General features: G+C 41.0%; 1 protein-coding gene across 1 annotated transcript; it reads left to right on the forward strand.

Annotated features, from left to right (window-relative positions):
- Nucleotides 1-3,687: 3,687 nt before the first annotated feature.
- On the forward strand, nucleotides 3,688-240,165 carry CNTNAP4 (contactin associated protein family member 4). Its single transcript, XM_024555910.4, has 24 exons — nucleotides 3,688-3,850; nucleotides 43,755-43,865; nucleotides 74,510-74,703; nucleotides 128,217-128,364; nucleotides 143,688-143,891; nucleotides 144,442-144,626; nucleotides 145,420-145,563; nucleotides 147,957-148,218; nucleotides 156,742-156,891; nucleotides 162,314-162,485; nucleotides 169,686-169,792; nucleotides 172,504-172,623; nucleotides 180,827-181,024; nucleotides 185,085-185,241; nucleotides 189,518-189,645; nucleotides 205,373-205,543; nucleotides 206,257-206,475; nucleotides 218,582-218,821; nucleotides 220,671-220,895; nucleotides 222,300-222,433; nucleotides 223,206-223,293; nucleotides 232,892-233,110; nucleotides 233,455-233,526; nucleotides 237,775-240,165. The coding sequence occupies exons 1-24, from the start codon at nucleotides 3,766-3,768 to the stop codon at nucleotides 237,966-237,968; spliced, it is 3,927 nt and encodes a 1,308-aa protein (XP_024411678.2). The 5' UTR covers nucleotides 3,688-3,765; the 3' UTR covers nucleotides 237,969-240,165.
- Nucleotides 240,166-288,358: the final 48,193 nt, after the last annotated feature.

Here is a 288,358-nt window from a genome sequence, read left to right on the forward strand (position 1 = left end):
CACCTCATTAACATAACAAAAGAAACCTGATCTCACTACAGAAAATTCCAAGGGTTTTAGTGAGCCAGGAACCATGGAGGAAGACCAAATATATACGAGAAATATACATTTGGTTATCTGAATGACCAAATGTATATTTCTTACAAATGACAGTGTCACACCTCAAATACATTTTAGTTTTAAAAGGCATCAATTTTGAGTAGTGACCATTAGCAACAGACTGGAATAGGAAGCCCACGTACCCTCCTTTTCGGGAGGCTTAACAAAATTACATTGACTGATTGCCTTTGTAAGAAATCCAGAGACCAGATCAGAGGTTCAGGCGTCAGATAAAACAATTGTTGCGTGAATGAATGAGTTACAATTTAATCTCTTTCTAGTCTTTTGATGTGACTTCCTTCCACTGTGGCCTGATGCGCCTTTTCCAATCTAAGCTACAGGCCAGGAGCCCCTGTGCCACTGTGGTGGGACGCGCAGCTCCTTGGCAAGCTGTACCCACAGAACGTTGAAAGCCTTATTTTACAAAATCTAACATTTTGATTTGATTTATAATGATTTCTGAGACAAGGTCTGGCCCATAATATGCATATGCCAAGCCCTAAGCGCTAGCAGTTGTTTTATCTTAGTTGGTGGAAAATATAATCACAAATGCATACATAGGGAGAAGTGATTCGTGGTGTCTGAATCAGCAGTACAGTAATGCACAAAATTAGATCTCTACACTTTTCTCTTTTTACCCATTCATACTGGTGTTTGTTTGTTTTCCAGACATTAGGCACCACTCTGGTGGGAAGGGAGAAGAGAAGCACAAGTCAGTAGGTCTTAATGCTCAGCCCTTTTTGCCACCACTGGGTCCTGTAGTTCCGGCAAGTTGTAATTCTTCTGCTCGTCAGATTTCTCATCTGTGCAAAGTGAGCTGTAAGTAATATAATGATTACAATAGCAACAGCCAGTGTGTAACTCTAGGGGCTTTCAGTTTACAGGCATTGACTCAGCCGTGAAGTTGATACTCTACTTATCCTTGGTGCAGATGAGGAAACTCAGAATCAGGGATGATAAGCAGCTTGCCCAAGAGCATGCAGCTGATTGGCGGTGGAACTGGAGCAGGTGTTGGGCCTGGGCTGCCTAATTCCAGCACTGCCTGCTCAAACCCCACTCTCAATAGGCAGAATGCAGAGATCTAAAGCAAGTAAGCAATTGAGGACCCGCTAAGTGCTAGGCCCTCATGAGGGGGTTGTCACACATTGTATCACAGTGGTTTTTTAGTTATTATTATCTTATTTTCTTAAGAAAAGGAAACCAAAGACCAGAGTAACCAAGTCTCTTAATCAGAACCACAGTGAAAGCTGAATTTATATCTAGACTTCTGTTTACAATGTCCAGGCTCTTCCCACTGCTTCCCGCTGTCCATCAGCTCTCTGCCCTCTGTGGTCATTGGGCAGGGACAGATGTTGCGATGGCCCAAAATGCTCAGGTCTTCTTCAGTACCAGCCTCCAACACATTGTATTATGATAGCCCACTGATATGGAAAAATCCATTATGAATGGCTGCTGTGATAATTTACACTTTATTCTAAAGAAGTTATTATTGGCATGAAAGGTTCAATTATTTTTCATTTTTGGTATGTGTACTGATTCTTTAGTTTTTTTCCCTCTAATTTGTTTTATGGGAACAATTAAGTATGACAGTTTACTAGGAGGACAGCTTTTTTTTCTTTCAGAGAGCCTGAGACCCTGTTCTCAGTGTGGAGTCAATTTAAGTGATGGTCTTAGAGCTTTGCAGAACAGAATGCCAAGCCCCACTCTCTCTCCTACTCACTGTGGCACTTCAGACATCCTGCTGGACTTCACCGAGGTCTAGTTTCTTTGTTAAATAGGCACAATGGCATTTCCCTCAAGGATTATCGTAATTTAAATAGATAGCAAGTGGCATATAGTATGTGTTCAATAAAATGTAATCCCCTTCAATAATTAGTAGAAATCATCAATTTATGTCTATTTTTGATTAACATATTATGTTTGTAAATAACCAAATCAGGGAGGTGGGCCTAGGGATACACAGTAACCACTCAAGAAGGACCCCTCTTTCCTACTGCTGGTTCTTTCCCAGGGCCTCGGGTTCCCGGTGCCGTGGATGGGGGTCCGGGAGTGCTGTGACCTGGGGAGCAGGTCTCAGTGCGGGAGCTGTAAAATCAGAGTCAGCACTACTGACTCTGTGACTTCCTCCAGTCATTAAATGCTCTTTCCCTGTTTATTCATCTGTAAAGTCAGAAACGCAAAAATATCTCTTCTGCTTTGTTTGTTGGGAAGAGCTAAATACATTAGTTTAGCGCTCATGGTTATACAGGAGGACGCTTTTGTCATTTTCCTCCTTATTTCATTCATTCCATAGCAAGGCTGCTGCTGCTGCTGCTTAAAGGCTTATGTTTCTTCTCATTTGTAATCACCAAGAGGTGTTGGGGAACTCTAGTGTTTTTACCCTTATAAAATCTGGCACATTTTCAGTTAAACATCTTGACATTTATTTTAAAGAGATCAGTTATCCCCCACGACGCCATGTGATACACTTACCGTAATGTGATATTAACTCCTGTATTTAAATATTTTAATATTCTATTCAAGAAATAGCAGTAACTCTGGGGGAGCCATTGGAAGAGTAGTTTTTTGTGGTCCTTGGTCTTCTGAACCCAGCTTTTCCCCATTAGACCATTGGAGTCGCAACCGCGTGCTGTTTAGTTAGGGCGTGAGTGTGGCTTTGTGTGTGCGGCCTCCTGTCTTCAGTATCCCGTCATTTTTCATTTGGGGCCTTTTGGGGATTGTTATTAAATAACTTGATTGTAGAATGCAACTGTGAATTCAGAACATAAGGCATTAATCAGAATAAATGTATCCACAGCATTTAATTTGTGGATTTGTACTCCTGATGCACTGAAACAGGAAATGTTAATTTCTTGTAGACTATTACCAGATGATTTAAAATATCTGCCAAACAGGAATGTCTGTTTGCATGTGAGGAATTTTCATAATAAAATCTTGGCACCATCGCTAAAGAGGTTAGTTTTATACAAACAGAAACAAAAGCAAGTATTTTCCCTGAGGACAGTTTTAGCTACAATGTACTGATGCTGCTTAGTTATTTCTGCCTTTTTTGTGTTTTTGTTTTGAAACACAATGCAATTTTATCTGGATGCCCTCCTGGATATTCAGCAATTAGCTCAATAAGTTGACTGGCTCTGCCAAAGGCAAGACCTCCAGAAAATTGGGAGGCTCTGCCACCTCACCCCTTCCCCCACCCCACATCTCTAGAGGGGAGAAAGGGGTTAAGGCTTATTGGAGAATAGAGGAGAGGGGAGGGAGCCCCGAGGAGGCCCAGGAGCAGCAGGCCGACTTCCAGGTCCAGCTTTCATCAGCAGCTCAGGGTGTAGCTCGGAGCACTGCTGTGAATTTGGAGGAGGGATGCTGCTGTCAATTTGTGGGACCGCTGCTTCGAGGAGTGGGCGTGGCCTCGGCGGTGTGGATGCTTGTTAGGAAAGATGCTGTATGCTTTTTAGAGAGAAGTCAGGGCTGTGGTATGTGTGTGTTCGCGCGCGCGTGAGAGAGGGCGGGGGGAGGAGAAGGACTGGAGAAAAGGGGGAAGGAGGGAGTGAGGCTGAGAGACCCAGAGGTGCTGCAGACAGAGCTGGGAGAGGGGCTGAGAACAAGACTAGAGCAGTCGGAGAGCGAGAGCGACTCAAGACATTTTGGGGAAGCCCAATAAATGTGAACATGGGGTCTGTCACCGGAGCTGTCCTCAAGATGCTACTTCTGTTATCTGCTCAAAACTGGAGCAGGGTCGTAGCTGGGAATTCCTGTAAGTATACAGCGGATGATTTACACTTGCAGGGGGGCTGTCTGCAAAACTTTAATTCTGTTGTTTTGGTGATTATTATTTGCAACTGAAATTGCTGCAAACATATGGTTCTAAATGAAGCATCATTTAAACCTTTTGCAAATATGACTAGGTTTACACCTGTCTTTCCTCTTGGTCTGGTCGAAACAAGCAAAGTGTCATTTCTCTTTTTGTCTGTGAGCAGGATCTTATCCTCCCGTCTTTGAATATTCATTGGCAAACCTCAAGTTGTAGTAAAACATTAAATTAGCATCTTAACCAGGGAGTAGCCTGCAAATGTCTTCATTTCTTCCTTTCTTAGAATTATTGAATTTTTAAAAAATTATGTCTAATAAGAAAACAACTGGCAGACTTTCCATTATGCTGCATTAGCTTAGATTTCTGAAGTTGGCAATTTGGCAGACTGATAGCTGGCTACATCTTTAAAATGAAGCCAGGCTCATAACTGAAACGTACTGCAGAATTCAGGAGCAGAATCGGTGGAGGTGGACCTCAGCGTTAAGAACTGTGTGCCCTCACTGCTAGAAGAACGAGATCTGAGCACTCTGGGAAGAGGGGACTTAATTCCTACATTTTGCTAAAGGAAAAACATTTTGGTGATTTTTCAAAGATATTATTCTTTAGTGATTGAATTTTTAACTTCATAAATTTGTGATTGGGCATTCTGAGTCTGAGTGAATTGATTCAGGGGAGATTTATTAAGATTTTAAATATTCAAAATAATGTGGCAGAACTCCCTATATCCTCTTTTTATTGGAGATGGAAAAAGTTTTAAAAGTTATATTTGGCTTAAAATGTCTAGATGGAAGAATTTTCTCCTCTTTGATGAACGATAAACAAGCTCTGAAAATACAACTTTCTATCTCTTTCACAGATTTTAAAGGAAAAGCTCCTTTGCTTTGCAGGAAAGGGGTGTGAGGCCTATTTGGGAATTTATGTTGCTGCCCTGTAACCAGGTTTACGTTGGGGGGTGGTAGTTACAAATAAGCCAGAAATAAGGTGTTTGCTGGGGCGCGTCCCTTGAGGACACTGAAGTGCTCTGATGTGGGAAGAACATTCATTATAAACGACCTTACTGGTCCGAGCCAAATGTCCATGTACACTGCACGGCTACTGTGACTTTGTGTTTGCGTTCGGTACTGGCTCATTTAATGACACGGTGTGTCTGTCATCCTGAAAGGAGAGAACTTCACTCGGATGCTGCACTGTTGCAGGTTCAGTTTTAATTTGGGCGAATGGGAATCCTGTGAGCCAGTAAAACATGCGTGTTTTCACCCAGTGAAGACCGTGGAGCGCTGTCATGGCAGCACACGACAAACTGCCCAGGCAGGCAGTCACAACACACGCACACACGCGAAGTTTTGTAGAAAAGGCGTAAATAATTCATCCTCCAACTACCGAAGTTCAACAAAGAAGGAAGGCACTAGAGGTCACTCTCACAATGCACTGCTCATCCCCGAAGCACCCTTCCCTCAAGACAGCAGAGCTCACGTGTGGCCTAGACCCTGTCCTGTCGTTCCGATACCCCGCCTGCATTTGGGTTTAACACATATTGATGTGATTGGCTGGACTACTCGTTGTTTACATTTGTTTATTTTCTTGAAGTCTAATAAAAGGCAGATCAACATTAAGTAGCTTTCTTTTGAAGTGTATCTTCTTAGTACAGGAAAGATGAGTTGCTGAAATCTGAGGAGAGCAGATATTCATGGGTGCTTAACTCTGGTTGAGTCTGCCTCTGGCACTTAAAATTTCAGTCCTGGCTCTGTGTTCTATCAATCTTGGTTTGTTCAGGAAGTACTTTAAGGCCTTTCCAAGCATTTGATAAACTTAAGGAATCTGCACAAGTTCAAATTACTAGGAGTGTTTCGATGAGAAAGTTGGAGTTCTTGGTTACCGTATGTTGAGTGGACGGTTCTCAGAGTGTCAAAAGTGCAGTTAAGTGACTTCAGATCATTAAAGTTGCAGCTAGTAATCTCTGTTCATATTACTTCCGTAGTAATGATTTGCAGCAATGTATATAAAAGAAACAATATTTCCCAATTATTATTTCAGTTTCTGTACTTAGTAAGTTTTAGTTTTTGGAAGGGAAGTAGCAAAGTCTACTCATTACCAAGGTACTTCACGCGTTCTGTCCTTTCTGGAAGAACGAGTTCTGATGTTTGCCAGCAGACGGGGCGCCGTGCATGGACCGCGGCCGTCAGCCGCAGGAGCACTTCACAGTGACTCCAACAGTCACTCTGGGCGAGACTTCACAGTAAGACGTGGATCGATCTTGGGTGCCAGTGTTAAAGCAGGGAGAACTGAATATAAATAAGGAAAATTACAGGTCAGTTTTTTGGGTGAGGGAGATCTCCCCTTCTGTACGTTGGATTCACCAGGAGCAAATCTGTCATCCCCTGAGTCAGCCCCGGGGCTGCAGTGGGAAAGCTTTCGTGGGGTGGGGCTCCGTGCAGCAGACACAGCTCGGGGACTAGGGGCACTGCGAGTTGAAGGTTAGTTGATCTAATTAATCAACAGTGAAACTCTACATTAGAAGGATTCTGTGCACCCGTACACGTTCATGTGTGTATACAGTGGTGGGTAAAAGTAGGTTTACAGTTGTGGGGACACAAAACAATGTATGCCTGTATTATTATTTATTAATTGTGCTATTTTCCATACAGACAACTGTAAACCTACTTTTGCCCCACCCTGTACATATTCGTGTGTGTGTGTGTGTGTGTGTGTGTGTGTATGTATGCAAATATGTAGAAATCACCATACCCATGTGCTCGCACACTTTTGGTGTCTCTGCTTACTCCTAATCTGTCTAAAGACAAAATATGTTGAATGTGCCACATTCTTTGCCTACGAGCGCCCTGTTGACATTACAAAAGCAGCGAACCAGCCCAGGTCTTTCCTCTTTGTTTCGGTCAAGATGAGTTTGTTATTACAGTAAGGTGTCCCTTTCACGCGAGCTTAGAGACAGACTCCTGTAAAAGGGCTTGGTCTTTGAGACTTTGCACCGTGTTGGTGTCTCACTTGCTACTAAGAGGCATGCCCTGAGAAGGGAGTCATCTCTTTGTTTGATAATCACTCTAATGAACCCACATTTTCTTTCTGACCATTAAAATGTTGTTGGGGGTGTGGTTGACTCATCCCCCCAAAAGGAACAGGTATAAGTGGTAAGGCAATTAAGAGTTTTGCTTTCCTTTTTACTCTTGCAAATTATGTGATGGAGGTTCTTTGGCCTCAGGTATACTGAGCCTTGCTCTGAGAATATTAACTGTTCACCAAGTAGCTTATGAATGACTTAGGTAGAAGGTAACTGCCTCCTGCTTTTTTTCTTTTCTAAATGAAACAAATGTACCTGATACCTACCCTGAAAGAAGCCCGAAAGAGTAAGTTAAAGCCAGCAGTAGATGAAGGTGACTGCTTGAGCACAGAGATTCCTCCTGGGGACTCTGTGATGGAACCTGAGTACAACTGGGCAGATTCTCAAATTGTTAAAACTCAACCTTGTAATCCTTCCTGGAAGTGGCTTCTTTCCTCCTTCTTCCCCAAATTCCCATCCATAGCAAGAAATAGCTAGAATGTAGTAGTGAAGTACTGATAAAACAGAACCAGATGATGCAATGCATCAGTAGATGGCCATTAGATATAAAGAGGGGCATGCGTGTCGGCTCACTTTTCTAACAGCAGTGCTGATTTTCTTCAACTCGGTGCATTCTCCCTCCTTCCGATCGCGGACATCCTAAGTCACTTTTTATAGGAACAGCCTGCAGCTATGGGAATAACACAGCTTCCAGCTAACATGGGGTCACATATACAGCTTTCACATGATATCTAGTGCTTACTCTAAATAATGAACATTTAACATCTTCTAAGTTAATTTTGGAATTTGTATCACATACACAATTCCTTAATGGGAGCCAATCTGTAGATCAAGATTGAATTAATTTACCTCTTGAGTGAAAATGAATTAATAGAACATCAGTTGTAAGATAATGTAGTATTTAGCTCCAAGGCTGGTGACATGCGGCCCCTGGATGGACCTGGCCCACTGCCTCTGTTGTATAGCCTGTGAGCAAAGAATGGTTTCTATATTTTTACATGTTTGGAAGAAAACTAGAAGGAGAATTCTTTATGGCATAAAACAGTTATGTAAAATTCAAATTTCACTCATCCATTCTTCTCATTAGTAGACCTATATGGCAAAAAGTCATACTCAGTTATTATTATACTTTGAAATTTATTAATAAAATTTTCCTAAAATTGATTTTTCTCTTGTTATATTAGGACCTACATAATGTTCTTTTTAAAAAGATTTTATTTAATTTTACTTTTAGAGAGAGCAAGAGGGAGGGAGGAAGAGGGACAGAAGCATTGATGTATGAGAGGTGCATCTATTGGTTGCCTCTCACATGTCCACACCTGGGGACCTGGCCCTCAACCCAGGCATGTGCCCTGACTGGGAATAGAACCGGTGACCCTTCAGTTCACAGGCTGGCACTTAATCCACGCAGCCACTCCGGCCAGGGCATATTCTTTACTAATGTCCTTTGTAGAAAAAGTGTTGACACTTGATTTAAATAGTATACAAATATAATATAATGACGAGGCATGGACGGTGTACCAATTATACTGCTATGATAAAATTACTTGTGATTATTAGCACACAAACGCATACTTACAGAGTTCTAGAACAGAAGGTAATCACTACTCTTGCCAGGAACTGTAACAGAAGAAACCTCCCAGTTAGTATCTTCTCCATAAATTTCCCCTCATAGACTTTATTGTTCAGAAATCTTATTTCAGTGAGTATGAATTATTTATAACTATTTGTAAAGTTTCAGCAGTTTTGGTTGCTAAAAGGGCACTTTCAATTTCAAGTAATCCCATTAGTATAAGAAGTTCAATAAACTGTATAAGTAATTGCATCTTAGACATTTTGACTAAGAATTCTGTTGATGTTTTGTATTTTCACGAGTATCAAATATTCCACCACGTACTCGTCAGAAACTTGGGTCTGGAATCTCCAGTTGTTGGAGGGAAATGACCTTCCTGGGGGAGTGTGCTCTTCTCTGGGACTTTTTCATAGTAGTTTCCTGAGAATTCTGAAGTTGGCATGCTTTCTAGAGTGACTTGAAACTAGCTTTTCATTTAAGCACTGCCCACTGAGAATTCATAGTAATTAAGCAGGTGCCTTTCTCCTACTCATGCCAAAATAATTAATTTTTTATGTAAATGCCTTGTCTGTTTGGAGTTGTATTTATTTTTCATCCGTAAGAACTGAAGATTGGCCTCATTTTATTTACATTACACTCTCTACTACAGTGTTTTTAAAAAGTTTAAGTTAAAAACTATAATGGGATATAATATTTACACAATTCCTTCCTTAAAATTCCATTATAGCATGTCTTTTCCCCAAATGGTCATATGTTAAAGTAATTTATTTTTAATAATATTGTTTATAACATTTCATCTCTAGTACAGACTTATATCTTAAAAAAAGACCGATTTCCAAATCAAAGACAACCTAGGACAGTCTCGCGGAGTTTACTGAAATGCAGCTTACTCTGAGTGTTGGCAAGAATTGTGGCGGGTTCAAGACTGTTCATTCTGAATAGATGATAAGAGATAGTAACGTTCACATTACATGGTTCTAATTTTATGTTTTACAATAGAATATCTGTCTTGCTTTACAAATACCTATTTTCCACAGTTTGATGCCGTGTTTAGGATTTGAAACCTTTTTATCTCGGGTAGATCAATACTGGAGTCTTGATACTGTCAGTTAATGACTTTTCGGTTGCCAGTTAGGTTGTCTAAGAAGCCCTTCAGTATCCTTCCTAAAAATCTTTTTTTTCCTCCTTAATGATTAGGAGTTTTCAGAGTGGCTTAGCCCTGAAAACAGTAGGAAGAATAATAAGGATTTATCCAACTTGTTACATAAATCCCAAGTATGCATATTCGGATTGGCAGGGGAATATTTCTGGTGAAATCTCAAATAATGCAAAATCTCAATAAAAAATCTTTGACCAGGTTTTTCCAGGGGCCTGGTGTTTCAACGATTGCCTAAATTTTTTTCCCCTTCATTTTTATCGATTCAGAAATTGTAGTGTCAATAATTTGCTTAGTCTTTATCTATAATCATCATAATTGCTCAAGTTAACTAGTATGGTAGGGAAGGATGAGTCCATCGCAGTAGGACACGTGCTTCCAGTAAGAGATGCTCCATGAATTAACAGTGTCCATGATGTGAAACGGCCTGTGTTGTTGTTGGTGGTGGTGCAGGTGGTGTTGGTGTTGGTGGAGGTGGGGGTGTTGTTGGTGTTGTTGGTGGTGCAGGTGGTATTGGTGTTGGTGTTCGTGGTGGGGGTGTTGTTGTTGTTGGTGTTGGTTGTGGTGGTGGGGATGGGGTGGTGGTGGAGGTGGGGGTGTTGTTGTTGGTGTTGGTGGTGCAGGTGGTGTTGGTGTTGGTGTTGGTGTTGGTGGTGCAGGGGTGGTGGTGTTGGTGGTGGTGTTGGTGGGGGTGCAGGTGGGGGTGTTGTTGTTGGTGGTGGAGGTGGTGGAGGTGGGGGTGTTGGTGGTGGGGGGTGGTGGTGGGGAGGTGAGTTCTCATGGAATATATGGATGGTTGCTGTAATTAGTATTTCAGTTGGAAACTTTTAAACATACTCTTCAACCAACACATCTTTAAAAACAGGTCTTGAATTGTAGCATCAAATGTTAATGTCAGTTTGATTTTGGTCATTTAAAAAAATCTCAAAAAAAGAAATAAAGGCTCCAAACTAAAAAAAATGTGGAGCTTTAAGAAACCTTGTGACTATCACTGAAAAGTCCTTCTTAAAGGAAAAATAAACTCATCAAAAAGCCTCAATTAACTGAGTATGCTTAAAGAAATAATTTACCCTGAGGATTAATACTGTAATTTGAAGGCTTTGAGATTTTTTAAAAAAGTTTTAAAGGTTTAAATTTTCTTAAGAAATGATACAGTTTACTCATAACTCTGTTACCATAAATTGCATTTCTGAATAACAAAGATGTCATTGACCGAAGGATTATCTTCTTGCTTTTGTGGGGGAAACTTTGATGTCTGAGATTTCCACATTGAAATTTTTCGGTGAGTGCTATGGCTGTCATTGTCTGGCAGTGTGCTTCCGTGAGGTATATACATGTTTATTTGACATCTAGAATTATCATTCCTTGTTTACAGTCTAGGCTTTTAGGCCCTTCTCAGCGCTCCTTGCCCCAGGGTCCTGGCGACTGTGTTGGTACGGACCAGATCTGACGCATCGCTGCCCAAGTGAGGGTGTTTGTGTTTCCCAGTTGGCTTTTGGAGGATAAAGCTTTTTCCAAAATGTCTTTTGCTAAGGTATTCACATGCATGGTACCTGAAACCAGGGTATTATGTAATGGGAAAGAATGCACATAGAAAATCCATGACAAATTACGATTATTGCTTCAGTTCTCCTGAGGAAAATCGGGGTTTGGAAGAGGAAGAGCATGTGCAATTTTTTCTCCCAATGAATTTTCATCACGGTTCATGGCAAAGTGGTGCTCTGGTAATAAAACTGGAGAAATAGCATAACAGGAGGTAAAAATGAGCCTGTTTATGTTACAGTTAATGAGTCATTCCAATGTAATAATTGGAAAAGTGAGTGAAGCCTGGAAACATTTGACATCTTAAGTAGTTTAAAATTAGTAACTATAAAAATTTTAATGCCATAAGTATTTAATAGAGAAGTGATGAAATTTACCTCTAAGGTTTTTAGATCACAAAGGAAAAAAATGGTATGATATGTATCAGTTGGCCTAAAGCTCTAATTACTTTTTTTTTTTTAAATTAAGTACCTCTTCATTACTTAGCACTGCTCTAGAATAAGATATTATGTACTTCTAAATTGTGAAAGAGGTATTTGTTTCTGTAACCACTTTTTTCCCAGTGGCAATTAGGATAATTACAAGTGAGGTCATGGGTTGATATTAGTTTAGAAAGAGCATGTAAATATATAAATTTACCTGCCTTCCTAAATTACATTTATTGTATCACTTTAAGACAAACTATAACCTGTACTTTTATTACTTGGCTTACTCTGCAGTTATAACCTATACAGAAGTATTTTTAAATGTCCCTTGAGTAAGGGGTATTGGTCCCAAGCTTTGGAGTTTGTAGACGCCCGGATGACATCGACCAGACGCTTGAACCTGTGGCCCATGGCTGAAAGCCCCATGTTCTCCTGCCAGCATAAACCAATTGCCTTTGCTGTACCAGACCCAATGGAGAGATTTCTTGAACAATCTGAGGAAATTAAAATTCCCTTTTGGCTAATAGCGTTGCTCTAAAAATTGAATATGTATTTAGATCTTCAAGACTTGTCTTTAGTTTTTAAAGTTATTAATATGTTTGTCCTTTAAAATATCTTGGTCAGCAGATAACTAGGAGGAAGGAGCTAAATTGAAAGTGGTCTGTAAGGGCAGTGAGTCGCTGAGATGAAATCAGCATTGTGAGTGTGCGTGCTCCGCAGGGCTCGCTTGCGTTGGAAGATCCCGTGGGTGGGAATTGGGGAGCGGTCCGCACTGGTACAGACGGGGAAGACATTGCTTCTAGGGGGCACACCATGAATTGAGTAGTGGCAGGATGTGGGATACAGTTGTTACTTACTTGCCACCACGCCAGAATGGTCTTCTGTATGGTTTTGAAACAGTATGTGGGATTGAAAAAGAGCAAGAGGCCTTTTGGGATCCAGTTTAAACTCATCCTCAACAGAGGGACAGTGTTGCCCTTTTTGGTCCCAAAGTGCTTTATTTTCTAGGGTATGACAAAGACCTCAGGGTCCCTTATACTTAACTCAGTTTCTCTTAATTTCCAGGGAGCTAGTCTCCCTGAACCTGGCAATGGAAGCAGAAAACGACAGGAGAGATCTCGGCTGTAAGACCCCGAGATAAATTGGAGTCTAATGTCACTCCCGGAGACAGTGCAGCCGAGTGACACTGGTGCGAGGAGAAGGGCGTTACAAACCAAGTTTAATGTTTTCCACAAGTCGCTCACTTCTATCTCTGAATTTTGGCTGACTTTAAACAAAAAGAATCTACCTCCAAGGCAAAAAGTTGCATGGATGCTTAGCGATCCCCATAATTAAGGATTTATAATACATATTTGCATTTGCCATGTTTCAGATGTTTGGGACTTAATTAAAAGAACATTGCTAAAATAAAAGCAATTCCATCTAAAGTGGTAGTGAGGGAATTCTGTGCAAGGTTATAAAGCTGCTCAATTAGGCTCTTTTGTTCTGTTGCACGTATGATTTCTGTGCTTATTTGAACTGTTGTACTGTACCAGAGAGGCTGTATTATAATCCTGTGAAGAAGACTTCACGTGCCTGCAAAATGTTACAACACCACCTCAAGTACCGTAACACTTGTAACCTTTCCTAAAACAGACAAAAGAGAGAGATAATTTGTAAAAGAACTGGAATCCATTTAAGAAAGCAAAGAACAAACACTGAAGATAACATTTCAGTTTTTTAAAATCATAGCATCCTATGGGACCCAATCACAAAGTGGAATATGATAAAATATTTCATAGGCAAACACATCTAGTAGAGAAATAAAAGATGTAGGCTAATAAAACTATGGTGTAGAATTGTGGGTACTAAGAATAAAATTGTGATTACAATAATATGTCACGCTTAGCATATAAACCTGAGCTAATCACTGACTGGTATGGCCTTGTAAGTGACCACATTCATTTCTTGAAAGCCTTGCTTTGTGCTTGCCTATGGAATGGTTTCTTTCTCAGTCTCTCTATATAATTGCAACATGAAATAGATTAGCATGAAAAGAATGTATGTAGTATCATTAATCACCGAACCATTCTCTAGAGAAGATGCTGGCAGTTCTCTGTTGTTCTGAGTTAGCAAAACTGAGCCATCCGTGGTCATTTGCCTCCTTCATTTTCCTGGATGTGAGGATGATCTGGCTGTGGCATCTGTCATCTTAGTGATTGCCAGGACTGACTTGGCTGATAACGACTGGAGAGGCAGCTGTCCCCTTCCTCCCTCACCCCTTCCTGGGATTCCTATGCCTTTGACTCCATTTCATACACTATTTTAAATACTACACATAGTATTGTACTTTTAGGTACGTTTTCTGTAACGTATTGATATAATCCATTTGAAGGTTTTTATCAAAAGAGAACACAAGTCTTGCTGTGCAGACATTTCATGGTTAGGTGTTGTCAACATTAAGTGCAGACATTAGCACAGCGGACGAAACACCTTCCTACTCTGTGTGTGTTGGTCTTCCCATGTGTGTCTGTCTTTACTGCTTTGTCTCCCTCTCAGTCCTGCCCCAAGTCCATGTCCTCTAGCCTCTATCATCTGGCCTTTGTATGTGCCATTTCCTTTGCCTGAACTGCCCTCAATCACTTATTTCTAAATCCTCTTGGAATACTTCTACACAAAGCACACCTAATCCTAACCTCCTTCCTCTACAGAGTCTCACTTGGTCAGACCACCCCAACTCTCCCCACTCTCTTAGCAGAAATTCCACAGCACCTCGAATGTTTGTTCCTGCCCTGAGCTAGAGTGAAAATCTGATTGAAGAAAAACTGCCTCCTTTACAAGGCCGTACAAATCTTTGAAAGGCAATGGTATTGTCTTAATCATTTCTGTACCCTCAACACTTAGCATAGTGCCTGGAGTAGCACGGTTATTCAGTAGATGTGGAAAGAACACACTGATAGATGGCTTTTTTTTTTTTTCAGTTGAAACACACACACACAAAAAGAGGCTAGATAAGTTGGATAAATTGGAGTATTGTGAATTATTTTAATAATGAACAAGTCATTTTTATTTAGAAGACCAGTTATTTTTTTGCTGTTTTTAAAACTTTATTTGGTTTTGTGCTTATCTTATTACATTTCACTTACTTAGGTCGAGTACTTCATTCCAGTCTGTCATAATCCATTAGGATGTGTATCATCACAGCCAACTTACTATTATTGTTCCTTGCTATCTCTGTCTTCCCTTCTCTAACCTCTTCACTTATAGATAACGCACTTTGATAGGCCACTGTGTGAGACCCTTTGGACAGAGGACCCTCAGTGGCCAGAGGAGCAGTGCTTGAAGAGCGGAAAGGAGGAAGGGCCCCCTCCCCCTCTCCCCCTGTGCCTCTCCCTCTCCGTCGCATCTCCCAGTCATCCCCTTCGATTTGGAAAGTTGTACTGCGTAGTCCTCTCCACCTTCCGGGAAGAAACTTTCAACTCATTTATCTCTGTTCAACTCATTTCCTTCATGTTGGCCTTTATTTTACATTTTCCTGTTTGAAGACCTTTCTCCTCTACAGAAGGTAGAAGAACATTAAAATTAGTTTTCCATTTTTTTCCCTTCATCATTGGCTTTAGAAAGAGTGTACCTGCAGCTTCCTTGCTCTTCTTTGCCTACAAATGTCTTTAGCAGTTTTTTACAAGCACTAATGAGTTCTGTACTTTTCTTTTCCTCCTTTAATTGCACTCATGTTCATTTTTTATTATTTTCCTGCAACACGTGATCACCTTGTTTAGATTGCTCTCACATCTTTCCCTCCTCACTGTACACACTCGTGATTACGTAGTTCGTAGTCCCACACGTGTTGACATGCATTGTGGTTCACAGTGACCAGTGCTCCTTTTGCATTGGGCTTGGTGGACTCTGAGTGGCGAGTGTACCTCACAGGCCTGTGAGGCAGACGGTGCTATCGCTGTTTTACAAGCGAGGAAATTGAAAATTTAGGAGGTACTTCCAAAGCCACAGAATAGGGAAGAATAGAGCTGAGACTTGGGTCGAGCTTCAATGAGGCCAAATCCATTGCACTTTGAAATGTAACTCACCTTCTTCAGCAGGCTTTCAAAGCCCCCCTCCTGAGTATTAGAAGCCACACGTGCCTGTCCTCAGAGTTCCCTCTTCGGGATGAAAAATTCTAAGGTAATATGCTTGCTTTATTCTAAGGATCCTGTCATCTGTATTTCATCAGGAAGCTGGGGCCTACTACTCTCGTGAACTGTTCAGCATCGCTCAGTGTGTGTAACTGTAGTGTTCCCTCTCTGAATGTACTCTGACCCCTCTCCTTGCTTCTTGGTACCCAAAGACCTATCCACGCGATCCAATCTTTTTGTCAGAGTCAACAATTTCAATAACAGAGCCTCAGGGACAGAAATAGCTCACGTCACAAAGCAAAGCCAATTCCTTTCTGTGAGATTGCAATACCGTGTGACCACGGCCCTCTGACAGTTCTGTTTCCTCCCCGCATAAGACCCCTGTCCTTCTCCACGTTCAGGGCTTCCCTCCCTTTGGGTGTTGTGTTTGCCTGCTGGAGCTGCCATAACAAAATACCACAGACTGGGTGGTTAAACAGCAGAGACGTATTTTCTGAAAGCTCTGGAGACTGAAGTCAAAGATCCGGGTGCCAGCAGGGTGGGTTTCTGGTGCAGGCTCCCTTCCTGCGTGGCTCGCACTTGGCCACCTCTCGCTGTGGCCTCACGTGGCCTTTCCTCTGTGTGCGTGATCAGTTAGAGGGAGATCTGTGGTGTCTCTTCCTCCTCTTGTGAGGACACCTGTCCTGTCCCAATTAGGGCCCCACCCTGATGATGTCATTTAGCCTTAGTTATCTCCTTAAAGGCCCTGTCTCCAGATACAGTAACATCAGAGGTTAAGGCTTCAATGTATGAGTTTGGTGGGGGGACACAATTCAGTCCATCACACGTATTCTCCCTGTTGGCAATTGCCTGAATAAAGTGACTTTTCTCTTGGTGTTTGGGAGAATTTTTGAAAGTTTAACAGCAGATATATTGCTTTTACTGATTGAAACTTACCAAGTAAGTGAAGCTGCCTTTGAGTTCCTCTTCAATGGCATTGCTGGGATCCCAGGTGGTGATCCATTCATTAGCTCCCACCACCTGGTTCCCACAGGGTGTGTCCACTACCCTGTCCCTTCTCTTTGTTTCCTTTTATCTTCACCTGGTGCTGTCTAGCGGCCTCGACCTGGGAGTTGCCGGGTCCCTTCAAGGTGTGCATCTTAATGATATAAAACAAACATGCCTTCCCGTGATTTCCCAACAGTTTTATATCTTTGAAGCAAACCATTTCCTTTGAGTGCTTTAGTCTATGCTGTATTCTCCTTCCAATGAGTCTTAGAGATACACAGGATGATAATTTACTGCCTTTTATTAAAATAACCTTTTTATTTATCACCTGCACTCCCACAGCAGTTATCACACGTATTATTTTATCCCCTTCCAATTACCTTCTCCTTCACGTCCCCCAGCTCCGGCTGTGTGGTGGTTTGCTCTGTGTGTTTCTCACGTCCCCTTCCCTAAAGTTGACTTTGCAGCTTGTTTTCTTTGGCACTTTTCCACTTCTAATCTCCAGATCTCAGCGCACACAGATTCCCTCTCTAATTTCTGTGATACCTTCTATGAGTAGCCCCAGACAAACAAACAAAACATAAATAAAACAAGCAATCATTATTCTAATGACGTCTTTAAGTTCAATTTAAAATTTGTCTAATTTTAAATTTGTAGAATGCCCTCCTCATCTCGGGAATCGGGACAGATGTTTGCCATACATTATTTCACTCTATCTTAACACAGCATCTGTTCACACCCAGTCGTTTCCTTATGCACGTTTTCTCATCCTCCACTGCATTTCTCTTGTGGCTAAATAGTCCTTGTATTTGTCTTTTTTCATGGTTCGTAGCAACCTATGAAGTGGATGTGCTCCTTTTTAAACATTCCTCTATTTTGAACCAATTGGTTGTTTATTGAGTTATTTTTAAACTCTTAGCCTACCAATATCCGCTTCCAGTTGTGTGTGGCTGTCTTACAAGTCTAAGATAAGTCTCTAAGGTAAGAGTATTTTTAACCATTTACAAGTGTCAGGCATGGAGTGTTCAATGTCTTTGTTCCACTTTGGCAAAAACACAAATTTCTTTTGGAAGGAAAAATTTAAAGCCATAGCTGTCTTACACCTTTCCCTTTTTTGCTCAAGAATTTATCACACTTAAAGATGGTTTCCGTGTCTCTCCCAGCAGTGTCACATGTTGAAACATGAATCAGAGGTGGTAGGTAGAGATTGCCATGTTTGACAGGTCTCAGAAGGGCATCTGTCACCCTCCAGGAAACCTGCTCCCTCATCAATTGGTCTTGTCGGTTATACACACAGCCGTCTCGTCTCTACGGCCTGCAGCAGAAGCATCGATCGTCGCTACATGTGTCCCTCTCAGGAGCTCAGGTCCTGTGGCTTCTGATGGGCAAATGCAGGCCTGGGTTGTAGCCGTGAGCTCAGTGTCTTCTGCAGAAGGCGAGAATCACTGTTTATGGGGAGAACCTCTTAGCTGCTCTGTCGCGCCTCCCTTAGGTTTTGATTTCCTTCTGGCACGTTAGGGTTTTGTCTTCCTTTAAAAAGAATTTATAATTTCTCCCTTTTTCTGAGAAAAATTTCAACATCTCAAGGAAACAGACTAGTATTTCTGAATACTTTTATTTCCTCTGTTACCAGGAACAGCAACCTATATTTTATGAAGATCACAATGAAAAAGAAAACACTTCCGATTTACAATTTTGAATGAGAACTCTGTTTTCACTGGGAAATCGGTACCAATAATACTTGAGTCAGGCTCCCAGGGTGTAGATACGATTTTGGAAATATCTGATAGGACTTCAATGTCAGATATTAATCCCAATCTCTTATTTAAAAAAGACAAAATATCAGAGACATTCAGGGCCTTACTCTTTTGCTGACTGTTGACCCCCTGTTCATCAGGCTCATCTCTCTCTAGTCATGTCCGAGGCTCTTAACATTTCCTTCTTTTTACAGACAAGCAATACGCTACACCTTTAAATATCTGCTCTGTCAAACAAAGCAATGAGATTATAATTTTAATAATATTTTCTTTGATATTACTATATTGATGAGCTGCTTTCTAGTCACCTTCCTATCTTCCTGATTATAGAAGTAAAAAATATGGCAGGAAAGTGATTTTGTAGGGCATTGATAAATTGGTTCTAAAATGAATTTCTTCTTCATTTGAATAATACATTTTTTAGGTGGACTTCTGTAATTCTTCACTTAAGGCAATCTTTCATAAAGTATACCTTCACAGTTTTATAGCTATTTGCTTGGAACTAATTGGATATTGGTAAAAGTAAATGTATTTAATCACACATTTCATATGCTAGGCAGAATACCAGGTGAAATACTACAAGTAAATGGCTAATCCTAGAATTGAAATTTATTGCATCTTTTAGAATGAAATTTTTTTTATTAAAAGGTGCGATTGATACCCCAAACTGAATGTAGCATTTTCAGCCCAGTGGTTTGAAGTGAGAGCTGTGATCAGCTTTTGTTCTTTATGTTTGATAGGCATTTCTTAAGCCTTACATTCTTCCAAAAGCAAGAGATGCAAACAGAGGAAGTGCCTAGTTAACATGTTAGGGTTCTGCTTATTTCCTAAGTGAGCTTCCGGCCATTCAATCTCTAAAACAGCTACGTGTGGATTATTTGTTCCAGTCAGGGTGGTAGGGTAAAATCGTAAATCCCTGCCATTCTGGGATCCAAAACCAAAGGGGGAAGACAAAAAGATATGCCTTAAAGTAACACTGGTAAAAAGCAGACTATGATACACATACTTCAATCTAGATTTCTGATGTAATGCCACTCTAATTTATTTGGTGACCTATGTCACCAAATGGGAAGTTATCTTTCATTTCCTTTAAAAAATCAAATGACCAGGCATATTACTAGAGTAGGTAGGAGTTTTTATATTTTGCACTGACTGTGAGTTGATAGTTGAGACATTTGTCCCTCTGCATTACGGTAGGTGAATATGTTCCATGTGAAATGAACCCTGGAATTGTACACTTTGGGGCCTTGCTTATTTTTCGATTGGCATTGATGATTCAGAGGAAGAAAGAAATACTGGCTAAGTATGTTATAAGCATGTTTAGTGAGATAATGTTTACATTCCCTGGATGTATTTGATTTCATGCAATTATTCTTCACTGGGTTGGGGGATTGCTTATCCAGCCCATTAAAGTGGCCCTTACCCTTGTAATTTCTGAGGCTTCTTGGGGTTTTACCTTACTCTGCTCATTTTATTCATTTAATCACTCAACGAGTATTTAGTAAGCCTCTACAGTGTGCTACATACCATTACACATTTTCAGTATCAGCAGTTTTGAAATGTTATAATGGTCGGAATCAGTAACTTCCTGTTAACAACTGAGAATGGAGGTTTTGACTTCCAAATACATAATGCCTTTGTGATCATACTTTATACCTAATGTTGTGCTTTTCTTTAAAACAAAAGTACAGTACTGTTCAGGGTGCTTTCAAGGTTGGCACTGTTAGTACAGGCACTGTTCTCAATTGGTGCTTTGGTGAGCTCTCCACCAGCCCAGTCTGGCCTGAAGCTCAACTTTCTAGTTCTTTAGCAAAGCACAGCACAGTGTGATAGGTGTGCTGAGAGAGTGACATACAAGGCATTTGGGGTGGTTATAGGCAGAGCATCAGAGAGTGCTATTTCTGGAAGGATAAATGGGAGAGCCAGGAAGGGAAAGAAGGGGCACCACATTCCTGTTAGAAGGACCCCTGCAAAGGCCTGGAGGTTTTGCGTGCACCACAAGTAGTCCTGAAGGACGGGCCGGAGGGGAGATGTGGCAGCAGCTAAAGCAAAAGAAATAGTCCTGAAGTGGCTAGGTCATGAGGGGTCCAGTATATAATGCTAAGGACTAATTTTTTTACCCAGAATCCTGAAAGGGTCATCCTACTATTGTGTAATGGGCACACAAGTGTGTGACACTAATTAGATTTTCATTTTGTGAACTTAAAACTCTTGGCAAAATAAGGGTGGAAAAGACGAGGGAGAGGAGTGGAATCTAACCGGGAAACATAGGGATCAGATATTTGGCTATTGAGTTAATTCACGTGAGAAGTGGTAAGGGCTACAGTATAACCCAGAGAGCGGCAGTGGTGAGAAAGAGCAGGCACCAGGCTTCCTCCGTGCGAACGCGCGGGACTGACAGAGAGCCAGGACTGACTGAAAGCACAGGTGCACGGGAGCAAGGAGACATCAGTTCCTGTTGGTGGCTTTTACTTTTGTTTATCTCCTGTTCATCTTTTCCTTTTCTACAAAGGATCATATCGACAGGTTTTTGAGGTTGTATGGGGTATGTACAATGCAATATTTTGCAAAGATTCATGCCACGCGGATACATTGAGTAAAATCTTTCGGAAATAAGGCTGATAACAAAACACGTTTGGCACGGCATGTTGTTGCATTTTAATGACGCCTCTTGCTTTTGGCAGGACCAAGAATGTATCCTGAATTAAAGGTTTCATGAGTGCTCTTCTTCCCCATAACTGATAACTCTTATGTTTTTCCTGTCTCTCACTCAGATATCTGCCTTCATTCCACCCATTTGGCTCAAGTAGCAGAGATTCAATACTTGCGCCTATGACCGAAGGCCAAATTCCTGTAGTTGGTTGTTTAGATGCTTTGGGATAAATACAGTCTGGACTGAAGTATTTGTCACTTCATGTGTTAAAAGAGGACCTAGATGAAATGGAAAAGCAAACATTAATTAAAATTTACGATGCGCTCTTCAAGTTGCGTTTAATTAAACATTTACCAAATGACTGCCATGTTGAGCATATATTAGAAAACAGTTATATAAAGAGAATGCATAGACTCTGCTCTCAAAATGAAAAGGAGGGAGGGAGGGAGGGAGAGTGAGAGAGGGAGATAAAGGAGAAGAGAATGGGGAATGATACAGTTCATTGTGATGGTACTAAATGCACCATTTTGGGAAGTGCCAACGTCATTTTGAATCCTTTTCTTTTGCTGTATGTAAGGATTCAGAAGCCATAGGTGAATGCTATTGAATTATCGACCATATTCAATACCGCTAAGCATTGAGAAGAGCTGAGGTAATTGCCCCTCCAGAGAGCTTTAATTCTCCAGTGTGTTCTGCAGTGTTACACAGTCTTGTGAGATTTACAGTCTGTGGCAGGAAACATTTGAGGCTTTCGGTTGCTCTCCAATGAAAACTGTTAAATTTTTAAAATATGCCTATGGACATATCCAGCTATGAGGAAAACTCTGGAAGGTTTATACTCAAAATTGTTAAGAACTAAGCATGATAATGGGGCTCACCCCTGCCACTTTAGCACACGCATCCACACACGCCCCTGGGAGAGGACCTCAGCACGGAGAGAGCAGAATCTTTGTGAAAACGGTTTAGTCCCAAAGACCCTCCGAGTTAAAGTTTAAGCTGTGTTATTTAGACTTGGGTTCAGAGCGTGTCCCTTTCTCTGAACAGTTACCGCCCAGATGGAGTCACAAACGACATGGGATGTGTCCTCTGGGAGAGGACAAGCCTTAATGAACAATCCTATTTAGAAAAAGAAACAGAGATACAACTTTACTAATTTATAGATGAACTCAGAGGATTTATGAAAAATAAGAAGGAAAGCTCTTTTTTTTTTAAGTGCTTTAGTATGTTGAACATCAGAATTTCAAGTACAAGAAAACCAGTAACTGGCCTTTGGGCAGCTTTTTAAATTGATGATACTACATAGGTAACTTTTCCTGGCCGTTTGTATTTCAGCAATACAGCACAGTGGTTAGACAGCCACATACTTTACAAAGTGTTTCCCCTGACCCTTCCAGTGCCCGCCTGGCACCGTACTTAGTTATTACAGTATTGTTGACTGTATTCCCTGTTGTGAACTCTACATCCCTGTGACTGTGTGACTCCCAGTTTTACTTCTTAATCCCTTCACTTTTTTCACATAGCTTCCCAACCTCCCCACCCTCCGGCAGACTTCAGTGTGTTCTCTGTGTCTATGAGTCTGTTTCTGTTTTGTTTATTTATTTTGCTCTTTAGATTCCACATATAAGTGAAATCATATGGTATTTGTCTTTTTCTGTCTGACTTACTTCACTTAGCAAAATACCCTCTAGATTCATCCATGCTGTCACAAATGGTAAGATTTCATGAACTGTTATGACTGAGCAATATTCCATGGTGTGTATGTACCACAGTTTTTTAATCCACTCATTTATTGATGGGCATTTGTGTTGCTTCTGTGTCTTGGTTATTGTAAATATGTACTGAACTATTATTTCATTGAAGTATTGCTTAAAACCAGCAAACATATATTTAAAATTCTATTATAGATAGAAATGCACCCTGCCAATGAAATTCTCTACATTGGCCTTAAATACCTGAAGGTATTGAATCAACTATAATAAACTTAAAAAACTTAAGGTATTGAATCAACTATAATAAAAGATTACTTATTTTTATTGAAGTACAATAATATATTTATTATATTGTAGCTCTGAAAAATAAAACAGGACCTATTCTTCCATATGTGCATATTATGAGTCCGTTGGCAGTGGAAATTACATTTTTAGGACTGAGGAATGAGATAATTTTACAGGAAAATCTTGCCTACAGTCTATCATTCAGACTCCCCCCAAGTTAACTGAAACACAGTCATCCCTCAGTATCTATGAGGACTGGTTCCAGGACCCCCAGGGAGACAGTGGTCTGAGAATGCTCAAGTCCCTCGTATAAATGATGCAACTTCTGCAAGTGGGCTGCGGCAGGGTGTGCCTGCCCACCACTTCTTCACGTGGACGCGGCATAGTGCTTGCGCGTGTGGCAAGCGCAAGTTTTGCTTTCTGGAATTTTCAGCGATTAAAAATTTTTTTTGATCCACTCTTGGTTGAATCTGCAAAAATATGTGGGTAGATTGGGAAGGGGTATCGGTAGGGCAGAAATGATGTTCAAGCGGAGTTTGTACTGTCCCGATGCCTTTTTCCTGATTGTGACTCAAAGTTCTCTGGAACCTGGTGGAGGTTCTTAGTGTTAGTTATTACAGTGTCTTATCTTCAAAAAGTTAAATAAGCCAAGTTTTGCCTTGGTTGGCCACCTTTTAAGGCTGATGCACATTTAAAGATGTATCACTACAGAGAGCATACAAGGGTAGGCAGAAGTAAGTTTACAGTTGTGAGTATGAAAAACAGTTTATTTTTGTATCAATTATTATATTCTCTATTGGTATTACAACTGCAAACGTACTTTTGCCCACCCCTGCGTTCTGTTGTTGTCTGCCGTAGAGAGAACCTTGCTTCACCCACATCAGGTACACTGGAGACTATGTACTCAATGTACTCACCCAAATAATGCTTTAAAAGTTCCGGCAGTGAAGAGAGTTGTGCTGGTAACATAGTACAGTCATTAAAAGTAACGATGTTGAGTGGGAAAAAAAAATAAGCCCAAACATTTGCAAGCCCAAAAATAAGCAAGAAATTTAAATTCTCTGGCCTTCAATCTCTCTCTTTTTTTAAAAAAAGATTTTATTTATTTATTTTTAGAGAGAGGGGAAGGGAGGGAGAAAGAGAGGGAGAGCAACATCGACATGTGGTTGCCTCTCTTGAGCCCCCTACTAGGGAACCTGGCCTGCAACCCAGGCATGTGCCCTAGACTGGGAATCAAACCAGCGGCCTTTTGGTTCACTGGCCAGAGCTCAATCCACTGAGCCAAACCAGCCAGGGCTGACCTTCAATCTATCTGGAAAATGGAGGCAATATCTTCTTTTACAGGGTTGTTGTAAGAATTTAACCTGGCTGGGACATAGCAGGCAATACAGGTACTATAATTGTTATTATAATTTTCTCTCAAGGGCTGTAGTTAAAATATCTTTGGTACATTGGCCTGGATCAGGTCACCCTGTTAGTGTCTTATTTCAGTGATTTTCAACCTTTTTTTTTTTTAATCTCATGGTACACATAAACTAATTACTAAAATTCTGCGGAACACCAAAAACAAAACAAAATAAAACAAAACCCCAACATGCTTTTTGCCTATCTGACAAACAAAATAGGTATAATTGTGGGTCATCTATACTGCACAGCTATTGTGTGTTGGTTGTTGTTATTTTTTTATTTGACAGTACAGTTTAAGAGAAAATACATCAGTGCCTCTGACTAAATGGTCAGGTATTGCATATTTTCACGATCCTTGTGGCATACCAGATGTCACTTGCTGCACACCTGTTGAAAATCGCTGCCTCAGTTGATAAATGTGAAGTCAATTTGTAGTAGATTTGATGCCATGACATGGGTCAGGGAAGTACCTTACTGATGGCTGAAGGAGAGGGCATCTTGTACATTGAAACTGCTAAGGGTGTATTTAGTATTTGTTTAAATACTTGGTCAACTCAGCAGCATTATGTAGGAACCAACAGGAAAAGGATAATTTGTAGACATAAAAACAAAGTTAAAGCTATCCAACATTCTTTTAAAAAATTATATTTTATTGACTATGCTATTAGTGTTGTCCCAGTTTTTCCACCTTTGCCCCCCTCCACCCAGCACCCCCCAGTTCCTCAGGCAAAGCCCTTGCTGTTGTTCATGTCTGTGGGTCATGAGTATTAGTTCTTTGGCTACTCCATTTCCTATACTGTACTTTACAGCCCCATGGCCATTCTGTAACTACCTATTTGTACTTCTTAATCCCCTCATCTCTTCCCCCATTCCACCATGCCCTCTCCCATCTGACAACCATCAAATTGCTCTCCATATCCATGATTCTGTTTCTGTTCTTCTTGTTTGCTTAGTTTGTTTTTTAGATTCGATTGTTGATAGATATGTACTTATTTCCACTTGTTCATAGTTTTGATTTTCTTTTTCTTGAATAAGTACCTTTAACATTTTATATAATAAGTTTGGTGATGATGAGCTCCTTTAGTTTTTCCTTGTCTGGGAAGCTCTTTATCTGCCCTTTGATTCTAAATGACAGCTTTGCTGGGTAGAGCAATCTTGGCTGTAGGTCCCTGCCTTCATGACTGAATTTTTCTTGCCAGTCCCTTCTAGCCTGCAAGGTTTCTTTTGAGAGATCAGCTGACAGTCTTGTGGGAACTCCCATATAGATATTGACTGCTTTTCTCTTGCTGCTTTTAAAATTATCTCTTTATCTTTAACGTTCAGGTTTTATTTTTTATCTTTATTTTTTAATACACTTTATTGATTATGCTATTACAGTTGTCCCATTTCCCCCCCTTCACTCCACTCCATCCTGCACACCCCCTCCCTCACACATTTCCCCCTTTTAGTTCATGTCCATGGGTCATACATATAAATTCTTTGGCTTCTACATTTCCTACACTATTCTTACCCTCCCCCTGTCTATTTTCTACCTACCATTTATGCTACTTATTCTCTGTACCTTCCCCCCCCTCCCCCTCCCACTCCCCTGTTGGTAACCCTCCATGTGATCTCCATTTCTGTGGTTCTGTTCCTGTTCTAGTTCTTTGCTTAGTTTGCTTTTGTTTTTGTTTTAGGTGTGGTTGTTAATAACTGGGAGTTTGCTGTCATTTTTACTGTTCATATTTTTTATCTTCTTTTTCTTAGATACACCTCTTTAACATTTCATATACTAAGGGCTTGGTGATGATGAACTTTAACTTGATCTTATCTGAGAAGCACTTTATCTGCCCTTCCATTCTAAATGAAAGCTTTGCTGGATAGAGCACTTGTGGGTGTAGGTCCTTGCCTTTCATGACTTGGAATACTTCTTGCCAGCCCCTTCTTGCCTGTAAGGTCTCTTTGGAGAAATCAGCTGACAGTCTTATGGGAATTCCTTTCCCATAAGGACATAGGTAACTATGTCCTTTTCTCTTGCTGCTTCTAAGGTTCTCTCCTTCTGTTTCATCTTGGGGAATGTAATTATGATGTACCTTGGTGTGTTCCTCCTTGGGTCCAGCTTCTTTGGACTCTCTGAGCTTCCTGGACTTCCTGGAAGTCTATTTCCTTTGCCAGATTAGGGAAGTTCTCCTTCATTATTTGTTCAAATAAGTTTTCAATTTTTTGTTCTTCCTCTTCTCCTTCTGGCACCCCTATAATTCAGATGTTGGAACGTTTCAAGATGTCCTGGAGGTTCCTAAGCCTCTCCTCATTTTTTCGAATTCTTGTGTCTTCATTCTTTTCTGGTTGGGTGTTTCTTTCTTCCTTCTGGTCCACACCGTTGATTTGAGTTCCAGTTTCCTTCCCATCACTATCAGTTCCCTGTACATTTTCCTTTGTTTCTCTTAGCATAGGCTTCATTTTTTTCATCTAATTTGTGACCAAATTCAACCAATTCTGTGAGCTTCCTGATTATCAGTGTTTTGAACTGTGCCATCTGACAGTTGGCTATCTCTTTGTTGCTTAGTTGTATTTTTTCTGGAGCTTTGATCTGTTCTTTCATTTGGGCCATTGTTTTGTCTTGGCGTGCCTGTTACGTAAAGGGGTGGAGCCTTGGTGTTCACCAAGGCAGGGTAATGCTGGTCGCTGGGCTGTGATGCTGTATGTAGGGGAGGGGTCCGAGAGGGAGCAATGGCACTTGCTCCACTCTCTGCTGGTTTTCAGTCACTCCCTCTGCCACCCACAGTCAAATTGGGCCCCCCTGGTGCTGATTCCTGAGTGGGTGGGTTTGTGTACATTCTAGGACCCTGTGGGTCTCTCCAAGGAACTCTCCTGTGAGGCTGGGAGTTTCTCTTGCTGCCACCTCAACCCCCACAGGTGTTTTCAATCAGAGGCTTTATTTATCCACTCAAAGTCTGTCACCTGGTCCACCAGCTGCTGCCTCACCGGCCAGCTGCAGCTTTGCCCACCCGGCTCCACAATCCGCCACCTTGCTGGGTCCTCCAGGCACTGCCTTGCCGTGAGTCTTCACCACTGGCTGCCTGTCTCTGCCCTTCCTACTGGTCTGGATGAATGTGTCTTCTTTATCTTCTTGGTTGTTGGACTTCCATACAGTTCGATTTTCTGTCAGTTCTGGTTGTTTTTGGTTTTTAAATTATTGTTGTCCTTCTTTTGGTTGTGCAAGGAGGCATAGTGTGTCTACCTACGCCTCCATCTTGGCCAGATGTCTAACGTTCAGGTTTTAATTAAGATGTGTCTTGGAGTGAGCCTCTTTGCATCCATCTTGTTTGGGACTCTCTCTGCTTCCTGGACTTGCATGTCTATTTGCTTCACCAAATTAGGGAAGTTTCATTATTTTTTTTTGAAAGCCTTGCAATTTCTTGCTCTTTCTCCTTCTGGCACCCCTGTGATGTGTATGTTGGACCATTTGATGTTGTTCCAAAGGCTTTTTATGTTTCAAATAATTTATTTGATTCTCGGCTTCATCCACTCTACTATTGTTTCCCTGTGATTTGTTCTTTATTTCAATTAGTGCACCTTTTGTTTCTGATTGGTTTTTTTTTTATGCTGTTGAGGTCCTCACTAAGTTCCTTGAGCATCCTTATAATCAGTGTTTTGAACTCTGCATCTGATAAGTTGCTTATTTCCATTGTGTTTAGTTCTTTTTCTGGAGTTTTGATCTGTTCTTTCATTTGGGCCATGTTTCTTTGTTTCCTCATTTTGGCAGTCTCCCTGTGTTTGTTTCTATGTATTAGGTAGAGCTGCTATGACTCTGTGTCTTGGTAGTGTGGCCCAATGTAGTAGGTGTCCTGTAGGTCCAGTGGCACAGCCTCCCCTGTCACCCAAGCTGGGTACTCAAAGTGTGCTCTTCTTATGGGCTGAGTAAACCCTCCTCTGGTAGTTGAGCCTTGATCACTGTTGGCAGGTCAATGGGAGGGATTTACCCAGGTCAGTCAGTCATCTGCAAGTGTTGGCTGTGATCACTGACCACCAATCTCTGCCCTCCATGGAGGATCAGCTGTGCAGGGAGAGGGTAATAATTCTCTGATGTGCTCTGTAGCTGTCCACTGGATGTGAAGCCTCTGGTGTTTCCTGGGTGGTACAGGTTAAGGTCAGCCCCCACCTGTGTGTTGCCCGGGGCCACCCTGCCTGAACTATAGAGCAATCTGAGATGGCTGCTACTTGTGCTGGGCTTGGAGATTCCCAGGTGAAGCCAAGCTGTAAATCTAGGCTGGCTGCTGCTAGTGCCGTGCCTGGGGCCACTTAGCAAGAGGTACATGGGCTAAGGGCTCACTGAGGCTGGCTGTTGCTTATTTGATAGGCTTTAGGAAGCTGTGTAGCATGAGCTGAGTAAATTGGGTGGGACAGAGCCTCAGGGGGTCAGGGCAGGGCAAACAGTGTTAGGTTGATGGAATCTCAGATATGGCACCTGGCCTACCAGCTCTGTGGCTTTGTGGGGGTAGGGTTCAGAAAAGGGACAGTGGCCTCTGCTCGCCTTGATGTCAGACACTTCCGATTCTCCCCGTAGGCCTCTGCTGCCTTTCAAGCTACCCTGGTGCTGGAGCTCAGAGGAAGTGAGTCTGAGTAGGTGAGTCCCTGTGTGGGTTCTTTAAGAGGAACTGCTTGGGACTCCAGAAGTTTCTTCCACCTACTCAATCTCCATTGGTTTTCGCAGCCAGAACTTACGGGGAACCTGGCAGTGGCACTGGAACCCTGGGCTGGGGGTCCTGGTGTGGGGCTGGGACATTTCGCTCCTGAGATACCCTCCTGGATTTTTATCCACCTCATGTGGATGTGGGACGAGCCCATTCTGCATCTGCACCCCTCCCACCAGTCTGGATGGATGTGGTTTCTTTAATTCTGTAGTTGTCAGGTTTCCCATGCAACTCGATTTATGATGGTTCTGAGTGATGGTTGTTCTATAGTTTAGTTGTAATTTTGATGTGGTTGTGTGAGGAGGTGAGCTGTGTTTACTTGTGCTGCCATCTTCACCCAACATTCTTTCTAATTCTAGTTAAATGTGAATAGAATTATACAAAAAATTACCATTAAAAAGCATACATTTTTTGAATAGACTGTTGAGTTTTGTCTTTTTATGGGACTTATCAGTTTTTAACCATTGTAGTCCTGAAAAGCAAAATGCCATATGCCCACTTGTAATATTATTATTATATTAAAAGTTCTGCCTTGGCTGGTGTGGCTCAGTGGATTGAGTGGCAGCCTGCAAACTAAAAGGTAGCCGGTTTGATTCCCAGTCAGGGCACATGCCTGGGTTGCAGACCAGGTTCCCAGTTGGGGGCATGTGAGAGGCAACTGATTGTTGTCTCTCACACATATTGGTGTTTCTCTTCCTCTCTTTCTCCCTCCCTTTCCCCTATCTAAAAATAAATAAATATGGGGAGAAAATGCAGACAACTGTCATTGAACAACAATAAAATAATTAAAAAATAAAAATAAATAAAATCTAAAAAAAGAATGAGTATCTTTTTTCAAGTTCTAAGGATTATTTTAAGCTAATTATTTTTAAGTTCTAAAGTAAAAAAAATATTCGAAGGCTTTGAAAATTGTTTTGAGAGTAAAAGTGGATTATGATGTAATATGCAAAGCAATTGAGACATGTGTCTTCTATTTTAAAATAATTTATGATCTAATTCAAGACGTGGTACATACAACTAAGATAGCATTAACAACTAATATAGTGGTATTTGCAAATTTTGTGAACTCATATATACTGAAAGACCTAGAAGTAAATGAGTTTCCAGTATTTGGTTTAGTTACTAAAGAATATTACTAGGACGTTGGGAGTGTTACAATAGTTTTAAAAAGGGTTGAAGGACCTAGAAACATTAATTTGCATCCTACTGTCTCATCTAAGTCTTGGAGAGAACTCACATGTTTGTGAGCAGAGTTTAGTTCCTTGCAGCTGAGGCCTTCGATTTCTTGCCGGCTGGAAATCTATGGCTGTTCTCGGCTCCTAGAGGCCACCCACCACCTCTTGCCATATGGTCCTCTTTGTAACATGGCAGTTTGCTCCTTGAGGCCAGTGGGAGCAATTTCACTCGTGCTTCATGTCTTCTGTGACTTCTTTGTGTCTTTGACCTTTAAGACTTTTTGAAGGGCTCCTCTGATTAGGTCACATGCACCCAGGATAATCTCCCTTTTGAGTAACTAAAAGTCAACTAAATCAAGGATCTTAATTAATTAACTACTTCTGCAAAATCCATTTGGCTATGCAATGTAACAGTCATAGGAGTGAGCTTCTATCGCAGTCACAGGTTTTGCCTGCACTCAAGGGGCAGGGGTTCTGCAAGGTGTCTGCAAGGGCATGGGCTCTTGGGGGCATCAGAATTCTGCCTACTGAGGGGCTCACACACTTGGCCACGGGGCCTGTGCCATGGTGGTACCTGTATTTAAGGAGGTCAGGGCCTGGAAACCGCCAGGTGTCCTTGAGGCAGTGGTGGTTCTCTGGTGCAGGTGTGGAAAGAAGGAGGTTCCAGAGATCAGAAGAGGCACCAGCCTGTTTTCCCATTGAATTAACTCACCCTTGCTCAGCAGGCTTTTAACTAAATTGCGAAAACCAAGGTGGAAATACACCCCTCTGCACCCTCCAGGTCAGCAGAGCTTGTCTCTTGCTTAATTACAAAATCAAACACAACAATCTTAGCCAATGAAATGGAAATATCCTTCATCTGATTTCATGTTTTACTCAAGAGAATCTCTTTATTTCTAGTTGGCTTCATTCCCCACCCCTGGTTAGAGATAGCTGTTCATTAAAATAGCTTTATGGACTTAATCTACTAAAATGCACTTATCTGAAGAAAAATGCCCTATCCTTATGAAAAATTTCGGCCTTCATCTTTAAGGGTGATATTTTGAGATACAAATGACAACTCTTAAAATAATTTAGTAATAAAATGGGGTATTTGTTCACAAATGTCGAAATATCATCTGATATTCCTAGAATAGGCATTGAATTGAGGCTTACCCAATTTTCCCTCCAGGAATCAAAGTCTAAAACATGGCAATTTCAGGTTGAAAATACCTGTTAATGGCAATAGCTCACACGTAGGCGGTCATTGTTGCTGTGACCTCATGCACATGTGACTTAGCTGGGCATGGCCCGAACGCTCTAAGTGCACCCTCACGGTGTCCAGATGAAGGAAAACCTCCGTGTGTTCTTAATTCCTTTCCACTCTCCTTGCGAGTTGTGGCCGCTCACTTTCTGTCTTAAATTCTGTTTTTCTGGAGTAAATGAAACAACTCGAAAGCCCAAGAGATATAAAGAAAAACATGGGCTTGTGGAACATTGACAATTATTCCTTAATAGGAAAAGAATGCATCACAAGGACATTTTGCTGCCTTTTTTAGGTTAATAATTCTGTGCCAGTTTTTTTTAGAGGGATGGATAACAGTGTGTTTATGCATGTTAAATGCTACCCTCTCTTTTTGTCCTTCTCAAGGGATACTTCTTATAATAAGATTTCGTAAGAGATATCCAGTTAAATTTTATTCAGTTTCAACGTCTTGATTTCTTTGAACTTCTAATAGTAAACACTTAAGGTTGCAATTGTAGACACTTACACAGTATTTACTATACTCCAGGTACCAGTATTCTTTGTGTGCTAATTCATTAAATTTTCAGAAAGCCCTGCTCATCTTAGTATAATCACTATTCCCATTTAGAGGTGGGGAAAGCAGTTTAGATAAAGTTCTGAAGATCAGTTAGCAGTTGATAGGGGCAGAACTGGAGCCCATGGAGGATGGCTCTGAAGTTACGCTCATCATCACCGTGCCAGGCTGTGTTCTGTCTTCTGTGAGAGGTGACAGGTAACACATGAGGCTGGCCCTCCAGACACTTTTCATCCCAATGGGTAGAGACTCAGATCACCTGAGAAGTACTGTAATAGAAGCCTGTTCAGCTCACAGTGGGACCTTCCAGGCAGATGGGAGGTGTGGTGACTCTTCGGAGGGGAATCATAGAGAGTGGGGAGCTATGCCCGAGTCTTGGAGAAGAAGCAGGTGGTCAAATGGAGAGAAGAACATGTCTTTATTCGTTGAGGAGAGGATTACAATAATCTTTTTTAAAATTAATTTTTCTTTGTTTATATGAAATGTATTGGGGAGGTGTTGGTTAATCAGATTATTTAGGTTTCAAGTGTACAGTTCCATGATACTCGATCTTCACATTGCAGTGTGTGCCTACTCCCCAAAGCCAGATCATCTTCAGTCACCATGTGTTTGACCCCCCTTTACCTTTACTAACCAGTCCCCCCACTTTCCCTCTGTAACCACCGTGCTGTTGTCTCTCTGAGTTTTTGTTTGTATTTCTTTTGTTTTTTTGTTTACTTGTTGCTTTCAGGGGATTAGAATGTGGACATTAATGGGAGGCCATTACTCTGCCTCCCACAGTTACCAACCTGTAGGTTTGGAATCGAGAAATGAAGTTTTTTTCAGATTCTTTGGCTCAAAATATTGCCCACTATTTTGAGTAAGTCACTGAGTTAAAAATAGAATCCACATGCATGATTATAATTTGAGATATAATTACCCCATCTTTGGAATAATCTTCCAAGTGACGAAGGGAATGATACAGTCTTGTCTCAAGTTATAATTAATGTGGATTCCATTTTTAACTCAATGGTTTAATCAAAACACTGGGCAATATTTTGAGCCACAGAATCTGAAAAAAAAATTTATTTCTTGATTCCACACCTACGGGTTGGTAACTGGGTAAGCAGAGTAATGGCTTCCCATGGAGGTCCACATTCGAATCCCTGGAATCTTGAATATGTCACCTTGTGTAGCAAAAGGGATGGTTGAGGTGTGATTAGATTAAGGTTTTTGAGATTAGGAGATTATCCTGGATTATCCAGGTGGGCCCAATGAAATCACAAAAATCTTTATAAGGTAAGGAGGGTTGCAGGGAGAGTGGGGGAAGGAGATGGAATGAAGGAAGCAGAGATCAGAGGCCATGTGGCATACAGTCAGCCTCAGGAAGTTGGAGAAAGGAAGGGAACAGATTGTCCCCTGGGGCTTTCAGAACCTGCTGACACCTTGATTTTAGCCCAGTGAAAGTAATGTTGAACTATAAGAAAATAATACATTTGTGTTGCTTTGAGACGCTAAGTTGGTAGTAATTTGTTACAGCAGCAGTAACAAATGAATACAGCAGCCATTTACTCCTCTGCCTCTGTTCCTGGGCTGTGAAAAACAAGCAGTTGTCTACAGTAATCACTCAAGAGTTTTTGCACAAACCTATTAAAAATGAAGAAAAAAGAGAAGAAACGTTATTTATGCTATATATTTAAATCTATTTTATTTTAAAGACATGTATCCATTTCCATTTGACTTTAGTACCTCTGTTAGAGACTAAAAGTCAATTTATGTTGTTTGCAATAAATGGAGGAGGAATCCCATAAACGCTTATGCATGAGCTGAAACTGCAGCACAGACACTCCAGAATCTTTGTATGAGCAAATGTGGGCAGAACTCATTGCGTTCATTTGTATGTACTGTAGTCTATGTCTTTCATCCTCTTTCTTGCTTAACTGTGTGTTGTGATGTGTTTAGATTATCCATGGCATAGACCCCATGTTTGGTGGACATTATTTTAATTTGTATTTATTATCATTTTTTTGGTGACTGTCAGTTTTTAACCTTACAAGAGCATTTTCTTTAGACTGGGCTTCAAAGCACACTCTATCTTACCCAATTTACATACCGATTAATGTTCTAAACCTCTCCTCACTTGCATTCCACAAAAATCCTAATTTTGTGAGAGTACACTTCATACCACTGTATTAACCATCTAACATTCTGCAATCCATTATTTAAATTATTGAGTTTTATAATTAAAGTTTCTCTCTTGAAGTTCTTTTTAATCAAAAGTCTGTTCTGCAATATAGAATCGGTCATAAAAGGAACCGATTCAAGATACATGTAGGAGTCTTAAATCTACTCATCATCATGTCACCTGTGGTCGCGGTGTCTGTTAGTAGTGGTCTGTGATGTGTGCAGGTTCCTGCAGCTGTGAGACTGTCTTTACTTTTTCAGGATTTCTTCCACCCCTTCATCTTTGGTTGATTTTGTTTGGTGAATTTGCAGGTCTTCTTGTCCTAATAGCTGGACCTTAAATAGTCGCTATTAAGCCTCCGAAATCAGTCTGCCTCTGGTGGTGCTGTCATTAACAGTGAACTGCTTTCCCATCAATCTGTTAGTTGTGAAGGTTAACTGGTAAAGCTGTTCAGACTTGGGATACATAAGCTAGTGTTTGCTTCCAAGTGCAAGCTCATCCCATTAATAGCACAGAGTATTCACAATTATATATGTAATTCACCCATATCTTATGTAGGAGAAACTGAATAGAAACTTACAGGCTGCTGCCAAAATGGATTACTTGACAACTAGAAGATCATCATTGCCTTTTAGCTCAACTCTAGAAAAACATCCTGATAAATATTTACTTGTTTGAAGTTGCAGCAGTATGTTATTTTTAGATTTAAGCCACTGATTGACAGTTAGAAGCTCATATTTGTCTTATTTAATACATCTAAAGCTAGGATTTTCAAGTGAGTGTTAATTTTTACATGAAGCTCAAATTCACACTCCAAGAAGGTAAAGAATTCAGCAGTAGTCTGTACTCAGTGGTGTTTTAATTGAACTGAAATGTCATTTTATGAAATGATGAGAGAGAGAAAATCAGGAAAGGCCCATATTTTGTCACCTGCTCTTAGGAAAAATTATACTTTAGTCAAGCCCAGTTGTATTATCACGAGTTCTTAAGATGTATCCTTTTTTCCTCACTGGAATGTCACTGAGCAGTAGCTGCCTCCACACCCCGTCGGTAGACACAGCTTCAGGAGATGGGGTAGGGTGTGGCACCTTAACTTTCTGTAATCCTTCAAAAGCCTCAGGAAGCAGTGTGACAAGCATAAAGACATCTGTGAAGGGAGCGCTGGCTAGAAATTAATCTGCAGGTCTATTTTAGTGATTTCTAAACTAGCTTAATCCTAGCTTTTACACCACAGACTGACAAGTCTGAATGACCTGGAAGGGAGGCTAGTTTTAAATCCCCCGGAAGTGATTCTCCTAGGTAGCTAGGATGACTTACTGGAAGTGCACATTCCACAGAAGTGACAACCTGGAGAGGGTCCATAGATTTTTTTTAAATAGGGAAGACGCTGCTGCTTTTCAAACATGGTTGGGTCTTCAGTAGGTACTTACCAGTAGGATGGAATTTCTTTGATGTGCTGAGTCAATTGTGAGGGTATGAGCCTATGGAGTTGCAAAGAGCTCATTAGCATAAAAATAAAGACTATCCAAACAAGCACAAGCAAAAGCTATTTAGAGTTCACTATAGCAAGGGATTCAGCCACCATCAATTGTATTTGGCAGAGATTCAAAGGTAGGCAGAGGGGAAGGAAAACTTTATAGTGGGGAAAAAGGGAAGGCTTCGAGTATGCCCTGATTGGAGGCTATAGACAGGCTAGCTAGAAACAGGGCATCCTAGTGATTAATTAGGTGTGCAAATTTGGCTTCCTCTGATCTCAAAATCTCTACTGAATATATACATAGTTGAAAGCAAGGGTACAAATTAGGGAAACTCTTAAATTATTAACCATGTCCTGGCTATTTAGAGCCTATTGCTGCAGGGGTTGTTGTCTGGCTCCCTGGCTGGCTACCAGACAGTAGGTTGGCTTCCTGGGCTGGTAGTTGCCAGTTATGAGCCAGAGTTCTATTTTTGTGCATAGTCTGTGACAGACCTAGGTAGGCCTAGCAGGAATGGAAAATCACCAGGCCGGAAAACTGTACCTTGGGAAACTGTAGCCTGGGAAAATGCCTGCCTGGGAAACTGCCTGCTGACCCTACCCAGGACAAACAGATGCCCGGCTCAGATTGGGGTCTGGGGTCAGCCTATCCAGCATAACAGGATGCAGCTTTAACTTGAGCCTGACAAGATGTATCAAGAACAATGGTCAGCAGAAATGGCACCCAGCAACCAGCTCTAGCCAATCAGACTCTGACACCCCAACCAGTTACCCTTCCTGGGTTTTTGTGCTTAAAAACCCTGCCCTAAGAACAACCAGACAAGTCCTAACCTCCTGGCTGGCTCCCTAAACTCCCTAGGTTGGCCCCACTTTCCTTCTTATTCCCTGCTAATAAACCCTGCTCCTTAGCTCCCTGTGTCCGTCCGTCTGGTTTCTTGAGCAACTCCGACCTGACAGTATGGCTGTTGTCAATTTGTATATTCAACCTCTCACTGGGCAGCAGGCAGAGGTGCATGAGCGACAGGATCTGTGTCGTGCCTGGGCAGGGAGATGGGACTCCTACGGTCCTGAAACTAGACCTGCATGGTTTATAGAAATAACCCCGACTGGGCTTATGGTTAGAGAATGATATTGTTGTCTAACTTTTGGATAGAGTGTTACCTTGTACACAATATTTTTGATATTTGTTGGCATAATCCCACACTTTCTTAGTTGATGATTTCCAATTTCAACTGGATGACGATTTTAATAATATAGATTGGATTAAACCACTTCATTTAAAGAAATATATATTTTCAAGGGAATGCCATTCCTTAATCTTAAATCTGTCAATGGAATATTTGGATTAGGTCTAAATAAACTTTATTTTCTGAATAGACTGAAATCCTAACGTTTCCTAAGCTCCCTGTCAATGGACCCACCCCCGCCTGTAATGCATGGAATTTTTGAAAATTTTAATCATGTTTCTTACGTATCCTCTCCTATCCTGTCCTCTCCTCCAATGAATATTTCTGTGAGAAACATGATTCATTAGCAGGCATGCAGCTGATTTTGGCAGGTCTTCCAAAAGACAAAGGTTGTTTTTACTCATTGGCTACTAAGCTGAATGCTACTGAAAATCAGCCCTGTTTTTATTTTTGTCAAGTTTATAAGTTTATTTTAGATGCCTAGTACTTGTTTCAACAATGTGCTAGCTCAGAATAGGAGCTCTGTGTCCTGGAGTAAATTATTTAACCATTGTGTCTCCTTTTCTCTGATTGTCCGGTGGAGTTAATGGTATCAAATAGCGTAGGGTATTTGTCAGGATCAAATGAGTTAATACATGTACAGCGTTGGGAACATAAGCAGCCAATAACATGTGCCCATTATTTTAGTTCAGGTAGCATTACACAGAGATTAAGAAAATTGAATTACTTTTATTAAAAACCGAACGGCTTTTACTTACTTGAGAATCATGCATTAAAGCCCTTTGTAAAATAAAATTAAATTACTTTTGATTGAGCTATATTAAAATGCTTTCAATATAGCTTGCATCTTTATTTATAAAAGGCTATTGAAATTTTTCACATGCACAATTTATCATCGTCTTTTTAATGGCAATGGTTTTTCTCTTACACGAAGAGTAAATGGTGAGTTTTCTCAGATATTGACCTGAAAGCTGTAAGGTGTGTATGTGTGTGACAATGTCTCAGCAAAAATTGTTTTTCCCCCTAAGAATAGAATATTATAATATTCTAACAGAATTCAATGAAACTTTCCTTATGTAGTCAGTGTATAGAATTTTTTTTTTTTTTTTTACAAAAAAGACTAAAACTATAGTTTCACATTTCCAGCTGTGTATCAAGGTTAATGTGGAAATTCTAATGTCACTATGAAAACACTGAATAAAAAGTAATATGATTTCAGAAAAGCATAGCGTGGCAAGAGTGATGTGCATTTCTTCCCCTAGTAGAAAAAATCATCAATCAAACATTCTCTGCTACCGTTTTGACTTGCACAAGACCTTCCCCCTTGATGGCTGTATGATGGAGTGTTCATGCTCTCCTAGGCTCTTTTCGCTTCGAATGTGCCTTTTTCCTGCCGGTCCAAGTTCCTTTTTCTATTAAGGGTTATCCAACTCCACCTGGTCCCTCTCTGAGATGGGGCAGCAGCGTGGGGGGCCGAGGGTGGGCAGCGAGTGCCGCCGAGCCTCCACCTGCACTGTGGCGTCAGGAACCCTGCGGGAAGGGCGGCCCGCGCCCCTCCAGCCCCTCTTCTGGAAGCGGGGTGCGGGCCAGAGGTCTCTGGCTGGGGGTTGGCAGCCCTGCCTTTCCCATGTGGAGGTGGTGGGGGTACAGTAAGCAACACTGGTAGAGAGAAGTCCCTAGTCTCCCAGAGGCCCATCCTAGAAGTTGGAGAGGGCAGAAAAGAATTTCCATGTTGCTCCTGCAATTTAGAAACCTTCCTTCTAGTGTCAAAAGATAGCGGAGGGGACCTGGGACCTGGGACATAGGGCCTCTACTGGACGGCGGGAAGCACATGCTGGTGATGCCTGCAGACGCGGGAGAGAGGGGAGCAGCTGCAGCACCTGCAGAGCATTGGGGCTGAGTAAAGTCCACAGCCTGGCTGCTCATCCGCTCAGGACCGGGCTGCAGACAGAGAGGGTCCAGGACCAATCGCTCCACTCCGTATTTGGCCCAGGTTCCCCCTGCTTGGCAGCTGCTGTGGTGGACAGTCCTTTGGAGACTTGTAGGGGTGGGCACAAAGGTGGCAGTACTTGTATATATATATATATATATATATATATATATATATATATATATATATATATTTACATTATGTAAATCACATATATGGAATATTTTATGTTGTATATATAACAATAGTATAATATGCAGCATTGCACTGTATATTATATGTATGTAATATGTAGTAATAGTATATAATGTAACATAATCACTATATTACATACACAGTATAAAACAATCACACATGTAAATACACGTGTATCAATGTGTATATAATGTAAATATACCAATATTTATTTACACATAAATACATGTACTTAAACAATATTACGTGTACAGTTATATGTATGTGAAATGCATTCATATTATATGTATACATATAATCACGCTTTATTAGTAATACATTTATATGTGTATAACATGTATACATATATAAATATGTTCATACATATTTTAAAAGGGATACCATACAATAAATGTATGCCATCACTTACTTACGATTTGATGGCCAACTTAGCATTTATACAGGGCCAGCTTATATACACATAACACACACACGCATAACAGTATACACACGTCTATTTTAACATGCATGTATATTACAGCACACACCACACATAGTATACATATTGTACATATGATCACACATGTGTATTATACACAGGATTTAATACAGATATTATACATATGATTTTAATATAGATACAAATATTGTACATACACAAATATTATATATGATGTAATATATGTATCCTATTTTCTACATACTATATGTGTGTATATATGTCCCTGGTGAAGTGACAATGATCTGATATAGTACTTAATTAAAAAACAATACAATTATATTTTAAACTGAAATAATTTGTTATTTCAGATTTGATAAGGTCCTCGCTTAAACGCGTATATACTTATGCACTCTGAGTCATGATTAGATGCACTCTGAAAAGCAGTAAATTAGAGCTAATAATTACTGAAACTTGAGAGGAAGCTGAGAGTTCTGGCTGAGAGATTAATTCAGAACAGTAGATCACTGGCTTGTTTTGACCAGTGTGTAGTACAGGGGTTCTCAGCTGCTGCCCTGTCGACCTCTGGGGCTGGGTGATTCTTTGTCGTGGAGTGCTGCCCTGTGCACTGGAAGATGTTTAGCAACACCCCTGGCCTCCATCCCCTAGATCCCGGTAGTACCTCCAAGTTGTGATGACAGAAGTGTATCCAGAAATTGCTCAATTCCCCTGGGGGGCAAAATCACCCCCAGTTGTGGTCCTCAGCTTTGTATGACCAGAACCTGCATTTGACTGCATTTACTGGTGCAGCCAGAGCAAACTAGTTTTCTGAAACAAAATTCACAGGAGACTGACACTGCAGAATTTCATTTCATTAAAGTCTAGAGGGAAATATTCTTTTTACATACACCAGAATCATTATTGCTGTCTGAGGCCCCCCCTTGCTGGTATCAATACTGTTGAAGATCAAATAGGTAGTAAATAAATAGCTTGGCAGACCTGGCTCGGGAGCATACAACTTCTTGAGAGATCCTTTATTCATGTTGCGGTGGGCGATGAAATCCCTGCACTCCGAACCTGAAGGCATAATCACTGTGGTCATGCTGTTCTTATACACTGGGTTCTAGGCCCCAGTGCAGTTTGTGAATATCAGGGTCCCATGACAATGAGACAAGCGAATTAACCAAACTCTGTGTCTCAGTTACCTCATCTGGAACAGAAGGAGTATTAATGCCACAAAGAGGAGTCCTAGAGATACTATGTGTGAAATGGTGGTTCTTAGCGCCAAGCACCCACTGACCGTGTGCTAGTTATTGTTTTATATAAGAATCATTTAAAAATATTTTGTTGCTACATAAACACACAACACATTGGGGGATATGTATGCTCATGGTGAAGAATCATAACATCACGTGACATCACTCAGGCCAGCAACAAAGGCTTTACCAAACATCAAGGCCCCTGGCCAGCCCCCCTGTGTCCCGTGTGACGTATTCCTCTCTCCACAAATGGAATTGGCACCTCTTCTCTTATTTTCATTCCATTTTTAGCTAAAAATAGAACAGTATTGTATCTCAGTTTATAGTGTCAAAACAAATGAGCAATAAGTATATGCCTTCAGAGCGACTGATTGCACTAGAGGCATTTTATATCCCAAACATTTATTTCTGCGTAATTGACTGTGAATTTCTGTTACATACCCCCGTTTTTTTGGGCTCACTCTCACCTGAATACTGGTAATAATTCAAGAATGACTGTATTTCCAGTCAGCACATACACGTGTCCCCCTTCCCCCCAATAATGCACGCACTCGTGCATGCAGACACACAGGTCATGGTTGCCACATAAAGCATGCTGGCTGTTGCTTGTGGTTGGGCACAATGAGAACCCCCTCAGTACTCCGTGGATTGTATGTCTTTTAATGTCTACACTACTTAATGCTGGCGTTATGAAAACAAGGTTGACAGTGTCAGTATTTCAGCCGATCAGTAGGCATCCAAGCACTGTGGGCCAGTTACCAAGTCCGTGTTGAGTTAGCTAAAAAATTTAAGGTGTGAAAGAAGAACAAGTGAAGTTTAAATGACAATGAGAGCATCTTAAAAAGTAAAATGCTACCTTAGGCAAATTCTTGTGAAAGGCATTAACATGTTAAGTTGGTAAATTTTTACCTACCAGTTATACTTTAGACTTTTAGCTTTATAGAAAAACACATTTCAAATAGCAGGACTGAAGAAAAATATTGTAGTTTTAATATTTTAAGTAGTAAAACTGCTAGAAATTGTTAAAAACTATGTTTAAGCAGAATAAACTTCATAAAAATTTGAGAATGATCTAGAGAATTTGTAGATTAATTTAATTTACATTCAATTGCTTATTATTAATTAAAATTGGGACAGTAACCCTGTATGATGTTAAATTACCAATATGTGTTACATAGTAAATATGAGAGAAATATTTTTCTGGTTAGAGCAACAATGGCAACAACTTAATAACTGTATAAAACAAAAGGCAAATACCTTTGATGGAATGAAGAATTAGTGGAAATCAAATAACCTGTGTGGATATCATGGTCAGCATGAGACTATTACACCTTTTCTCTCTCTTTGTACCTTATTTTTAAATTTTATATGCGATACACATAAAAAGATAATGGATATCGTATATACTTTTCTATATACTTATATATATTTGATATATACATCTTATTGCCTTCTTTCAGAATTAATCACTATGTTAAATTTTATCCTTGTCATTTCCTTATTTTTAAAATTTTAATATTTTTATTGAATTTACTGGGGTGACATTGGTTAATAAAATGATACAGGTTTCAAGTGTACAGTCCTGACACATCTTCTGTATATTGTATTGTTTGTTCACCACCCCAAGTCCAGTCTCCTTAATAGTTTTCTTTAAATCACATATACCCACAAACAACGTATTACTTAGATTTGCTTGTTTTTAAGATTCTCATAACTATGAAACATGTTATATGGCCTACTATAACCTGATTTTTTTCACTAAAAATTTTCTTTCTAAGATCCAACCTTTTGTGTGTGTGTTTCTATTTACTCTTGTATGTTATTGCATTACGAAAAGAACTATGATTTATTGATCTGTTCTTTGGCATTTGGGTGTTTGGATTGTTAACAGTTTTTTGCTATGATGAGCATTGTTGCTAGAAATTGCACCTGTCTCCTGGTGGACATGTGCCAGAGTTGCACTAGGTCAGTGCTTCCCAACTTATTTTCATGGGCTACGGCGCACACTAGTATTTGTGTTGCATCTTCGAGTACGAAGTGAAGTGTCCTGAGAGCAGTGGCTCCTCTCGGGGATGGCCTGTCCAGGAGGACGTGTCAGTGGAGCTGGTGGAACGTGGATTGTGGAGGGTTCAAATGGGCAAATTGTTTTTTAAAAGTGGTTGCTCCAACTTGCAATCCCACTGGTAGTGCATGGGAGCTTTTCGTGACCCGCACTGTCTGGACGATCTGGTGGTGTGAGTCTGCTCATCTGCCACCTGTAAATGGTCCCGAAGTGTAGTCTCGGTTTGCACTTCTTTCTGCCGATGGGTTTGAACATCAATGCATATTGGTTTTGTTTGGTAAACTCTCTGGTCTTGGCTCGTGCTAGTTTTTCTTTTTTTTTTTTTTTTTTTTGCCATTTTTTACAATGTGTTTTCTAACTGATTTAAAGGTAGTTTTTGTGTTTCTTTATTCTATCTTGTTTTCCTTAATTTGGAATACAAATCATATACTATTGTGCAAGTATTTTCAATGTGTTGATGTATTTCTCTTCACTTTACATAAGTTCTTAATTTTCATGTAGTTAAATTTATAAATTATTCCTTATATAAGTTTATTTATAAACTTTATACTAATTAGATATTTTTATTAAAGTAAAACTTTTCCAGTTGAAGATGTATTATTTTGTCACTTCTATGAAGTTTGCCTTCTCCTTTATCGTATTCTCTTGTCTTTAAATTGTTTTTCTTTTATTGTTGAACTTAACAGACCTAAAGGAGAAGACTGCATATAAGCAGTGGGCATCTTGTGAGACATTCAGGTTTTTTTGTTTTGTTGGTGTGTTTCTTTCATCTCTGCAAGCCAGGAAAGCTGTCAGCACTGTACTAATCCGAATGGGTTTTCCCTCTTGGCAGATGACTGTGATGAGCCTCTGGCGTCCGCTCTGCCTCAGGCATCATTCAGCAGTTCCTCCGAGCTCTCTAGCAGCCATGGTCCTGGATTTGCAAGGCTAAATCGAAGAGATGGTAAGTCTACTTTTTTCCCTCTGATTGGTTCATGATGAATTTCATTAATTTTCCATTCTCTTTTGATAAAATCATTATAGGTGATATACTGTAAGCGGAAGTAAGTTTCTAAATAAGCAAATGGCAGAATCTCATGGGATGTACGTGACATGTAGGATTGGTTCTGGAATGGCAGAGGGTCACATCCCATTTAAAACTCCTGCCTGATCATTTCAGCACCTAAAGAACTGAATTCCTTCAATCTGGCAAACTTTTTAATGTATCCTATAAAATAAACTTTTTTACAACAGTACAGATGGTCCCTGATGTATAATGGTTTGACTTAGGATTTTTTGACTTTACGATGTGTGAAAGCAATACGCGTTGATCATTTCCTAGGCTATGATATATGGTGCCACACTCTCCCTGGATGTGGGCAGCAGCAGGATGAGGTGTAGCTCCTCGTCAGGCACACGACCGCAAGTTTAACAACCAATGCTCTACAGTGTACTGTGATTCCAGCGTCTTTGGATGTTGTGTATTGAGCATGTTGAAGGCAGGCTAGGCTAAGTCATGGTGTTCAGTAGGTTAAGTGTATTAAATGCGTTTTTGACTTACGTTCAACTTACTCTGGGTTTAGTGGGAGGTAACTCTATTGTAGGTCAAGGAACATCTGTATACAATTATTATGTATACAGTAGCCATGAAAATGTCATTGGCCCTGTGTTTCAAGATAAGCAAGGAGGTTTGCCAGATGAAATAATTTTAAAAGTTCCTAGTTATTTAAAATAATAAGCTCTCAGTGTGTTGTGCTCTCAGTGTGGACAACGTGGTTTGCTCTCCTGTTGAGGAACGGGAACTTAATCAGTTTTCACACTCCTTTAGGGGTACTCAATTCATATTGTTGATTCTGTGGTTGTGTTTGATTGCTTGGATATATTTAAAGGAAAGTTCAGATAATTAAATGGCAACTTGCTGTGGAAATAACAGAGAATCTCAAAACTGCGCACCGAGGGACAGAACGTTCTTGTGGTCCCTGTTCATAATCTGCTACGGCGCGAACCACCTGTGCGGGGTCTCTGTGGCAGTGCTAACCCAGAAAACATTTTTAACAGCCACGAAGCAATAGGCACTGACATCATGTGTTGTTAAAGCTGTGATTTTCTCATTTATTATGCCCTTCTGGCATTCCATGTGCCAGCCACTTCTGATGTCGCTCCTTGATGTTATCCTTGGTTTTGTTGTTTCTTGTGTGAGGAAGGACATTGAACGCGGGACACAATGAATACACCACATGTGTGTGCGTGTGTATGTGTGTGGCTGTCTGTGTTTTGCCATCTGGTACATATTATAAATGTCTAACAATTCAGCATGATTTTAAATTTAAGCTTATTTTAAAATTTTATCTCATGTTTTTGGAGACAATTACCTTATGTGCGTTTCTTCTTTGTTGTGTAGAATTGACATAATGTGTTTCTGAGTGTGAGAGGACCAGTGGAGAGCCATCACGGAGATCCTCGGACCAGATGGGGGATGGGGGGCCTTGAATGTGTCGGTGTCGGTAATGCTTGTCTGCCGCTTGTGCTTGCCCTGTGGTGAGAGTCATTGGCCCCACTGCACTGTCTCCCCTATTTGCAGTTCTGGACCCCTTATTGGCCACAGGCAAGTGGGCTCTCCTGAGCTCTCTCTGAGGGCCAGTCCTGACCCTCCAGCCGTGGCCCCCCAGTTGGAGAGCTGCCATCACAGCCCTGCTCAGAGGAGGAGGTCCATCTTGTACTCGCTTTTGAAGTAAAGCAGAGTTTAACAGTTGCCATCGCTCCATTTGCGTGATAAAAGCTTTCATAGGATTTGGCCCTTGGAAGGAGATACAAAATTTAATTTAACTCTTTACCTTTATTTCAGTTCTTGAGGTTCAATAAATCACAAAAAAGTATATATGGTATGAATTGTATAAAATTATATTTTTCATTAATTCATATACTCATCAGAAACCTCCATCAGTGGGACTCATTTTCATTCTTAATCTGTTTCTATGGCTCTTGGTGAAACACAATTCAAACTTCATGAATCTCATTTGCATGTTAATGAAACAGAAACAAAACAGGATCATTTTAATTATCTTTTGCTGGTTGTCAACCTACTTGATTACATTTTTCTTTTTCATTTAGTTTTTCTTTTTTTCCCTCTTAATTACATGAAGCATTCACAAAGGAATGTCAGATTTTGAGTGATTTATTGAAGGCTATATATTACTTCTAGTATGGCAACATTGCTTGTAGTATTTAGATCAGGCTATTACCAGGTGATGTATAAATAAACTAAATCAATAAAAAGATCCCAGTGTCCTGGAAAGACAGGTAGGACAACCACTTTCCTGTGGAATCTGGAAAACTTAGAGCCACAGATTAACAGGCAAGAAGTGAGAAATCAAGTTCCACGGCCGCTGCTTTTCATCTGTGAGACAAGAACCGTGAGAATGACTTGGCCTTTAATGGGGGAAGGGGACCAGGAAGAGGCTAACCTGTCCGTTCCTGCCAGCAGGGAAGAAGAAAAATTCATCTTTTTTTGAAGTATATTATTTAAAAATTTCCACTTGAGTGCCATTGCAGGTTGAATCGTGCCCTCCAAAGGATGCATTCAAATCCCAACCTTGATTCCAACGAATGTGATCTTACTTGGACACAGGGTCTTTGCAGATGTAAGCTGAGGTTGTATCGGATTAGAGCGGGCTCCAAGTAAGGCCTCATCAGGAGAATGAGGTTTGGAGACATGCAGAGACAGAAAAGACAGACTGAAGGCTGGGTGAAGACAGAAGCAGAAACTGGAATGATGTAGCTACAAACCAAGAGAGGTCATGCATTGCCAGTAGCTACCCAAAGCAAGGAAGAGGCAAGGAAGGGTTCCTCTCTAAAGCCGACTGAGAGAGATGAAGCTGCTGACATCTTGATTGTGGACTCCTAGCCTCCAAAACTGTAAGAGAAATAATTCTGTTCTTTCAAGCTGCCCAGTTAGCGATACTTGGTTAGCGCAGCCCTGGGAAACTAGGACAAGGGCCATTGAGTAAACGACTCCTTTTCATACTCCCTCTGCACCGGGAAGGTGCAGCTCAGTTTGAACCTGGCAGATTTCATAGCTCAGAGACCTATAATCCAAACTTAACTGTAAACACAAAAAACAATCACGACGAATCCTGGCTCTATAATGAAATTAAATTTCCCTCTGCCTTTCTATAATATTTCCACTGTTGCAGTTTCAGTATTGTTTGAATTATAGTGGGCAGCTCAGATTTTTGCTATTGTTGATGTAGACTTCAGGTTCTAGTGCACCATTTGATGGTCCAAATGTGTTCATAGGACAGAATTTAAAGAAGCCAAATATGCAGAATGGTTCCCGAGGTTGTATTGGAATCCCAGTGAAAGTTTGTATTTCCATGTCCTTGGAAACCTGGGAAATGGGTTATTGCAAACTGTTGTACTTGTGCATGCAAGTAAAACAATAAAGTAGTAAGTGAGATTATTGTACACGGCAAAAATAAAGTTTTTATGTATGTGAGTGTAAACATACACAAGTGTATGGACATGTATGTAAGTACATGACAGATCGCTTCCATAATGACAGATCCAGGCACACTTCACTGTATTGCTCTTCGCGGATGTTACGTTTTGCACACACTGAAGGCAAGACCCTCCACCAGCCGAAAGATGATGACTTGCTTTACTGAGATACTCTGTTGTGGTGGTCTGGGACTGAGCCCATAACAGTCCTGAGCTATACGTATTTTCTCTCATCTATTGTGAAAGGTCAAGATATTTCCTGTGTGGCTAAAAAGTTGAATGTTTGCCTGTATTTTCCCATTATCTGGTTTTTTAAATCACAGCTAAGCCCTTCTACTCTAAATGCTGATGAAACAGTGCTTTGCCAGGCATACAGGATCTGCTGTTAAAATCAAGCATCTGCAGCGAAATTAGCGACAGAGAGAACTCTCATTCTTGGATGGACTTCTACTGAGAATCACTATAACCTTCTATGAAGAATTATTTGGTGATTCTTACTGCCCTGAATCATTGTGCCTGTTCTCATTCAACTATTATTTTTAAATTAAAATCCCAAAGATAAATTCCCAAGGTATGGGTGATGCATCTCAGTGCTTAAGAGGACAGATGAGGTAAATGTTTCCTGCTGTTAAACATACTACATGGGATCTTTCATAATGATTACATTTAAAAGATGATAACATTAATATATTTGGTAACCGATACTATCTTTATGGGGAAGAGAATAAGAGATGAATTTTGCACAGGACTGAAAAGAACACAGTCTACGTAACATGGAGTCTCATTGGCACAGTGGCTGTGGGTCTGGGATGTACCTGAAAGGTCCCCGGGGCCAGAGAGGGGGCGGGCCAGCCTCTCTGCCCGAGCAGGGTACTGCGTTAACTGCGTCGGGGAAGGCCTGTACTTGCAGCATTTGTTAGAGAAGCAAGCAGTTTATTTGCTTCTATATCAAATGCATCCCCACCCCACCCAGGGACTGATGTGCCGAGTAAGCCCTTGGCACCTCAATAATTACTTGAATTGCAAGGGTCCCACCCCTCCATGCTGATTCAGGCTGTGGCACATGACTTCTTATTAGCTCAGCGTAATTTTTCTTCCAAGTGGCCTAAGTGATCTCTGGGATTAGGAGGTGTACAGTTGTTACCATCGAGACCAGAGTTCTTAAATCCAACCAAATCGCTGAGCATCACCCCTGTAGTCACAGAACGCACATTTCCCCGGCACACTTGAACCTCAGCTACCCTGCTCTGCTCTGTCTTTCGTGCCCTCTCCCGAGGATTGTAAAATTTGAGGTGAAGAGCAGACACTTTTGGTATTAGGCATATCTGGAGTCAATTCAGCATTCCTGGGTTTATATCCCTGCTACTTCTTACTCATTTAAGGACAGGAACGACATTTAACCTCTCTGCTCTAATTCTCTAGTTTTCTACTGGCAGCATAAGGAAAGTACTGAAATGCTATTGGCCTTGTTGAAAATGATCGCAGTGCTGTGGTGTGGTCACAAGAATTGCAAAAGCACAGTCCCAAGAGAGTGTTGAACAGTTTCAAAGAGTGACCTGCCAATTAACCCCATTTTAGCGAACCTCAAAGGACTAAATATATACACTAATTTATACAAAGGTAATCTCAGGGAATTCAGGCTTCTACATAAATCTGGTAGGAAGATTCGATTTATTCCTGGTTAATTATAAAGCAAAGCAGGGTCAAAGACTTACAGTTATATTTTATATGTTCATTATTAGCTTGAAGGAAAGAAGAAATGTTCTCATATGTCCTTAGTCAAAGTCTGTGAATTAGGGTGAGCTGACGGTTTTACTGAAAATATTTTTACTTTTTTAGTAATTGGACATTGGTTTGTGAAGTTAAAAAAAACCTTGCGTGTTGGTAAAGGTGTGGAGAATGAAGGTGCAGATCAATTTTACTGTCAGTGGTGTGTCACTTGTGCTTCTCGATTATATTCCGTGTACTGGCCTTGAGAAGGTGAAATGACAATGACTGCAGATTTACATCTTATTTCTCCATAAGCTCGTATCCTGTATCATTAAAGCAGAGGCGAGTTTGCTGTCGCTTGTGGGATTAATACAGAATCACTTCTGTCAGTTCGTTTGATTGAACACAGCGATGATCGTCCACCTGACCTTTCGGTTCTCCCCTTCCTTTGGATGCTGCACTCCCTTCCGGCCCCCTGCTGGGCCCCCTTCCTTAAGGAGATGTCCCACCCTCTTCTAGTTTTGGTGGACCCTCCTTCTTACCCTTCATCACTCTTGTCTGCCCTGCAGCACACCTTCTTGACCTCCAAATCTGCCTGATGATATAACATGAGTGAATGTGCCAAGTAGCCACTTCTAAGTAGTTTATAATGGTAACAAAATGCTGGTTTCGGAATCATGAAAACTGGATTATAATACTCAATTGTGGGTGGCCTTTGAGAAATGACATTTCTTCTCTTTGTTTTCCTTTCCTATACAAGTATGGGATTGATTTTGAGGATTTCTAAATTCTATGACAACGCACCTTTTATTTGTAATATTCTATGACAACGTCTTTTCTTTCTAGCTCTAGTAATGGACATTGCAAAGCATGTAAGTGAGTGAAGTTGATTCAGTAGGAGGGTAAGGGGAGTACCTCGAGGCAGATTGTCCTAAGGCATCTCAAACTAGAAGACACAGAATGCTGCTGGCTTAGGAAATGTCTTTAACTATTATAAAATCTAGGAATTCAAATTATAAATATGACCTTACTGAAATCACTACAGTGACTCAAATTTGGTCAATTAAAATATATTCACAAAGTTAAAAATTATCAATAATACATGACATATTTCTTGGTGTATCTCTGATATTTTCCACATTGTTGAGCAGGAAAATTTCACATGTAGGCACAGTGAAAATAAAGTGAGTTAAGTACTCAGGTGGTGTCTTAGGTCGGGTCCTCCAAGAAGCACACCGGGGCTGGCGACTGAGGTGCCGGCAGCCAATTAGGGGACAGCCTCCAGGAGAAAGTGGGGAGGGAGTGGAGGAAGCAGGGAGAAGAAGCAGAAGCAGCCACCATTTCAGCTGAAGTCCCACACACAGCCTGATCCCCCAGGAAACTCTGGATGACACAGTTTTGCTTAAGACTTTGTCCTACCTCCTGGTCAAGGAACTGGGTTTAGCAGGGTGGTTGGCTGTATGATTAATTTAGAAAAGTTAGTATCTTAGTCAGCATACGCTGCTGTAACAAAATGCCATCGACTAGGTGGCTTAAACAACAGATACTTGTTTCTCCCAGTGCTGGAGGTGGGGAAGTCAAGGTCAGAGTGTCAGCAGATTTGCTCCTGGGCGAGAGAGCTCACTTTCTGGCTTGTACACAACTGCCCCTCACTGTGGGCGCCTGTGGCCTGCCCCTGGCGCAGGCATGTGGCAAGGGAGCTTGCTGTCTTCCTCTCTTCCTAGGGACACTGACCCCAGCACGAGGGCTTCACAACGTGTGGATTTGGGAGAGGCACAAACGGTCAGCTCATAACAGCTGCATTTCTATAAACTGGTGAGGTAGCTAGAGAGGGTGAATGGCTTAAGGTTATCTGAGAGAAACCAAGGTAGCCAGCCAGGCCTTCAGGAGCAAAGGTTCTGGAGGGAAAGGAAATATCATATAGTGAGCCTGACATTTTCTGCCCCAAGTAACAGAGCTTCAAAACATATAAAGAAAATGGACAGAAATAGTAGGAGAGATGGACAATATAATTGAAACCCAAAACACTGTGAAGGTTTTTAAATATTGCTCTCTTTGTAGCTTCAAGAATTAGGCAAAAAAAGCCCAGTAGAAATACAGAGGATTTTAACAGCAAAGTTGATTAATTTGACAAAGTATGTAAATATGTAATTTATATTATAATGTGTTGCAATATAAAACTCTGCTTCCAACAACTCCAGAATTCACATTCTTATCCAGTGTACCTAGAATATTTACTTAAATTTATTCTGGGTCATAAACAGTAGTTCAATAAATCTCAAATTTATTTATTTCAATAAATCTGTACAGTTAGTGCCTGGGTACAATTAAGCTAGAAATCAATAATTAAAAGTATTAAAAAACCCAGAAAGGTGTGGAATTTAATTAATATACTTCTCAAAAAGAAATCTCAGTGGAAATCAGAGAACATTTTAACTCAATGATAATAAAATACTCTAGGTCACAATTGTAAGCTACAGCTTAGACCAAATTAATAGCCTTAATTGCATATATTACAAAAGAAAGAAAACTAAATATTAACAATCCATCCATTGCCTATTTCTCAATGTCTCAAGAAATTAGAAGAGCAATAAATGTAACTGAAAGTAAGGAATAGGACAGGAAGAAAAGTGCATTAGTTAACAAAATAATGTGCAATACAGATAATCAATAAGACAAAAAATATGATATTTTAACAAACTTCCTGCTAATAATTGTGAAAAGTTAGATGAATTAAAAAATTATTTGAAAAACATGATCTGCAAAAGTGGATCTAAGAAATGAAACGGAAAATGTAAATATTTCTATGTCTGTTAAAGAGAGTAAATCCATAATTCACATGTTCCAACAGAGAAAACTCCAGGCTACAATGCCTTCATATGTGAATTCTTTCAAACACTTAAAGGAAGACAAAACTCTATTCTTACGTATTTTCTTCCAGAGGCCAGTAAAAGAGTCAAAATACTCCCCAACTTCTATGAGGCCAGCGTAACCTTGATGCCAAACCTTGTCAAGGACAAACAAGAAAGGAAAATTAAAAGCGATTCTCTCTCATGAATATAAATGCAAAATACTCTAAACAAAACATTAGCATACATGCGTAGACTCGGAATGAGAATGCACACTCTCGGCTGCTATGCCCACGTGCTCTGACATCGTGGTGGGTTGGTTGCTAAGCACAGAAACAGTGAAAGCAGGGGCTCAGCGCTTTCTTCACCAATACTGCACTGAAGTACCCTGAGCGTCTTCCCCAGGAGAGGATGGAGCAGAAGTATGAGGAGAGCTAGCAGTAGAAAGCCGTCCTTTTTGCATTCACTGGTATGAGAGAGTACTATAATTAAAGATGTGTTGTAATCTATCAGACACTTCTTGGATGACACACCCTCTCAGCCCCACGTGTTTCTCCACCCAGGGTGGTAAGGACCAAGTCCAGCTTCCCACAGGTCTAACAAGGGCCTCATCTTGGGCTGTACCACTTGCTCGTGGCTTCCTGCCCTGTGGCTCCCCTGATGCTGAGGGATGATCTGCCGCAGAGAATCCATGGGCATCATAAATTCCATGGTGGGTTATGGGATATATTGCCTGCCTGGGAGGCTAACCTTGACACATAGAGTGTGAAAACTGATCGATAAAATCTTCCCCCTTTTGTCTTACGGGTGGAAAGTTCTGAGATGTATCTCATAAGGCTTCTCAGAAGCGTTACACGGCTCATTATATTCATATATTTTTTCCCTGATTTTGTTTGCCTGTGTTCTCTTGTATCTCGTTGAGCTTCTTTAAAGATGATTATTTTGAATTCTTTGTTAGGCAGTTTGTACACCTTCATGTCTTCATGGTTGGTGACTGGAAGTCTATTAGTGTCCTTTGGTGGTGTCATGTGTGCCTGATTCTTTTGTGGTCTGTGTATCCTTGCATTGTTGTCCCTGCATTTGAAGGGGCATCACTGGGCAGGTGCCTGGGAAGGCAGGATTGGTCCCAAACTGTGTCTGGGAGGGGCTGGGACCCCTCACAGGGTTGCTTCAGGGTCCATAGCTGGGACCAAGATCTGCAGATCCGTGACTGGGGTCATGGGTCAGTGTGCCTCCTGCCAGGTCCTTGGCGGGGGGCTGACTCTCCCCAGACTGAGGCAGAGCAGCGCTGGACAGGGGTCACCAGGCTGCTTCAAGATGTGTAGTCAAACCAAGGTCAGCAGGCCTGGTTTCAGGGGCCTGGAGGAACGTGACTCATGCCAGGTCCCTGCATGGACAGGACAGCTCTTGGACTGTGGCTGAGAGGAGATGGAGCCAGGTCACAAGGCCACTTCAGGGTCTCCACTTGGACCAAAGTAGGCACAGATGGGAGCGTCTCCCTCCATGTCCCCGAGTGCGGAGGGCTGCTTCTGGATTGTAGCTGCAAGGGGTGCTAGAGCTGGGTTACTGGACCAGTTCTGTACCCACAGTCAGAGCAAGGCCAGAGGGCCTAACTCTGGGGTAGGACTTGGCTTGTCTCCTGGCAGGACTGCTCCCTGATGGCAGCCGTGGGGGGCGGGGGTGGGGTCTGGACCACTGCACCATCTGCAGGTGGACTGAAGTCGGCTTGTCTGCCACAGGGACACAGATGGGTGTGACTCCTGCCTGCTCTCTGGGTGGGCAGAACAACTGCTTTTGGACCACGGCTTGGACCAAAATGGGTGGGCCTGCCTCCAGGGGCATAGTCTTGAGTGTCTCCTTGTGGGTCGCTGGGAGGGCAGGGCAGCTCCTGACCTGCAGTTGGACCCCATGGCTCCCACTGGGAACACCTGTCTGTGGATGGCAGGCGGATCGCTGTGTGGAGGGGCTGTGAGCTGGAGACCTCCTGTCCTGCCTTCTTGCTCAGGTCACTTCATACACATGTTATCCAGCTCAGTTCTGTAACTTAAAATCCTTTTCCATGAATTCTCTTATTTGATTTTTAACTTTAATCCTTCTGAAGGCTGCTCTGTAGATGGGATTTCATGGGAAAAAGATGTAGAAAAACTGCACGATTTTATAAGGACTTCTCTGTGTTTCTCCTCAAAGAGGACTTTATACCAGATTTTCTCCCCCAGTGGGAAGTGTCAGGGCCTCTGAGTTCTAGTAATTGAAGTAGAGAGCTAGCCTAAAGTCACATTTAAGTGTTTGGAGGATTATTTATTATTTTTCTCTTATCTTTTTTTATCTTTTAAAAAATTAACATATAATAAATATGAACAATAGAAAATAAAATGGACACATATAAAATATAACTGACTTAATGGACTCTATAAAAATATCTGACTGTATAAAAGTGAAAAACAAGGTCAGAGACTCTGTGCCAAAATGAGAATGTTTATATGGGTTCTTTGGAAGCCTCAGCCTTGACCTTGGCATTGTGCATGCCCTCCCTGAATGAGCCGGTCCACCGCCAGGGCCTCAAGAGCAGGCCTGTGCAGACACCTCCTACGTATGCACGTGCTGGAGGAGGGACGTGTCTGACAATCTCCTTTCTTCATATCAACTGTCTGCCGGGGTTTCCCAGCCGCCTGCGAGATGTCCTCACTAAGAAGCTCAATATATCTTAGGTTAAATATATCACCTCCAAACCCGCTTCTACTTGTAATCAGTATTCTTTCCAGGTTCCTTGTGGTTATCTTAATCACCGTGGCTTAAAATTAAAAGAATCGCCTTTTATTTATCCCCTGTTTCTTCTTCCCGAAGGTATAAATCCTGTGCACTCATGGCTTGCAGTCTCTCTTACACTCCATTTGTTTTCATTGCTACCACCCCAGTGCGATTGTTTGATTTCTATACAATGTTATTTTCATATACCCATACCTGGTCATACACTTTCGAGGCTTTCCTCAAGAAAAGTAAATTTTAGTTGTACATCTGAAACTAGTGTTGTTATGTCAACTGTACTTTAATTTTAAAAAATGTAAAGCACAGTTGTGACCTTGTGTTTTGCTTGCTTAGGACTTTCAGTCCCACCTCCACGGCATGTATGGGTGCTTCCGAATGCGCTTCCTGAGTCCAGCTAATATTCTGCAGGGGTTGAGCAGATGATTTGTTAACTTCAGGGAAGAGGGAATTAAAAAACATGAACTTTCAGAAATTAAACTATTCAATAATCTGTGAATTGTCTACCACTCACTGAGTTTCCCTCAACGGCCCGGTCTTTGCCATCACTGATATGTATCAGACTTGTTCTCCTCCTGTTAGTACTACATACATGTTATCAATTCTGTGGTTAGTGAAAATACATAAAGGTTGATGCATCATTGATGCATGAGAGCACAAAAGAAATAAGCATATAAGAAATAGAACTTTAGAACATGTCATAAACATAAGGAGTGACTGTGATTTCAGTATGAAGACTAAAATATATGAACTGGGATATGCGACTATTTGAATGTGCTGATTTCATATGAGCAACTAAATAAGAAAAGTGCTGGCTAGACAAAGCGAAGACATTGGACCTACTGGACAAAGATTTTAAATCAATTCTGTAAAATATGCTCAAAGAACTAAAGGAAACCAGGAGACTCATGTCTCAACAGAGGATATCAATAGTTACAAATGATAAAAAGGAGCTAAACCACTGATTTCTAATGTGTTATAAGAGTAGCACTACATACGCATCGGGGTTGCCCTCCTAATATCAAAACCGCATCTCATTACTAATAATAAGCAAAGAAGAACAAGCTGTTTGCAAAGTCCCTCTCTTAGAAAAGACATTAGCATAAACTGATTTTCAGTGGCTCTGAATGTGCAGGAGTAAATACTGTGAGAGTGCTGGTAGGCTCCTGTTTTCTTCAATGGAAGAACTACTTTCGATTTCTGCATTTTCATCCTGCTGTTGCTTATATGAGAGCAAAATACTCACCAAACTTTCAATGTGGCTTGCTTTTGTGAACCGGACTGTAGGAGAAAGCGCTTTTCCTTTTATTTTGGGTCACTTTGTGCCATTTTGCAGGCAGGAAACGTTGCGTACCTGGACTGAGGCAGCGCTGGGTAGACGGCAGAAGGGGAGAGTCGCAGCCAGCAACGCGTCTGAACGTGTCTGACCTCTTACCAAACTGGGGTCCTTGGGAAGTGTACAAAAAAGTGGGCAGTAGATTCTGCTTTTCTGCACTAAAATATGCTGATTGATGTTGGACAAGGTTAGCCCATAAACCCCTAATCATGGTGAAATAGAGGCATTTTTAAGGATAACAATTCCTTGAGAGGCTATTTCTATAAGTGGGATGTGAGGATTAGAAATGGGCGCGACCTTCCCTCTTGCCCGTCGTCTCCCTTCCTAGCTCAGCCAGGCACACCATCCAGAGCTTAAGGGAAAGGGGGTCACCTCACAGCTTGGGAACAAAGAAGGTACCTTTTAGGTCTGAAATATAAATGTGATTTGCAAGAAAACTGACTAGCCTGAAGGAAAGCTTGGAAAGGAAGGAAGAAGGTCAGATGTGAGCTCATTTTCCCTCAAGTCCTGTCCTCAGACTAAGTCCATAGCAGGAAGCATCTCAGAACCCTTCATTCTCATTCAATGGTCTGAATGGGAAAGAGGTGCTTCCAGCAGGTGTCTGGAGAAGAGTCTGTCCCCACCCCGAGAGAAGCCACTGAACCATCCCGTGGCTGCAATGCAGAAACAGTGGTGTGGGGAAACCCGGCGTCAGCGCCAGATGGCATGTGAGGAGGACCAGGAGCTCCTGTGGGCACCAGGAGAGCGTGCAGAAGTTCGGGAGTGGAGCGTGGGCGTGGGAAAAGGGTCCTACCTGGACGGGAGGAAGAACATCAGCAGGTTGTGATGAGGCGCGTCCTGACTGACCTGCAGCAGATGACCAAGAGCAGAGCGGAGGCTGCTTGAATGTCGGGGTCGTTCACTGTCCATGTAGATGACCAAGAAGGGGTCCTCCTGCACTGCCCAGGACTTAAGTCCAGGGTCAGCGGGAATGGAGGGAGGACCCTGCAAACATTTTGAAGCTGACAGACATATAATCCTGAATTGCCTGAGCAATCCATGAACTGGACTGAGTTCCTATGAAATGATTAGATTGATTTTCTCCATCAGACAGGAGCTCAAGAGAGAAAATTAGATTGAGTAGGGGAAAAAATGCATTTTTCATACCTGAGGGTGTAGCTGAGAAATTCATCACCTCAGTATGATTCCAACTGCTTTGCTAAAGTAGCTTATCTGAGATACAGTTAATAACCTGCTGGCTTGCCAGAGCCCTCTGTGAGCGCAGAACTGTCAGGTTGGGTGCTTGAAATCTGCCATGGAGGGAGCATTTACACCACAGGAATTGACAAATGCTATCAAAGCGGACTTTCCCCCCCAGAGAACAACTTATTAAAAACTTACCAGCATACCACTTACCTGGGCTTATCTCTTATGAGCCAAAATATAATGATGTTGGGAAAAAAGATATTGCAATTTCTTTTAAAAATTGGACTGTCATGCAAAATATTTAATATCTCAATTTCTGCCTTTTTTCCTATTTTGAAAAATGTGAGGAGAGTTTGTTAATAGTGTTTAGATTGTTCAAAAACATAAAATCTAACTACCTGAACAAAAAGACTTTCTCATGTTCCCAGGGCTTGATTGTTTGATGCTTTAAAAAAATTTATAAATATGTTGTTTTGTATATTCACCACACACATCTTCTGTTTCTGTCAGTGACATGTAACGTGAGTTAAGATTTTTTATTTAGTTAATATGAAAAGTGAGAAGTTAAACCAACTGGCTGTGGAAGCTGCCCATATATATTAAACTGTCCATCAGCAAGCTGGGTAAGAAAATGCAAATACTATCTTCTTGTAAATTAATATCAATAATCACACTATTAGTGATCTAAAAACATTGCTTATTGTGAACAGTTCCAACTGTGGATGGCCTCTTTTTAAAATCAGTTTACCTAGAATTTGTGATCCACTTGTGTGCCAAACACAAAACACACACTTTGTGGCCCTCAGGTGCTAAAAGTTGGACAGTTGTTTTCTTGAAGGAGACACTTTCTGCACTCTGGCTCCACTCTCCTCTCTTGCCTTAATGACCACTGCCCTCTTCTTGCCCTCTCGCTCCCTTCAGTGCAATTACTGCCATCCTGAAAAACGTGCCTTGCATTTGTCTGCTCTCATGCCAGGTCTCTCCTTGGAAGGCTCTAACCCTTTATTTTGACCTTTCACAATCCTACCTAGAATCTACACGAACTATTCCCATTTCCCTAATCACGCAGCCAGCGGTGCTCTCCACATCCTAACCTGCTTTAGTGTGTGTTCTGTTTCAGCTCCTCACACAGTATGTCTCACCTGCTCATGTGTCATCTTACTCTCTCATGAAGATGAACTCCAGTGAAGGTGAAGCCGCAACCTATGTGAAGAATGGTCTCTGGAGTCAGATTGTGTTTAGGGTTTTGCCTGATTTTATTACAGCTCTGTGACCTTTCGCAAGTGACTTTACTTCCTGTTGCCCCAATCTATTTGTGTCCAAAAAGGGCAAAATAATATAGTTTCCATCCCATAGGCTTATTGTGAGAATCCAGTGAGTTAGGACAGTGGTGCACTTAGTACATTGCAGAACACAAAGGTGATTTCTTTTTATAGCCGGCAGATCCGGGCTCATTCTTACCGTTTCTTTTGATTATGTGCTGATGGGTGTACTGATGACATTTTGGTTCATGTGTTTAGAACGTAAATTGTGGGTATTAATGATGGTGATCAGAATGAGGTTGGTGCTTCCTTATGTCCTGCAGTTTTCTCTGTTTGAAAGTTTGTGTGTGACTTAGTACTGGGAACAATAACCAGTCGATGTGACTAGGGAGACAAGTTTTCTAATCTTTCATGAGGGGCGGCATTTAGGGATTTTAAAGAAGGTAATGTAACCTGGTTTCTTGTGCTCCCATGATTTTTGTGAAGAATTAGAAATGTCCTAAAATGTCCTAGTTTGTCTTTGATTCAGTTTTTAACATCTCTGCTTAACAAAAAAAATGCTTAACAAAAGCATTTCTGCTTTTTTCCTACTTTGAAAGATGTGAGGAGAGTTTGTTCAAAAATATAAAATTGAACTACTTTGTAATCTATACACAAACCAGAATAATTTAAATTTTAAGATATTTAATTAGGTAAGACACTTTATTAAATCAATATTCAGCCAATACTCACTTGTTCATTGGAATTCAAGACACATTTTAGATACTAAAAAAAAAAAAGATTGATGGGAATTAATCAGAATGTTTCTAATAAAAGAAATGGTGAAAAGAGAGTTTAAGATCCTTTGAAGTTTTGCTTTTGCTCATTAAAAATCCGTTGCTTTACCCTGTTACTAGAAGGCTAAATAAACTCGTACAGCCCCTTGACCTTCTGAAGCCGACTCAGAATCCGTCCGATTTACAGTATTGCAGTTGCTCTGAGTGCGGCTGTGTCAGGGCAGCAAGAGTTCACCTGGCGGCAAGTCTCACTTTTATGTCTGACCAGCTCACGCGCAGTTTTACAAGGTTGGATTCAAATGCGACAATGGTATTCTAATTTGGAATTTGATTCTTAGTTATCCATTTAATGAACATAAATAAACTCAGTTCGCTTATATCACAAAGCTCTTCTTACATGTAACAAGTTGGATTGTACGAGAGGTGGTATTTGAGCCGCAGCTGAGAGGTGGAGGGAAGTCCTGGGTGAGTGAGACACATAGGAGGAATACATGTAATTTCGATGAAATTGCGGAGAGTGACGGTAGACTTCATGGCAAAAACCGTCCCTTCACAGTTTTCTGAAGCTCCAGTGCCAGGTTAAAGTTGTATTAAATGCTGTGCCAAAAAAGGTGCCTTATGTTACCAGGAGGAAAATTATTCAACCTGCTAGTACCAAAACCACTCTGGGAACGATGGCAAAAGGAGATCGGTTGTTTAAGAGGCACAGACTGAAGATTTCTAGGGAGGGTAGGCCAGCAGGCAGGAGCACGACACCCCATCCTCCTCTCCAAACCCCATAAACTAACTCAGATCCCACTGGCTTTGCCCATTTTCGTCACCCAGGAAGAGCCGCCCCTCTGTCCTAGAGTGGAACTCCACAGCATCTTCTGTACTTCCTCAGGATTCTGATTTCTTCAGTTTTACGTCTTTCAAATTCCCCTCCCACTAATCACTCCTTATTCTCAGCACCACATCCGAAAGTGTTCCAAGTTTTCATCCTTGACTTTGCCCTCTGCCTCTTCCTCGCCCTCCCACCATCTAATATCTGAAGGGTTAGCCTCAGGTCAGCAGGTCCTGCCAGTTCCACCTCACTGGGCTGCCTCGGGTGCTTTCACATCTCTTCATCCTTTCATTTAGTTCGTGCAAAATGATATTCCCAGCAACTTGCAAGTAAACACAGAGAATAATTCTTTAACTGAGTGGTTGAAATGACAAGGGCTTAAACTGAGGTCCAGATAATGAAAAGGCTAAAGTGACCACGAAAATCACTTTGGAGGCAACATGGACCAGATTTAGCAGTTTCTATACAGAAATACCTATTTTTATTACTGAAAGGGAATAATTAGAAATGACCCCAAGATTTTAGTCTGAGTGACTTGAAGATGTGAAGTGATGTGGCCATCTGGTTTTGGCAGGAGGTAGGGCATTCATTTTTGGAATATTGAGTTTGATGTATTTATAGGGCATCCACGAATAGATATATAGGAAGCGTTCAGGATTTGGGATACAAATTTCAAAGGAAAGTCAGAGCTAAAAATAAAGATTCAGGCTTCATCATCCAAAAACAAAAAATCATTGCCGCCCCAGGCATGAGAGACACAGTGTACTGCGAATGTAAAGTGGAAGAGGACAGCCGTGTTAGCTTTTAAACAGAAGTGGAGAAGGGGCATTTTCTGAAAGATGTGGAAAAGGGCTGGCCACAGCCGCCGAGAAAAACAAACAAATGAGAATTTGCAGTGTCCCATGGAGCTAAGGGAGAAGCTTTAAGGGACAGATTTTTGATCATGACTTCTGATCTAGAAATATTTCCTGACGTTTTTTTTCTCCGTTCATTTATTGAGCTAGATGAATATTCTGAAGACACAGGATGCCAGCATGGCGGAGAAAAACGCTTTTATTTTTAAAAGCTTCTTTTTTTGAAAGCATCATCTCTCAAGAATCATGAAAATCATGACTTCGCTATGAAAGCTCTACTTATAGATCTTCTAGGAGTTCCACATAATGTCCACTCCGTGCTATTATTCCCTCTTGCTTTTATATGAAGGGGCATAAATTGCTGGGACGTTTGTATCCAGGCTCGCATATAATTTTGCCAAGATGATAGACTTTAGAAATTTTATGAAGGGCGTATAATGCAACACAATGTTCTACTCAGTTACGCATCTGTTGAAGGAAAAATTGGTGCCTTTAAATAAGAATATAAATTTCTTGACATTTATGTTTGTTGAGCTCAGCTGACTCTGGAAATACTACCTTCCTATTTCCTAAAATTACAAATTGCTAATTTAAAAAAATCACCCCATTGAAGTGTGATTGTGTCAGGGCCCAGGGAAGGCGTCCCCCAAGTATCCCACAATGGCATATTGATTATTTTGAATTAAAGTTATTTAAGAGACAGCCAGTGCAAGAAGAACACTCTGGCCTCTCTGACCTTCTGTGCTCCTGAAAGCAGGCGATAAATTTCCCGTGGGAAAGGTGCCCTTCCTGCACCTGGGGGCTAATGAGAGCGACTTCCTCATCACCAGCAAGGGAATTCAAGGCTGAGAGACGCGCCGAAACAAGCGTTACTCTTTTTTACTAATTTACCACCCAAGCCCAAACTTTGCTTTGATTCCTCACTAATGAGCACCCAAATCTGAGTTTCTTTGTCCTGTCAATTCTTCACACCTTTACTGATTCTTTGTCACAAAGTATAAAAGGCTGACTGCTTATTTCATTTCTCGGAGCATCATTTACGATCTCCCATGTGCACGTATTAAATTGGATTTTCTCCTATTAATCTGGTCAATTTTATTTTTAGTTCACCCATAAGAGCTCATATGTGCTAGGGGGAAAATTTCTCTCCCCTGGTAACTGGTATACAGGAACCTGTGCATATTTAGTGTGTATAGCTTGATGAGTGATGAACCCATTGCTGTAGTTAGGGTCATACACTTATCCATCACCTCCAAAATTCTCTTTCCGCCCCCTTATTTATTTATTTTTATTAAATGAAATTTTAATATTTTGTGCTAACTTTCAAAATTAAAATGCAAAATTCTGAACTCTGAAGATATATGCCAAACAGCAACAATAAATTGACCTTAATTTTCTGTTTATTTCCAGAAAAAGAATATAGTAAGGCAATAACAATTGCAACACGATAATCCATGCTGGTAATTGACTTTTCATTTTGCATAGCAAAAGAATTTGCCCCTTGCAATGACCGCAGCAGTCGTTGCGAACGTGCATCGAGCTGCGTGTGCTCCGACGCTGTTTTTCAGTTGCCCCGTTCCTCTCTGCAGTAACAGAGGGTGTGGGAAAGCGCAGGGGTGCGGATGGGATTCTCAGTGTTGCCAGAAGCAATTTGAAATTGGCTGGGCAGAAGCAGACCTATTTTTTTGGTCCGTCTCTTCTGATCCAGAAAATGTTTGCATTAACTCTCATTCCCAGCTGGAAGCACGACTTTATTATGACTCAGTGGATCAATATATACTGAGAACCATGAACTATGATAGGTGGGCTGACAATTGTATGAAAGGCCTCATTGGTCTGAGTGGAAATGAGGTTGCTTTGTGAGACTTTCTTTTTATCAGAAAGGACAATTCAGGGCTTCCCATTATACATTACAAATAGAAACAGGATGGAGAGAAACAGAGCAAAATGATGTTTCTTTTCTTTTTTTCTTTCCTGCTTGTACTTCCTTCCTTTCACATCCCGACAGGCTCAGTCATGCTCCCTCAAAATAAAATGATTTTTTTCTTGGTGGAGGCAGGGAAAGAGTTGCCTACTCTTTCTAATACAAAATAATTAGTGCTGCGTAATTTTAGAAGGTATTTATAACACTGTTTAGGAGATGCAATGACAACATTGTAAGTCTGTAACCATAGGTAAAACAGATTAATATAAGTGTCTTGATCAGAAAAACCACCCAGCAGTGGTTTATTATGTTTGCATAAGTGTGTACTCTTCACTATTTTAGCATAATATAATATCCCGAGGTCAAATATATTGAAACTTGATTTTTTTTACATGCCAAGGTAAAGAAATCACTTAAAGCACACATAATAACTGATAATTTAAAAAATTTAAATGGCTATCAATCACTGGTAAAATTCATGGTAATGTATTATAATTTTGATATAAATCACCTAAGAGCATATTTTCCTCTGTATTTTTAACAAAAGCATAACCCTGTGTGTTCCTCTATATCTGGACAAGGCCAGTAGCCAGCGCCATCTGGCTGGGGTGCGCGGATGTTAGAGGAGGCAGTTCATTCATGTAGCGAAAGGGTCTGCAATCAAAGCATTTCCAGAACTGAGTGTGTGCACAGGAGACTATCGGACCTGCTGGTTTCAGACACTCAATTCTATTTGTATCCTCCTCCATTATACTGTTGTAGAACGTTATATCTATTAAAGCCAGTAGATTATGTGTGTATGTCTGTTTTTTCAGGTTGTACCAAATATCACTCTGAATATTGAGTGATTCATCTGTAGAGGTGCGAACACGGCTGTATCAATACTCCATATGTGGCAGAATGTTTTTTGAATTAGATAGGTGTGTCAATTCTGATTGGCTACCTATGCATATATATACATGCAAATAACCTTGTTCTTGACAATCTTCATATAGTTTTATAAAATCATAACTTACATAAAGTGCATTATCAGCAGTGTTTGGGATGTTAGGTAGGCAAAGAATTAATCACTTTCTCAGGCCCATTTCAGATCTCTGAGTCTGCAGGTTATGTTCGTAGTTGATGAATAACAGTGTAGTCAAAACGTTAGCAGCTGTGAGTGTTGTTCCAGGGTGAGAGGAGAGCCTATTTGCTCTTCATTCCGAGACTGTTCCCTGTAGGTGCCCGCATATCAGATCACTTCCAGCCCCCTCACCTGTGCTGCCAAAGTAGCCTCCTTTGGCTGTGTCAGTCTCTTCAAGGTAAATCCTCGCACTTTCTGGCTTATAAATCTTTATTCTACTCCTTTCCAAAATGGCAGTTGACACAGGAGGAACTCAGATGACGCCGTGGTGTGGTTGGGTGGAGGGCTCCCCTAGTTAATGTTGGTCGTTGTGCTGTTGTCCACCACAGGACCATTGGTTGGGTCTGCAACCCCGGGCCGTGAAATCTGCTGAGTGTGGTTGGGTAGGACCTAACCGTGGATGTTCGTTGACATGCATTGCCAAATTTAGTGGCCAGTCCATCCCAGTGATTGCTCTCTTGGTCGGGCCATTGCCCTTTGCCGGCTGGGCCCCATGATGCTTCTCGTCGCTACTCAGATTCCCTGAAGCCGGCCGGCTGGCTGTGGTGTTCTTTTGGTTCACTGGTGGAGCAGAGGTGCGGTCCCCTTTGTACTTTCACTGCATGAAGAATCCCTCTGATTGGCTTCTAGTCGGACCCCCATTCACTTCCAGGCATTGTCCTTTGTCTTCTTCTGTGAGTGTGGAATGGATTCTGGGGAACATGATTCATTAGGTAGAGAATGAAAAACAGATTATCATAATAAAATTATCTACTGACAAAGAAAAATTTTACTGAATTGAGTTAGACATACAGGAAAGACTTAATTAGCAGAGCGGGTCAAGACTACAGCAGCAGGAGAGATTGAACTCAATTCTCTTGAAAGAAAAGGGGGGTGGTGCTTAAGGCCTGAGCTGAACCAGAGGAAAAGTACTGGAGAACATCAGGGGGGAGGCTGGTCAATGTGATTAGGCCGTTTATCTCTGCTCATTGGTGCTTATTGAAGTTAGGCTCCTACCCTCCCACAGAGACTGGGAGATTGGGGCTCTATGTTCTGGATGATTCCATTTTGAAGGGATGACTCTCAGGTCCTTGGGAAAGATATTCTTGAATTGCAAAACTGGAAATTGATTAATGAAGATTTACATCTCAAGGGGCAGGGAAATAATTTACAGCTGGAAGATTTCTAGATTAAACTCCCTGAATAGAGCGAGGCCAGAGGCCTGCAGTTGGGACAAAACTGCCCAAAGTTCAGTCAGGCGGAGGGGAACAGTAAGGTTGTCTTGGTCACCAGCGCCACTAATAATTCTTCCCACTGCCTACAAAGTAAACATTTTCACAGTGAAATAACACTTAAAAAGGAATAAACCTTGGAGTTCCTTAAAGTATGTGGATTCAAGACTGAATTTGACAAATATCTAAGCCTAGAGGTAAGCATATCTCATTAATTGGGAACACGATGCTATGTGAAAATGTTTTAGTGCTTTTACAAATTGGGAAAATATTAAGTAATTTAATCAATCACATGCTTGGGATCGGTCTGGCACTCTTTTACCGTTACAGTCTATGCCCTAATAATGCTGGCTTTTCCAGCCATTACGTGTAAATGACGTCTGTGGAGTACAAGAGAGTGACTTTGGTTTGTTGGCCCAAAGGAAGTGGTGTGAGGACATCTGACTCATGACAGCTTATCATCTCTGTCTGCTGGGGAAGATTAAAAAAACGGCGGTAGGGAAGCAAAAAGAGATTCTTCACCCTCTGGGATATGGTCAGCTGCTCGTTCTGATACATGATGTCATTTGCTGAAATGACCTGCCTTACTGTAATAGATCTAAATTGAAACTTTCAGAAAAGTATTCTAATGGGCTTAGAGAAAGCACAGCATCAGCAGGTCCTGATTATCATCTGAATTTCTAGACATCATGTATTAAAAGTTGTTTTTTTTAAACTATATGTTTGAATGAAATAAAATTTACTCTGGTGAAAAAAATAATGAAGGCACAGAATTTGCTATTTTTGTAATTTTGTTGTAGCTTTCCAAAGGAAATTTGGCTGGCACAAAAATTGCAAATCAAATATACAAATTAGAATGCCTGAAAAAGAAAAGGATGTAAATATTTACTTTTCAATCCACTGAATTATTAAATATTTCAGCAATGTTTGATCTGGCAATATAAGGAGTAGGGCTGAGAGTCAGTCTGCCAGTTTGCCACAAGGGAAAACTGATCAACAGCAAAGAACTAAAACCTATGAGAAATGAGTGAGGTATTATTAATTTAGAACCTTTCTGGGGAAATAAAGTGAAAAGCATCTCTCTTTTCTTTCATTGCATCAAAAAATCCAAAACAAAGCAATAAATACATCTAAGAAGTGCAGTTTACAAGTTATTAAACTGTGTAACTTTGAAGTGTGTGTGTGCACACCCGTGAGTGTGTGTTCGTGCGCATGCTTGTGTGCATTACTCAAGCGCTTAAGCTTCCTGTTTGGGAACCTTGTTGAAAATACTGTGCCTCAAAGAAAAGTGTCCTGTGCTTGTATTTAGTTTGGCTCAGTTCCAGCTCTGCCACTATTTTGGTGTATGATTTTACACAGTCGGATACCCATATGGCTACACGTTTATTTCATTCTTTATGAAGTAAATATTAATCACCTATGATGTGTCAGACCATGTGATGAACACTCGGGAGCCATCAGTGAACAGAATAGGCAGAGAATCCTGACCTCATGGAGCATATGTTCTAATATGATAAAGGATAAACTGGAAATGTAATCAGTAAGAAAATGATTTGCTATATATAAAGATAGCAATTTATGCCCCCAAATGAAAAAGTGGTTTGTGGTAGGATGAATAGGAGTAGGATTGCTGGGTGGGAGGAATTTAGATGGTGGACGTCAGGAGACACAAACCCCTATGGCAGGTGTCAGATTTGGTCAAGGGCTTGAAGGTGGCCAACATAATGCCCAGTGTATCTCAGAGAAGAGCATTCCAGGCAGAAAGGGTAGCTTAACAAAGCATGAGGTGGGAGATGGGAGAATGGCTGGAGTTTGCTCAAGGAACCCTAAGGAGGCTATCGTTGGTGGAGTGGGACAAGCCGGGATGAGGAGCACAGGAGTCAGGCATGGGGCAGGAGTGGTGTGAGGGGCAGACCACACAGGACTCTGTGGGCTGTGTGGTAATGACACTGTCTTTCACTGGGTGTCACATTGAGAGCAATGGCAGGGTCATGAGCACAGGGATGGTATTTTACCCGTGGTGTAGAGAATGGAGGGTCCCTGAGCGACTGTAGAAGCAGGAAGACTTGGTAGGTGGCTATTGAAAGAGTCCAGGCTAGAATATCGTGGCTTGCCAGTGAAGGAGTACCTGTGAGGGGGAGGAATACTCTGGTTCCAGAGCGGTGAGTCATAGCAAGAACACTTTTAGTTGGTTGGGTAGTAGTGTGTGAGAGAGGGAGGGGAGTCAAGCATAACTCCATTTTTTTTCTTTTGTCTTGAGAAACTGGAAGAATGGAATTGTTTGGGTTGGGCAAGGGTATGACTGGAGTAGGATCTGGGAGAAGAATGGGAGTTCAGTTTGGAACATGTTAAAGAATTAAGTAGGGAGTTGAATGTGTAAGTCTGGAGTTCAGGGAAGAGGTGTGGATGGGGACATCAGTTAGGGGATTACTGGCATATGGATTATATTTATTTTTGTTTTTAAAATTAATTATTTTATCTATTATTTTAATAGCTTATTTTTATTGTATTTTTCAATTACCAGTTATCCCCCTTCTCCCCTCTTCCAATTCCACCCCGCCCACAATCACCACACTGTTGTCCATGTCCATGAGTCCTTTTTCTTTTTTGCTCAATCCCTCCATCCTCCAACCCCCAACCCAGAGCTGCCAGTCTGTTCTCTATCTATGAGTCTGTCTCTATTTTGTTTGTGAGTTTGGTTTGTTTATTAGATTCCACATATGAGTGAAATCTTACAGTATTTGTTCTTCTATGGCTGGCTTATTTCATTTAGCATAAGGTTTTCCAGGTCCATCCATACTATTGAAAAGGGTAAATTTTTTCAATTCATAAAGCTAAGAGATGTCACCAAGGGGTGGATCAAGATAGAGAAGAAGCAGGGAGAGCCGTGGGGCATTTCAACCTTAAGAGATGATAAGAGATAAAAGGAAGAACCAGCAATAGAATCTGAGAAAAGCAACCAATAAGGTAGACAGAAAATTAAGAGACCGAGATTGTGCGTGTGTGTAACTAGATGCACTAAGTATATCCAAGCATTGGCAGTAGGCAAGCGGTGCTGACTGGAAGCCTGAAATCTGACCATTTGATTTAGGACATGGTGTTCCTTGACGAGAACAGGTGAGAGCTGTGAAGGGGGGTCTAACTGGAGTTGGCCTAAGAGAGAAGGATATGGGAAAAATTGTGAAGAGTGAGGATGGACATCTCATTTAAGAATAGTAATATAAAAAGCAGAAAAAAAATAGAGTGGGCTCAAGAGAGGCTTTTATTTTCTTTTAAAATGGGAAAAATAATAGCATGCTTGTACATTGATGGGAATGATTCATTAAAGAGAAAAAATAATGAAGCAGGAGAGAGAGGAGAATCGGTGAAGCAGTGACTCTGTGTAGGTTCAGCCCAAGTGCAAGGGACTCATGCAACGAGAAAGCTCGGGGGGCTGACGGTGCCATCTGAACTTGGTCTCACTTCATCTCTCAGCTCTGCTTCCCTCTGTCTCCGCTTCACTCGGGCAGGCCTTGCACTGCAAGAGCTCCTACAGCTTTCATGCCTAAATCCCATGTTTTCAGCATTCACAGCAGCATAGAGGGTTTCTTCTCCAATTGTCCTGACAAATCCTTGGAATCACCCCCCGGCTTGGCTCAGGTCACCTTCCCCTTTCATGTAACAAGACTCAGGAACGTAGCTAAGAACAAACCAGCGATGCACCTTGCATCAACAGAGTCGTGTTTTCTTCCGGCAAAAGGAGCCGTGCAGGCAAAAATACAAAGCAGTTAAAGGGTTCTAAGGGTGGCTCAGGGACCCAGCAGACCATTTAAGGGAGCCAAACAAATATTGGCACAGTGTTCTTTGTTTCCTGACATTATTGTAATTTAATGTCAAGATCAGAATGATGCGGGCAACCTTAGACCCCCGGGGAAATCTAGATGAAATCACACGTGCAAAAGTATCTTAGAGGAAAACTTTTCTATGACAATTTTAATTAAGCCAATGACTCTAAAAATCTAGATGCCCTAATGGTGGCTAGGATTGTCATTCAGCCATGTTCACGTGTGTTCTGTGTCCTTGAACATCTGTGTCCTTTTAGGCTTTAAATCCTAAGGAAGGAATAGAACTCCCCGCTTCTGTGTAGTTCCTACCCTCGCAGAGCTGACAAACTATAACTCATCCCCTTCACTGATGACCCATAGGAAAGGAAGTAATGCCATTTTTAAGATTAGTAGGTGAAAGAAGTGATTCTTTTCTATATTTCAAGGCTTTAACCAAGAGTAGTTTTTCTTCGATTTTTCTTTTTACTTCCCTGAAATTGTGAGATGTGTCTCCATGACCAGAACTGAATACTGGCAATATCTGGCTGATGAGATATATGGATCTCAGACAAAATTCCTCCGGCCAGTTATTTATAGTCGGACAACCCTGCATGAATTATTTGGATATATTCTTGGGATAAAATAGACCACTACGGGGTAATGATAGTTGTACAATTATTTCAAGGGTAGAGAATTGCAAAGGATCTGATTTTTAAAATGAGATCCTTACACAGATTTAAGTTGTTTTAAAAATAATTTCTTATTTATATTAAAATGATTTGTATAATATTGAGAACATTTAATTTGCATAATATTGGGAAAATTTGCTTAGCTTCTGTAAATCTTTTTAAAAAGTTTTATTTGAAAAGAAGATATGTTAAAACGTATTTCATCTCACTATATAATTTAAGTAATTAAGTCTAATATGGTACATAAAATTTCTAGTAGAGTACTTAGCACAGAATAGGCACTGGATACTTTTCAGTTTATTCTCTTCCTGACAGTTCACAGCAACATATATTAAAGAAGCAAATTCCCTATGGATCTGGTGTTTAAAAGTGGTAGGCACCAGACAGAAGAGATGCCTTATTTTGTGGTCATTCAGTAACTAAGTGTTTTCAAAGCTCAACTTTACTGTGATCGTAACTTTTTGTTTGGAGTCAGGAGCCATAAAGATGGTTTTACAAGTCAAAAAGTAAAAATTACCATATACTCACATGCTTGCTGTGTGTGAGATGAATCAATAGACTCCTAATATGTTTTTTAAAATTTGGTTCTCATAGCTTCACTACAATACTTATTTAAGAGTCTCATCAATAGGGAGGGTTTTTATACTTAAATGTGAGTTTTCAGGCTTTTGTATGAAGATTCAAGAAATGTTACTGTTTGAAAAGATTGATGACACTTTATTATGGCAAATCCCAGTAGAGAGGCCAACGTAGGAGAAGGAGGACGGTGGACTAGGGGAAGGGCGTCTGCGATGTAGGGGAGAAATGACCGGAGGGACAAGACTGTGCTTTGGGAGACCAGTGTCTGTAACCAAGGAATAGATGGGGTTATGCAAATATGGTCTTTGGTCTCATGGATATTAGTCTACTGTGGTGTTGAATATATCGGTGTGTTAAAAGCATCATTAGAGATGAATAATGCTTGACCAGCAGCTGAAAGGTTTGGTTGATGAATAAATAGAGAATAGTAATTCAGAGTTCACAATTTGTTGGAGTTAGCTGTCATTTTCTCTGTTAAAAAAAGTGACTATGATAATAGTATGAAGGGGACCCCCCCAAAACAGAATTTATTGATTAAAAATTGTATATTTATTCTTACGTGTTTAAATTTTGGTCACCTTTAAAATACTCTCCATTTGATGCAATACACCTAATGAGACTTTTTTTTCCGCTGCTCAGAACAGTTTTTGAATTTGTTGATTTTGATGCCTTTTAGTGCTTCTGCTATTTTTTGTTTCACCTTTTGCCCATAGGCAAAACATTTCCCTTTGAGGATTTTTTTCATCCAGGGACACAAAAAAAGTCTCTGGGGGTGAGATCAGGTGAATAGGGAGGGTGGGGCATGGAATTCTGTTTTAGTCAAAAACTGCTGAACTCAGTGTGATGTGGGCAGGTGCGCTTATAAATCACTGATCATGAAATGGGCAAATGAATTGAAAAAGTCTTCAAAAAAAATTAACTGAAGCCAAACATAGCCTCTCACAACAACGCCAGCTGGTACACTGATACAGATGGGTTCCTAGAACACTAATCTAGCAGGGGAAGCCTAGACTACAGGGGCCCTCCCTCCAGAAGACAATTCCACTTGTGTGTGTGTGTGTGTGTGTGTGTGTCCCCTCGTATGTCTTCAGAAGGCCAGGTGGAGTGGCAGTGGCCATACAGCTGGGCAGTTTAATGTCAGCTACAGTCAGAATTTTCATCTCAGGTCACTCATGTCGCTACCTGATGATAGGCAGGCACTACCAATTGTGCGAAGTTCTCTGTCTCTATTTCTCTGTCTGTGCATTTTTTGTATTACTGTTTGACATTTGTTTTAAAATTAGAATGAGCATAATGCTCCATCACACACTTACACCATATGCATCTGCAGAGCTACACAGCTTAAATCTGAGAGGGATCTCCGGGTTCCCCGTGGCCCACTTATCACTCGTAAAGCCTGGGAGCATCTGAATTTCCATTACTTTATTGGTGCACCTCCTTCATGGTATAGCTTAATTTGCATATCGGTATTACCTTTTCACTACAGGTGAGAAATTGAAATGTTCAAGGTCAATTAATCGCTAATGTTTCGATTTGGCTAGTGCAGCTGTAACAGTGAATGATGCTGGGAAGAGGGAGCAGTCGGTGAGAGGTTCCTCTTTCTCCTGATGAGGAATGATGATCCAATTTCAACTCACTAGATTCGCTCGATCCTTTTTCCTCATTGTGCTTCTTTTATGTGTGCACTTGGAAAATACCAGCCTGTAAAGGAGTGTCAAGATGCCAGAGAAATATTATGAACTTAAAAACATTCTCATTATTAACCTTAGACCATTAAAATTAACTAGAAAGAACAAGAAGCAAAATAATCAGCATTTTCTCTGAGGTATAAGTTGATACAGATAATATTCCAATATAACCTGTAGAAATGTCAGGTTAAGATGATGATGGGCTGGGGTCACCTGCTTCATTCTCTTCCAACTTTTCCATGTGAAAAAAATGATAAAATCACAGAGATAGTCAGTTGCTATGGTAGGAGGACAAAGGATGCTTGGATAACATCAGGCCCCAGAAGACTTTCCGCTTCCAAACTCTCACTAGGCCCTGTGGCAGAAGAGTCAGATTAGACAGAATGGTGGAGGAAAATACTTACGCATCCACCCACTTGCACCGTGCACCCCAACTCTGATCACCCTGGAGTTGGCTACTAGACGCCTAGGGCAACCCTACGCTCTGGAGCCCCTTCAAATTAGCAGATCCGCAGGAGTCCACAAACCTCCCCACCCCTGCCCACCCTACCTGTCATACGCCAGCCTTCTCCAGCAGCTCCCACTTGTCAGCCCTTCCCACGGTCCGGCTGCCTGCACGGCCCTGACTGGCAGCTTCCTCTTCTTGGAGCCGAAACAAAAAGTTCTGCCTTTCGTCGGTTGGAGTGTCATTGTGTTGTGTCTGCCATCAGAAGAATTTTTATGCCTGACTTGTGTGGCTTGGTCACTGGTTCACTTCCTGATCAGGGCACATGTCTGGGTTGCAGGTTTGGGACCCGGTTGGGGTGCCTGAGAAAGGCAACCAGTCATGGTTCTTCTCCCTTTCTCTCTCCCTCCCTCTCCCTCTTTTTAAAAATAAATAAATGAAATCTTAAAAAGTATTTTTTTAAATCTTAAAAAACAGTTAACACACATGTGTCCCTTCAGATCTCATGGCGGCGTGTGCTGCACCATGTTAGCAAGCAAGCACTGACCAGCTTTTCTTTGCACTGGAGCCTGCGCTCCAGGTTACATAAAGCGGCACAGATGTCCAGAATAATGCTTCAATAACAGCTGTATTTAAATTAATGGTAATCTCTATCTAAAATGTCAGACCTTATCAGAGTCTCAAGGTGGACGGGGAAAGAATGGGGGAAGTCAACATTTATTAATATTCTTATTGGGGTGTTATGTAATAGATGCTACTTTTTAATAATGTTGAATATTAAATAATTATAGATTCAAAAATGTGACAGACCCTCTCTCATGACATTGACAATGATTATATATTACTTACACAGTCAGCAATGTCAGTATTACTCAGGATAAGTAAATTCCTCGAATAAAGTAGTATTACTTAAATTGGAAGAATGAAACATCTTAAGACACCCACTAGTCACATTTATAATTTTCTAGTGTGCATTGGATAAAATGAAACAATAAATTCTGCTCTACCCATTCTTCCTTGAATATACAACAAACTTACACTTCTCATTTCTGAGTGCTCAAGCACAACTTCGTGATCTTTTCTAGGATTCCCTCCTCCCCAACCCTCCCACCACCATCCTGTCTTCCCAGGTGGGACAGAACCAGTGGTGCCTTGGTAAACTGGCTGGGACGGGGGCGGGTGCTAATTGAAATTGCCAGTTTTGTGGTTTAAATACTCCCACCATAGCCAGTTGCAAAGATTGCTGTGTTTAACAATTGGCTTGCAAAATTTCTGGAAATTTGATGGTCTCTCATACACTGTTGCAGGCCAGATTCCAAAGGGAAGAACTCTGCAATTTATTGTGCTGCTACTGTTCCCTGCACGTGCCCTGCCAGTAACGTTTTTCATGTTGTGTTTCAGACATGCTTTTCTTTTTTTTCTTTTTAAATTTATTTTTTATTGTTATTCAATTACAGTTGTATGCCTTTTCTCCCCTTCCCTCCCCCCCACCCCAGCTGAACCCACCTCCCTCCCCCACCCCCACCATCCCATGCTTTTCAATGTCATTTCTTCCTTCAGGACTACAAACACAGTGAGGGGAGGGGAGGGGAGGGGCAATTCCTTCACCATCTTTGTATTCTAAGGCTTAATGGCGTGTACTTCTTACTCTAAGCAGTCTACATGAGCAGACGTAGTTCTCTGATTCCACCATGGAGTGAAGGTATTCCATTAAATTCGGGTCTGAGCAAAGAGGTTGAAAGTCAAATCATTATCCAATAGTGCATGTGAGCAGTAAACATGCTATTTCCAAGTGTCGACACAAATGGCCGCCTGTTGAATTAAGCACTTGAAACATTCAATGAGACCCTTAGTTCTTCCCAGTGTCGGGAGGTTCTAACACCTGGAAATGAATATAATTAACATAGACTCCAATGATTTATACTAAATTCTTGTTTTTCCCCCCTACAATTACAAGAAGTTTTACATTTTGGAAATATGGTTTCTTAAGTTCCATAGAGGAGTAAAGTCCTACTGGCATTTTTTTTCTGCTACCACAGATTTTTAACTAATTTTTTAACCAGTATTTTCCTGTTTCTATTTTCACAAAAGGAGCTGGTGGCTGGTCCCCACTTGTGTCGAACAAATACCAGTGGCTGCAGATTGACCTTGGAGAGAGAATGGAGATCACCGCCGTGGCCACCCAGGGGGGATATGGGAGCTCCAACTGGGTGACCAGCTACCTCCTGATGTTCAGTGACAGTGGCCGGAACTGGAGACAGTACCGACAAGAGGACAGCATCTGGGTACGTTTCTTTACCAGAACGCGCCGTCTGTCAGGGAAGGAGGCACGGGCACCCCAGCGTGTTGCTGACAACCTCTTAGCCTACGTGGGGAAACAGAATCTTTAGAATTGCTTAGAAAAGCTTTTTCAAGAGAAGATATGTTAGTATTTATGTTCTGATATATTTTATGATCTAATTTATGAAGCTACTAAAGGTAAATTTATTTCACAGAGTCCTCAGAAATTGAAAAAAATCCTATTAGTCTAATAAGTATTGTGGAAGTCTAAGAAGTAGACATAACAGGTATAAAATTTTTTAAGTTTTGTTCAATAGTGTAGGAATTTTACATTTTTAAAAAAGGGATAAAGAATTTATTCCTTTTGTTTCCTCTGATGACTCTGAGATTTCTGAATTAAATCACCCCCCTCCAATGTAGTATGGGGAGGTTTTTATGCATACTGTTTGGAGTATTTATATATTGTATATGCCTATGTAGGATTTATATAGAGACCATTCTCTAGTGTTTTAAAGTGTGTGAGTAAAAAGCTGTGTTTTATGGATGGGGGCACAGTTCTCATAAGAACGAGATGGGCAGGGGGCAGTGTGTAGTAAGGTGGGAGGTATTTGTAGTTGACTGTGAACACCTGGTAGGAAGAGGAAGCTAAAGGAAATTTGCTTGGTGGTGAAGAAGGGACTTCCTTGTTAGCATAGAAGAGTATTGATTTGGATCCTACATGGGCCAGAAACAACATACAGCAATCAAAGAACTATTTTCCCCCCTCTGGCTGAGCTGCCAGAACCAGAGAAAATGAGTAAGTTAATGAAGCATCATTCTTAGCACACAGATAATTTGGAAGCCTTTTTGGGCACATAATGATAATTTTCTTTGATCAGTCAACTGCCTCTCTTTGGAAACTTCATAGAACTTCTTTATACATTATAAACTCACTGAACAAACAGACTATGATTTACTCACCTTTGTATCTCTGAAGCACTGGGTGGCCATCATTGCATTTTATTGCTGTAAGGTGAATTGAGAAGTAGCCCTGTTCTTTCTCTAGAGAGAACATCAGTTGGGCTGGAAGAAGTTGCCTATTAGCATTTTTAAGAAAAGCTGCCTTAAAACCCCAAATCAGGTTGAAGTTGTGTATAAGAGCAGGAATAACTGGATATTATGGTTGAATGAATTCCATGAAAACCATTCAAACTAGGAATAAAATAAACAGTAATTATGCACCAATAACAATGAAAGCTTAATGAGGTATTTATTTTAACTAGGAGTTTGGATTGTCTTTTACTTTTTCTCTCAATTGAGCATTGGATTTTAAACTAGATAAAGAGTGGCTAATTCCTGCTAATATTGAGCTGTGTTAAGTAAAATGTATGTTTTGACATTTTAAAAAATGATAGATCAGCCGGGAAAATTGTTTTCCCATTTCTCAAGCTTAGGGACAGCCAAACCTAGACAGTGCCGTTTGCCGTTTTTGATTACTCCTCTTAAAGGTGAGGGGCCCAGGGTGAAGTAGAGGCATGAATAATACCCTTCACTAATCCAACCCAATCAGAGCAAAGACAGACGGCATCTGTCACAATTACCTGTCAAGGTAATACTGTGCTATAATTTATTGGTGTATTTACTGTCTTTACCTCTCGTGTGTAAGCTGTACCTGGCATGTTGCAGGCAAGTACTAACTGTTTGTTGAATGAATGAATAAAAGAATGAATGAGTGAATGAATGAATAAATGGATCCCAGAAACTAAAATTGACTTTTTTTTTTAGCACATCTATGTTGTCCAGTTAAATATATTAAGAGTTAAGATGGTACATTTCTCTCTTCCCTATAAATTATGAGCTTTTTTTTATGAGAGAGGGTTTATCTTTCTCACCTTTGCATTCCAGTCTTCAACACCCAGTGGTGGCACATGAGTGAATTAGTGAAAAAAAATGAATGAGTGAGTATGTTTGAACATTGATTTCCTAAAGTGTGCTTAACTTTGAGCAAAGTTCTGGGAGGTATGAGAAGAGCTCATGTTAACGTCAGAAAAGATAAAGCATGTCAGAACAGACCCAAGCATGATTCAGAGAAGCATGCAAACAGAGGTATAGGCTCCTGGAGATCGGGAAGTTGACAGAATATGGAAATCACTGTAGAATGAACTTGTCAGAAGAGCAGGGATTACGTCAGTATTGAAAGAAGCATTATGACTTCGATTATGGAAGGATTAAGGAAGGTATTCCATGAAGCTAGAAATGTGTGAACAAAGCGTGGGCGTTGGAGATGCCCACTTTCCTGTGCATTGAACAGTGAGACTGTTCACTATGGACTGTCAAGTGTGAGGTCTGGACAGCACTTTGGGATATGGTAAAGAAAGCGTATGGGCGAGATCAGGCACATTCAGGGTGGGGTGGCGCAGGGTGAAGGTGGATAAAGGGGAGAAATAAAATGAGATGGCTGTAATAGCATAATCAATAAAAGAAGTTAGAGACAAAAAAGAAAGCTTATGGGTAACTTTGAATGTCAAGATCAAAATTAAGACTTGGTGCATGAGGTACAATGACCACACATAAAATAGGGAAGGTTATGGTGCAGCTAAAACAACCCCAAACACGCAGACCTTGGTGTTTGATATACACACACATGTAGTCATGCTATGAGCCCAGGCAGGCAGCAGAGCCCTGTTCCACTCCACAGTCACTCAGGCCCCACTCTGAGGGAGGCTCGCTCTTGTGTGAATCTGCAGTTTGCCAAAGCAGGAAAACGGAAACTCGGTGACACTTTTTCCTGCCATAACACAGATCACTTCAGTTTGGACTTTTTTCGTGCCAAAGGACACTTTTTAATTGATGTACGTAGTAAGGAACATAGCCTTTGGTTCCATTTTCCAAATATGTATTTCCTAACTTATTTTTCTTTTTCTGGCACTTTTTGCCCATTTTTCTACATATTATGGGATCTATACAAATTAAACAAAACATGACATTTTCTTTAAGAGCTTCACAGTCTGCTCCAGATGATACAAATAAATCTATGAAAGGGAGTTAGGAAACACATAAGGCATTATGCAAGTATGTGCTGGAAAGAGGAGAAAAGACAATTGTTATAAATTTAGAAACAAATAAAATAAAAGCCATGAACATGGATTGAAGTGCTTCAGTGAGCATGCCTCATTCTCCCCTCATCTGATCCCATTTCAAGCACTAGAGAAAACAAAGACTTCTGTGTGCCTGAGAGAATTAATAAAACCCTGCTGCTTCTTACAAGTAATCTTTAAAAATTAGGGCAAAATTTACCCTATTATCATACAGGCCACGTACATATTTCGTAGACTTGTTAACTTCACAGATAATGATATTTTAAAATAACACATGAAAACATTTCTTTAGAATCAAATTTATAGTTTAGTGCTCATCAATGTGATGTATACCACGTACTCTACTAGGCGGCATATAAATACTTCCCCCGAATTAGAAAACACAAGCCACTCCAGTGTTGCTGTCCATGATGCTACGTGAAAAAAGTCGGGTGGTGAAAGACAAATACCATATGATCTCACTTATAAGTGGAACCTAGTCAACAAAACAAACAAATGAGCAAAACAGAACCAGAGACTTGGAAATAAAGAACAAACCGACAGTGACCAGAGGGGACGAGGGAGGAGGATAGAGGGAGGGCCAGCCAAGGAGCACGAAGAGAGGGTTCATGGGCACGGACAATGAGGGGGATTGACCGTGGGGGTAGGGGAGAGTATGGGGAAGAAGGAGGGACAACTGTAACTGAACAACAATAAAAGAATAAAATTAAATTAGAAAAAGAAAGAAAATAAGAATGTATCAATAAAAAAATAAATCTTGCTCTCAAATTGAAGACAAAATAAATTCCCTCAACATCTATGATCCAAAGGCTTTTTAGAGTCAGTTTATTGTAAATGATTGAAAAAGTTAATGTAAGGTATAATTTTTACTCATGTAAGAACAATTGCTGAAATTTCATGAAATTAACATCTTAGCCGTTATTCTAAGTAGATCCACATGCACAGAAACTTTACGCTTTGCAGCTCATTATGCACGTTCTCTCTGATAGGGGCCCAAGAGTCTTTGACACTGCAGACTGTAAGGAATGGCACAGCGCCAACTTTACAAGTTACTTAAGGAAATACGATTGTTATGCACAAGGATAGTTTCCTTTTTTATACTGAATTCAATTGTACCTGATTTTTCAAACAAAAAACCCTTTAGCATATTTCTAAAATTAGTACATTTTTTTTTTAAATTAGAAGTGTCTAATGTCATGGTTCAGGGTTTGGCTGATGAAGGACACGAAGCCCTGTGACATCGTCACGTTGGATAGAATGTGATTGGCTCGAAGCATCACCTGTCATACAGTATTTATGCTGTTCGTATCACCGTGAATGATCGAGTTGCCGACTCCGTAAGCCAGCCAGGGCAGAATCACTACCTGCAAAGATTTTAACATATATTTTTCTCCGGTCAAGTAAGTAGGCGACTGGGGGATTTTCCTAGGAAACCAGAGGAGGCAGAAACACAAGTGAGGGGTGCCGTGAGCTCCACGGACTGCCACCGACTGGGTTGCATCTTTCCTGCCCCCTTTCCTTTGTTGAGCCCTCTTCTGAGTGACCTGAGACTACAAAAATAATTTGTGGTGAGATAAAGTACAAGGGTACTAAGGCCGCGCACGTCAACATGTCAAATCATCAACCTTATTAATACATCGCAGTCCTTGCCTCAGTACTTGGACAAATGCCTAGAGAGTGCTTTAAGCTGCCGCCGCCTTTCAGTTGTTCCTCTACTCTAATGCCAGGAGGACATTTTTTATTCAAAGTGTACATTATTAGCCAACATCCTTAGGGAATCTCCTGTTTATATATCTATTTAACTATGAGTTCTCTATCCTCTTGAAAATGAAAATGATTCAGCTTGTAATATGAGGTTAAAGGTGGCCGCATGTAGCTTTGTAATGTGGTATCAGTCACGAATCAGAACAGTTAGTTTGCTAGGCACCTTCTCTGTCCAGTAGTGTGGCTTATTTTACTTTGCTGCACAAGTGCCTGTTCTATAACAATTGATGTATGTCCCTTCTCTTAAACTTCTTTGAATACATATATTGGAACTTTATGTCAATATGTAATATACAAAATTATGTGACTGCCTATGAGCTGTAGGTACACATTGTAGCAATATAAGATAAATGGTAATGGTGCTCCGCATTCTTCAGGTTGATCTGTCTCTAAGCAAGCACGTTAAACATTATTTGGAGAGGGTGAGTAGAGTTAGCCAGAGGTTTCATTTGGTGCCCTCCACACTGCATACTCACATTCAAGATCATTCTCAAATCATCAACCAGAGAGCAACATGTTTTAAAAACACTTTACAACCTTTGTCTCACATTCAACTATGTGACAGTTCAGTGAGAGTCACCCCCTTTCCTCTGTTCTCGTCATCGCTGTGATGTGATGTCACAGGTGTCTACTTCTGACTTTTCTCGTTCTCTAGTCCCAGCAGGCTACATCTGGAGTCCTTCTCTCTTGGAAGCAATTCCGTACTTTTGAAATGTTTCTTTATTGTTCTTTGTGACTTAGGCAGATAGGTCTTCTAGAAAATGAATGCATTAGGCTCTTTCCTAGTTTCACATCTTAATTTCCAAACTTACCTAACATATTTCAATCAGAGAAGAGGTTCGAAAAATATACAAGTACAAAGCTAGAAAAGAGGAGATAAGATTTGGCATTGATACCATACAGTTCTTAAAAATCTCAGAGACTCTTCCTATTTTGAAAAAAGGTAATTCAATAATATGTATAACATAAAGATGAATTTTTGAAATCAGTAATTTATCTTCCTACATATAAATAAGCAGGTAGATAATATAAAAGGGATACATACTCCACTTATAATAGAACCAAGAATGAATAAATGTCAAGAAAGAAACTTAAAATGTACATGATATATGAAAATAATATTTAGAATATTATTTAAGGACTTAGAAGATGACTTGATTAAATGCAAGGACATATCTGTTTTGAAATAAGAAACAGTATTATAAAGCTACTCATTCTACCTAAAATAACCCATAAAAGTAGAATCATTCTGAATTTCCCATATAAACAGTGTATATGAAAAAACAGTTAAGTTAGCAAAAATAATAGTGGTAAGGAGAATCTACATGTTAGGAAAATCTTATAAATCTGTATTAATTGAAACATGATATCGATACATTAAAACATAGTGAAAAGAATAAAATGAAAAAATCTATTACTAAGTCCAAATATATTTAAGGATTTGCCTAAGGTAGATACAGCATTGAAAATACGTGAGGGAATGTAAATTAGTCAGTATGGAACTTGGTAAGCTATAGCCTCTAGAAAAATAAATAACATTGTTATGTCAAAATAGATTTCAGATGAATCAAATACTTAACACAGACTCAGGAAATATTAAAAGGAAACAGAGGACAGTGTTTAGATAAACGTAATATTGGAAGGGGTATGTCTTTCCAAGCAAGAGAACCAAACCCAGATGCCACAGAGGAAAGGAAGAAAAATCTGATAATATTGAGAAAGTAGCATGAAAAAATAGCATAACAACATTAAAAGGAAAATAAATTGAAAAATATGTTTAGTGTGTGTGGTGGCAGCGCCCACTTTGCTTCACCAGCAGTGGTGTTAGATCAGGATTGTCATTCAGACTGACTAGGACTGACTATTCATCCACCTGCAAGTTTACTTGGACTTAAAAAAGGATAAAGGGCAGGAAACCACTTAGCATGTACAACAACATTCATGGATGCTCAGTTATGCCGAACAACTTCTAACTATGCCAGCACCTTGAACTGGGATAAACACAGTGACAGCGGACAAGGCTGAGTGGATGCGACCACTGCAGATCAGTGAAGCATCAGCCCCAGGGGCCTTCCGGCGTTTACACCTTGCTCATGAGGTGACTCCTTGGAGACACTTTCCGGCCCTGTTCTCTGCTGTACCTGCATCTTGTCAGTTCCAGGTTACTCGCTGATTACAGACTATGTTTGTAATTTTCCAAATTTTACTGCACATTTGAGTTCTGATGCCCAGGCAGCATCCACACCAAGTAAATAATATTCAGGATTTAAAAATATGGTCCCAGGTGATTCAAAGTATGGCAGCCATTGGTTGTCTCATAAACAAACTTGACAACCAAGTACAGATTCTTAGCTCAGGACCCAGTCCTCTGGATGCCAATTCATCATAGATCCGGTATGCATTACTTGAGTATATATTGCAAGAAGGATTTGGCTAAAGATTTAGGCTACATAAAAAATAAAATAAATCTATAAACCAGAACTTGACTCACTGTCCTTCTAATGAGAAAGACCTAATTTCTTCAGTATTTAAAGTTACGCTATTCAATATGGTAGCCACTAACTATTATAAGACTATTTAAATTTAAAATTTTATTAATTAAAATGAAAGAAAATTAAAAATAAAGTTTCTCGGTCACACTATCCACACTTTAAGTGCTCGGTAGCTGTACGAAGCTAGTGGTTACTGTATTAGTGCAGTTCTAGGGCATAGCCGTCACAGCCAAAATCCTGCTGCTACATATACAAAACATTTTTAAAATTAGTAATAAAAATTGAGTTTATTTTCTTCAAAGAAAGAGGCAAAATATATACAGGCAGTTGATAGAAAGGAAAACATGGTATGTAAATATGTAAAATTGCGTCCAACCTTATTCAATATTGAAGAAATGCGAATTAAAACAAATGTTAGGTAACACTTCCTAAAAGATTGAAACAAATGTGAATGTTGGAACTATAGTGTTAACACATAATTTTCCAAGTTGCTGTATGTAACAAAATAACATCTTTAATTTTAATAAATTTTCATTAAATGTAAAGGCTTTTCTTTATAAAATTTCAACTACTGCATCAGTATTGGTATTACTGATATACCGTGGAACCATGGTATTATGGATATTATTGTTTAATACAAAAGGAAGCTAAAAATGATTTTTAAAGAAAAGCATTTTTAAAACAATAAGAATGAACACTTGTTAAATACTTACTATATGCCAAGCACTATTCTACATGTGGTTCTATATATTTAGTCAATTAATCTTCACAACCCAGTGAGTTAGGGACTATGATGATGAGCAGTTTGTAGTTAAGAAACCTGAGGGATGGTGAGGTTATTTTTCCAAGGCTATATAGCTAGACGGGGCATGGTTTTGATTCCCAAGATAAAAGTATCCCCTATGCTGTGTGTTCAAGGATCAAGTGTTATGAAATCAGCACTTTGAAGGAGGACTCAGATGACCCAAGACAGGAAAACACTGCCGTGGGGCATGGGGGGAAGGCACTCGCACTCTGCTGGCAGGAGAACACATACGTGTGGACTGTTTAAGGATGGGGGTCCAAAACAGTGTTGTTTAGTGCTTGAAATCTATCCAAATATGTAACAGACACCAGAAAGCAACTGAAACAACACCAGAGATTTATCCTGTGTTTACTTGCACTGTGCAAAAGAAACATATGCAAGGATAGTCATTGCCTGTAGCAGCAAAATAACATTGATCCAATTCACCAGCAGCAGCTCATTTGCTTAAGTAAATTATAGTGCTGCATGTCTACACAATGGAATGATGTATGGCCATCAAAAATAGATGATATAGGAATATACTGGCCATTGCTGGAGTTAATTTATAGTGAGCTGTCATTTGAGACTAAAGAATGAATCATAAGGAGTGAAGAGAAAGAGATGGGCAATCGATGGAATATATGTTTATTTAATAAAAGCAGAGTTAAATACTAGGTTTACATGAAGTTTCAAATGGGGAAAGAAACAAAGGATAACAGAGGACAATGGAGAGGAACTAGTCCAAGTACTGAATTTTTAAGAAAAACAGGTAGTGGACATTTCCTACTTGTTATGTGACATTATCTTGTATCATTTATTGATAATAGAAAGTCTATGGGAGATATCAATATGAAGCATTATATATTATTTTTAATATTTATCAATAATTTAAAAACATATATTTATACAATAGTTGGGTGATCTTTGATCATAATATGACAGACTAGAGAAACATCTTAGTTCTGATACTAACTTGAGATCTGAGTCAGTGCCCAGTCAGAAAAGCAGAAATTACTGTGGGCATCTGAAACTGGGAAGTCATCACAGGAAGTTGGTTGTAGGTGATCAGTCCAATGCCAGGGGGAGAGGCAGCTCAGCGCTCAGCAACAGCGAGAGGAGACTATAACTCTAAGAGCTGGAGGGATAATGAGAAGGTGGTGCTTCCAGAGCCAAGAGGCTGACATTGTTTGGTTAGTTCTAGAACCATGGCAGGGGCTTGGAAGCAGGAGCCTTGTAAAACACAGCTGCTTACCAAGAAGCTGCTTGAGGCAGAGCAAAAGAGGGAGAAAGATCCTGGCCCCTCCCTTTTACCCAGCAGTCTCTTTCTAGAGATCGGTGGAAGCTTGCTGACACATGAGCCCAGTCTGCCTCACTCAACCTTCCCATGTCTCAGAACAGAGCAGGGAAACAAGGACACATGGTTCGAAGAGAAATAAGAAAATGACCAGTACAGGCCTAAGAAGGTATGCTGCTAAGAACAACTCACCTGTATGAGCTGCTGCTTCTTCTTTAAGCTTACAGAATGAAGAAAGAATCCAGGTGCTTACTGGGTGATCTCTCATTCCCTTTCAGTTGTGAAACTGCATGCTTCCCCTTCAACACACAAAGAAATTCGATCAATAATATTTTGATACTGAAGAAGTTGAGATTTAAGATAGTAGGTCTTCTGCACTCACGTTAATGTTAACTAGTGCAACATGTATAAAATTTTGTATTTAGCTATCTTTCCTTCTGCTAATATTCATGAGTATGCAAAGCTAACAAAAAACAGTACTTCAATGTATCTAGAGAAAGGAATTCGTGGTGAAAATGAAATCATTCGTTTAGGGTCATTTTTTTTTTCACACAATCTATTCTAAGGCAGTAGAATTATGCTATTTTTAATGTTACAGATTTAATCCTTTGTTGTTTATCAAAATATATACCGTAGTTCAAACAATAGATTGGCTCTCTATGTGGGAAAGATAGCTTATTCCTCGTGAGGCATTTTGCAGGCGAGTGGCAAGGCTCACCACAGAGGACCCGGTAGAAGAGAATGTATGTGGATTCATATACACCTGTTGTTGCTTCTGGGTCAGTGCTGTTACACGCATTTGGTGTACAGAAAACAGCACGCTCCTGTATTTCATTGAAATGTTTTGCTTGGCGTGCAGCCCTGATGGCTCTGTCCAGCTCTAAACCCGACGCATTTGATTGACAGCTTTGTTGTGTGCCACAGTTCCAATCTCAGGGGCTTAATTGTCCCTCTTGGGACGTTTACCAAGGTTCCTTCTGCTCGCACACTTTTCTCCTGGGCCATGCTCTTCATTCCTATGAGGAAGGCTTGCCAGATAGTCAGCACATCGCTTTCCACTCAGCGCCTTCCAACCACTTACTCTCCAGGCCCCCCACCCCACCACTTTGCCCGTATTCACTAACTTGCATCCAGGGTCTGATTTCCAGTGACATCTGCAATCGTCTTCTTTCCAGGAAGTCTCTCTGGATTACTCTTCCTGGTTTGTTATATGTAACTTCAATCAACTGAATTTCAAACTCATTCATACATTTTTCATTCTCTTTCACTCTGCTTACAGGTTTTCCTTTAGTTCAAATTATATACTTGACATAAATACATACCCAAATGCCATGGGCTAAAATGCATAGTACATGTACTGTCTCCATTAAAAAGTATAGTCACTTCTTAATTAAGACTGTGAATTCCTAGGAGATTGGAACACCATGCATTTTGGCTAGTATGGTTTAGAGCAGATATTAATAATACCATAGTAGTAAAAGGAAACTCTTTTATGATTACTTCAAATCCAAAACACTGGTGATGTGTATTATGGCTTTCAATGCAGTGGTCTGTGTGTACAGAGATGAAGGCGTGCATCTGGTATTTCATATAAACTGTGAAGGGAAAACTTCGAGTCATAACAGCCGGGGCTTGAATTGTGTGGCTTTATTAATTCGTGTTCCTGATTGTCTTTAGGACTCCTACCTCTAAGTTGGCATTGTCTAAAATTTTCTGCCTATACGCGTATTGTTATCTGCATCTTACTCTTTTCAGAAATGCTCACAAAGAATAATCCTGTGGGTGACATAGAAGAGCCGTGCCATGGAAATGATTCAAGTGTGAGGGAATTTGTCCACAAGTAGCTCTGGGTATGAAAGGGGGAAGGAAAACACCGGGCAAAAATACCAGGAAATATTCTACAGAGCTGCTTCTATAAATCAGAGAGATGCAGTTCAAAAGAAATTATATTTGATTTGTATACTGAAAATGAAATTTTTATTCGACTTTGAACTCCTGTCTTCCATTCTCCATTTCTTATTGTTATTATTAATCTCCCATACTGAAAGGTTGTCTCCTTTTGGAGGCTTGAACATTTTAAGTACTTAATAATAGGGTTCTTTCTCAGTACGAGAGAGGAGAGAAAAATTGCTGGAGCAGTGAAAAGAGATCCTCGGGGAGCAATGGCTTTATTGCAATATGTCAGAGTTATCATGAGTTGGGGGTGGCCCGGGGAATATCATTTTAAGGGAAAAACTTGTATTTATTTTAGCAAGTTTGTAGAAAGTTGTAGGAAATTGTCCCAAGAGCTACAAAGCTATTACGGTAATAGCAGTTCCATCTTTACACCTGAAATAACAAAAGAGTTTTTTTTTACTATGCCACTTTGGAAATAGCTTTTTCTATCCTTAGATCAGAATAAACATGTGAATTAATTGAGCTCACCATGTTATTTATGATCTCTTTTAAAATCTGCGTGTCAAAAATGACAAGTAAATACTGAAACACCTCTAAATTGGAAAGGAATTGGTCTAGCCAGTCTCCTTTTTCTCATAAAATCCAGCCCTTCGGATATATGCACACATAGCATTGGATTTCCATATGGGCGACTCTCACTTTCTTAGTTTGTACTTTTAAATTCTTAGCCTTTCAATATTTAATCTATCTGATCTGAATAAAGTGTATGCTTGACAATAGCACAAATTTTTTAAAAAGAAATTTTCACCAATAAGGAACTATGTTTTGTGTGATTAGAACAGATGTATATCCATGAAAATAATTCCTTGTCTCACCCCATTTTGAACATCGCATAGAGCTTCACACTGGGGTCATTTGCCGTGTGGGAAACCTGTGTGACTTTTCATGGTGGACCACACCGTAGAGCAAGGGCTGTCTCCTACCTCTGCTCCAGGAAAAGTCCCTGTGAATCACCTCTCCTCTCTTCCGCTGAAGCTCTTCATCCCCAGGCTCCTGATAATCTGGGGCAAGGGTAGCAAACACCATCAGCACACTGTCTTGATTTCCATATGCATACTTACAGTGGCTTTCTGGACCCAGTGGCCCTATTCCTCATGTCTGAGCCAGAGTGACTTGAACAGTTGGAATGTCAAATCAAGCCCAGTTGAAAGCACCAGAGCTATAACACACAAAAGGAAGAGACGAGAGCCTGTGGATGGCAGTTAGGGGTTCGTCTGTTATCAGATTGCATGCCTTCGGATGCGGTCGCCGTCTCTTACAAGCTGTGTGATTTTAAGCAAGTCATGTTTATCTTCTCTGCAAAGTGGGCATAGCAGTAACACATTCTTGAAAGAATTTGTGTGAAAATCACATGTAAAAGAAAATGAGGAGGAAGAGGAGGAGGGGGAAGGAGACAGAGAAAAGGAGAGAGTAAGGAAGGAAGGAAGGAAAGAAGCTTTGTGTAATTAAATGCAAAAAAGAAAAACTTCATACAACATTAACAATAGATCTGAGGTTATCAGCAATTCAGCCAACAGGTGAAACAGGTGAGAGGAAATGGCTGGCTGAATGCAGTGGGTTTTGGAAAGGAAACATGAGGAGGAGGAGGGGAGAGAAAATAGCAAATACCTTTCCCAGCAGTTGGCTGTGTAGAGAAGGGGAATGGAATGGTGATAAAGAGACAGGGTGAGTGGCGCATGGATGAAAAGAGGATTTGTAAGTGGAGAGACTTGAGCAGGGTTGTAACTTGAGTGCTTCAGCCCTTGGAGGCCCAGAGTTTGAACAGGAAGGCAGCTCCATAGTAGGTAATAGAGCAAGGGGGTCCAGATCCCACTTGATTTTGAAGAGAAGCGTATCTTCGCATGCGAAGAGGGGGAAAAAAGTAAAGATAGGTTTAAACTTCAGCCTGTAGAAAGAGCCCTTGATGTGCAAAAGGCCCATGTTTACTGAGAACAAAGAGAGAGAAGTGAGAATGGAGCCAACCAGGAAAAGAACCCCAACTTAGCACTTGAGAGGCCATCTTAGGCTGGAGACCACAAACAGGGCAGCTGTGTGCACGGTCGTTTGGTTTTCACCAGCAGTGGACAGCTGCCCACGTGCAGGAGCAGAGGGCTTAGATTCTTGGTTTGACCCAGGGGTGCAATCTATGGGGACACTGTGGCAGGAGGACCTGAGGATGAGGGCACATGTGCGCTGGCGAGAGCACAGGAAGGGAAGTACCATAGAGTTAGCACCGAGTACAGGAGTGAAATCAAGGGCGTGCTGGCAGAAGATGGTGTTAGTCAAAGTTCTCCAGAGAAATGGAACCAACAGGATGCACACAGATTTATTTTAAGGAGTCACTGGTGTGATTGTGGTGGTTCAGCATGCTCAAAGTCTGCAGGATGGGCTGGAAGACTGGAGGCCCAGGGAAGAGTTCCAGCTCGAGTCCAAAGCATTCTGTTGGCAGAATTCCTCTGCTGGTGAGGTCAGTCTTTTTTCTATTAAGGTCTTCAATGATTGGAGGAGGTCCAGCCACATCACAAAGAGTAACCTGCTTATTTTAAAGTCTACTGATTTCATTGTCAATTGCATCTGGAAAAACACCTTCACAGAAACATTTAGGATAATGTTTGACCAAATGTCTGGGTACCGTGACCTAGCCAAATTGACACATAAAATTAACCATCACTGAGGTGGAAGAAATCAAAGGAAGAGTGGAGTTACTGAGGCTGAAAAGCAAGTAAGAATGGGAGGATGGGAGTGAGGGAGCTGGAAAGATCTAGTGGTCTGGGATCAAAGAGTGGAATATAAGCATTTACTATTTCAGAGATGGTACAAGCACAGGAAATGATTAAAGAGCAAGGTGGGGAGAGGGAAGTGTTTGAAGGTCAAGTCCAGGGTGTTCTATGGGTCATGCAAAGGATATTGAAGCAGAGAGTTCCTGAGAAGACTGCAGTGAATAGGAGAGGGTGCTCTATAGTTTGAGGGGGGACCCAGGCTGAGAGGGGCAGAATCTGCTTTAACCATCTAACATTCATGAGACAAAGAGAATAAATGTTTTTTCTCTTTTTCTTTTGCTGGCATATTTTCATGAGGAAGAAAGAAAAATTATATGGAATTGACAGAAGACACACAAAATACTGACTCCATGGAAATATATCATTTGGGAAAAGTGAGCAAGTTTCACTTTATGTCCCAAAGTGCTAATTTGGATTTCATGCGACATGCTAATCTCTTCTGGAAGCAACCTCACAGACGCACCCAGAAATATTGTTTCACCAGCTACCTGGGCCTCCCTTACACCTTGTCAGGCTGACACATAAAATTAACCATTGCACAGATGCATGCCTTTCAGTCTGCACCGTTCCTCAGCTGTTAGAAGGTCTAATTAAATCTGAGCTCTACTCTCTGGTCCTTTTAAATCACTCCAATCCATAGAAAGATGTGGGACATAGGAGTAGAGAATGCGAGAGGATTGCAGTGTTTGGAAGTGTCTGGGGAAGGCATCCCAGGGCGCTTCTCATGTCTTGAGAGAGAATGAAATGAACAGGAACTCTTAACACCTTACCTCTCCTCATTACATTCTACAGTTAGTTTTCCTCCACTAGTTTTTATCCTGTTTATAATTTTCCATTAAAAATTGAAGTTGTAAAATTTATTTTCTCATTTCAGTTTTCTTTGGAGTTGGGTTTTACTTTCTGCCTTTTTCCCTTCCTGATTTCAGTGGAGTCAGTTTCAAAATGTGCCACTCTTAGTGATTTTGTCTCATTATTGCCATTCTGCCTTGTAGATTGCAGCCAGAGGTCACACCCTAATCACTCAGATGCTGTTTTATCATCCATGCGAGATGCATCTATGAATCATGCTTTTCCTCTCAATGGAACTGGGGATTCATCAAGCTGTGACATTTTCTTTTGAGCGACTTCCTATATTCCACTTCTGATTTAGTAGTTACGTGCACACATTGCTTTCAATCATTACTGACTGATCTTAGCTGGTTCTGACCAGGACAGTGGTTCTCATCTTTTCTCTAAATTGATTCATGGATGTGTAATATTCTGGCTTTTTGTTCTATACCCGGGTTAATGACTTGTGAAGGATTTCTCTATGCTTAAGTTCAGATTTAAAAAGATAGGCTTAACATTTATATAATGCTGTACATCTTGATGACCTCAGGGCATGAAGCTCTTGACTGTGAGTTTATTTGTCTGTCTAGCTTAGTGGCATTCAAAGTTTCTACAGCAAATGCTTGATGTAGGAAATCAGAATTATGTAAGAAATGTTTTGCCTGTCTTTTGAGAAAAATATTCTCTTGACTGAAACTCAGGTTTACTACAGTATCTTAAGACATTCTAGGTCCATTATATTTTTCTAGAAAATATGTTTGAAATGACTCTACGTATTCAGGACTAGATGGCATGCATTATAATTCATTTTAATTGGAATAAGATACCATATCTAGAGGTTTTGTGGCATTTCATATGGAAACCAGGTGGCGTTTAGGTGGTGACAGGTACCTGTGACTGCTGAGGGGATCATGCTTTTTCTCACATGAGTATACGGGTCTGGGATTCACATATGCTGATCAGTTCCAGGCCTCTCTGTATCACATGATTGGTCTGGGTTTCATTGATGAGAAGAACATTAGAATCCAAGTTTCATGCTTTTCTTCAGATTGCAAGGTTACTTTGAAATCAGTGTTGCTCCACTTTAAAGGGAAATGACAGGTGTGTTTGGTATTTTGTAATATTCCTGCTTTTTCTTTGTTTTTTAAATGCTCACAGCTATGTGAATCGACTCAAGCACAGGGGAACAATAAGATGACTAAGAGATGAGTTGGAAACTGAATGTGATTAGGGGGTTTTTTCTCCTGAAAACACTCATCAATTGCCTATTTGAGACACTACTTCTGTATAACTGAAGAGCTGCATTCTTACTGTTAGACAATGCTTGGAACAGAACAACATGTACTTGAACCATCCATAAATATTTAAAGTTTCTGATGATGTAGCAGTTACTAAGGATGGAGCCAGTGTGTGCTCAGGAAGCCATGCATATACAGGATGCCTCTTTCACACCACAAGCATCAATATGTGCACCTTTAGAATGCTGAGAAAAAATGATGACCCGTCATGAACTTGGTTACTTTCTTTTAAGTTAGACGTCTGCTATGATAGTAATTATGATGTTATTAATTACCTCATCTTCTGTTATTCTCCTTCGTAAAAGCACTTGCAGCCTTCCCAAGGTCTTCCCCATCCCTTGAAATCTCTTTTCTTTGTTGCCTATTATCTATCATTCACCCAGAGTTATTTTTTTCCCTAAAACTTGCTCAGCCAGTTCTCAATGCTTTTACACTGTCTTCCCTAAAATGCATTTTATTTAATGGGCTGAATTTTAAAATCTTAACAATTTTAATGAAAGGAATCTTTTGTTCTAAGATGACATTCTCCCAAACCCAGTAGCCCCTAGACACATTTACATAGAGCCTACTCACATGACTTTGGAGTGAATCCCCGAAGCTGACACTGGAGACAAACACAATACGCCCCCTGGCCCTCCCCCCTTAAAGCCTTTTCCCAGTAGCAGAGACTCAGAGATGATGTGCAGTTCTCTCACAAGAAGCCATAATAGGGATTCTGGCATCATGCTCGTCGTAGGAGAATGCAGGTGGCCAGTGAGGCGAGAAAGCATTCCAAAACCTGCTGTAGGATGTCCTGGGCTCTGTTTCTCTCTCCCTTCATAGCAGCATCACTTTTATCTGGATAATCCTTGGAGGGTGAAGACCATTTTAAAAGGTTAACATGTGGCTTACCTGTATCCCTCACATTTGTTTAATTACCTTGACAAAGGCAAGGTGAAGAAAATGGACAGTGTCTACTGGCATTTATTTAAACAAAGGAAATGGAAATAGACACATATTTACATATTTGCTTATATTCTTCAATAAATGGGAGGATAGGCAAGACAACTTTTAAAGATGTTACTTCTATAATAATTTAAAGGGGGAAGATGGAATAGGGGTAGGAGCCAAACTTTTTGAATACACCTTGTTTTTTAGATTTGACTATAAAATGATGTACACAATTTAATACTTGTACAACAAAACTAAATAAAAATTAGAAAGCTATTTATAAAACTCAAAAGTCATATGAAATGAATAAACCTTTCTGTTGAGTCCAAGGCATAAGCACACAGACAGGAATTATTTTAAGGGACTTTAAGAGAAAGAAGGAGCTTATACCCTTTGCAACAGCACGGATGGAACTGGAGAGCATTATGCTAAGTGAAATAAGCCAGGCGGTGAGGGACAAATACCATATGATCTCATCTTTAACTGGAACATAATCAACAAAAGAAAAAAAGCAAACAAAATATAACCAGAGACATTGAAGTTAAGAACAATCTAACAATAGCCAGAGGGGAGTGGGGAGGGGACAGTGAGGGAGGGGTTTACAGGAACTACTATAGAGGACACATGGACAAAATCCAGGGGGAGGGTGGAGGCAGGGGAGGGAGATGGGTTTGGATGGGGTGGAGTAGAGGGATGGGGAGAAAATACAGACAACGGTAATTGAATAACAATAAAAATTTAAAAAAATGAAAAAAACAAAAAAATAAAAGAGTAATTTATGTGTCCATATTGATTTAGACACCATTGACAAAAAAATCTTAAACTTCTTTTAATAATCACATTTTATTAATGAATGACTCTAATTATATTCTATTGAAAATATTATATTGTACTCTAAAATGTATTCTGATAATAGAAAACATAATTTCAGTAGAAGAGAAAAGAGAAATCTAAAACATGAAGAGGTTAAATAACTATCTTGCAATCAATTTGAATTCGATTTTTCAGTATGGATTTCAGATATATTTTCTTTTAAGGAAAATAGAACTATTTCCTAGTTGTGCCTATGACCAGTCTAAAACAATGATCTCCCCTAGCGCCTAGATTATGGGTCCCAGACGCCACTGTACTCTAAAGAGAACTAGGATTCCTTGTGGGAAATGGCTGAATCCAAGCCTGGGGCATGAAACGTACAGATCTGGACTATGAATGCCAGAAAAATAGGGTTTTATCACAGGCTACCAGAGTCTTGCCAAAAAGACTCAGGAGCAACTAAAAATGGGTTTCACTGACCAAAATGCAACAATCGGAACATTGATAATAATGCCAGAAATGGATTAAAACCCCAAGTAAGTTGAACATTCATGAATTTTTAATAATATAAAAAGATCCTTATCACCATCATTGAAAGATGCTAGGGAATTAACTCATTCTGAACAGCGGTTCATAGAGGAAAACATTGAGTTTCTGATTAAACCGCATCTCAGACTAACCAAACGTGTGATGAGAGGAAGTTTCTCTCTACAGAAGTATTCTAGGTTAAAGAAAGATACTGAGGTGGGGATGGTGGAATTAGAGTATCACCATTTTATAACCTCTAGTGAAGTAATGTACTTAGAGAACATCAGTGTTCTTGCTAAAAAGTCAAACCTAAGGCAAATCAAGCCTCAAACTCTACAGATTTATAAGCACTCTAGGAACAGAAGGACGTGTCATGTGACACGATAGAGAGGCAGTCAGCAGACTGTGGGCAACTATGATAAAGGCCAGCCTTTTCCAACGAACACACTGAAAGAAAAGGGAAAGGGACCCCTTGGTAAAAGAGATGTGAGGAAAATGACCACATGTGATGTATTGAAACTTCTGGCATTCTGCTCTGAACAATATCACGTGCACATCCATGCACATCCATGCACGCAGGCACACGCATTTTCAATAGATGAGTGATCGTCACAGGATGTTGATGGCATCACAGAACCACGGTCAACATTTTAGGTATTGAAACTGTGTTTTTCTTCCAAAAGGAATTCTTATCCCATAAAGACATATTTTGAGTTATTTATACATGAAATAATATGTCTGGGACTGAATTTAAAATAATCTAGTAGGAAAGGTGATGAACTGGGAGGGGACATGCGAATAGATGAAATCAAATTGGCCATGGAATGCAACCTTGGGTTAGCAACCTTTGAAGTTGAGTATGTGTGACTTTTATTGTTCTATTTTCTCTAATTGGGTACATTTTGGAAAATGTCCATAATAAAATTTTTAATGCCAGATAATCATTTTCTCCTCTTTAAAATTTTAGTAGTGAAAATTTCCTGTCTTATATAATATAGTTTACTTGCAATAAGGCTGACAGTTATGAACACCACCAGGACTAAGTTGAATAGAATATCAAGATTAATGTGAGTTTGGTTGCGTCCATCGGGGATGAAAGGAGGGGGTCCGGACCCAGCGAGGCTGATTCTGATAAAGGGGGATTCAGGTGGGGAGTGGGGCAGGAGGAGATGAAAGCTTGCTATCAAGAAATAGAGAAAACGGTTTGGCAGGGGTGGGGTGGAGGGATGGGGAGAAAAGACAGACAACTGTAATTGAATAACAATAAAAATTAAAAAAAAAGAAATAGAGAAAAGGGAGTAAAGATTTTACAGAGAACAAAAAGAGAAATGAGGAAAAGAAGGGTAGCAAGGGGCGGGGCATGTCTTTTCCTTCTCCATCACCACACCTCAGTCTAAGTGATGCCTGAGCCCGTGGGCCTCATGGCTTTGAATGTGACTGACTTGCTCCTCACTTTCCCACACTTGGAGAGAGAAAGGCAGAGAGGAGCTGGCAAGCAGCCTGACTTCTCCTGGTGCTCTTCACAGTGGGGTGGATTCCTCCAGTCCTCTCCCAGGGATACTCATGGAAGCTGATCGGAAGTGGTCATGTTAGCCAAGCTTTATAATGACCTCGAAATCATCTAGCCTGCATTCCTATATGATTTAAAATTAATTTCAACAGCACACATGTATGCCCGACACATTTCCTACAAGATGTTCTCTTATAATTACTCAGCACCTATATTTATAGTTCTGTTGTTTTTATCCCCCTAATATAAATAATATAAGGTAAATATGGAAATGGGAACTAACCATAGGGAAACATGTATTTCAAACATGAGCTACATCTAAAGTTTATTAATTTTTTTTAAATCAGTGATTACATTTGTAGTCACTATTCAATGAGCTACAGTATTTTCGGGTTTGCAGGCTGGCGCTCAATCCACTAAGCCACACCAGCCAGGGCAAGCTACAGTATTTTTAAGGAAAAAGAGTTTAAGGCACAAATACAGTGAATATGTACATATGAATTATTCTGACACTTGACAAATACAACTTGTCAAGTGTGAAACAGCTAATATGTTAGGAGCACAATTATGAATCTTTAAATTTTTTGTGAATTTATTGGGGTGACATTAGTTAACTATGTTTCAGGTGTACAGTTCTATAGCACATCATCTGTATTGTGTTCACCAGCCCAGGTCAAGTCTCCTCCCATCACCATTTACTCCCCCTCTACCCTCTTCTATCTCCTCCACCCCCCTTTCCCTCTAATGATCATCATGCTGTTGTCTGTGTTTATTAATTTTGTTTTTTCTTAATCCCTTTACCTTTTTTACCCAGCTCCCCAAGCCCCTCACCTCTGACAGCAGTCAGTTTATTCTCTGTCTATGAGTCTGTTTCTATTTTGTTCATTAGATTCCACATTTAAGTGAAATCATATGGTACTTGTCTTCCTCTGACTGGCTTATTTCACTTACAATACTCTCCAGGTCCACCATGCTGATGCAAATGGCAAGATTTCCTTCCTGTTTATGGCTGAGTAGTATACCATTTGTAAATGTACCACAGCTTTTTTCCCCACCCAACTAAGTCTTTAAACATCATTTTTTATGATGTATGCATTTTGTTGATTTGTCTTGGATTTTTTCAGTTTACTTCGAGCAGTGAAGATTCTATAATAAATCTGGTTAATTCTTTTTATTCACGGTAGCTATGTTTTATAAAGTCTCCATGAATACTGACTTTGCGAGTACTGAACCACTGCATGCCTCTGGTCCCATTTTCATCAACCAATCAATATATAATCTGCTTTAGTGTGCTTCTGTTTAAAGACAGCTTATTTAATATGTTGTTGATTCAATAACATTAAGCTCATGGCCAGTGGCAGTGTAACTCATGCCTGAGTGAAGCTTATCTAACATATTTTCTCAACACTCTTCACAGCTTTCTTGCACTTAGTAACACTAGTCAGCCTTCAGCACTAATGTGGAGGGGCCCCTTTTTAAATAGCAAGATGACCAACAAAAGTGCAAAAATGTGAAAACGTGACACTGATAGACCATGGACAGGACGCGTGCTCACAGTGTAACTGACACCAGGAAGCAGAACACTGCCTGTTTCAGCTCACTTGGAAACACACACCAAAGGCAGCTCCAGTTTTCCACCACTCTGTTCTGTCCAAGTAACCACAAAGGACCACAGATATTGATTCGGGAGTTACAAATAAATTTTAGTGAGTAGACAAATTTACAAATACAGAATCTGCGAATTAGGAGGATTGACTAGTTTTCTATTTGCCTAAAAATATGATATGAGTCCCTAACTCTGGTATATTCTTTCTACAACTTTTATAACCTATTTACAGAACTAGCCTCAGGCAAAATCATGAAATGAGTACCTTTATTTTTCTCTTGGAGCTGCCTTTTGGCTTTTCAGTGGTACACATTTAAAAAAAAATAATTCAATCTGTGTTTGTTCTCAGGAGTTAATAAGAGTAAAATATAAAATGTAAGCTCTCAAAGATACAGATCATGCTTGCATTGTTTATATTAGTTTTCTGGAGCCTAACTTGGTGTTGGAAACATAATAGGTGCTCAGAAAATATTTAAACAAAATAAATGAACATGTGTCATTAGTAATATGCACATATTACTAGCAGAATACTCTTTCAAAGACATTCATGTCTTAAATCTCAGAACTTGTGACTGTTACCTTATGTGACAAAGGAGATACAAGATTACAGGTGGAATTAAGGTTGCTAATCATCTGATTTTAGGATGGAAAGATTACTTAGGATTATACAGATCAGCCCAATGAAGCCATAAGGGTCCTTAAAAGACAGAGAAGGAGGCAGAAGAGGGAATTCAGAGGGAGAGGCGGCTGGGGAAGGAGGTCAGATTTCCACACTGTGAAAACCACTCACCCGCTGGCGTTGCACACAGAGGCTGTGCCATGAGCCCAGGGTGAGGGCAGCTTTTCGAACCTGGAAAAGGCAGGCGAAGGGACCGGCCCCTAGAGCCTCCAAAAAACGAATGCGTGCTGCTGATGTCTTGATTGTAGCCCAGTGAGACCTGTGTCAGACTTTTGCCCTACAAAACTGTAAGATAATACATTTGTGTTTTTAAGCCACTCAATTTTTGGTAATTTGGTATAAAACTGTGCCATGAAAATTAACGTCCTTATCAAGTAGTACTTACAGTCCAATGTGACGTCACAAATCTGGAACCCATTGAGACGCACAGCAGTGAGTGACTCGGGGCCACCGGCAAGCATCCCGGTGAGGGCTGCGACTGATATTCCGACAGAAGCTCATTCCCAGTCTTCAGGCCTCACTGTATAATGTGGCTGCTATTCATAAAGCTGATTTTGTAAGTCCTTTGGGACGAATAGTCTATCTTCCTTTATAGCTAAAATAATTGATTTTTATCTCACTGTTTTGTCATTTTTGAGTCTGAGATAAATTATTTCTTTATATGTTTATAAATCATGTGCTAAGTAATACCTCTTTATTTCTAAAATGCTTATAATTAGGCTTTGTGATAAAATGTGGTAAGATCAACTTCACGGTACTAAAAGAAAAAAGAAAAAAAGAAATTGCCCTCTGAAACCTCAGACTCAATGTTCACGAAATAACCTAGCAAAGAAGTAATGAAAATTAATGTTGTTTTAAAAACTATTGAACATGGACAAAATCTTGATTGAATATTGTCAGCCAATATAATTTAATAGAGGCTTAGATAAAGAAGATTGTGTTGTCATGAGAATGAAATAGGCTGATAAGGAGTACGTATTTCTGCTGCCTAATGTGCCGCCCAAAGAGTGTGCTCAGGAAGTGTGAAGCTTCTGTTACTGCTGAGGATACTGTTGTTACTGTGGTGTAAACATAGTGGGGCTATAGCTTCCTCCTCCCTTGTTTCCTACGCTAGTGAAAATGTTTCGTTTAAACATCCATTAATTTTTGTGAAACTCAGAACCATGTAAGCAGCCATTAAAAGGTTCTTGCCAGTCTATTGTGCCCCAAAGTGGGTTGAGTATGGGCCTGCGAACCCAAGGGTCGCTGGTTCAATTCCCAGTCTAGGGCACATGCCTGGGTCGTAGGCCAGCTCCCCAGTAGGGGGCATTTGAGAGGCAACCACACATCCATGTTTCTCTCCCTCTCTTTCTTCCTCCCTTCCCCCCCTCTCTAAGAATACATAAATAAAAATATTAAAAAAAAATCACCCTCAAGTGTGGGTGGGTAGCAGTTACTTTAGAAGTCCCCATCCTGTGGGTTTAGCTCAGTCAGCATCCTGCGGTGTCAGGAACGTTGCTGAGACATTTACCCTGAGAGTTCATTAGAGCGTTGCTGTTTATTTCATCCATCCTTAGAGAGGCAGCAGCGCTGGGTGCTGCCAAGAACTCACTCTCCTAGAAAGTCAGCATTTTTCGGCATTGGTATAAAAATTAAAACAGAAATAAATACTTCCCAGTGCCCAGCAAAACACCATTCTTTGTAATTTGGGGCAGTGATGAAGTGGTTCTGAAGCCTTTAGAAATGTACATTCAGCAGACTATTGATTAAGTAGGCTATATATTAAAACAAATGAAGGAGACGTTACTCTGGTTCTAGTGTTTCCATAAATTTATCAGTCAATTTCCACAAGGTAAAATGAACACAAAATAAAAGGGAGAACTTAAGATACTGAAAGTCACCTCCTATGAATAATTAACCACCACAAGTCCACCTCTTGTCAACTTTTATTTCATCCTTGCTCTCCCTTGGCTTGCGCAGCTAAAGTGAACTGTTTTTGACCACTTCTGGGCTGAACCTTCCTGAAGTTTGGAAAGCATAGAGACTGGTATTTATTTTAGTTCCTGTTAACTGTTCTTGTCTACTGTTGTGGAGAGTACGTCACAGTGAATTTTAGCCAAAGCCTGAAGATCATTATTGTCCTCCTGTTTCCTATGAGAAAGAATCAGATGTGGTAAGCATTTCCAACATAAAGACCTCAAGTGTTACTTTATTTAACCTCTCTTATAATTTTCTGCTGAAAAAGTTAACCCACCTCCAATTTTCTTTCCCACAAGTGGCAGGCTTCCCAATTTGTATCTGACATGTAGAAATTGCCTTTCTTTCTTTCTTTTTTTTTAATGGGGGAATATTCTAAAGCACTCTAATTTTTATTTATCTAAAAACTCCTGTTATTCCAGGACTGTGTGCTTGGCCTAGTAAAGGTCAGGCTGGCATTTTACGACTCAACTAGAGTACCTCGTATGATAGTCAAAGTCTGATTTCCTAATTAGTAGTATCAGCAACACTTAGGAGCTTGTTAGAATTACAGAATGTGAGATCCCACCCCAGACCTACCCAATCAGAGCCTCTGGGAATGCGGCCCTAGAATTGTGTTGTAACAAGCCTGCTATGTGGTGTCCTGCCCACCAAGCTTGAGAAGCACAGCTCTCCTCAAAGCGTGGTTCCAGGGCCGGCAGCATCAGGCTCCTCCAGAGGGGAGCTCATTAGAAATGCGGACTCTCCAGCACGGCTCCAGGCCTACCGAGTCAGAATCCGCATGTAACAGGAGCTCCAGGAAATTCACGTGCACATTAAAGTTTGAACAGCGCTGTGCCACAGGACTTAGTTTGTGTTTTCCATGTCAGTAAATAACAGCATGTGTCAAGTTATTCAATACAATTGGCATTAGAAACAGGTCCTAATATATTTTAAATGGAGAGGTATTTTAATGAAATATTCCTAAACATAACTCATCCAAAGGACGAACCAGTATAACTCTGAATACAAAGTTCTCAAACCAGGATGTTAAGTATCTATAACAAGTCCTACAGAAAGATAGCTACTAACATCCGGTCAGATGGCGACATAGGTAAACACAGCTCGCCTCCTCACACAGCCACATCATAATTATAACTAAATTACAGAACCCCATCACTCAGAACCGTCAGAAATTGAGTTGAACGGAAGTCTGACAACTACAGAATTAAAGAAATCACATCCAGCCAGACTGGTAGGAGGGGTGGAGATGTGGAATGGGCTGGTCCTACATCCAGGTGTGGTGGATAAAAATTTGGGAGGGATATCTCAGGATCGAGGAGTCCCAGCCCCATGCCAGGCTCCCATCCTAGGGTTCTAGTGCCAGGAAGAGAAGTCCCCATAACTTTTGACTGCAAAAACCAGTGAGGATTGTGTTGATGGAAGAAAATTCTAGAGTCCCAAGCAGTTCCTCTTAAAGAACCCACACATGAATTTACTTAGACTCACTCCCTCTGAGCTCCAGCACCAGGGTAGCAACTTGAAAGGTACCAGTGGCATTCAGAAGGGAACAGAAGTATCTGGCATCAAGGCTAGAGCTGAGAGACAGCTTTCTTCCAGATAGAAAGGGGAGCAGAGCCACAAATCCAGAAGGCAGGAGCCATATCTGAGACTCCATCAACCTGACTAACACTGTTTGCCCATCTTGGAGACCCTCTGAGGCTCTGTCCCACCCAACTTACAGCTGTTAATAGTGGCTTTTCCATATGAATGGCTGGTCTTGGCTCATGCTTCACAACTTCCTAAATCCTTTCAAATAAGCAATAGCTGGCCTCAGGTGAGCCCTCAGTCTATGCACCTCTCGCTAAGTGACCCTAGGCATGGCCATAGCAGCAGCCAGCCTGGATTACAGGTTGGCTTCATCTGGGAATCTCCAGCAGAGGTAGCAGCCATTGCAGATTGCTCTATAGCTCGGGCAGGGTGGCCCCAGGGAGAACATAGTTGGTCAGCCCCACGCAGGAAACCCCAGAGCCTACGCACTCAGTAAACAGCTATAGAACACATAACAGCATCACTATCGTGTCCCTGCACAGCTGATCCTCCTCAGAGGGCAGAGGTTGGTGGTCAGTGGTCACAGCCAATCCTTGCAACTGACTGGCCTGGGTAAATCCCTCTGTTGACCTGCCAACAGTGACCAAGGCTCAACTATAAGAGAAAGGTGTACTCAGCCCACAAGAAGGGTACATCTCAAGTACCCAGCATGGGTGAAAGGGGAGTCTGTGCCACTGGACCCTACAGGACACCTACATTAGGCCACGAGACCAAGACAGGGAGTCATAGCAGCTCTACCTAATACATAGGAACAAACACAGGGAGGCTGCCAAAATGAGGAGACAAAGAAACATGGCCCAAATGAAAGAACAGATCAAAACTCCAGAAAAAGAACTAAATGAAATGTAAATAAGCAATTTATCAGATGCAGAGTTCAAAACACTGGTTTTAAGGATGTTCAAGGAACTTAGTGAGGACCTCAACAGCATAAAAAAGACCCAATGAGAAATGAAGGATACACTAATTGAAATAAAGAACAATTAACAGGGAAACAACAGTAGAGTGAATGAAGTTGAGAATCATATCAATGATTTGGAACATAAGGAAGCAAAAAACAATCAGAACAACAAGAAGAAAAAAGAATCCAAAAAAAAAAAAAAAGAACAAGGATAGTATAAGCAGCCTCTGGATAATTTCAAGCATTCTAACATTTGCATCATAGGGGTGCCAGAAGGAAAAGAGAAAGCAAGATATTGGAAATCTATTTGAAAAAATAATGAAAGAAAACTTCCCTAATTTGGTGAAGGAGATAGACATGCCAAGTCTAGGAAGCACAGAGAGTCCCAAACAAGATGGACACAAAGAGGCCCACCCCAAGACACATCATAATTACAGTGCCAAAGGTTAAAGATAAAGAGAGAATCCTAAAAACAGCAAGACAAGAGCAGTCAGTTGCCTACAGGGGAATTCCCATAAGACTGTCAGCTGATTTCTCAAAAGAAACTTTGCCAGCTAGAAGGGACTGGCAAGAAATATTCAAAATCATGAAAAACAGGGACCTACAGCCAAGATGGCTCTCCCCAGCAAAGCTGTCATGTAGAATCAAAGGGCAGATAAAGAGCTTCCCAGACAAGGAAAAACTAAAGGAGTTCATCATCACCAAACCATTATTACATGAAATGTTAAAGGGACTTATTTAAGAAAAAGAAGATCAAAACTATGAACAATAAAATGTCAATAAATACTTATCTATCAACAATTGAATCTAAAAAGCAAACTAAGTAAACAAGAAGAACAGAGACAGAATCATGGATAAGGATATTGTTTTGATGGTTGCCAGATAGGACTGGGGTATAGGGGAATGGGTGAAGAGGTGAGGGGATTAAGATTAGGTAGTTACAGAATAGCCATGGGGATGTAAAGTACAGTATAGGAAATGGAGTAACCAAAGAACTTATAGTGTGACCTATACACAAGAACAATGGTGTGGCGAATGCCTGAGGGAGTGGGGGAGTGGTTCAAGGGGGGAAAATGGAGACAACTGCAATAGCATAATCAATAAAACATAATTTAACCCCCCCCAAAGACAGCTACTATAATGAGTCCTTATGAAGCAATAGCTACTGAAGAAAGAAAGGTAGAGAAAGTCACATTGCAGACCTACTGTCTTCTTCATTCCTTTTTTTATTTTTATAACCAGACTCTGTAAGTCTCCTCAAAACAATAGGAACACATCCTTGAAGAAATGGGGAAAAATGTCTTCTCCCAATGAGTACACAGAGCAGAGATTTATTTCTAGCAAATACTGCCAGCTCTGCTCTGCCACATATTGTCATTTGGGAAATCTGCCTCAGTCAAACACAAAGAGAAACTAATTCTTTTTTTTTTTTAATGTTGAGTCCTTAGGGAAGCACTCTTGTTTGAAATAACAAATGGACATAGAATTTGAATTTTTAAAGAGGCTTGCACAGGTACAGGGATACCTGGGTACAGATTCATTCCTTTGCTCCTGAGTATCACAGGTTGGCCAGGACCGTCTGCTCTAGGAGCAGGGCAGGTGGCTGCTGCTGCAGTGCTGGAGGGAGGAAGCGAAAGCTCTCAGACCAACCTTGGCTTCCTACCCTGCCATGTCTGACCACTTCTACTTCTTGCCAAGCCTGACAAGTGGGATCTTAGCATAGTAGCCTTTCCAGTTTTGTCACAGAGATTTTAGTCTCTCTAAGCCTGTGAAGGGGCTTTAGCAACCATGATTGTCTAAATCTCATTCTGAGACTGAGCTCTTTATTCCTTTGTTCCTGCCACTCAAAGGGTCTCTACCAAATTCACTGTCTTCACCAGCCACCTTACAACATTTTCCATTAGGGCAAAAAAGGAACCTATCAATTGGTACTTTACTATTCCTATGGCTATTCTCAACAATCGATCAATTTTAATATCCACCATGAAGCTCCAGAATAAGCCCTAGGTAGGAAATACGATGGATTGATCAATAGAGGTCAGGGGTGTAAATCATATCACACAATGCAGGGGTGGGAGTATCACCAAGCCAACCCTACTTTATACTATGTCCCTTATTTCTCACACCTGTTTATCCCAGTGACGATGATAGTAACCCCCTTTGCTGCAGGCTGTTATTCAGGATCATATAAGGTTTCTCTGGAAAAATGTTCAGCCATTGCTAATATAATGAGAACAGTTTGCCAACATCGATGTAGCCTGACAGCCAAGGTGAGTGAACTGGAGTGCGCATGTGTGAACAATGACATCTCCACTGTACCAATCAGTGGGGGCGATAGATGCCATTGACTGAGCATGTGCACTGTGTGACCATCACATTCAAAATTACTGAGCAAGTAGAGCAACGAACCTGCATCAAATTTCCCATGAAGCTTGAACGTTCCTCTGTGGGAACTATTTGGATGATTCAGAAGGCTGCAGCTCTGGGCTCCTGGTGATGGGCAGCTTCATCAGGACAATACGACCACTCATGCATCATGTCTTATGGAGAGTTTTTTGGCGAAACATCAAATCACCCAGGTAACAGTCCCTCTACTGCCCAGATTTGATGCCCTGTGACTTCTGGCTTTTCCCAAAACTAAAATCACCTTTGAAAGGGAAGAGATTTCAGACTATTGATGAGATTTAGGAAAATACAATGGGCCAAGTAATGGTGATCGGGAGAACTGTGTGAGGTCGCAAAGTGCCTACTTTGAAGGGGACTGAGGTGTCATTGTCATATGTACAATGTTTCTTGTATCCCGTATCTTCTTCAATAAATGTCTCTATTTTTCATATTACATGGCTGGATACCTTCTGGACAGACCGTGCATATCTAGTCAGCATGTAGTAAGCACTGGGCACCTGTCTCATGCTGCTGGATGTATACAGTTGAATGACACAGAGTTTGGACACCAAAGTGGTTACAACCTAGTGGGCGGAGAGGTCTGAGAGCAATAGGGGGCATTGCGATGCAGCACAGAGTGCCCCAGCTGCCTCGGGGTGTTGGGGGGTTGTCAGGCAACCCTTTAGTGAGGGTCTCACAAGGGTCAGGTGAGAGGAGGGGGATGGGGACTTTCTTGCAGAGGAGAAGCATATGCAAAGTTATGGCAGTGGAACGGGGCAGAGGATGGTGCATTCGGGCAGCAATGAGAGGCTCCCATAGGGAGTGGATGGCACACTGGAAGAGCCGGGGGAGGGGGTGGGGATGCTGCAGACAGACCACCGTCGTGTTGAGCTGTGTCCCTAGTCGGCCTCCCTAAGAGACTGGAGGCTTTCGTGCTGTGAGATCCAGCTAAAATCTAGCACTCCTTGATGCCTCTTCAGGGAACTGTTGGGTCTACCAAGTAGCTATAAAATGACATAAACATTAGGGGCTTAAATGAGGTCAGAGAAAATCGAGTCAATACAAATGACTTATTTCATTCTTTCCTGTCAGACACAAACTGTGTTAGACTGTGAGACTTTAGTGTGTCTAAGATTTCCCTTGATTGTTTTTCCTCTGGATACACTTCTTTATGGGGATGAGCAGACATGCTGAAGAAAAAAATCAAATGAAGCAGGGAGAAAAGTTATGTCTGTTTATTATGGCCAGCTCTGGCCTCTGCAACATCTGAAAATTCATGAGAAAATATGTACCTTTTAAAATTCATCTTATCACTTGACATTCATCATGAGAGGCTCTGATCTCAGTGGAAGAGTAGAGTTGGTCAGGAATGTTTACTTATTTTGCAAGTTGACCTTGAGCACGTTATTTCAATACCGTCTGTTTGAGTGGAGTTTGTTGTTTAAAGCACAGATGCCGTGTCCTGTGTTGTCACTGAAGTCGGAAAGGTGTGTGCAAGTGTACACCCATGTACACACCCCAGTGTGTTTGAAGAGTGAAAATAGAGCACAAATGTCTTCCAAATGTTAATTAGCTGTAATGCACATGAACAATATTGTACTTACTGGTATTTGATTACAATTATAAAATGATTTAAAAGATAGGACTGTAAGCAAATGGCAAGAGGAAATGACCCAACTTTCCGCTAATTTTTAGAGTGATTGGATTGGGGTAGCCTTTTTTCTTCCCTCTGCTTGCCCCCCAATTCTGTCCCAACATATTTAAACTAATTTCATAATAAAAGTTTTCACTATTTTAAGTATAAATTATACTTTGAAATAAAATGGTTTTATTGAAATTAAATTTAGACACTCTTGGAATCTACTGAAATGTTTATTTAGTTCAATTAAAATGTTATCATTATCAAAGAAACCCTAGGCAACGTCAGTGAATGAATGTGTAAGACATAGAAGGTGTATATGAAGAATTCAACTGCTGTGATGAGTGATGCATCATTTATGTCTTCCTACCATGGGAAGTTCCCAAAGTTGAAATCATCCTTATGTGCCTTCTCCTTGAATTAATACTAACAGGTTGTAGGCCCTCTTTACTTAGTGCCGGCCACAGCTACCTTTCCCCAAAGTGATGGCTAGATGACGTGGTGAATGAATCTCTGCTAATCAGTAGAAGAGCTAGGGAAATCAGTGACCAGAGCCCCCAAACATTCCTCTTTGATAGACGCTGTACATTTGAAAGGTTTACTCCTGATGGCAACACGAGACTCTCCAGGAGGAACAATTGTGAATGGGGCTCATTGGAAACTGACATCAGGCTGTAGGGAGAGCGTGACATTTTGGAATTGCTGAAGTCAGGTTCTTAGAGGGGACCAGGGGACTTGACATGATTATTACCTTTTAACTGTCACTATTCCCTTTTAAGGCTAAAGGCTATCAAAATAGTGTGATAAATTATTTCATCTGAAGGGAAGTTACATTTTGCAAGTATCTCCTGTAAAAATAAATGTGCAAGGAGAGACAAACTTTCAGCAGTCTGTCTCGGGCATAAATTAGTAATGGGCACCAACACCCCCGTGGCCCCCTGGAAAGATCTCTGAGTTTTTTCATTAAGCTAAACACAGGTAAGGTGAAATGATCTGACTCATAAGTAAGGAAAGATCTTGACATCAACTAAAGATAAGACATTTTAAATGACTTTGCGATGTGGAATTCATTTACCAATTTTGCTTCTTTAAACGTTGATTACTAACTTCTTAGGCATTTACGTATCTGAAAGAGCAAAGACATGATGACTGTACATCTTTTGAAACTCACATCGTAGCTAGCCATTTAATTCGACAGATAATAGCAAACATACTGATTTCAATAATAGCTGCCATTGCTGTCCACCGGCCAGACCCCACCAGAAACAGAACTACAGTCCAACAGTTGGCCTTACTACCTGTCACAACAAGGGAGAGGCGCACAGTGTTTGAGTACCCACTTTTTATAGAGCAGGGGGAGGGACGGGGCAGAGCTAAAGCTGTAGTTGCTGAAGGGACAGCAGTGGACATTGGGTCACTTCTGTGGTTTAGACATTGTTTTAGTCTTGGTAAGCATTCCGACAGGATACCGGCCGGAGTGGTCTGATGTTTGTCTCACTCCATCACAGTCACGGAGGGACCCTGTGGGATGTTGGTGTCCTGTGACACTGTTTCTATTGAATAGCTAGACACCAGCCTGGCTCACAGCTAACAGCAGCCAGGGCTGCTTTTAATTCTCTCTCTGTCCTTCGCCTCATGCCTTCCGTGCATCAGCCAGCCCTGCCGATCCGCACACAGGTCACTCACTCTTCAAAACTACCTTGCAAGGACAGGAGTTATCATCCTTCTCAATTTACACACAAAACCTCCGCATCTTCCTCAAGTCTGGTAGCTTGGACACTCAGTGAATAACTGAAGCTATTTATTATAAAAATGTAACTAGGTCAATAAGTAAACACACAAGGAGCAAGGAGAAGTTTCCAAGGAGGCAGAGACACAAGCGGTTGAGGGAACTGGGAAGGCTTGTAGGGCATTTGGTATGTCATTGCAGTGGTGAGAGGCCTCCGGAAAGAGGTTTCCTGGGTAGGTGGATCTGGGAGTCATTCCAGGTCCCTGTGAGCAGAGGCTGAGAGAAGAAGTGAGAGCATAAGGAGCCGTAGAGCTGGAGAGCCAGCACAGGTGGAGACATGTGAAGGTCAGGGGCGGGAGGCTGGGGTGGGGTTGCACAGCAGGGCTCAGAAGGGCGTGTTTAATTCATCACTGAATGTTTTTGACCCAAGAAGATTATCCCAAGCTGGGAGTGATGTGTATAATAAGGATGAACATTTACTGAGCTTTTAGCCTCGAATAATCACTCATTCATTCAGCAAATACTTATTTAGTGTTGTGCCTTAGGCAGTGAGATGCATGCGGGAGAATCAGTCATGGATAAGACACTTCCCCTTTTCAGAGGATCACCGTGACACATGGAAATGGGACTTCACAATCCAGCTCCGACGTTAGTAAACCTGTGACTGGAGATGCAGGGGCTCCAGGAGAAGGGACAACGAAACCCTGCGCAGGCGTGACAGAAGGCTCTAGGCAGCAGGTGACATTGGAGCCAGGAGTCAGAGGGTGGGGAGCAGTTTCCAGGCAGAGACTCCAGGGATGATGCTGAGGATGGGGATGGTGCCAAACTAATAAGCGAACAATGAGACCTGAGAAAGGTTGTTACATATGACAGAAGAATGCTGGTGAACTCTGAGCTATGACTCTCAGGAGAATCGTAGGGGAGGACATTTAAATATTAATGGAAATGGAGCAGGGAGAGGCAGTGGCTACTGGACCTCCTTTCCAAGGAGCTGGGACGGGGCGTGCGGTAAAGGGGAAGGGAGCTTTGGAATGTGTACAGAGTGCACATCCGTCCGGGCTGCACGGGTTTGTTTTCATTATTATGTGTTCCCTAGGACAGAATATATAGCAACTGTTACAGACCCAAGAGCTGCAGTAAATAACTAAAAGAAAAAGGCCTGCACTATAAAATACTAGTGTTACAGTCGATTCATAAATTCTGTCATTTCATGAATATAATTTCATGGTTGTAATCCCAAGCATTACAAATATATAAATGAATAGATGAACAAATGAATATATGATGGGAGAGGGATAGGGAGGGGGAGAGAGGGAAGGGGAGAGGGAGGCAGAGAGAGAGACAGGGCGAGGGACAGGGGGAGAGAGAGTTTATGCTAGAGAAAACTGTAGGTTTGTGTAGTACGGACTGTGCACTGTGTGCTGTGCTTCTGCCTCGCCTTAATTCCCACTCTCTCAGCTGTGGACACTCAGGTCTCTTTCAGCTCGCAGCCACCGTGCTGCCGAGAGCGTGGTGTACCTGTCCCTTATGCCCCTTAGGTGAGAATTACTTTGGATGTCTCATACAAGCAGAGCCACTAGGCAATAGGGTATATACATATTGATGGTTGGTCGGCGATTGTCCTGTGCAATGCAAGGATGCCCTCAAGAATAGGCACACCAGTCTACACTCCCGCCAGCAGCGCATGCTCTCCTGTGTCCCCACGCTCCTGCCAAGATGCGGTAGTGCCCAGCTAGAGCACAAAGTGGTACTTATTATAGTTTTTAAAAATAATAATGTTGAGCATCTGTGCATACATATGTTTTTTTTCCTTTCTTAATTTGCTAAGTGTGTGACCTTGGGTGTCACTTTCCCCTTCTAAGTTTCCATTCTCTCATCTGTAAGAAGCGGAAAAGGTAGCCCTCTCTCCCACAGACAGGCCATGGGGGGAGTCAGTGCATGGAAAGGCACCCATACCAGGTCTGCAAAGTAGTAAGCTCTCCAAGGAAGTTACTGCATTCGTTGTTATTCTTGGATTTGATTAAAAATATAATTTGGCAAGAGGTATATTTGGAAAGCGTTTAGGGCACTGGGTTATTAGACAATTGTGCATAATCAGAATCTGGTTTGGGGATACCCTCCTGAGGTCACGGGAAGCCGCCGTGAGAGGCAGTCCAGAAAATCGCACACTGGGTAATGTCTGGACAGGGGCATTTTGGTAAAGGAGAGAGGCTAACAGGAGGAGGAAAAAGAATAATATGTTTTGCTTTTCCCTTTTTTGTTTACATTTCTACATGTAAGTATTATAATCACACAATTAAAAATTGCCAAATAGAGGAAGTTATAGAAAAAGGAATTCTTAAGTTTATCACTTTGAAAAAGCTATTAAAACATTGATGTATCAACGTTTATACTTTTCTTATTATGCATAACTTTGAGTTAACTTATAAGCGTGCTGATCACACAATCCTGTAGTATACCTAAGTAATGATTTTCAGTAGTCTGCAAAAATCACCATTTTAATTGATTCATAATATTCCATCAAGTGCTATGTGCCATGGTGATTACATTTTAGTGCTCTGAACTTGAAAATAATTCAGTATCTTTAACAATCTACGGTATAAATTACAAATTATTTTAATCAAATGGATTTAGATGTGCTGTCATATCTTATTGTAGGTCGGTCAATGTGCTGAATAATGCTGTATTTCTGTATAATACAGGCGTATTACACAAAAGGTGTAAACACCTCTAGTAGCATTACCGTCACACTGCACTGTGATCTGGGCATTCTGGGCATCATTTCTGTGTTAGGGGTGAAGGAACCCACCAAGGCTGTGCGTGTTCCTATATTCCTACAATATGCCTTAGATCTGACCTTTGGAAGAACCTGTTCAGGAGTTCCATCAGCAGTGCATTTTCTTAACACGTCATTCGTTACTTCTTAAGTGAAACAGCTCAAAATAAGTTTAACTGAGGGACTAAATTAAAATCTTTCAGTACAGGTGGATGTTTGAAAAGCTTGATTAATCCTTCTTAAGATGCTCAATATGTGGTATCTTTATATAAGGCTCTGTCAAAATTTTTGTGAGCATTAAGTGAATATGGGAAATTGCTTACACAGTGAATAGACATTAAAAATTTAAGATTTAATGCAAGAATTGCAGAGTACTTTGTGTAAACAGTCATATTTTGTGTACTTCAGAGCTTACAACCATGACATTATGGTAGGGAACCTAAGACAAATGTACGATAAAAGCATTCTCTACGAGCACTCAGTCCTCACCGTCAAAGGTATAGCTTTAGGTTCCGTTATCCTGGAAACCCTGTGGAACCACAGGAGTACGGTGATTGCTCTTCCCTGGGGTCCCTTAGTTCTGACCAGTATAATTGCTGAGCAAAGTGGAGAATTTTCACTTTCAGTATCATTAATTTCTAAATAAATTATTTTGGAAACTACTATAGCTAGTAAATGGTCCCCAGATTACATTTTTTTCTGAGACAGCTAAAGAGTATAATTTACAAAACTGAAAATTTTATCAGACATAACTTTCATTACTACGGAATGCACTACAGTAAATTTCATGGCTTTCAACAGGAAACTTTCAAAGTATGTTCGCAGACGGGTGCTGTAAAAGAAGGGCTCCTACTTACACTATGCATTTATTCATCACAACCATCACCGCCTGCACTCGCCCACTCACAGAAGTACAGAGGGGAGCAATACGAATGCCCTCATGTGCACCCCCAGCCATCAACCCGCAGCCAGCCCTGTGCCGTCGGTCTGCCCCCACTTTCCCCTACTTCAGTGTTTTGAAGCAAATCACAAACATCCCACTCTCTTATCCTCAACTATTTTAGTGTAAGTGTCTAAAAAAGAAAAAGCCTTTCATAAAATGGCACCTAAAACATGGAACAATTATTTATTTACATCATCAAATATCTAATTCATTTTCAAATTTCCAACAGTTAACTGGAAAATCCATTTTATTATTCTCAGTGTACAAGTAAAGAGAGAACTCTTCAAAGACCTCAGTCTCATGAGCAAGAAAGGTTCGTACTGAGGACAGGGTGTTGATGCCAGAGCCGGGCCCTGCACATCCGCTCTGTGCAGTGCGGCCCCCTTTTCCACCTCTTCCTCAGTCCAGACGGGGGTCCCTGAGGACGAGCTGAAGGCGTATGTGCTCAGAGCGTGTGCACCTGTACTTACTCCCACAGTCATCATTTTCCCACCTGAGAGAACGAAGTCTGAGTAGGTCACTGTCCTGTCATTCTTTTATTCATAATTGTTCCATTTGTGGCTTAAGAATTTGTGACTGTTCTGGAAGAATTCAGAAGAAAGTTTGAATGCATAGAACAGTGGACTTTATGTCGAATATTGAAATAAGATAGATATTATTTAAGTGTGAAGTAACAGGCCCCAATAGCTCGTCACTGGATTTCTAGTGAAGTTTGCCCTCAGATTCATTCATTTGAGTCTCGCTGTCTGTAGACAGCTACGAGGCATTAACCTGGCTCCTTAAGAAAGGCTATGGTTACTCTACATATTATAAGTCTTGTGGTTTCTTAAAATTCAAGTAAGCAGAATTTTAATACCTATACAGCATAATTAAAACCACACGCAATGCTTTATAAGCTGACTTTAAGGATTTCTACAGATATCTCTAAACATTGTCTATGTTTAGATTTTTGAAATATTTTTCAAATGTTCATTAACTAATCTCAGTTGCATTGAAACAGAAATAATATGGGTATTTAGGAACTTCTTATTGCTGCACGGTGCAATAATTACATCACTGAAGTATACTTTCCAAACTTTGTATTCAAACACAACCTAATTAAAAAAGAAATAAAGCTCTCCATTCAAGAAATTTAAAAAATTTGTTTATGTAACTTTTCTGGTAGGTAATTTCTGGATATTTTGTCTTGAGGTTAAAAATATTGTCAGCTACTAAGTATTTGGCTCTGCTTCCTAAATGGGCTTGTCACTTTGATGGGGGGATAGGTAGAGGAGTTGCTATTTCTCTTTCAGCTCTTTGGCTGGGAGGCTCTGATATTCAGCCCAGATGATGCGACTTGGTCAGACTGATTCGCTGTCGGTGAGTGACAGAGAGGCATGTGTGAGGACTCGGTCGCTGCAGCGCACAGCAGCCACCGCCACACGTCACTGGGGCTCGTGGTGAGCCAGGGAGATGGTAACCTCCTTGTTCACTTAATTGACACTTCACACTTGGGAGTATTTATTTCCAGCCCCAATTTGCAGGTGAAGAAACTGAGGTCTGGGAAAACATCTCATTGGAGTTTCTCTGGCAATTAAGTGATAGACCCCTGTCTATTAGGAACCGTGATAAGTCTTCTTTTGAAGTCTCCAGGTCAAAGGTTTGGATGGACACCCTTAATTTTTCTTTATGAAGGGGGGCGGGTTAAGGCATTATTACTCTTTAATTTGTTAAAATAATGATTATTGGGGCTTGAAAAAATTGGTCTACAAAGATAAAAAGAGATATTTGAACGTGGAATCAGTGTGTTTGTGTTGTCTGTGTTGATAGAGGAAGTATTTCCCAAATCTCAGGCGTTCTAGCATTAAAAATGGAGCACATGAATTAGAGCGTTTATGTTTTCTCTGCTCTTCGCTTCATTATCTATGTCAAGATACCCGTGGATGGGTGAGCCATCATTAACTGGCTACTTTTGTTGTTTTGTTACATCTAGTCGTGTTTCAAAGGCAATGCAAGTAGGCAAGTGTTGTTGTTGATTAAATTAAAAAACACTTCTGTGCCAGTCGCTCTAACCCAGTGTCTGCCGCAGGCATTTTTATTCCCTCTGTACCCTCAGAGGACACAGGGGTCAGGCTCTTTGGTGAAGAATGGGTTAAGAAAGTCTGCACATTTTTTGCTCCCTGATTACGCCATGACTAAAGAAAGTAGTGTCTCTTTCGAATTTCTATAATGAAACTAATTCTGTGACCAAATTATAAAGAATATGAAGGTCAAACAACCCAAAATAATAGTGCATTGTATTTTTGTCTGTGCATTCTAAAAATAGTTGGTAAAATTTAAAGTTGACACCAACTTTAAATAGGATGCTTCAGAGGCCATGAATCTTTGTGTCTGCGGTGGCTCACTGTTGCAGTTAGGCACACCTCAGAAGTCACGCAGCTACTGTGTGTGGCAAGGTGCTAAAGCTTAGGTTATGATCTAGATGAAGACACAGTGTTCAGCAGTTAAATACGGTGTGTGGTATAGTTCTACACCATGTATGTTACAGTACCCGTTAATAGTATACTGTATTTAATGTGTGTGCAGTAGTGGATGGCAGAGGCCTAAGTGAGAGTTATTAACTCTAAAACTACAAGGAATAGTAAGGGCTAATTGAACTCTATCCACACTTTTTAAACATTTCAGTTTTTCAAATTAAGTATAATAAAGTTGATATTTGATTTTATTCTGCTAGAGAGATTGGTTAATTTATTTAGTCTCTTTCTGAAACACATACTTAAGTTTCTACTTGGGAAAACTATTAGCAATTCATTTAATAAATAAATGGCATTTTGAAGCACTCAGAAGGCTAATCAGTATATTTGAAAAACTATAAAAACATTAATAGAATGTAGAGGTAAGCGAGGAATAATTTACTTTAAATTTCATAATATCTCTAATAGAGAACTCAGTTTTCTTTCATCATTGAACAATAGTTATTTTAATGGTAATGGCCATAAGAATGCCATTATTCTTTTTAATCTTAATGATAAAAAGGAAAGATGTTAATGGAGCTCTTTATGGCATAATGAGTGATAAATTATATGATATCTAAAATCCAAAGTTGAAAGGTACTTCTCATGGTGTTCTTAATGATCTATGAAAAAGCACAAAAGTGGAAAATACAATTTTAATGAGATATTCTTCAAAATCTTCTCTTTTTGCTTTTGGACAGATAGGTACAAGTTTAAATCTTATCTTCACTGCACTGTTTTTTAAAGTGTTAGGGACTTATTTCTTTTCCACAGTTAGTATGATTATTTTCATTTAACTTTTTATGTTGAAGTACAACACACATCCAGAAACGTATGAAAGGCATGTATCTATACAGCCCAAAGAATTACCAAAATGTAAACTCACCTCTGTAAATCTTGCCCCGGCCAGGAATGTCACAGAATCTCAAACGGCTCCGTTCGTGCCCTCTTCCCGGTCCTCACTGCCTCCCTTTTCTCCCGGAGTAACCACTATTGTGATTTCTACTGCCTCTTTGGAATCGCAGCTAGCGAACCCAGCGCCATGTTTACTGTTAACACCTGGCTTCTCTGGTTAACCTGATGCTTGTAAAACACACCCATGTCATTGTGTATAGGTGTCATTGACTCATTTTCGTTGCTTTACTACATTTCGTCATGTGAGTATATCTGAATTTGTTTATCCGTTCTACAGATGGACATGTGGGACTACTCTCAACAGTGGTTCAAAAACATTCATAGGCCTGTCTTGTGGGACACAGTGCCTGCTTTTTTGTTGAGTACATTCTTAGACTGGAATTGCTGGCCCGTAAAATAAGTATACATTTAACTTTGGTGGAATATGTGAAAGACTTTTTATGGAGCGTGTACTAATTTACACACTCAGCAGCTGTGTATAAAAATTCTATTTGTTCCACATTCTTGACAACACTTGGCATTGTCAGTTTATTTTTAGCTTGTTGTTATTGTTGTTTTTAGATTTATGTTTTATTTTTGTTCATGTACAGTTGTCTCCATTTTCCCACCACGACTTCCCCCCCATGCCCACCCCCACCTCCCACCTTCAATCCTTCCCCCCACTGGCTTTGTCCATGGGTCCTTTATACACGTTCTTTGACGACCCTTCCCCCTTTCCCTTTATCCCCCTCCCCTCTGGTTACTGTCCATTTGTTCTTTGTTTCAATGTCTCTGGTTGTATTTTGCTTGCTTGTTTGTTTTGTTTATTATGTTCCACTTATAGGGGAGATCATATGGTATTTTTAGCTTTTTATTGTTCCCCTCAATTTTAACTGTGCTGGTTGGTGTTGCAGTCTGTGGTTTTAATTTGCAGCCCCCACGACCCAAGAGATTGGACACCATTTCATACATTTGTTAGTCATTCAGATACTTCTGTTGTCCTTTTTCTTATTCCTTTGTAATTCTATATATTCTGTATAATAACATATGGAAAAATAGGTTCTCCCATTCCATGGCATCTGTTTTCATTGTTTTAATAATATCTTTAAATGAACAGAAGTTCTTAACACATAATGTATTCTGACTTGTCAGCCTTTCCTCTTATGGTTAGTGCCTTTTAGGTCATACTTCAGAAACCCTTGCCCTCCTCAAAGTCGTGAAGATGCTGAGCTATGCTGTCGTGTGGTGGCTTTATTGTTTGGCCTCTCATATTGAGATTTACAATCTTACTGGGGTTTGTTTCTGCATATGATTTAAGGTAGTGATCAACCTTCTATTTTATTTATTTATGTATTTTCCAGTGTGGACAATCCATTTGCTTAGCACCATGCATTTAAAAGAGGGGTTTCCCCCCCGCTCTGCATTGCAGACATTGTCCAACATTCACTCTCCATGTATGTCGAGTCTGTTTCTGGACTCTGCATTAGGCTCTATCAGTCTGTTTGAGTAACTGGCTATGTGACATTTTCTTTTTCTTTTTTTACGTAATATTATAAGACTTGATAACCAACAAACAAACTCCTCCAACTTTGTTTTTCTTTAAGAGTATTTTGGTGAGTCCTGTCCCTTTATATTCCTACTAATAACGTGTGAGGGTTCTTGTTGTCCCGCCTCCTCATCAGTGTTTAGTGCTGTCAGTGTTCTGGATTTTGGCTCTTCTAAAATTTATATACAAACTTTTATCTAGTACATTTGCTAAACTCACTGTATAGAGTAAAAAAAATTCTATGTGCAGAATTATGCAACCTATGAATAACAGCAGTTTTATTTCTTCCTTTCCAATCTTTGTTACCTATTGAATATTTTTCTTACTTTATTACCTAATTAGATTATTCATTGCATGTGGAATGAGGGGGTCTCAGCATTTCCTCTTACAAGTGATGCTTATTGTAAGATTTTTATAGACATTCTTTATAGATTTAGAATTTCCCTTCTTGGCTAAAAGTCTTAATTATGGTTAGATGTTGAATTAAATCAAATGGTCTTCCTGCATCTGTTTAGAAGACCATATTTTTTCAGTTTAATTACATTAAATGGATTTTAAAGTAATCTTTATACTATTTCTGGAATAAACTTTATTAAGCTATGATTGATTAGACTTTTCTATATTTCTGTATTGTAGACTAATTTTGCAACTTTTTCAAAGGATTGTTGGAACTATGTTTACATATAAGATTAGCTTTTATTTTCCTTATTGCAAGTTTTTGGTCAGATACTGATTTTAAAGTTTACTGGCCTCAAAAAACAAGTTGGGAAACATTTTGTTTTGCTACTTTGTGAAGGTGTGTATTTATAAGATCGGTATTTTGTCCATAAATATTAGAAGAATTCACTAGGGAAGATACCAGGGCCTGGAATTTTCTGCATGGGAATGTTATTTTAATTATGGATTTAATTTCACCAATAGATATAGGCAACTTAGATTTTCTCATTTCTCATCTGTTTTGGAAAGTTGCCGTTAAGAATTTTCCTACCTAATTTTCAGTATTATTAGCATAAAATTATTCAGGATATCCTTTTATATCATTCTAATAAATGTAGTATCATAATAAGATGCTTTTTTCATTCCTAATAGCAGTTATTTGTGTCCTCTTTTTTTTTCTTTTCTTTGATCAGTCTAGCTTAGGTATCATTAATTGTAATGATGCCTTTCAAAGCCTTATTTTAATCATTTACTTCCTGTTTCATTCCTGTGCTTCATTTACTATACTTTTCCTCTTAATGTTTTAACATCCATCCTTAGCTCGTTCATCTGCCTTCTTTTCTTTGATGTCCCTGTGCTCAACAGCAGTGACACGTCCTCCTCCTGTGGTACTGACAGTTTGGGTCTTCTCTTTCCTACTTTTCCTTGGATACCATGACTAGCAGACTTTTGGAAGGACTAGCTTTTGATCTTGATTTTTTTCTAATGTTTTTTGTTTTTAATTTCACTAGTTTGTGCTCTAATACCTATTATTTCTTCTGTTATTTTAACCTTGCTCTACATTCTCTAGTTTAACATGGATACAGATTATTTATTTAGATTTTGTTTTTCTAATATATGCAATAATGCTAGAAATGTTGATGTGTTCCACAAGTTTTCATAAATAGTATTTTTATTTTCATTTAGATCAATTTTTAACATTGTCACTTGAGAGTTCTGCTTTAACTCAGGTTATTTCCAAATACTTGGGGACTTCCTAGCTATCTTTCTGTTACTGATTTCTGGTTTAATTTTGATTTAAAAGCATACTTTGTATGATTTATATTCTTTTAAATTTGTTAGGGTGCACTTCAGAGCCCACAATGCATTCTGTCTTGGTGGATGTTTCATATGAGCTTGTACGGAATTGTTCTCAAATGGGTTATTCTAAAATGTCAATAAGACCCTGTTGATTAGGAGAGATATACAGGTCTTCTACATTCTTACTCTTTTTATATCTCCTTGATGTATCGGTTACTCCAACTATAATAAAGGATTTGTGCATTTTTCCTTGTAGTTCTATTAGTATTTGCCTCATCTATGTTGACTCTCTGCCAGGAGGTGCATACACATAGAGGGTCGTTGCACCATCTTGGAAAATAGATTGCTTTGTCACGCAGTGTCGTCTATTTATTTCTGATAATCTTCCTTGTTTTGCAGTCTTCTTTGTCTGAGATTAATGTCATTACTCCAGCTTCCTTTAGTTAGTGTCAGTGTTAAAGTAAAATACAAAATGGAAACCAAACTTGAAAATTCCCTGAGAAAACAAACCCCTTTAAGCCACGTAAACAAATCTAGCTCACTTCATGAACGTGAGAAACTTGGCTTGTTTTTTATAAATGCCTCTGAGAATCATAAAGGACACTTGTCATCCTTCTAAAAATGGTGTAAGATAATCCCTGCCATTTGAAAAACCCCATTGTAATAACCAGTCATCGTAAAGGTTACACGGCTTCCTCATTCTCACTTTATAAGCCACCCTGTAACATCATGCCTTTGAGCTTTATATCAGTTTTGGTTTGAAAGCTCCCAGTTCTTGAACTGTTCTTCTATTCACAATAAACTCTTATGAATTACTGTTTTATTGATCTGGTGGTTTTAATTTTACTATGTCTGGATTTTTATATGAGCATGGTATATCTTTGTCCCTTTACTTTTTAATTTATCTTAGTCTTTATATTTAAAGTGGATTTCTTATAGATAACATGTAAGGTTATATGAAGTTTGGGTCTGGTCATTCTTTGTACTCTGATGGTCTCTGTCTTTTAAATAGTGTATTTACATCATTTACTTTTCTTTAGCTTATTCACTTTCAAAGTGATTATCAATATATTTGTATTAATATCTACCATGTTTGGAACTCTTCTATTTGTTGCATTTGTCTTTGTTTTTCGCTCTTCCATTTTGATACCTTATCTGAGTTTAACTGAGAATTTTGTATGATTCATTTATACTTTTAAAAAATTTTAGTGGCTGCCCTTGCCTAATCAAAGTTCCTTTTCAAATAACATTATACTACTTAATAAGTAGTGCAGGTACCTTATAACAGAGATAACAGAGTATTCCCAGTTTCTCCCTTTCATTCTGTGTGACATTACTATCCTCCATTTAATTCATTAATATGTTATAATTACCCAATACATTCTTACCATTATTTCTTTAAATATATCTTGTAACTTAGAATAAGAAAAATGTCATTTTATCTTATCTTCTTTTATTTCTTCTCACACACTCTTCCTTACTGTATATAGAACCAACTCTCTGATCTATATAATATTCCTTATGTCAGAAGAAGTTTAAAATATTTCTTGCAGAGTGGCTTTCTAGCAATAAATTCTGTCAGTTTTTGTCTGAGAAAGTTTTTATTTCTCCTTCACTTTTTAAGGATAATTTTTCTGGATATAGACTTCTAGATTTATTTTCATCTTTTTCAATACTTCGAATATTTCACTCCATTCATTCTCTACTTACATTTTTTCTGTTGAAAAATGCAATGGAAGTTTTATCCTTGTTTCTCTATAGGGTAGCTATTTATTTTTCTCTGTCTTCTGTCAAAATGTTCTCTTTATCTTTGGTTTTTCTGAAGTTTGAATATGTTCTTACTCAGTGTAGTTTTCATTTTGATTTCTTGCCTGCTTGTTTTTCTGAAATTCTTGGATCTAGTTTGGTGTCCGTCATTAATTTGGGGGAGTCCTTGTCCATTATTACTTTATTTCTTTTTGTTCCAGTCTCTCTTTCTTTACTCTCTGGTGTTCCAGTTATGCACATGTTGCAACGTTTGCCATTATCCCACGGCTTTTGGGTGTTCCCCTCTGCTTTTTTCTTTTTGCGTTACACTTTGGGAAGTTTGTCTTTTCTTATTTTCAACCTCACTGATTCCTTTCTTGCTGTGTTGAGTCTATTGATGTGCCCATCAAAGACATTCTTTGCTTCTGTCACAGTGCCTTTGATTTCTAGTGTTTCCCTATGGTTCTTTCTTAGGTTTTTCATCTCTGTTTACACTGCCCTTCTGTCCTTGCATGTTGTCCACTTTTCCCTTTAGAGTCCTTAGCATATTAATCCCAGTTGTTTCAAATTCACACACTGATCGTTCTAACATCTGTGAGATACGGGAGTCTGGTTCTAGTGATGGTTTTGCCTCTGCAGACTGTGTTTTCTTGCCTTTTGAATACATCACGATTTTTTTGTTGTTGAAATCCAGACATGCTGTGTCTAGTAATGGGAAATGAGGTTAATATGTCTTTCATGTAAGGAGTTATGTTAATATGGTTAGGACTCAGGCTGTATTTAAGGTTTTCCATGGGTGCTGTAGGTGCTACAGGCTCCAAATTCACATAATACCTTTGTTTCAGCCTTTTCTTTTGACTTTAGCAACCTCTTCACAGACCGTCTGGGCTTTGCAGTTCTTTGTGTCATTATACGGAGTCTTGTTGGTGCGACGGTGTGACGTGGGGGCATGAGAGCATTCTATTACATTCCAGTTAAATGTCAGTGTCTTTAGTGAGGCTGTCTTAGAACCGTGACCTTCACTAGCGTTTCCCTGGTGGCATAGCTCCTCCTTTCCTCTGGCCCCTTACTTCTTTTCCTGACTTCTGAGTTTCCAGTTTATATCCTTGAAGACCTGACTCCTGCTGATATACTTTTTCTCTTATGTGTGGCAGGGACACTAGGGAAACTAGAGTGGGAGGAATGTCCTTCCCTAATTGGGATAAGGCTCTGGCAAAGTCTTTTTCCTTGGACAGTAGGCCTTTGTTATGGTGAGCGTGTTGGGCATATTTCACAAAGATTACCTTCTCCCCTTCCTTCCAGAGTTAGGAGGAAATTCTTCCTGATCTTCACAGAGGGCGAGGAAAGGTGCCTGGAGGTGGGGCCCTGTAAGACTCTGGTCCTTGGGAGTTTCTCCTTCTTGTGCTCGTCCACACTCAGCCTCCATCAACTAATCAAAATTACCGTAAAGTGTTCCTATCTGTTGGTGGCACCAGGGGCTTCTGCTGTAGGTGGACAGATCTCCGCTCTGATTCCTTGGATAGTCTTGTATTGCTATGCTCACGGTGGTGGCTGGCCACGTGCATTAGTTAGCTCAGGCTGTTATAAAAACTACCATGGACTGGGTGGCTTAAACAACAGAGATTTATTTCTCATAGTTCTGGAGGTTGGGAAGTCCAAGAGGAAGCTGCTGGCTGAGTTCCCGGAGAGGCCCACTTCTTGGCTTGCAGACATCAGCCGTCTTGCTCTGTTCTCACCTGGCAAGTGGGAGCGAGCTCTGGTCTCTTTCTCTTCCTATAAGGACACTAAACACATGATGGGGGCCCCACTCTCATGACCTCATCTACTCCTACTCACCTCTCAAAGACTCCATCTCCAAGTACATCATCCCAGGTGTTAGGGCATTAAGATGCGAATTTTGGAGGGACACAATTTAGTTCATAGCACCATGTAACCTGTTTTCTGACTAGTCTAAGAAAAGTCAGTTATATGCAGTAGAGTGATGATTTCCAAGGTCTTTAAATATGGAGCTGATGACTTTTCTATTTATTTTGGGGGGCGTGTGTGTATTAAAGACAATAAAGTTCCTTTAAGGATCCCTGGCTGGTGTGGCTGAGTGGATTGATTCAGCAGTGGCCTGCTAACCGAGGGGTTGCTGGTTCAATTCCCAGTCAGGGCACACGGGACAACCCCACCTGGGTTGTGGGCCAGATCCTTGGTTGGGGGTGTGAGAGAGGCAGCCAACTGATGTTTCTCTCTCACGTTGATGTTTCTTTCCCTCTCTCCTTCCCTTTCCCTCTCTCTGAAAATAAGTAAGTAAACAATCTTAGAAAGTTCCTTCAAGGACAGTTTTTATTGCTATTTTATTACTTTCTATTGGGTATAGGACATTATCTATTAAAAAATTGTACAGCTAACTTGGGATCTAGACAGTTTTCTTTCTCCAGAGTGTAACTGCATTTACTTCTGCAGACAGCAAGGAGCACTAGACCTACCTGGCTCTCTCAATATAGTCTCACAGATTGAGAAGATTGGAAGTGGAATTTTAACCTGCGTGGAGTTGTCTCTCTCTGACCTAGCATTTATCATAAGTTGTAGACCCTCGAAGTTCTGACATAAAACTGGTGGAAGCTTACAGGGTACTCTGTCCTTGAGGGATCTGGAGCTAAAATTTCGTCCCTAACTCTGTGGAGTTGTCAGGAGATCTGCTGAGGTTCTCAGTGTCTCGGTCTTCCCTTTCCAGGAACCCTTTAGTCACCTATGAAGAGAAAAGGGCCTCGCGGTAGGTTCCATTGTGGGATTTTTTGTCTCCAGACCTTGGACATTTAACGTTTTATTGTCTCTCAGTGCTTTATTCCCTATTTTTCATTTTGGATAACCTTTCTAGCAGGAGGTTGTTCAGAATTTAGTAGTCTGCCACTACCATAATAGGATGAATTTTTTAGTTAAAAGTTATTTTCCATCTCAATAAAATTTTAGTCTTCCACAAAATTGTATATATATTATCCTAATATAAATTTAAGCTTAATGACCTGTCCATATATCTCCATAAAGCAATTTATTGCTGTGTCTCAATGATAGTTATGGACTACAGTGAAGGCTGTATTTTACATGTGCTTTCGCTCTCTTGCCACTTGCTCTTTCTGTCTTGAGGATTCAAACTCTTCTTTGGCGAAAGAGCCTAAGCAGTTTATTTTGCAACTTTGTGTCTCCACAGATATAATGTAATGGCTGACACATGGGACCTCACTGAAATATTGTTAATAATTTTGTACACCTTCAAATAAATATTTTAAAGATATTGAATATTTTCTGAGGGATGGTAGAAACTTATTTTATATTAATAAAATTTTATGCTCATTTTGAAAATTGAGATTTATTAGATACAGAGAACAAAGCAACTTTCTAATCTGATTTCTATACTCTCATTGCTGTTACTCTATTACAGTAAGTGAATTACATTCACACTTACAAGATGGAATCAACTTTTATAGATATTGTTACAATGTCTTGTTCAGCATATGTGTATGTTATTCTTATTTGGGTATTTGTTAGCAAATTTTCCACTTTTCAATAGTTCTTATTTTTCTTTGCTTTTCCTTTGAACTTTTTTTAGAACAATCTCTTGGGAAGCCTGCTTGGTAAATATTTATAACTCACATCACAAAGACCTGATTTCCATTAGACAGCACGTCGGTATGATAAATTTAGTGTCTGAATGTCAGCTGACAGTGTCAAAGTGAGTCGTACTTGGAATAGGTCAAATTCCATATGTAAGTCAAACCTGGGGGCAATGTTCATAGTAAGAGCGGTCAGGTGTTCACGTTTGCCTGTTTGTTGTGTGGAGTTGCAGCTGGTGCTGCTGTTCAATCCGGTGGGAGCCGGACCAAGTTTTGTGTAATTACAGCGTCTGCCCTGTAACCGCATGTCGCTGGTCCCGCGCCTCTGACTCACTGCAGTGGTGTTTTGGGTCCCCTGTGAACTGCCCTGTGGCCATTTCTCTTTATGTGTCTTGGCTTTCTTAGATGAGTTGCTCAATTAATATTCAAAAAAGAAATGAATGGTATCACACTTCTTCCCAAACTTTAGAATCATTATGGAAATTCTGAAGATCCTGTGAAAAACTTTAATCATGAACCCCATAAATTACCACTCCATTTCCAAACCATCTATGAACACCTTACTTACTCAGTGTGAAAATCATCAGGTCTCTCAAAGAAAAGAAAAAATGCAAATAAGGCTGTTTAATTATTATCACGTAAGACATACTACCTTAATTTTACTTGTAGATATTTCATGTATTTGATGATGTAATGGCATATTTCTTGACATCCTGTATCTCTGAGGAGGTTACCATTTATATGAAAAAGTCTTGTTGACGATCGAACATTTGCCTTTATTTTCTTTCTACTCCAGTAATTGCGAGAAAATGTGAAGTTCACTGGAAGGACCCTTTTGTCCGTACAAGTCAGCTGGTAGAGCCGTGTCCTCGTCCAGCAGTAATTTCAGTTGCATTACTCTCAACTGTGTCAAATATTTTAAATATAAGTTATGAGAAAAATGAAAAAAGCCTCAAATAAAATATCAAGTTTCCTCTAGGGTGACTTGTTGGCTTTCATATTCTGTTAGAATGAGGCCTTTTGATGGCTTAGCTAAATTATAGACTTTGGAGGAAAAAAAAAAAGGCTGGAATTAAATCCCTGCTCTGCCCTGGGCTAGCTGTGTGGCTTTCGGCCCATGACCTCTATAATTTTCATTACCCTCAGTTCTGAAGTGGGCAGAAAATGACTACCTCATAGGGCTGGAGCAAGTATTAAAGCTCCGTAATACATTTCTGCTGTCTGATGCCGAGACACAGACTTGACTTTGAAGACATTTAGATCAGTGACACCAAATGGTTGCTGCTTATTTCTCTCTCTGCAAGTTAGGCCTTGTGAACTCTTCCTCTAAAATCTTTTCCTGCTCCGAAGAAGTTTTGAGATAATACAGGGAGGGGAAAAGAGCACAGTTTATCCACAAATCAGAAGAATTTTTAAGCACAATTTTAGCGTGATGTGAGTTAGAAATGCTGAGCCCAGCCCACCCACGGGTTTAGTGGAGGGGGTGCAGGATCTAGAAATCTGCACCCTGCATAGCGCCTCCAGTAATTCCGACACACAGGGGAAGACATGAACATTCACGTGATAACATTTTTGAGAGATATTTAAAGGATATTTCCTTCATGAATTGTGAGGGCTGAATAATCTTTTTAGCATTGAGGAATATCTTCTAGGCAAAGGACATATATTTGAATCCTGGTAGTGTTCATAGGACTTTTTATTTATAGGGTAATAGAACATAAATCCTATGCCCCATTCACAAACATTCTGAAAAAATTCCCATTGAATATTTGATTTCACAGCAGAATCTTTGTTACCTTATACAGTTTATTTAAAAAAACTTCGATGCATGGAGCAAAATAGTACAAATATTGTTCAGTTAAGTATACAGGAGTGGGCAAAAAGTAGGCTTACAGTCGTCAGTATACAAAACAGAATTTATTCTCATTTATTCGTGTTACAACTGTAAACCTACTTTTGCCAACCCCTTTATTTAATTAACAGTAATGGTGCATATTTTCCCAATGATGTTGATCTTACAAAGTTTATTTCAGGCACCCAGAGCACTACTAAATAACATTTCCATCTACTCTGTCACTGTATACACTTTCCATGTCTATGTCTTACTAATTATTATAAAATTAATACATGTGTGTTAAAAAGTTTAGATATGGCCCTGGCTGGTATGGCTCAGTGGGTTGAATGCTGGCCTTATGAACCAAAAGGTTCCTGGTTCGATTCCCAGTCAGGGCACATGCCTGGGTTGCAAGAGGCAACCAATTGATATTTCTCTTGCACATTGATGTTTCTTTCCCTCTCCTTTTCCCTCCCTTCCCCTCTCTCTAAAAAAATAAATAATTAAATAAGTAAATGAATAAAAATAAGATATGACCGAAACATGTTAAGTAAGAAACCCATGTCCCCTGCCTCACGATTTCCCTTAACCTTTGTAAGAACAAACTGCTTAAAATTTTGAATGCTCCAAGATATTTTTATTACATATACAAACTAAGTATCTTATATTTCTTCTTTATGTTCTCAATATTCAAATAACTCAAAATCAATCAGGAAAATGCTAAAGGTTTATTTGTATATGTGAAAATGTGAAATGTTAAAGGCTTTATTTGTATATCTCCCCATTCTACTTGGCTGGTGCCCCCATCACTGTGCGTCTTTCCTCCCAATCCCTTAAGACGCTGGGATCATCACAGTGGCATCTATCTGTGTCTGGGAAGCTGCGTTAGTGTTGAAGAAATGGGAACTCTTTTGGAGCTAATTCATCACCCAGCTGTTCATTGAAAGAAACCACAATTAGGGTTGGTATTGGCCTGCGAGTGGCTTCCAGAGAAATAGAATCAGAGTATAAGAGGGTCTGATTAGGGCTGCATGTCTATAGACCAGGTTCTCGACCCTGGATGCACATGACCCTGATTTAGAGAGCCAGTAAGTACACACACACACATACCCAGTGCCCAGGGAATGGAGTTTTCACCCGTGGAACAGGGTGGAACTTTCTAGAAGGGTCTGGTTATCAGAGTCCAGATGTCTGTGGGATAAGCAGTGTTCTCCTCTTGGTGTTCTGGGAAGTAACGACTAGAAAGGTGGCCCTGACATGTGTGAAGCCCCTTGGGTGACTGTCCTTGTTTTATGGGAGATGCAGCACGGATGTATGCACTCTCGCATCTGCCGTGCCCTGAGAGGCCCTGCCATGGAGAAGTCTGCTGGACTTTGCAATCAAACAGATGAAGACCCCAGGCAATGAGAATGTAAGGAAAATAAAACAGAAAGATAAGATGCAAGCGTATCAGATACGCTACTTTAGAAACTGGAATCAGGAAGGGCCTACCTTAGGTGGTAATATTTTGACCAAGGCCTGAGATGACAGGACCGACTGGCTGAGCAGAGATCCTGAGGGAAGGACCTTCAGAGAGGAGTGAACAGCCGTAAGGACAGAGCTTGGCTTCTGCATATAGGCGCAGTGTGGCTCCAACAGAAGGGAGGATTTTGCCAAAGACTGTGTATGTTTGATAAGGAGTTTGGATTTTGTCCCAAGAAGTAGTGAGGGTGACATGGTTTAATTTACCTTTAAGAGTCTTACCGAGCCCTGGCTGGTGTGGCTCCCTTGGTTGGTGCTTTGTTCTATGGACTGAAGGGTTGCAGGTTCTGTTCCCAGTCAGGGCACATACCTGGGTTGCAGGTTCAATCCCTAGTTGGTGTGCGTACAAAAGGCAACCTATCAATGTTTCTCTCCCTCTCTCTCATGTCCTCAGGTGAGGATAAAAAAAATCTTACCGATCACTTGAAGGAGAAGAGACTTGGGATGGGGATGGGGATGGTGAGGGGGAACAGAAGAATAAAACAGTGAAAAAGAAGCCATTGAGGTAGTTCTGGTGAGATCATCCATTGTGGGTCACAGCTGGGATGAAGAAAGATGCCGCCATTCTTGGAGGTGCTATCACAGAACTGTCTGTGGGGTGTGAGCCTGAGAATTGGGTGTATGGGAGTATTGTATTGGTGGGAGTGGGGGCAGGATGGAGAGAATTGATTGATGAGGGGGATCTAATCAAATTAATTTGACTGTGAAACACGCAACGTGCTACTTTTATATATTAGAAAATATTTTTGTAAATGCTGGTAAAGGGGTATTTGTGAAGTAGAAAGAAAAGTAGGCAAATGGAGAAACTCCCTGTGTGTTGGTATTTCTCATGCATTTACCTCTGCCTGTGTGATCTATGTGAGGTTGACCTTATTTGTTGATCCAGTTTTGGTAAGATGTAAGAGAGCCTGCAAAAGTGGTACCATCATCCCGTACTTTGTGTCTATATACGCTAAATGTTAAAGTTAAATAAAAGGAGGAGGAGGAGGAGAAACAAAAATACAAATGTTTGAGAACAAATTCTGTTTCATCCTAACTTTTTCTGATATGAAGCCTTACAGTGTATCATGTAGGAGAGAACAAAACTGGCTTAGATGTTAGGTGCTGCAGTGTGTGGGTTTTGCAGGTGAGCTACGTGTTAGGTAGATGCATCCTTATATTGTGGAGGGAACATAGCTCCTAATATTACTGTGTAATAGTTCTACCAAATGCCAGTTTTTTGTTTGTTTATTTCCCTACCTGTCTGACCTTTAATTTCCCCACTGCAATTTGACTATGCTCATTTAGCATCATTCTCAACGTCTTTCTAGTTTGCAAATTCTAGAGTCTGAAAATCTAATCATAGGTCTTTCCAAATTGTTGTTGCTTCCAGTTCCCCTGCACAATTTTTAATGTGCTTATCCGGCAGTGTGGTGAAGTTTAACAACCTGATACGAGAGTGTAGTTCTGACTCGAAGGTTGGGTGATGCATTTGTTTATGGTAATGAGTGAGATGAGAAAGTGAATCAGCAGACATGTCAACCTTACTCATTCATCAGTGATGCGAGCAGCTTTGCTGATCATGGTTTTTGACTTCTGGAATATTTCCTCATTTTTAAACTTTGTGCTCTTCACTATGTTTTAAGTTTAATCTGAACTTTATAGAAACACACTTTATTGAAGGTATCATAGTTAAAAACTGGATTAGTGGGGATGGTGGAATTTAAACTACTCTGAATATAAGGAAAAGTTTAGGCAATAGTAACTTCTGTGGATGGGGAGACACTACGACATAACTGCTAATCTGATTTTCTCAAAGAGGTTAGGCATCGTCATAGTGAAAAGGCAAGCAGACGTTGCTCATCGACATTCAAGGTGACAAGGCGAAATGAATATACTGTGGGTACAATGATTTCCTTCTTTCCCTCCCTTCTAGGGTTTTTCAGGAAATGCAAATGCAGACAGTGTTGTGTACTACAGACTCCAGCCTTCTATCAAAGCCAGGTTTCTGCGCTTCAGCCCTTTAGAGTGGAACCCCAAGGGCAGAATTGGAATGCGAATCGAGGTGTTTGGATGTGCATATAGTAAGTGATTGTTTACCTAACACACTGAAATAGATATCAAAGGAGATGACTTAAAAGCCGAACTCCATGCAGAAATTGACTTTATAGATATGTAAAGAGAGAGAAAATTGAATGGTTTTTGTGGAAAGCTTTTTGTGTGCCCATACGTGCCAGTAGACAAATCAGAAATGAAAGCCTTTTTAAAATGCTTTCATATTTTAAATCAGAAATGGAAGCATTTTATAGATAGACAAATCCATATAGAGGTAGTTAAGTACAGATAACATGTTTGTAGATATATGCGAACCCATTTATCCAAATCTAATATTATGGACTAGATCCTAACTCTCAAATATTAGAGCTTCTCCCCCACTGGAATATATTTGGATGTTTCATTTGGGCACCCCGAATTTCGTGAAAGAGACAGTGTTCTGTTTAGTATAACCAATGATCTTTAGGAGGCCAAAGAATGTTTTTTTCCTGTAGCCTAAAAATAATACACCATGCAACTCACTTATGCTGTGCTCTCAGCATAAATTCATAGAAAAGGTAAAGACTTCTGCCAGAATATAATTTGTGTTTGAAATACTTTCACTTAAAAAAGGGCAGAAACCACAGATTTCACTTAGTCTCCTCTTAATGAAGCATTTTTATTACATCTTTTTGTGGGGCAGGGATCTACGCGTTATTGATAGCCCACCTCAAGCCTCACCATCCTGTTGAGGCTCTTTTATTCTAGAACAGTGAGTTGGTAAGTGTGAGATCTGCAGTCATCAGACGAGCAGCCTGAGGTTTGGAGAGAGTCAGTGCTTTGGCCCGGATCTCACAATTAGTATGCGGGAGAATCGGAGAAGAACCCGGGACTCTTCACTTCCGCTGCACCGTTAGTCCTCCAGTAAACCTCATTATTTTAGCCGCTGAAGCTTTCTGTACACATTGTTGCCACGTTGTGATGTTAGTTCTGGTTCACTTTATTTAGATACGTGCAAGGCAGGCACGTCACACAGAGGGCAGACACCTTGTTGAAGTTGTCTTACCTGTGTCAGACAGAGGACCTGTTGTACAGAGTTCACGGGTCCCTACATTCTCAGTGACGTTTCTGGTGTCCACCACCGCCAGCAAGCATTCTGTCCCTGCCAGGCCCTACAGGATAGTAATCATAGTATTGACCTCACAAGTAATAATAAGAATAGCAATAGCACTAATATTAATAGTATTAATTTTTATCATTCTAAAAATAGCAAATTTTTCTTAGGTGCCTATTATATGTCTTCACTATTTTGAGCAGTTGATTATTATTTTTTAAAAAAGTCCAGATGACTATCATTAGGGAACTACTCCATCCCTCCACTTTGCAAAGAGGGAGACGCACACCTAGAAAGGAGGACCGGCTCAAGCTACACAGATGGGAAGGGACAGAGCTGGGAAGGGATGGGAAGGTGGAGTCGAGCTACCAGGCTCCGGAAGCCAAGCTCCTGCTCGTGTCCCTCCGGCTGCCCAGTCGCAGTGCTGAGCCGTGGGCGGCTTGCGTCTCACCCTCCGCTCAACTTCCTGCCGGTTTTCTTGGCTGCACCAGTTCAGCTTAGCCACTTCTGTTATGTGCTAGTTGTCACACTTCACAATTGTCACACTTAAATGAAATCACCCCTAAGAAGTAATCCCACCCCAAATTTTGATTCTGGGGCACTGAAGCCAGTCCGTCTTATTTGTCTTTGGATTACAGAGTTTAGCACGATGGACAATTTACACAACAAACTTCAAAATGCTTCATATTACAGGTACTTTCTCTACTTCCTCAGAGCAGCCTTGCAGAATATTTCTTTATCATGTAAATAGTAGCTAACAGTTATGGAGTGCTTACTCTGTCAGATACAGTCTTCATAGACATTCTAATTTAATCCAAAAACATGACCCATGTGATAGATAGAGTCTTAGAAATGTTAAGCGGTTTTCACAGTAGCACACACTTAGTACATATTCAATCTAGGATGTGAATTATTCATTATTGACGCACCACTCATACTGTTTCCGTGGAAGTAACTGCTGACGTACAGTTTCCTTTGAGTTGTCTGCTGCCATGTGCCTAACGATAACTCAAACCTCCCCCCCACTCTCACTGGTCTGAAACCCTGGGACATTCTTTTCACTGTGACTTCACTTGCTGTTTGTTGGAGTGAGCACAGCGCCCACGGGTTTAGTCAGCCTTCTTTTCTCACTGACCCGTAGTCAGAGAAGCGTGCTAGGAGCCCACGTGACTTTAACGCAAACATGAACACATATGGTAAAATGATTTGATGGGATTCACTGTAAAATGACTGTTGTATAATTTTGGCTAAAAGAAAAAGTAATAAACTTAATGGGAAAATACCCCCATAGATTCCCTAAAATGGCCTCAGAATGGGTTAGATGAGAGTGCTTTATGGGATCATGTTTGATCAAATTGATTTTAATTCCTCTATTACAGCATAGTCACACTTGAATCAGCCTGGTAGGTTATTAATTTACTAAAACATGGTGCTATATAAACATCATTTATTAAACCCTTAATATGTGTCAGATACTATCCTTTCCGGGCATTTTCTGATTTACTCCTAACAACACAGTGAAGGAGACCATGAGTGTTACCATCTCATGCAGGAGTAAGAGGAGACAAGCAGAATTGTTGGCTGAGTTAGGCTGTGGCTTGCTCTGGGCTGCCTGGTACAGAAATAGAAGGGACCGCTGGCTTCCCCTTTCCTCAAGGAAGAGCTGGAGGTGCTATTGGCACAGGAACACGGCTGCAAGACTCTGTCTGACGTAGTCCAGATGTAGGATGAGACCGGATCTTCTCCAGATATACCAGGCCATTCTCCGGCAATCCCTAAGAAAGGAAAGTGGTGTTGGGAGGAGGGCAGCGTTTCTCTCCCGGGTCTGGTGGGTCCATGCTGACACTTCAGTGAGCCTCTTCTGACTGAGGAAGTCCTGGAGGCTGTATGCAACCCACCGCCTGTGTGTCTTGAGGCTCCAGACACGGGGGAAAGTGAACCTGAGAGAAATAAAGAAGCTTGTCCAGGATTACACAGCCTGTGTGGGATCTAAGATTTAAAACCAGGTCATCACTTTCCAAAGCCAGTGCTCTCGACGACTAGATAAATCACGCATGCATTCACCTTTTAAGTAATTCTGACACTTGTTGAAAGAGAATTCTACTAGGTATTGGGTAGAGGGAGAAATTCTAAAATAATATATATTTTTGAATAATATGGAAATTATTTTGTATATTATTTTTGCTTTCTTACATTAGGTTTACTAACAATCCTTTCATTCTGCACAGCAAAGTACAAACACAACATTATCTCAGTTGCTACAGAGTTACAAAACTCAAAACAGAAAACTTACAGTCTGACTACAATAAAAGCCAAAAAAACAATGTGCCCATGGCTCAGATAACCCACAAGACCACCAAGAATAACAGCCACAACAAGGGGTCTGTGATGGCCCTGTGGAGCTGGCTGTCAGCTTGCTCACCATTGAGAGTGGGGAGAGAAACACGTGGAGTGTGGGCGGGTATGCGTGAGTACATGTGGAAACAGAAGCAGTTATGGCAACTGACATGGAGGGTTTGACCCTTGGGTCAGAAGAGGAAGTGTTATAAAAATTATACAAACTCATTGCAAATTTTCATAGCATGAGTGTATGCTGCATGTGAGGAATAAGTGATTGATAAATTGAGAATAATGTAGAAAAAATTACAGCAATAGATTTTGAAACTAAGATGCAGACAGTTTCACCTGGGAGGCTCGTCGAAAGGGGAGGAAGGGCATGTCCCGGTCAAGCAGAGGAGCGAGGATGGCCGGAGGAGCAGTTTGTATTTGGGAAAGGTCATTCCGACGTAAGTGCAGGGCGCAGAGAGGAGGCAGCAGCTCTGTTAGGAGACTTCCAAACTCACTTGTGAAGTGACAGCAGAGCCTCAAGCTGAAGGACAAGGACCCAGGGGAGGAGGTTCTTTGACTTGCATCAGGTTCAAAATATGCTGAGGCTGTCGACTCAAGAGAGCTCAGTGATTGTGTGTGAGGGACACTGGGTTATGAAATTTGAAGAACTCTCTGGAAGGTGGTGCCATTTACTGGGAGGGGGCACTGGAGAATTAATGAGTTCCGAAAGGGCACAGGAGAGAGAATTAATTCCCTTGTTGACACAATTGAATTCAAGTGCCTGTGAAATTGGAAGGTTGGAACTCTAAACCCTCTGGGTTGACGATATATAATTTCAATCTATTTAAATATCATTTTTTGTTATTAAATCATAACATTTCCACTTTTGGCATTACTGTTAATAAAAGTATGAAGTTCTGTGTTTGCATAACTACTCGTGTCTTTGAAGAGCCGAAATGCATTTCTATCATAACCAAAGCAGGTTCTTTATACCATTTTTGAAGTGGTGTGCATTTTTATGCCAGGCTCTCTTTGTGCTTCATACATGTGTCTGCTGAACCTGGAGGTGGCAGCTGGTCCCATGAACACTGCAGGGAAAGTGGCTACTGTGAGCACCACACATGCTTTTACTACCCTCTCTCCTGATGACTTAAAGCAGTGAGTTGTTATGAAGGAGCATCAGGTGAATGGAAAATCCATATCAAAGAGGATGTTTTACTTTTATGTCAGAAAAAGTGGAGTTGTTTCCTGAGTAATGAGAGAAGTAGGAGCTAAATTTTATGGGTTCAAAGGGAAAGCATGAATCTCAGATGCCTTAGCCGTAGCACTTCAGAACATGTTTACAGGCCCAGACAAGGATGCAGGTAAGGAAATAACTTTTGGAAGAGAGAAAATGTTTGATGACAAAGAAATGGTACTCTACTAAATGTCCCAAAGGAGAGTAAGCGAAGGCAGGGAAAGGAAAGTGGGTCTGAGATGTCCTTAGGAAGTGCCAATTAAGCCACAGGAGATAATGTTTTTTAATTAAGGATGAATTGCTGAGACAGTTGCCCTTAGTAAATTTTAAGTTTCTGGTCTCTAGTTCTTACGTAAACACCCTCATTTTGTAATCCATGATCATCCCTTCCTCATCCTCCACAGAATAAGAATATCCAACTGCCCAGCCATACTGAACTAATTTTCATTTCTCTCACATGCCATGATTGTATGATTTTTCTAGACTAGGATGTTTGGACCAGGCCTCAGGCAATTGCCATACATCCAACTCTCGTTCTACCCAGACTCAGGGGTGTCCAACCTGCGGCCCATGGGCCACATGCAACTCAGGATGGCTATGAATGGGGCCCAACATGAAATCGTAAATTTACTTAAAGCATTATGGGATTTTTTTGTGATTATGTGTCACAATGTATTTAATATGTGGCCCAAGACAACTCTTCTTCCATTGTGGCCCCGAGATGCCAGAAGGTTGGACACCTGATAATCCTTTTACTCATCACCTTTTCACAGCATAGAAATCACTGTTTCTGACAACTGTGATACTCCACACTTAGGTCAGAGGACATTTCCACCTCTCCTGGAACAGCCAGTCTGCTCCTAGTCACACCGTGCTCCCCTTACACTCTGTCATAATCGGATGGTCCTTTTTGGTTGTCAGTCTTCTGCACAAATGCAGGAAGGAAAGGAGGTGGCCAAGTGAGCCTCAGGAAGGCTTTTCCCATCTTCTAAGCAGCATATTCAGCCTGGTAAAGCTCAGGCATAAAACACAGGGAGAACTGAGTGAGAAGATTGGAAGAGAAGAAATGTATAGAAGTGTTAAACTAATAAGTATATTGTTTAAATGCAGACTTTAAGAGAAAATCATGGATTCTATTTCATAAATGGCACAAGTCAATAATTACAAAACTCACATTAGCTTTTTAAAAATAAGAATGTGCATTTTATAATGTAAAAAATATTGAAAGTTGGGACTACTTACATCATTAGATTTCAGTTTAAAAAACATATTAGTAAGAAATATGAGAAACTGGCATGAGAACTAAATATTTGCCTGGAAACAAACAAACCCTGATAGAACTAGGTAAGAGTCTTTCGTCTTTTCAGGATGCTAATTTCTCATACCACATTCCTGGTTTGGGGCAAAAATAAAAAGCAGTAAGTCTGTTAGATTCACTATAAAGAGTAGTTATAATTGAATTCAACACCTATTTTTTAAGCTACTTCCATGAGTTAACTGCTGAAATCTTGGCTCAGCTAAATTAAATACAGTCCTTGCTCTCAGATTCTTTGTCAGCTGATACTATAGCTGAGAATTCCATTTTATGTCAACATTCACAGCAAAGAGAGACTCTGGGCAGCCTAAAACCAATGAGGGTAAATTCTCATTCTTTGCAAAGTTTATAGATTGAAGATGAGTGAAGTTATGTTCAAATTAAAATAACGTTAACTATTATAATACCAGAAAATAAGGAAACTCTGAAAAACCCATCAGAATTATGTCAAAAGAGCCACCTGAGGAGGCTGCCACTGACCAAAGACGGAAATATTTTCATGTCAGTGAGGATAGTACCTGCAGTTTGGAAACATATTAAATATGTTTAAGTGAATGGGTTCAAAATAATACTAAAATAATCTCATTGATCACTTCTGAGAGATATTAAGGAGCCAGCTCATTATTTTGAAAACTAATAAAGGAAAGGAAAAAAAAATCAAATATTTTCTCTATTTTCCTATGTAATCTATACCTCAAGGTAACCTCGTAGAAGACTAGAGGGAATTTCTCTTGTAAGATATATTCCAGGTAATAAAGAAAGAAAGAATAATAGGATTAGTACATGCCCACTTTACACTCCTAAATATTGATAGACCAAGTCAATTATTAGAAAAGCCCATTAAAAAACAATTTGCTTTTCAGTACCAGTCACAGCAGAGTAGCTTTCAGTGGACTATCTTGCTGCCTATAGTGCTTATAATTCCTGGATAAAATATATATTTAAAACACTGCTCAGGGCTGTGAAGTTCAACTTAAAACCAGCAGAAACTTGAGAAGACTTGACTTTTCAAAGAAGGAAAGCAAACTCCAGAAGATACACAGTTATCTGACTTTGTCCTAAAAACACACCCAGTGTGCAGGACATCATAATGTTTTTACTAGGCTGGGGAGACAGAGGTCAGAATATAAGGTGGCCAGAGTGGCTAGAAATTTAGATTGGAATACTGAAAAGCAGGGAGTCAGAGAGGGAGAGACTCAACTCCTGCATGCAAACTTCCCTTAAATCCTTGGCTGGTTCCTTAGCTGACTTGCCCCAGATGAGATACCAAGAACCCAGGGAAATCAGGAACCAGGGCATCAAAGTCCTAAAGATTTCAGTATCTCCTCTGTGCTGAAAAGACCATCTTCGGAATTTAAGTCCAGCCAAGTTACAGGGACTTGTTAAATGCCTTAGACTTTTAACTGAAAAAGACAGAAAGGCGTTGCCTTAGGTAGTAAAGACCACACGAAGACCAGGTGTTGTGCCCTAAGGCAAAGAACAAACCAAAATGGACCTGTCCCAACAGAGCTTGGAGCCTAGCATTGGCTGGGTCTGGGTGATCTGCCAGCAATTCAACTCCCTGAGGACCCCTTCCATTCACCTCCTGCCAGAACCACCCCTCCCTCCCCAGTCTCTCCCACCCTGTCAACTCGCCTCACCTTCTCCCCCTCCCTACTAGTCCTTCTTTCCTGGCCCTAGACATTTACACAGCTGGTCATCTGTCAGCTTTAATATCACTTCCTTCAGAGGTATCATCTCTGTTCAAATCCCTCATACACCCCTGTCCTTTTCCTTCATACCCCACTTAAAATTTGTAATTATATATCTCTGCACATGGGATGAATTGCCTCTTGTTCTTTCCCTTCAGAGTGGAGGATCCACGAGGATAGAATGCGCTCACTGTTGCAACACCAGCTCCTACTGTAGGACCTGGTTTGGTACCTGTTTGTTAAATGGATGAGTTAAGAAAAACATCTGATTAACCACAGTATAAACCATAAGATGAATAAATATATAAAAACCCACAAATTAATTATACAGTAGCAATTGATTAAAGGAGAAATATCTGAGATGATCATATGAGATTTTAAATGTTTGTTGTTATTGAATGATAATACAATCTCAATAAATGTTGAGGCATTTTGATACTTCCATTTGATACCCACAGCTGTGTGTGTGTGTGTGTGTGTGTGTACGCCGATCGGTTGGAATTATTCTCCACATATTCCATAAGGAAATTAAGAATAAGCATGTGACCTCTGTAATATTTATTACAAAACATATAAGAAACAGAAATACAACTTACATCTTCCAATGACACACTCTACTGTCCTTGACATAGTACATGTTACCAATGTCAAACCTGTTTAAAAGGCTAATTTAGGTTGATATTTAAGGGCCAGCGATCGTGTTTGTTCCCATGACCTCCTGGAGTGTTGTCCCTGACCTTAACTCGGGCTATTTAAAGCCACGATAGTAAAGTCACCTCTTCCTTGTGGTTTTATGCTGCATTTGATCCTGTGTCTTCTTCCTTTTTATTGAATTAAGTTGTCTTAAACGTAAGAGTCCCTTAAATCATTCTGTCTTCTTTTATGCTACTATGCAAAAATAGTACAGCCTATTTCCTGTTGATTTCTCAAGTGCTTAGTCTCTTCCCCCATCTCTTTAAAACCCAATTCAGTAATGCAGATCTCGAGTGCCCATACATCATGCTGTTGCTTTAGTATTTCACTCTGTAATAGTTTAACGGTGACTTAGTCTGATTTATGTTTCTCAGAAGTCAAAATGGGACCTCTGTTTGTTCAGTAATTCGTAGGTAGTAATTTTCAAATATGCAGTACGATCAGTGTTTAAGGCTGACTTCACTGTTGGGCAAGAAGAGTTTGGCCCATAGCCCTCTCCAGCCGTAGCACGCTTTTTCCATTTATATATTTTGAGGTTTTTTCTAAAGAATTAATAGCAGAAGACTCTCGTGTTTTTTTCTAAGAAGTCTTTCATGACCTTCAAATACAATAGTCTATTATTCAAGAATTTGTTTTCCCGATTACTCATTTTCTATTCCAACTTTTTTATTTTAAGTTTCTTAGTCAACTGACCTTATCAATAATGTGGTGATTCATAGTTTAATTCACAGAATCAATTTCTCTCTGAAGCGTCTTTCAGGGACAAGTGACTACCACCTGCTCAATTTTCTGCAAGTACCGCCTACAGTACAGTAAAGAAAACATATTCATTTTCCATGGTACAATTCAGCACGCAATGAGCTTATCCCTTTTCTCTTGTCCTGTCACCTTCTTGTTGTTCTTGTCAGATAAGCTTCCTGCTGTCATCTGCCCCGGGATCGCTCAGAAACCTGTACTCCTGGGTGTGGCTCAGGCAGAGCCCAGGGTGTTGAATGTTTTTGGAGACCACCCAAGAGATTCTCCTCAGTTGATTCTAACACTGTGGGACCGTGGGACTCAATTTAAGAAACCATGCTTTTGGATATGATTTTCTTAGTAATTCACTCAGGGGGCGAGGGAAGCATTGCTTTTGCAAATGGCAACCTCTCATAATTTGAGAGGCCTCAAACTTCTGGAGCCAGGGGTAGGATGCAGGGGTGAGGGGTGGAGGATGTGAAATATGCAGAGGTAGAAAAACCATCTTCTGCATTGGCGATGACACTCTCCTCTGAGGCGGAGGGAGTTAACTCCTCTTGTACATGTTAGAAATCACTTGGGACCCAGTCCCCCAGTCCTGCTGCAGAAGCAAAGCTCCCTAGGGGAAAAAAAGTGCTTTGTTTTTGCATCGCTACACCTTCCCCTGGGCTCACAGAGAGCTCTCTATCAATATGTGCCGCAGGAAGAAGCACAGAATGTACTTCAGCAATACTACTTCTGACACAATTCCCTGAAAGAAATTTGAATATTTTCTTTTGGAAAATGCAGCCTTCCACAGAAGATTGTATTTCTGAATCACTCAAGTTAAGCAGACCCTGCCTCTTTCCTGGGGTCACAGGGAGAATTTGATGCGAGAGCAGAGCCCACAATCTTTGCGAGGCTCTTCTTTCTTTGATCGCTGCTGTAAATGAGACGATTGGAGATGGAGGTGCTCACTGAGGAGGACTCAGGTCACCGACAATTGATGTGGTAAGTCAGCGCAGGCATTCGCTGACAGGCAGAGAAAAAGCCACAGAACCCACAGACGGTTCAGAATCCCTCTTGCTGTCTAACCTGGCAGTGACATTGATAACTGAGCATTACTCGTGCACTTCAGGGACTGATTACTTTGAAAGAGGCCACTTTTAAAAAATGAGCACACCAAATATATTTATTAAACTTCCCTGTACCTCTTTCCTTGTCCCATATTTTAATAATAAATAATGGTATTATCACTAGTAGTAGCTAACAGTTATTAAATTCTAGTTATGTGCCAGCAACTCTTCCAAAAATTATGCAGAGACACATTCATTCAACAATCCTATGAAGGGTATACTATGGTTATTCCCATGTTACAGATAAGAAAACAGAGCGAAGAGGTTGAGCAACTTGCTGTGACAGAGTCTGTCACCTGCAGATGAGTTGCGTTGTATGTCATGGGCTGTGTACAGATGTGGCTGAAGTAAAGATTTTGAGACGGGGAGATTATCCTGGATGATCCAGGTGGGCCCACGGTCACAAGGGTCCTCATGAGAGAGGCGAGAGGGTCAGAGGCAGAGAAGGAGGTGTGACTGTGTCAGAATAACGCGCAGCGTGTTACTGGAGAATTCGAGTGCATGCCCCCACATGGTGAGCCTGGGTATGACAGGGCTGTGTTAGCATTGACCATAATCCAACCATTAAAAGTACACCTCCATTAATAAGCATACTAATGAACAAACTTGCAATTAGAAAAATAACTTTCCTCTCTATTAGGTAACTTGTCCCCTCCTCGATCTTTGGACTATATGGGTCTTTTACTGTTACAAATTTTGTTAACTTCTGGTTTCTCAGTTTTCCTGTAGTCAGTTTTCTAACACCTCTACCTTTTCCTATTTATACAACTAAACTGTGTACAAAAGATTCTTTTCCCAAAAGTGTTTGACAAAAGATAGGAATAAATGTATTATCAACTATTAATTTAAATATATTATTTTGGATATTTAATATAGTGTTTCTAAGTAAATAATTACTGAGTTAGATTAATTTTATTAATGGTATATACTCAGATCTCTTATAGGCTAGATTTAATGTAAAGAAATGTTAAAAATCATCTGCACTTTTTCTTTTGTGACCATGTTTTGCTTTGGTAGTGCTCTATTAAGAGTTCAAAATCTGAAAATCTTTGTGGAATAGTGAAAATAAATTCACTATTACCAGTGATGGCTAAGACTTGAAATGTTTCTTTCCCAGTGGTGTAAAGTTGCGTATTTTTTAAGTTAGTAGTGTTAAAAGTAAAATTTTCAAAAACGTAAAAGCATGGCTCTCATTCAAATACAGAATAAGCACTCATCAGAGATGTGCTGGATTCACTAATGAAGGAATCAGAAGGGTGGTAAAGCCCAAAGGAAGTTCAAGGGACTGAGTGCACACAGGAATCCAAGAAGAATGTTGGGTTACTGTTACAGTGTTAGGTACACAAATGGTTAATGTCCGTTAGGGCAATAGAAACCATAACCTTTGGGGATGTATTTTCTGTCAGACAGAAGTCATTTGCATCTCTAGTGGGAAGAAATACCTACAAATTAACATGTTACTTAACAGACTGGCCTAATCAGCAATGAATACTAAAGCAGGCATTTATTAATTTTAGAATTAAATAATCTTTAGACAGGGAGCTGCTAAAAATTGCTTAATATGACATTAAAAGATGTGAAATTTTGCCTTTGATTTATTTTCTAGTTTCTCCAATTTTTTTTTAATAGTGGTAAAATCACTTTCAAGAGAGGCTCTATACCTCTCTCTCCCATGAACATGCTTTGAGTGAGCGTCAGATGCTGCTGCTGACACACTGATTTCAGATTCTCTCTCTGTCTCAAAAGATTTCTTATTTTTTCAGATAGATTCAGGTTTGTATATCCTCAACTTTATGTGTCATAACCTAGTGTTTTATGATTATTGTTTGAAATTGTATGCCTTTTACATATCGGGTATATCTTATAAATAGCTTTTAATTATAGTGACTTATATTAGAGGCATTCTATCAAAAGTAATACTGTTAGGAATCATCTGAATATTTTTCTTTTATGAGAATCCTTGTGTGTGTATGTGTGTGTGGAAATACGTATATTCCAGTAGGTATCCAGCCATGTAATATTCTGTACAGGACAATGACCCCTCTGTCTCCTTCAAACTAGGCACCTTGGGACCTCACACAGTCCCCCCAATCACTATCAGCTGTCCCACTGTATTTTCCTGAATCTTACTGATGTTCTGAAAGCTCTTCCCTTTCAAAAATGATTTCCATTTTGGGAAAAGCCAGAAATTGCAGGGTGCCGAATCTGGGCTGTAAGGGGGGGCTAAGTCACTAGTAGATTTGGTGTTTCACCAAAAAACTCTGCAGGAGACGTGAGGCATGAGTGGGCACCTTGTCATGATGAAGCTGCCAATCACCAGTTGCCCTCAGCTGCGGCCTTCTGAATCATCCGAATAGTTTCCAGGGAGGAATGTTCAAGCTTGACACAAAATTTGATGCAGGTTCGTTGCTCTACTCACTCAGTCATTTTGAATGTGATGGCCACACAGTACACATGCTCACTCAGTGGGGTCTACCGCCCCCACTGACTAGTACAGTGAAGTCGTCGTTGTTCACACGTGCGCACTCCAGTCCACTCTCCTTGGCTGCCGGGTCACAGCGATGTAGCGCAAACTGTTCTCTCTATGTTAACAATGGCCGCACTTTTTCCAGACAAACCTCCCATATATTGCATGCGTGTAGTTCCGTACTGACAAGGTGCTCACATTCTGAAGTATGTTTACTTTTTCCCCCTGAAGAGTGTTGTTCGCGTGCATGTGCATCTGTGATACGATTGTAGCCAATTTGCTGATTCCCCTACTTCACTGCTTTCTGGCTTTCAAGCCCCTTTTTTCAAGGCCAGCCCCCTCATCCTACTTCCCTTTTCAGAGAGCTAAATTGCGGACTGTCCCTGTAGCAATTTAGCAGATTGTCCCAGCAATCTTCAGAGCGTCCTTTTACAACAGTGAGGAGAGAATGTCTTGGGAGGATGTCCAGGCCTCTTAGAATGAAATGTTCTAAGAATAATTCTCGTCTGTGAGGATAAGAATTGGATTTAAGGACCATGGAGAGCAGAAGATTATTGATTATGACCTGCTTTAGCGCCAGATTTCTAGATCTGAGCACTGAGTTTCCCCAACTACCTTGGCCGAAGCGATCCCAGTCTCCTTTTAACCGAGACTGGACTGCCGGTTTCAGTCCACAATCCTTCATGAGCTTACTTGTTTACTTGGTGATTATCGTCCATCTTCACTGAATGTAAGCCCCATCAGGGGTGGGCCACGTTTGTGTCCATCACTCTTTTTATCTAAGCATCCGTCACAGTGCCTCCGATGGGGCGAACGAAATAAATACTTGCTGAGTGAACACATCAGATGAATGAGTGTTATACCTGTGAAGTAAGAAGAAAACAGGGAAGAGAGAAAATGGCAAGTGGCTTCAGTTTAAGACACGAACAATAAGCCATTGCTTTAGGTATCACTTGTCTGATGTGGTTTTTACTATTCCAAGTTACCGATGGGAATATTCCAGGCACAAAAGCTTTAGGTGCTACGAAAGGTTAGTATGACCATTCCAGTGTAATAGTAACAATAGTGAAGAAGATAAAAAAAAAAGAAAAAGAAAAGAAATAGTAGGCTAAACTAACACAGATGAAACCTTTCCTGGAAAAAAAGTCTCTTGGTAGCTAATTCCAAAAATAGACTTTATCTAAAATAAAATCATTATTATGATGGTTGCCTTTAAGCGATACATTGACTCAGAGATAACTGCATTGCTCCAAATGTGTCTGCATATAAAGTCTGTCTTATTGGAATTTTTCTTAATTTATTGTAATCTAATAATCATAGAACACATTATTTGTATTTGACATAGAGTTATGTTTTTACCATGCACATTTATTCAACTATATAACAAGGAATAATTGTTTGGGTAACATTTCCCTTTCCACAGAATGCAATGTTTATTCATGTGCACTTGGTGAATTCTTTATAAGCACATTAGCAAGATGTGGAAAAAAAATCAAACCTCTGAAATTTCAAAAGATAGCTGTATAAAGTAGTCGAAAAAATTTGGGGGATGGTGAATACAAATGATCCACATTAAATATTATGGATAATCTGAATGAAATGTATATTCGGGTATATAAGTAATTATAGTAATTTTTTCAAATGAAATAAGACAAGTAAACTGTAATGTCATTTCTTTGACTGGGAGAAGTCAGCTAGCCATTTGAAAAATAGCTTCATCTTTTATTGGGTTTTCTTAACCTCTTCATTTGTTACATAAATGTGTTCTCAAGGGTAATTGCATTTAAAAAAAATCTTTGACTTGTGAAATGTAGAAAACACTGCCAGGCGTTTTGAGTGTTATCAGTTCTTCTTTGTGTTTCTCGTTCAGGGTGCAGCTGATTTTGACAGATGAACTGTTATGCTGCTGGTATAACATGACATCTTTTTTCAGATGAGCTGAACAAAAGTGATCTTGACAATGAGTAGATAAGACACTGTCAGAAAGCTGAAAAAACATGTCAATGTCACAGTTATGACACAAATGCAGCAGAACAGCCCTTATAATATCATTAAGTGAATGTCTTTTTAACGATGCCCTTGAGGGGCCAGACAATAGCATTGCTCTTAAATGCTATTACTTAACCACAAAAAATAATAAAACAAAGCACAGAGGTCAGTTTAATATTTATCTGAAGTGGCATTTGATGAGTCTGATGTGTGTGTGTATTTGTAGGTGGAACTCCTTTATATATGGCACGTATGAAAGAATTTTGAGATATCAAAACTGCTTTTTTTAGGAGCTAAAAAAAGTCATTTAACTTCAGCATTTGAAGAATACCATTAAAATATTGATTGTGGAATATGCAAAGTGGTTTTATGGATATTGATTATCATCATTTTTCTGATTTTCTTTTTTTATGGAATGGGAAAGAGCACACTTTAATAATATAAGAGAAAATTAGAAGTACATTTTAAAATGAATTTTGTGAAAAGGTTAGTAAGCACTAAAATAGAATTAATACCAGGTATCAAGAGGGAATTGGACATGTGATGGTTTTGTTTTCCTTCGTTATGACTGGCTTGGAGCTGAACTACACACGTATGTGTATGTGTAAGGCTTTCTCTACACAGACATTTAAAATGCTTCATGAAAAGCATACTTACCCTAGAGGAACTTTTACTGTTTCTGTCTCTAGGGTCAGAGGTGGTTGATCTTGATGGAAGAAGTTCTCTCCTCTACAGATTTGATCAAAAATCCCTGAGCCCAATAAAGGATATTATTTCTTTGAAATTTAAAACCGTGCAGAGTGATGGGATTCTACTCCACAGGGAAGGGCAAAGCGGAGATCACATCACACTGGAATTAAGAAGAGGAAAACTGTTTTTACTTATTAATTCAGGTAAAATTATTTGGTGAAATGCTTGAAAATCTGGGCATTTAGCTATCACTTCAGTAACTTTATGCGTTCACACTTTATCTTGTAAAAGTTACGGTGCTTTATTTCCAGACTCAGGGCATATATATAAATATAATATACACACCAGTGTTGTACTTGCATTTAAAATGGTTCATATTTTGCAAATTGTAGAAGACCCTCATTCAGTGATTTTCTACATAGTGCCGGTAGGCCTACATAGCTGCTTCCTGACATCATGGAGAAAGAGATGGGTCATTGAAAAATATGAAGGTAGTAAAAATAATGAGGTTGTAGCAAAGTAAAATTTATATTGAAAAGGAGAATGTGCTGGGTAATATTAAAAGACATTAACAGTAGAAGAAATTACAGCAAGGTTGAGAGGGTATATTCACACTTCGGGTAAATCTATAGCAGTGTTTTGGGTGGAATGCATGGGAGGAGATTGTGATGATGATGAAAGATGATGGCTCACGAAAGGGAAGCTTTTTGTTAGACTGGGAATGATGGCGCTACTTTTTTTCTCTCTCCTAAGGTGACGCCACCCTGCCCTCTCCGCACGCCCTGGTCAGTCTCACCCTGGGCAGCCTGCTGGATGACCAGCACTGGCACTCGGTGCTCATCCAGCTCTCGGGCCGGCAGGTCAACTTCACAGTGGATGAGCACAGGCATCGCTTCCACGCCCAGGGAGAGTTCAGTTACCTGGAGCTTGATTATGAGGTGTGATGGCTACGTTTCCATTGATTCGGGCTTTAGGACGCGTGTGTGGGTTAGCCCAGCAGGAGAAAATAGATGGTTGAGGACCCCACTTGCAGAGGAATCAAAGTCCTAGTGAGGTGTTTCCCCTCCGTGACACGGCTCATGTAGCAGATTTGGGCATGTTCTACTTAGGCTTCATCTTTCTTACAATATGTTAATTTAGATGGAGATCATCCTTTTTACCTAAAACGTGTAAACACAGAGTGTCACACATAAAATCTCCAAGAAGAGGTCTCATCACCGCAAGCAAGTGCAAACTGTGTTGCGTGATGCTTCTGTGTTTTAGGGCCCCCCACACAGTGTAGATTTATTGGGAGGAGATAGCAGTGAATAGATTAATCAATTCATTAACAATCAGTGCAAATGCATAAATATCACTGTGTGCTAGAGATGGATAAAAGAAAATGTGATTGTAATGTTACATTATTAAACAGATCAAGGTTTACTATGAATAGAAAACTGTTCATATTCATCAGCCAATAAGTATCAAATCTAGGTGTGATTAGCAACTTGTAAGACTTATTAAACTCTAATGCAAATGAAAACTTAAATGCATTTAAATTTGTATACATTTGTTTTAAAATCTGTATCTTAATTTTTTTAAATGTCTCCATTTGAAATTAACAACGTGGCAGTGTGGGTGATGAAAATTGACCTATGTGGTGACTACAGCTATAGTTGCTAATCATAATTATTTAAGCAGATTATCAGAAAATCACTAAACAATATTATTGATGCCATTTTTCTTTCTAAGATCAGCTTTGGAGGGATTTCAGCACCTGGGAAATCAGTGTCATTCCCGCATAAGAATTTTAATGGGTGTTTAGAAAATCTCTATTATAATGGAATGGATATCATTGATTTGGCCAGGCGACAAAAACCACAGATCACCATTATGGTAAGAGAGTCTTCATTTGCAGGAAGACTTTTCTTTTGCTCTTTAATCTCCTTAGTAAGATATTCCCTGACAAACTCTCCAAACAAGTGTACTGCGTTCTTGGAGTCAGATAACATCCATGTAAACTTGTATTTTGCCATGGTCATTCATAACTAATGAAAGAAACTAATAGGCTGTTACAACATTGCATCTGCCAATCTGTCCCAATAGCAGTGTTGGTCAGACTGCGTTGTATTCTAGTTCTGTGTAAATGCAGCACAATTTAAAGGTAACTGTGTGTACTGGTCAGGGTTCAGTTGGGAGAGCAACACTGCCACGCTACAAGCGTTAGGAACAAGGGATCTGTTTCAGGACTTGGAGCTTAACCGTCGGAGGAGCTGGAAGGTGGAGGCCCGCTGTTGGGAAGGAGGGCTATGAAGGAGCCTATGAAGTCGTCCTTCACTGTGCTCGATCACACACATGAGAGCGGGAGACAAGGGCCACCGTTTCCCTTCTAACTCAGATATCACGCCAGCTCCCCTTTTGGCTAACTTTTAACCAGAACCTGGCAAGGGGACTCTGATAATGGGGTTTCCAACTTAACCAGCTTGATGATCAAAAAGTGCACACACACATCCGTTTGAATTTGTTTCTTTAATTGTTTAAAATTCAATGATGTAAATGTAAGCTCATGTTGTATATGCAAATTCTAGAGCACCTCATAGGAATATTTATTGTTTACAAAGTATTTTATTCCTAATTCACTATGTGAATTGATCATATGTATATAACACCCAGCAACACTTTAAAATAGTTATTTTTTATAGTTGGGACAGTGATTTAAAGGGAAAATAAAATATTATAGGTAGGTGGATGTGTGTGTGTGTGTGTGTGTATGTGTGATTGGCAAAGTGAGTTTCCAGAAACCGCTTACACAATTAACACCCACTTTTCATTGGTAAGAGGATTTGCTGTCTGTAATTGGAAAATTTATTAAAGATTATTTTAAGGAATAATAAAAACATTTATCTTCATTTCTGAAGCATATTAAGGAATATGTTTCATTCTTTCTAAATAAAGTTTTAAAAAATCTTGTTTTACTCTAATAGCAAAATGATTTTGCATAGACAGTATTTTTAAAAAATTATATAATCTAATATATCCTAAAGATCTATTTTTAAATCATTAAATGAAAAATAATACATGTAAATCTGATGACAAAGGCATAATGATAAGAAAAAACCCAAAAATAGTTAAAAAGGGAATGCAAGTAGCACATTGTACATCATAGCGTCCAATATAAAATCTACAGGAAAAAAGGAAAAATTTAAAAAGGCAGAGGGATCTGTAGACCATTCGGAGGAGAGTAAGTCCAAACCATCAACACGTTCATGAAGAATGCGCAGATTTCAGTTAGTCAGGTAAATGAAAGATAGATGAGAATGATCTATTACTTTGACATTTTTGTCACTGAATTTGTACAGATTTAGAAGGTCTGTAATACCTATTCCTGCCAAGAACATGGGGAGAAGGTTATCCTCACTTATTAGCGGTGGAAGTATGGAGTATTTTAACTTTTTTCTTTTTTTTCCTATTTTTACTTTTTGAAAAAGAAGCTGGAAATACTTGCTAAAACATTTCAAACATGTAGGTGCCTATAGTTCTGTGTCTAGAACCTTCTTCACAGTCATTCATGACAGCTTTGTTGGGAGAGGAGAACCCGGGAACAACATTCGCATTAACAAGAAAGCAACTGAGTGAAACTTGGAACATTTGCATAATAAAATTTTATGCAATCAGTAAAAAGAAGGAATTAGCCTTATGTCAGATAACTCAAAATGATTTCCACAAGATATATTTTAGGGGCAGAATTGTATACAGTAAATGGCTCCTATTTTTGTAAACCAAATAATGTCCAGTGTTAGGTATATGTATTCATCAACATACATTTAAGTGTGTGTATGCACACATAGTCGAACATGTAACTGAAACTATATACGTATGATTCAATGGGAACAGGGAAAATATGATAAAGCACAGAAGGGAAAACAGTAGCGCATTAATATTGGTTATCTCATGGGATAGGTTAGAAGCCACAGGCAGTAAAGGGGTAAGGTGAGAGAAAAGGGAAAGCCAAGTCAAAGACAAAAAACACAGGGCTGGCTGAAATCCATTTTTATTGAGTGGCTTTGGGAAGGCTGGGAGATGGGGAGAGAAAGGTTTGCCCGGTCCTAATCACTGCATCTGGAGAACCTTTAAGATGTGTGGCAAGAATTTGAATTTTCATGTTGCTAGCAATTCGTTGTTTTAAATCGAGGATCATTTGAGATTGATAGCCTTTGTGAATATTTCAATTTCTATTACCAATGTGGTGCGACTCATTCTGAAAGCTTTTTCTTTGACTCTATTCTCAGGGAAATGTGTCGTTTTCTTGTTCACAACCACAGTCTGTGCCTGTGACTTTCCTCAGCCCCAGGAGCTACTTAGCACTGCCGGGCCCTTCCGGGGAGGATGAGGTTTCCGCTGCTTTCCAGTTTCGAACCTGGAATAACGCAGGGCTTCTGCTCTTCGGTGAACTTCCGCTGCTTTCAGGGGGTCTCCTTCTTTTTCTTAATGACGGAAAACTTAAGCTGAATGTCTACCAGCCAGGAAAATTATCCAGTGACATCACAGCAGGTAATAAGTGCATTCCCATGGGCAAGGTGTATGCTTCTGAAAGAGTTCATTCTCTCTCCGTCCTTTGTCCGTGAAATTTTATGCATAACCAAAATTAATATTTGTTTAATAAATAAATACTTGAGGTAATAAGACTATCAGTGCTCTTCCTTAGCGGACCTTGATTCTAATTTCCTTTTAAATATGGCTCCATGCTAGCAGTTTTTGTTAACCCAAATGATACTTATGGGGGAGTAGAAATTTCCTTCTATGACCCTCTTGCCCACTCCAGATAAATCAACATATGCTCAGGGAACGTGTTTGGGTAAAAACGTGAAAGACTTTGAAATGGACCCCGAAGTGTACTGGATGTCTTCAGTGGAAAACTAGGCTGTGTCTGACACAGCTCTTAGTCTTCCCCGGCCTGCGAGAGAAAGGGGGAGTCTTTCTTGGGTCTATACGTATATCTCTATATTAGTGGTGCAAAACCTAAATACTAAGTCAAAGTAACTTTACTTGCTGATGCATTCTGTACAGAGAGGATGAGAAGACTCTTGCAAGGGTCCTCATTTGGACACCAAAAGGAATTCTCTCTACTTCTAGGCAATACGGTATCATTTTAATGATTTGAAGTAATATAATTAAGGAGACTATATGAGTGTCTGGAAAATTAATGTCTAATTTAGGTCAGTGCTTTGGGTAAAGGATATTTTTGTCTCTTCATTAAAGTTATATAGATTATGACAAGGGATCTCCATCACATTTTCATATATATGGAATAACATTTCAGCCAGGCAACTGGAGGTCACATTGGGGTAAATTGCTACATCAGGTTAATAAATGATCTTTAAAAAAAAATTTAAAGGTGCCATTGTACTACTCCTCTATATTAACTATATGCAAAATTAATAGCTTATGACTGGGAGAGGACAAAACGTTCAAATATAATCAGAACCTAAATATAAGAAAGATAAGTATACAAATTGATAGACAAATGTGTAATTTTTATGTATCTATTTTGTTGGTCATCTGTCACTGCAATTTAAATGTGGGAGCTGAAAGTTCAATATTAATTATAATTCTTGAGAGGTACTACGCTGTGACTTTTTAATGTAATACTCAAAATGTGGTAGGTTTTCAGGCTTGACAAAGGAAATAAATCCGTGTTATATTAATAATTAGTTGGTTCCCTAAATTGAGGGCCTAAAAATGTAAGCCTGCTATTAATATGTAGTTTACTGTGATTTATTTGACATCTTCAGAAGTGGTTCTCTTCATATCCTAATTTTCAACATTTTAAAGAAACTGCTTCCGAACAATGTTACAGTAGTAAGCCCCATGAAGCTAGTTCATTCCTAAACACTTTGCAGGCATGCATATTTAATAAATCAGTAGGTGTAAGTCTATAAAGAATACCATGAGTGATTTGAAAATCTCTAAATTAATGTTTAGACCCATGTATAATATAATCTATTATTATATCATGTGACTTGGTAAGATTGTTTCCCAGCTAACAGTGAGCCTAGACTAAATATGATTGTCAATATAAGAAATTGTTACACTCCAGATAACACAAGGAGGCCTTTGCTTACCAACTCTCCTACCCCATTTTCCAGTTTCTTTTAAAACATTCATTTTTATAAATTATAAAAATATATAATACAAATTAGCTAGTTTAAGTGTGTTTGAGAGTAGACTCTTTAAATGGTAGTTGGATGAGTGGTCAGTGTGTTCTCTCATAGGGAAAGACTTTCCACCCTATGTTTCACCTGTACAATTTTCAGTAATTCAATTAGTTGTCAGGATGTATTATAATAAGTCTTTAAAAAGAATCAGTTACTTACTGGTAGATTAGAGTCACATTACACTAAATCTTTCCATTATAAAAGGATGGCTTGATTTTTCTCAGCTACAGGAGACATAAATTACTAATTTTTTATGTCTTAAAAACTCAAAAGTTTTATCTTTCACATTGGAATAAAAATTAAATTGTGTTTAGGAAGAACTGAATTCTGCATGTCTGAATTTTCAGGCTACATTTTTAATCGATGTATAGTTTTGCAAATTGTCATTTAGAATTCTTTGAAAATATTAGCCTATATCACTTTTGAAATATGAAAGTTATTATATTAGTCCAAATCATAAAGCGTATTAGTAGTACTATAAAATCCCTCATGACACAAAATATTTTCAATCTTTGTCACTTTTATAGATACCATCAATTTCTGAATATTGACCTTTGCTGAATTCATTTATTAGGTCGAGTAGTTTTTTGGTGGAACCTATAGGGTTTTCTATGTCTAATATCATATCGTCTACAAATAAAGACAGTTTTACTTCTTCCTTTCCAATTTGGATGCCTTTTATTTCTTTTTGTCTGACCTCTGTGGCTAGGACTTCTAGCACTATGCTGAATAACCACGGTGAAAGCGGACACCCTTGTCTTGTTCCTGATCTTAGGGGGAAGGTTTTAGTTTTTGCCCATTGAGTATGTGGTTGGCTGTAGTTTTTTTCCTAGATGGTCCTTATTATGTTGAAGTATGCTCCCTCTGTTACCACTTTGCTGAGTGTTTTTATCATAAATGGGTGCTGGATTTTATCAAATGCTTTTTCTGCATCTATTGATATGATCATGTGACTTTACCTTTCATTTTGTTTATGTGATATATCACATTTATTGATTTGTGAATATTGTACCAATCTTGCATCCCTGGAATAAATCCCACTTGATAATGGTGTATGATTTTTTAATGCATTGCTGGATGTGGTTTGCTGATATTATGTTTGTTAGGTCGGAGTCGCTCAAGAAACCAGACAGACACAGCAAGCTAAGGAGCAGGGTTTATTAACAGGGAATGAGAGGAAAAGTGGAGCCAACCAAGGGAGGTTGGGGAGCCAACCCAGTGAGGTTAGGACTTGCTGGGTTGTTCTTAGGGCAGGGTTTTTAAGCACAAAACCCCAGGAAGGGTAACTGGTTGGGGTGTCAGAGTCTGATTGGCTAGAGCTGGTTGCTGGGTGCCATTTCTGCTGACCATTGTTCTTGATACATCTTGTCAGGCTCAAGTTAAAGGTGCATCCTGTTATGCTGGATAGGCTGACCCCAGCCCCTAATCTTAGCCGGGCATCTGTTTGTCCTGGGTAGGGTCAGCAGGCAGTTTCCCAGACTACAGTTTTTCCCAGGCTAAAACTGTACAGGTGGGTACAGTTTTCCTGCCTGGTGATTTTCCATTCCTCCTAGGCCTACCTAGGTATGTCAATGTTGAGAATTTTAGCATCTGTGCTCATCAGAGATAATTGGTCTGTAACTTTCTTTCTTGTGTCTTTACCTAGTTTTGGAATTACGATAATAGTGGCCTTGTAAAAAGAGTTTGGAAGTCTTCCTTCTTGAATTTTTTGGATTAGTTTGAGAAGGATACGTGTTAGTTTTTCCTTGAATGATTGGTAAAATTCACCTGTGAAGCCATCTGGTCCAGGACTTTTATCTGCTGGGAGTTTTTGATTACTGCTTCAATTTGATTGGTGGTTATCGGTCTATTCAGGTTTTCTGCTTCTTCCTGATTCAGTTTTGGAAGATTGTATGTTTACAGAAGTTTATTCATTTCGCCCAGGTTGTCTAATTTCTTGGCATATGCCATAGTTCATGGCATTTTCTTACAGTCCTTTGTATTTCTGTGGTATCAGTTGTTACTTCTCCTCGTTCATTTCTGATTTTATTTATTTGGGTCCTCTCTCTTTTTTTCTTGATGAGTCTGGTTAAAGGTTCATCAGTTTTGTTTGTCTTTTCAAAGAACCAGCTCCTGGATTCATTTATCTTTTGAATTGATTTTTTAGTCTCTATGTCATTTATTTCTGCTCTGATCTTGATTATTTCCTTCCGTATATTCACTCTGGGCTTTGTTTATTGGGTTTCTAGTTCTTCTAGGTGTAGGGTTAGGGTGTTTATTGGAGATTTTCCTGTCTGCTCTAGGTAGGCCTGTAACGCTCTGACCTTCCCTCTCAGGACCTGCCTTCACTGGGTCCCATGGCTTTGGGTTATTGTGTGTTTTCATTTGTTTCCAGGTACTTTCTGATTTTTTCTCTTGATCTTATTGTTAACCCATTCATTATTTAATAACATGTTCCTTAGCCTCCATGTATTTGAGTTTTTTCCTTGGGTTGATAATTTCAATCTACTGTTGTCCAAGAAAATAACTTCAATTTTATTGAATTTGTTAAGACTTATGTTGTGTCCTACCATATGGTCTCTCTTTGGGAATGTTTCCTTGAGAAGAATATATATTCTGTTGCTTTGGGATGAAACATTCTGTAAATGTTAATTAAATCCATTCAATCTAGTGTGTCATTTAAGGTAGCTGTTGCCTTGTTGATTTTTTGTCTGAAAGATCTGTCCTTTGGTGACAGTGGGGTATGAAAATCCCCTCCAATGACTGTATTGCTGTCGATCTCTGTCTTTGGAGATAGGGATTTCTGGCACTGGTTCAGAACGCTGAAAGACATTTGGAAACAGGCAAACACTTCAGTTGTTCCCTGAGTAATGGCCTCTGTGTAATTGCCTTTTGCACCTTTGCAAAGAACCTACCGTATACAGCAGGCTTCTTTTTCTTTATACACCATACTCCCCGGACGCCTACTGTAGTCTTACCAGAAATGGTGGTGGCTAAGCCGTCACATTATTTCCATAGCAATTTAGGAGTGTGACCAGAAGATTATGTACAAAAAGCAGATATAAAGCTTTTTCTTTCTGCCGAATTTTGTGTGTTCATGTACATGGTTTAGGCCTGAAAAGATGAAGAAGAGAGAGAGGTGTGGGGGAGAGGGCAAGGGAGATGATAGGAAGGAAGGAAGAAAGAAGAGAAAGAGGGGAAGGAGAAGAGGAGGAAGAGAGGAAAGAAGAGAAAGGAAGAGGAAGAGATTTCTGATAAAAAGTCCCATTCTCTGAATACCTATAATATGCACTTCCATTTATTATTCCATTCTTCTGTTACTCCATGACGTAGGTATCTTTGTGAATTTTATCTACAAGGATAGAGGAATGAAATAAGTCTAAAAAATGAAATCAGTTACCATTCATATTATCCAGTGGAGGAAGTTTGCTATTTCTGTGGTTTTCACAGTAACCTTGCTTTTGTCTGTGCTTAGACAAGGCGACAAAGTAGATTGGGGGGGGGTCCCATTTTATTGTAATCACACAGTGACTTTGTCTGATATTGACATTCGGAGATTATGTTCAAAGGGAGGAGCCAAGGCCTAGCTCTGGGTGCCTGCCAACTGCTTACCCTGCCAAGGCCTCCCGGAGAGTGGCAGGCCGGTGCCTAGCAGTGAGCCGGTGTTTTTCTCTTTCTCAGTTAATTGTTTCATCTGAACAAAAAGATAAAGGGACCACTTGACCTGCAGGCAGAGGAATGTGGGTTCTGGAATCAGCTTACCAGCTGAATGCTACCCTGGGCGATTTGTTTATCTTCCTGGAGCCTCGTTGTCTCCATGGTTAAAGGAGGAAATAATAGCAGTGTTGAAGAGTAAATGACACAATGCATATAAAACACACAGCACCTGTTATGAGTCATAGTTCAATAAAAATAAAACTGTCATTACTATTAGTGCATTATTATACCAACAACACCCCCCTCCCGCAAAGTCAAAAATGAGCAGTGTTGGGAGCAGTGCCCTAGAATTAGCATTTAGTTACCTAACATCACAAACTAGAAAGAAACACAGGTTCTGTGATTCCTCCTTTTCCTTTCCTGCTTTTGCAAGCTCTTGAAAGGGGCTCACTTCTCATCCCACCTAAAAATGGGAAGGAGTAATATATTTAAAAAAATAGAATCTGATTTTGAAATGATCCCTTCATTATGGAGAGTTAGGTGAAATGAATTAAACAAGTCCTTCATTATTTACTTTGAGTAATAAATCCATTGACAGGTAATAAATCCCCTCATTGTGAGTGAATGACAGACATCTATCACCAGTGAGGCTGGGGAATAACTTTCTGAAGGTTTCCCCACAAACACAGCACGACTTCATGACCTGCTAGCTGGGGAGATAGGCACATTTAACTGTGTCAGACAACTGAGTGGCTGTCTTCGAAGACTTTTGTTCTCCATGTAAATTGGATTCCATATGGACAAAAAGTTCCTGAGCCTATGACTTAGGCCCACTGGGTACCTAGCCCAGTGGTCACCTGGGAGCCCTGCTACCCAGAGAGTGGTCCCCGAGCGAACAGGTTCAACACAACTCTCGTTACCCAGAAGGGGCTAAAAATGGAGAGGCAGCTCTTAGAAATGGCTATAGCAATATCTAAACATATGATCAGCGGGCCTGTATTTTACTATGTCTTACTTAATTTCTTAGTTAATTCACTTTGAGTGAATTTTGTAAAAGCATCTGTCTGCAGTAGATCGGAAAAGAAAATGTCCATCACCACAGGTAGTTTGAGAAGCCCTGTCCTGGACCAACGGAATGCCTACCGTGAAGTAGCAGGAGTAAAGTCGTGCACACAGGCACACCGGCACACTGGTGCCTCAAAGGAGGGTGGAGGGAGACAGGCGCTGTGGGACAGGGAGAGAGGGAAGCGCGCCTGCGACGTAAAACTCAATGCAGGGACTTTCACTCCAAACGTGTTCTCATAGAGGAAGCACTGGATGACTAATCTGGGACATTTGATTTATTTTAGTCCAATATCATACCACCATCAGGGACTCTATAACTCTATTCAGCCGTCCATTTCAGAGTCTACTCATAGAAAATATGTCTAAAAGTATCTAACTTGCCTTCTTCATTTTTCGCTTTTTAGGTCTTTCTCATTATCTTTTACAAACCAAAACCAAGCTGGGTCTTTGAAACTCTTTTTGCTTCATGGATGTAAAGGAAAAATGAGCTTTAGAGCCCAGGATGGGATTTGTGTTATATATCCTAAACGAGTCCAGGCAAAGAGCTTCATCACCTAAGGGAGCTTCTATGCATTTTCGCTCTGAAAGCTTGTATAGCTGGGGAAATAAATTGCACATAATATCAGAGGAGCGACCCATGACCTTTGGGTTTAATAGAGTACTTACAGTTTGGTTTGCTAATTTGACCTGCAGAATCACACAGAGTTGACTATATAGGAGATGTGACGCTTACTGGAAAACCCACAACAGAGGTGCTCTCAATCCCACCTGCCTGCGAGTGGCAGACGTCCCTCCGTGTGAGCGGGAAAGTCTGCACCCTCTCGCAGAGCCACAGCACTGGGGCTGCTCTAGGAGGGCCAGGGGCAATAAAAAACCGTGATTTTTAGTTAAAGCAACTTCTGATTGTGTATATAAACTTGGAAAATACAGGACAATATTTAAAAATGAATAAAAACAACCACAATTTAACTTCATGCAAAATTACTGTCTATTTTAGGAATATTTCCTATCAATCCTTTCCCTTATTCATATAAAAATTAGGACTATAATTAGCATGGTATATAGAGACTCGATTCTCATTATTTGCAATAGTTATGTTCTATAAAGTTGACATGAACACCAAATTAGCAAATGCTGAACCATTGCTCCTAGGGCCTCTGGTCACATTTTGGTCAACCAATCATACATAGTCTTTTTTTATGTGTGATTCTGTTTAAAGACACCTTGTTTTTTTTATTTGTACATATAAACATATGTGTATCTTTGATTCATTAACATGGAGGTCACGGCCAACAGCAATATATTGCCTGAATGAAGCTGATCTAACATGCATAGGCACAGCGTAGCCTTCACAGACAGAATTCCATCGCTTTGCTCAAGGGCCTTTGAAACATTAAAATCACCAACGAAAACACAAAAATATGAGAAAACCTGTTTACATTAGAGAGCTGAAACTAGAAGCATCGCCTTGTTTGACTTCGGCTGTAAACAGGCGCATCAGTCTCTGCTCTACTTCTCTGAATGACTCCGAGGGTGCCCCAAGTGTTGATTTTGGGGTTGCAAATAAATTATAGCAAGTAGGTGAATTTGCAGAGATGGAACCCGCAAATGATGAGGATTAACTGGGGAAATAGGGTTTTGCATACTGCTTTATTTTTTAACTTTTCCTTATACTCGTAAACTTTTAGTATTCATTGTAGTCTCTCCAAATATTTTGTAATGATTGACTTGATATACTTTGCTCAGTATTCTATAATATTATAAAAATGATTACATTCAAGAGTTCCGAAGCAGAAAAATCATTTTATCTGTGCTCTTCCCAAGCCCCTCCCTTTAAAAGCTAAATTACATGATAGAAGCTGAAAATTGGTCCATGCCAAATAATTGAAAGATTTTAACCATTTAGGATGGTTTGAATTTGGAAATTTTGTTCTTTCTATTTAGGCCCTAAGAAAGGAAGATAATAATGCACATTTTCCCCACGGAGGGTGCTGATTCTCCACTTGCCTCCTTTTCCTCTCCTCCTTTTTCTATGTCTTTAATAACGGATGTGCGTGTCATACTGAATTGAGTGGTGTACACATTACTGTTTCTCATCAACTGTTTATACTGTTCTCTGTTGAGACGTAACTCTTGTAGCTGATTTTATCTCCCCCAGGTGTTGGATTGAATGATGGACAGTGGCATTCCGTCTCCTTATCTGCCAAAAGGAATCACCTGAGCGTGATGGTGGATGGCCAGGTGGCCTCTGCTGCTGCCCTCCTGGGGCCTGAGCAGGTTTATTCAGGGGGCACCTATTATTTTGGAGGTAAGAGAAGAGGCGGGACCATATGGGCAATCGAACCGTATTTGCAGTTACTACCTCTGTGTCTTGGGGATGCCATCACGTTGTACCTGCGTCCACACTATGGATGGAATGATGTCTCACTGTCTTTGAACATGGAAATGTTGAATGGGGCAGATGACAAAGTATGACCTAAAGTGTATTTATTTCAGGTGAACTTATGTTTACAGTTTCTACAAGGAGATTGATTGAAATTAGGCCAGCCTCTTCACTTCTTACTTTCAAACTTTGTTTTATTTCCTAATATTAAATGGTCCTTATGTGTCTTTTTTTCTGAATTAATGGGCTGGTTTTATTGCAATATTTTCCTGATTGCACCTCTTAGCATCTCTGGAGCATCCTCATTGCTTTCCTACTGCCCATTATAGAAGGGCAATATTATGCCGCTGGACAAAATGATCTAACTTAATTAGCCATAGAAACCTCTTCTTGGTGTGGAGTAATAGTGCACTAACGGATGTATTTGATGAGACTTGGGCAGCAGCCTTCAATGCCAGGCCGCTTCTCCTAGAGAACAATAACAGTGAGACATTTACTTGTCCAGTGGATGTTTGATTGAGCCAAAAGCTTGGAAAGGAAACCTTGAAAATGGAAATGAACGCTGAAAATTAAAATAAAATGTTATTTGCCTTTAGAAAGGTAAAGTAAAACTATTAGTGAGATTTATTTCTAATCACGACTTGAGGTGTTTCTTATTGTTATTTCAGTTTAATTAAAAAAATTATTTATTTGTTTTTAGAGAGATGGGGGGAGGGAGAAAAAGAAAGAGAAACACTGATTGTTTGCCTTTCATACGCGCCCCAACAGGGGACCGAACCCACCACCCAGCACGTGCCCTGACCAGGAATCGAACTGGCGATCTTTCACTTCATGGGACAACATCCAAGCAACTGAGCCATGCCAGTTAGGGCATATTGTTATTTTAAATTTTAATTGTTACTTCTGTTTAGAATCACTTTTGAATTTGATGGAAAGCCCAATTTTTACTAATCATCAATTATCCCCCATTCCCTTCTCCACCACCCGTTACCCCCACCATGCCCCTTGGCAGTCACCACACTGTTGTTCATGTCCGTGAGTTTTCCTCTTTTTTTCTTTTTTTGCCCCATCCCTGCACGCCCCTCATCACTGGCGATGGACGGAGACTTGAGGTGGTGAACACACAATACAGTGTACGGACGATGTGTTGTACAATCGTGTGCCTGAAACCCATACAATTTTGTTAACCAGTGTCTCTCCAATATATTCAGTAAAAAGGAGAAAAGTGAAATACAGATTCCTTTCTAAGAGTTGACAGTAAGCCCACAGATCATGAATCATTCACCTGATAGGAAAAACAGCCCAGCAAACAAAACCCCTATGTAATCTATCACTGTGATTGTGCCAACAATCTTAAAAGATACAAATTCTTCCTTTAGTAAGGGTTCTACATTTCTTTAAAAAAACTTTTTTATTTATTGATTTTAGAGAGTGAGCAAGGAAGGGAGAGAAAGGGAGAGAGAAACACTGATTTATTGTTCCACTTATTTATGCATTCATTGGTTGATTCTCGCATGTACCCTGATGGGGGATCACACCCGCAACCTTGGCGTATTGGGGTGACACCCTGACTCACTGAACTACCTGGCCAGGGCAGATTTGTACACCTCTGAACCAAGTTGTTTATAAAGCCTGATGGAATATATGATTGGTTGTGTGGTGATCCACAGGAACACATTCCTTTAAGGGATATAAGATGTATAGACCAACTTAACCAAGAGCTTTCACTTCAAAGGAAGAGATTTAGAAACACTAACAGAGATAAGGAAAAAAAACAAGCGTATTGTCAAATGATGCAAAAAAATGATTAAAATAATGGGCTGGATAAAAGTGTAAATCATGAAAATAGAATCATCATTCTTAAAGTATTTTACATCCATGTTCAGATGTAACGATGACTACCTATTTTTTGTAGAAATTTTTATTGGTTTTATTCACACTCCTAATATTTTATGGTGAAATAGATCACATGTGCACCCTGTAATATTGTTTTTCTTATGATTCATATGATATACACCATTATATTTAAATTAACTTTGAATTTGTGGGTAGTTCTAGATTTACCAAAAAGTTGCAGAGACGTACAGGGCCTTTTTGCATGCCCACACCCAGCTTCCTCTGTCCTCCACCTCTGACACAATCTACACGATTTAAAGAGCGCTAATTATTTTTGGAAGAACACCGTCTACACATTCATATCCCAGCTTCAGAAAGATAGTGTCACCAACACCCATTTGTCCTTCCAGGATCCTATCCCTTCACCTCCCCAGGTGAACACTGTCTTGATTTTGGGATCTATTTTTTCCCTCTTTATGATTTGACACCTATTAAGGGGGTTCTAAGTTTTTGAACTGTGTACTGTGGAAGCTTCCGCAGTAAATTTCCAACTTTGGCATTTTTAAAAAAATAACCAATCTTAAGTTTACTTAGGTATCTCTGTTTATTCCCTCATCTTCTCAGTTGCTACCCTTCAGTGCCAGAATATGTTCGACCTGGCATGAGGTTCTGGTCACTATATACATGGCCTGCAAACTCCAGCGCTCCCTAATGTTTCCAGGGCTGGGAGCGAGGGGCCAAAAGAAAGCAGAAGGCCTTTTGCTGTTCTGCCTCCTCCTCCCAGCCTCACGCCTCCAGGACCTGGTAGAGGCGGTCCATCGCTCCAGAAGCCCACTTAGGGCTGGTGGGCTGGGAATTCTGGGTTCTGGGAGTGCACTGGATAGTGGGGAGAAGGGTCCACATGGGCACATCACCTTACTTTGTGGCTGGATGAGGGCTAGACTAATGTCCCCTAAAATGCAGGACTGGCACAGGGGCCCTGCTGGCCTGAGTGAGACTGGCAATGGGGTGACCAGTCGTCCCCAGTTTTAGCACTGAAAGCTCGGAGTCCTGGGAACACCCCTCCCCCAGAGCAAACTGTGACAGATGGTCACCCTAGAAAACCTTCTGGTCTGTGTACATGAGAGTTCCCTTTATTAGTAGGTGGTTCTACCTAGGTGGAAGGCATTTCTCAGGTAGTTCATTCTTCAGCCAGTTTATCTTCAACTAAGTAAATATCCCATGTTCTGAGACACTTCCCATCAGTCCTCAGCAAATGGTCAGTCTAACCTGGCCTCAGTGCCCCCCTCTGAAGGCACAGTCTATTCCAACAGCCTGGGGTGCATCTCCGTTCTGTGTCTGTCTTGGGAGTGACAGCCATGTTGGGAGAGTGGGCTGCTCCTGAACTTGCAGCGCTCTTCATGATCCACGCCCAACTCCACCATCTGTCCGTCATTTTTTACTTTTTTTAGCCCCCTCCCTCAAATATATGTTTTTCTAAAAGTCAAACTGCATTCAGCTTTTTATCATTTATAAATTATACATTTTAAATCTGGTTCTCCAGATTAACTTCTGTATATTCCCCTATGCAATCTTTGTGCCGTTGCCTAACACACTCCGTGGCACGAGCGAGAGATACCGAACCGTGTGCAGAATTCACATGCCCCTGCTCGTGTGGGTCAGACATGATCCATCCGCTGAGCTGGCTGCATCACCACGGAGTCAACCCGACATCCCACTCTGGCTCGGTGACACACAGTGATAATTTATCTGTCATCCTTGTAGCTGTTTAATATGCTGACTGCCTCTAGTAACGGATCCATCCATTAATTCTGCATTAAGTGTTTCCCAGAAATCTTCAAGTTTTAGAACTTTCATTTCAAATGGGTTCACTGCTGAAATTCTCTCTGCCATTGCATTGCATTAACTTGTGGGTGCCTGTTATCACAGACTAATGAGACTAACCTGCCTCGAACCCGTCTTTGTTCTTAGCCTCCTTGCTATTAAATATAGCGGCTAGGAATGTGAAATGCCTCGTGGCATGAGCGTGTGCTTTCTGTAAAGTTCCAGGATCTTTTCTTGTGACTACAAGTTTTCTTCGTTTTGTTTCCTCCAGGCATGTTGCACCGTTCATTTTATTTTGAAATAGTTTGAAATGTGTCAGGAAACACCATCTGGAGAGAAGGAGATTAGCAGAGCTGCTTGTGTTCCCGGCATATTGTAGTTGCCCCGTATATTATCGAACTATTATCCTTTCTGTTTTTATTTTAACATTCTTAATTGGTTAATAAGTCATCCAGAAAACATATAAAGATACGGCAACCGTGTCCTGTACCATGGAAGTAATTTAAACACGGAAGATGTGAATTGTGCTGTGTGTTATAAATTGATACTCAAAGAGCTTTCTTACCTTTTCTTGATAAATTAAATTTGAAACTTCACTTTCTCCATTGGTTAAACTTTAACATTTCAAGTGTCTGATAATAGTTTTGAATATGAATCTGGCCTCGAATTGCCATGTAAATGCATTTTGTTAGGAAAACAAAGCAATAAAAGTAAATATCCGCAGTCAAAATATTTAATTATACTAGAAATTCCCAGGTAGAAAACTGGCATGAATTGTACAGAATTAGGAAGTTGCTGGTTCATTTCTTATTCTTTGAAATTGTAACTGTGGTTGACAACCATAACGGCAAAGAAAGATTAATGAAAAATGCATAAGTATAATATGTGTGTTCATACTCCATAAAATTATTTATTTCACTTGGATAGAGAAACACTTAGAACATCATTAAATCCCAGACAATAATGGTCAGTATTATAGTTCTTTGTTATTTAAATAATTAGTAACAGGTCTTAGATAAATGTTAGAAAAAAATCAATATAAAAGAACATTTTTTTCTGAGGCAAAGTATAAATAAAACCGAACAGTGAAATGTTTTCACATTAAGCCATTATGATTTATTAAAATGCATGTATAAATGGCTCTTGTATATACATTAAAATAATGTATTTAATTAAATAAAGTAGTTGGTAACTTTATTTCAAGTTAATATAACTTCTTTTCCAAATAGGTAGCTTTAAATACAAAAGTATTTCACCTCTATTGATTTATTTATCTTTTCTTATCTACAGTGCACATTTTCATCCTTTCTATTCTTTTTGTGTCCCAAAAGACTAAGTCCCTGTATTTAAATTATATATAATTTAATACTGCTGACTAACATGTTTAGGATTCTGGGCTAATACAGGTATGATTTTAAAATTTGAATTGTCAGTAACCTTGCACGTAACTGTTGTAACAGCAGTAATTTCCTATGAATTCTATGATGCTAAAGGGAAATACTTTGCATAAATTGAAATTTATAATTTTAGGGCAAAGTAATGGTACCTGCAATGGGCTTTTTTCTCCCTCTATTAATTTAATAAAATAATCAAATGCTTATTTTATTTATTTTAATGAAGTATTCTATGATACTGAATTCCTACTCCTATGATACATCCTGGATTTACTTTGTTTTGTGTTTATCAGGTTGTCCTGACAACAGCTTTGGATCCAAATGTAAAAATCCCCTTGGTGGATTTCAGGGATGTATGAGGCACATTTCTATCAGTGCCAAAGCGGTGGATCTGATTTCCATTCAGCAGGGGTCCCTTGGGAACTTCAGTGACCTTCAGATAGACTCCTGTGGGATCACAGACAGGTAGGGACCATCTCCTGTGTCTTGTCAAATGTTTGGAGGCAGATTAAAATGTATGTATAAAACAAACATTTTTTCTCTTGTTCCTATCGTCATCTTTTCCATGGGAAATGAATGATCATATTCATACTAGAAGTAAGAAAAATATACCTTCAGTTTTATATTTCATATTTGCAGTGATCCAATTTAGACAGAAAACCTGTGGCCATGCAGTTTATCTGGACACATGCTACCAGTTTGTAAAAGATAGTGTTGATGCTGCTGTAGTCTTAGGTGGGTATAAATGTGTCAAAATTGTATCACTAAATTCAATAGCTTAGGATACTTGAGCAGTCACACTGACCATCAGGTACCAAAAAATCAGAGTCCTATTTGGCCAGTTATCAAACTCTCTTTGCTCCCTGACAGCTGAGTAATGTTGTCAGAGGCGCAGAACTTTAACTGGTTGCTGTGCTCCTAACGGGCACCTTCAAAAACCCATCACTCCCTTCCCTGCAGGGCATGGAAGGAACCCGTCCTCAGGGAAGCCTGCAGCGTGGTGGGCCGAGGTGTACAGCTGCCCCCGTAGTTGCAGTAGGGACTCCGGTGCAGGGCATGGCAGCGCACGACTTCGGAGTTGGCTGCAGAGGGCAAGCAACTTTGAGAATGGTAATTGAGAGTTAGTAATTTAGAAGTATTTTTAGGCATGATCCAGTTTAGCCAAATAATTTTTTTAGTCAGATTTTAGAAAACTATACCCTATGACAAACTTAGCCCCTGCCCTAAGGAGAGTCATATATTTCAAATAAATTCATAAATTCTGAATTTTAAAAATAACTTTTTATTTGTAGGAAACATTTTATGAGGACAAACACTCATCTATTTTTGATAGACCATTTACTCTGTCAGTGTCTGCTGGTCCTATTTTGAACACTAATAGGCATTGTTATATCATTAAAAAATTATAATCTTATTTAAAAATGAATTAGAGAGCATTATTTCTTTTCTATGAATACACATTTGTTTGTTTAACCCCATTTGAGGATAAAACAGTTCTTTCTATAATAAAAGATGATATGTAAAGGGAGAATTTAGACAGTAAACGTCAGTTGGCTTGATTTGGGGATTAAATGAGCTTTTCCACGGCTGCAACTCTACCAGCTCTGGAACCTTAATCCCGGTTTTGAGGAGGGTTAGGGCTCCCTGGACCTGCTACCTTAGGACGGCTCGCTCTCAGAGACAGGGAGCCGCCCCTCTGATGGGTAGCAGCCATCCGAGACCAGTGAGGTGGTTCATTCACCCACCCATGAGTGACAGTCACGTTGACCGCCTCAGACTGCGGGAAATTCTTTGGGTACAAGCAGGCCCATCCTTCTCCTCTGTGGTTGATTTGGAGCTGCTGTTTACCCTTGAGTCCATGCTGCCTGCTTTCTGCAGGTACACGCTTGTAAAATAGAATAAGATACAGCACAGTTGGAGAATATAAGGTTTCAATATCACACCTTAAAAAGACTTCAGAAATAGTGAGCTAATTTTGCAGAAGTCTTGACTGTGCATTTTCTTAAAGAAAAACCATCTCTCAGTGACCAGAGCGATCTTACAAAGCTAGCAAGATTTACATTTGTATACCTATTAAATTCCCAAGCTATCGTTTTCTTATGCTCATAAGAAAAAATATGTATAATTATCCTTTGGTGTCTGTGGAGGATTGGCTCCAATACCTCTGCAGATAAGCAGAGTCCGCGGGTGCTTGTAGAACGGCGTAGCATTTGTACGTGACCTACGCACCTCCTCCCCTATGCTTTAAATCATCTCTAAATTACTTCAAATAACTTATACAATGTAATGCTATGAAAATAGTTGTTATACTATATAATTTGGGGAATAAAGGGGAAAAGTCTGTATGTGTTCAATACACATGCAACCATCATAGGCCTAACTGCATAGTACACATCAGCACCAAGGTAACCTTCCCCCCTGAATATTTTCCATCCCTGTTTGGTTGTATCCACGGATACAGAACCAGTGGATGCAGACGGCTGGTTCAGTTCATTTATTCAAATCAACTCATTTATTTTGGTCTTACATGCTGTACCCATTGACATAGCTTCCAAAGCATTAGTAAAGAGTCTTTTAAAAATAAATCTGTGTGCTAGCTATGCTAAGCACCTAACATGAACTGGTATTTATTTATTGTTTACTTTATGTTTTATTTTAGAAGTTTTATTGAAATAGGAAAAGGATAAACTGGAAAGGGATACAGGAGAAAGAAAGAAGTGATTTGGCAGAGTATCAAAAATATTTTCCAATATCTTTCAAGCAGACGTCTAGATTCTAAGTCTTTTAGTATCTCCGAGGAGCCGTTGAGATGACGAATAAGAATACATGCACATTTTAAAAGAGCATTTGTTCATGTTTGGAAATAATGAAATGAGAGACTTGATTTTTTAAAAAAATTGCAAAATGCAAGAAAGTGTAAAGAAGTCATAAAATCGTCCATATCCTCATTGTAAGCCATCCATTGTTACACAAGCATTTTACATAGTTATCTTCCCACACACTCACACACAAAATAAAAAACAAAATGCAGGATAAAAAGCTATTCCTATTCCAGGAATAGTTTATGTTAATATATATTCATTTATCACAAAAGCATCTACAATCACATGAAAAAGCATGATATATCTGTGAGAATTTTATTCAATTCACAAGTAAATCTTAGTGATTTTAGAAATTGGTTGTGTTTAAAGTAACTTTACACTCTCCCTGAATTAGTATTTAAATTTGTGTGTGTGAACGTGTGTAAAGATGTGTGTATATAAGGGATATAGAAAGATGTTACACATGACAGGTGTGTGAGTGTGTAAGAATGGTGTGTGTGTGTGTGTATGTGTGTGGGTTAACGTGTGAGCAGTAGATGATTGTGTGGTCATTCGTGCAAGGACGTAAGGAACTTTGGATATGTGAGTGAGTTTATGAGTGTGTATGTGGGTGTGAGACTGTGCAGTGACTACATTCTTAAATTAATTTTAAATTAACTAATGTGTATTTAAAGTAACCCACACAAATCCCTTAGAACCTGTTCTAAGTTGTAGTTGTTTCTCACAAACACGGAGAGGTGCTCGGAGAGGCCGGCCAGCACGGCAGGGCTACGCGGCAGAGCCCGGCATCTGCTCCCTAGCCCGGTCCCAGGAAGGCCCTGCCACTTCTGCCGGCCCTGCCACGCAGCCCTGGCTGCACAGTAGCATTTGCTGGGTTACTGATCAACCACTGTGTAACAAGCACAAAATTTAACGGCTTAATAAATCTCAGTGAAAAACAGGAACATTAAGATCTATTTTAAAATTTGACAGGAACTAAAACAGTGTAGTTCTTTTTTACTGTAACTAACTGTAAATTAGGTCAAAGCTATATACAATGGTGTACACACATGTATACCCATGTTCACACTCACACATATACAGTTTCTCAACACATGTACACACTCATGTGCTCACCACACACATATCCAAAAGCTCCCTACCATGCACAGTCCTTCTGCACACACCCCTTCTACACACATTCACATCCCTCCTCGCACATAACCCACATGCACGCACACCATAGGCAGGCACACTCTCTCACACATACAGTCTCTACACACTCACTCATAAACTTGTAAGATCATTCCCACACTTACTACACACACATCTTCCTTATGCACAGTCACACTCATTCACACACACACACACACACACACACACTCATTTCCAAACCCTCCCTTGTCCTCTGTGGAAAGGCAGGGGAGGGGGGTACCTGAGGGGTGAGGGCAGGGCTGCAAAGGAAGCTGCTATCCACACCCCTGTCCCTGTCCCTGCCCATGTCCCCCTGTCTTGGCAGAAACCCAAGTGGGGCTGGGGTTAGGGTTGCAGTTGTCAGGGTGTAGATACTTACTGAGTTGCCTGGAACCAAAGTACTTACTGAACAAAAGAAGTCAGTCTGTCTTCTGCCATCAACCATTGAAGAATATTTGCTGATTGAGGGTGGTCCCCATCTCAGCCCTGGCACCACCTACCCTTTCCCGACCGAGGTAAGGCAGAGGGTATGGTGTGTCCCTGGTCTCCAGTAGCAGCTGGGCTGCAGAGACTCCTGACAAACTGAGGCCACTGGGTCACAATGTCCACCACGGCAACCTCCACAGGCCCAGCACCGGGCTCCCCGGCTCGTGGCCTGCGGCCCTCCATCACACTGCTGCCCCAGCCCGCTCCTACCACCCAGTTCCTGGGCTGGTGCCCTCTTCCCTCCAGGCTGGTCCGGGTACCTCCAGGCCCCACACTCCCCCTCCCCTTTCCGAGGAGTGCCTTAAGCCTGCCCTGGGTCCTAATCCCTTGTGCTCACATGGAGTGTTTATTCCCCTGCTGGCAAATGATGGGAAGATTGTGGTGTTATTCTGTCTCCTGATATACTGAAGGTGTGGCTTGTTTCTTTGGAGGAGAAGGGACGGGGCGGTTCTTATCAGTGTCATGGTTTTGAGGAAGGATATGCGATTTGAAATCAGTGTTCACCGTTATCCTAGGACCCATAGGCACCTACCATATTTTTCGGACTATAAGACTCACTTTTCCCCGCAAATTTGGGAGGAAATGGGGGTGGATCTTACAGTCTGAATGTAGCTTACCTCGCTCACTGGGGTGGTGGGGGGTGGTGGTGAAGCAGGATTTTTTTCCTATTTTCCTCCTCTAAACCCTAGGTGTGTCTTATGGTCCGGTGCATGTTATAGTCCGAAAAATACGGTACCTATTCAGTTTTCCTAAATGTGTAGATTTTTACTTCAATATCATTAATTCCAGCTATGCTTTACATTGTGTCAAAGCGTTTTGAAGTTTACATAGGAATGGACAAGGATAAACCAAAACTGTACATGTCACTTCAGTTTTGGGAATGTTGATGTATGCATTAGTTCAAGTTCACAAGCAATGCAAATAATGATGGAGAGGCCTAAGGAAAAGGCTAGAGAAAGTGGGTTGATGTTTTCCTTTGCCTTGGAATAACTAGTGAGGAGAAAAGTGCAATACCATTGTTTACAACATTTAGTGAGAATTAGTACTTCATAGACAATGTAGTTTCCTGCAGGTTACAACTAGTAGTCAAACAAAACTACTATATCATGAATTTAAATAAAACCCACCATTCAGTCTTTCACATTGTAATAAAAATATGTGAAAAGTCAGGTCCGACCAGCAGTCAGGGAAAATGGATTCATATCTTTTCGTAGCAGGTCACTGAGAACAGCACATGGACGACAATATTGCAGGTTCATTCTTCAGAAGTTTAGGCACAGCCGGGCGGGCCGCCCCTCAGAGAGCGGCTTCAGGAGGCCTGTGGGCGGGCGCACTGCTCTGGCCCCTTTAGTCACCAGCTAGGGTTGTTATTTTAATTAAAAAATTTCCTCTCCTAGGTTATTATTGATTTGAAATGCTTAAAATATTAAATACACAGCAAAACATTCTTTGAATGAATTCCTTTGAAACTATAAAATGCTAAAATATGTTTAAACTTAATTGGCATTTATTTATTTTTGAATTTTTTAAAAGGCAGATTGTAAAATGACATGAGTGTTTTGCTTATATATATATATATACACACACACACATATCCATATCCATATACAATGTATATATACATACAAACATATAAATATGTATTTATATCTTTAATTTTTATATATTGAGATTATGAGTTATGTATCTTTTCTAGTGTTTCCTGAATTGTTTGATTTCTGTGCATTGGACATCTATTTTTTTTAATCAGGAAAAATCAATAATATTTTCAATTCAAGTTGGAATAATCCTATAAGCAAAACATGAAATTCCCATCTTTAGTTTTTTAAAGATTTATTTATTTATTTATTTTTAGATAGAGAGGAAGGGAGGGAGAAAGAAAGGGAGAGCAACATCAATGTGTGGTTGCCTGTCACGTGCCCCACACCGGGGACCTGGCCTGCAACCCAGGCATGTGCCCTAGACTGGGAATCGAACCAGCAACCCTTTGGCTCGCAGACCGGCACTCAGTCCACTGAGCCACACCAGCCGGGGCTCCATCTTTAGTTTTAATAAAGGAGATGAAAGAACTGCCATCACAAATATATTCTTGGCAGGTTTTGTAGTTAATTTATTTTTATGTCTGGGATGAATGAGAACATTTAAAGCCTTGGACACAGTGTATCGTTCAGTAATTTTGTTCACTGTGCTCCAAGCCAAAAGGATATATCTACTACTTTCACTTAAAAAGTGGTTCAGTTTATGTCCTAACAATTTAGTAACTCTCTCAAAACTTTATATATATATTTAATATTTTTAATTGCAATTAAAATGAAAAATTTTTAGTTAAAGACAATTAATTATTGAGTAATTGCACATGTTTACTGTTGGGTACTGTGCAGCTTTTCAGAGCGTGGGATCTGACCAGACACTGCCACTCATTTTCTGTTCAGCAGTACTTGACCCAGGTCACCCGGCTAGCGGAGGGACAGTGTATGTTAATCAACTTGTTTTTTATCAACTACTAAAAGTGCAGCTTCTCAGAGATAGGGTATCATTAAAAGGAATGTGTTAGTGTCTAGTGTTCAAATCGAACTACCTCAGACTAGTAAGTCACACATGTTTGACAGATGCTGAGCATGCCTGTATTTCTCTTGAAAACTTCAATGTCCTGGGGGGCCCCTGTGGGCTCAGCTCAGCCTGCTGGAGCACCCCACACAGCGCTTGGTATCTGCGCCTCTCTCATGCACTTCCACAGTCCTGGATGTAGGCACCAGGTGAAAAAACATGTCCCTTTGTCCCACTCCTTCTCTCCTTCTCTCTCTTTTTTTCTTCCTTTAAATACTCAGTGTAGTAAGTCAATATGATTTTGTGATGTTATTTTGTGTAAGCTATTTATACCTCTGGCGATGTATTGAATTAGTGTTGTTACTTAGGGAAAAGAAAGGGCTCTGAAAGAGTAAGACATGTGGAAAATTAAGCAGCCACAAGTACCTGAGAACTGGTTGAAATCTGATGAACGTATTGATCTAAGGTTTAGTGCTGTGATTAAAGTGCTTTAATGACAGACCGAATAACCATTAGTCATGTTGAATTTACTCTTTATGTTACGGTTGGCATTCCTCTTGCACATGACCGTGGACAAGTGATCAATATTTTGTATCTCCGAGTGAAAAACTGTGATGGTGCCTGCACCTTCTTTCAGGTGTTTGCCCAACTACTGTGAGCACGGCGGCGAATGCTCCCAGTCCTGGAGCGCCTTTCACTGCAACTGTGCGGACACCGGCTACAGCGGCGCCACCTGCCACAACTGTAAGCTCTGTGCACCGGCTGCTCGGCCCCTCCCCGGCTTTCTTGTTCCGTGTCCTCGTCATTGCCGTGTGAATGTATGGCCATGTGTGTGCAGCCACATGTTAGAATGTACACTCCTGAGTATTAGCATCCAGCTGATTGCTTTTTTTTATTGTTCAAGTACAGCTGTCTCCAGTTTCACCCCCCCACAGCCCCCCCACCCCCCATCCCCGCCTCCCACCCTCGAACCCACCCCCTTTGGCTTTGTCCATGTGTCTTTTGTACATGCTCCTTGGTGGGCCTTCCCCTAGTTTCCCCCATTATCCCTCTCCCCCTGCCCCTCTGGTTACTGTCGGTTTGTCCTTTAGTTCAGTGTTTCTGGTTATATTTTGCTTGCTTGCTTGTTTTGTTGATTAGGTTCTACTTACAGGTGAGATCATGAAAGACAACTGCCATATGATCCAATTGATTTCTGACTATCCCGAATCATTTAATTCTGGCCACCACCTTAGTAGGTGGGTGCTCTCATTACCCCTCACCTACTCATGAGGCGACAGAGAGAGAGGAATCCCCTTACCCGAGGCTTCCCAAATAGCTGAGCCACAGCAAGGATGTGAGTGCTTGCCCCTCTGCCCCAGGGCCCGGGGTCACTGCCAGCACCCCTTCCCTGTATTGTGAGCCGTGCATTTGCTGAGATGAGCGTTTGTGTGTGTGAGAGATGCATGCTGTCTGTTGTCCAGCTGTTTGGTGCATATGACGCCCCTCCCCCCCCAGGGCGTTACTGGCCGTCATCAGCCTCACCCCTCTTCGCTGCAGGCTGCCCCGTGCCCCGGGCAGACTTGAGATTGGAATCCTGGGCTTCTGGCCATTGGGGCTCCACAAGGGGACTCTGAGAAGCCTTGTTCAGGGCTGCAGCCTGAGTTACTCCTGGGCATCAACTTATGTATCGCCTCCTAAGATCATGAAGAAGTCACGCTCTTTCTGAAGTCACATCTCACTGTCTTCAGAGGCCAAGATATTTGACCCAGGTCACCCAGCTAGCAGAGGGACAGTGTATTTTAATTATCCTCATCCCAAGGTAGCAACTAACTCAAAACAGAAAGCTCAGTGAATGTATTTTGATTGACTAATTATTTGTCTTTAATTGTTATCAACAACTAAGTTTAAATATGAACACAACAGCTCTGAGGAAAAAAACCATATGATGAATAAATAAGGTTTTTTCATCTGTGGCCCACAGTTTGACCTCATCATTGAGTTAGTTTATTAGATTCCGGAACAGGTAGTCCAGTGAAGCTGAAGGTTTTTTGCCAATGACCCTTGTGAGAAATGGGGCCAGGGTGACAAGTTATTTACTAGTTGTTGTGAAGCCAGCCCTGTCTTTAGCATGCATAGGGGGAGGGGCAGGGAGAGGGTCTTTTAAAAAGTCTTATTAAAAATAATACGTTGCACAGTCCCATTATAAAATGTCAAGCAATACACATGAAGCAAAAGTGTACTCTCAATTGCCCTTATCCAATTATGTGACCTTTCTAATATCCATCTTCGCTCCAAAGCTATGTGTAGGTACTGCCAGTATCTTTCAAGGAATTGGTGCACATAGGTATGTGCGTATAGATGAATATAAATTAACCGTTTTTACACGCCCACTTCACTGCACCAAGTACAGACGTGACTGGAAAGCAGTCCCTGCTTGTATTCCTGTCTGTGTAATATGTAAGAGGAACAAATAAAACCATCAGCCTGTGAAGAGTGGAAAAGTAATTTTGCATGATCTGAAATTTTGTAGCACTGAGCAAATCAGTTACATTATTTCATATTTTCTAAAACTCTAACCTAATTTTAAAAAATTTAGAATAGATCAGGGGAGGACATGCAGGGATGATTTACTTCTCATTTGATAGAATAAGAAGCTTGATGGAAATTATCAGCACATTTGGCCAAGTGTTCAGTGAGATTGTGCATCATATATAGGTGTTAATATCAAAACTTGTGTGTGGCAATTATATAATTTTATAATGAAAAACATCCAATTATGGACCAAAACACATTGAGTCCTCTTGGGGGAATATTTCATATAAATAGTTCTCCTGCTTTGAATTTTAATTATCCTGAATTCTTGTTATAGAACATGATAGAAAGTTTCTTTTATAAATTACTTTTAAAATTAATGATGAGCTTTATAAATCATATTTCCTTTGTAAAAAAGGATTTTGTGTATAGCCTATCGCGTGTGAGAAAGGAGAATACTTACAGCATCATTTCCGACTCCTCCACTGCATGCTGTGGGCTCCGGCGGATTGTCCGGGCTGTTCCGTTGCGCGTCAGGTGGCAGGTTGCTGCGGATGCCGAGCGGCCCATTTGGGTGGATGCCCCAAATTATACTTATAAGTGTTGTAACATTTAAGACAACTACCTTCTCTTTTGTTGTTTCTCCCTAATGTAAAAATAAACTAAATTTTCATTTTGGCTAAGTATTCTCATGCTCCTTTAGCAATAAAAATATAATAGCATAAAATACAGCCTCGTCCATCCTTCCTTCTGTCTAACCTGCTTTCATCCATATCAGTTTTTTTTTAAAAAGAATAGTTTTATTTTAAAGTATGCTGACTTTTTCTTCTGGTCAGTAATATGCATAATAAATTTTAAAACTTGGAGTATTTTGTGTCCAAACTAAGATTTTAGAAATTCACGTCGTACTGTTCCATTCACGACGGCCCATTTTTTTACAGCTGTCTACGAGCAGTCATGCGAAGCCTATAAGCACAGAGGGAACACGTCGGGGTTCTACTACGTGGACTCGGATGGAAGCGGTCCCCTAGAACCGTTTCTTCTGTACTGCAACATGACTGGTGAGTTAGCGGGCTTTCATTTAACGGTAATGTTGGCAAGGATGCGCTAGACGTAGAATTAAAATGCAGCAAGTAGAACATTGACCTAATTTGCCATTTGATTAAAATATATGTTGTTCAGTAGAACTAACATAAATCCCTAGAAGTAGTTTAATGATAATGATTTAAAGTGTTGTCATTATTTTCTGTATATGTGGCATGAGCATAGAGCATCTAATAATAAATGCATCTCATTAAGTCCCCAAACAGAAAGGACAGACTTCATTCTTTGAGATGGATGCGTGTAAAAGTCTTTGTGAACATGAAGTTTCTCCTTGAATCCTTTATTTACATATACTTAAATAGGGATTGATAGTTGTGGAGAATATATTTGATTAAAGTCAACATCTGTTTGTGATAAAAAGAGAAAATAAAAAAATCTGTATATTACAAATAGAAGGACATTTCCCTAATTTGTTAAAGAGTAGCCACAAAAAACCCTGCGACCTATAACACAGTTTATGGTAAAACATTGGAAGCTGTACGCTGTTGCCGGCATTACCACAGGGGTGCCTGCCATCATCACGCCGTCCCCTGCGGTCGTGGGCATCCTGGTCAGTGCCGCAGAGCAGGAGAAATGAGCGGACGGCGCGAGGGCTGGAACGAAAGAACTGAGGTTCTCGTTATATGCAGACGGCCAGGGTATGTACTGAGAATATTCTAAACAATCTAAAGATGAACTACTAAAATTTAGGATGAATCCTGGATGTCAGCTGAAATGAAAGCTAATTGAGTTCATATCAGCAATAAGCAATTAGAAAATGAAATTTTAGATTTTATCTTAGCATCAGAAATCTACAATACATGGTAATAAATCTAATGAAAGGTGTGCAATGCTTCTACATAGGTAAGTATAAAATGACCTTGAGATAAACTAAAATCCAAAGTAAATGGAGAAATATATATATCAAATTTTCATTGATTAGAGAACTCAACATGGTATAAATATCAATTTTCCCCAAGTAGTCATTGATTCAGTGCAAACCTAAAGTAAAATTCCTGCAGGGTGTTTGTCTGCTGGTTGGTGTAACTGTTCAGGTGAAAGCAAACAAGCAGCTTCTAAAATTTATGAGCAGATTTGAAGGAACAAGAAGAACCAAATTTATCTCGAAGAATGAAGTTGAAGGACTCAACTCCACCAGATGTGAAGACGTTATACTGTTGGGCTAAGTAAAGCAGTGTGTGATTGGCACAAGGATAAACAGGCCGATGAAACAGACTAGAGGGAATCAGGATTCCTTTGCAAGCAGTGGTGCTGAGAAAAGTTGTGTATAAATGTCGTAAAAAGGAAATTTTGATTCCTCTACCATCAAGTGCAAAGAAATGGGGTCGGGATGAAGTGTGCTATCCAATACAGCAGCTGTTAGTAAACAAGTGCCTGTTTAGATTCACACTTAATTGGTTTTATTAATTGAAATTAATAAAAACAAATGAATTGAAATACATTTTACAAATTTAAATTAATCATTAAAATAAGATTACATTAAGTATCAGTTCCTTAGTGTCACTGGCCACATTTTAACTGCTCGACAGCCACCTGTTCCATCACTTCAGAAAGTTTACAGTGGTCCCGCTCTGTCAGGAAGTCAGAAAAAGGACACATTAAATTGAAGGTGTTGGAGAGGTGGATTTACTACTTAAAATCTGGCAGTGAGTATCTGGGGAAAGAGCCTCCCAGGCAGAGGAAATAGAACTGCTAAGTCCTGAGAGGGGTGATCTTAAGAGCTGTGTTCAAAAGCCAGCAACACATCCAGTGTGGGTGGCATGTGGCGAGCAGGGGAGGAGTAGTAGGAGCGTCAAGTGGCGGGGTGGGGGGGGGGCGGGGAGGACGGGAAGAATCACCGGGTCCAAAAACAATGGTGTAAGGTCTCTGGTTTTACTCTGAATGAGATGGGAAGACATTGGAGCGTTTTAAACAATGGTGGATGCAACCCGATCTCCTTTAATAGGACCGTGATTGCTCCTGTGTTGTGGGAGATGCCTATTCAGGAGCAGGGGCAGAAGGAAGTCAGGAGACCATGTATGTATCATGGGTGCACACACACAGCATCAGATATATACGGGGTGGGCAGAAGTAGGTTTACAGCTGTGAGTACATGCAACACAGTCTATTCTTGTATTATTATCTATTAATTACTGCATTATTCTTCCTACGAACAACCATAAACCTACTTTTGCCCACCCCTATATATGTATTGCTATCTGTATAGGTCAATATCTATCATCTATCTATCTATCTATCTATCTATCTATCTATCTATCAAAGAGTTGGGGAACTGGTTTGGAGACCAGTTAAAGGAATGCAGGAATCCAGGTGAGAGTGGATGATGGTGGCTTGCGTGGGGTAACAGCAATGCAGATAAGGGAAGGAGGTGTGGTTTTCTCTTTGAATGCATGGGAAGTGTGAGAAAACAAAAGGAGCCCAAAATAACACATTTTTGTCTTGGGCAACGGGAGTGGCTGAGTTGCCATTATTTGAGATGTGGTCAGAAATGTTTAAAGGCGAAGATCAATTTTACACGTTTTGAGTTTGAGATGTCTGTTACACATTCAGATGAGCTACTGGGAAGGTGGTTGAATATGGGAGCCACAGTTCCTTTGTGTTAATGTATAATACTAACTCAGCACCAAAAAACCAAACAATGCAATTAAAAAATGGGCAAAGGACCTGAATAGACACTTATCCAAAGAAGACACACAGATGGCCAATAGACATATGAAAGGATGCTGAACATCACTAATCATCAGAGAAATGCAAATTAAAACAGCAATGAGATACCACCTCACACCTGTCAGAACGGCTGTCATCAATAAACTAACAAACAACGAGTGCTGGTGAGGGTGTGGAGAAAGGGGAACCCTTCTGCGCTGTTGGTGGGATGCAGACTGGTGCAGCCACTGTAGAAAGCAGTATGGAGATACCTCAAAAAATTGAAAATGAATCTGCCTTTTGATCCAATGATTTCACTTCTGGGAATTTATCTGAAGAAACCTGAAACACTAATTCAAAAGAATATGTACACCTCTATGTTCGTTGCAGTGTTATATGCAGTAGCCAAGATTTGGAAGCAGCTCAAGTGTCCATAAGTAGATGAGTGGATAAAACAGCTATCATTTATACAATGGAATACTACCTGACCATGAAAAAGAAGAAAATTTTACCCTTTGCTACAGTATGGATGGACCTGGAGAACATTATGCTAAGTGAAATAAGCCAGTCAGAAAAGGACAAATGCCATATGATTTCACTCATATGTGGAATTTAATGAAAAAATTGAAGAAACTAGGAAAATGGGGATAGACTCATGGATAGAGAGCAGGCTGACAGCTTGGGGGTGGGGGAAGGTTGAGGAGTGGAGGGATGGAGCCAAAAAGAAAAAGAATTCACGGACATGGACAACAGTGTGGGGACTGTGGCAGGAGGGAGGTGGGTGAAGGTAGAAGAGGGCATAAGGTGGACAAATGGTAATGGGAAAAACAGAATACAAGATAAACCATAAAAAATAAAACAAAAACTTTAGATGGAGGTAAAACCTGGGAAAAACAGATTTGGGGAGAGATTACTGGAGAGTATGACTAGAGATGTTGTCACATAATGCAGTCAGGTGGCTCTGTGTTCTTCAACAACCGTTGAGGACCCTGGCTGCCTCGGCTCCTGGCTGCCACCACGGATGCCAGACCGGGTAGCTCAGAAACAGCAGAAAGTTATTTCCTGCAGATTGCCGAGACTGCAGAGGCCACGATCATGGTGGCGGCAGAGTCGGGTGCGGGTCCTCCTCTGGTCGCTCACTTCTTGTGACCTCACACGTATTTAAATACCTTTAACCATTACAACCTAAACAACACAAAGAAAACGTCTTTTGGATGGACATTTTCCTAAATTATGTTAAAAATGGAAAGTTCTTTCCAAACAGAATGTTCTAACTGTAATTTTCAAATAATTAGGATAATATGCGTGCGAGTGTCTGTCGCTGTTGAAATGTAGAGGAGTGCTCCAGTAAGCCACTATTTTTCCTGTGATGACAGTTTTATACTGAGGAAGCTTCTCATGATCAAACATGGCATAAAGACGATTGTTTCAGTGGGGGCGCGGGGTGAAAGCCGGAGCAGTGGCTTTCAAACTTCTGTGAAAATGATACTTTGGTGGCTTACGGTCACCCTTCCCCGCCGGCGGCTTGGTTTCACTGAGTCGGTAGGTTTCGAGACCCAGGCCTGGGGCTCCACTCCGTTCAAAGCCCCCTGCGTGATTCCGAGCTGTGGGCTCCCGAGGCCACTCAGTGAGCAGGCTGGAGAGTACAGGGCTTACAATAAAATTATTTTTACTTCAGGGATTTCAATCATAAGGCCTTCTTAATAGCTATGAGAGTCAATTACTAACTATCGTTATTCAAATGCAGCCTTGCTTACATCGTTTGCTCCAGAATGTTCCTTCCTTTCATCTCGCCAGCTTCCCTTGACGCAGCACTTCCTACCTGCTCTCACGGGCTGTGCTGCATCCATCACCCTCGGCTGTTAAGCAGGAAGGAACATGGGCTCTACAACTGTGTTGCTTAAACAGCATGTTCTCCCCTCCACACGGTCATCACGCCAAAAATAGCAGTAGGTCTATGATAAATCAAGTTCTTAATTATTCAGTTGCTTTCATACAATTTATATTATTGGAAATATCCTCAGGGAGAGACACCAGTAGACTCAAACTGCCTTTCAATATTTTTTAGTGTATTTATTAATGTTAATAGATTTTCTGTCTATTTTGGCTCTCTCTTCTTACTCATTTCCCTGCATTCCTTACCTCAACAATTCTCTGCATAAGGATCATTTTCCCCAAAATACAATCATGGCTCTTCCACAGACATAAAAATAAAAGCTATGAAGTACATTTTGAAGGTTTTCTGTAACACGTTAGCAATGAGGAAACCAGCGAGACGGCCAGTTCAAGGGGGAGTCACAGAACAGAGCGCACAGGCGCACGGGGCGCAGAGAAGTGCAGGTGCAGACAGACACGAGACTGGCTGCTGCCAAAGGGGAGGGGGAGGTCAGCCAACCTCTACCAGGTAGAATTTCCTTGTCTGTAGGCAAGAATTATTTTTTGCAAGGAAACTTGCTTTCTAAGGAAAAAAAATCTGGAAGCCTGGGTTAAAGGATAATTAAATGTTAATATGTCTTGGAAGTAAGAGATAGTGAATTTCTCTGGAGAGGTTTAAAGGCTTATCTCCCCGAGCAGCATTTGCTTACATGCTAAGAGTGATAAAAACGTAAGGATTGGTGTCCTCTCTTTCCTTCTCTGCCATAAAAGGATTTGTGTCCACCATTTTATGGCGGAGAAAAGAGGTGCCAGCCATGGCACCTCCTCTACAAGCTCCATGTCTCATAATTTGGGGGTTCCTCCCTTGTGGTGCAACTCTAGCACATGCAGGGGTCTCTGGCACTCATTTTTATGGGCCTGTGGAAAAATGGGGTGTCGGGGATGGTTGCTGCTAAGGCTCCGGGAGCGGAAGGTCCCTGGTCCAGAGATCTCCTGTGCTGTTAGCATGTCTGTATCTGTATCACCTACATCTGTGTCCACGTATATAGGTATATGAATATAGATGCAATGTGTATACGGGGCAGGATAACTTGCAACGAGGATAACAACATCGGATACCCTCCACAATTTCAGACTTCGCATCATTTTGCAGTACTTGGTTATCTACAGTTCACACTTACGAAACTGCTAAAAGGTGATGAACGTCTCAGAGTCAGATCATCTAGATGGTTGTGTTCTAGTCTGGGCAGTGCGTTGTTTTATTCATTCATTTACTTCCTCATTTCCCTAATGTCTTCCTCTGCACGTTGTGCCAAGGCCCTGGGCCATGTGCTGGAGATACTGTGGTTAGCAAATCAGAAACTAGCACTCTTCTCTTAGAGCTTATGGATACAAGGCAGAGGCCACCAAAATAAGCCCCAAAAGACTGAATTGTGAATTGTGACGTAGGATACAGAACATGGCTTCAGGGCTCCCGGTTCCCTTGCTCGGAATCTGCAGCGGTGGTTTCATCGCCTCTGCCTCGCCCTGGGAACCCAGACCATCTCATAAGCGCGACATCTGGTTCACTTCCTACTTTGTAGCACTTTTTATTAGAAAACAAAATCTTACAGGAATGATCATAATATTGAAATTTCAGAATTTCAAAAGGAAACTTTGATTCAAGCTGCCCTTTAACGGCTGTCACGCACTGTGGCCTTGAGACTCTCACAGCAACTTAAAAGACCTTTTGAACCCTGTGTTCCCCGTGACCCAGTGCACACTAAAGTATGGGGAAGTCCTTCTCAGAGTGACCCGAAAGGCAGAGAGACAAAGGTTTCTAGCAGGTTTATTGTTCTGCCCTTCTGGTAGCTGCTCAGCCAGAGTTGAACTTCTTCATGCATGCCTTTGATTTGCCACGAGAAAAGATGAATCATTTTGCTGAACAGTAGGAACAGACTCCCACAGAGGCTAGGCAAACGGGTTTGTCTTGTTAATGATCTTAAACTTCTAGCAGTGGAGGCTGAGTTGGGTCAGACCGTTGAACTTTACACCCACTCTGTGGCTTACTCTATACTCTGACTGTGTTTTCCAAATTTGGAAACGGGAGCTCAGATTTCCCCTGACTTTCTAAAGGGTGCAGACCTATGCCACATCTGCCACTAAGGTCTCCTGAAGGGTTGGTTCTACATTGTACTGCTGGCTGGCCACCGTAATTAACTTCACTATCTTATATAGAATATCATGTCCTTCTCAAGGAAAGTAGTTTACTGGTAAAGGTCTATACCGAGCTGAAAAGCAAGGCAGAAATAAAAGTAACAACCATTGTTTCAGAAAAAATAATGATCTGCCCATAGAAGGCAATATGGCCGCCAGTGTGTCTGATCTCACTTGTGTAGCTGGCCTTGCTGTTCAGCGTCTGCGGACCAGGAGAGGGCTGAGAGTGGAGTTTCTCAGAGTGCACCTCTGTATCTTGGTTTGTTTGTTGAACCGTGTGGATACATTAGCTAAAAGGGGGGGGTGAATTCTACCCACTGTTTTTCTCTAATTTGGAATATTTCTCTGAAGTACAGAGTTATGTGACTTAACAATACATATATACCAGGGTTTTGACAACTTCCAATCTGTTTCTTACCTGTTAAATCAGGGAACTTTTGATTAATCTGTTCTTGTGCCTGCATGTAGCACAGTAAACATAATAAGAAGTGTTGCTGGAAAAGTTGAAGGATTGATAATTATGCCTACGGTCTGTTATAAACCATGTAGGACTTTTATTTCATCTAAATGCTTCCGGTAATCACTAGGATGGAAATGTTTGCAGACATTTTCAGGTGCTAACAGTGATGGTTCTAGTATTTTTTGTGGTAGTTGACTTGCCGGTGCTGGATCAGATGTGTTCAGTTCCAAAGAGTAACATCTGTTGCATTGCTTACTGATGGAGATCACGTGATACCAAAATGAATATTTCAAATTTGATTTAAAAAGAAAAGACATATACTCATAATTGAATATTGTTTGAAGAGAGATACATACCATAAGCCATGAAATTTTGACTTTTGTTTTTACAGGTAACATGAATGATTTTTAAGACTACGAAAGTCATTGCTTATGTTATATAATTCAAAATATTTTGCATATGCTGAGATGCCCCCCTCCTTTTTGCATTGTAACATCTCTGAATTTAGGGTGTATCATATCGACACTCCACAGTGCTCTACAATTATAATAGGTAGTATTTTTTTCTTTCCTGAAGGCAAATATAATAATGATGTATGATAGTGTATTTTTAAAAAATAGAATATAAGATTTGATAAATCATACCACAAAAATTTAATAATCAGTTTTCTTAATATTTTTCACCATAAATATTATCTGGCTAAATTACATGAAAAAGTAAAATAAAATCATAGCAAATGTATGGCTGTCATATAAATTTCAGGGAATAGAATCACATCACTATAGTTCAAAAAATTTTTATACATATATTTTTTTATTAAATTTTAAGAGTCCTTTTGTGTTGTTGATTCTACCTCTCAAGAGAGGTTTATGACTAGAAAAGTTTGACTCAGATGAAAGGTGATTTTGATTTTCTTTATTTATTTTAACTTTTGCAGACTAGTGATGGTCTCCTCTCTTTCTTCCCCCATTTCTGCATCCAAGAAACTGCGTGGACCATCATCCAGCACAACGGCTCCGAGTTAACAAGAGTGAGAAATACTCACCCGGAGAACCCACATGCTGGGTTTTTCGAGTACGTGCCCAGCCTGGAGCAACTCCAGGCCACAATAAACCGTGCGGAGCACTGTGAACAGGAGCTGACCTACTACTGCAAGAAGTCGCGGCTGGTAAATAAGCAAGGTGAGTAAACCGTGTCCTCTGTCCCTCTACACACGTTGCCCAGTGGACTTTCCTTACCCAGCTCCGAGGACCCTGATTCTGCTGAGGCGGTGGCGTGTAACCGAAGCGGGTGTATCGCCCTGTATATCCAGCGAGTATGTCGCACACTGGTAGTCACGGAGGTGCTGTTGCCTGTAGAAAAGAACAAGGTCAATTTACACTGAGTTTTGTTCAAAGCCTTGATTGCCTTCGGAGTCCCTTCCTGGCCTTAATCTGATGACTGTACAGAAAAGGGCTTCATTCTGAAACTCAGTGAATTCACAGTGTTTACCTTATAAAGGGCAAGCGACTCATACAGTTTGTTTTACCATGGAAAAGAGCTAATAAAAATGTGACTTAGTTTTTCTGAAAATGACTATTCTGTGTGGCTCTTTTTCATGGATTGTTGACAATGAGCCTCTGGGTATAATTGAAAATTAAAATAGGCTGCTAGAAAGCCAGTTTATTTAGCAGCTCAAGTAGGAATCAGAAAACCATTTTAACCCTTTCTTGTATTCTACTTTTAATAACCAGTCTGCTCCTAAATTCTGTTTCTGGCTTTGTGTTTGCTCCCTTTAGGACATCTCATTATGTGAGGACGTCTCAGGTCCTACCAGTTCTGTCTTACTCTAGTTCTTCTTGACCTTTTTTAAGTTACTGCAAGAGATTTCAACTGGCCTCCCAGCTGCACCTTTCCATGCCTTCTAACCTAATCATCCAGTGTGTAATCCCAAACCCTAATCGTTATGAAAAATAATAACCTTTAAGAAACACTGCTGCCATCATGACACTTTTCCATTTAAAAATCTTCAGTGCAGCCCTGGCTGGTGTAGCTCAGTGGATTGAATGTGGGCCTATGAAGCAAAAGGTCACTGGTTCGATTCCCAGTCAGGGCACAGCACGTGCCTGAATTGCAGGCCAGGTTCCCAGTATGGGGCGTGCAAGAGGCAACCACACACTGATGTTTCTCTCCCTCTCTTTCTCCTTCCTTACCCTCTCTCTAAAAATAAATAAATAATCTGTAATATTTTAAAAAACAAAAACTCCAATGTCTTCCTGTCTCCTGTCTGTGCACTGCAGCCTCTTCTGTCTGGACACCAGAACTGCACATTCTGGACCCACCGGCCTGTGCAGCCTTCCTGCCACTTCCTGACCCTGTCTGCTAGCAGAAATATTCTAGCAGGCGCATTATTCTTTAGAAGTTAGCGACGACTCTAAGACATCGGCACAACAAAGCCACTTGGTTGATGTTAACTCCTATGTGTTGTCGTAAGAGAGGTTAGAGTTCTAGACAGAATCACAAGAATTTCGGAAGTGTGTTCATGTGTGGCTGTCTTATGGCATATGGGTCATGTTGAGAAACTCTGAATTCTTGATGTGACATTTGAATCTTTTGTTTTCAGTTAAGCACTTTTATTTACTCTCCACCCACTTAATACAACCAGGTTTCCCACCCCCCCCAGCCTGAGTGACACCCGCCTTCCTCCTTCTCTTCCCTCCTCTTCCTCTTTTTTGGAAATGCTGTTCTGTTGTCTTTTACTGGTCTCTGCTGAAATCTCATGCCCCTGAAACTTCAGTCCCACCTGGGACTCACCATCAGGTAGTTGTGCTGCCAAGAGCACAGGCTCAGAGGTGGGGAGAGAGCTAAGCTCAACTTCCACGTCTCTCGTTGATTAGGTATAGAGCTTAGATAGCAGAACCTTTCTCAGTATTTGCTTTCTCTTCCCCGAAATGTGGCCAGTGGTACCAGTCTCACAGGGGCGTGGTGATGATCGGGTATGTAGCACATGTACCAAGTGCGTGAAGTGAATTCCTCCCGTCCCCAGCTCTCCAGTACATCGCAGTTATAGTTAACATACCAGTTTAATGTGCAACTGATTGTTCCTTATTGCTAAATATTGACCTTGGAATCTAAAATACAGAGAAGCAAATATGGAAGTATATTCTAAGAGAATGAAAACCACATTTGCAGAAGGGTAAATGAATGCTATGGAACAAAATGAATTGAGTTGCTTAACTAAAGGAAAGATAATGATTAAAGTCACAAGTGAGTCAAACTCTGTAAGAACCAGAAAACAAAATCCCCAAGGGATTAGTGAGCAAGCAGCACCCAGAGTAAAGGGGATGACATGGAGTTGCAGGAACACCCACCTTGTGGCCAGTGTTTCGCCAAGCCTGCTAGTCCCCAGCCAGGAAAGTAGTGACCATTAGAACACCGGAAGAGGGGAGGCTGGTGCTCGTTTAAACGCACAGATTTTCTCAGGTCCGTGACCCTGGAATTCATGTTGAATCGATTTGAGGTGGAAAAACCAAAATGAGAGAATAATTTGGATTTTGAGGTCAAATTAAGAAACGTGTAGGGAAGAACAAGAAGATGGTGTCAAACAAGTTAAAGGCACAATTTCTGATCTCGAGGCTGTGGCAGAGTTAAGTGATAATGGTGCCACCGTTGTGGATGGATGAAGCGGACTGGGTGTGCAAACGTGTTTTCGGCAAGCGGTGGCTCTGCTGGCTCAGCACATTAGAAGGTCGGTCGTTGTGAATACAGAAGGCATTTGGGATTTTATCTCTGGGAAGTGGAATGTTCTACCGCGATGATGATATTTTATAGTTTTAATTTTTAACTTTTAGAATTTCTTATGATTTTCTTAATTCCTTTTATGCTTAAATTCTTTAGGCCATTTTTTAAAAAACCTTGGATGAAACCAAAGGTATTTGGCACCATTAAAACATTCAGTGGTTTCTACTTTATAGGGGAGATAGGACATTTAGAAGTAAAAATATTATTTCCTCTTTAGCAATGATGATGTATTTTCTCTTTATGGATACATAATGTTTTGAGCAGTATATTGAAATATATCTGGTAAATGTTTCAAATAGGTTTCACCTTCTGTTGATGAATTAATTATGCAGTTTTAAAAATGAAGACTCTTGATGTTAGTATCTTTATGCATAACACAAGCCTTGTATTTTGTGGCATGGCTGGTCTCGTACGTACGGTAACGCTGGGAGAGAAGGCGCCGTGTAACTACGTGACAGTGAGTTACTATGAACATTGGTATTTGTAAGTAAGGGAGAAAAAGTCCCAGATTTTTAGTGGGGCTGATGATAACTTAAAAGATTTGAAAGTCAACAGAAGAATGATCAAGCACCTTTGAATAGCTGACTGATTTGATCTCGTATTCTTACGCCCCGATTCTCCAATGACTGCAGTCTCTCTCTCTCTCCCTCTCCAAAGGAGAGATTGCCCGCATGACTTACCTTTTTTCCTCAAAATCCTACTTAGCTGTTCTGTCTGTGCTTTGCTCTAGTTCCTTGACCTCACGTTTAGTTTGGACTTTGAGAAGGAGCTGGTAGCTTGAACATTCATCATAGAAAGCAATGCATTTGGTTAAGGGAAACTTTGGCTTTGAATGTAGTATTTGCTTCAGGCATTAAGATCTTTCAGCGTTATTCTGTAGTCTCCAAATAAATAGCCAAGCCATTAAATAAAAGAAAAAATCCCTACTTCCAAATAAGTCTTCAATCATGACAAGGAAGTGCCATGCCAAGTCTGGTGTCTAGTAGACAGCTGCTGTTTGGCCAGTACATACATGGAGAAAGTCATTGACCCCACAACACATTCTACAGTGTTTTCATGGGCATTTTAGGATCTCAAATCAACATTATAGGACATGTTAATGACTTTGGTTTACATTTGTATGCTAACTTGTTTCGAAAATCATTCTCAAAGAAATTACATGCGTGAACTGCTCTCAGTACATTTTCGCTGCCATGCCTGAATTAAATAGGAATCACTGGTGTCTTTTCTACCCAAAGACAAATGTATCCATCATTTCAGTTTATATAATAAAATATTTTTTAAAAAAGCTTTATTCAGAAAATGCCATCAGTTACAATGTTTTGCCTATTTAATCAGTCTTCCTCTTTCTCCTTTTATTCTTTTTTAATGATTTGGGAAGGAAGTGAATTATGCTGGGATGGAAGGCCATGGGGCATAAAGCAGACGCCAGACGCTGCATTTCTTGCACTTGTCTTTCAGATGGAACCCCTCTGAGCTGGTGGGTCGGAAGAACCAATGAAACACAGACGTACTGGGGAGGTTCTTTGCCTGAGCCTCAGAAATGCGCCTGTGGACTGGAGGGGAACTGCGTGGATTCTCAGTATTACTGCAACTGCAATGCCGACCGGAACGAATGGTGATTTCCATACGATTTTCTTTTGCAAAACAAAGTTCATTTTTTTAAAATGGATCATTCAACATACAGAGAGCTAGGTAGATACTGAACAAGTTAGCGCAGTGAAGGAAATGAGATGAAAGTGTGTTCTGATGGAATGTGTTACAATCGGTCTGTATCCCAAATGTTAAGATCAATGGCCTTTTCTTTCTTTCTTTTTTGTAATGGACTGTTCGGTCGTGTACATTTTTTTCTGTACTATGATGAAAGAGGCATCTGTTTCATGTTTCCTCTTCATCGCAAGTCAATTATTATTCTCTTTGAAAGGAAGTGTAATTGAGCATTCTATTATTCTCAAAATATATTTACAGCCAGTAATTGCTAAAGCACATTTTCTCAATAAGCTGCTTCTAAAACTTTAAAAATGTAATCTTAGAATTTCCCACAATTATATGAACGTGTAGCTTTTTTATTTCTTTAAAGGATGAACCATGCCCCAAAGAACTAAAGTTCTATTGTCTATCATATTTTGAAGGAGGAAATCTCTAACATTTTAGGGATTTGAAAATTGAGCTTCAAGTATTCTCTAAACAGAACGAAACTCTTAAGTATGTGTTTTCCCCTTTGAAAACTTAAAAATACATTTATTATAGTTTTTACTAGAGTTAGGGTTGTACATTGATTTTATTTGCGAAGTAAAAATATTTTTAAATTTTCATGTCGTGTTTCAATATACCATGTGCGTGCTACATTACTGTGCACCTGGGTCTGCACATAAACATTATTTTAAAAAATATTAATAGTCAACCGGGCTATAAATATGATTGATTTGGTTACAGAATATACATGAATTCCAGTAATCAGTTCATTGTTGATGAAGCTCACATTTTGAATTGTATATTTCATTGATTCATTTGGCAAACATCAAATTATGCCCTAGCAAAAACCAGATTCCTTTGGAATACTCTAGAAGGAGACACCTATGTGGCGTCAGGGTTGTACTTTTATTATTTCATGTTTGGTGTGAGGAGTATTGTCTTTCTTACTCAAACTCTAGTTTTTAAAACTTTATACTCTCTTTTTTCTCACTACCTTCACAAAAGACACCTACCCAGGAATGTTGTATATTAAGATGTAGATAAAATATTCGTAGCAACGCTTAACAGAAAAAAACCAATCTATTTACCAGTAACTCTCTTAATACCTCCGTAACATTATTATTAATGAAAAATAAGTTTTAAACATGAGATTTGGGAACTTTTTATATTAACTTCTGCTTATGGTGATATAGCTTGCATAGAAATAAATAACGTTCCCCTGAGAACATCTACAATCCCAGAAAAACTATTCATAAAAACAACTACTTAAGGAGAGAACAACCAAATGTAGATAGAAACTGCTAAGGTTGGGAGCCTTTGACCCTTGGAAGGCAGAAACTTAGGTGGGTGAGGTATGTGTTTATATGCCTTTCCTTTGAGGGAGCGAATCAGCACATGCAACATGGGGTGGCTAGGGCTCAAAGAGAGCACTGGCTAGGGGCTGTGGCTGGAGGAGCCAGAGCACAGAGTCTGGGGCTGCCAGAACGGCTGGATGTTCAGGGGGGAAGTGGAAATCCCAGGAAAGGAAAACTCCCCGGGCGGAGTCTACCATATGCACTCCCCTCGGGTCCTCAGCTGTCCCCTCAACTGCTCATGCACAGGGGTGACTTCTCAGAACCAAGCAGAGAGAAACAGCTGGGAAAGCTGAGCAAGCTACACAGAAATTTCAGTAGCTACTACCAGAGGAGACACCGCATCTCTGGAGTTTGTCTCCCTAATTGAGATGAGTGTGCTTTGTGAATCCCTCGGGTTTTCTATTATGGAAGGTCTATGTCTTTACAGCGAAGGCTCAGATGGAAAACTGGAGCAAACTGACATAGGCCCTCCCTGATGAAGTTTAAGACCAGTGTCCACAATTTGTTGCAATAAGTTTGTGATTTAACTGACTGTGAAAACAAAAATCTTTCAGAACAGTAACAGAATCCATAGTCTCTACAGTATCATCCATAATGTCCAGAACAAGGTAACCATTACTGTATATAAAAAAAAAGAATAAACTTTGATTAAAAGTCTGGAAAATGAAAGCCGTTATTAGATACAGACCCTGGGACACGATTGATTCGCAGGCAAAAACTTCAAAGCAGCTATTACAAACACACCCAAAATCTTAGATAAAAATAATTACAAGTAAACAGAGGGGAAGCTAAGCAGGTATATGCAAACCATATCAAAGGAGCAAATGTAAATTTTAGAACAGGAAGGTACATCTGAAGTGAAAATTCACTGGATGGACTTCAGCTCAGGAGAGTGCAGAAGAAATCTTCAATGAACCTGAAACAGATCAATGGAAGTTATTAAACCTGAAGAACAACAACAACAAGATTGAAAAAAATTAAGAAAATCTTTGTGACGTTTGGAAAAATGTCAGTGACTTAATGGGCAAGAAATTGGAGTCCCAGAAGGGTAGGAAATAAAATGAGGCAAAAATATACTTGGTGAAAGAATGGCCGAAAATGTCTTAATTTTGTTCAGTAAACGTCTTCGGTAGCAGGCCTCCAAGGTGGCTCCCGATGGTGCTCCACACTGCCTGTCATTCACATCTGTGATTTCCTGTCCTTGAGGGTCGCCTGGACCTGGCCACTTGCTTCCAATGAATAGAATGTGGTAAGGGTGATGAGATATCTCTTCTCAGATTAGATTACAAAAGACTGACTTCTGACTTGCACGTACCTCTTTCTTTGGCTCTCCTGGCTTTCCTGTTCTAATAAAGCAAACTGTCATGCTGTGATCTGCCCTGGGGAGAGGCCCATGTGGTGGAGAATCAGGAGTGGCCTCCAGCCAACGGCCAGCGAATAGCAGTCCAACAACTGACAGAAAGTACTGCCAACAACCGCTTGAGTGAGCTTGGAAACGATCCGTCCCCTGCAGGCCCTGAGATGACCGCAGTCCTCACCCAAACTTTGCCTGTAGCCTTGGGAGAGGCCCTGAGTAAAAGGGTCCCTTTCAGCCATGTGCAGAGTCCTGACTAGGGTGTCTGAATAGATCGTGAATGGTGCTGTGTTTTAAGTCACCAGGTTTTTTGGGTAATTTGTTATGTTATCATAGATAACTCATACAACCTCAATATACAGATTCCAGAAACTTAGAGGATATCAAACAGAATAAAAACAGAGAAAAGTCTACCTTGGATTATTGTTCAAATTGCTAAAAAACTAGTGATAAAGGTACATGTTTTGGAAGTAGCGGGTTGGGTGGGTCTGGAGGAGCACCTTTCACACGGGGGGCAAGGATGCCAGTGAAGGCTGACCCTTCCTTGGAGGTCCATGCAATGACCTTCAATGGGCTGGAAGAAGAAGCAGAGTCCACCTAGAATTCTATTTTAAACAAAATGTATTTCAAAATGAAGGTAAAATGAGGTTCTTTTCCTATTATAGTGCTGAGAAAATTTGTTGCCAGCAGAGCTGCACTCTGAGAAATGTTAGCAGACATCCTTCAGATTGAGAGAAATGCCACTTGATGAAAACTCAGAAATTCAGGAGGGAATAAAGAAACTGGAGATTATGAATATGTCAGTGAACATAACTTTTTCTCTTAATAAAAAATAAATTACAATTTGCTGTTGGATTATAAAGTTTGCAACACCTAGATTTAACTATATTACAACAATAGCACAAAAAACAGGTATCTGTGTGTGTGGGGGGAGTGTTAAAGAAATTATCTTATATTAAGCTTCTGACATTTTATATTAAGTAATACAACATAAAATCTAAGTAGACTAATAAATTAGGAATACGTTTTGTAATCACTTAGGCCAATATTAAAATACAGTAACAAGACATATAGCTAAAAAGTGAATAAAGACAATAAAATTAAATACAAAAAATATGGTGTAATCCAAGAGGAGACAAGAAAGGGGAGCAGAAATATAAGAAACCATATGGGAGAAAAAAGAAATATCAAAATTGTAGATCTAAAAACACAATGTGAATCATTATACTAAATGTTAATGGGTTAACACTTCCATTTGAAGGTAGAAAATGGCGACTGAATTTAAAAACCACCAACTACATTCTGTCTGCAGGAGAAGTTAAAATGTTGCCATGTTTTTATGAGCTCAGATAAGCAATTTGATCCTCACTCTTGTGTGTGCAAATTTAGCTCAGAACATCTTGGCTTTGAAATGCAGTAAGGCCTATTGTTTATTTGATAATTTTGTTAATCAGAGTCATTTTAAGAATTTTGTTGTTCCTATTTTTTAGGACCAATGACACTGGATTCCTTTCTTATAAAGAACATCTGCCAGTCACTAAGATAGTGATTACAGACACAGGCCGGCCGCACTCAGAAGCAGCGTATAAACTGGGGCCTCTGCTCTGCCGGGGAGACAGTAAGTGGCGGCAACGTGTTGTTAGCATATCTGAGGAATGCGATGTCACTTAAGAATCATGTTTCTATCATAAAATAACTCATCAGACCTTAATTTGAAAACCCTTATGTCTGAAATAGTCTGTCAGTCAACGAATAAAATACCTCTATAATGTGGAAAGCCCTGTAATAAATGTTGGAATGGCAAACCTTCTTAAGACCCAAGAGAAAGAAGCCACTAAGCATAATGGTTGATTCATAAACCTATCCCAGCATTCCTACATTTCTCCATAAGATATCCATACAGGAAAGCCCCCGAGCTATACAAAATTTTTAACAACGTATGTTGTTGGGAGTTGGGGTGCAATTAGAAATAGAATCAAATGTCAGCATAGTCAAGCACATTTCAACTTTTAATCTCATTTTTTTTCGGGGTATGTGTTTAGCTCAGTGGGACATGCTACTGTGTATATTCAATGGATTAACACTTTAAACTAGACTTTTGAAATTCAACAATAGTTGCACAGAAAATCCATATTTTCAGCAGGGAATGAAATAAGCCTATGTATTCATTCATAAGCTCTCTGAAATCAGTTAGGTGTATAGAGACAGATGCATTAATTATTTAAGCTTTTAGTTTTTCCAATACTTAAATGGAAATAGAAGAAACATTTATTTACTTTAAAAGCATACACTAAAATAAAATTTTATTCTAGAGGCTCAACAGAGGAAGAGATGCTCTGACAATTCAGTGAATTTATGGGGATACACAGCCAAAGTTGCTTAGTTGAAAAGCAAAGATGATACCGAGCTATTAAAATTTATACATACATTGTAAAAAAAAACTGTGTGCCATTGTACCTACCTTCCCTAACCTTTATCATCTCAACTTCCTGTTCTGCTGGTAGGCCTTACACAATCACATGAAGATGCCACAGGATATTTCATGGAGAGAGAAATTATGTGCAAAGAGCTGAGGCTGTAAACTCAGACGCATCCAGAGCAGCACAACTTTGTGTGACTGTAGAGAATTGTTTTGTACATCACATGCACTTTTCATCACTGGCTCCCATCTCAACCCTTTGGGGCCCAGGCTGGCTTCCTCCGGCCCCCTCTCTTTCATTTGCCACAACCCCTGGGAAATTGGTCTGCTTTGATTCAGCTTTGATTCCATCCCTTAGGGGTTCTTTTTGGAAAACTCCCTGCAGTGAGCTGAAGCACGCAGCACCTTTTCCCTTAGAGCTGTGATTTTCCATCCAAGGTGATTTGCCCCCCTCCGTGGACACTGGCCGTATCTGGAGACACTTTGGGCTGTCGTTGTTGTAGGGGGTTGGATGCTCTGGCATCTAAAGGGAGAGGGCAGAGATGCTGCTAAGTGTCCTGGAGTGCCCAGGGCAGGCCTCTGCAGCAAAGAATTATCCGGTCCAAATCGCCAATAGTGCTGAGGCTGGGAAACTAGAGCATTAAGTGTTTGTGACAGTGGAGATACAGAGGGAGGATAACGACATTAGGAATAAGAATTTAAAAATAGTTGCAGTATTTAGAGACCTGCTAATTAATCTCTGGCATTAATAAAACAGTAATCGAGAGCTTTCCTTGGCCTTCTTACCTCCTACATCTATTTTAGGGTTGAGGCTCATCCTCGCATGAGGTCATAGGACTGTTTCTTTATAAAGGGCTGTCTTTAGTCTTCTCAGTAAGAAGGGCAATGGCTGCAGGAAAACGGATGCCCCTTTACTCTCTATGGGAAATATACCCCCTGAGGCTGAAATGCTCTGGACACATATTTTTTCTTTCCAAGGAGGCAGACTGTAGACACGTGGGGCTGCTAGAAATGGGATCATGCACTGTGGGCCTTATAAGCACAAGAAAGGTATGTGGACACTATCCAGAAGGCATTAGGACTGGAACATTGAATCATTTAAGGCTGAGAAATAGCTTAATTTTCATGGTCCAAATGAAAGCATGAAGACCACTTATAAACCTAAAGACCAACAAAATAACCTTTTTTTTTTTAATTCCTCACCCGAGGACACGCTTACTGATTTTAGAGAGAGGAAAAGAGGGAGAAAGAGAGGGAGAGAAGCATCAGTGTGAGAGAGAAACATCAATCCGTTGCCTCTAGTAGGCTCCCCTACTGGGGACGGAACCCACAACCTAGGCATGTGCCCTGACTGGGAATCGAACCTGCGGTTTATGAGATGATGTCCAACAAAATGAGCCTCATTGGCCAGAGCAAAATAACCTTTGATGTAGGACAAGGAAATATGATGAGGGCTCCAACTAAGCAGTGGTTGGCATGGGGCTTAAAAACGGGCTCAGCGAGAGAGGTGCATTCAGTGTGCTTTAGATGGAAGTTGAGGCTGAAAGGGCTTGAGGGTGGTCTCCAGCTTTCTGGTTTCAGGAAAGCTGCTAGTACCCTTCATTGAGACAAGCAATTTTTAGATTTGAACAGAAAAATGGAAAGATGAGAATAAAAAAATATTTTGGGTTTTATCACACAAACTGGAGATGTTAAAATTTTGTGTCAAGCCTGCTTTTCTAGGAAGGAAGAGGGAAGCTTTGCGAGAGCGGGACAAAGAAACAAGAATGAGTATGAGACTTACTGGTACCAGACATGAGCTCACCCCTAATTGATTGACATTGTCATTTTCCAAGTCCTTCTTTTCGTTTTTTGTTTTTTTTTTAATGTAGGCGGTTCTGTGTCCTTTATAGTAGCTCCTGTACTATAAAGGACACATGGACAAAATCAAAGGGGAGGGTAGAGGTGGGAGAGGGAGGTGGGTTTGGCTGGGGTGGGGTGGAGGGATTCGGAGAAAATGCAGACAACTGTAATTGAATAATAATAAAAATTTTAAAAATTAAAAGATAATTAAACGAATAATTTAAAAATTGAATATGTATAATAAAGTACAGTATTCTTTGTAACTATGAAAAAAAAATGTAGGTGGTTCCGAAATCCCATATTACTGCTGCTGTTACTGTTTGACGTCAGAGTCACCGTCAGCCTCGTTCAGTGTTTTGCCTAAAGTACAACAGATGTGGATGGTGAAGCTGCCGTTAACGTTGTGCTGCAGACATAACGCTCAGTACATACTGTCCTCAGTGAATTAACTTGTTCATGAATACGGAAATAAGTTATAAACAATATTCAAATGCATAGGTTATAACTAGGAGGGCTCCTGTGCTTTCCTTTGTACCCACTCTCCCAGGAGCATGGGGACGTCTCCGTTGTTGAGGCTCCCAGCAGCACCTCCCTTGGAGCGCGCATCAGAGCCACCTGGGGAGCGTGCCACCTGCAGTTGGAGTGGCTTCGCCCTCTCCCCCAGTGCTAAGGAGAAAGGGCTAAATGGTTTTGAACGTCCATCAGGAAGGTATGTGCAGGGATTGTCCCACAGCAGGTCCCACCCACAGCACGAAGCAAACTCGCGGACCTCTGAGAGTGCTGGGCTTCACTTCCTCTTGGCTTGCTCCCTTCATCTGCCAAACCTCCCAGTCCCCCAGCTGAAAGCTGTCAGACTCCCACCCTTCCTCCATGAAGCCCTCTAGTGGCCTCTAGAATACTTAGTCCTACAGTTTCAAAGGATGTTGACCATATTACAAAGATATATTTCTCATACTGGCTTTTCGTTATTTTCAAACCTCTCAAGAGCAAGTCCGTTGTTCATTTATTATTGTGTTCCTGGTACCTAGTGCATTACCTGTTACATGAAGGATAATCAATAAATAGCAGTTTATTAAAGAAGGAGAATGATCTATCATATACAGCTCAAGAACTCTATGGTTTGTGAATTATTTGTGCGAGACAAGAAGTTTTTGATTGTATAAGCAATTAAGTGATATGCAAACATATACTTCCGATGAAAAGAGTTGGTTATATTGAAAGGCTGACTCTGATTAAAAAGTCACGTAGCACAAAGACCACCTGGTTCCCACTGAGCTGTTCCTCATCAGTGCACTTGGGCTCAGGGGAGTGAGAGAGCTTTCAAATGAACACGTGGTCTTAGTTGATACTCATACTTTCTGCTTTTCACTTTTTACGTAATGTAGTGCCTTTATAAATCTGAAACACTCTATTTTGTGGCCTATTTTGCTTTGTTTAGTTTTCTGTTCTTTAGAAAAGACTTGCGTTAGTAGTAATTTATATTTAAGAAATTTCACAAATGTGAAGGAATAAAAGTTTTCAAAACTTTCAAAAAATGTCCCTTATTTGAGACTAAGACCCTAATGATTTTCAGGACTACAATGATATTCTTTCTTGACAATTTTATACACATACACTTTATTCAGTGTTTTATTATTAAACACTAATGATTTAATTGATGTATAATCATTACAACATTTTAAGATGTACAGAATCTGAAAGGAAAGAGCATCATAACCACCGAGAGTCACACAGCTCAGAGATACTGGTTCACACCAGCGAGGGTTACTGCAGACGTTGCCAGGTACCTCTAGTGCAGGGTCTCCCAGCCTTGCCGTCGGGGCTGGATAATCCCTTGGTAGGGCTGGGGCTGTCCTGCACATCCGAGGGCATTTAGCGACATGGGGGCCTCTGCCCACTGGGGCAGTAGCACCGTGCTGCCCATCGTGACAACCGATATGTCTTCCGCAATTTCTAAATGACTCCCGGGGTGCAGGGCTGCTCCAGGTGTCGAACCACCGCCTGACAGGGAAAAAGAGATTTAGAAATAAACTTATAAAACTTTATTAATTGAAATTGAGGAAGAAAGAAGAAACTTAAATGAAGCCAAAAGCATTGCTTTATTTTATTTATGTATCTGATAAATGTGTTCAATTTAAATGATCCCTCAAACCTTTAAAGAAATGACAATATTTTTAAAAGGTTATAGAGTCACCAGGTTTGATAGTAAACTCATTTTTTAATTTTAGACAGTATTGATCTATTCTGAAAACTGGGAACATTAGCACTCATTTGTCCTCTCCTCCTCTTTTTGTTTCCCGCCTTCCAATTTTTGCTAGTTTTGCTATTATTTGTATAGGTGTTTTTTTTTTTAATGCTAACTAGTCCTATCACCAGAGTCTCTCTATTCTTAAATGGTTTTTATTTTGATTGATTTCTTCTTGGATTGCATCGTCAGGTAGTTGATATTTTGGACGTCCGTGAATAAGTTTGTTTGTGGACACGTGCCTTTGCTTCTTTTTTTTTTTTGATATATTTATTGATTATGCTATTACAGTTGTCCCATTTCCCGCCACCCTCACTCCACTCCATCCTGCCCACCCCCTCCCTCCCACATTCCCCCCCTGTAGTTCATGTCCATGGGTCATACTTATAAGTTCTTTGGCTTCTACATTTCCTACACTATTCTTACCCTCCCCCTGTCTATTTTCCACCTATCATCTATGCTACTTATTCTCTGTACCTTCCCCCCCCCTCCCCCTCCCACTCCCCTATTGATAACCCTCCATGTGATCTCCATTTCTGTGGTTCTGTTCCTGTTCTAGTTGATTGCTTTTGTTCTTGTTTTAGGTGTGGTCGTTAATAACTGTGAGTTTTCTGTCATTTCTACTGTTCCTATTTTTTATCTTCCTTTTCTTAGATAAATCCCTTTAACATTTCATATAATAAGGGCTTGGTGATGATGAACTCCTTTAACTTGACCTTATCTGAGAAGCACTTTATCTGCCCTTCCATTCTAAATGAAAGCTTTGCTGGATAGAGTAATCTTGGATGTAGGTCCTTGCCTTTCATGACTTGGAATACTTCTTTCCAGCCCCTTCTTGCCTGTAAGGTCTCTTGTGAGAAATCAATCAGCTGACAGTCTCATGGGAACTCCTTTGTAGGTAATGGTGTCCTTTTCTCTTGCTGCTTCTAAGATTCTCTCCTTATCACTAATCTTAGGTAATGTAATGATGATGTGCCTTGGTATGTTCCTCCTTGGGTCCAGCTTCTTTGGGACTCTCTGAGCTTCCTGGACTTCCTGGAAGTCTATTTCCTTTGCCAGACTGGGGAAGTTCTCCTTCATTATTTGTTCAAATAAGTTTTCAATTTTTCGTTCTTCCTCTTCTCCTTCTGGCACCCCTATAATTCAGATGTTAGAACGTTTCAAGATGTCCTGGAGGTTCCTAAGCCTCTCCTCATTTTCTGAATTCTTGTTTCTTCATTCTTTTCTGGTTGGATGTTTCTTTCTTCCTTCTGGTCCACACCGTTGATTTGTGTCCCGGTTTCCTTCCTATCACTATTGGTTCCCTGTACATTTTCCTTTGTTTCTCTTGGCATAGCCTTTGTTTTTTCATCTAGTTTTCGAACAAATTCAGCCAATTCTGTGAGCGTCTTGATAACCAGTGTTTTGAACTGTGCATCCGATGGGTTGGCTATCTCTTCCTCGCTTAGTGGTATTTTTTCTGGAGCTTTGAAGTGTTCTGTCATTTGGGCCATTTTTTTTTTTCTTGGCGCATCTGTTACTTTAAGGGGTGGAGCCTTAGGTGTTCACCTGGGTGGGGTGACGCTGGTTGCTGTGCTGTGATGCTGTATGTGGGGGAGGGGCAGAGAGGGAGCAATGGCACCTGCTCCCCTCCCCACCGGATTTCAGCCACTCCCTCCACTACCCACAATCAAATTGGACCCCTCTGGTGCTGGTTCCCTAGTGGGTGGGCTTGTGCACACTCTAGGCCCCTGTGGGTCTCTCCAACGACCTCTCCTGTGAGGCTGGGAGTCTCTCCTGCTGCCACCCCAACCCCCATGGGCATTTTCAATCAGAGGTTTGAGGCTTTATTTCCCTGCGCTGGAGCCCTGGGTTGTGCGGTCTGCTTTGCTCCCCGCAGTTCATCCCGGTTTATCTGTGTGCAAGTGTGGGGCTGCGGGGTGCTACCCGCCACTCTGCCTGCCCCGCTCTCCGACACTCTGAGTCCGGCCCTCTTGGTTTATCTGAGCGAATGTGGGGCTGCAGGGTCTGCCAGTGGTCAGACTGCCTGCCCCGTTTGTCCCACACTCCGCCACTCTCGGTCCCACCACAGCAACGCGAGTCCTCTCCGCCCCGGTGCCATCTCCGTCCCTCCTACCGGTCTGGATGAATGTTTATTTTTTATTTCCTTGGTGTCAGACTTCCTTGCCGTTTGATTTTCTGTCAGTTCTGGTTGTGCGAGGAGGCGCAGTGTGTCTACCTACGCCGCCATCTTGGTTCTCCTATGCCTTTGCTTCTCTTGCATGTGCACCTGGGAGCGGATTTTCTGTTCTATGAGGTGACATAACTTTAGTCTTTTTAGAATCTGGTGTGACAGCTCTGAGCCACGCTTTGTGACTTTCACCAGTCTGCACATACTGTCTCTCCTTTCTGCACTGAGAGATGCAGGCATCTCATCTTCTGCAGCTTTTCTAGATATCTCCTGGCTGACTATGTTTTGTTACGAAGTAAGGTTTTATTTTTCACCAAAAGGGCTTCTGTGTGCTTTGCTCTCAGGGTCCTTTGAAATTTGAGGTCTGCCTGTTGTTTTAACACTTCAAAAAAAGGGAGGCTGGATACCTTTCCTTCTCTCAGAAATCTGTGGGCAGTGCACTTTTATCTTCTGGTATAGAATGTTGCTGTGGCAAGTTCTGGAACAAACTGATTTTTCCACCTTGTAGAGGACTTGCTTTTTCTGACTGTATATTTTTAGTAATAATTATCCTCAAAGGTCAGTAACTTAACAAGGATGCATATCAGTGTTGTGCATTGGTGTTAATTCATCCTGAAATAGGATGTGATGTGCTAAAATATGTAATACATAGTATAAGCTGTTAAAAGAGTTGTTGCAAGCGTGATCTACATTTCTGCTCTCAGCTTGTTAATCTCCAAGGTAGCATATTTTATTTCTTTGGCATTTGAATTTTCAAGTTATTTTATTAAATGTATTTCTTCTTGGTTAATTCGTTGTGTTGAAATTTTATATCTAATCAGGGCATCCCCTAAACCTACATAATTAGAAAAGATTGTTCTGTTTATTGTTCTAAGAAATTCTTCTCATTGAAACTATTTTCTTCATTTTGTCTGCATTTTTTGAGCTGCCCAGAATGCATTAAATAATCAAAGGTGTATGTAGGCAATAAATAACTTCGCAGAAGTTATATTCTTAGACTGGAAAAAGATATTGACTAGTGATTTGTTTAATTTGTCTTCCATTTGACAGTTCTGTTCCGTTTGGCAGACTACCTATAAACCATTAAATAGTGTAAAGATCAATTCCATTTTAGTGAATAATCATCATAAAATTTTGCAAGCTCTACTGTGTTTGATAATCATGGAATTTTTTTTCACTTTTATTTTTATAATTTGTTTTCTCTCCTTGGATTTTCTTTATTTAATTTTCCTAAAGTTCCTCCACCTTTTTCTTCTCTCCTCCCATATTCTTTTCCTCTCTTTTCTATCTCCCTTCTTCCTACTTATTTGCCCAATAACTTGTGTGTAGTTGTTGAGATACATATGATGCAATAGAACTGGGAGCAGTTACTATAAGCTTTCTGATTGCTACTTTTACAAAGGAAATCTTATAATTTCATTGAACAAATATTTATTAAGCCTATACATTATACTGTTCCTTCCTCACGTAGAGAGAGATAGCAGTAAACAGAATAGACAAAAATATCTGCATTTTTGGAGCTCGAGTTTTCTAGGGGGATAAACAATAAAAAGTAAGTAAAGTATATGGTGCGATGGATGTAGTAAGTCTTGTGAAGACACTGTAGTTGAGGCAGGAGTGGGGTCGGATTGGAAATTTTAAATAGAATGGTCATTAAATGCTCACCAAGAAGGTGGCATGTGAATAAAAATCTGGAGGAAATAAGGCAGCAAGACATGCATATCTAAAAAGAGTGCTCTAGACAGAGGGACGCCCACACAGAGGTGGGGCTGTGCCTGGCGCAGTCCTGAAACAGCCATACGGTGCGCGTGATCGGAGCAGAGCGCGGGGAGGAGAATCGTGGAAGTCAGAACGGAAGCTGGCAGTCAGGTCATGGAGGACTTTTATGAAAGTTCTTTATTTTTCGATGTGAGTGAGACTGGAGAACATTAGAGCGTTTGAGAAGAAGGGTGCTGTGCTCTAGCTTGTGCGTTAATGAGGTCGAGCAGGGTAAGGCTGAAGCAAGGAGACCATGCCTGAGACCATATCAGCAGCCCGGCTGACAGACTGTGGTGGCTGGGGCCATGGGCACGGTGACCGTCCAATTGCAGAAAAGCAATCCAGTTTGCTGATGGATGGATGTGGATTGCAGAAGGAGGGGTCCAGAGGGACACCAAGGCGTTGAGTCTAAATGTCCGTCAGCGGCACACACACTGGGCACTCACTGAGATGTGGAGGGTTGCTGCTGGGCTCCGGGAGCTGCAGGGAAATAAAAAGATGCAAGTTTTGAACATTCATAAAGCTGAGAAGCCATTGGACATTCGGATAGAGATGTAGAATTATTAGTTTGATAGTTCCAGGCCTCAAATATATTTTTTTGTCATTAGCTTATTTAAAGCCATAAGGTGGACCAGTGGGAGTTACTGTGGATGGAGAAGCGTAATGACAGGACCTGGGGCCACTCCAACGTTGACAGGTTGAAGTGGGTGAAGAGGACCAGAGAAAACTGAGCATGTGAAGAAATATTTCAAGGAGGGGGGAGCAATCAGCTACGCTAATTGCTGATGATAAGAAAAGTAGAATGAGAGCTGGGAATTGACAGAGGATCCTCAGAAATGAACAGTGAAGGGAAAGCAATCCAATTAAAATACAGATTTTTTATATGACTATGAATTGTTTCTCACCCCCAAAAGTCATATGTTAAAGCTCTAGCCCCCCAATGTGACTGTATTAGGTGGTAGGGTCTTTAAGGAAGTAAATGAAGTGAGGTCATAAGGGTGGGACCCTAATCTGATTAGCTTTGTGTTCTTATAAGAACTGGAACAGACACCACAGAGTGCTCTCTCTCCAGGCCACCCCCACCCCCGCCCCCGCCCCGCACTGTGTACACAGGAAAGGCCACGTAAAGACACAGTGAGAAGGTGGCCATCTGCAAAACAGGCATACAGAGGGTAAAAGACAACGAGAGAGATATGACCAAATAGGGAATACAGACGACAGTTAAGCACGTAAACAGATACCCTGAATCATTAACCACTGGGCATATTAAAACCACAAAGAGATATTACTACATACCTTTCAAAATAGCTAAAATTAAAAAAATGAAAACAGTGACAGCACAGAGTTCTGGCTAGGATGTGGAGAACCTGGACCACTCATACAGTGCTGGTGGGGACGTGAGGTGATACAGCCACTCTGGAAAAGAGTTTGGCAGTTTTGTTAAAAAACAACAAAACAAAAAAGCAACTCTCATACCACCCAAGGACTGTGCTTCTCTGCACTTATCCCAGAGAACGGAACACGTCTATTCACACAGACACCTGGATGTTCACAGCTGCTTGTAGTAACAGCTGGAGACTGAAAACAACCCGTCTGGCTTTCAGCAGGAGCGTGGTTAGGATTGTGGGGCATCCTGCACACCACAGAAATCCACTCGGCAGTAGAAAGGAATGAGTTTACCGGGGCGAGTCGTCTGAGAGTAGTTTTGAGTGAGAAAAGTAAAAGTCAATGTCAAAAGTCTGTGTACTGTATGCTTTTATTTGTAGAACATTCTTAAATGAGGAGAACTGATCAGGGGTTCAAGGGGGCAAGAGGAGAAGGGAAGAGGGTGTGGCTGTGAAGGGGAAGCGTGAGGAGTGCAAGTGTCCTTCATCCTGCTGTATGGATACCGATGTCCTGATTGTGATTTTGTCCTAGAGTTTGGCAAGGTATTGCCACTGGGGGAAACTAGCAAAGGGGAACACAGACTCTTCCTTTGTTCATTCTCGTAACTGCATGAAAATCTACAGTGACCTCAAAATTAAGATTTTCATCAAAGAAATACATATTTCCAGCTTTTAAATGATTCTTCAGCATTCAGCAAGTGTCATTTGACTAGTACATTATCCCTTGCCCTGCCATTTCTGTATTTTATTTTATTCTATTCACTTTTAAGAAAGGTAATGGTACCAGGCTGATGGAGTTGTAATCATTAAATATGGACAGAAACTTAGATTGCATGTTTTGTGCTTTAAAGAGAGGTAGGGCGGGCACATCATCTGCATTTTGATCTGAAAAGTAAAACCCTTTCTTAAAAAACAATATATTTTTCCAATACTGTTCTTTTGTTTCAAACAGCCTTACTGAGATGGAATTCACATACCATACAATTCAGCCGTGTGAAGCGAACTATTTTTAGTGTACTCACGGCACTGTGTCCCTGTTAGAATCTGGTTTAGGGCGTTTCGTTACCCCCCAAAGATCCGCGCCCTCAGCTCCTGTTGTTGGCAGCCCTGTCTCGCCAGCTAGGGGACCACGAGCCTTCTTTCTGTCTTTATGAGTTATTTTAAAGGGGATAATCTATTAATACTATGAGTAAAAGTTTAGTGAAACAAGTATTTTAAAGATTACTTGTAATCTTAACAGTCTACCATGTCAATTCTCCTAAATGACCTCTTTTTACTTTATGCATGTAATTAAATACTTAGTCTTCCTCTTCTAAGTAAATGACTATATGGAACCTGCTGCCTATTACAATTTCTTTTTTAATTCTGGAGAGATAAAAGGTAGCATTTGTGAAGGAATCTTTCCGCATCTCTAGCACCCTCTATTGAATTTAATTTAAAGCATATTATTAATTACATTTATTAATTACTAGTCATTAATTTTTTAGAATGTTTAAATTTTATTTAAAAAACCATGTGAGCTAAGAAATCCTCTCCTCAAAAGCCTGCAGCTGCCTGCCTGCTGGGCGCCGCTCTGCCTCCGCCCTGCACCGCCCTTCTCTGGGCCGCCCAGGTCCTTCGGGCGCTTCTTAGCACAGTCGGCAAAGAGCTGGGGTATCAGAACATTATTTGATCTTAGAAATATTGGTCTTTGCTTTCTTTATAATTATTTTGAGTTAGCAGCAATTTCTTCTTCCAATCAAATATTCTTACTTCATTTTTTACCTATTATGAATCTTTAGAATAAGGTTTGCTAACTAGATAAAATAAGTACTATGACATGTATGAGTGTTTAAGCTATCAGAGGTAATAAATTGTTTTAATTACTATAAAAGTATTCATTGTAAAGATCGCAGCAATTCCAAGAATTGTTCCTCTGTTCCCACCGGTTCCCTGAAGCCTCCTATAGGATGCTTTATTAGGTTAGCTATGATATAAAAATGAAACAAAGGCAACATTATGTCTTATGGTAGTATTATCTAATTTAGTTCTTTAGGCAATTTTGAGGGTTTCTCTTTGTCATCAGACCAAATACGTAAGATTTCGTAATATTCTATGATTTAAAGTTATAGCTTTATTTTTATTTTCATAATACAACTTTTCAACAGAAAGGAATTTAATTTCTAAAAACAGCTCAGGTAAGAACGTCTAAGAATGCAAAAGTGTTGTTATCCTTCACTTGATATTTTGCTTTTTCTTGCAGTTTTTCCTAGAGATCAAAATGTTTCAGATTAGAAATAGCTGTGAATGAAAATAGGACTAGGCCTGACATATCCAGATAATATGCAGTTTCGTTTGGCTAGGAGGGAAAAGGCCCTCAAAGTATGTTCTCAGCTGAATAAACTCAGCTCTAAAATTGTCCACATATGATCTGAGAGTAGACTTTTGAATCAGGTCCATAAGAAAAACAAAAAATAAAATTCAGTCACGCATTGCCCCGTAATGACGGTTCAGTCAGCGGTGGACCCCATATGCGACGGTGGTCCTGTAAGATTAGAATGGAGCTGGATTTCCTGTAAGGAGCAGAAGGCTGTGCGGTTCAGGAGGGACTGTTGTTTCTCTGACAGGAGCATCTTGGTCGCTCTTGACAGCAGACGCCCTCTCACTCGCTGCACCTCGGTTCTGAGCGAGCTGATCACACCCCAGCCTGTCAGCCTCTGACCTGTTCCAGCACCGAGGAGCCTGTCCCTCCAGCGCTGCTTATGCACAGGGCGCCACAGCCCTCCCAGGTGTAGCCTGATGGTCCCCACAGTGCGTGGCTGTACAGGGTCTTGGGTCCTGTGCATTCTTTGTTGAGGACCCCAGACGCAGGTCCACAGGGGCTGCCTCAATGACTATTTAAAGTGCCACTGCCACTGAGTGAGAGCTTTCTGTGGTGGTGTGGAGCCTGCCTGTCCCCGCACTCTGGAAATGTTCTCAGGTTGTAAGGATACAAGCATAGCTAAGCTTCATCTCTCCCATCAGCTCAATGCCAGAGAGAGCCCTCTGTGCCAGACAGGGTCAATGGAACCCGAACAAACTCCCAACGTCAGAACATTAGTCCTCGGTTCTATGCACTCTCCATGTTACATGCCCCTCTTTTTTCAGTGAATGCCACAGAGTTCCTTAATCTGCCCACTGTTCCAACACGCAGTTGCCAGAACCACACCGCTATGACAGTCCCCATGGTCCTTTACTTCTCCATCTTGATTTGTCGTTCCTGCTGACCCTCAGGCCCCCTTTCACTCCCCGCTCACAGTCCCTGTCATGATGATGGGCGCCGGACCCAGCCGGCTTCCAGACACTCCAGCCCGCGGCCCCGGTCATGGGGCAGCACTGGCGGCTTCGATGCTCTGACTTGGTCCAGTGGACGCAGGGGGGGCTCGTGGGACGGTGTCTGTAAAGTCTGCAGTGACGTGCAGCAACGTGCTCGGCCTTCACACGCACTCACCACTCCCTCGCTGGCTCACCCAGAGCAACTTCCAGTCCCGCAGTTCCATTCCTGTAAGTGCCCTGTGCAGGTGTGCCACTTTTCTCTTTTCTACTGACTTTTACTGCACTTTTTCTCTGTTTAGAGACCTTTAGATACACAAGTGCTTACCATTGTGGTGCAGTTGCCTGCAGTATTTATTACACTAACATGCCGTGCGGGTTTGTAGCCTAACGGCGACAGCCGATACCACACAGCCTGGGTGTGCAGTAGGCTGTACCACCCAGGTTTGCGTAAGGGACGTTCGCACAAGGACAAATCGCCTAGTGATGCCTTTCGCAGACTGTATCCCTGTCATTAGCAATGCGTGACAATAGAAATGAGCCTGCTCCTCGGAATTTATAGAAAATAAATGAAAATCTAAAGAACAAGTAGAAGCTGAGTCAAGTTTGTGATTTTTAATTCTAGTTAGGTATCTGTTCTTTGCAAACACAATGAACTGTTTTTTTCCTGCAATTACTTTTTTCTAACTTCAGAGGATCAATACGGTAGTCCCCCCTTATCTTCGGTGGAGATGTTCAAAGACCCCCAGTGGATGCCGGAAACCACAGACAGTACCAAACCCTGTATATACTATGTTTTCTCCTATACATGCATACCTATGATAAAGTTTAGTTTCTAAATTAGGCACAGTGATAGATGAACAATTGTAACATAGAATGATCACAATAATACACAGTAATACAGATTATCTCTCTCTGATAACTGGAACAGCTGAGTGAGTAAGCACACACAGAGGGGAGATGCTGGACAAGGGAACGGTTCCCGTCCTGGTGGGACAGGGCATGATGGTGCGGGATCTCATCTCACTCCTCAAAATGGCACGCAATTTAAAACTTAAGAATTGTTTATTTATAGAATTTTCCGTATAATATTTTCAGGCCATGATTGATCATGAGAAACTGGAACTGCATATAAATGGGACTGCTGGAGTCTTTCTTCCAGGAAGCTGATTTAGATAGAAATTTATCCAGTATCGTGGGCACATATAGGAGGCAGTTGCCTAAAACTCGAGATGTGTATTTATACTCGGCGTGTGGAGAATTTGCTGGTGTAAGCTGCAACGCTTAGTTCATTTCTCTGATAATGAGTCTCATCAAGCACACATTTCCAGTTGGATTTCACTCCTGTCACTTAATGCCACTGCGTTTCTATATAAATATATACATTTTTCCCATGTCTCCACCCAGACCCACAATATTTGTTCAAAAGGAAAGTTGTAGATACAACAAAAAATGAATTGGAAAGTAAAGGTAAGACATACATAGTCCACATAATTTTTTTCAGATCTCTTAATTTATACCCCAACCTTTTACACACGTTCTTCATATCTTGAACATTTTAAAACTTTTTGAGAACGCTTTTGTACTATTTACCTATTCACGATGAGAGGCAAAGTAAAAGACAATTTTGAGTTGAAAGAACGTTTTCTTGAGAGTATCCATGTGGCAGAGAGTAGGTAGTGTCTTCATCTTTAATTAAATGAGGACGTTTAGAATGCCAATCTCAGTTTAGAAAATCACAGGCCCAGTAGTGAAAACAGTTAGCTGAAAGTGTGACTCTGTGAAGTGTGTGTGTTGGAAGTGTCAGAACAAAACCCACTTGAAGCTTCTTCAGGGCTTCGTTATTCAGAGTAACGTAGGTGTTTAAATTTCCAAGTTATAAAAAAAAATAAGTCTACTGATTAGTTTTTGGCAGGTCCATTTCATATCGCTTTGGCAGAGGGTGGTAATCAGGCTGAGGATGTTTTCCTTATATCAATGGAACATTTAGACCGTTTCTGTAGTGCTCATTCCTTTCCAGGGCTGGGAGGAAGCCAGAATGCCTGTCCTCGTAAACTCTCTAGTGAGCTCACCTATTGTAGGGGATGTCATTAAGAAAAAAGAAGAGCAGGTTTGTATGAATTAACAGTATTTTTAACGGGAAAAATGCTAAAAACAGGAAGTGTAATTATGTCATTCATTTTATGTTATGACATTTTCTTACTTTTTGATATTTTCTTTTGTTGTTTAAACCAGGCTCATTTTGGAATTCAGCTTCCTTCAATACCGAGGCTTCATACCTTCATTTTCCTACTTTCCACGGAGAACTCAGTGCGGATGTGTCTTTCTTTTTTAAGACCACAGCTTCCTCCGGGGTGTTTTTAGAGAACCTGGGCATTACCGACTTCATCCGGATAGAGCTCCGCTGTAAGTCCCCTTTTCCAGATAAGTCTATGGGGTTCTATTGAGTCGTAAATCCTTTAACTAATTTTTAAAGTACCATGTTCCTACTTTGTCAGCTGAATCTTTTCATTGTGTCCTTTTGAGAAGAATTCCATGAAATTAAGTTAGTCTTTCAGTAAGAAAATAATTTAATATTATTTAACCTGAGATAATTTGGGGCAATCATTGTATTCTCTAGAACCAATTTAAGATTCATTGGAAATTCAAATAATTAAAGTATTTTTAAAAAATTAAATTCTCAATTAATTACAAAATTACCTAATTAAATCAACTAGCCATATTTTGATATACTCTTACACTGTTACTGGTATCTTAATATCAAATGTATATTGATACTTTAAAATTTATATAAACTTTGAGTCACTGTAGAATTAGTTTTTGTTTTTATGAAATGCTACTTAGTTTTCTTGCCCAGGCTAAATAGCTTTACTTTTTATCCATATAAAAAATTAACTTTGAGGATGAATTTCTTAAAATTTGTTTTTTTTCCAAAAATACAAAAGTGTTTTATTGCCTCAGTCCGCAGCTATTGTTTACTCATGCCCTTGGGTCCGCCCCTGAGATTCGAACCATTGTGTTCAGGAGTTGCGATGCTGTGGTGTATTCCCGTGTGTGTTGAAGACTCGGCTCTCCACCACGTGGACCGATTTGACAATCTTCATGTCTGACATTTCCAGCCCCAGCAGTCGTGACTTTCTCATTTGACGTTGGCAACGGGCCTTCTGAAATCTCAGTGCAGTCACCCACTCACTTCAACGACAACCGGTGGCACCATGTCAGGGTGGAAAGGAACATGAAAGAGGCTTCCGTTCGAGTGGATCAGCTCTCACCGAAGACCCAGCCTGCTCCCGCGGATGGGCATGTCCTTTTGCAGCTAAACAGTCAACTCTTTGTGGGTGAGTTCTGTTTCTAGGCAGTTTGTCATTTAATTGTAGGATGTGAGGGCAGACATGAACCCAAATAAAATAATATCAGCTATGAAAATAATGATCATAACAACAGCAAACCGTCATTCGTTGAGAACCTGTGTCCTAGAGTATGTGCCAGATGCTTCTTCTCTTCCCTGTAATCAACCTGTGGAATGGGTATTGTCCCTACTTTACAGATGAGACAACTGACGTTAAGGGGTGAAGTGACTTGCCTTCAGCAATCCACCTAGTGAATGATGTTCAAATTTGTGTTTAATTCCTAAACCTGAATTCTTAATATGGCAGATTTTGTGAATTGTTCTAGGACTTGGTACTTTTTTTTTTTTTTAATCTGGTCCCTGTATGTGCCCAGACAGGGGATCGAACCCCCAACTCTGGTGGTATCAGGACAATGCTCCAACCAACCCAGCTACCCAGCCAGGACTCCATGACTTGTTTTAACATTAGTGCTTTTCGTGTGATGTTGGAGATGATTGTTTCCACTCCCAGGGGAGCTGAGGAACCCTCCTTGTAATTCCAGGCAATGCCAACTGGTGGCTTTTCATAAAACAAAAACAAAAACAAAAACAAAAACAGGCTAGAAACGGAAAAAAAGAAAAGCAGGGGCAAATGTACAAAATCCATGCTTGACCAGTTTCACCGGTTCTGCTGCTGGTGTCTCTCATTTTGTCTGTGTTGTAGATATCTTCTGATCACTTTCTTCATATTTGTAGTCAACGGTTGTTCTTTTATTTCCTAAATACATTTGCTGGTATTTATAGACCTGCTAGTATATATTGGTTTTATTTCTCATCTTTGCTAATTACTTTACAGAACTTACTGACCATGAAGTTTGAGGGATTTTCTCTTACTTGATCACTTTTTCTATATGTAAGGACATAGTAACACTATAAATCAGAATAAAGTATAAATGATCAGAAATTATATTTCAGGCATTTTTAAGAGTTATGTTGTAGAACGTAATTCATGAGATCCCCATTACATCTATTACGTCTATTGCTTAACAGTCTTGGTTTATTAACTCTCTCAATGCAAAGGTTGAAGCTTATTTGTGATATATATATTTTCGATTCTCAACTGAGGATAAGCTTATTGATTTTAGAGGGAGAAGAACGTGGAGTGGGGGTAGAGAAACATCAATCAGTTGCATCCCAATAGGGATTGAACCCATACTTAGGTATGTGCCGTGACTGGGAATCGAACCCACAAATTTTTGGTATGTGAAACAATGCCCCAACCAACTGAATCACCCAGCCAGGGCTGTGATGGTTTTGAAAAAGGCATATTTGAGATTTCTAATACATTTATGTACCCATTGTTTCTATCATGTATTTTTTCTTTCACTTGCTAAATATTTAGTGAACAGCTTCTGTGAGCAAGGCTCTCTAATGGACCATCTAATCATGATCGTGTGGCTACTCCACTGAGGGCTTTAAGGGTATGGAAATAATAAAGGATATTTGAGAAGAAATACATAAGTTTTCTTTTAATACCATGCTAGAAGCTCAGCCAGGAAGTTGACATAGATATTTCTTGAATTACAAAAAATGAGAGATGGCCACAGCCAAAGGTATGGCAATTTAAAATCTGTCAGGATCTAGGAAATAGCCTTACTATTCTTGGAGATTGAAAAGGCTAAAACAGTCCTCGAATCGTTCAGTGAAATCTGCCGCAGCCTTGCCTGCACATGAACTTTTATCCTGGGTATGAATTTTAACTTCATAGGAGTGGAGTCACTGTATATTGTGTCTGATAGGAATCTTGGCCTTCATTTGAATTCAGGTAGTTGGAATGGATGAAAGTGCTATTATGGTGTCAGAAAACTGGGTTAGAACAGACTGGAGTCTTTTGCCATCAGTCATGTTTTATAATTTTAATAAGGATCTAAGAGATTTTATCTTTATGGAGGCAATCGGTAGGCTTTTGACATTCCCATATATGTTAAATCTCAGGATGACTGGGTTACTCGAAAGTTTTAAAAACTGAAATCTTTGTTATGCTTAAGTCTAAGTCATTGAAAATTAAAAAGAAGAGGCAGAAAGAGAAATCTCAGATGTTATACAGCTACTATTAATAAAAATCTAGTTATACAATTCCCTCTTCCCTTCTCACAGGTAATTGAGTAAATTGAAATGGTGAATGTGATGTTATTAAAAAAAAAGGATTCACTTTTTTATAAAAAGGAGAGTCTCCATAGGTAGAGGCAGATCATTGGCTATCGAGAGGCCACATGAGGGTCTTGCTTATATCTCCCTCCTCCACAGGAGTGGGCTACCTTCTTAGGGAAGGGCCCCAAGCAAGTTAATAAAATACTTACAAGACAAAATATTAATTTATAAAATTCATATCAAACAAAGCAGAATTAAAAAAATCATAGATGGAAATTTTTTTTTGCAGGAAGATTCAATTATAATTTAAAAGGCTACCCCAAATTAGTGCAAAGTGGATGAAAACTAGTAAAAAAATCAGTGATAATTATAGCTATTTTAATGTCTCACTAAGACCAAAAAGTAGTTCTCTGCCTTCTTTAGAGTATATTTCAGTGCAGGAGACAAGAGACAGCCAATGAAAGAGTAAAATACAAGTCAGACTTAAAGTATATATATATATATATATATATATATATATATATATATATATATATATATATATATATATATAAAGTATATAAGCACATGTATGTGTATATACCTACATATACACATACCTGTAATTTCAGACAGTGACAAGTGCTATAAAGTAAAGAGCAGAGTGAGGAGTCAGGTGGTGATTTGGGTTGGCGGGCCTCTGTTTCAAGTGGGATGGTCAGGAGAGTTCTCTGAGGATCTTACACTCAAACAGAGGCCAGATGAAACAGAGAAAGGAACCCTGTGAATACGTGAAGGAAGAGAACTCCAGGGGGAGGGACCACGCTTGAAGTGGTGGGGATGAGCGTTAAGTGGTCAAGGAGCATGGAGTCAGTGTGGCTGGAGGAGAGAGGCAGCATGAGGGAAGGAGTGGTCCGGAGTGAGGCAGGGCTGATAGCAAGCCTTTAAGGCGTTGGTGAGGAATTGGGATTTTATTCTAAGGTGTCAGAGGAGTGGCAGCTCTAGTCTACATTTCCCACACTCGCTCTTGTGGAGGTGAGGAAGGCGTATGGAGGGAGTAGGGTAGAAGCAGACTGTGAATGATAATGGTTCATAGGCTAAAGTGGAGATGGACGCAAAGAGCCGGGAAATTTCCCATGTCAACAAGTACAACTTACCGATGACGTGATTATTGCTATTATTGCCCCAGCTAATCTCCTTGGGGGCAAGATGCTGCTTGGTAGGTCTCCGGGTTCCTTACTTCATTTCTCAGTTTTTCATTTCACCTGGAGTTAACTTTTCTTTGTTTCTTCCTGTATCCTTATTTGTATATGATTAAAACTGTTCCTGGCCCCACAATCTAGATTATACAAGGTCTGTCAAGGAAGTATCCAGCCATGTACTATGAAAAATAGAGACATTTATTGAAGAAGATACGAGATACAAAAACATTGTACATAGGACAATGATGCCACAGTCCTCTTCAAAGTAGGCACCTTGGGACCTCACACAGTTCTCCAGTCGCCATCAGCTGCCTTGTCATATTTTTTGAATCTCATTGATGGTCTGGAATCTCTTCCCTTTCAAAGGTGATTTTAGTTTTTGGAAAAGCCAGAAGTCGCAGGGTGCCAGATCTGGGCTGTAGCAGGGTTTAGTCACCTGGGTGATTTGATGTTTCACCAAAAACTCTGCACAAGACGTGATGCATGAGTGGGCACGTTGTCCTGATGAAGCTGCCAATCACCAGTTGCCCAAAGCCGTGGCCTTCTGAATCATCCCAATAGTTTCCAGGGAGGAATGTTCAAGCTTAATGCAAAATCTGATGCGGATTCATTGCTCTACTCAGTCATTTTGAATGTGACAGCCACACAGTACACATGCTCACTCAACAGCATCTACTGACCCCCACTGACTAGTGCAGTGAAGTCATCATTGTTCACGCATCGGCATTCCAGTCCACTCTCCTTGGCTGCTGGGTTACAGCTATGTCATGCAAACCATTCTTGTTATATTAACAATGGTTGGACTTTTTCCAGACTGACCTCTTATACTACAAATCACACTTTTGTCAGGCTGCAAAACGTATCTCACCTCCTTTCTCTCCCATCCCATAATCACACTCTCACCAGGAAGTCAGGGCTTCTTTGTTCACATGTTCTGTACCAACGCATGTCAGATGCAGAAGGGGCCTTATCTTGCAAACTGTTTCCCATATATTAATAATTTCAAATATGAGTCTTAAGTCTACTCTCAGAGCCAATGACTTGTATGACTGGGAATCTCTGCTTTATTCTAGTGTAATTGGTTTTCTGGTTATAATTTTAAAGGTAATATCATTTCCATTACTTAAAAGTTCAAGAGTTTAATTTGTAGTTCACCCGTCCATCTTAAAAATAATTACAGCTAATCATTATTTTCAAGTATGCTTAACCACCCTCATTTATACTTGGGTATTGGGACAAACGAGTGAGTAAATGTAATTGCAAAGAGTAAATATGTAGTTCTCAGCATAATTTTTTTCTCCTAAGAAAAATGCTTTAATTCCGGACACTGATGATGAGGATAATAATAATAGTAATAATGTTTTAAATTACATGGAAACACAATCTTCATAAATGCAGGACAAATGGAAAGACTAAGTTAGTGTTAGTAAGTCTAAGGTAGATTTTTTTTCTCATCCTCATAGTTAGTAGCTTTTACCAAAAATTCTCCTTCTTTTTTGGAAACAAATTTACTGGAAAAGATAAAAATTATTGTGAAATATTTCAAATGCCAAATAAAATAGGAAATATTGGAAATGTTGATAGTGTAGACATGTTTGTCGGATATTTCTGCAACACTATTGTCAGCACTTTTTACGTACATATGAAGCACTGTGGGTGTTTGAATACATGTTAATTTTGATTTAAATTATATTCCCCATCTCACTGTGCTACCCTGGCCAGGCCCGTGCTCATGGTGTTTACTGACATTACAGTTTTTAGATGAAAACTTGCGCAGCCTCTAAGAAGTGGCTATGCAGTGGGGTAACGTGAAGGAGCCCCACGCACCTTCTCCACCCCTTGCTCCACTCTCTCCCCTACAGACTCATCATAAAGTGTGCTCACGTCTCAGAGTGAAATTCTGAGGCAAGACCAATGCTTTCGCTTCTGAGTAAAATCCCTAAAAGTAAATAGAAAGCATGATTAAAAACATAATTCAGCTGGGCAACAATTATATATGGTGATTCAAATAGGAATAAGGAACTTATAAATATGTTCCGGGATTCAACCAGTGGTAGCCTATGGGAGGAAATGATAAAGCAGAAGGGTGTTCACAGTCCCTGTATTTTCAAATATTAGAACTATTAGCTCCCACTCGTCTCTACTGTAGGATGTCATGCAAAGTGAAGGAGAGATAAAATAATGATAAGAAGTCTTGTGTAAGAAATGAGAAGAGTTAACATTAATGTAATGTGATAGATTAGAAACAAAGAGCACCCATGAAATGAGCCCCTCCCCCTCTCCCCGCGATGAGCTCCACCATCAGTTGCTTTTCATAATGAAAACGATGATTCACCTTGTACTAACAGGCCTTCTTTCTCCGGCCTTGCTCTTACTTACGGCAGTGGATCTGTTCCGACCTTTCCACATTCGTTCACTGTGTCCTTTTTGTATGTGTGTGATTTATGACATATCTGAAGTAGTCCTATTCAGAGATGCTGTTCATTACCTTAAAAACTAAGTTAAGTGACATGATGCCAATTGGTGTACTAAACATGTGCCCTTGACCTTGTCGTCACTGAGGACTCAAAGTCCAGAGTTGCTGCGTAAGTTATCATACGCCCACAAACAGTCTCCAGCCACAGAAATGGAGAGAAAAGAATCAATCATTTTTAAAGCTGAGAAGGGACAGTGGTCATTTTCTATTTTGGTTTGTAAACTCAGCATTTTTCTTAGAAGCTTCTTAAATTAGCCTTGAATTGATTTTCATTCAACCAGCTCTGCAATTTTTGTTTGCCATCTAAATTGTTTTACTGACAGGTTCTTAAACGGGGCAAACTCCATTTCAGTCCTTTGTGACTCGGGCCTGAAGGAGAAGTGAGGACTCCTGGCGTAGACTCGGGAGTCGTTCGCACCACCCTCGAACTGCATCACATTCACAAATATTTGTTGAGTTCCTAGAGCCAGCGACTTCTCAATGCCGCAGACGCTAATGCTGGACTCTTTGAAGGTTGGTTCTCAACCTTAATTGCACATCAGTATCACCTGGGGATCTTTCGGGACCCTGGCAGTGACAATACAAAGATGTATTTATTTACTGTGATGGGCATTTGTGCACTTTCAAAGGTGGGTATTACCAATATGTCTTGTACTGGTGTTTTGGTGAACACACGCTCATGTTTCTATTGGATGTACACCGAAGAGTGGAGTGACTGGGTCGTAGGGTATGTGTATGTGAAGCATAAAGAGATGCTGACGAATCTCGGTCGACCTCTGGGACAGCCTCTTCTATGGAGTGGCTGTTCAGATCTGTTGCCCCTTTTCTACAGGGTTGTCTCAAAAGTTTCTCTATATATTTTGAGTGATTCCTTTTTGGATAAATGTATTACAAATATCTGTTCTATATCTCTGTCAATTGTATTTTCATATTGCTAATGCTATCTTTTGATGAACAGAAGTTCTTAATTACAACATAGTCTAGATATTTTTCTTTTTATGTTTAGTTTTTTTAATAGCGTAAAGTATGGTTACAGGAAGAGAATGACAAATAACTTTATGTTTGGATGATTTTTATTTCAGACTAATTTTCTTTTGTAGTGAATATGTTGCCCCAGTACCAAAGTGCAATGAATAAAAGGCACATTTCTTTTTAATGTAACCGTATCTTTTATTTCAATTATCTTCTCCCTTCCTTCAGATGTCTTTTTCATGTTTAGCCTCAGAAGCTCTCACTGTACTTTTCCATGTCTGCTTGAGCAAATCTAAGTGATTGTTGACTAAAATCAGGTTCAGATGGGATCTTTTGAGATCAGAGACTATGACTAATACCACCAATAGTTCATTTCTTTAAAATAGGCCTTAGTATGTTAAAAAAAAGAAGGAGAGAGCTGCTGTGGCTCTGATGTGTGCGAAGTCTAAATAGACCCGCTTTGTCCTGCCGCTGCCGCTACCAGCAGGGCATGTTCTTACCACTGACTTTGATTCAGGGAAAAGCGACGGAATGGTCTCCCGTGACAGTGTTGCTTGTACCGGCTGCCTCTCTCAGCCATAATGGTTCCTCAAACATGAGAAGAGTTTTCCTCTTTCCAGCCCTCCCGGGGCTCAGCTCGGTGCAGACTATTCCATAGCAAAGTTATAGCTGGGCTTCCAATCCCCTAGCCCTCTGCGTTAACAAACACCCTCATTTCTGCAGGACTGTCCTCCCCCAGCACGGCTGGGTAGGAGAGGGCTGACGATCCAATGCGTGGTGCACAGAAGACCATGTTTCCCCTTCCATCCCCTGACTTGGTCCCGGGCCCAGCCTGCATGCCCTGTCACTTTGCTGCCCCAAGCTGACCCGCGCTCCAGGTCTCAGCTTCATTCTTAGCCACAATGCCATGGTCAGGGAGAGCCCCTGTGTGCTGCCAGCCAAGCCTTCATAACTTTGAATTTTAAAGAGAATCGTGGAGATCTTGGTTTCTTTCTTTCTCTAGGGCCCCTGAACAAATTATGCAGTTGTTCCCAATTAATCCTCAATATATCCAAGCACAGCACATAAATTATTTGCCATTAAAAATTTAAGGTCTTCCTGCCACAAGAAGCCATGGAAAAAAGGCTATGGAAAATTGGCACAGGAAAGAGCCAGCTCTGCTCTCTGTGACAATAGCATCTGTCACTTAGATGACGCCCTGAGAGGAATGGACGTGGCAGGAGGATTGGGCTCCCCCAGTCTCTGCCCAGCACCTCGCACACTTATGTAGGTGCAGCGCCCCGGCACTGTTGTGTGAGTGAACACTCAGTTACGTCCATCCACACAGACAGGCTAGGCACTTGTCTCCCAACATACTCAGTGTTCAGGAAATTCTGGAATTCATTCTATCTGGTATAGTATGGCAGGTAAATTGATAGGAAATTAATTGGAAGATAGTTCCAAACATAATAGCTCAGCAGAAACATCCAGAATCAATTAATCAAACTGCAACTCATTTTAATTGGACATACTCTAACCCTGAAAAGGCACTGGGATCTTTAATTAAGCTTTTAAATCAGATCCTATTTATAATATTCATGTTTTCCAGAACAGTTATGCCTCAAAATGTTTTTAACTTGAAACCTAATGGTAAAGTAAAAATCCCCAATGCATGTATGACCTATGTTTATATTTAATTAGACATTACTTTTTTGATAATTTAAAAAGGTGGTTTAAACTATTTGACTTGTACAGAATTAAGAAGTCCTGTTTACAAAGCTGAGTGTTGATTTTCTTCTCTTGCAAATACTATTTAAGCATGTATTTCACACATATAGACATATATATTTTCCTGTTAATATCCCCATCCTCTGACCTTGTCCTCTACCTGGTGTCTATTTCCTGCAACATCATGAAGGAATTATGTGTTTACCGGCTAAATCTAAACTAGACTGGGAGCTCTTTGAGAGCGAGGTCATCTGCGCGCAATGCTGTGCCCCGGGGCCTGACATGGGGCCTAGCAGAGATTTTCTAAACAAAACTTGCAGAGCTGCAGTGCCATGCCAGCTGAAAACGACCTGAGGAGTAGAGGAAAGTGGAAGTTTTCTTCTTTGACCATAATTTTTGTGGAGAGAAAAAAGATTTTCTTGTAACATAAGACCACGCGTAGCTTCTGGTCCTACCTCTGCCTCTAACTAGATACATTCTAAAATTACTCAGCTCTGCCCATGGTCCAGCCTTGGGTTTCTCTCTGCCTTTGGTGTCTCATCACGTGACCCAAATCAAAATTAAACAAGAATAAGCACGTTGGAATGGTTGAAAATGGATTGTATTCGTTTGTTGGTCTTGGAGTTATTTAGTTGTTAGTGCGTCCCTTGGCAGACTGAGATAAATCAGAGACGGGATGGCCCGGAGTAACAAATGCATAACAGACCGGGATTTAACATCACCATGTACTACAAACTATACAGCATGATTTACAGTACTACCACATGAAGCAAATGGAATATGCCAGGAGTACACCTCTACTCCAGATCTGGCCCTCCTCCAAAGAGTTCCTGGGCTGAAGCTAAAGCCAAGGCTGCAGGCTGCCATACTCAGGAAAAAAAACTCCAGCAAGGAGGCCGGAAGTGTCTGTCAAAGACCTAACTCTGAGCCCTAGACATTGTTACTGAGTTGAGTTAGCAGATGGGAGAATGGGAGGTCTGAAGCTAAGGTGAGCAGCAGCTTTGATATGGAAGAGGAAACAAGTCCTGAGAATAAGGCAGAAGAGAGACTGTAAGAATGACAGGAGATTGAGTACACGGAGGTGAGATAATACGAGAAAATTGCCAGCTTTTTGGGACTGGGATGAAATCAGCTCTTCTTGATGGAGTCTATGGGATTTTCTGTGTACACTCTCATATCACTGTGGTACATTTACACAATGGAATACTATGCAGCAGAAAGAAAGAAGGAGCTCCTACCCTTTGTGACAGCTTGGGTGGAGCTGGAGAGCATTATGCTAAGTGAAATAAGCCAGGCAGTGAGAGACAAATACCATATGATCTCACCTATAAGTGGAACCTAATCAGCAAAACAAAAAAGCAAGCAAAATATAACCAGAGACATTGAAATTAAGAACAAACTGACAGTAATCAGAGGGGAGGAGGGAGGGGATAATAGGGAGAAAAGGGGGAGGGTTTCTGGAACATATATAAAGGACCCCTGGACAAAGCCAAAGGCGGGTAGGATCGAGGGTGGGAGGTGGGGATGGCAAGGTTTAGGGGGAGCGTTGGGGGGAAATGGAGACAACTCTACTTGACCAACAATGAAAAAAGGGAAAAGAAAGAAAAAAAATCAACTCCTCTTCATTGCCACGCCCACATAACTGGAACTGGAATGCGTCTGGCTGCACGCTGTCCTGCCTCTGGAGTTAAAAACAGAAAATCTGACCCATGCCCTGAAACCTTTTATAGTCTTCATTGAAGAGGCACAAATTATGTCAATTTAAGCAATTTGAATACAGAAATTTAAATACAGCCTTCTGAATAGAGACCATTATGTCTATGAATCTGAATTATAAAGAGCAGTTAGTGCCAAGGTCCAAAATTCTCAGAAGTTCTTTTCCTTTCCTCTTCATGGTATTTCATTATCCAACAATAGGGAATTGCCTTATTATGTAATATATTCATTGAGTTTTATCTTCATTCTCAGGGACTCAAACATCCCTGTGCAGCAAAGAGTGTTCCTTTCTTCAAACTTAAAGCACCAAGCCCCTGTCTCCCAGCCCTAAGGTATTATCTGGTTTAATTAACAACTGCATTAATTAATAATTGGTAATAAATTGAGTATTAATGATTAGTTATTGTTAGTGTTGACTGCTAATTAATTCGTTATAAATAGTGATCGCACAGCTGGTGTGGGTCGGGCTCTGTCCTGTGTGCTGGGGACGCAGCACAATGGAAGCTGCCCGGTCGACTTTGTGCTCTAACGGAGGGACAGCGCAGTAAACAAGATAAATCAGCAAAATGTAAAGCCTAGTTGATAGTGACACATGTTTACTGAGGGTCTTTCTGGTGAAGTTTAGTTTATGAAGTTGAAAAAAAAAAGTTGAATCTCTGAGGATGAGGTGGTTTTGGTAATTACGACTAGGTTAAGAGCTGGCCGAATGAACTGGACAGGAGGGAGTGAACGTGTATGGAACGTGCAGGGAGCAGGTGAGAGGCCCTGGTGGGGAGGCAGCACCGTCTGTTCTGAGACAAGCCCATTTCTAAAGGTCCCGTGACCACGTGAGTGCCTCTTGGTAGAATTGCTCAATAATTTAGATTAGGGTACTGTTTTGCCACTTCCAGTTCTGAGCATTAACTTATGGTGTTTCTGGACACGAATTTATGTGGAAGTCCACCCAGAGCTTACATTCCTACTAGAATAGGGCATTAAATGGGGTGGCCAAGTGATCGTCTGAACAAGATGCGCCTGTGAGGATTGTTGAGCGTTTGGATTCACAGCTCTATTCCTGGCCCACAGAGTCAGTATTTCTTGGAGTGAGTTCCTGAATCTGTGTATTTACGAAGTCCTTCCATGGATACTCATATTCCTTAAAGTTTGAGAACCTCTGCCTTAGGATAACAGGGTCTGAACCTATCCAAGCATTTTATTTTACACCTCTCCAAGAGTGACTTATAGGTACATATTGTTGTATATTATTCAATAAATGTTATGCCACTGTATTTCTTCACCAATCCCCTTCCCAATTTTGTTGAGAATCTTTCCAAGCTTAAAACAATGAACGCTGGACCAATGTGGAAAAAATTCAACAACAACAAAACCAGCTAAAAGGCCACATCAAGGCACAGCCAAGTTAGAAGAACTCAAGGATTTCTTTGTAATTCCCACTGGAGTAAAATTGTGCCAGCACCAGCATCATTTTTCAATATGAAAGACAAACCAAGCTTATCCATAAATACATTCTTATTTAAAATTTCAAAAAACCCCACTTCCTACATAAGAACATCAGATCTCATTGTTATTTTCAAAATAAGATGTAGCCTTTATTTTGTTCTTTGAAATAAAGCAACTAATTTTTTTTAAAACAACCTCCCCAATTGAGTTTAATAAATATTTTTTTAGAAAACAACTATGTAACAAATTCATCTTCTGGAAAAAATTGAACTAATGTTATATATTTTTTAAGTCTTTTAATGTTCAGTCACAAATCGTGCTTTCTAAATTCTATGTTTGCTCTTTAAATTTTTGCTGTTTTCTGGAAGGCCGCAGTTTTTCCTGTTCTCTGTGGGGCCTCAGTTTTGTTTGGTCTTTAAATCCTGAATTAAAAACCTAGGAACGTGTTTCCATTTGCAGTATTTCCCTCGTAGGTGGGACGGCCACCCGACAGAGGGGCTTCCTGGGATGCATCCGATCTCTGCAGTTGAACGGGCTGGCCCTGGACCTGGAGGAGAGAGCCAAGGTGACTCCCGGAGTGGAGCCAGGCTGCAGAGGCCACTGCAGCAGCTACGGGAAGTTGTGTCGCAATGGAGGGAGATGCAGAGAAAAGCCCAGCGGGTTCTCTTGCGACTGCACCTTCTCCGCCTACACGGGGCCGTTCTGCTCGGATGGTAAGGACACGCGAGGTGCCCTGGCAGGAAACAGAGTCCCGCGTGAATACGCCTCTAACAGTTGTTGTCTGGGTTGCTCTTTGAAACAAAAATATTCCCATTTCTCTTTTTTTTTTTGGCAAATTACTTTTTTATGCTAATCACACTTCATTCTTCAATTGTTAAAAAATGTCTATTGATGATAAATCCTCTAATAGTTGCCCATAGGTGTCTTAAACTGTTAGCTGGTCAAATGGATTTTTTTCTGTTTAATATTGATGCTCTTAATATGATTGTCACAACCTGCCCTTTGGGGCAGTTCTTTGTTTTAAAATCATTAAAGGAATTATTGTTATTTTTGATGCAGATAGTCAAGAATGCAGGAAAATCTAGGAAGTACTGTTGGCTTGTTTGTTTGTTTGCTTTATCCAAACATGTTTTTCCAGGAATATAAATACCTTTTTAATTAAGTATTGATGTGTAACAAAATATGGGCATTTTGCTCTATATGCTGAATATCTGATTGTGAAGTACAATAGTGGAGTCTGTTCCAGCTGTTCTTGTTCACTGGTCTACATCCTGGAATAAAAAAGAATTGAGTGCAGTATTAAGTGTTCTGGACGGACGTGTCTGAATATACAAACATTTGTTATGCTTTCATAGTTTCTCATGGAAAACTGTCATCCAGTTTAATTCAGTTGCTTTATTTAAGTGTTTCTGGGTTAGTGAACCTTTTCTGAAAGGAGGCAAACAAAAATTGGCTCCAAATTGAGGCCACCTCCAATTTGCAAGGAAAGCATTTGGGATTATTTAATGCAAAGTTGTCGAAGTGCACTCTGCAGGTCATCTGCTTTTTCCCAGGAATTAGTTGTAATTCCAAGTTAACCTGTGGTCAGAATTCACACACTACTGCTACCATCTGAGGGGACTTTTCACCTTGCAAGTTAGAATTAAAACTACGTGGTCACAAGAATGTGTCTGTTCTCTGTTTTGAAATGATTTCTGGCTCATCTTGTTAAGTGCAATCAGGAATGTTATTCTGCATTCACGTCTTATATTGAATATAAAAAGTATGTAATCATAAAAATAATAAAATGAAAACCGCCTGAAGCGCCAAGGGAGTGGGAACATTGCTATCTTACCTGTAAGCATCATCTACAACTCTTATCCAACAGCCGGCCCTGCATAGGAATGGAAAGAATCAGGCTTCTGGATCCACTCCCTTCCCACTGCCCTCTTCACTCTGTACAACTGTATTTGGTGTGGGTGTGCACTCGCACGCACGTGTGTGAATTTGGGATATTAATCTCATAAGTAAAATATCTGCTTTTGAAAAATGATTTAAAAGAGGCTGGATAGTTCCTTATGTTGACCGCTGCTACACAAATTCCCATTTCTCCTCTCTCCTGTTAACAATAGACTCACTCTTTTTGTAGTGTGCAGGAAATATGACAGCGTCTTTAAGTTCTGGGAGGTCGTAGGATCCCTCAAACTTCCGTTCTTCCTAATGCAGGCAGACTAGTGTATTCTGGCTACAGAAAGATAGATGGGACTTAAAATTTAAATAAGAAAATGGGTGGTAAGGGAGATGAAAGTCAAGAAGCCTGGTTATGTTTAAACTCAGCAGAGCAGTAAGCTTTCAATTATAAGATTAATTAGTGAAGTAATTATATATAATTCTCACATAGAGCCATTTCAATGACCATGGTGAAAGCTCTGTTAATTTACAGTGTTATTTAATTCTAGTTTGAGGGTATTTGTTATATTTATATAATTTGTTATTTTTAATTAAACGTATCAGTTAATAACTGAAACAAGATCCCTGGACTTAGTTGTTTTTTTAATGTAAAATGTGTATATATCATTTCAGAGATTGCTGCATATTTTGGGTCTGGCTCATCCGTGATTTACAATTTTCAAGAAAATTATTCCTTAAGTAAAAATTCCAGCTCCCACGCTGCTTCATTTCATGGCGATATGAAGCTGAGCCGAGAAATGATCACATTTAGCTTCCGAACAACACGGACACCAAGCTTACTGCTTTATGTGAGCTCCTTTTATAAAGAATATCTTTCAGTTATCATTGCCAAAAATGGTGAGTGCTTTTCAGATGAGAGAGAGAAAATTGAGTTAGAGCATTACATCAGTCATACTATGGGTCATTCCGTTCTTGCTTCTCAGACTACAAACAGGAAGAGAAAGTGTGCCTGTTTGGGGTATTCAGTTGTGTTTTTTCAGTACTATGCTCTAAATTTAAGCTAAAAGGATTAAAGTAACTAAGGTATCTTTATTTCTTTGCATTTTTGATAATTATACATATCCCATATACATTTTAATTTATTTATATAAAATATCATTATATTTTATTATGGCTAGAAGCTCTTTACTATTCCATATAAATATCAGTATCAGTTTTGTGGTTCAAGAAGTAAGAGTATTTGCTCTGTACATAACAAATACGTGCTTCAGATCAGAGTACAAAATGCTGAAGGAATGGTGAAACTAGCGTTATGTATAAGGAAGTGTCCGCAGAACAGCCTGCTGATCCTCGTTGTGGGCAGTAAAACAGCGATGGGAAACGCTGGCACACTGCGGCCGGGCGGGGGCGCACGCATTAGGACGTGTGTGCACCCTAGAAACCTCGTCACGGGGGACTGTCCACTGCTTTTTTTCTCTCCACGCTATCCTGATTAAAGATAACAATTTTATAAGTATATTCTCTACATGAAAAAAATAAACACATTTAAAAATGTGTGAATTTGTCATTTCAGCCAAGTCCAATGTGAACCAAGGGCACCGAATGCCAAAGGGAAATAGTGTTGTTCAATAAGCATATTTACCCTCACTGTATACATTTTGAGCTTAAAGTTTCTATGTTAGGACATTTTCTTTGATCAATTGGGAGATGTTCTATGAATTAATTGACATCTTTACAGGCAATTGAGTACTATTAGTTCTAACAGTAAGTTTGGCTTACAACCATTCCTTTTACCCTAATTTTATTCCAAAGTTTATGATCATTACCACTTGACCAAATATTTCTCATCCTTAGTAAGCTACATGTACTTGTAATAATTTTATTAATCACATTTCAGGAGTGGTAGATATATTTTTTAATCAGATGAGATTATAGAAATAGAGCTGTTACAACATTACACAGTAGTTTGGCATTTTATAATATACCAAGTCTTTTTTTTTTAAGTGAGAAGCTGGTACAGAGGTTTGTGTTTCCTTAATTGCATATTGATTTCTAGGGGAAAATTAAAGATTTTCAGGAAAAAGACTGCTTATTGGCAACAGGCTTGGTCTTGATTTTGAAAATAGTATAATTTCTCACAGAAAGCAACTTCTAGAAGTTATGATGAAAGAAAACACCCAAACTAACTATTGTGACTTTTCCCCAGAAATTACTAAATATCAAAAAAGGTACTCTTAATTTTTATCTGTAATTCTTAAAATCCAACTTTAACTAAAAACATGATTTCCCCCTCTACTTTAGGAAGTTTGCAGATCAGGTACAAGCTAAACAGATACCAAGAACCTGATGTTGTTACCTTTGATTTCAAAAACATGGCTGATGGGCAGCTTCACCACATCAAGATGAACAGAGAAGGAGGAGTGGTCTTTGTAGAGGTAACACAGTACACCTGGGAGCGGAGACGGCTCTGATTAGGACCCCCCGCAGAAATGGGACAATGAACGGAGTCAACAAGGACAGCCTTTCAGTGCTGCTTTGTGGAGATCATACCCAGACCATCAAACGCGGTCAGAGCTTTTTAGGGGATGAGATTCTGTCCAAGATATTATTAATATTTGATACTTAAATGTACAAATTTCCCGTGTTTTACCGCACAGGAGGGAAACGCTATCTCGTTTATCGTAGCCCACCGCTGGCAGGACCGCTACTGCCCTGATGAAACCACTTTACTCCGAGGGGTCTAAACGCAGCCATAATTCTAGCACAGAAATTAGTTATTACCGTGTCCGAATAGTATAGAAAAAGTGAGAACCGCAGCAGAGAAAGGGGAATTTCTTACTCTACCAGCTTTTGAAGAAAAGCACGAATGTTTCAGCCCTCTGGTAAAGGAAAATTTCTTAGCTAAATAACTCAAGTGAAAAAACAATGTTGGCTCCTCCAATTTTATTTTTCTTTTATAGTGGAGAAAAGTAAAGTGATTGGGGATATAGAAGGTGGGGTGCAGTAGTATCTGAGGGTAGTATAGAAATGGTTTAGAAAATAATATTCAACTTTATAAATGGTTAATAACTCTTTGAATTTTTTCCTAAGTCTTTGGGGTTATACTAACAGTTGCCTATTTTATATATTTGTTTGTCTTCCTTTGCTTCCTGTCCTCAATAAAATGACGTCATCTGGATTTTTGCATCTCATGAAACAATTTTGTAGATTGATGAGAATGCAAGGAGACAAGTCCACCTGTCGTCAGGTACAGAATTCAGTGCCATCAAATCTCTTGTACTGGGCAGGATTTTAGGTGAGTAAAAGAAACAATCTCTCCTCTGATTATGGTGCTTGAACATGGATTAGAAGAGTCATATTCCAAACACATACACACGCACACATGTGCAAACACCACGTGCAAATTCGTCATGCCAAAAGAAATCTCTTGCCTTATTTTAATTATGAAGTGAGTGATAAGGCAGCAACTGCACTTCCTCAGAGGCACCTGTCATCGTGAGTAGGGACTCCCTGCAGGGTGAGCCGGTGTCCCCTCTGTAATGCCACTCCTGCATAACGAAACACGATACGGTTCTCACACCTCAGAAATATCGGATAATAAAGGTTGGAATAACAGGCAACCTGACTATTTTGTCCAAGATAGTAAATTGGTTTAAATTTTCCTGACCTTTTCAATGATTTGTACCTTGCTTAATCACCCCTTACATTCCTTGTACATAATCTCACAATCTTGAGAATGTTTGATTAAACACATGGGTGAGGGATCCAAATATTGGCCCTTGAGAAGGTTAATAGTTGAGTTTATAAATATTTATAGGCCTTCTATGATGCACACCCAAACTGTGTGCTATCATTCTGCGAACAAAGGAGGTGTCCTGAGTCGCAGTGTTCTTCCAGCGGGCCACAGTGGCCGTGCAGAATGCGCGCAGGGTACTGTTGACATTTGGGAGCTTAACTGAAATATTCCAAGTGCGTTTCATAGCGCAAGTGATATAAACTCAACTATAGTGATAAAAAAATCAAATAAATATAACAAATCCTCAGCCCAAGACTTCCTCAGTGTAGCAGGATCTAAGAGGAGGCATCATATAAAAATGTAAAATACAAGATAGAAAATTCTAGCAATTATTCATAACGTTGCTAAAATTGTATTTTTGAAGAAATAACATCTTCAAATTTAATGCCAGAGCTACCGATGAAACTCTCTTCTGTGAGTAGAACTGTGTTAGATCTGTTGTAAAAGGATTGGGCCTCTGATCTGCATTCTACTAGAAGGATCATATCAACCAAGCAGGAGAATAACAACACCACTGTATGAATATTTATTTCCCTTTCTGTAAGTGAATAGAGGAGATTAGTATGGAATTAAAGATATTAATGTTTTTATTCAAGAATAGCGTATTATTTCAAATGCATATTGCTCATGCTGAAAAATGAGATTAAAGCCCCAATGGAGCAATGACTGCTACTCATTCTCCTAAAAGTGTAGGAAGAATTCACTTGACATGTGGCTAAGGTGTGGATCTTGACCGAGGACTAATGCTGAGTTCAACTCATTTGTAATTCAAAGGCGACTAATAATTTATGGTCAAATTTAGTGTGGTATATGACATTACAATAAAATGCTATGTAGTATATTATTATATTTTAATGTAGTATATTAATTTATAGTAAAATAGATGCTAAAATGGAGCTATTAAATTTGAAGTTTCTTATTACATTAGTCCAGGTCCTCCAGGAAGCAGCTGACATGACAAAATTAACCACGTGAGGATTTTATTAAGGGAGTGCTAGTGAGAAAGAAAAGGGGGAGGGAGCTGGCCCAGACCGCACTGCATCCGCACGGCGTGGGCTTCTGCCTCTAAATGAAGGAGGGGGAGGGAGAGCTAGACAGAAGTGTCCTGGACTTCTTCGCAGTCTTAGAGAGGTCGTGCACCCTTTGGGGATCCCTTGAGTCAGCCAGCCATTGGGGGAGTCCCCAGTGTTCCTGCCTTAGAGTCCCTGCTGTGACCAGGCACTGGCGGGGAGCAACCCTTGGGAAGCACGGCCTTGGCTCAAGCGTGGCGGTGCATTTCACAGCCTGGCAGCCGGGGCTCTTGGTCAGCTACTCTCCTCGAGTTGGGAGTCTGCAAGGCCCATTCTCACGGACCCCTGCTTATCAAATATGCTTTTCATTTTTGTAAACCCATTTGGCTCGAGGATTCCTTTAGCACAAAGTTTGTGATTGACCTGTTGTGTAGCGCAGAGAGTGTCACTCAGCGTGGTGGACATTGCACCTGCCCTCACAGAGCCTGTGGTCAGCGGGCACACCCAACAATTAGGCCACATTGCTCTGTGCCTAACTGAGTATAATGTGCCCTCTGTTGCTTTAGATAAAATAGTCCCAAATCAGCCTCCAAATTAAAATAAATTAAAATACTCATACCCTTTATAATTTCTGAATATTTCTTTTAAGGGAGCAGAATGTACACATTAGCCGTTTGCTTTTTTTGGAGTTGTAATTCACCTCCAGTTTCAACCAAAGACTCCGGGATGTGGCTACCCGCTGCCGTTTCTGATGGAAACCCAGAAACAAAGGACATGCCTTCCCACCCTGACTTTCTCGGGGCTCATTTCTTAAATCGAGGACGAACTCCAGGGTTTTGGGTTACTATCCATGTTAACATTAGTGGCAGACACTGAGAAAGAAGGGTAAATTTTAAGAACCAATATCAAACTGTACTATGTTGACATGGAAACCATCTCTAAAAATCCCTATCGCACTTAAAATACTTCAGGACTCGCTAACGTTGGCAGTAAGATGTACTAAGTCGGGAGCCATGGTGGAGAAACGTCAAGGGTTTATTTAGCCAGCCAGGTCCTCCTGTCATGAGTAGAGACACTAAATTTGCTTCGTATTTGTGATTCGCTGTAAAATTAAGCTCTGAATTTTGTATCCAGATACTTTTCTATGTTAGGATAGTTTTCTGATTTATTTTAAGTGAAAGCTGGCGGCCACTCTTCCTCACTCCGAGCAGTAGCCTTCCTGTGGTAACGGATCGTGATTGCTGTGCTATCCCAGGGCCATGGAGCCAGGCAGTCCACTCAGATGCCGCGGTGGAGACTTAGGCCAGACGTACACAAAGTGTGTCGTCAACAGGGGAAGGACACCCTCTCAGTCTGCACTGAGGAGCTCTGAGACCACTCTCCAATGTGTCAGAAACCCTTTCTGTGAACCTGCTGCAAAGCCCGGAGGTGGGGGGAAAAGGTGACCCAGCCAGCCTCAGGGCACTGTGATTTTGTAAATGTACTGTGCCAAGCCTCCGAAGATCATAGATGGTTACTTTAAAGCAAGTTTTAACGGAGAAGTACAATTTAGAACAAGAGAAGTAAGAAGGCTATTGAAAATATATATATTTTTTTATTCAGCAGGTTTTTTTTTTTTAGTATTTTAACATTTAAAGTGTCATAGAGTGTCTTCAATACATAGTGTGACTTCAATCTTGCAAGAAACTACTTAAAATCAAAGATGTTCATCAAGTTGATTTTTGAGTATTTTAACAATTAAATGTAGACTTCTTCAGTGCATGGTGTGACTTCATCCTGGCTCCAGTCATTTTCGGAGAGTCAGCTGTATGATTCTGAACTGGCCAGGCCCAGACGCCCACAAACATTTGTCCTCATCATGATATGTAAGCACAGGTCAGAAGTGTCATGCCCCCAATCCAAAGACCGTTCATGATGCGGAAGCGTGTTATCTGATTTTAACTGTAGAGCGAACGATAAGGCAGACGGTGGGGTTCTGTCAGAGTCGCGCATCGTCACAAGCATGTGCCCTGGGCGGGGGGAGGGGGGGCCCCATGCGCCCCTCAGACAATGACTTCACCCCCGCCACAAATGTAGTAAAACACAGAGCTTTCCTTACACTTCAAAAAACACCAGATGATAAAAGCAACATCACAAACCCCAGATTATGTATTTATCAGCTGCCAAATCTAGAAACCTTCATATGATGATAAAACTGGAATAATCTCTAAAATAAATAGAGAAAGTGATTGTTTATTTTTTTAAATTACTAATATGCTTTAAAATGTATCTGCACCAGGATTAAGTAAAAAAAAGGCACGATCAGGCTTTACACTATTGTGTGAGTAAATTTATTAAAGAACAGGCATTGATGAGAGAGGAGAGATAGAGAGAGAGAACGAGAGCGAGCAGAAGGAATTGGCAGGGGTGTGGATTCAGGCCCCCAGGGGTGGAGAGAGGCACAGCCACAGCCAAGAGACACTGGACAGGCCAGTCGAATGAGCTGTATGTAGGGCATGTCAGAATAAGAACGGCAAATTGAATTCTGCTCGTGTTGTCTGCTAATTGTAATAAAGGGTTAGAGATGATTTTCATGTCATCATAGTACAATTTGATATTGTTACATAAAAATTACTCTTCCTGCTTGATATCTGCTAGTCACGCTCATTACTGATGATTGGAGTGAGAAATTGTTCCTACAGTTCATGTTCACTGTGGAAGTGAGTACTGGGGGACAAAGAAAAAGCAATTCCTTTCTTTGTGGTTCTCCTTCTGAGAATGCAGGCAGCCCCATGTCATTTCCTTGTTAAGTGCGTTGTTCAGACTGTATTAAGCACCAGCGCCAAAGTTAATGGTTCCTCAATCAGCTCCTTTAAGAGCTATTTACTCAAAAATGACAGAAAAAGATCTCTCTCTAAGATGTAATTAATCAAAGGAAATTTGAAGGTATGAAGTTGTGTTGCTAATCTTTAAGCTTTTATTGGATTGGTTCTGCCACATGGAAAAAAATCTCAAGATCATCACATGATCTTGAAATTGCATAAAACCTCTCATGGAAGATGTGCCCGTATTTTGAATAATGATATAATTTAACCTATTGGGAAATGACTGAAAAGTCACTGTTCGAAGGTGGAGTTTAGTTCACAACGACTGTGCATGCCAGATAGGTAATGGCGCAAGAGCACCAGCACCGAAACTCTGCTGATGCGTCATGGGGGGGTGGGGAGAACCGGCTGCACCAAAGCACCTCGGCTCGTGTTCTCCCATAATTTGTAGGCCGCGCTACATTTTCTCTTTATACCTAAAACTCATTGTAAAATTAAGTTATGAATTCTGTTCACGGATTATGTTTTATGTTAGAGTTTAGAGTTTAGAGTTTTCTAAAAGCCTGAAGATGGCTTTTACTCATTCTGAGCAGTGGCATTGGTCTATTTAGAGGCAATGACCCATAGGGGTCATTTATCTCTTCTGAGGCTGCAGAGCCAGGAAGTAACTCAGGTTTCTGCAGTGGAGACTTAGGCCAGATGTAAATAAAGTGTGTGGTCAGAGGGAAGAGGATGTCTACTTCATCTTCTCAGAAGAGCTTTAAGAACAAACTTCAGTCTCAGACATATTTCACGTAAAACCTGCTTCAAAGCCAAAGGAAGCCGTAAGAAAGTTTAATTAGATGACTTCAGGACACTGATTTTGTAAAAGTCTTGTCTTATGACAAGGCGAGACAGGTTATGCTCGCAAGAGAAGTGCAGGTTACCTGAGATCTTGAAATACCTAAATAATTATCTAAACCTCTGAACAAATAGCTTTTATGTTAATCTGATCTTTCAAGGTCAGATCTCAGAGCCGCAGGTTTGGCTGGCAAGTAAATACCTTTCGTGAAACGTCGCTCCTTTATCCACATTGAACTTGCTGCTTGCCGTGCCATGGACGTCCCCACTGTGGTTCGCTGTTGTCGTTGTGTCCGTGTTGTAATTGCGTGTAGTGGGGAACGTCCTGTGGGGTTCAGCCCTGCTTCTCCTTTAAGTCACGTCGCCCTGTTCTGGCAGGCCTTGTGTCTCTCCATCCGTGTGGGTGAGAGATACTGAGACCCTTTGAAAAGATGGCTCCTTTTCATAGATAGGACCAAACTGCTTCGATTTGCCTTCTGAGTTTCATTTAATTTTGTTTTATTTTGTCTTTTTTGTCTGTTTGTTTCTCTTGGTTTTGTTGTTGGTTTTTGGTTTCTTGGGGTTATGAGAACCACAAGAAATTTCATGACTCATTCCTTGTAATTGTTCTTCCACCTACTTCGTATACCCTTTCCAGAAGCAGGAATAAAAAGGCACTTCCTTCATACAGATTTTAATTATTTAGTACTCTATTTTTTTTGTAGACCTTTTGGTAAAAGATTTCTTCTTTAATAAAGCAGAAGTTATTCCCTTTGTTGGAAAATACAATTGAGGCTAATTTTTTAATAGGCAAGACTACCCAAAACTCTGACTAAGATAAGTATTTTTATAACTGGAAACATCCAAAACGTAATTGTTGTATCAGGATTTGTGTACAAAGCAGGAGACACTCATCCTCAACTCTTCCCCCTTCCCTGTTTGAATGTTTATGCGATGTTGGCATTTCAGGACTCATGTGACCGGGAAGATTCCTATTTTTGCTCACTGGCTGTTTGAGCACAGTTGTCAGAGCATCTATCTGATGCTATGTGTTTCTAAGGCCAACTTTGCTATGAGCAATTCGATATAGCTGCTAATTTTGTTTGGACTTAATTCTAAGGAGATGGCTGCAGAGGCCCTGTAGTTTCCCTGCACTCTTAATTCTAATTCCATCCCGCTGACCCTTCCAAAGCAAAGAGCCACTGGGCCAGCCCAGCAGGCAGCAGAGAGCCTGGAGGTTGCCAGTGAGAAGGTGTTGGGGCGCTGACTCCCTGCCTTCTTGTTGTAGGGGAGTCTGGGGTCAGCCTACATGCCTTGACGGAGGGGGAGAGATCCTGACTTGTGTGGATTCCCACCTCCCACTGGAAATGCTTGGTTTGCATAGATGTCTGGCTTCCACTGGGGAAAAGTCAGCACTGAGAACATCAGTGTGCCCATTTTTCCTCTTCGTCAGAAAAGGAATGATCTGAAATTTGAGGACTTCCTGAATTCTACTGAGGATGACTTAAAGTTTGGACCAATTTCTCTCTGTTCTGGGATTGGGTGGCTTCTTTGTCCTGCAGTTTCTCTGACGTGGACAGCTACCTTGTCTGCCTTCTCTGCACATCAGCCACCTAAGGAAGTCAGCGACTGAGAGTCAACTAGCATGTGAGAAAAACAATACATACTTAAGAAGATTCAGCTATAGAATGGGAGAAAAACCAAAGTAACCAGAATCATTCCCTATCAAATGAGTAGCTACTCAAGGAGACAGATGGCATTCCGAATGAGACTTAGTAAGAGTTTGAAGGAAATTCTAGTAAAGCAACAAAAAAACCTTGAGGAACTAAAAAGTTTTATTTCTTGATTTTTCCAGACTCGAGAACTCAGCAGGAATGAATGAATCTTTATTGATGATTGACTTTATCACCTGGAAGATAAAGTTAATGAAACACCAGACCCATTAAAAATAAGTCCTAAAAGAAAACAGGAGGCAAAGTAAAAGACTTGGAGATTATGCAGAGCAGCCACAGTGTGAATAATCCGCAGCCAGAAAGACGGAAGGGCAGGGTGAAACCATGGTAGTTGTCACAATCATGAAATCTTCCAGGCTAGAGGCAAACCTTGTGTCTGCAGATTAGAAGGGCCCGCCAAGACCTACGCCGAATAGGTGAGGGAAGATGCACACCTAGGAACAACCTGATAAATGTTTCTAAATCACAGGGAATCTTGCAAATTTTGAAAAAACAAAAAACAAAACACAAGTTAAAGAGCCAGGAGCTGCCGGATAGTAGCCGCAGACTGCTAAGAGAACAGGACTGTGAAAAGACTCACAAAGTAGGCACAACAGAATTGCCTAATTTATCAAGATGAGGTTCTGTGTCAGATACATCCCATCACGCTTTCTAATTTATTTCTTGATAGCATTACCACGCTTCAAAATTTTCATTAGTTCCTTTTTTCTATGTTTATTTTCTGTCTCCCCCGCTGGAGTGCAAGATGCTGGAATTGCAGCGAATTTGTTCTCCATGCCTTTAGCTCTCAAACAATAAATATTCATTGACTAACTGTCCATTTTAACTTTTATAGTATAACATTTTTATACAGTAATTTATAATAGGTAAAATGTTTTCAGTTTGAAGGCATAGTGTTTAAAAGTCACCTCGTATCATATTTTTATTAGAGAAATGAATCTTATCTAATCTATTTACTTTGGGTTTTTGTTGTTTGGTTTGTTTTTTTTTTTGGTTCATAAGGTAAGATTTAAAAAAAAAAAAAGTCTATTATTCAAGATTTTAACCTTGTAGAAGAAATGGGAAAAACACTGTTTTGGTTATGATGCTATTAAAATACTTCCTTTTCATTTCTTGTTAAAGTAAAAAAAAAAACAAAAAACACTCCAAGGCAAGAATGCGGTCTTTCTAAAAACATGTGTGTTTGAGAGTGTATCTGTTCAAATGAGTGGTGGGACTAAGTTCTTTGGGTTTTACACACTGATGAAATGCCTCCTGAGTCAGAACTCGGTGCTGGGTGTTGAGGGCCCCTTGCACGATCAGGGAGCTTATAGTCTAGGCTGTGAGGCGCAGAGGGGCCGTCTCCCCGAGCCGTGAGGCGGGCTGGCCCTCTGGCACGGACTCGGTCTCTGGAGGTGGGGTGACTGGGGTTGAGCACCATCTCCGCCACCACAACAGGAAAGTGATGTCATCTCTCTCATTTTCCCATTTCTTTTACAGTGAATGATACTCATGATGCTATGCAGTTCATCGTGTTTTTATCATTAGGTATAAACTGTGAATGGAAATGGAGAAAAAGGAAGTGGCCTTCAGAAACCTTGATATGACAAGACAGGTTCAGTCAGGGCTGAGTTGCCCAAGGTTACTTCAAGAGTAGCTGCTCTCAAGCCAAACATTAATAACAATAAAATAAATAAAAGGCACTGCACAAGATGTGAGCAGAGCAAAGGAAAGAACCTGTCAATCAGAGAGTGTTTCATAAGTAAAAGTAGCTTGTGCTTGGAGGTCCAACAGGCCTGGGGTCCAGTCATAACGCCAGCTGTCTAATCTCAGGGAGACCCCTAAAGGTCAGAGCCCGAGTGTCCCTTCCGTATGACTGGCCTCAGACACTCATGGCCACTGTAAGGTTTACACACAGTCGCTTAGAACAGCGCCTAACACAGAAGCACTCAATAAGTACTTAATTTCTGTTATGTTACTTTTAACAAGAGAGACCAAAATGCAAATACGGTCTGTGTCTGCACCTGCGCAGTGCAGGGGAGAGCAGTCATGTTACTGTATGATTGTACTGGGTGGGTGGATGCACTGGGGTCTGCTAACCTTTGAATTCTAAAACTCTACAATTAATTCCACTCGTCTAGATTTCATGCTCTTCAGGTGTAAAACATAAATATATTCTTCAAGGTAAAACTATGAAGTAATATTCTGGCATTTAAGCCAATCTGTGTTCCAAAATAGTCCCCAAGTAACTCAACTCTCACTGAACTGAGGGGGGTATGTATTACTATAGGGGGCTCACCGATGCTTCTGTCTGAGTGATAGGCAGACTCCAAACAGGGGGGAAGACAGTGCGATAGGGAAGTTTTCACTGCAGCACCTGAGTAACGAGGGGGAGTCCCCAAAATCTGGGTGTATGGCCTCTACTTCACGAGACCATCAGCATGAACCCGCCTCTGTTCATAACCTGCCCTTTTCTCGTGCAGGCTTTACTCATTTCCAGAGAGTTGTCACATTATATTACATTAGCCATATTTAAAATCTTGCTTTCGTTAACCTGAAAAGTCTCACCAGTTGTGGAAAGACTCAATGGATCTGACTTCTTAAATAAAGACAAAAGAAGCAGGAATCTAGTCACTGGGCACGCACAGACACACACACACACAGCTATTGCACTGTCAGGCACAGGCATTCTGTTAGTGTCCCTTGGGTCTGCGCTTGCCCCACTGCCATTGCTGTTTCTTTGTGTTTGCAGAGCACAGCGACCTCGACCAGGAGACGGCACTGGCCGGAGCTCAGGGCTTCCTGGGCTGCCTCTCTGCAGTGCAGCTCAGCCACGTGGCCCCTCTGAAGGCCGCACTGCAGCCCAGCCACCCAGCCCTCATCACTGTCTCAGGACACGTGACGGAGTCCAGCTGTGTGGCCCAGGCTGGCACCGATGCCACATCAAGGGAAAGGACACACTCCTTTGCAGGTGGCCTAAGGGTCTTCCTTTACCGGGTCACAAACTCAGCTTGTCTGTCAGATTTAAAATCCTCTGATGTTGCTGTTATGCTGCCATCTTGAGATGGTGTCTTAACATTGGTGCTGTTTAACTTCCAGTTAGTTCTCGTTGCCATTTCTTTTCTGGACCCTCACTTTCCTGTGCATGTGGGACATTACAGTTGACATTTCTTAAGTTTAAAATAACAAAGATCCCACACTGACCTACATTCTGTTCTGGTTTTAAACATTTATGAATTTTTCAAAATTTCGTCTTTGTACTTGCCTATATCACCCCTCCTTTTTTTCTTTTCCTTTTTTAACCTTTAACTGCAGATCACTCTGGAACAAGAGATGACAAAGAACCCCTAACTAATGCTACCAAAAGTGACTCTGCGGTGATCGGAGGTAAGGGGAAGCCTGAATGGGCTCTTCTTTGGTTCTTAGTATCATTACTAGTAACGGTGAATTGTTAGATTAGAGAAACCGTTTATGAAGCATCCCGAGCGTTGGGCACTGAATGCGGAGGTCATTGGGTGGGTTTATTGTTTGGACTGAGTTGTCTTATGGAGCATTCCTAAATGCCCAGCTGCCTTGGAGATTTTCAGTATAAATAATTGATAATTTTATGGAAGCACCACACTTAAAGAATAGTTGCTAAACTGTGTAATAGTGAATATAATTTAGCTTGAAAATGGCCATCTACATTCCTGGGTAATTCCGAATGTATTTGGAGAAGTGTCACTTTTGATGGCTACTTGGACATGTCATTGCTTTCGCAAGGGTTTGTGTAAAAAGTTGGAACAACCCGAGAGTCACATTGGAAGCATATATGTTGCTTTAATGGTCAGTAAAACAGACATGGTTTCCATGGTTTGGATGCTACTGTCAATAAATATTACATTTTTACATGCATTTGTATCAAATATTAGGTAAATGGAATAAAATGGTTCATAATTACTTTAAAACAAAAAATATTAAAGTATATCTTTCTGGCAATGAAACAGTAGATTCTCTGAGACATAATTTATTCCATACCAATCTGCAAAATAAACTTTTTTCTCCAGATTAGTGATCTTAAGAATGTTACTAATCAGATTATCGAAATGTTCAGTAGCTCATCTTTTCTCCATACTCTGTACATGATATGGACATAAAAAGTGAACAATTAACCTTATTATATTACCAGGTAATGTGATTACACATTCACTTGGGCAACTTATGTGGACTTTGTCTGGTTTTATTTGTTACGCCCTTATGCATCTGGACACCGACTTCCTTTAAGGAGTTAGATTTCATTTAGACAGCATAGTGCTGGTCAGGTCTTTGTGAGACTGTAACACCGCCTTCGCTATTTCTGTTGCTTTTCTCTTTATCAGATCCATGGCGTATAAATTAGATACCTGAAATAGAACCCCCAATTAGTCATGTAAGAAGCAAAAACCAAAAACCCTGTTAGAAGAATTGTTAATAACTGCATCTCTAAGAGAAATACATTAATATATTAGTACTACATTATATGGTAAAAGCTCATTTCAATCTCAACATTTTAAAACAGGTTTTCTGGTCAAACAAATTGTCTCAGTCTTGTAATGGCGCCTGCTGTACATTTAACGAGTATAGACATAGGGAGATGGAGGTACAGGGAGAGATAACCAGAGTGAGATTGCATAGTCACAACAATGTTAGAACGAAATACTTGCTCTTTAGAATATTGTAGCTTTGGGCAAAGATCATTGGCAAGATTTACAACGTAAAGAAGAGGTGTGTTGATAAGTCATTCTGTGTTACTTTAGAATGAAAAGAAGTTACAGGTCACCTGTGAAATTCTTACTTGATTCAAATGCCTGGTGCAGAGAAGGACCATAGGGCAAGTCTGCAGCTCAGGGACTGGCCAGGGTCTGCGGATCTAGTGTCTGCTCTTGACCATCGCAGGGACTCAACTTCAGAAGCAGAGCAACTGGCCCTGACCATCTAAACTCGGGAGGCCTCGTGAGGGCCCATGTGCAGCTTATCTGCAAAATCACAGAATATCCTCCTCTTGTGCATTTTTCCGTCTGGGAGCACATGGTAGAATTCTTCACTCATTGTCTAGTTACTCATAAATTGCACCCACAGTATAACAATAATTAATCCACTTAAGAAATTTTCCAAATTGGTTAATTCCCCAATGTTCTATATTTCAGATGACTTTTTCTTCAGTTCCAAACACTGGATAATATAAGATGGCAAATTAATTTAATAAGACATTTAAAAACCAGTGACGCAGATACTGTGAGGCTCTGTGGCCAGGCTACACAAATATGGATGGTCAGATTTAGACAAGAGAAACCTCCGTGATTTCCTCATAAAAACACATCCATACAAGGGTTTCAGGTGGCCGTGCCGTGGAGAGCAGTAGTAGGCCATGTTTCATTTAGAATGGTTTTTGGTTTGTTTTCATAACAAAAAATCAAGGTTTTTCTTGGACATGACAAATTCTGGCATAACATCTCCCCCAAATTAAAGGATGAAATCACACACACTGAGCAGACTAGCTCCTGCGTCCATCCGTGATTTGACCGTCTGGAGGTCCTCTCTGGGCCAGTGTGATGTCAGCGTTTATTTTGTAGCTGCAGGAGCCCACTCTCTAAAACCTTCGTCGGTTTTTCACATTGACATTGTTCGGAATATTTTTCTTAAACAGGAGGCCTATATCCGGACAATAGAGATATCTACAGCAGCTATTGCTTTTCTAAAACTAGAGGCAAAATATAATAACAAATGGATATTCTGATTAAAATATTATTAATATGGCTAATAATAAAGATAACCATGCCCACTAGTAAATTCTTCAGATTTGAAGTGTAGAATTTGGTTACTGCATTTGTATTAGATTTATCTTACGGCTCTCCTCCTTAGATAAGGCTGACCTAGACAGCAGTTGGCTTAGGCCTTGGCAATTACGATTAGCCACAGTGAGTCCGCCCCTAAAACCGTGCACTCGAAGATTCTCTGTGACTGGCGAGACCCTTTATGCGTTTGGCTTGGTTGGACTCCGCTAGAGTTGTATACATTTAATTAAATTAGAGGGAAGACGCCTAGTTTTACAATAGGAGAGTTGATCCACATTGCTGTTTTCATTGTACCCATTTTTGTCTGACAATTAAAGCAAAATTAGTCAATTACTCTCCTGACCGTATCGGGAAACTCTCAAACTCATGGTGACAGACAGTAGTTCCCCAAATTCTGTCTTTCATGAGAAAGCTTGACTTTATCGCGGCAGCGTACACAGGCGTGGGGAAAAGTGGGTTTACAGTTGTTCACACAGAAAAATACAAAATATGAAATAACAATACAAGAATAAACTCCGTTTCATGTCCTCACAACTGCAAGCCCTACTTTTGCCCGCCCCTAGATATCGCCAGTTGTTCCTCAAGGGACAGACTTCATTCTAAAATGAAACTTCATTCACTTTGGAGAAAATATCCATCTGCCAAATTTCCAAGTCAAAACAACCATAGTGTGTCTGTCAGTCTTTCTCTCAAACGACAGCAGCGTTCCGTGAAGCAGAGCGCCGCTCGTTCAGCTCACAACCCGCGTGTCCACACGGCGCTTTTCCTGGAGATGACCATCCTACTTTGGGGTGAACAAAAGTGCTTTATGAAAGGTTTTCATTTCTTCACCCCAAATGTTAAAAAGGCTCATAGCCAAAGGTCTAGATGTCATAAAGTCAGTAACTTTAGTGCTTCATCAGAGACACTCTTCAGTGAATGTGGCTCCCTTTCCCCCTGCGACAGCCTCGCAGTGCAAACCTACTTTATGGGTTCGGTGAGCGCTCACCTTTGGTAGCCGTGCCGGAGTTCATGCTGATGAAGCAGGAGTTGTGGCCGGCCTTGCTGTGCGTGTCCAGTGGATGTGGCAGTGCAATGAAAGAGCCGTCTTGGAACTGTCGTAAAAACAGTTTGGTCCTGTGGGCCCCCTCAAAGTGTCCCCGGGAGCACTGTGCCCTGCCAGGTCACAGTGTGAAGACTACTGGCCTGATGTAGTGCCAGGACTGGTGACCACTGGCATAGCTCACAATCATGGTATATAAATGTTTTAATTACAATTAAATGTTTCAAAAAGACAGTATTCCTCGTATGGAAATAATGTAAATGTACCTACATGCGGGTATTGATACAGTTCACTAGTCAGGAATTATTCATATATATAACCTGCTCCTGCTGTTCAGCAGGTGCCAAATTATTGCAAATCAACTTCATTACAATGTTTACGTATTAAAGTCTAAAAACACATTTAATTGTTTGGCGATGTTACTACTGCTCTATAATTTCAGAATAATTAAAACTTGTCTGTGTTTTAGTATAAATGACCAAATAGTCTCAGATACCTTCCTGTGTTAAATGTAAATGCACTTAATAAACCTAATTAATATGCATTCAGAATAACTGGAGGTGACCCCCTCAAGGTTAATAGAACTGAGAAGTAAACTCAAAATACTATGATACCACTTGATCCAGAAATACCTGAAATTTTGATATTTCCAGTTTATGAAGTTGGATGCTTGATTTAAGTAAGAATTAATTATACTGTAACTTATTAACAACAAAGTCAACCCAGTTTCTGTTCAGACGAAAATTCTGACTTTGTATTTCTTTTCTCTTCTCTCACTAGGTCTGATAGCTGTTGTGATCTTTATCTTGCTGTGTATCGCTGCCATCGCTGTCCGCATTTATCAGCAGAAAAGGTTATACAAAAGAAATGAGGCAAAAAGGTCAGAGAATGTAGACAGTGCCGAGGCTGTTTTGAAAAGTGAGCTCAATAGACAAAATGCAGTCAGTGAAAATCAGAAAGAGTACTTCTTCTGATTGGCAGCTATGATTAACTTACAATTACGACATTGTGTTTTAATAGCCAGGGGCTCTAAATGGACAAAAAAAAAAAAAAAAAGTTCTTGCATTGGAAGTACGGGCAGTGACTTTGCAGCACTGCCCCCTTGCCATTTCCAGACTCCAGGTGGCTCCAGGAGGACGCACCCAGTGACACATGTCCCATGGCAGTCATTCTCTGTGACAAGGAATTAGATGTTGCTGTTGATTTCCAACTGTGCCGCTATGAGCTGAAACCAAGTTTAACGGGCTCCATGACTACGGTTTTTAAAACTGTAGCCCTGGTCTCTCAACCAGGTCACACATCACTTTGTTCGAGTTAAATAACACAACTGGACTCCAATGGCCTTGCTTAGTTTGAAAACAATATGCTGTGTTTGCTTTAGTGTCCCCTGGTGTTATTCACAGGCCTGGGAATGCTTCTACGATCCTGTTTGGCTGGTGTTTGCATCGTTGGCCCAAAGCATTTAAACAAGCCCCTTCGCCTTTCTCTGTATTACATTCAATACAATTTATCAATAGTCTTGAAAGATGTTTTCTTGTCATTGGTTTGTTTGTATTGCTTTTCTTCTATATTTGGCCATTCATAATGATTTTGAACGCATTGGGTTTTGAATGTCAGAATTCAGCTTTGACTCTAGACTTCATATGTAAAAATGCTCAGAAAGTACATTGGTCCTCATTGTGTGATGTCTGGCCTTTAAAATTTTCTATTTAATTTGCTATTGTTTGGTACTGGCAGTAGTTAAGACCTTGGGTATTGTCCATTTCCCAAGGATTGTGAAATGTTTGCAACGAAATTTGTTGATATAAAAACACAATTCTTAACACTGCAAAATATTATTTTTATTTACGACTGTGAAATGAAATATACTTCTGAGAATATTTTCCCCAAATGTTATTTGCTTTATAGGTTTATACCGTTTTTCTGAAGTTTATCACCAACTTTTCTTTGATTTCCCTTCACTGTATTCCATGGTGCATGGTCTTATGTGTTAGAAAAAAGAGAGACTTCAAAGAGCAGAGCTCCGTTCCCCGTTCTAAAATACACGCCCCTCCAGGCACGCGCTTTGCTCTGTGCTGACTGCCAGGGCATGTGTTTGGAAATACAGACTGAAACCACGCCCCCTTCCTGCAAAACCCACAGAGCGATTAAAGGCTGCTCCTTCTTAAAGGGTGACGACAGATTAGATATGCACTGTGTGTCTCTCCAGCCACTTCTCATTTGCAGTGATGGGGCCCACTTTCGATGCCGGGGCACCTTTATCAAAATGTATAAAAAGTCAGTATAGCCCACTAACCAGTACCTTCTGATTCAGTACTATACCAGGACTTTAAAGAATTCCCGTAACCTTATAGAACTGATACAATAATGAATTTTGAGGCCATGTAAACAAGATACTTGCATGTAGCTATCTTTGAATTCCACAAGCCAATTCAATAATAAAGATACTTTGCTATTTATAACCACACTTTCCAGATGCTTGCTAAAGTAAAATGGATTCCGTAGTGTGTCCACACCCGAATAATTTGGAAATATGGAAGTTAAGGATCTTTTTTTTCCTTCTGAACTCTCCTACAAAACCTCCTGTCTTCTCCCGTAGCACTGTGTCCATGTGGATGTTTCTGGAAATGCCTGACCAGATCTTGAGAGTATGAATGGAATAGCAGTTCGTGAAGGACCTGTGTTGACAGATGGCACACTCCGGTTTTTAACTGAAAGGCTTGTGGGGGTGGCTAGTGAAGGACTGAATGCAGAGAGGGTGGTTTTTATTTGATGCACAGCTGAATACAAACATCCTAACAGCCTGAATCTTTTACAGATGTTTATGTTACTTAGTAGCAGCATCACCCTGGTTGGGAGCTGGGATGTAGACAGGCTTACAGATGGTGAAGCCTCGTGCTGCCCCGTGGCCGGCACTGCTAGAAGCTACAGCTTGATGGCGTCCAAGCGCACTGGTATCTCATATACCATGGCTCTCATTTCCCGATTTGTAACCTTTGTTCCTTCTTTCTTCTTGGTAAAATGCAATTTTGAATTAAAATGCACAATATATTTTAAGAAACATTGTATAGAAGTTTAAAATGAGGAAATCATACTGGATTTTTTTTTTTTTTCAAAACAGTAAAAAGGTGTGTAGACGTATGCCTTCCTTACTGGTATGTGTGTTTTTGGAAACCTATTGGTACATGCTGTGATTCTTATGAATTGTTAACAGAAGCTGTATTTATAATGTATTTTTTCTTTTAGATGGATTCAGAAATGAAAGAAAAAAATAGAAAAATGTTTATTGATTGTAACAAGTAAAGGAAATTAAACTAGACTTTAAGTTTTTCCAGAGAAAAATGATTTGACTGTCAGCAATTATTCGTTCACTGAAAGGTTGTTATGCATTTAAACTGGGGCTGTCCTTTTCCCCCTGCAGAGACCTGGCCGCGGAGCACTCCGTGGATGCCCAGGATTATGAGGAACAATGCAGGGTGAGGCAAACGTAGGTTTACAGTGGTGAGTACGTGAAACACAGGGTTCATTCCTGCACTATTATTTCTTAGTTATTCTATTATTCTCCGTATGAACAGCTGTAAACGCACTTGTGCCTAATCCTGTGTAGTGCAACCTTCTGTGATGTAAAAGTTCACCAAATTCTTTATTTGTGATTTCAAATGATAACAATACATAATCAACATTCTCTTTTTGAGATATGCAAATAGTGGCGTTAGTGGGACGTATGAAATGAGGGTTATACATGGGAAATGATATCTTAATTTTGTAGAAACAATGCCACCAAAATAGCCTTTGTCCACTCTAGGAAATAGCTCCATTGTTCTTTCAGTCCTTTCCCAAGTGCTGCTCTTCAAAGCACATTTAATCAATTCTTTAGATGGTAAATTAAAGACAAGAAGAAGAAGCAGCCAGACAACCAACCCAACAGAAATCAATTATTTAAAATTATCTTCCATTAGATGGTATCGTCCTTCATCTATAATAAACTGGGAACACAGTCCGGCAGGCAGCCGGAGAGCACTGATGTATTATTCAGTGTGGACAGCTCAGCTCTACAGAGAAGTGTCCCAGATGCAGATGTGTGAGGCCGTGCCCCCCAGGGCACGTGTGGCAGCAAGTAAGTGGTGAAGCTGTGGCTACAATTCACTTTCCCCTCCACATTTTGCTGCTCTTAGTGCCTGCAAGCCCTGGAGCTTTGATGGTTATTTAGTGGCATAGAAAATTGGAGGGATCTTGATATCCTCTTTGTGATAGCCTCTTGCTGTCCAGAATGACCTGGACAAAGTTCTAGATCTTTCCTATATCTTTTTAAAATGAACATAAACCCTTATTGATAGGTCACTGCCATTAATGGATTTGATTTTCTTTAAAAAGTATTTATTAAGTTTATTGTCCTTGGCTCTAAGAGAGAGAATTTTCACTGGAGCACTTTTATAGAGTCTGTGAAATATGCCAGGTGAGTTAGCTCTGACTAATTGAGTCATCAGTATGTTCCTTATGATGGAAGCTGACACGTTTCATATCGAAGTGTGATCAGGTGATTGTTTGGCTCTCCCATCACGTGTCAGGTAAATGCCGAGTCTACCAGCTACATTCAATATGTCCTGCTTGTCTTCTGTTTCCCCAAAGTTCATGAAGTGGAGAATGGTAACGGGGGAAAAGTCCGGGCGCCGGTTGTGTGTTGGAGATGCGTGTGAGTGAGAACGTGCACGCCTCCGAGAAAGAATATGAAATGAGAAAGGGACTGTGACACGGTTTGCGTACAGTGTGGTAAGAGGGTGGCACTTTTGGTAGATCAGTGGGCTCTCTGGAGCCCAGCTTTGAAGGCTTGTAAGTGAAAATAACGTGGGTGGAAAACAATCTGACCCACGATTATATGATTACAATGGTCTCTCCAATGCAGTCGTTTTTTGGTTCTTCTATTTCTAACATTATCTTTAAATTTGTATTAAAGTACATTAAAAAAAAATCAAATAGTATGAGAAATCTTGCAAGGACAAATAGCTCTCCATCACCCATCTGCACCCCCCACCCCACCCATCGTTTTGAGCTCTCTTGGCTGTGTCTCTTTAGCTCTCTCCGTGTTTCTTAATTGCATTCTGCAGAGGCTGGGTTCTCTGGGAAGCAAACTCTGTGACAGGGATCATCACGAAAGAAATTCGTTAGGAATTCTGTAGAGATCGGCGTCTGTGGGGGCAGTGGGAGGCGGCATGGGGCAGCTGGGAAGTTGGGCTGCGCGGCTGTCCCCAGGGCTCGGCCAACCATGTTGGTGTGGCCCCTTGCAGAGATGTCCTGAGTTGACCTGAGGGGCTGCGCACTCATACTCCGTGTCAACCAGACAATGGATGTTGACTGCCTGATGGAGTGGGCATGAACTTGCACAGACCGGCAGCTCTGTTCAGCTTAGGCAGTTCCGGAAGAGGGCGGACAAACCTCCTCAGCATCTGGGGAAAAGAAATCATTTAGTCGTGAATCAGGGGACTGGGGGCACAGCACAGCGTCCCTGAGGGTCCACCCTGTGCTGCTCAGATCCACCTGCTTCATGCACTCGGGGGGAGAAGCTCCTTCAGGAATCTGATAGGCCTCATTTCCAAGGAGAAACTTAACACAAGGAACGGATGGAACAACCTCTGGCCTCTGCCCTGCAGGTGGTCGCTTGGCTGCAGCTGGCACTCATCCTCTCCCTCCTCTACAGCCCACACCAGACTCCCGCAGCTCTAGGCAACAGCTCTGCAGAGTGTGAACACTTGTCCATTATGATCTCAGGCTGTAGCTGCTATACATTTGCATTTACCATTAAAACTGGTCAAAAGAGTATCTACATGCCCAACATATTCTTCCTGTCTCCATAGTATAACAACAGCTCTGTCACTGCCGATCAGGGACCATTACCCCTGACATAGCTTCCCACCTAACATTGCATCAGGCAAAGGGTCACGTTTCAGCAAAGGATGTGTGGGAGGCGCACACACTGTGAGATGTGCTGGTCCTTCTGTACCATACATCAGAGGGCCTCACGGGGCCCTCAGAAGGTGGTGTTGGCAGATACCTTGCAAGCAGTAAAGGCAACCCTTGGCTGAAATAAGTAGTGATTCTAGTCAAAAGTAATCTCTGTCCCTTTCAGGGTTAAAAAGATCCGAAGCAGTCAACTTGGCACGAAATTGGTGGTGTTGTAGAGGGGAGCCATGTTGGAGAAGGAGCACTGGTCTGTCTTGCATACGATCTGAACACCCAGGAGCGCTAGTAGCTCCCTGGCCTTGACGAGTGGTAGCTCGTGCTGCTTGGTGATGCATTGCTTCCATTCCTGCCTCCAAGGCCACTCTGCTCACACACCCACTGTACCAGCAGTTCACTGGCCAGTGACTGAGGTTGGGGGCTACCAGCTGGCTAAGTTGGGCTGTCTGCTTGGTGGTTTACTGGTGATTCCATGGCAGCGTATGCTACCTGATGGGCAACGATCCTCACAGTTCACACCCCGATCCACACGCGTCTCCCTCAGACTTCCAAATCTCCTTCTAGGCCCTGAGAAACCGGCCAGATGACTGCCTCTAGGCAGTCGTCCATATATGTCCATATATGTTGTAACCGCGGGCTGTTTACTTCACACAAAGTGAATGACCAGGGGCAGCACCCAGAAGTTCTGCTGGTTGGGAGGAAGGTTTGTCCTCCCTGCTGTCATTCTGTGCTGCCCTGACTGGGACTGCGTTCCAACAAAACAGGGTACAAGATAGGTAGCAGGCTGTGTGTGGTTCATCCATGGGCCAGCGTTTCCTGACCGCTGCCCTGATGCACTGGATCCTTAATAATCGTGCTGATTGGGCGAGCGTGGTGTTCTGATGACGCAGTCTCTTCGGACCAGTCTTAGAGAAGAGGCGGTGTTAACATAGCCTGGGGGTGAGCTTGTTGTCCACTCTGGGGTACTGCAAATTGTCTCTAAATTTTCCCTCTAACAGGTTCGGAAGAGAACACATTTTTCAGATCAACACCCGCATACTAATACCCGAGACTATGGTACTCTACTCTAGCAAAAGTGCCAACATCTGGCTCAGCAACCGAATTCAGGTTTCTGCAGATGAATTCCTCTTTGCTGTGTAAGGGGATATATTCACAGGTTGCAGGGACCAGCATGTGGGCAGCTTTGAGGGGGCCACTGGTCTGCCTGCCACACCCCATTCACTGTAAAGTTCTTCATCCAACCGGCCTGATACCCTGCTCTCCAGACCCCTTTTGTTTGAACTCTTCCGTAGAGAAACCTGTGTTCAGGTGCCTCTTTAAGCTTCTGTGTGTGAAATGCTTGTAAACTACAGGCCTGTCCTCGTATTTCCTGAGTTAGGTGTATAATGTCTGATGCATTTCTTTACATAATGTTGGTTTCACTTTTCTTATAAGGAGGAAATGCAAGTGGTCAGTGAATCCAGCCAGAGCGGAGCCTGGGTTTCTTGCTAACCCTTCCTCCTCCTGAGAGAGAGAATGGGAAATTTTCATAACTTGATTTGCTCAAGTGACTTCAAATTGCCTTTCTAACAATTAGGAGCTCTAACCATTAATTTTTGGAAAGTCATTAAATTATTAATAACGATTTTATCAAGCCATAAAGTAGCAAGAGCAGTTCTTATATTTCTTTGCGTCATGCCAGACTAATTTGTGTTTGCTCGTAATAAAATAATTTCTTCCCTCCATGGGCTGGTACGAGACATGACTATATGCCCATTGAACTGACACATCTGCTTCCAAGCTGTTCATAGGAGAAACTTTCTGATAAATTATGTTTCTCTGAATGAATTAGTGTTTTCTTTGAAAATAAACTGTTAGTAATGATTCATGTTACTCTATATTCCAAAGGAACAAATTAATTTTTACGATTTTATTTATTTATTTTTTAGAGAGAGGGGAAGGGAGGGAGGAAGAGAGGGAGAGAAACATCGACGTGAGAAACACTGATTGGTTGCCTCTCCCCACCCGGGACCCGGCCCGAAGCCCAGGCACGTGCCCTGTGCAGGGATTGAGCTGCCGACCTTTTGGTCTGCAGGCCGGCGCTCAGTCCACTGAGCCACCCCAGCCAGGGCAACCAGTTAATTTTTTAACTGAGCAGTGAAATGACCTGTTCTTCCAAAATACAGGTTTAAAGAAGGTGGTCACAAATGACTATGTGATTGAGACTCTTTGCAACAATTTTTTCATTTGTTTAAGATATTTGGTCAAGTTTCCTTAGTGTAAAACACTATAGCACCAAATAAATTATTATAGAATGGCATCTTCTGAAATAGGATTATAGTTATGTGAAAGGACATAAGTCACATATAACAAAAGCACCACATTCTATCATATCACAAAATATTCAGAAACTAAAACAAATACTGACCAAACTGATTTCCACCGAGAATCCGTGTATTAAGGATTGTAGTAGCGAAACTGCTGGTGATGGTTTCTGAATGATGGCCCATTTCTGTTCCGGTAGCCTTTTTCCACCAGTAACTTACATGAGAAAGAAAATGTATCATTCTTCCTGATTACCTTCTTAGTGGAAATTCTTACCATAGTTAAAATTTCATGATATATGAAATTGATATAGAGCTAAATGCCTCTAAAAATTTCTTTGAGCAATTTCTACTTTTCTATTGGCTTCAACCATGAAATTGAAGCTTAGGAATAGAATTTAAGCTATAAAATATCACATAGACATAGTCAACCCTTGCAGTCCTTCATTTGAAGGGAAATATTTTCTGAAATATTAATACTGTACAAACAAAATCGCTACTAAATTGCTAAAAAAAAAAACCTTCAGTTGTGCACAAGCCACGACTTTTGCCACGTGGATGCTTTCACACCGAAGCAGTGGGTGAGGGGAAAGTGTCAGGAACTTCCAGTGGCTTCAGAGACCAACGCAGACCCCCTCCTAGACCCTTCAGCCTTCGCATCCCACCCTTTCCTTTGATGCCCGTGTGCAAGTGGTTTCCGCCCCTGCCCAGGGCTGTGGGAAGTTGATCCCTCATGTATTTATACCTCTTCCCTGTACGGAGCGCGTGGAGGCCCCGAGGGAACCGGTTCATGTACTACAAACTCTTCTGGGTCCTCACGAGTTACTTCAGCCAGCTGCCCGCGTCAGACCATCTCTAGTGACCAATCTAGAGTCTAGTTTAAGCTGAGTAAGTTAATTGTATTTTGTGATCAGCTTCTTCTGGTTGCAACTCAAATTTTTCTCTTAATTCACCAAACACAAGGAAGACAGGACTGTAATGTTTAAGAAAAAAAATATATAGACATGTTGGAAGTAATGTAGAAGAATTACAAATCAGAAAAAATGAACTGAATTGGATATCAATTCTCACAGTTGCTCCAGTCCACCAGTCACGCCCGTGCAGGGAGACACTCTGCTTCTCCTTCTGTACTGCCCTCTGCCTTCCCACACCCAGAGCCCAGAACATGAAGGCCACAGGCCAAGGGGAAGTGCAGCCCTTCCCAGGCTGAATGACAGGCATGTATATTATTACTCAGTGGGAGCCTTCACCCCAGGGACAGAAGAGGTCTGGCTCCCAAGTCATTGCAGGACAAGTTAAGGGCTTGACCACCCACCTGTCCTTGCAGAGCGCTAGGTGGCAGATTTTGATATCCCCTCTCTGGTCCATTCTGTGGACTCACCACTGGGATAATATGAAGATTAACCTCATCTTTCATGCTCGAAGCCTCATTCCAACAACGTGTCAGTCTACAGCTCCTGCTGCCTGCCTCTCCCAGCGTTTCCTCTTTCGTGGGGCAGCAGTGCCATCCACCTCGTTACCAAAAGGTGAAATCAAACCAGAGGCAGAGACAGAGACAGAGACACTAACTCTTATTGGCCCGATGCTTCCGTTTCCCCTGCGCCTTGGCGCCAGGCGGGAACCACAGCCTGCTGGGGCTTCCGCGGGAGTCAGCAGGGCTCCGTGTAAAAGTGACTTTGGCGTGTAGGGTGATGGAGGGTGATTGTTTTCACTTAAGTTGATTAAAACTGTAGTAACATAGACAGTCCTCCAGTTATTTTTTTATGCAGCCTACTGACTATTGTTTTTCTTTTTAAATGGACATTTACTACCTATTTAGAACAATAAAACACCTCAAAGCAAACATTAAGCAAAATGCAGCTTATCTATCACGTGCCCGACTCCGCTGGATGATGGTAGCTGGGAACACGGCACGGTGAAGGCTGTGTTTCTCACACGTTGCTCTATAGATCCACGTTGCCATCACTGGTAAACCTATTTAGAAAGTATCCAATTAAAGAAAACCTTAATGAGAGCCAAGTACTCAATGCCCTAATTTTATTTTTGTGATACTGAAATGTGTTTTAAATGAGTCACATTATATACATTAGCGCTAAAAATGTCACCCCTGTTCAATACCAATTCACCCACAGTAACACTTACGGGCAATTAGCATTTCCTTTTGCATGCTCTATACATCAGTAATTTTCTTTTGCTTATTGTAATGTTTAAAGAGTGTGACTACATTTTATAGTAAATGCATTTTATTAGTGATCAAGGTGCACTTTTTCGCATCAACAGACCTGGTGGTGTATATGGGGGGCTGTGTCCATTCATCGTTAGTAGAAAGTTTCGGGAGAATAAACTCAACTGTGTTCCAGGAAAGAAACAACCTCACTAGTGTTTGGTTTAATTAGCAAAGTAGCACAAGAAAGAAGGGGGACACATGAAATGATGTGTTTCTATTTAATTGTTTTTAATTTGAAATAATATCAGATGCACAGAAAAGTTGTAAAACCGGTACAAAGAATCCGTGTTTACCCTTCACTCAGCCTCCCTCATGCTAACAACTTCTGTGATTGTATTTCGCTTATGAGAACCAGGGATTTGACGTTGGGCACTAACCTGTAGATGTTATGCAAATCCCTCGGCTCCCCTAATATCCCGTTCTGGTCCAGAATCCAGCCCAGGGTTTCTGATTGTAGTCAGTTGCTGTGTCTCTATAATGTCCTTCCTTCTGTGACAATTCCTTACTCTCTCCTTGTTTTTCGTGACCTTGACACTTCTGATATTTTAAAATAACTGGCCATGTTGTAGAATGGCACTCGATTTGGGTTTGTCTGATGTTTTCTGGGATTAAATTGAGCTTACTTACGCATTTGGGGCAAGAATACCGTGGAAATGACACTGTGTCCTTCTCACTTCATAATGTCACTGGGTGCGTGAGTCAATGTGTCTTACTGCTTGTGATGTGGACCTTGAATTCTTGGTTCGTGTGACATTTGTTCGTGTGACGTTTTGCCTTGGCTGATACCCTGTTTCTCCTTAAATTTTCACCCTCTGACTCCAGCATTCACTAGTGGATCGTGCCACCTACAGCTACCGCTGTGGTGTGTGCCAAAGGCCGCTCATTTGTAGCCCCTTTGTAGCCCCTCATTCCTTCCCCATTTGTTAACTTGGATTTGTGTATAAGGAAGAGCTGCTCGTCTCCACCATTTAATCACTGATTTAGTTCTTAATGTAACTGTGGACCATGCATATTTGTTTTAGTCCATAATCCACTACTCGGACTATTTGCTTTGCTGCTTAAATTGTGTCATCTTTGTCTTCCTTGGTGATGGTCCCCAAGGGAGGTTTATGGATGGACTGGAGAATCCTATGACCTAGTCGGCTGAGTTTTTGTTAAAGAAATTGACGTATTGATGTTTAATCACAAATATTTAACTTCGTATTTCTAGGAGAAAAATACCTAATGGAACAAGAATAAATGGCCATGTTTTTCCATGTAAAACATATTTCTAGTCCTCAACAGTTTAAAGCACAGCTCGGTCCAATTTAAGCCTGGTTCCCTTCCGCTTGCCTCTGTTTCAGGAGGAAACCTGGGACTTCTCTTTCAACATGGCTGCTAGATAGTCCACGTTGCTTTTGCCAAAAATAACAAGCCGCCACTAGTTAAAACAGAAAGGACAGATTTCAATTAGTAATAACTATTGCAATAGGGAAAACAGTCCAGGCTGAACTAGATTCAACTTGGATTTGTACAGCGGTGACGGGGGATTTTAAAGCGAGAAGAATGGAGGCAGGGGAGCGGGGGCTCAGTAGAGTCAGGGAGGTGAAAAATGACAAGTGGTTGGTTATAAATTATAGATGCCATTGGTCCAGCTGTGTCTGCTTGCTGGTAATTATGGAAGTCAGGCTCTGTCCTCCGTCCTCAGGCATTGGCTGGAACAAACAGCAGATGATTTGGGCCCCCAGGTTTCAGGCAGGCACTTTAAGGGGGGTTCAGCTATTCACGGGGCAAGGTTGAGTCCTAGTGGACAAGAGGGATCGGAGGAACCTGCTAGAGTTTGGTGAAGGGGAGAATCTTTGTCACTGTATCTTCTGGCTCTCTCGGGCCTTTGGCTGGTGCTAATTGTTTGGCTCTGGTTGATAGAAAAATGTAATCACGATTTTATTCTGGAGACACTAGAGCTCTGAAGCTTCTGGATCACTTTTTTTGACACAAAGGTTTTTATGTCACCCTCACGTCCAGCACAGCGAGGGCTCCCGGGTCCCCCGGCCTGCTCTCCCTGGCGGCAGTTACCTGCGGACGACTTCGGTTCCCGCCGCGCTGCACCGGGTGCAGTGTCTTTTGTGCGCTCAAATGTTTAAGGGACCAAAATTTTCCTTCAGATATTTTAATCACATGCATGTTAAGCACCAAATATATGTATGTATGCAACATATATCAGTATACGAATACACACACATATGGGCCTGTGTACTTTATATGTTGTGTGTGCTTGTGTGTGTTTTAGGTGCTCTGTGCGTGTGTTTGCTTTTACAGTGCTTGTCTGAATTGTGAGAGACATTTTTAAAATCTATTTTGCTGGGAATTCTAAAGGCAGTTAGATAATTTTCCAAGTGAGATGGTAAAAGGAAACGTAAATAGCTTTGCAGACTCATTTGCCTTGCTAAGTTTGCAGAGCGCCTCTTCCCTTCAAATTAGCTCTGTCTATTTAACAACACGAGCTCCAAACCCCCTCATCCCAGCCTCCGGAAGATACATCTTATAAACCCTAACAAGTAGCTTTCAGTGTTGTTTGTACAAAAATGCGCGCAGGACGTGTAAGCGTGGCCCATACTAAGTGCTATGTAAGTGTTAATGTCTTTTATTGTGCATTTCACCTCAGTCCAAACAACTGACTCATCAGTAATAATGATTTCCATGCATTATGTAACTTAAATGGGAGAACATTTGTTATTTTACTACAATTAAAGCATAAACTCAAAGCATCTCCAAAGTTGTTTTCAAATCACGTCCCAAGATGCGATAGGAATGTGGGCAAATGCTTGGGATTTTGATGAATTTGATCAACATTCTCTGTGTGTGTTAGATGCGGTCTCAAAATGTGGTGAAATAAGGCATCTCAGCTGTGTCAAGCCATTCTGAGTCAGCGTGAGCAACAGGCATTTCCAGTTTTAATCAGCATCTAGAGTTGCTGCCTGGAGAGCTGTTCTCAGGTGTTGCTTGTTGACTAGAGGTGGCGTGTGGGAGGGGCTGCGCGCTGTGGAGCTGGGTGGGTTGATAAGCAGCAGCGGCCAGTGGAGGGCGCAGACTCTGGGGGAGCGTGGCCTCCAGGAGGATGGTGAGGCGGGATCACTGTGGAGAAGCTTGGTGAGTGTCTGAGTTCTCTTTCTCAGCAAGCCGGAAAACACCCAACCTTTGCATTTGAACTCTGGTTCGGTGTTGCATTTATTGACAAATAAGTCATCTCTATTGATTTCATGAAGAGGAATTAACTTTAAATGTGTATTTTCAAAATAAGAGCCCACATTACAACAGCAACATAAGAAAAAGCTAAAACATGAATGTCTAGTTTTTTATCAATGGCAATTTCCAACTTAATTTTCCTAAAAAACAAAACAAAACTGTGTATACTCCTTCCTGACGTGTGGTGTGGACAGAAACCATGGGTTCGTATGATTTGTTTAGGATTGAAGTGATTTTTTTTTGATGCAGCATTTTTTCACTCCTTTGTTTCTATTTATTTTCAAACTTGAATAAAATGTAGCGTAGCAATCAGCTTTCACTTCAAGCATAACGTCACTCCTTTGAAGTATACGAACCAGTGCCTAGTGTGTTGAGTTGGTCTAATGTTCAGTTCAGTGGAGTATCTTCTGAGCTATGAATGTGTCAGGGTTCCCTAGTTTCGGGGAATCCTGATACAAGTAGCAATATGAGTAGCAATAATAAATAAATGAATACAAGTAGCAATAATGTGAATGTAAAAAGAAAAAGATTTTTTAATTACCTGGGGATATGAACATACTCTCAAAGTGATGTAGCAGCAAAATATTTATTTTATTGCCAATACAGGGTACTCCCCCCCCAAAAAAAAACTTCCTCCAAACTTGGCATTTAAAACCCCATTGCAAAGAAATACGCTGAGAGGTAACAAATGCACGTGGAGGCTAATAACATTTCAGAAGGTTAGATGCCTCTTTTAAAAGGAGGGAAGCACATTGAATCTAATCTTGGAATTTGTTAAAGGGGCCTGATCATTAGAATCCCACAGAAATCTCTCTTGTTGTAATTATTTTTATTGCTTGTCATACTAACACGAAAGCATCTTGCAGCAGAAAGTAATTAAATTTTAGACCAATTGGTTTTAATTGGTATAGGTCTGTCATGATGGAAGCTTCCAGTAAGCTTTTTATAAGTGTAAAACTGCATATTGAGGGAGTCAGAGTGGAGATGTAAGAAGGGAAAAAATTTGCATAAGAATTATGGTTAAAGCTCTAGGAGAGTGGGAGGTAAACAGCGAATAAAACAGAAATAGAACAGCTGAAGACCATTTATTAATTTGTTTGTTGGCGTTGCCTATACTGAATGTTTTCCCCAAATCACTATTTGTGAAGTTAAGATTAAGAAAGGAACACAAAACCTTTAAATATATGAAATGCAAATGCTGAGTATTCAGAGACATCTGGAGGGCAAGTTAGCCGAGCCATCTGTGACTGTCAGTTTTAACCTGCACACAAATCACCAAGGAGCTTGTTAAAGCCGCTTCGGACTCAGGTGGTCTGGGTTGGCCCCGAGTGTCTGCATTTCTAACAAGCTCCCAGGGATGGCAGTGTTGCTGGTCCATGGACCACACTTGGACTAGTGAGGTTTCAAACTGAGTGTGCACACGCCCGTGAGTGGCTGTAGTTTGAACAACCAGCGGGGAGGAATATCAAAGAATTAGCACAATAACACAAAGCAATATCAGAATGATCACAGTACCACAAAGCAATATCAGAGTTAGGCCAACACGCACAGATAGAGTTTTATTGCATTAAGTCCTTTGTGTGAAACTCCATGTAGTTTCTCCTGGAGGGACACCCAGGTCTTGGAATCCTGGTGCCAGCTGACCGAGGAGGAGCAGGTGTGCGGCCGCAGAGTTGATTGGAACCATCTGCGGGGAGGGCGTGGGGAGGTGAGTTCAGGTGTGCGTGTTGAAACAGTTGAAGGGCTGCAAACCCTTAGCTCTTGGGAATCCCTGGCTGGGATGAACTTGGGAGCGGGCGTGTATCATTCCCCACGGAGGGAGCTGTCTGCTGTAGCCTCGTTTGCTCTCGCCTTACATTTCTGGGATTCGGAGACGGCTCTGTGCGCTTCCTCAGCAAAACGCGTGTTACGGTGAAGTTGGGCAAGAGCCTTGATTGTTCTCAACACTTCAATACCTTTCTTTGAAAAACGGTGTTCAAATTTTTTCCTCCCAGAACTGAGCGCGAGCATCCATTATAGAGCTCCCTCAGTTGTAGTGACCAGTTTATGTTGAGTGTTACCGAACATCTTCACAAATGTTGATTCTCATGTGAGAAACGTGAAGCATGAAAAATTCATAGGTAAAAGTTCAGATTTTAAGAAATTTTCTCGGGAGTGAAACACATAAAACAGCCCTTAATGTGAAGTGACTTTTGTCCCTATGGTCTAAAACTGCAGCAGAATTTCCTGCTATTCATAAAATATTTCCCATCTGGGTATAAGCAGTGCAAAAGTTCGTAAATGCATATTCTTTTCTGTGACTTTCCAAAGGTTGCCCGTATGTAAGGTTTATGTATATGTAGCTTAACATACTGAAAAGAATTATTTAACTTAGGACTTCACAAGCTAACGGGTAATTAGCTAAGAAATACTAAATGACATTAGTGACGGGTGGTTCCATCAGCGTATCTGCTGATAAATTTATGCAAAACATGTATACTTGCAAAGTCTGATGAAGCCGAGAGTGACCCTTCCTTGTTGCCAGCATGGGACTTGTACTGGCCTGCCAGGGACCCGCACAGCTGTCCTTCCTCCTCTCTGTGCACTGTCCTGGATGACTCGTTCTGGCCACAGGCCCCGGACCCTTTCTGCACTTTCTCCATGCTTGGCCGTCCCTCCAGACGGCACTCGAACCCCTTCTTTCCGCAGTCCTCCATGACCCCCACAGCGAAATGCCTGTGCCAACTCCCTATTCTTGTACCTCAGTTTTCACACAAGTTTGATATCCTGGGCTTTCTGATTTGGGCTACCTTCTGTATCAGTTTTCAGGATCTTTTGGGCCAAACTTCCCCTAATGCTATGCTTTGAATACGTTTATTTTCTATGGTGGGGGTTCTGAAACTTTGGGGGACCTTTTAACTTAAAACTTTACCAATGATATCAGAATTCCTGAGGGGGAAGTCATGCATTTAAAAAACCAAACAAACAAAAAGCCCCCCTGCAATAACCGACATGCAGGTGCTCCAATGGACTCTCACACTTGGGACATGCACAGACACCCTGTCCTTGGTGGCCACGGACACTGTCCCCTGTGGAAGGCCTTGACGATGGGCGGGGCTGAGGACGCTGGCGCTGCCGCATGGCAGCCGTTGGGAGCACCCCGGCTACGGGCCAGTTTGACTCCACCGCAGCCCTTACAGTTTCTGACAACCTTGACCTCTACAGGTCGGCCTGCCTCCCCAGATTCTAAAAAGTCATTCACTAGCTCCAGGGGGATGCCGCAAGTTTCTGTTGACATAATTATGCCGAGGGGACATTTGGAAAGCTGTTCTTCGAAGGTAATAATCTGATGGCTCTGGCCCTCCATTTTTCTCCAAAACTTCTTTTGCCAAAAACATTCTACCAAACGCATCAGCCATGTTTTGCAGCCAAAGGTAGCGGTAACATCCCAGAGAAAAACATCAACAAAATGTAACCCGCTCTGCGTCTACTAGAATATATTAAAATAGGACCACTTTGTGGAGCTTTTATTTAAATTTACTTGTTTTTCTATTTGTGTTGGTACGAAAATGGGCAATTCAGTTTTTTACGTTCAGGGGTGAGCGAAAGTAGGTTTATAGTCATGATACAGATAACATAATAACACAAGAACAAACTGTTTTACATGCTCACAACGGTAAACCTCCTTTGCCCACCCATGTGTATGCCTCTTGGTTGAAATCATTTCTTCAGAAGGGTCGCCACACCTTCCCCTGTCGCTCGTGGGAAATAAGCCCCCTGCCCTGAGATGGGACTGTCTCACTCTGACGTTAGACCTCAGCTCCTCCGTCTGACATGATGTCTCCGACGTGCGGCCCCACGGGAAAGTCAGTGCTCCTCACGAGCCTTCCCACTAACCCTCAATTTTGTTAGAGACTTGGCTCTGCGTTCTGGTTTCTTGCATGAATTACTCAGTGGATATCACGAACTAGGCACTTGGTAGAAAAGAAGTGGGTTACAGCTTTTTTGCCTCCCCGGTCTGTTGCTATGCACAACCTTGTAGGTAGGGCAAGCACAACATAACGCGTGATAGACACTTGGCAAATGTGTGCAGCCAAAGGCCGCGGAGAACACCCGGGTGGCCGTGACTTTGTGGTTCTACTTGTGGCTGTAACTTCAGCTAGTTCCTGAAGGATGAGTGGGATTTGACGCGAAGAAAGTGAAGGAAAGGAGAAGAGAGACTCACGCGTGAATGTGGAGGTGCCTGGGGAGTGGGGTGTGGAGTCAGGTCCCCTTTTCATTACGTGCAGATGTGGAGAAATTGGATAAATGAAAAGGGAGATTGAAACTGTATTATTTCAGTCATTTCCTCAGCAGTCATCTCTCCAAAGGTTGGTTCTGTAGCTGCTGGCATGTGGCCAGCTTGCTAAGTCCTCTTTAATTGACAGAGAAGCCAGATAAATAGCCCCTCTTGGCAGCACTTCCCTGACAGATGGTCTGGCTTTTGTGGTGTGATCCAAGACAATAATGGTGGAGCTAAAAACTCTCCAGCCTGGCATCTCCCAGTTACGGCGTGCTGCGAGGACGTCAGCGCGAGCAGTTACGACGGTGGAAGTGGGAGATAGAACCGCATATAACAACCAAGAAACTCTACCCACCTCTACGCGGGCGAATGTGTTTGATGGGGGTGCAGAAAACGCTGCCTTCCAGGCTGAATGGGTAAAAATACAAGGAAGCAACACAGTTTTTTCTAATTATTTCTCAAAAAGAATACCAGTGACGATACACTTGTGACCCCAGATGAATTGGGAAATAAATGAGCTTCTAGGAAATTTCATTCAGTAGCTTTTCACACCTGCCGGTCAACTAGTTGGGTTTCAGTATTCAGAAAAAAATCCAGTAGCTTATAGGTGCCCTTGATGGCTGTAATTGTCTGTGCCACTGTTCTCTGGCCCTCGCGGAGCCGTGTACAGAAATACAGGACAGTGTGGTGCAGTAATGGCAGTGCGACCCAGAGGGGTTAGGGGGCGGGGCCAGAGCACTGCTCCTGAAAGTGGGTCCTTGGCTGTGTCACTACCTCTCAGTTGTAGCTGCTGTTCCTCTTTTTTTAATTTGAATTTATTGGGGTGACATCAGTTCATCACACCATACAGGTTTTAAGTGTACAACTCAACCAAACCTCGTCTGCACACCGCCTCGTGCGCCTGTCACCCAAAGCAAAGTCTCTTTCTGTCCCCATTTATCCCCCCCTTTGGCCTGCTGCTTTTCTTAACAAAACCTCTCCTTTGCTAATATCATTTTTATTTTGAACGCATTACTGTGATGTGCCCAAAGTGACTTATTTCTGCTTCCTATAGCGTGACTTAGCAGTTTAACAACAAACAAAGAGACAAGCTTAAGAAGAGAACACCAGCTAGAATTGCATAGACCTTGGCAGAATGTGAGGATAAATGCCTTGCAATAGCAGAGAAATTAGGGAAGGTCTCAGAAGATGGTAGGGTTGATGCCTAAATTAAGATCTTGAGTAGGGAAGCAGGGGACTCCATCATAAATAGCGCAGACTAGGGAAAAAAAAAAAAACCCAATATTGATGCTTCCAAGTCCTTTAAAATCATGAAGCCATCTATTACCACAGTTGCCAATATTGGCGGTAGAAACTGTTTGAAACTTACAGCCCCGGGATAATTACAGTCTTGCAGCTCCGCGCTGAAAGGAGGCGTGATGGATGGTGCCCCCACAACTGCACTCGTTGTACCAGCAAGTTAATTGTACCTGGTGTGCCCATAGGTCCAATTATTTGTTTCTAAAAATACCATTGCTCTCGATTTATATTTTTGGTTTGCAATGTCTATTAATGACACATTTTCCACTAAAGTGTAGTTGACATACAGTATCACAGCAGTTTCGGGTGCACAACACAGTGATTCCACATCTGTATACCTTACAGTGTGATCCCCATAATAGATCTCGTAGCCATCCGTCACCGTGCAGTTATTACGATATTATTGACCATATTCCCTGTGCTGCGCATTATGTGCCTGTGACTTATTTATTTTGTAACTTGAAGTTTGTGCCTCTTACTCTCCTGCACCTTGTTCTCCCATCCCCTGTCCCCTCTGGCAGCCGGCAGCTTGTTCTCTGTGTGTAGGAGTCTGTCTCTGTGTTGTTCTGCTTTATTGTTAGAGTCCACATGTAAGATCATACAGGACTTGTCTTTCTCTGTCTGACTTTACCTTATCCCCGTGCCCCTGCAGTGGACTTGTGCCTGAGAAGATAATCCCTCCTGGGTTCTCCATTTCTGAGTTAACTGGTCCGAGTCAGGTGCTGCTTGTTCCTGATGATCACATGAGTCGAGTTACTGGAGAACTTCTTCCAATGACCCACAAGAACGTGTTGATGGTTGAACCCATGCCAGGCTCTGTTTCAGGTCATGCAGAGATGACAACGAACACATCCAGCAAACAAGTTCTTGCCTCCTAGTGCCATCCAACTAAAGACCAGCACTTTTAGTGAAACAAAGCTGGGTATGACTCATTGCAACCAAGCGAAATCCATGCTACGGTGAAGCGGGGTGTCTCGCTAACAATGAGGTAGAAAGGGCTTTTAGAACCCATGTTTCTGTTGGGTGACTGTGAGGAGGGTTCGAGAAAGCTGGACCTCACCTTGGGTTGGGTGCCCTCAGGAAGTGTGAGCTGCTGGCTGCAGACTGCCACCCCTGGGGATGCAATGTGGCTTGGTTTTTCTTTCTCATGAGCAACAGAAATGTGTTGTCTCACAGTTCTTGAGGCTCGAAGTCCAAGATCAAGGTGTCAGCGGGGCTTGTTTCTTCTGAAGCCTCCTCTTGATGTGTAGGTGGCCACCCTTTCCCCGTGTCTGTCCGTGTTCCTCCTTGTAAGGAGGCCCCGCCTCAAGGACCTCGTTTCACCTTCATCCCTCTTTAAAGGCCCTGTCTCCACATACAGGCACATTCCGAAGTGCTGGGGGTTAAGGCTTCAACATACGAAGTTTGGGGGGTCGAGTGTAGCCCCGTCATGCCTATTAGTCAGGACTTACATTTTGACAAGATTCCCGGAGGACTCCTGTGCACGTGAACGTCGGAAAAGCACTGCCCAGTGGACATGGCTTTTCTCACATTAAGGTTCATCAAAGCAAGCAAGAGGGAGTCTGCTAGCAAAACCCAGGCTACCATCTTGACTGACACAATCACAGACGTGGCAACTTCTCCAAGTTGACGTGGTCTCTTAGCAGACTATGATGCAGCAAGACGGTCAAGTGGTGGGGGTCACAGAAGGCCTCGAAGGCAGAAGATGGGATGATTCGGGCCATCTTAGAGGCTGGCTGCCATGATGCGTGTGCACGCGTCTGTGTGTCCTGGTGCATGCGGAAAATATTTCTAGGAAGATAAAAAAATAACGCAGGTTGTTGCTGGAGTGACCATAGAAAGGTGAGAGGCAGCTGAGTGTTTCTTTGTTCCCTTTGGATATGTAAAGCCCGAGTTTGAGATTCTTGTTGGCTCTTCAGTTGGAGATATCAGAGATATGTTTGAGGATGTGTGAGGCTCAAGTTCAAGGACAGTCTGGAACTGGATACAGTGTTTGGAGTCATGGATCAGGAGATGATATTTGAAGCCACGCTCCTGGATCGGATCACCTAGGAAGGAGGGTCAATGAAAAGGAGGAGTTCACAGCTGTGGGTCTGGAGCCGCTCTCTTTTGTTCCTTCGAAGGAGCTACATTGTTAAGCCATGAACTTGCCTACAATTTGAGTTACTTGTATATAAGAATGTTTAGAAACACAAAATACTCAGAAAATGGAACACAGTAAAAAGATTCTTGAAATTGCCTTTAGAGGGATTGTACTGTGATTGATTGGGGTTTGGTTTACCACCCAGTGAGCACAGGTCCAAATATTAACTGGACTGACAATTGAGGGTCAAATTCAAGAGTCCCCCAAAATAAGGAAGTCTGTAGAGAAAAGCAAGGAATTAAAGTCAGGGGAGCCGATGGGCTTGACTTGGTTCTCTACTTTGAAAAACCCACAGGGCCCTCATTACTGGCAGCCCTTGGCTCTGTCTCCCGCCCAACAAGACCGGCTCAGATAGGAAGTTTATCCAGCTCCTGTTTCTTGCGCTTGCCCCTGAGGCAGATCAGCTGCCACAGTTTTTTCCTCTGAGACCCAGTTACTTTTATTCCCACAAATGCAGTCATCAGTGGTAGCTGACCAAGACCCCACAGTTACAATACCAGTATCGACTGAGTAATAAATAAAACCTTTTTGAACTTCTTTCTAGTGCCAGTTTCAGGATTCGAGAATTTAAGAATCACTCGAACCTTTCAGATTTCATGATTTTAAGCAGAAAGCGGGTTGTGAGTGCGGGAGCGAAGTTAAAGTATGTAAATGGAGTGAGGAGGAGTGGAAGGACGGGGCTCTGGCGGCATTCTGAAGCTGCTGAAGCTGTCCTGGGTACCCACCCCACCGTGCATCCCGGTCTCTCCCACCTGTCTCCCCTGCATCCGCGCCTGGATTTCTCTCCCCTAGAATTACATAGTCAACGCCGAGGCCAAGGCAGCCCTGCGTGTGCCACGCTCACCCACACAGACGCAGCCCTCACGTGTCCAAATGTCCCCCATGCCCCCACCCAGGTCCCCTTGTCAACACCGCCCCGTGCACCTCTTGCACTAACGTGGCCCCTGCGAGGGCCTCCCCCCCACACGCCCCGTCCCCCAGACAACACACATTCCCACCCCAGGACATCTGTACACATGCACTTTCTCACACATTCACAACAAGCACGCCCATTTGAACTCTCACATGTTCCAGCATACATGTTGACTCAATGTGGGTGCCCATGCGTGTGAACACATGCCTGTACACTCTGCACCATGCACACGCACTTTCAGGTTCAGTATGCTGCTTATTTTCAAAAATTGGATTATTTGTTCAATCTAGAGCTATTCCAGGACATTAAAAGAAATGTGAATAATATGGCTTGCAGAACAACTAGAGCATTTTCTCTGCTTTTACTCACTTTAGACATTAGGCTCAAGTGGTGGGCACTAAATAGCCCACATAGTCAATAAAACTAAGCTTCTCCAGTATCCATTTAAATTAGCTTTTCAGTTTTACATAAAAATAAGAGCTTCGAAACTACCTTGGCAGCGACAGTTTTATAAAACGCTCTGTCCATGTGAAAGTTAAGGCTAATGCTCTTTGAGTTGACATATGGAGCTAATTTGATGGATGGAAGTTCAAATGAAATATGTCTCGATGATTTAAAGGCTGGGTACCACTGATATATTAGCTGGTTGGATGGTAATTTTTTAATGTAAATTAAATCATTTTTATGATGTGAGTACTTAGGGGCCAGCACTGAGAGAACTGGGAAATGGAGACCGTAAAGATAAAGTTTATTTTAAAGACAGACGGCACTCTCAGTCTGACTTGCATTTACTAAAACCCACGCAATGATGTCAGCCACACCGGAAATTTGCTGGCTCCGCCTGTGCTAAGTTCCTGTGGAAGCACGTGTCTGTTTTGTCACAGAAGTGTTGGACGTGTGTGTGTCGTGAAGTGCTACCCCAGTCCTCCCCGTACCGCGCTTCCTTCAGTGTGCGTGATGCAGAGGTGATTCCTGTCTCTCATGTTCTTCCTCTGGACTTTACCAATGAAAACTTGGAGTGTTTTGAAAGGTAGCAACCCCTCCACAGGACGCAGGCACGTGAAAATAGATGAAATTGCCTGTCTTTTATTCTTTAGAAATCCCTGTGGCATATTAGTAATCAAATCAACACTGACAGGCACTGAATCTCAGGAGACATTTTACCAAAATCTCACCATCTACGTATGGCTATCACGAAGACAATTAAAATTGGATCAGCTGAGTTGATTAAGTCAGGTAGCCTTTCCTTTAGTTCTGACTGTGGGCAGCTAACCACAGTAGTGTTTGATTTGCATCAGTAGAAATCAGATAGTTTCATGTTAGATTAATATTTGTGGATATGTCAAAATACCATCCATGTTTACAGTTATTAGCCTACCCTGAAAGCTTGTCATTTCATGTAACAAACACACATGTTAACTGATATTCATCTGTGATAGGTAGGCAGACACATCAATGGTACTCCGAGGTGGGCTGTACAGACTTCACCATACTGTTCAGGGGCTGTGTTGCCCCAACAAGGTCAAGAACCCGCACCCTAGATGAACTCGCTGGAAGGTTTTGTCATTGCGTCCATGTTTTTCAAAAGCAAAAACCGTGATCAAAATGTAGAATGAAATTTATCAAAACAATATGGGAAGGTTACTTATCAAAACTCAAATTTCACTGCATAGAGCAGAAAATGGGTGGAGATAGAAATCAATGTTCTGCATACATGAATCACCAACGAAGATTTATAATAATTAAGTGTAAGTAAAGTTTAAAAGCATCTACCTTAGAGAAGACCTAGCTATTTCCATTAACTAAATGGTCCTAAATTAGTCCTTAAATTGCCATTTCACAGAGTGGCAAACGTCAGACCAAGAACTGTTTGAAATCAGTTGGGGGAAAAAAGAGCATAAATGTCCAGGTGGAATCTTAAAACACTACCATGTACTGTGTTTATTATGTTTTAGCCTAATTGGCATGAGTTCCTATGCAGGAAACACAAAGAGACATTACCTTTGGGGCTATAATGTTTAACTCATATAGTGTTAAGTTGATATGATTTTTTTCCTGTTGATATTAATTGGCTTTTTACAAAGAAAGGAAATTAACGGACCCCAAAAGCCTATCCCGCGGTCAGGTCGTCATTATTAAACACCGCCAAGACTCCTGGCTTGCAGTATATTTACAGGGCGGTAAAACGTGTGTCTGTGTAGAATACACGTGTAAATGGAAGCACGAAATATTTGCTGTTCAAAATGATTTTAAATTGTTGTATTGGTAAGAAGTATCTCTCATTGGTGTGTGATCTTTATGGCCTGTAGGTTTCAGATACTGTACATTGAAAACATTCACGGAGCCCGTTTTGTGGAGGAAATGTAGAAGAAGCAGTGCGAAAGGGCATCTTGGCGTCCTCCACGAGGCGGCCGCTTTAGGAAGGGATTCATCTGTTGCACTTAATACTGGGGAAGCAATTTGCCGATTAAGAGCATTATGCTATTTTAATATATATTCAATTTCTATAAGTTGTGTTTGATGTCATTTGCTACTGGATTAGAAGTGTGATTTGAATGGGAATTAAAAATTCCACAGTTATATAAATTGTGAAGACAATGTTTTCCTGGCATGATCACTTCTACCCATTACCCACCTTTTCCCCTTTATTCTTATTAAAAATGTATAGATAACTGCATTTACAGACACGTTTGATTATCCTTAGACTGTTAGAATAGTTAGTGATAGCCATGCTGTTTAGGGTGTCAGTGAGCGAGTTGGATTTTCCCAGCGATGTCAGCCCCCGGGGGCTGGTCCGAGTGTAGTCATGTTGGGCTGTCTGGACTCTGCTGAGTGAACTGGCAGGACTCTGAATGGCCATGTTGGCGCCGCAGGAGAGGTAACTGAGCCACATACATAATGCAATGGGAGGGGCTGAGACATACACGAAGCCACATTTATAAGTTTTGCTTTAAAAAAATGTAGACTGAAACTCGTTAAATGTTCTGAAAAGTTTTTCCTAAAACACTAATGCCTCACTTCTTACTATTCCTTTACTCTATTTCTGTACTCTATTTTATGAGTCATTTTAAAACTGCAAGCCTTTCTAATTCTTTTAACCCCTTATGCTTCCTCTTCAACCAAATTCCACAGTCCCAGGCCATGGATCGCATCTCTCACGCACGTTTTTCTCATGGACAAAGTGGAGGGCCCACGTCGCGTGCTGGCATCTGCTATGGGAGGCATGGGTGAGTTGGTGAATGAGTGGAAAGGGGTTTGGAATAAAACCTTTATCTGCCCTCTCAAATTCCCAGCAATGCCTCCTTCTTTCCTTTGTCCTTGGTTGTCATCTCACCTGTGCGGGACTTTTGAAATTGGGCGAGTCATCACACTTCAGGGTGTGAGACTCACGTTTCTGTATGGCTGTCAAGGGGCCTGGGGGGCATTAGCTCTCCAAAAGGGGAAGCTTTATCAACAGGAAATGGGACAGGGCCCATAGCCAAAGAGATAAATACCCCCCTCTTCTCCTCCCTAAGTCGAGAATTCTTCAACACTTTGGGAGAATTCCCTGTGCTGAGCAATCGCTTCCCACTCCCGGGAGCTGCCGAGCTGTTTTGGGGATGAGGGTGAAGCAGTAGCTGTCCCTTTACCAAGCATCAGGCTTTGATTCACTGCATCCCCTGCCCTGCCCCCCTCTGGGCGTGTACCACCCGAGTTCTGTCCTCAGGCTCTGTTTTCTAAAGTGTCTGGGCAAAGATAATTTGTACTAGAAAGGTTTTTAAAATAGAGATCCTCAAAAGGGTTTTCAGGTTTGCATTGCTCTCCCGACAGTAACAGTGACCACGCTGCTGGCCGTTAGGCGGGGTGGGGGAGCTCCCTAGCATGCAGTGCCTGGGTTTGCTCGGATGTGGCACCAGCTCACAGCCGTGTCCTGGGAGACTGAGGAAACTTTGCTGTGCACCAGGGGAATGGAGGAGAACGGCTTCTGGCCGAACTTAGACGTGATGAGCTCAGGGCAGTCACCTGCCCACTGAAGACATGTTCAGAAAGCCGGAGGCCCACAAGTGTGGCTTTGTGGGGTAGCCTCCCGCAGCCTCAAAGCACAGCTGTGCTGAAAGGCAGGCCTAGGCTCTGCTCATTGGATAGTGAAGCTACAAACAAAACTAAATGCACAACCCAGTAGATTTCCTATGTCAAAATCAGGGCCCTGATAGGAAAGAAAAAAGAAACTAGTCCCTCAGACTTGCCTGGGGATACATGGGTGGATAAACACAAGACCCTTTTATCTTCAGAGTCCCCCCAGTTCCTCCTTGCTGAAGAGGTGAGCTTTGTTGCCTGGAGAGCAGGTGAAGGTCCTACTGAAAGCAGGTGCTTTGTGGGATAAAACTCTCTCTGCCCTCCCTGCCCCTCATTGCCTCCACGTCAATAACCCAATAACTGGGGCCAGGTGACAGTGCGTCCTGAACGACCAAGTGGAAGCCCTGCCCCTGGGGGTGGGGGGAGCCAGCACAGCAGAGTACATTCGGGACACTGCCAATAACACATCAGCCAGGGCCAGGGGCACATGGACAGGAGTAACGTGTAAGGGTTTTAGACTGATGGTGTGTGCGTGTGCACACGTGTGTGTGTGCAATGTAGGACTGAATGTGACAGAGTTCACTGAATGAACACCACCTCCTCTAATTCAAGAGTCAACTTTTTAGTCAAAACACTTGTAGCTGATCCTGATAGTTTTCTCTGGTGGCCCTGTGGAGCCTGGATCAAAAGTCTCCAAGTAAGCGAAGTGAAAATACGCAGTGAAGGAAAAACCGGAAGGCTTGGGACGGCAGGTGTGTAAAGATGATTTACGATGTACTGGCTGTCTCCACACCCTGATGTAATTGGCCTGCCTCACTCTGAGAAGCTTTGATACAGATAAAAATTCTTTCTTTGAATGCTTTGAGAAAAGGAAACAAGAAAAAGCATCAACCAATGTCTTCCAAGATGCAAATAGTAAGGGTACAGTAGGTGTATCAAATACTGTCAGTGATTTCTCTCTCTCTGAAAACATACCTTGCACTTGAGAGGCCGACCTCAGTTCTGAATTCTGCAGTGACATCATCTCGGGGTGGGCTGTGATCGACAGAAGACTGGGATCACCAAGGCTAACCAATAAATCAATTAGCAGTTATTGGCACCTGTACTGAAAAGTAAAAGACAAGTTATAAAATTGAATAAATAATTATTTATCTTTTATCTTTTTAAGAGAGGGAGAGAAACACCAATGTGTGGTTACCTCTCGCATGTCCCAAACTGGGGACCTGGCCTGCAACCCAGGCATGTGCCTGACTGGGAATCGAACTGGCGACCCTTTGGTTCACAGGCCCATGCTCAATCCTCTGAGCCACACCAGCCAGGATGAATAATTATTTTTCTTGAAATGAGTTCATGGCTAAGAGTCACTATAGTTTAATTCCAGTATTGGTTCAGTCATTAAAAACTTAAGTAATTTGAGGCAAATTTCTCCACTCAACTTATTTGTAAAGTGAGTCAGGATTCAACTATTTCAAAACTTTTTTTTTGATAAAAGAAATATAGCATTATACGTATGACCTATGATTGACGTTGAAGTTATTTGTGCGGGTAGAAAACATCACTGCCAGTCTAGTAAATTGGGTTTTAAGGAGCACGTCGCAGAGCCCAATGGCTTCTGAGATTCCCCAAACAGAGCTAAGAACCTGTGGCTCTCTAAGCAAATTTACAAAATCGGCTTTGAAGATGTTTTGGAATGTGAGGTCTATGGATTGAATCATTCAGTGCTTTTTCTCAACGAATCTGAGTTACTCCTCAAGGACAACTTACCTTTCGTGCTGTCAGTGATCCACTAAAGACAGATGCTATCGGAAACTGCTGCTTCCACTAAAGTGGAAGAACCACGTTCCCAAACTATCTTTCAATAAAATAATTGGCATTGAGTTTAAACAAGTATAGAAACTATGTCATACACTGGGATACCAGTACTTGCAACAGCATCAGAGAGCCCAGAATATACCGGGCAAGTATATATGCCTACTTTACATCGCTACACATCAGAGCAGATAAGGCATAATTGCTGTCACTAGCTAAGATGGCGTGTGAATGGGAATTCCTGAGATAGGAATGCAACTGTTACTCATCTCTGCAAGAACTAATCACTTCCTGAATCCTACATCAATATTTGTAAATACAATCATAATTAAATTTATACCACTGTCGACAGAATTTTTCAAAATGTCTAGAGCTACTTTCACAAATGTAATATATTTTATTGACTGATAATCAATATAATTGAATTCATTCAATGTGATTGAATTCGTGGTGTTAAAATATTTTATTTTCCTCTTTTTGATTATGTATTACAGAAACTATTTCCATTAAGACCTTTCCTGCGTAGTTAACAAAGTTGACTCGCAATGGACTATCTTTTATCTCTGTCAAGTCTACTGATTACCGTTACGGGCCTTGTGAGTTCCCCCTATGCAGGCTGTATGATCCGACTCAAATCCCCCGGGGCCGGAGTTTGCAGTTACATCCTTTCCCTTAATATCGAATCTGAGTGGCCACTCTCTCTTCACTTGTCCACACCGCCCAACCGACTGCCCACTCCATCGTTCGCCATCTCAGATCTGATGACTGAAGTTAAGCACATGCCTGCAGTGAGACCTCGAGACATTGGCAGATTTTCCACATACTAGCAATTACTTTTGTTTTTTGCTGGATTTATATAATCAAAAAGAGATCAATATCAGCGATTGTTTTATCCCCTAGTAACGGAGCTGCCTCCCTGTGGGAGTGACATTGCAGCATTTCTGGGAGCCGACAACGCCACCTGCGGTGTCCCTTGTTGGAGGCCCGGCAGTTAGAATAAATTCGTTTGGGGGGGTCAGAAAGAATAGAATGGAATTAGGGAAAGTTCTTTTTCTAAAACCACTGATTCTTTTCTAACATTTGCTCTCTGTACTCTGGCTGAAATGGTATTGAGGATCTATCCATAATTTATAACATTATTTCTCGAAAACTATGGTTATAAATGGCCAGGACAAAATTAACTTATTTTGGAAACAATCTGTTTGTTATTTAAAGCCCATCTCAAACAAAAGTTTGTGATTAGTCGGTGGTATTGAAACTAGAAGTATGAAGAGGCCTGGGTGACCGACCAGGCTGGGTTTTGCCACAGAGGGACAGGCAGTGCCTCCGTGGCCACCAGGACCCTCATCCAATCACACACCCACTTATTCAAAACCGGCTCACTGAGACACTGTACGAGGCACATAGTATGGAGACAGTCATCTGCAAGGCAGATAGTCTTTTGCCTTCCTAGGTCTTAGAAGTTGAGAGACAAGCAATCACGTGGTAACTGCGAGGACTCAGGAAGTCCAGACACCCTGGAATACATAACCTAGGCCTGGGCAGCAGCTGCACGGAAGGTGTGACCCTAATTTCAGACAGAAAGGGAGAGTAGCCTGGTCTAGATCCCGGCTCAGAGCCCCCCGTCCCCAACCATTCTAACAGCTCTGTGGGCTGATCATTTGCTTGTGTTTGACCAGTAGTTCCTGAAGCCCAGGCACTGGTATGGGAAATAAAATTCCGAATCATGAACTACCACAGGCATCTAAATCTCTACTAGGCAGCCTCTTGACTGTCCCGAGGGGCATCTGTTTCCTGCTCCTGAGCTCAGCACCAAACCCAGTTGTTAGACTGCTGACTGAGTCCTTTTGGCTGGGAAGTTTAATAAAGTCACGACGAACTCTGAAACATCATCCAGGACTCAGATCAGAGAGTGTACCTTTTCGTATAGATGCATGGCCCGCTCTCACTTTTGTCCTCCCGTTAGTTCAGGATATGTTTCGTCATACTGCCATTTAGCAGTGACCTGCCAGCCTTTCTCTGGTCACACATCCTTCCTCCTTACGTGTCGCAGTGCACTGAGACGCCTCCAGCCACCCTCAGCCTGAGCAGTCACTCGTCCCCGCAGCGGGGGCAGAAGTGACAGGGGCACTGGAGGCAGCATAAGGAGACTGGGTCCAACTCTTTGTTCGGCCACACGCTCCTGTGACGTCAAGTTAATAGCCGCACTTAAATGGGGAATAATTCCGACCATACAAGGTTACATCAGCAGGATTGCCTGAAAAAGTCAATGAAAAGTTTTGAGATCAACATCTGGCCTTGGGTAGGGAACAGAGCGTATGGAGCCTGTTTGTACTGAGGTTGGTTGTCGGGGAGCTTTAACGCAGCCCCCTGGTCTGCCACGGATGAAGAATAAGACTACCAAGACATGATCTGCTTGGGGAGGAAAGGTGGCCAATCTCTCAAAGGAGAAGGGCCTTGATCCTTTCCCTGCATTGCATGGGCTTTTATTAGGTTCATTCGCATAGGAATGCAGATAAAGCTCATCAATCATTGTCAGCCAGCAAGGATTAAACAATACAGAATTTACAGAGAACTTCGAGGGCTTAGTCTGAGCTGCAGCCAATCAGCTAGAGGGCCATAAAACTTTAGGCGCCAGACTCATCTCGGGTCTGGACCCTTATTTTTTAAGCTGAGGGTACAGATTAAGTAGGTTTCACAGGAATGTACGTATTTTCCTTAGGCCTGATTCGCCAGGGAATCTGCTCCTCCCAGCACAGGACTGCACCACCCTCTGTTATTGCTTCAGGCTTAAGTCAGGCAAGGGAAGTAAAGCAGCCAAGAGATTAGGAGACTTCTTGCAGACAGAATGAGGACTCAGGCTCTTTCAAAGCCAAGGGGCAAGGGTCCATCACCCCCTTTTGCCACAGCCCCCCCGAGTCCTTCCCTGCGAGCTTATCCCTGGTGACCAGAGCCTGTCTTAGGTTGATCCTCCCTTGAGGATTCTTACCCGTCATTGGCTAACTGGCCAAGCTCAGGGCCAAGCAGGGTGAAGTGGGCAGAGGTGGCACACCTGCCAGGGAGATAAGCTTTGTCTCCTTCATGGCTTATGGTCCCAACTCTGACTCAGCCTTAACCATGGGGGGTTACAGCCTCTGAAACCAGGCAGGGTGGTTCCCAACATCTGGTGTCCCTCAGTTCTCCCCTTCCCTTACTTTTACCAGCATTGACAGTTTTCTTATTCACAAGGAGCTAAATTTTTACACTTCAGGCTCTTGCCAGGAAAGCTGAGAATCTTATGTCAAATGTACATGTTGACTATGGGTAGTTGGTAAAAAAAACAAGAAGTAACATAGTGTAATTAAATAGTGTAAGTAAAAATAATTAGAATATTTCGGAAAAAATTATAAAAGGATGAAATATGGTAAACAGGAAATTTTAGAAGTGAAGTTGAGAAAATATAGTTTTTAAGGAGTGTAGGTTGTAGGTGGTAAGATAGTGAATAAAATGAGAAAGAAATGAAGGAATGAGAAGCATTGTTTTATTCAAGTGATTGTTGCATTTATTTAGTGAGTTTTTAATCCAAAAATCTGGGAGTAATGCTGCTTTAAGTACATTTAAAATTTACTTAATTTTGCTGCTTTGGTAAACAGATTCTCAAAAAATATGTAATACGTATGTGCACATATACATGGGGGGGGACCCAAAAAATCCAGAATTATCTTCTGGAGGATGGGCCCATCATAGTACAGGCTTCTCCTGCTAGGTGAGTGTTCTAGGAACCCATCTGTATCACTGTACTAGCTGGCGTTGTTGTGAGAGGCTGCATTTGGCTTCAGTGAATTTTTTGAAGATTCAGCACATTTGTCCATTTCATGGTGGGTGATTTATGAGCGCACCTGCCCACACCACACAGAGTGTTCAGCAATTTTGACAAAAACGGCATGATCCCCGTGCCCCACCCTCCTTATTCATCCAATCTTACCCCGAGCAACTTTTTTTGTTTCCCCGGATTAAAAAAGTCCTCAAAGAGAAACGTTTGCCATGGAAAAACTGTCTCGAGAGGTGTATTGCATCAAATGGAGAGTACTTTGAAGGTGACTGGTGTTGAAGCATGTAAGAATAAATGCACAATTTTTAAAAAATCCAGTTTTTTAGGTCCCCCCTCAGATACATATGTGTATGTACATATATACATATACACACAGAAATAGAAAAAGAAAAAAAATCCAGTCCTGACTTGTAGATTTTGCCAATTCCCATGGTGTAAACACTCCCATCACGGTCCATTTCAAGTGCCCAACTTGACATCTCTGAATGAAGACTTGAATGGAAAGAAATCCACAGAATTGCCTTCTTATGAGCTGGTACAAGCTCGCTCCAGCACATCTTCTGCTTTTAAACTTTGTTTAACAGTGAATGCCGGGAGGATTGTATTTTTAGTGGTGACCACCGTGGAACCTTAAAATGCACACTTAGGAGTCAGAGGAGACTCGGTACGTGTGTCAGGTCTCTTTATGGGCTTCGAGGCTGCCTTTCAGGGACGGCTCATTTCCTCCCGAGTTCCGTGGATTCAATTACAGTTAATTGTGACCATAAACACTATTAATCATTTGGCAAAGGCTACTTTTGTGTGTGGGGAAATCGAGAATAGATTGACACATTAGGCAAGTAATAATGCCTCTTCCATTATAAAGATTTTATTAGAGCCCTGGGTGGTGTGGCTCAGTGGATTGAGGGCTGGCCTGTGAGCCAAAGGGTTGCCGGTTTGATTCCCAGGCAGGGCACACACCTGGGTTGTGAGCCAGGTCCCCGGTGGGGGACGTGCAAGAGGCAACCACACATTTTTGTTTCTCTCCCTCTCTCCCTCCTTTCCCCTCTCTCTAAAAATAAATAAAATCTTTCAAAAAATGTTATTAGGAATAGCAAAACATAGACTATAACTATTAACTGTTCTTATTTATATTAGCATTAAGCAAATCTTAAAAGAATGCGAGAAGTCTAATTCAGCTCCTACTAGGCATCCATTTGACCAGCCTATAAATGTTACCATTACTCCTCCTAAATCTAACGTTTTTCCTCTTAATCTCTTTAAAGAGATTTTTTGTCCTGCTTTGATGCTGCTTTGGGTGTTAGAAAACCAAGACCTTGCCGTGTTTATCGGTATTTGCCTGGGTTAGCTGCTTACAGGCCTCTTTTTCATTGTTGTAAATCCCTTCCGTGTCTGCTCTAAACACGTCTGGGGGAACCGAAGGAGCTGTGGGAATGTGGGAGCCGGCTAGAGGGGAAGAGGTGGTCCTGCAGCTGGATGCTGCCATGTCTGTTCTCATAGCTTTGATCAGGCAAATAAAAATTCTCCCTTTCGTCTGCCGTGAAGGCAACAGTGAAAACGGCGGTGAAGCGGGGGTGGGCCTGCCTAGCTTGACAGTGAGCCTGCACCCTACCAGTAAGGCACAGAGGAACGGGGACAGGGACAACACGGTGTTCTTCTCCACCAATGCATCAAGTCAGTTTCCCACCCACCAGGCTCAACGAGGGGAGTCTCTTAAACAAATCCTAGCCCAGAAGTTGTGCCTTCACTTGGGAGATACCAGTTCCCTGCCCTCAGGAAGTGGCATTGACAGGCCAACAGGAAGCTGTCGCTTCTCCTAGGAGCCAAACACTTTGGGGATAAAGAAGGGACGCTGGGCCTCCAGAGAATTTGTGGCACGGGATGCACTGAGAAGTGTCTCCACCGGGACCAGTTGGGGGTGATTGCAGGAGCTGGTGCTGAGGATGCAGCCGCCACAAGCTGCCATGGGGGCACAGGTGGTCCTCGGGAGGGAGCTGCCGATGCCCAGACGTCTGGAGGGACGACCTCAGCATCACTGTCTTCTTGTGAAGGGCCCCATTGGATCTCTAGCATCCGAAGGACTCATGGAATTTGTCCACCTCTTTTTCTTTCATCATGTTCTTTCATAAGCTTAGACAAGAAAAACTATTTAACTTAGAAACCCCTGGGAGTTTCGGTGCCTGAAAACGTGTTGCAGAGGCTCAGCTCAGTGGGTGGAACAGAGGGGCTGACCAGGGTGCCAGGACCCTGGGTTGTAGGAATTAGCGCTTCAATGTGGTCATGAGTTTTCAGCCTCCTCCAGGGGGCAAGATGAGATATTAAAGAGCTCTTTAAAAAGTGCTTATATATAACGTACTTGGAAAGAATAACGGCCACTGTCAACGTGCTTATTTCCAGGTACTTTGTTTAGAAATCGACATGCATTGTTACTCTATTCAGGCCTCATAATAATAGTGGTATTTTTTATCATTTATTATGATTATTTATTATTTCCAAATGAAGACGGGAAAACTCAGTTTTAGGGGAGATACATACTGTGCCCAGGGATTTACAGTGAGGATGTGACTTGACCTCACTTATTTGAGAAACCTAAGAGTTTGACTACTTCTGGTACTGAATACACATGCATGTTTATATATATATATGTATATGTACATACATATACACATGTGTGTGTGTATTGTGTATATATATATGTTTGCATATACATATATTTGCATATACATTAGACGTTTAAGGAAACTACCAAGTGGATTACTTGGAGCATTTAAAATATATTAGGTTTTTCTGTTTTGCTTTTGTTTTCATCTGCCAATTGTGTTTAATCAAACAATTCTGGATTGGGATTTACACATTTATGATAAAGTAAACAGAGGAAGGAATTATTATCTGGGTAAATCGGGCCCATGGCACAATTTCCTATAAGTTGGTGAATATTTGAAATTATTAGTGTTATGTTCATTGTCTTCGGCTTTGCTTATGTGATTTGGTTGGGTTGATTACTTGGTGAGGGAGAAGGGAAAGGCCACTAGCTATTTTGTACTCTGTGAGGAGCGTGACTGCCGTCCTGCCTGCAGGGAAGGCGTGCGGGGAGGGCAGTGAAGCCTTTGTGAGGACGCTGGGAATGGACGCTCCTCAGCCAGCAAGTGGCTGTTCACAGTTCACAGTCTCAGCAAGGCAGTTTTGAGGAGCTGATTTGGCATTCCACCATCATAGGGAGAATCGATCCTCTCGTCCTTGCCTAAAGTCAGATGCAGTTAGATGAGATGAAGCTGATAGTTTTCTCTCTGCGAACTCACACGAGCCAAATGTTAACCAGCTATTAAAAACTAAAATAATGTTATCCCCTCCCTGGTTTCGAAATGACAGCCAGAGCGGAGCCACTCCACATCACCCGAACATTCTCTGCCTTTGCAGGGTTTCACTAATTTACTTTATTCCTTAAAATGTATTTTCTACTGTAAGCACCTATAAAAAGGATTGCCATAATTGTTTTTGCCTGTGGCAGAGTAGAAAGAAGGACCACGCTTCCTAGTAGTTAGTTTTTAGACGTGCGAACACAGCAGTTCCTCTTGCGTCTGACTACCCAGCTATTTCCATAATATCTTTACAATTATCTATTACATAAATGCTTCCGCTACATAATGAGTCTTTTTATTTCTTGATTCAATTTTATATTAGGGAGAGTATAATAGCATTAAAAACATGGAAAAAATCCTCTTTCTTTGAATGCCATGTGAGTTTTTTGTAATATGCCAAATGGGTATATACATTCAAAACATTGTATAAAATTGCTAGCTTCAGTCTGTGGTCATTAGGGAGATTTGATGTATAATTGGGTGAGGATTAAAAAATTTTTAAAAACCCCATAATTTCAGTCCTTCAAATACTACACTACATTATGACTAAAGACCCAAACGTCACACACGCCGAAGGTTCTGATAGCAGAGTTCAGGTGTCATAGCTTGTGAGTGTTTCTTCTCTCTGGGAGTTTATATCAAATTGAGTCTCTCCCTCTTAAATATCAAATTCACTCTTATTTAATAGGTAGATGGCTATCTGTCCCATTATTTAAAAATACTTAATGATTATTCCTAGCTGAATGCTTACTAAATGTTCAATGTTGTTTGAATAATGCACAATTTGTGATTTATCCCTTTATCATTGAAAATAAGAATGAGGTTGGAATGAAATGGCTGTATCTCTATTTTTAATTTATTAACAAAAATGTAAATGCCCAGGACCTTAACTGGCTTAATTTTTAGTTCTAATTTATATTTCTATGTATACTAACCCATAATTTAAAAATATTTAATAACTGACACTAATTGAATATTTACTAAATGTCAAATACTATTCTAAGCATTTTAATTTATTCCCCCAAGCAAGTCTTTGAGTGCAATATTGATAAATTGGATTTAGAAAGTTGTTACAAGTTACATTGTAGAGGAAATGGTGTAACTTACTCTGTTCAGCTACTAAGTCCACATGCTTCGCTGCTATGGTACACTCACTCTAAGCTTTGACCCATGTTAGAGATACAAAGCAAAATATAGGCCCCCCCTTAAAGATCTCACCAACAGAGGAGACAGGGAGGGAAACCAGTCAGTGCTGCCCCCTGTGGTCTGTAGAGAGGACAGCGATGCAGTCTGTTGAGAGGAACGAAAAAACACTTCCCAGAAGAGACAGTGTTTGAGCTGGGAGTTGTCAAGATAACTGTGTGCGTGTCTCAGTAAGTGCAGGGGCGGGTGGTAGTGTTTTCATGTAGCGAGAACATCAGGTGTGATCGGAGGAAGCCACAAAGAAGCATGAAATAGTCGGGTAAATTCCAGGTACTGGATAGATGCAGTGGAAGATGAAAGCAATTTAGCTAACAGAAATGAATACTGAGGTCATAGAGGGCTGTGGGTGCCTCGAAAAGACATCTCATTCTGCAGATGATGTTATGCTACAGAAGATTTTAATCAATGAAGGAGACATTTATGTTGCCGATAGATGATTGACTGCAGATTTGAAGAGATAAATGGTGGAAGCGCAAATGTAGGTATCAGGCTATCATAATTCTCCTAGTGAGAGCTAATGTGATGCTTTATTTTATCAACATCCTTAGTATTGCTTAGAAAACATGCAATATAAACATTTCAGGGGAAAATAGTTAACTAACAGGAAAACAAAACCCGCCCAAAATGGAGAGAAGTGCGGCGCTCTCGGAGGAAGTTTATACCAAAGGACATCTTTGTTCAGTATGAGAAGTGAATGAAATAGAGGAATATAGCATGAGAGCTAATGAGCAATTGCAGCTAAAGGGGGTCTCTGTTCAGAATTCCTACATAATTGGCTATAGTGTTTCTTTATCAGGAAAAATTTCAGATATTGGTAAGATGTGCCACCTCTCGAAGACATTTTTTTGCCCATAAAATAGGTGACGCACATTACCAAGATGGTCTCATTGTCAGAAGTACAGAGAAGCAGAATTTGTCCACTACAGAGAGAGTGTGAGCACTGTCGGCCCCAGGGTGACTGCGCAGGCAGGGAAGAACCAGGCGGTACGCAAGAAGCTCCAAAGAAATGGTTGGTCCAGTGGCACCTCATGGCTAACCCAGTGTGGGAATCAATGCCTTCTTTTCTATAATCCTCCTCCTCCTCATTAACATTATCACCGCTAGTGAAACTCTAAACTCTTATGTTCATTTGACCCTACAACATCGTTTAGAAGTTGGCACTATTGCAATACCCACCTCTGTCCGTCTCTCTTTTTTAGGCCATCCGAAAACACGGCGTTAGAGAGTTTAGGTTACTAACTCCAGTAAATTCACAAGTTCTTACCCAAGCTGTCTGAATTCAGAGCCCATGTTGAATTCACATCTTTAAAAATAGTTCATGAGAAGTTGGTATTAAGCCTTAAGTTTTACATGACTCCAAGGGAATAATTAAGACAGTGAGAATAATGTCTAAAGAGATGCATTTGGGCTTAATAGAGAAAATCATCAGCCATCTATACTGGTCCCGAGTGGTAGGCTCCTTTGGGGTTACCCAGACAAGCGCAGATACTCATTGTGGGAAATGAGGCAGTGTGGCTGGTACCGGCACAGTTCTCTTGTTTACTGTGGATGACTCACCTAATCCTTGTAAGGACGCTGTAGAGAGGTTCTGTTGCTATCACGCCCATTTCATCCATGAGGAACAGGAGGTACTAACCGGTTAAGTAACTGGCCCCATAGCAACAGCCAGTAAAGGGCGGTGCCAGGAGAGAGAGCCACGTGCCAAGCTGCAGGGTGGGCCCTCTCTGCAGATGCTTCCAGCATCAGGACATATGGTTGCACGGCGTGAGTTTTACATTCCCTTCCAACCTTGAACTTGACAGCCGTGTGCACTCAGCTGACTGACACATTCCCATGAAACACACACACACACACACACACTCACCGCGTCTCCTTGGCATGCCGCTGCCTGCCACGTTCGGAAGTTCTCGGTAAAAACGTAACTGCGGGCCATGCACGGGCTCGTGCTATGATGCGGAAGGAATTGAAATCCCAATTTGAAGAAATGCTCCGTTTGCATCTACGTGCAGCTTCCTGATTGATGTTGGGGAGACTTTTTGGCTAAGACGGAAAGTTATACTGTGTGAACGATTTTTCATTTTCCAATCTCAACAGGAACCTGGAAATCAAAATTTAAACATTAATCACAACTTATTTCGATTTTTATTAGAGTAACTGAAGATAACATCTCCAAAGTTTTCTTATTTGGCAAAATGAAATACGTTATAATAGATAGATGAAATCTCTAAAAATGACAATTCAGAAAAAAACCAAACAACAAAATCATGGTATACTTGTGCATGAAAGAGTTGGCCATCATGAGAATTCCTCAAAGTCATAGTAAATTACTTAGCAATTTGGAGAAACTCGTCAATACAGAAAGCATAAACCTCCATGGCATTTGCTTCTCATCACCTAACCTTCAAACTTCTCCTTGTCTGTCTTTCCCCTCAGTCGCTGTTGCAAATATCCTGAATAAAAAGGAAGACAGACCAAGGGTTGTGTTACGCACTCCGCCACTATCTGTTGCAACCAAATACAAAATTATTCAGAAATAGAATCATTAAACGCATTTTTAAATTACTTTTCTTCAAGCAGATTTTTATCTGAATATAATAAATGTGAGATATTTTTCCATTCTCGTGGAATAACATATTTTTATCTCCTTCTCTCCCCAGTAAGCAGAGAATAGCAGCAGTAGTTATTGAAATGAAGGCAGTAAGATATCAGAATGAAAGATAATGCTCAGCCTGGTTCATCTAAATAGGTTAGGAAATTTCATTTCCACTATATAATAACTCTCGGAGAGTCAACTTTCTAGTTTAGATGAGAAGTCTCCCTGTCATAAATCATAGAGTGGCACATACATGCAAATGGAGCATTTCTTCAAATTAGGGTTTCACTTCCTTTCATATCAAATGGAAGTTTTATGATTTTATTTCCATAGGTCAGCATAACTTGCCAGATTTCATTATAATCAGTGTTAATAACATATCCACTTACATTATGTTCAGCCAAACTATCCAGTTACGTGAATAAAATAAGCTTAATAAAGCACTGATGGACAGCTGATTTCAGCCAGGGCCCTACAATGTGAAGGTGATTGAGTAACAGCCAACTGTGAAAGAAACCTACATACGAAGCGATGTCTATGTATACAAGTGTTTCTGTTTTCTCATTAGACATTTCAAAATTCTGATCATTTTTTCCCTTATGAACTAAGTGTTCTCCCAAACTGCTCTTTCCTTTTCCCAGAATTCACCACAGTGGTACGGAGTGGGATTTTTGGAGCTGCGTATCTTTACAGCTCAAGTAACTAAGCGCTAGGCGGACATTCTGCACAAGTCACGAGGGTTCCGTGTAAGGGACGTTGCGACCACTGGGTGCTGGCGCCGTTGCCAGTGCATTCGCGAGTTATCAAAGCTATCTCACGAGAAGTTCGACCATCCTGAAGGAGCTGCTGGCATGGAATTTGCGGTGTGCTCCTTCCCAAACCTCAGGTTGAATGCTATGGAGATTAGGAAGGGACGAGAAGTTCCAAATTGGCACATCTTCCAGAGAAAAATTGGTGTGAAATAGTTGAAATGGTAATTGGGTAGCTAGTGGTAGCCAGAGAGATTGCTCAACAGTTTAAATTTTTTTGCATGTGGGTATAGCTAAAATTGAGTATTTTACCTGCATCAGTCTAGTTTCAAATCTCGTTTTCAAGAACAAGTCTCATGTGTTTCTAAATATCTTTGACACTAATAAATAATAAAATCACCACAAATCAGTCATTAAAATTGCATAAAGGACACTATTCATTGTGGGTTTTCAAGTTGTTTTACAATATATAGTTTAGATGTCTGTAATGTTACATATCATAAAATATCTGTATGTCATGCACATATATATATATATATATATATATATATAAAACAACTACTACATAAAGATTTTCCAATTAAAAAAATACAGTTAGCAAATAAGAGCAAATTACTTACACTGAGACCTGGATACTGACTCTACTGAAACAGTTTCAACAAGAAAAAGTGATTAACAGTCATATGTCAATTGCTATATTACCCCCAAACCCCAGCTGCCAGCAGTTTTATCTCTCTCTGAGTCTCCAGATGGATGCTGGGTGAGACAAAATTGAGTTTTCTGTGACAATTAGGTTTTTGTTTTCCTTGGGATAATTTTTTAACAGAAGTGCATTTGCTGAACAAGAAATGCCTTTTATTTTCCCATGTGACTGAAGGGTGGTAGTTCTCTGGTAGTTGGCCACTCAGTCCAAAGTACCAGCTGGCAAACAAATCAAGATAATTTTTGTTTCTTTTCTTGGCCTGTTGCCTACATGTTGAAGGGGAAAGAGATGGTTTTTAAATGATATTGCTGAATGGAATCTTGGGTCCTGGCCTAGAAATGTATTAATGGTGGTTGAGATACCAGATCACAACACGGTGTGTGGTCGAAGTTCCCAACAAAAGGTGTCTGTTCCCTCTTTCTTGCGGTGACTGTTGTTTTTAAATCTATCTACAGGTTAGGCCTTGGATCAGGAAAACGCAGACCTAAAGGTAAGAGTATTTGTGTAATTTCATGGCGATACTACACAGGTTTGGGGAAAAGGCATTGGAGTAGGAATTGTGATGCTGCATTAAAAAAAAATGCCTTCTAATGCTTCAGGGAAATGGAAATTGTAAGAATCAGTAGTTTTAGAGACTGGGCTATTGAAACAAACACAAACGCAGTCCTTGCGTTAGAACGTTTTGTGCAGCTTAAATTGAAATCGCCTTTCTGAATGGGTGGGGGTTGTAGACGAGAGCAGAGCTGCACTAGTCTCGGGGGATGCCGAGCGGGACATTTTACTCTGAGGCTTGCGCCCTCACCTGTAACCAGCGTCGCAGTGCTACCTTGGCAACCGCCGGCCCGTGGTAAAGGTAAGTTTGATGCTTATGCCCGTCTCCTGGTGCTCGTAGGGGGTATTTCACCGGCATGTGTAGAACATTTCTTTGGGACTTAAGAGAAGTATCTTAACTGGCACACATCAGGCATTGTGATATTTATAAACATTCGTTTATGTAATCCACATAACAAATTGTGTGTGTGTGTACATATATGATTCAAATGTTCATTGATGTCCAAACTCCATCTCTCAATATGTTACTTTAGCTAATCATTATATATACCATCAATGTTCCCCAGACTTTGGCACTCACTTTCTGGGGGAAAGGTCACAGAACGGGGGGCTAGAGGACAGAGGCTGGTTTAGATTGTGGGTGTACATTCCTCATACAGGAAATGAGGGACTCAGGGTAACACCGTTGAGGCTCTGTGGATGGCCCGGGCCTGGGGAGGCACAGCGCTGTTCTGGTCCAGTGCTGTGCTCTGGTGGGAGAAGGCAGGAAGCAAGTATCGACGGGCATTTCAAGAAACGTTACCATCTGTTCTGACTTTCACGACAATTCGAAAAAAACAATAGCAATCACAACATTCCTGATCAAAGCTGTGGATGAGTTTATGAATTTGATTTTCATGTAAATTCAGCTCTGTACACGCAGTGAGTCGTGATTGAAATTTGAATAGGTCGTGCCGCACTCACGACTGACTTCAACACCCATCTGCCTGGCGCCCTGGCAAGCCCCGGCCCTCATGCGGGCGATACCGTCAGCCTGATGTTGGTCAGAGGCTGGGAAATGGAGGTAGTCACTTGAGAACAGAAAAATGGAGGTGTTTTTAGACTGGTAGTGAATCTTCTATTTGTTTTTGAGAACTTCCCCCCCACCAGGAACATTAAAATATTATAGAACATTACCTATTAAAAACTGTATGTAAAAGTGTTGGAATCCCTGCAGAGAAATCTGGAGAAAGAATCAGTAAAAATTCAGATTTTCTGCTAAAATTGTCATAAGTGTTTATGAAAAATAATAAAAGAGGGACAAGAGGGAAGCTACACTAATAGAAATTTTGCATCTTTTGTTCCAATAATTACACAGTAGAAGACACATACAGTATATATAGTTGTAATATTACCCCTGAATTTAATATATGGAACTTTTAATGATTTAGGAATACTGACTTTTCAAGGGTAGAGAATGATTTATAAATTTTAAATGAACTGCCTCATCATATTAACAATATTCCCCTCACATTCGAATGTCTGGTCTTCAGTGTTAGAGTCTTGCCTAGGTAAACATAGCTCTCACATTGAAAGGACATAATACTACAATTTGCATTACTTGTTAAATTGTTATTTCTCTTCTATATTTCACCTTATATTTTGTGATTGCGAAGTTTCAAGCAATGGCATTTGTTCTGAAAGTTTACCATTTTGCCTGGTAAATTCAAAATCAATTTATTGTGTGTTATCACATTCTATGTCCTTTTCTGCCTCTTATCATTTTTATCCATGAATGCATGTTACTGTATTTCTCAAAAAAAACCCCCCCACAAAACTATAAAGTATGTGTATAAGTAACTCCAGGGTTCTAAAGCTGAAATCAGTGTGACAACTCTTAAATCTAAATACCTGAGATAAAGATACCCCGCCCCCCACTTGCAAAGCCACCTCCCAGTTGGGGGGGGCCGGGAATCATGTTTTCAACCTGATTGGTGAAGGACGGCTCCTCTCCGCTCTGCTGTGCTGCTTTCTCTTTCAAACACAGGGGCATCTGTTCCTGTCAACCTGACCACCAGGATAGAACCTGTAACGTCGTATTTCTAGACTTTGTTTGTGTTTTTGAATTTCTTTCCTTAATCACAGTTGTATTAGCGTCATTTAATCATAGGCCCGATGTTTACTTGTCTAACAACAGGATGGTATTTATTCAGAATGCATACTTTCCGTATTAGCCAAGGCTTTCTGAAATCATTGTAGTATGTCAGATGAATGTATAATTAGGGATTTTACTAAATAAACAATAATTACCCGGCAGAAAATTTCTTGGTTTTATCATACCCAGAGTCACTCAAAGACCCAAGCACTCTTAAGCTTTACGTTGAGGCATCATATCCATGAAGAAAAATGCACGAGCCATTACTCTACAATCAATGGATTTTCACAAAGTGGAGACGGGCAGGTGGCCGCCATAGAGCATTACCAGTCTAATTCTTCACTGCGGTCACTCATCCACACGCAGCCCCTGTTCTGACTTCGACCGCCATTGATCAGTCTCACTTCTTTCATTCACATTACATGAGTGGAATGGTGAAGTGAGGACTCTTGTTTTCGGCTTGATTCACCCTACATTACGTTTCTGAGATATTCCCATGCTGTTACATATGGTATGGAATGGTGTTCTCTCGTGGCTCTGTAGGACTGCATCATATGAATATACATGAAAGACATAGCCATTCTGTCGCCGATGGAATAGGACGTTCCTAATGGGGTTTTTAAGCAGCTGAGCTGTCTACCTGATTCACATATTAAATCTGGAGCTATGCGATGTGGGGAAATGGACTGGAAGGAGGCACAGTATCACTGGCCGGAGCAGCTGTGACAGACGAGGACGGCTGGGATTAAGAATGTGGCATTAGGGAGGGGAGAGTCCAGTGAGAAAAAGTACGGTTGATGTCAACGGCAGGGTTTTCCGCTTTGCTAGGTGTGGGAGTCGAGGAGCGCGAGGGAATTGTGAACACTGACTCCCCCCCCCCCCCCCCCGCTTTTGTTTTTCAGTGACTTTATTGCGGTATGGCTGATACACAAAAGGCTATTCATATTTTTTATTTTATTGAATGTATGGGGGTGACTTTGGTTAATAAAATTATACAGGTTTCCGGTGTACAGTTTTATGACACATCATCTGTGTGCTGTGTTGTGTTCAGCACCCCAGTCAAGTCTCCTCCCATCACCAGTTATCCCCCCATCCCCCCATTCCCTCTTCTACCTGCCCCGCCCCTTTCCCTTTTGTAACCACCAGACCGTTGTCTGTGTCTGTGAGTTTTTCTGCTTTGCTTAATGCCGATGTACATATTTAATGCATCAAACTTGATGAGTTTGGAGATAGTTATATATTCGTGAAATCATTACCAGCACAGTTGCTCAAAAAAACAAAAAGAAATCAAACTTGCTTTTTAAAAAATGTGTACAAGTAGATGAGTGGAAATTCTTCTTTAAAATCAATATTAGAATACGAAGACCACCCAGGTGAGAGTTGTGTCATATCGACTGCTTGTGCTTGTGCGACACCCATAGCGGGTCGTTGAGTGGTCATCTGGCCAGACGGGCGTGGAGCTCAACAGGGCCAGAGCTGTCCCCTGGGAATTCCTGACATGTGGGTGGTACTGAAGGCCGTGGCAGTGGCCATGATCATCTAGGAACGGAATGGAGAGAGGAGAGAGAAGACCTTAGACTCTTGAAAGACATTCAGTAGTTAAGTGATCGTATGAAAGGGGAGGCTTGAAAGAGAGAAGTATTTCAGAGTTACAGGAGAAACAATGGCTAGGGTGTTGTCATAAGCCAAGAGAGCCCTGGCCATGTGGCTCAATTGGCTGGTGCATCATCCTGTATACCAAAAGATTGCAGGTTTAATCCCTAGTAAGGGCACATACCTAGGTTGTGGGTTCAATCCTGGTTAGGGTGCGTATGGGAGGCAGCCAATAAATGCTTCTCTCTCACATTAATGTTTCTCTCCCCCCCCCTCATATATCAATAAACCTGTCCTTGGGTGATAAGAGTTGAAGGATGCAAGTAACTGGTCAGGTACTGGTGAGAGGTCTGATAAATAGACTAAGGACTAAAAAGTGTCCATCGGACTTTGCAAAATGGGGGTCTGAATTTGGCAGCCGGATTGGAGTGGGATACGAACACTGGGGAAATGGAGGTTACCGTGTGTGGGTTACTCTTTTAGGAAATTACCAATGGAGGGAGAGGATAGGGTGGTAACCAGTGGTGTGTGGGATTAAAAGAGTTCTTTTTAAGTTAGAATTAAATCCACTGGAATGTTGATAGGAATGATTAAGTTGAAAGAGATACCAGACACTGAACAGGCAGAAAAGTGACCCAAATCCAAGAGAACTCACTCTCCCTCCGTCATCTTGAGGAGCTCCAGAACCAACTTCCAAGTGGCTGGGTAGAGCTGCAGGGTTGAATTAACCCAAGATGTGGCTTGAAGTCTCGCCAAGTAAATTCCTAATCATTTATACTCCCTAATGTCACCCCAGACAGCAGGTGACACAGACACAGTCAACCCACAGGCAAAGCGTTTTCAATCACAGTGCTAGGAAAGTAATTAATGATCCCTCCCTCAGCCCCCCTTTCCTCATATCGCCCATCACTTCAGGGCAGAGTAAACGCCCAGAGGGTCCCAGTCATCCATCATAACCCAGACTGGGAATGAACTTTGTTTCATATGCATCCATCCTTCATGACTCATCTGGGAGACAATTTATTACAATACTTTTCTGTGCCTGCCTGAACTATAGCCTCTCCCAACACCCCCGTGCCCCTCAGTGAAGTCTGTGCTAAAAGGGTGGCTCTTGTATGTGTTCTCCTCTCACCGGAGGGGCCCAAGGATGATGGTACTGCGTTTCATTCTCCCACTTACCCAGTGTTGATTCAACAGGTATTTATTAGACATACCTGCAAGGTCTTAGGGCACTCTGCAATGGCCGACCCACAGAGGGTGCTACAGGCGAGTCCGTAGAATGAGTAAAGGAATGCGTGCACGAGTGGAGTCTCGTGGAAGGAATAACCTGAGTTGTGTTTGGTGGTAATTATGTCTGGAGGACATTCCTGGTTACCTTCAACTTTGATACTGATCTGCTGTAAACAATGTTTATTAATTTGTTTATTTACTTTAAAAAATTACACTCTTTATAAAACCTTGAATTTGTAATGGGATTTTTGTGAATATTTAAAATCATTTTTATTCATTAGGAAATCTTTCAAACATTGAAAAGCATTGTTTTCTGCAACAAACTAATTTTCCCCAAACCCACCTGATGGGCCAGCTGAAGCAGCATGTAAGAATAATTAGATGAAATTTTACATGTTGTAATGTCCACTTAAAAAGAAAGACATGGCCAGCTGAGGCTTCTGTCAAACACGTGCTAGGACTGAGGAACTCGCTTTCACCAAAGGTCCAGCCAAAGTGGGTCAAGCACTTACTCGCTGCAGTGTGAATAGACAGCGCTGCAGACGGTGACAAAATCGTCAGATTGAGCACCTAGAAAGGGTATTTTCTACCTTGTTGCGTTGGGGGGTGAGGCTGTGTGACAGATCCAAAGGGAGACGCCTGGAGTCCCGTGTTCACTGTGGAAACGACACGTGAATGTACTGCAGTCACACAGTGTTCACCGCCATCAGCTTCCTCCTTTGCAGGTAAAACTACAGCACAGCCTCCCACCCCTGTGTGGTCTCAGCAGAGGGTCCCGGTGGATGGCAGTGTTGGACGCATTGTGAAACATTTTCCCTGAACCCTGCCTCACGTTGTGTGTGGTTGGAAAACAGAAATCATGTTTCATTCGTGTTGTTTTCCCCAGAATTTAGAGTAGCACCTGGCCTTTAGGAGAAGCAGCCCACTTCTGTGAAGTGAGAGAGTGAATGAAAGCAGTATATGGCGGGGCTCTTGGCTGTTGCCACATGAGCGGTGGCCTGAGTGGTCAAGTGATGACTTGGGGCCCAGGACCGTCAACAAGGTCTAGTGCCACACGTGCTTTGGGACCTGAGGTCAACCGAAGGAGATTGTGTGAAGTTCTTTCTTGTCTAAGGGGACTTCCCATTTCTGGTTCCTCGTGTAAGGAGCTTGGAAGTTGTCACTTCATCCTAACAGTAGACTGGGGGTCAATAACTCTTCTCTGCTCCATGAGAGAGCAGAGGGCACAGGGCAAACCTCTGTTCCCCGGGCTGGAGATGCTTACTGGTGAGCTCACGGCTTCCCAGAGAGAGGTCGGGAGCAGACACTTGCCGAGCAAACCAGTGCTGGGTGATTCCACGTTTTCTACCGAAGCAACAGAAAGGATGGCAGTACCAGTTATTATGATAGGAAATACTGCAAGAAATCAGGTTTTGTGTTCGAGGGCAGAATTTTTACCACTATCTGAACTCCACCACCTAAATTACTAAGTAGCTAGTCTAACATGTGGAAATCATATTAATCTAGATGGTTTTCAAAATACCATTATAAAACCTATTTAACTGAGGAGACTATCTCTACCAACAATATCTGTGTATGTGCCAATAAAATGCACATGAATGCACACGCATGCACACGCATCCCAACCAAAAGCAGTCAGAGAAGTTCCAGTTCCCACTCCAAATAATACATGATTACTCCCCGATTTCATTTCTGACATCCACAGCGTGGAACTTGGTACGTCCTGTCATTCAGATTCTTCCAACCTGTGGCATTAGAGCCCGGAATAGATGAACAAGTGTCAAAAATAACTCCTCTCATTATTCTCTTGGCTCGAGTTTTCTAGGGGAAAACAACAGGGCTGCAAATACCAGTTGTATTCTGCCTGCTGAGCTGTCAACAGACCCAAGACAAGGTGACAGGAGTTCTTGCTCCAGTGGTCGCACAGGGGTTGGTGGCCAACAGCCCCAGGCCACACCTGCGCACAGGCCCCCTTGCTGGCTGCAAGGGAAGGCGGGTGCAGTCACTCCCGTGTCACAGAAGGACCCCAATAACGTGTGCCCAGGTGTCTTAATAAAGCACCCTGAATTTTCCCCTTGCTTTCAGAGACAGAGTTAAGGTCAAATCAGACTAGGAAATAATCACCAGAAAACCTCTGATTCCGTCTTTTTTAATCTTCCTTGGTGATTCATCTAATTACTTTTCCTTTCTCTCTACCAATTACCGTTGTTTGTGACGATGTGGAGTCAATAGGTTGTGAAACACAAAGCGGAAATGCTGCCATTCGGTGCTTCGGGTCCAGAGAATAGATTTTTAAAGTTGTAGAATGAATAATTTATTAAGTCACGAGATGAACTCTGGGATAAGTGAACCCAAAAGCTGGTTAAAAATGGGTGGGACTGGGGGTAAGAAATTACAGATTTGAAGACTTTTGCTTTTCCTGATAAGCCCTTGGGCACTATTTTTATTTTTTAACACATGCATGGGTCGCTTTGTTGGGCATATATTTTTACATAAAGAAAAAGGATTTTTTTTAAATTTGATAATTTCAATTAAATGAGTACCCTAAACTGTGAATAACTAATTACAGGCAGAGCTTTGTACGAAGGCAGGAATATAATGAGTTCCTCTCCAAGTGAGTGTCAACAGACCATTAACAACCGGAAAAAGACCTACACGGTCGCCTCTAATGGAAACGTCTATATGCAATTATCTGCTGTTCCTTAATCTTTCATTCTTAGAGACCGAACGGAGACTAATAGGTCAATAAATGTCGGTAGATTGAAAAAATCGAAATATTCTGAAACCGAGGTTGAATCCCCATTAGAGAGACATGTCGAGAGGGCCAGTCTAGTTTTGGAAAGCACAGGGCACGTTTGTTCAATTTAGATCGCAACCTTTATTTTCATAAGCTGATGCATTTAAAACCATGCGACGTTTCATATACTAGCATCGTTTTTCCACTTCCAACCTAAATTTGCAGATTTCCCTGTTGACCCTCATGTTAAACTCTCTCTCTCTGCTGTTCTGTATATACTATAGCAGTGATATTTCTGGAGGGCTTTGTAAGGATATATGGCATTGAAAAATATTACCCAGAATCTGAACACCCTTCTCCAGTTCGTGACGAGCGCCATCATTTGAGTCCTGGTGGTGGGCGGGCACCTGCCTTCCAACCTGCACAAGGTGAGCTTAAGCTTCGTGCAGTGTGAAGGGCGTGGACGTGGATTACCGGGCTCCATCAATCAAATGTTCCTGCAGGGGACTTGAAGGAGGGACATAAAATAACAGTAGCAACATCACCATCATTAATTATTCAGTGGGGGGGGGATCAGAATCCAAGGACTGGCTTTGATTGTATTCCTTGCTGCCTGTCCTTTCTGCCTGTTGCTTCTAGTTGACTAAGCCTTATTCTCCAGCCTCCTAGGCACAACTATCAGATGTCCTTCCAATGCATTCTTCTACGTAAATAATCCAAAGCTGGCTTCTGTTGCCTGCAGCTAAGAACCTTTACTGGTAAATAATAATAATGTAATGATGAAATACTGCAAATTAATGGTCAGGAAATAGACCTTCACAATTATTAGCTACACTGTGTTTTGCAGGATAAATAGGAGGGGTGTTAGAGCCAAAGCAAGAGCTAAAAAAGTATATTTAAAGTGGACTAGGAAACCTTCAAAGGCTCACGGTCCACTCAGTGGCCGTGGCTCAGCACATGGAGGTTTATGAAGCAGAGAGGAGACGGATTCTGTGCCCGTGAGGAAAGGAAGGAAGAGCTGAGATGGGCACTGAACCCTCCCTCTTTACCATCGGAGAGCAAGACAGCACAGCACCTCTGACTGACGGAAGTGCGAAGTGAGCCACATATACAATTTTAAAATTTCTGGTAAGCACTCTTAAAAGTAAAAAGAAACAAGCGCGATTGACTTTAATATATAATCCAAGATATCAAAAATGTGATTTCAATATGTAATAATCAAATACATTGCATTAATGAGATACTTTACTTTCTTTTAAAATCATACTAAGTGTTGAAAATTCAGGGTGCATTTTCCATTTATAGCTCACCTTAATGTGGACTGGCCACATTTCGCGTCCTCAGAGCCACGCGCAGCAGGGCCACCATAACGGGTAGCAGACCCAGAGCCACCAATGGTGACCACAGCCCACTTTCTTTCAGACAGTCTTAATTTTTATGCTTTAGGAGACTGATGATTGGCTAAAGGAGAGAATCACTCAATGGCTTTTCAAGGCTCCTTAGACTATAAGGGCAGAAAAAACTGCTTTACAGCCTGTTATTTTAAATGAACATCTGCAGCTAATAGGAACGTGGATTCTTTCCGCTGCCAACATTCTGTCTGCCTCCATCCTAGCCATGGCCTGCGAAAGAGCCTCGTTTTACATTTTCTGGAAACTCTTATTACTCCCGTGCAAACTGGTGACTTGGTTAATTTCATTTCATTTCCTCGTGTGTCGTTCAGAGTGGAGGAAAGCTGGGGGAGGTCTGAACAAAATGTCAGGATACAATTCTGTGGTACAACTCAATCATTCAGCACCTGGAAATGGCCAAACAGACGTGTGTGTTCCTGTCTTTGTGCTGTGTCTATTTGTGCATTATCTGGGGCCAAGGCGCCGAAGAACGTGCCGGCCGTGGGGATCAGCAAGTTCACAGTTGGAGAGAAACCCAGTGGGCAGGTTCACGCACCAATTTATTTCTGTTGCGTTGGCCAAAGGCCCTCTGTTAAAATGGCAGCCATGTAGACAACTCTCGGAGACTTGCATTTACATGGTTGCGTGTCTATAAAATATGTGCTTTGTGAATTGTCTAGGGCCCTGGAAAGCAAAATCGTCGTCCAAACTGCGTGGTACACATCACTGCAGCACACGGCCGCGCACCGCCCTTCCCTGCCTCTGTGGTCGCTGCTGCCCCGGCACGCTCTGTGCTCTGTTTCCTTCCCTTGGTGCATGTCAGAAGAGGCACGTGCGTGCATGCACGCAGACCCCTGGTTATGAGCACGAGGAAGCACAGATGCCTATTAGATGTTGCCAAACAGGGTTAATAAGAATGGGTATCCATTTCAGCAAATAGATGCACAGAATGTGTAGGAGATATTTTTTAGAGAAGCACATTCTATTTTAAAGAATCTAAGCTCTTTTTAAACTTACTAAGTTTTATTGAGGGATACTTAATATATACAAATTGCACATATTTAACAAATACATTTTGAAGAGTTTGGATCTGTGCATGCTCTCTCTCTCTCTCTGTG

The sequence above is a fragment of the Desmodus rotundus genome, chromosome 12, assembly GCF_022682495.2.
Source record: "Desmodus rotundus isolate HL8 chromosome 12, HLdesRot8A.1, whole genome shotgun sequence".
NCBI lineage: Eukaryota > Metazoa > Chordata > Mammalia > Chiroptera > Phyllostomidae > Desmodus > Desmodus rotundus.

What these genes read in the sequence shown, in the direction of transcription:
- CNTNAP4 (XM_024555910.4), top strand. Translation starts at nt 3,766, where the DNA reads ATGGGGTCTGTCACCGGAGCTGTCCTCAAGATGCTACTTCTGTTATCT. An exon ending in TCCTGTGGGATCACAGACAG is followed by an intron (nt 162,486 to 169,685) that starts GTAGGGACCATC and finishes ACCTTCTTTCAG; the next exon opens with GTGTTTGCCCAACTACTGTG. An exon ending in AAGGACACACTCCTTTGCAG is followed by an intron (nt 233,111 to 233,454) that starts GTGGCCTAAGGG and finishes CTTTAACTGCAG; the next exon opens with ATCACTCTGGAACAAGAGAT.